The following is a 288358-nucleotide window of genomic DNA, read 5'->3' on the forward strand; positions in this document are numbered from 1 at the left end:
GAAAGATTATCAATAGAAATGCTTTGACTATACGGACATTTGTGGTGCTGGAGGAGACACTTGAGAGTCCCTTAGACTGCAAGGAGATAAAACCAGTCAATCCTAAAGGAAATCAACCCTGAATATTCATTAGAAGGACTGATGCTGAAGCTGAAATTCCAATACTTTGACTACTTGAAGTGAAGAGCTGACTCATTGAAAAAGACCCTGATGCTGGGAAAGATTGAAGGCAAAAGGAGAAGGGGATGACAGAGGATGAAATGGTTGGATGGTATCACTGACTCAATACAAATGAGTTTGACCAAACTATGGGAGATGGTGAAAGACAGGGAAGCCTGGTGTGCTGCAGTCCATGGGGTCACAAAGAGCTGGACATGGCTGAGCGACTGAACAACAACAACCAATAGAAATGCAGATCAGTGTAACAAGGAAGTAGAAACAATAAAAAGGAACAAATAAAAATTAGACAACTCACTTGCTGAGATAAGAAGCAAACTAAGAGCAATAAAGGGGCTTCCTAGGTGTCTCAGTTTTGAAGAATCCCCCTACCAATGCAGGGGATGTGGCTTCAATCCCTGGGTTGGGAAGATCCCCTGGAGAAGAAAATGGCAAACCACTCTAGTATTCTTGCCTGGAAAATACCATGGGCAAAGGAACCTGACAAGCTACACTCCATGGGGTCGCAAAAGTGTCAGACACAACTTAGCAACTAAACAACAACAAAAAGGCAGTAAGGAGCAGAAAATAATGCAGAAGAATGAATAACTGTTCCAGAAGATAGAATAATGGAAATCAGCCAATTAGAAGAGCAGACAGAAAGACAAATGAAAAAAAAAAAAAAAGAATGCAACACATGAGATCTATGGGATAATATAAACTGTGCCAACCTACATATAATAGTGTTCCCAGCTAGAAAAGAAAGAGAAAATGGTATCAAAATGTATTTGAAGAAATTATGGCCAAAAATCTCCCAAACCCGAAGAAGAAAACAGTATTCAGAAACAGGAAGCACAGAAGTTCCCAAATAAAATGAATATGAACAAACCTACAGCAAAACATATTATAATTAAAATAGTAAAATAAAAGGGAAAATTCTAAAGACAGTAATATAAACACAAAGAGTCAATTACAATGGAACCCTCTCCAAAAGGGTATCAGCTGATTTCTCTGAAAAAACTTTGCAGACTAGAAGAGAGTGACATGATATATTCAAAGTCCTGAAAGGGAAAAGCCTGCAAACTAGGACAATCTAGCCAATAAGATTATAATTTAGAATACAAAAAGAGATTTTAAAAATTTCTCAGACATGAAAAAACTAAAAGAATACAGTAATACTAAACTTAATCTAAGAAATACTGAAAAGCTTTCTTTAAATAAAAGTAAACAGGAATCTATAGAAAAGGGGAAAACACAAAAGGAAAGGCAAATGTATAAAAGATTGAATATATCATGTAAGCCAGTACATAGATTAAAAACATTTAAAAATTTTATAACAGTGATGATGACTATAATTAATAGGAAAAGGATAAACATGGAGATGTAAAATAAAACATCAAAATCACTAAATGTGGAGGAGGGTGAAAAAATACAGATATTTTAGAATGTGTCTGAACTTATGACTATTAGATTAAAGCAAGCAGATACAGTCATAGGTCAGCATATTTGAAACCAGGGTAACCATAAATAAAAAACATATAATAAATTCACACACACACACACACAAAAAAAAAAATAGAAAGGAAATCAAGCATAAAGTGAAAGAAAGCTATCAAACCACAAAGGAAAAACAAAATGAAAAGATCAAAGAAGAACTACAAAATCAACTGGAAAATAAGGTTTAAAATGGCAATAAATATATACTTATCAATAATTACTTTAAATATCAATGGAATAGATGCTCCATCAGAATATGTATAAAGGCAGATTGGATTAAATTAAAAAAAAAAAAAAACAAGAACCTGTAACATGCTGCTGACAAAAGATGGACTTTAAGGTGAAAGATCAACATAAATTGAAAGTGAGGGGGTTAGAAAAGATATTTCATGCTAAGAGAAATAAGAAAGCAGGGGTAGCAATATTTATATTAGACAGAATAGAAGCATATCTGGGGCATCTTGCACTTTATATTGAAAGGCAGCTCTGTTGTACTGGACAGAGCCCAGGACTTATTTTCCAAAGACAGTTAATTAAGCTTTAAAATTTTAGCTATGTAGCAAGGGAAAGTTATTTAACCTTATGAGCCTCAGCTTTTTCACCTGTGAAATGAAGAGAATTAATGATGTCTGGACTAGTTATTGACTAAATATGGTACAAACATGACATTCTAATCACTAGAAATATAATGAGGCAGAAACAATTGTGTTGTCTGAATTTTCTTTTCAGAGAGAGCATTATGTGAGAGGTTGGAAACAATAATAACTTAGTTGATGGTGGTGGTGGGTTGCAAAGGACAGGTTAGTATGGTAAAGGGAGAAGGGAGTTCTGATAGTTTGTGTATCAGATCTGAAGTGCCTGTAACATTAAAAGTACAGTTGATCCTTGTAATATGTGGGAGGTAGGGTTGCTTAACTTCAATACAGTTTAAAAAAAATCAGCATATAACATAACTATTGGTCCACCATTTCCTTGGTTCCACATCTGTAGAACATTTCCTTGGTTCCACATCAAACAACCATGGATCATTTAATTATATATTATGCAGTTTTGAGAAAAAAGAAAGAGTATAAGTGTACCCACATAATCAAATCCATGTTGTTCAAGTGTTAACTGTAATTGAGTTCCAGAATTTAATCTATGTATTCTGCATAAAGACAGGGACTTTACTTAGTAGGTACTCAATATCTATTTACATAAATAAGTACATGTTGCCAGCAGTTCTTTTCTTTTCCCCATAGAGCATTCAGTCTCACCTATACACAAGCACTGAAAAAGTGTTTTAAAGTCAGTCTTATTATTAGCTTACTTAAAATACTCATATATCTCCATCTAAAATTGAAGCTAAAAGTATTTATTATCTCAAAGGATTCTTGAGAAGATATAGTATGTAGGAAAGTGGCTAGCTTAGTGCCTAATAGTAGGCACTCAATAAATATTAATTGCCTTCCATCTTATATTATTATAGAAAAAGACTCTATTCGGTTTTGCCATGAGGACTCACATTCCCCACTTTGATTCTTGTTTGATAATATACCTGTATGCTTACCTCAGTCCTTTAGAAATCTTGCAGAAATAATAAGAGGCATTGTATAGTAATAAAGGTATTGATACAAAAAGAAGATGTTACACTCTTTAACATATATTCACCCAATATAAGAACTCCTAAAATAAAACAATTCTAAGAGACATAAAGGGAAAAAATTGATGGGAATATAAAGGAAGTAGGAGACTTTAATACCCCACTGACATCAATGAACAGTTCTTCTGGACAGCAAATCAATAAAACAACAGAGATTGTAAATAACACAATAGAACAATTTGGACTTACTTGATATCTACAAGATACTACATTCAAAAAACCAAAAAATATACATTTTTCAAGCTCATATAGAAAATTCTTTAGGATAGACCAGATACTAGGAAACAAAGAAAAGCATCAACAAATTCAAGGTAATAGAAATTACTTCAAGCATCTTTTCTGATCATTACAGTTTGAAACTAGAAATCAACCACATAGAGTAAAACAAGAAAAAATGATTACATGTAGACTCAACAGCATGCTGTTAGAAAATCTAAAAAAACTAATGAACTAAATATAAGACACAGCAATATAAAACTACTAGAAGAGGACAGAGGCAAATATTCTCTGATAAAAATCATAAGAATATTTTCTTTTTTTTAAGAATATTTTCTTATATCAATCTTCCAAGGCAAAAGAAATGAAAGCAAAATTAAACAAATGTGACCTAATCAAACTTAAAAGCTTTAAAACAGCAAAGGATACCATAAACAAAATGAAAAGACAACTTACAAACTGGAAGAAAATGTTTGCAAATGATACAACCAACAAGGAGTTAATTTCCAAATATACAAACAATACATACAGTTCAATATAAAACAAACACACACAACCCAATCACAAAATAGGTAGAAGACCTAGATAGGTATTCCTCCAAGAAGGTATACAGATGTCCAACAGGCATATGAAAATATGCTCAGTGTCACCAATTGTTAGAGAAATTCAAACCAAACCTACAGTGAGTTGTCACCTCACACCAGTCAGAATGGCCATCTTTAAAAATTCTACATTTAATCAATACTAGAGAGGGTGTGCAGAAAAGGGAACCCTCCCTACACTGTGATAGGAATATAAATTAGTATAGCCGGTATGAAGAAGACTATGGAGGTTCCTTAAAAACTAAAAATAGAGTTACCATATGACCCATAATCCCATTCTTGGACACATATCTGAGAGAGATAAAACTTCTAATTCAAAAAGATATATGAACCACAATATTCACAGCACCACTACATATGATAGCCAAAACATGGGCACAACCTGTGTCCATCAACAGATGAATAGATAAAGAAGATGTGCTATGAATATACCATGAAATACTAGTCATGGAAAAGAATGGAATATTGCTATTCACAACACTATGTTTGGGCCTAGAGTTTATCATACTAAGTCAGAGAAAGACAAATACTATATGACATCACTTACATAGAATCTAAATACATGATACAAATGAACTTATTTACAATAACAGATAAAGACTCACAGACACAGAAAAGCAAGTCATGGTTACCAAAAGGGAAAATGGTGTGTACATGAGGTGGGGGAGGCAGTTCAGAAGTATGGGGCGGGGGGAAGATCACAACTAGAAATATAAAAATTATTAAAGGCAAAATCTCATTTGTAAATGTAGTAGATCAGTCACATATAAATCCAGTAGGAAGATTAAAAGACAAAAGTATTGAAGTCATCTATATACATAATCTGGAGAAGGAAATGGCAACCCACTCCAGTTTTCCTGCCTGGAAAATTCTATGGACAGAGGAGAATGGTAGGCTACAGTCCACGGGGTCACAAGAGTCAGACATGACTTAGTGACTAAACCATATATATAATAATTAGTTGAGGGATGCACAAAACAAAAAACATGTAAAATATGATTTCAAAAACAGAAAACATAGCGGGGAATAAAAATGCAGAGTTGTTAGAGTGCATTTGAACTTAAAAAATAATTCTGACATGTATATTTTTACTTGTTTTACATGAACCCCATTGTAACTACAAATCATAAAGTGACAATAGATACACAGAAACTAGAAAGAGAGGAACACAAGCATAACATAAAGAAAATTATTAAGGAAATGTAAATCAAAATGACAATGAAGTATCACCTCACACCAGTCAGATGGTCATCATTAAATAGTCTACAAATAATAAATACTGGATAGGGTGTGAAGAAAAAGGAACCCTCCTACACTGTTGTGGGGAACATAAATTTGTGCATCCGCTATGGAGAACAGTAAGTCAGTTCCTTAAAAAACTAAAAATACAGCTACCTTAAGGTGCTAGAATCACATTCCTGGGTATATATCCAGAGAAACCCATAATTCAAAAAGATACATGCATTCCAGCAGCATTATTTACAATAGCCATTACATGAAAACAGCCTAAATATTCATCAGCAGATGAATGGATAGAGAAAATGTATATACACATGGAATATTACTCAGCCATAAAAAAGAATGAAACAATGCCATTTGATGCAACATGGATGGACATAGATATCAACCTATTCATAAAATAGAAATAGACTCAAAGACATAGAAAAAAGCTTAAGGTTATCAAAGGAGATAGCAGTGGGGAGATAAATTGGGAGTTTTGAATATGTATATAAATACACACTGCCATATATAAAACAGGACCTACTGTGTAGCTCCCCCAAGACAGACAGGTCATGGTGGAGAGTTCTGACAAAATATGGTCCACTGGAGAAGGGAATAGCAAACCACTTCAGTATTCTTGCCTTGAGAACACCATGAACATTATGAAAATGCAAAAGGATATGCCATTGAAAGAAACTCCCCAGGTCAGTAGGTTCCCAATATGCTACTGGAGATCAATGAAGAAATAACTCCAGAAAGAATGAAGAGACAGAACCAAACCAAAAACAACACCCAGCTGTGGATGTCACTGGTGATGGAAGCAAGGTCCAATGCTTTAAAGAGCAATATTGCATAGAAACCTGGAATGTTAGGTCCATGAACCAGGCAAATTGGAAGTGGTCGAACAGGAGATGGCAAGAGTGAATGTCAATATTTTAGGAATCAGTGAAATAAAATGGATTGGAATGGGTGAATTTAATTCAGATGACCATTATGTCTACTACTGAGTGCAAGAATCCCTTAGAAGAAATGGAGTAGCCATCATAGTAAACAGAAGAGTCTGAAATGCAGTACTTGGATGCAATCTCAAAAACAGAATGAACTCTGTTAGTTTCCAAGGCAAATCATTCAATATCACAGTAATCCAAGTTTATGCCCTGACCAATAATACTAAAGAAGCTGAAGTTGAACGGTTCTATGGAGACCTACAAGACCTTCTAGAACTAACATCCAAAAAGGATGTCCTTTTCATTATAAGGGACTGGAATGGAAAAGTAGGAAGTCAAGAAACACCTGGAGTAACACGTAAATTTGGCCTTGGAATACGGAATGAAGCAGGGCAAAGGCTAATAGAATTTTGCCAAGAGAACACACTGGTCATAGCAAGCACCCTCTTCCAACACAAGAGAAGACTCTACATATGGACATCACCAGATGGTCAACACCAAAATCAGATTGATTATATTCTTTACAGCCAAAGATGGAGAAGCTCTATACAGTCAGCAAAAACAAGACTGGGAGCTGACTGTGGCTCAGATCATTAATTCCTTATTGCTAAATTCAGACTTAATTGAAGAAAGTGGGGAAAACCAAGACCATTCAGGCATGACCTAAATCAAATCCCTTATAATTATACAATGGAAGTGAGAAATAGATTCAAGGGACTAGAACTGATAGAGTGCCTGATAAACTATGGACAGAAGTATAGGTGACATTGTATAGGAGACAGGGATCAAGACCATCCCCAATAAAAAGAAATGAAAAAGCAAAATGGCTGTCTTAGGAGGCCTTAAAAGTAACTGTGAAAAGAAGAGAAGTGTAAAGCAAAGGAGAAAAGGAAAAATATACACATTTGAATGCAGAGTTCCAAAGAATAGCAAGGAGAGATAAGAAAGCCTTCCTCATTGATCAGTGCAAAGAAATAGAGGAAAACAATAGAATGGGAAAGACTAAAGATCTCTGCAAGAAGATGAGAGATACCAAGGGAACATTTCATGCAAAGATGGGCTCAATAAAGGACAAAAATTGTAGGGACCTAATAGAAGCAGAAGATATTAAGAAGAGGTGGCAAAAATACACAGAAGAACTGTACAAAAAAAGATCTTCATGTTCCAGAAAATCACAATGGTGTGATCACTCACCTAGAGCCATACATTCTGGAATGGGAAGTCAAGTAAGCCTTAGGAAGCATCACTATGAACAAAGCTAGTGGAGGTGATGGAATTCCAGTGGAGCTATTTCAAATCCTGGAAGATGATGTTATGAAAGTGAGCATTCAATATGCCAGCAAATTTGGAAAACTCAGCAGTGGCCACAGGACTAGAAAAGGTCAGTTTCATTCCAAACACAAAGAAAGGCAATGCCAAAGAATGCTCAAACTACCGCACAGTTGCAGTCTTATCTCACACGCTGGTAAAGTAATGCTTAAAATTCTCCAAGCCTGGATCAAACAGTACGTGAACTGTGAACTTCCAGATGTTCAAGCTGGTTTTAGAAAAGGCAGAGGAACCAGAGATCAAATTGCCATCATTTATCCGATCATTGAAAAAGCAAGAGAGTTTCAGAAAAACATCTATTTCTGCTTTATTGACTATGCCAAAGCCTTTGACTGTATGGGTCACCACAAACTGTGGAAAATTCTTCAAGAGATGGGAATACCAGACCACCTGATGTGCCTCTTGAGAAATCTGTATGCAGGTCAAGAAACAACAGTTAGAACTGGACATGGAACAACAGACCGGTACCCAATAGGAAAAGGTATACGTCAAGGTTGTACACTGTCACCCTGCTTATTTAACTTATATGCTGAGTACATGATGAGAAACGCTGGGCTGGAAGAAGCACAAGCTGGAATCAAGATTGCCAGGAGAAATATCAATATCCTCAGATATGCAGATGACACTACCCTTATGGCAGAAAGTGAAGAGGAACTAAAAAGCCTCTTGATGAAAGTGAAAGAGGAGAGTGAAAATGTTGGCTTAAAACCCAACATTCAGAAAGCGAAGATCATGGCATCTGGTCCCACCACTTGATGGCAAATAGATGGAAAACAGTGAAAACAGTGTCAGACTTTATTTTGGGGGGCTCCAAAATCACTGCAGATGGTGACTGCAGCCATGAAATTAAAAGACACTTGCTACTTGGAAGAAAAGTTATGACCAACCTAGATAGCATATTGAAAAGCAGAGACATTACTTTGCCAACAAAGGTCTGTCTAGTCAAGGCTATGGTTTGTCCAGTAGTTTTGTATGGGTGTGAGAGTTGGACTATAAAGAAAGCTGAGCTGAATAATTGATGCTTTTGAACTGTGGTGTTGGAAAAAGACTCTTGAGAGTCCCTTGGACTGCAAGGAGATACAACCAGTCCATCCTAAAGGAAATCAGTCCTGAATATTCATTGGAAGGACTGATGTTGAAGCTGAAACTCCAATACTTTGGTCTCCTGATGCGAAGAACTGACTCATTTGAAAAGACCCTGATGCTGGGAAAGATTGATGGCAGGAGAAGGGGATGACAGAGGATAAGATGGTTGGATGGCATCACCAACTCAATGGACATGAGCTTGAATAAACCCCAGGAGTTGTTGGTGGACAGGGAGGCCTGATGTGTTGCAGTCCATGAGTTCACAGAAAGTTGGACACGACTGAGCTACTGAACTGAACTGAACTGTGTAGCTTAATGAACTATACTCAATATCTTATAATAACCTATAATGGAATCTGAAAAGGAATACATATATATATTGTACATTATATATTATATTCTTATATATCTGAATCACTTTGCTGTACCCTTGAAACTAACACATTTTAAATTAACTATACTTTGGTAACAAAGAAAATTATCAAACCGCAAACAAAGAAACTGAAAGAAAAAGAATAGAGAACAGCAGAAATAACCAAAAGAATTAAGAAAATCACATAAGCAACCACTATCAATAATTAAATATAAATGGACTAAATGCTTCATGCAAAAAGCATAGAAAGGCTGAATAAATTAAATATAGACCCATAGATAAGCTACCTACAAGAGACCCACTTCACATCTAAAGGCATACACAGAAGGAAAGTGAGGGAATGCAGAAAGTCCATAAATGGATGAATAAAGAGATGTTGCATGTGTGCATATATATATATGTGTATATACATACACATATACATATTTATATATGCATACATAAATATATGTGCATACATATGCATACATAGATATATAGGCATATGCACACAATGGAATAGTACTCAGCCATAAAAAAGAATGAAATTTTGCCTTTTGTGACAACATGGATGGACCTGAAAGTTATTAATTATACCTAGTGAAATGCTAGAGAAAGATATATATCTTATGATTGCACTTAGAGGTGAAATCTATGAAACAAAGTAAAAGAATAGGCATAACAACAGAAACAGACTGATACACACAGGGGAAAAAAAAAAAAAAACTGGTGATTTCCAGAGGGAATGGATGTGTGAGGATGAAGGGAAATGTTAAGGAGATTAAGAGCTGCCAACTTGGACTTCCTTTGTCATCCAGTGGTTAACAATTCACCTGCCAATACAGAAGACACAGGTTCTATTCCTACTCTGGGAAGATTCCACATGTGGTGGGACAGCTATATTCATGTACCACAACTACTAAGCCTGCAGTGCTCTGGAGTCTGTAGTCTGCAACAAGAGAAGCCACCTCAATTAAAAGCCCACACATTGAATTAGAGAGCAGACCCCACTCTCTGCAACTAGAGAAAGTCCACATACAGAAATGGAAACCTAGAACAGACAGAAATTAATTAATTAAATTTAAAAGAGGTACCAACTTAGAGTTATAAAATAATTATCACAGGGATATAATGTATAGCATAGAGCATATAGTCAATAATATTGTAATAATGCATATGGTGAGAGTAATTAGACTTATAGTGGTAATTATTTTATAATATGAAAAATATAGAAAAGCTATACTGTACATCTGAAACTAATATAATATTGTAACTCAGTTATAGTTCACTAAAATGTGAAAAAATCTCACCAGCAATAAAAAATAAAATCCAGTATAAGTAAATAAAAACACAAAGAATGCTTTTTGAAAAAAACCTGAAGACTTACTACCTGATTTTAAGACTTAGTATAAAGTTTCAGTAAGGAATATAGTGAAAGTAAACAATGGTGAAAGTAAGTCAATGGGACAGATTAAAGAGTACAGAAACAGACCCTCCTATTGATTTTTTCTATAAAGATGCAAAGTCTATTTAAGGGAAATAAAGGAAAATCTCAACACAAGTTGCTGAAATAATTGAACATCTATATGCAAAACAAAACAAAAAACTAAAGAAAAGAACCCTGACTCTTTTGTTTATACTATAAATGAAAATGTAAATTCTAAAATTGTAAGACTTCAGCAAGGAGAAATCTTTTGATAAAATTTTTGGGCTGGTGAAAGATTTCTAAGAAGTACCAGCAAAAGCTCAACTATAAGAAAAAAATTGGTAAACTGAACTTTGTTAAACTTAAGAACATCTGCTCTTCAAAAGACAATATGATGAGAATGAAAAGACAAGCCACAGATTGACTGAAAATATTCACAAATAACTTACAAAGAACTTAGGCAAGAACTATATAAGAAATTATCACAACTTAATCATAAAGGGAATGACAGTTAATGAATACTGGGTTTCTTCTTAAAATCTTTTTGAAATTAGACAGTTGTAATGGTTGCACAGCTATGTAATATATACTAAAATTCACTGAATTTTATACTTTAAATGGATTAATTGTATGATATGTGAATTATTTCTCAATAAACTGTTCCTTAAAAGCTCTGTAATTCCGTATTTATTTCACATTCATTTCCCTGGTGGCTCAGATGGTAAAGAATCTGCCTGCAATGCAGAACCAGGTTCGATCTCTGGGTCTTGAAGATCCCCTGGAGAAAGGAATGCAAGCCACTCCAGTATTCTTGCCTGGAGAAATCCATGGACTGAGGAGGCTGGTGGGCTACCGCCAATGGGGTCGCAAAGAGTCGGACTCAACTGATTGATTAACACTGTCACTTTCACTTTTTCAGTATATATAGCAGTACTTTCTAATTGTTAATAAACCATCATTTAAAAAACTATGAAACTAAATATTGGATATAGTTCAAATGTAAGAATATTTTGTCATGTCAAATGTAAATAAATATAAGTTTATGTAATATATAAATGTTAAATACATTTATCAGCCTGATATAAACCATTGGCATATACTTTCAATGAAAATATAGTGCTCTTCAACATGGGGGATATATATAATGTTTTATAATAACTATAAATGGTAAATAATCATTAAATTTATAAAAATTAAAAATGAAAATGACATCAAAACAAGACAAAGTGAAAAGAATTTTTAAATGTAATTAAACTGAAAATGACTGAATTGCTTGCAAGATTGTTGGGAATTTTAAGTGAAATAATGTGCAGGGTTGTCTGACAGAGTGCTTTCTACTTGTAAATGCTGAATTTTCTTTAAAAAAATTAAATATACTACTATCTAAATATAAAATGAGTACTGTGTCAACTAGAAAAAAGTTAATTATAAATGAAGGCAAATAGTGTTCAATTTTTTTAGAATGTGCTGTCTTAAGAAAAAAGCTAGATGTTTCTCAGTTGAGTGTAGTTTTATATTCTTATAAAATTGCTTATTTTGTCCACCAGCAAAAATAAGTTCTTTCAGATTCTATACTGATTGTGTAGTAGGAAGGGTATATTTCTAAGTGAACTCCAATTATTTCAAACTGTGCCCTTTATACTAACACTTATGAATATCTTTTGGAACATATCTATTTTTAGGCACAAACTAAATGTCGCTTTGCTAATGTACTTTCCATTTTGGTTTTTTGAGGGTCTTTGGTTTGCTTTCATTATTATTATTTTTATCATTTGATTTCATCATGTATAAATTGAGATGGTAGTGCAGAGCTCCCATTATCTATAGTAATAGTTTTAGATTTATAGTTCCCCCCCCCACCACTGGTTTGTAAAATCTTTGAACTAAAGTATGATCTACTCTTGCCTTAAAAAAAAATAAATTTTAAAAAGGGTGAAATATATGAAAAGACCCTTCACCATAAAAGAAATAGCAGTTTCAAATAAGCAAAGGAATAGATGTTTAATATCATTAATCATTAAAGAAATTAAAATTAAAACCACAATGAAATATCACTACATATCACTTAGAATGATTAAATTTTTAAAAAAAGAAAACCTAACCATGCCAATTACACTCATTTCACATGCTACCAAAGTAATGCTCAAAATCCTTCAAGCTATGCTTCAACAGTATGTGAACTGAGAACTTCCAGGCATACAAGTTGAATTTAGAAAAGGAAGAGGAACTAGAGATCAAATTTGCCAACCTTCGTTGGATCATAGAAAAGGAAAAGAATTCCAGAAAACCAACTAGATCTGCTTCATTGATCATGCTAAAGCCTTTGATTGCGTGGATCACAACACACTGTGGAAAATTCTTAATGAGTTGTAAATACCAGATCACCTTACCTGCCTCCTGAGAAACCTGTATGCAGGTCAAGATGCAACAGTCAGAACCAGACATGGAACAATGGACTGGTTCCAAATTGAGAAAGGAGTACGTCAAGGATGTATATTGTCACTCTGCTTATTTAACTTATACGCAGAGTACATTATGTGAAATACCAGGCTGGTGAAACACAAGCTGAAATCCAGATTGCCTGGAGAAATATCAATAACCTTAGATATGCAGATGACACTACCCTAATGGCAGAAAGCAAAGAAGAACTGAAGTGCCTCTTGATGAAGGTGAAAGAAAGGAGTGAAAAAGCTGGGTTAAAACTCAACATTTAAAAAACTAAGATCATGGGATTTGGTCCCATTACTTCATGACAGATTGATGGGGAAAAAACCTAGGTAATGGAGAAAATAATATTTACCTCTTTAAATTTAATATGTTGGTTCTAAAACTCAAGTAAGATAAATATTGGAAATTTTTATGTTTTATTTTTATTTACTTTTTAATTTCTTTTTGTAATTGAATCTATGAAAATATATTTTCTGAAAATTTAAATTGTTTTCTCTAATGTTTTGCATATTACAGAAGGCTATATAGCCTGAGAGCTTTAAGTGCTAAGTAACAATTGATAATTTGACATTCTTGGAAAGTGATCTGTGTTTGATAAGAGGTGGTGAGTATATCATCAGAATAGTTTACTTTTTAGCACATCAACAATATTTATGCTCAGTATTTGAATCCTATTGCTTGACTTCTGGACTTAAGAGATTTGAGGCACTAAAATATCCAGTCCATCTGTTACACTTGCATGGCCAAACTCAAAGTCTTCCAATTGGAACATATATATATTTTTAGGAGAAAACATGGTTACCACTTATTCATGTAAGTTGGGCTCCAAAATTGTGCAGATTTCATCTTTCTGTTTTGTTTAGCAATATTTGTGTAAGAACATATAACAAACTGTACAAATCTAATTCCAGATTAAGAAAATACAAAAAAGTAAGTCAACCACTGGACTACTTAACAGTCTCTTATTAGAGAGATCTGTTTGGCTCTTATTGGCTTAACCTAAATTAATGGTTTACTATATATGGACTGTCTATTACAGTGATATATTCCTCAATATATATTGACATCTATCTATCCATATGTATATATATTATATATGTGTGTGTGTGTGTGTGTGTGTGTATGTGTGTGTGTGTGTATTTATGTACATATATAGGGCTTTCCCGATGGTAAAGAATCCATCTCCAATGCAGGAGACATATGAGATATGGGTTCAACCCCTGGGTTGGAAAGATCCCTGGGAGGAGGCCATGGCAACCCACTCCAGTATTCTTGCTTGGAGAATCTCATGGACAGAACAACCTGGTGGGCTTCAGTCCATAGTGTTGCAAAGAGTCAGACGTGACTGAAGCAACTGAGCACATGTGCATATTTGTATATGCATATGTAAAAATATGTATTTGAGCAAGGGAAAGATTTTTTTTCCCATCAAGGAAAAAATATTGGTTTCTGACTCATCAGCTGTACAAAGGGAAATGATTCTTCTTTCCAAATGGTAAGAAATAGGAAACAAGTCTACCATTTGACTGCTTTTTCTAATAGAGACTTGTTTCTTTCTTATGGGGGTCATCTGTTCTAATATGTAGCCCTTTAACTTACTCGTGGAATTTGGAAAATTCTTGTGATTCTCTTGTATATATATTTGTTCTTTGCTATTGTTTGATCATGTTTATTTTGATTTTATTTTCTTTCTGTCTCCCTCCCAATGACTCTCTCTCTCTCTCTTCAGTCAGACCATTGTGAAGATTAGATTTCTGGAAAGCTAGCAAAGACTGCGGAGAAAGCAATGGCACCCCACTCCAGCACTCTTGCCTGGAAAATCCCATGGACGGAGGAGCCTGGTGGGCCGCAGTCCATGGGGTTGCTAAGAGTTGGACACGACTGAGCGACTTCACTTTCACTTTTCACTTTCATGCATTGGAGAAGGAAATGGCAACCCACTCCAGTGTTCTTGCCTGGAGAATCCCAGGGACGGGGGAGCCTCACGGGCTGCCATCTATGGCGTCGCACAGAGTCGAACACGACTGAAGCGACTTAGCAGCAGCAGCAGCAGCAGCAAAGACTGACATGCTTTCTTAACCTTCTTTACCACCTTCTGTACTTTAGAAAGATTTCACTCTGAGGGGGATATGTAGTTAATAGTCACAAATTGTGCTTCTTAACCCACTACAAGAAATTAGCTTAAATAGCCAAGTTGCAACATACTACTGCTTTTTAAGGACCACGAGTTTCACAGATGGCACTTGGAAGTATGCCATGTATTTCGTTCATCCTGGGCACATAGGAAAGTAGACGAGTAACAGCTCCTCTAAGACATATATATCCACATTTGTGTGAATAATGATTACTTGTGCTTCAAAACATTGCTTCCTATCTCAGTTGCCTAAAAGATGACAGTCATCTCAAGGATATAGCTACTATTCAGTGATGAAGAGAAACAGAAAAGCTTGGAATGTGGGAGAAATGCTTTCTTCCTTGGGGATTTTGTGAGCAATTTAGCATATACTTGTGGGGCATCTATTACATGTGAGGCTCAGCACAGGGGACTTAGGGATGAATAAAAATCACCCTGTCTTCAAGAAACAGCATAGGACAATGAAAGCTAAGAACATCCTTCTTAGTGTCCTTCTCGATTCCAGAGGCAGACTGTGAGCTTTTTTTTTTTTTTTTTTGCTACCCACAAATGTAGTATTATCAAATCTCTAAATCATCAAAACTGTAAAATCAGAAGGGGCAAATGTGGGTAAACAAGGTTGATTCTTTCATCAACATAGCTATGGCAACAGGGAGCTACACCTAACAACACATTTGCTGGTATGGCCAGCTCAAATGCCAGCACTTCATGAGAATATATTTTCCCACAAATAGGTGATATCAGGTTACTGCCTGCAGTAACCCTAAGATCCTAATAATATACACAAGAGTTATCAAAGAACAGTGTCTCACTCTTGAACATATTTCATATCTTATAAAGTTTGAGGGCTTATTTGAATAAACCTACAATACATGCCATTTTCTTGAAGTTCATATATATCCAAATGAAATGTTAAATATATTCTCTAATGATTTGAGCTTAAATATTATTACCAGTTTCTCATATCTTCACTTTAAATTGATTTTTTTTACCTATCAGATACCTGAGTCAATGACTAATGACTTCATGGCTATTCATACAGTAACCAAAATTTCCAAGACATTCTAAATTTCAAAGTTTATTTCCTAGTAGCCTTCAAAACTGTGACAGTGTCCCAGGAAGTCTGTTTTACAAATCAATGTTACATCTCTTGGATTGCATCTGGCACCCATAAGTAACACAAAAACATCATTTATCACATTTTATGGCCTGATTTGGAGCTTGAAAAATATAGTCACACACACTACTCATATTCAGGAAATGGGAAAATACGCAAAATTAAGAAGTGATGATAATGGTAAGAATATCCACAAACCTTTGTCAGACCATACGTGGTTCCTGGTTTAATGATTTCATAGATGGGAAACGTTTTGAACTATTTAAAGTTGTTCTTGTTGTTTTAGCTGCTAAGTCATATCTGACTCTTTACGACTCCATGGACTGTAGCCCACCAGGCTCCTCTGTCCCTGGGATTATACTAGGCAAGAATACTGGAATGGGTTGCCATTTTCCTTCTCCAGGAGATCTTCCCGACCCAGGAATAGAAGCCATGTCTACTGCATTGGCAGGTGGATTCTTTACTGCTGAGCTACCAAGGGAGCCCCTACTTGAAATTAGAAGATGGTGGCTCAGATGGCAAAGAATCTGTCTGTAATTCAGGAGAACTGGGTTTCAGCCCTGTATTGGGAAGATCCCCTGGAGAAAGGAATGGCTACCCACTCCAGTATTCTTGCCTGGAGAATTCCGTGGACAGAGGATCCTGGCAGGCTACAGTCCATGAGGTTGCAAAGAGTTAGACATGACTGAGCAACTAACACTTTCACTTCACTTTCAATTTGCTATTAGTGTTATGATTTAGCATTTTAAATTTTCCAAAAAGATTATTCATTCATTTCTTTTGAGTTGAGGTGGAAGGAAATAGGTAGAAGTCTCAAAACTAGTCTTATCCAAGTGTCTTTCTTATTTTTGTCAACTTTATAAAAACTTTGTCTTTTTGCTAATTGGACTGTGAGTCAACTGAAAGATAGAAAAGCTCTTCAAGGTAGAAATTTGATATACTTTGAGTCATTAGGAAATTAATGTTTATTCTAAATTGTGATCCTCTAAGATTTATTATCTTGTTTTGTTTTGTGGGGATTAATAACAAGAGGATATAGTCACACCTAATCTGCAAATTGTACATAAGATCTATCTAGAAACATTCTGTTATTCAATGAAAAGTCTAGATAAAGTAGTTTTTAAAAAAATCATTATGCATCTCTGATTTTCCTTTTTAAATATATATGTGTGCATATGTGTGTATATAATTCAGCTACTTAAAAAAAAAAAAAAAGATTGAGTCTTATCCACAGTCATGAGATGAGCTCTGTAGACCTATGAAAGATTCTGAGTGTTGATATATATGAGTAAAAGAGTGCTATACCTCAGAGTAGCACAATTATTGAAAAGAACTATAAACCTTTGAGATCCAAATCTCTTGCTGCCCTGACTATACCACTGAACTTTAAAGGGGTAAAATGTGTTTCAGAGGATAACTTATTGAGTTCTCAGCATAGATTTTCCTTCTGCTCATGTAAGTCTATTGGAATCTCCCTTTCCTAAGGCTTTGAACTCGACATTCCTGCCTCAGCAACAGAGGATATAAGCCATGGTGTAATGGATAAGCCACACAAGTAAGAAATACCGATGTGGACTACATGCTTCCAAAGAAGAATTGAGCTTGCTGAAAATCTGTGTTAGATATTGTTAATGTCTAAGATGTTAAGAGGTGAGTACTTTGGTGCTTATTGTTGTTGGGATGAGAGTATGTGTGTGTGTTGAAAAGAATATTATCATGCTCTGTATAATATAAGAAGCTAAGATGACTTTTATAAGAAAGTTAACCTTTCAGAAATGTTGAGCCATCAAAACATAATGAAAACTTGAAGGACACAGCTAAAAGGATTATCTTCTTAGCTTGCAGAAAGTAGCATTTTACAATAGGAAATCACCATAGGAGGAAGCGAGAGGAGGGAGTGAGAGTAAAGGGATTATCATTTATTGAGTTTTATCAAGTACCAAGAGCTTTACATATGCTATCTCATTTAATCTTCATAACAATCTAACAGTCTACATATTATGACCATCTCTACTTTACACATAGAAAACAGTCTTGAACATATTACTTGACTTGCCTAAGGTCATGTAACTATTAAATTCTGGTTTGTGTTTTAGATCCAGGTCTCTCTGACTTGTAACACTGAATTTAAATAGGAATAAATATCTAAGAGAAAACTATTCCTTTATCATTTCATGGTTTGCTCATGAAGAATTGTACCTCTACTTAACTTTAGTTTTCCAGGAAAGTTTTTCACATAGTATATTAAAAAACTGCTTCAGCAATTCAAATATATGCAACCAAAGAAAAAGTAGCACTACAGAAAGAAGCAATCGTTCTCAGTAGTGAAAAAGCTGTGACTATGACTTTTTCCTTTTTTCTTCTGAATTTTTTCCATAGATTATGTAAATAGAAACCAAATTTTCTAGAGCAAATATGTCCTATTGTGTGTAGAAATTAAGACTTCCATTCTGAGATATTTTTATTTAGCTAAAGCAATGGTGCAGTTTGTTCTGACTGAATCTAGATTTGTGTCACATACTTTTGGACACTTAATCAGTCTAATGAATTTAAAGCTCTTTTATTTTTATAATTTATAAATGTTTATGTAGTTTCAGAGAGGTGGAAATATTTGTATATTTTAAATTACAGCCTTTTAGAACTTTTTCCACATACATTCATTAACTTTTAATTGCATCTTTAATAATATTTTCAGAATTCATTAAGTATGCCAAAGTTATAGACAACTATGGTATATGGGCAAGATATTTTGATTTGAAGACAGAATTTGAATTGAAAATTCTGCCTCTTATTTACCATGTAACTTTGAGTAATTCATTTAATCTATCTGAGTTTCAATTTTCTCATCTGTAATATGGAAATAATAAACACTACCTCATGTAGTTGTGAGAATAATTTCAGGTAGTAAATGTAAACCTACTTTGTAGATAATAAAATTATATGACAGTGCCAGGGGGAAAGGAATCAGATGAACACTAAAGGAACACTTAATACCATGCTAGTTGGTAACATTTACTCTCTCTCTCTTTTTTTTTTTTTGTAAGTGCATCTCTTTAATTATGGTTTTCTCGGGGTATATGCACAGTAATGGGATTGTTGGGTCATATGGTAGTTTTTTTAATATAAATTTATTTATTTTAATTGGAGGCTAATTACTTTACAATATTGTATTGGTTTTGCCATACATCAACATGAATCCACCCCAGGTATACATGTGTTCCCCATCCTGAACCCACCTCCCTCTTCCCTCCCTGTACCATCCCTCTGGGTGTCCCAGTGCACCAGCCCCAAGTATCCAGTATCATGCATCGAACCTGGACTGGCGATTCATTTCGTATATGATATTATAGATGTTTCAATGCCATTTTCCCAAATCATCCCACCCTCCCTTTCTCCCACAGAGTCCAAAAGACTGTTCTATACATCTGTGTCTCTTTTGCTGTCTCGAATACAGGGTTATCATTACCATCTTTCTAAATTCCACATATATGTGTTAGTATACTGTATTGGTGTTTTTCTTTCTGGCTTACTTCACTCGGTATAATAGGCCAAGATCTGAATATCTCTGAGAAAGAATAGCATGCCCTTCAGCTGGATCACATTTCTTGACTTTCCTACCTATTGATCCAGGATCTATGCAGTAGTTGCCAATAAACTAGCATTAAGATTTTCAAGATATATGGAAGAATTGCCTCCTAGGTTATCTTCTTCATGTAAAGTGATTGTTCTTCTAGGAGAATCCTGCCTAAAAATGCATATTAATATCTTGATTCAGGGAAATAAAGGGAACTTTGAGGATGGACAATAGTTTCACAACAAAACTTAAACACCATTGCAATGAAGAATTGTAGTCGAGTAAAAAGGCCTTAGCCTTGAAAAAAGGGACCAGAATTCCAATTTTGGTTTCACTACTAATTTCATAACCAAGGCAAGTCCCTTTTCATCATGGAGTCAAAGCTCCTCTCTACACAGTGATGAACCAGATTAGGTCTAAAGTTTATTTCAACACTGACATTCTGTGATCCTATTTTTAATTAGAATAAAAATATTGAAATTGTATAGATTTTAAGATGCCATTTTATACCTTAAAAGGAAAAGAACAGTTACACAAACTGTTTCTGCATTGTTATAATAAACATTCAATTACATTAGTAGATTTATTGGGGTATAATTAATGCAAACTTTTACATTTTAAAAGTATCTTAATACATAACATCTCATTTGAGCCTCAAAATAATGGCATTTCATGATTTATTCTCACATAATAAATTCAGAAAATGAGTCTCATAAGTTTGCACAAAATCAGATAGCTATTAGAGGAGGGCATGGCAACCTACCCAAGTATGCTTATCTGGAGATCCCCATGGACAGAGGAGCCTGGAGTTGCAAAGAATTGAACATGACTGAGCAACTGAGCATAACACACATATAGCTATTATATGACAGATCCAGAAATCTAACTTTGGTCTCTCTGTCTCTAAGTCAAATCTTTTTTTCAATACACCAAGCTGTCTCAGTTCAGTTCAGTTGCTCAGTCATGTCCGACTATCTGTGATCCCATGGAATGCAGCACACCAGACTTCCCTGTCCGTCAACAATTCCCGGAGTATGCTCAAACTCATGTTCATCGAGGTGATGATGTCATCCAACCATCTCATCCTCTGTCGTCCCCTTTTCCTCCTGCCTTCAATCATTCCCAGCATCGGAGTTTTTTCAAATGAGTCAGTTCTTCCCATCAGGTGGCCAAAGTATTGGAGGGTAGCTTTAGCATCAGTCTTTCCAGTGAATATGCACCACTAATTTCACTCAGAATTGACTGGTTTCATCTCCTTGCCATCCAAAGGACTCTCTAGAGTCTTCTCCAACACCCGAGTTCAAAAGCATCAATTATTTGGCTCTCAGCTTTGTTTCTAGTCCAACTCTCATACTCATACATGACTACTGGAAAAGCCACATCTTTGACTAGACGGACCTTTGTTAGCAAAGTGATGTCTCTTCTTTTTAATATGCTGTCTAGGTTGGTCATATCTTTTCTTTAAAGGAGCAAGTATCTTTTAATTTCATGGCTGCAGTCACCATCTGCAGTGATTTTGGAGCCCCCCCAAAAGCACAGTCTGTCACTTTTTCCTTTGTTTTGCCATTTGTTTGCCATGAAGTGATGGGACCAGATGCCATGATCTTAGTTTTTTTAATGCTGAGCTTTAAGTGATCATTTTCACTCTCCTCTTTCGCTTTCATCAAGAGGCTCTTTAGTTCTTCTTCGCCTTCTGCCATAAGGGTGGTGTCACCTGCATATCTGAGAGTATTGATATTTCTCCAGCAACCTTGATTCCAGCTTTTGCTTCATCCACCCCGGCATTTTGCATGATGTACTCTGCATACAAGTTAAATAAGCAGGGTGACAACATGAATCCTTGACATACTCCTTTCTCAATTTGAAACCATTCTGTTGTTCCATGTCCAGTTCTAACAGTTGCTTCTTAACCTGCATAGGAGGCAGGTAAGGTGGTCAGGAATTCCCATCTCTTTAAGAATTTTCCACACTTTCTTTTGATCCACACAAAGGCTTTGGTGTAGTCAATAAAGCAGAAGTAGATGCTTTTTTTTCTGAAATTCTCTTGCTTTTTTGGTGATCCAATGGATGTTGGCAATTTGATCTCTGGTTCCTCTGCCTTTACTAAATCCAAGTTGAACATCTGGAAATTCATGGTTCATGTACTGTTGAAGCCTGGCTTGGAGAATTTTGAGCATTACTTTGCTAGCATGTGAGATGAATGCAATTGTAGAGCAGTTTGAAGATTCTTTGGCATTTCCTTTCTTTAGGTTTGGAATGACAACTGACTGCCAGGGTCCAGCCCCAGTGGATCCAGGGTGATTCGAAGGGGAGATGGATAGGTGAGGAAAACTTATTTATTTAATTAATTAGAAATATAAGATTAGATTAGGAAGAAATAGTGTAGTAGGAAAATTAAGTGGAGAAAAAGAGGCTGAATAACTTGGTTTACATGGAAAGCCAATAAAGTTCCAGACAAGGAGCTTGCACCATCTACGTTAGGCCACCGGTGTCCTCTTGAATAGCGGGGGGTGGTGCCCCACCTTGGGCTCCCTCTCTCATGGATCTTAGAAGCCAGGGAAAGTAAGTAGACATGGCGAGCCTCCACGCCCCAGATGGGAATTCAGCCAGAAAATAGAGTAAAGAGAAGACACGGGGGAAACCAGTCCTTCCAATGACTAGCCTGGCCTCTATTGTCTAGAAAGGCCTTTTATACCTTTTAGATTGTACATAAAGATCAATGGGTAATACAAAGTTATGCAGCATTAGCAGCCCAGACTCTTATCAAAACCAGGCTTTTCTCTCTGCATACCTAATTGTATACACAAGTCTTAGGTGATTTTCATCATCTTCCAGCCAAAAGGGCCAATTAACATTTTACGGCCTTTTTTCTGATAATGGTTTGTCAACCAGAAGACTTATTTGTATTCTTCTTCTCAAAGTATGGTGCCACTCTCAGAAAGCACTAAATAAAGTTATATTCTTGCATAGCAAAGATACAGCAATTTATGACAAGTAAAAGGAGTACAGTGATTTATAACAAAGGAAAGTAATTAACTCAAAAGTCTAGTGTTACTAACATCAAAACAATTATATATCCTTTTCCATATACCATTTACATTGATTAACATCCTCCCAGGTGCCTAAAAGATAAAGAATATGGAGGCCTGGCAGCAATCATTGAGTCAACAGTGAAATCCATCACCAATATGATTTTTGGCTCTTTAGAAAAAACTCTGTATCTTTAAGATGTTTTTAAGCTTTGTGCCTCTCGAGGTTGGGGGGCTGCAAGTAATTCACAAGCTGTAAGAGGTCCGGGGGAACCTGTTAGGCAAGCTAGAGAGTTATCAAAGGGGGTTTTAAGCCGGGACATTTTTTTGCAGGCGACTGAAGCCCTGAATTAACTTTTTCCAGAGAGTGTCAGAAAAGTAGAAAAGCACAATACAATAAGGCAGGCATATTCTTATTTTTGGGGGGGTACATGCTCAGGAAATACCAGGGGGAAAACCTGAGGCCTTAATCACCTTGCCCATCAGGCTTCTGCCACATGACCTTGTCACGGGTGGGATTCCTCATGCTGGCTCCTGGCAACTGACCTTTTCCAGTCCTGTGGCCACTGCTGAGTTTTCCAAATTTGCTGGCATGTTGAGTCCAGCACTTTTAACAGCCTCAGCTTTTAGGATTGAAGTAACTCAATTGGAATCTCATCACCTCCACTAGCTTTCTTCATAGTGATGCTTCCTAAGGCCCACTTGACTTTGCATTCCAGGATGTCTGACTGTATGTGAGTGATCACACCATCATGGCTATCTGGGTCATGAAGATCTTTTTGTACAGTTCTGTGTATTCTTGCAACCACTTCTTAGTATCTTCTACTTCCATTCGGTCCATATCATTTCTGTACTTGATTGTGCCCATCTTTGCGTGAAATATTCCCTTGGTATCTGCAATTTTCTTGAAGCAACCTCTAGTCTTCCCCATTCTATTGTTTCCTTGTATTACTTTTCATTGGTCACTGAGGAAAACTTTCTTATCTGTCCTTCCTAATCTTTGGAACTCTGCATTCAGATGGGTATATCTTTCCTTTTCTCCGTTGCCTTTAGCTTCTCTTCTTTTCACAGCTATTTGTAAGGCCTCCCCAGACAACCATTTGGCCTTTTTGCATTTTTTTTTTCCTTTGGGATGGTCTTGATCAAAGTCTCCTGTACAATGTCATGAACCTCCGTCCACAGTTCTTCAGGCACTTTGTCTATCAGATATAATCCCTTGAATTTATTTGTCACTTTCACTGTATAATCCTAAGGGATTTGATTTAGGTCGTACCTGAATGGTCTAGTGGTTTTGCGTACTTTCTTCCCAAGCTATCTAGGTGATTTTATCTAGGGTTCAAATAAGTGAAACTCATCTAGACAATTAATTTGCATAATTGTAACAAAAAAAAAGCTCACTAACATCATAAATACAGAATATTTGTATTTTCCGTCTTTCCCATATAAAATTTAATGTTCAGTGTCCTCTATATTTATTTAGAGTTGCAAATAATTATTTATGTTTTCACTCTTGTTTTAACTTGTGTAACATTGACTTTCCCTATCTTTGGGGAGGACACGCCCATACATATGTTTGTGAAAAAACAACTTCTTTCATGTTTAATTATGGGTACAAATCTGTCCTCTGAGCTAGGCAAAACACTTGTGAAAGATTAAAGATTAAAATTATGTACCAAGTTGAAAAAAAATGATACAAATGATCTTATCTACAAAACAGAAGCAGACTCACAGACTTAGAGAATGAATTTATGGTGACCAGAGAGGAAGGGTGAGGGGGAGGAATGGACTGAGAGTTTGTGATGAATATGTACATACTGCTATATGTAAAATAGATAGCCAACAAGGACCTACTGTATAGCACAGTGAACTCTACTAAATAGAACTCTACTGAGTATTTTGTAATAACCTAAATGGGAAAAGTATTTGAAGATATAGAAAATATTTTTAAAATAAAAATAGAACCCTTGATTAAAAATAACAAGAATTAAAAAAAAATGTGTTAAAAAAGAAATGGTTACTGTTTTATAAATAGTAAAATTAAAATATTTCATACATTTTATATATTTTTAAAAATATTAACATTGAAGATGAATTTGCTAACCACATTCAATCACTTTATGATCACAGGACAAAATGGATATTTAAACATAATATTTAGAGCTCTCACTTTCAGGTGTGCAACAGAGAGAGAAAGAACAAAGAATGTGTATAAGAAAATATCCATTTATTTAAGGATCATTTATCACATTCACTCCATTAGTATAGACCTTTGTGGCAACTACTGTACTCCTTACTCTAACTTTTACATGCTTCTTTCATCAGTTTCCCCTGCAATAAATATAATTGCAGGCTTTAAGTAGTTTAAAGCAAGTTATCTCTGTCAATGAGTAGAATGACTGTTATTGATATCACAGCAACAAGTGCCACCAATAGAGAGTTTATGTTGTAGGGCAGGAAGAATATTTCCTGTAAACTTCTTGGTTCTATTTACTGGTCTAGTAATTAAATTGATATAAGACATATTAACAAGAGAAAAACAAATTTAGTTATGTATGCATGAGAGTCCCATAAAAACATAGGACTCAAAAGCAAGTGAGGCTGTTGAGGCTTATATACCATTCCAGAGCTAACGAATGGTTCAGGAGCCTAGAGCTTCGAAGGTGAGGAGGGTAATTCACAGTACAGAAAGAAAAACAAATGTTTGGTAATTAGATACTTGTCTATACGTACAAACAAAACTTACCTCTTGCAATAGCTCTTTCTCTGAGCCAGGCTTTTAATTGAATTATTTTAGGTAGTTAAGGAACAAGTAAAAGCTTTCCATCACTTCATGGCAAATAGATGGAGAAACAATGGAAACAGTGAGAGACTTTAAATTTTGGGGCTCCAAAATCACCGCAGGTGGTGACTATGGCCATGAAATTAAAAGACTCTTTCTCCTTGGAAGAAAAGCTATGACCAACCTAGACAGCATATTAAAAAGCAGGGACATTACTTTGCCAACAAAGGTCTGTCTCGTCAAAGCTATGGTTTTTCCAGTAGTCATGTATGGATGTGAGAGTTGGACTATAAGGAAAGCTGAGCACCGAAAAATTGATGCTTTTGAACTGTGTTGATGGAGAAGACTCTAGAGAGTCCCTTGGACTGCAAGGAGAGCCAATCAGTTCATCGTAAAGGAAATCAGTCTTGAATATTCATTGGAAGGACTGATGCTGAAGCTGAACGTCCAATATTTTGACCCCCTAATAGGAAGAACTGACTAACTGGAAAAGACCCTCATGCTAGGAAAGATTGAAGGCGGGAGGAGAAGGGGATGATGGAGAATGAGATGGTTGGATGCCATCACCGACTCAGTGGATGTGAATTTGAGTAAGTTCCAGGAGTTGGTGATAGACAGGAAAGCCTGGTGTGCTGTAGTCCATGGGGTCACAAAGAGTCGGACACGACTGAGCGACTGAACTGAACTGAAAAGTTTTTCTTAAGCCAGATGGATCTTGACAGCCTTCAGCTCAAAATAATCCACATGACAACCTGGCATAACCTGGGGCCATGTATTCTGCTCCCCTTCAGTATCTAAAATGATTTCAGAAAATGTGTAGTTTCCCTGGAGTCAATGCATTAAAATTAAAGAGCTTTCATTTATCTGGTGATAGTTTGTAAATGTGGAAGCTATTAATATAGCTTTTGATAATTAGTCAAAGATGCTGTAATATGAGCTATATGAATTATGAAGTAGCCATCTGTTTCCCACACATGCACACCAAGCCTTTCTAGTCCATGGAGAGGTAGAGTCCAAATATTTACTATTAACTCAATTCTGTTGGAGAAGCTACAGAGGTTTAAGATAAAGTACTGCTGTTCTGGGGCTTATAGCCTCATGGGGGACATGGAAGTATACTTTTTATCCATTATCTTATATGATAAGCAAAACTATCTTGTGAGGTAAGGATTGTTTTCGTCATCTTACAGTTAGGGGGACTCAGATTCAGAGAACTTAGGCAACTTGCTCAAAGTCAGGCAAATAGTATGTGGCAAAGTCAAGATTCAAGCCCATTGATTGCAAAATTTGTACATTTCTTTAAAAAACACACGGGATAAGATAGACAAATAACACTATAGTAGAAAAATGTACAGAACATACTTTAACCACAATAGGAATTTAGAGAAGTATCATCTGAATTCATGTTAGATATTAATCAGTGTTTTCTGCACAAAAGATATATATCAAAAGTGAGTCTTATAGATAGTCTAAGTAGAGAAAACAGAATGAATAAATCTCTCTAGGTCTATTTCTTTCTTTTTAAAACAGGGATGATGCCATCTACCCCATAGTATCATTGCTAGGGTTGAATGAGATAACATATGGAGAGAATTTAGCAAATTACAGAGCAATAAGCAATGCAAACTGTTATTATTACTTGCTAAAGTATGAAAGTGGAAATGCATGTGATGTGTGTCGATAGAGCTGACAGAGAGGACAGCGTTTTAAGGATGGACAACTCCTCATTTACTGACTTATAGAATTATAAAATCTTGGAGTTGGGAGGGACCTCAAAGGTCATCAGATCTACCCCTTGTGTTAAAAAAAGAAGCCTGGAAAGGGAAAAAAAAATGCCTGGAGTCTCTTAAAGGGACTTATCTATATCTTGGTATAATCATTTTCCTCCAAAATTCTATTAGTTTTAAATAATAGCATTGCAGATCTTTTCATCAATATTATGTTTACTTGAATTCACCTTTTCTTTTACTTTTAGAGATTTTAATAATGTTGTTTGCAATAGAAGTGTTGTATGTATTACAATGCAGAGCCTTCCTTGTTTTTCTAACTACCACCTTCAAAAAAATATGGAAACTGGAAGATAGGAAGGCAGTCTCTTTAGTTCCAAAAACTGTTTCTTAATTGGCTCCTAAAAGCAGTGTCCAGGGTATTTGCATACATAAATTAAAAAAAAAAAAGATTTCTTGGGGGTTCTTAGGGGTAGATATTCTATCCTGAAGCACAGAAAAGAGAGAGAATGTACAGTTCATCTTTCAGCTCATTTAATCTGGATGTGAATCTCTACTTGGATGCTAATTCATCTCAGATAAAACCATACCACTAATTCAAATAAGGCTGGATTTTATACTAGGTAATTATTTCAAGGCAGTCTTCGGTATACATGGGTTAATACTAAAGTAATGCTGGTTATTGCTTTTATAACTCTAAACATAGTTTCCAAGGAAAAAACCTTATAATGATAGTGAACCAAAATATTCAAAGCAATTATGTTTATAAAGGAAAAACACAAATGGCATTTATTTTCTTCTTTACATGCTTTTCTTTTTTTAATTTTTTCTATAGCAAGCATATATTATGTGTATAATTTAATGATTTATTGAGATGAAATTCACATCATAAAATAGAAACAATTTTTTCTCATTTCACATTTTTATTACAGAAGGTGGACTATCATATATTTTCTTTTCGTTCTCCTTCTTAAAATTAATAAAGGATTGACTTTTATTGGGTGAATTTGGACATTAAATATATTCAGTACTTTCTGATGTCTGAGTGTTTCCCTGAATTATTAAGATTACTTTTCAAAAAATGATTTACAAGGTTGTGTTTATTTCTTCTGTATAGCAAAGTGACTCACTTATACATACACATGTTTATATGCATATATATTATACTCTTTTCCATTATGGTTTATTTCGGGGTATTGAATATAGTTCCCTGTGCTATACAGTAGGATCTTGGTGTCCATTCTTTCTATATGTGATAGTTGCACCTACTAACCCAAAACTCCTAGTCTGACTCCTCTCACCCACCTCCTCCATGGCAAACACAAGTCTGTTCTCTGTCTGTGATTCTGTTTCTGCTTCATAGATAGATTCATTTGTTTTATGGTTTAGATTCCATATATTAGTGATGGCATATGATATCTTTCTCTTTCTGACTTTCTTTACTTAATGTGATACTCTCTAGTTGCATTTGTGTTGCAGCAAATGACCTTATTTCATTCTTTTTGTGGATGAGTACATTCCATTGTATATATCTGCCACAACTTTTTCTATTCATCTGCTGATGGACATTTAGTGCATTTCCATGTCTTGACTACTGTGAGTAGTGCAGCTATGAACATAGGAGTGCATCTATCTTTTTGAATTATAGCTTTGCCTAGATATATGCCCAAGAGTAGGATTGATGGATCATATAGTATTGTTAATTCTACTTTTAATTTTCTTAGGACTCTCCATACTATTTTCCATAGTGTCTGCATTAACTTACAACCCCATCAACAGTGTAAGAGGATTCCCTTTTCTCCACACCCTCTCCAGCATTTGTCATTTGTAGACTTTAAAGACGGGCATTCTGACTGGTGTGGGGTGGTACCTCATTGTAGATTTTATTTGCATTTCTCTAATAATAAGTAGTGTTGAGCATCTCTTCATGTGCATTTTAGCCATCTATAGGTCTTCTTTGGAGAAATGTCTATGTCTTCTGCCCATTTTTTTGACTGGGTTGTTCTTTTGTTATTGTTGTTGAGTCGTATGAGCTGTTTGTATATTTTGGAAATTAAACGTTTGTCAGTCACATCATTTGCAAAGATTTTCACCTACTCCATAGGTTGTCTTTTTGTTTTGTTTATTTATTTATTTTTTTCCTGTGAAAAAGCTTGTAAGTTTGATTAGGTCCCATTTATTTTTGCTCTTATTTCTATTGCCTTCAGAGACTGACCTAAGAAAACATTGGTATGACTTATGTCAGAGAATGTTTTGCCTATGTTCTTTTCTGGGAGTTTTATAGTGTCTTGTCATATTTACCTCTGTACTTTTTTTCTAACTTCCAGCTTATCTTTGTGTATGCTCTGAGGATGTGTTCTGACTTCACTGATTTACATGTAGCAGTCCAGTTTTCCCAACACGACTTGCTTAAGAGACTGTCTTTCTCCCATTTAGTATTCTTGGCTCCTTTGTCAAAGATTTTTTTTTTTTCCAAATAAAACCATACATTTATGTTACACGATATCTTCAATAGGTTCAGAATTTTGTAAGGCTGTTGGGGACTCAGTGTAGCCTGGGGCATCACACACCCCACTCAGTGCAACCAGCTACTCCTGTTCTCATGAAACACCCCCACACCTTGGCCAGACAGAGAAAGCTGCAGGAGGCCTGTGGTCAGTATGTCCATTCTAGTCAGGGAATGGGGAAGGGGTGCCTGCCTCCAGAGGATAACGATGCTGGGCAGCCTGAGCCACTTCCCTCTCCCCTCTCTGGCTATGGGCACTGACTTGGAGTTTAAACTTGGCAAGTGAAAGGTTGTTGCTAATCCATGAAAAGACGCTGGGATTCTTGGCCTCCAGAAGAGAAGAATTCAATCCAGGGCCAGTGACGGGGCTTGATTGCTCAAAGCTTTTGTACAATAGAATTTTATTAAAGTATAAAAGGGATAAAGAAAGCTTCTGACATAGACATCAGAGGGGGCAGAAAGAGTACCCCCTTGCTAGTGTTAGCAGTGGAGTTATATAACTTTTAATTAGTTATTACAATGAATCAAAAGAATGTCTCAAGTTTGTGAAAATTTTACCAGACCTACTCCAGCAATTTACATTTTAGGATAACAGGATTAGAATTTAACAATAGGAAGATCCTCCAGACCCATTCCCATAATATACATTCTAAAATATCAGGATTAGTCAGAAGGTTTTCAGAAAGGAGAAACTGTTCTCCAGCCGGATACATTGTTGTATAATCCCTAGTACAGAATTTAAACTGAGTTGTGTAATTGACTAAGGCAATGGCACCCCACTCCAGTACTCTTGCCTGGAAAATCCCATGGATGGGGGAGCCTGGAAGGCTGCAGTCCATGGGGTCGCTGAGGGTTGGACATGACTGAGCAAATTCACTTTCACTTTTCACTTTCTTGCATTGGAGAAGGAAATGGCAACCCACTCCAGTATTCTTGCCTGGAGAATCCCAGGGACGGGGGAGCCTGGTGGGCTGCCATCTATAGGGTCACACAGAGTCAGACACGACTGAAGTGACTTAGCTTAGCAAAGAATGCAGGGGAAAAAAAAAACGTTTGTCCTTTTCTCCTCCTTGAGAATTCCAGACCTCCAATCTCCACTTCGAGAGCCCCAGACCCCTTTCTCCTCCTTGGGGGCCCTGAACTTCTTATCAATCTGCCTAGGAATTGACTTTCTCATTCTCCCCTCTTCTTTTAGGAGAATTATGTTGCCTAGGGAAAAGGGGTTCATTCTCATTCTGTAACTCCTTCAAACTGGGTGTTGTCCCTAAATTGGTGAGGCAACATATTCTCCTCACCCTCATATTGAGGGTTTCTGATCCAAGGGTCCCAAGTAATAGTTGGAGGAGTCTGGCACTTGTAGGAGCTTGGACAACCATCTGTAACTTAAAAGCCTTCATGCGACTAGAAACAAATCCAATTACACAGTTACAGATGCAGGGAGCAAACAGCAAAAAGAGAACAATCAGAATTATTGTAATTAAGATAGCTTTCCACCATGGGGAACTAGTTAACATCTCCCAAAGTGAGGCAATTGAGGCTTCAGGAGTATCCATAGCCTCAATCATCTTGTTCATACGTTTAGTAAAATGAGTAACATTAGTGCTCATATCAGGTATATATATGTACAGCATTGGGTATGAATAATGGCACAAGTTGCTCCTTGTGCAGCTGTCAGAACATCTAAAGCCAATCTGTTTTGTAAGACCACTTTTCTAATTTCTGCTTGTTTGGCATTAAGAGCTGAAATAGCTTTTTGAGAATCTTGTAATGCTTGTTGAGTAAAACTAGTCAAAGCATCCACTCGTAGCAGAATATCTGTAGTTCCCAGAAAGGGAACAAACACTGCAGCCAAATCATACCAGTGAAATATAGACCTTGCCCACCGAGTTTTAAGGTGCGGTAAATTAGCAGGCTTTTTTGGAAGCTCTGAAAATATACAGCCATGAGTAAAAGCTAGACCTAGGGTGCATCTCCCTATCCAACCGGGGGAAGCCATGCTCATAGGTAAGAGCCACATATCCAATCGGTCTTGTTTGGAGCAAGCCAGCATGACTGAGATATCCAGTCCCAATCAGTGCCTGGCCAGGCAAAGGGAGGATCTGAATTAGGTTTGGAAAATATGAGAATGATTACATTGCATATTTCCTGAGGCAAAAATCCCAATTGTTTCCAATCATTATAATTAAGTTGACTAACTTCTGGGGATGGCTTTATTTGTTCCCAGCATATAGGGGCAGTAGATATTAGACGTCCTTTTTCAGGAGTTAACCATATAACCTCATCCTGTATTTGATAAACATCAGGTAAAAAACCATTGGATCTAGACCCATTTACCTTATGTGTAGTGAAATAGTCATTAAACTGAGACAATGTATAATCAAAATTAAAAGTCATGTTATGTCCATAATTAAACTACAAAGTGTTGCCCCAGTCCATGTTAGGGTTGTTAGATGTCATCAGATTAAGAAGAGGCATCACATACGGTTGTTGTTGAAGGTATTCACAGACTTGGAGAAAGTCTTTCCCTTGAAATGGATATGTCCACCACGGGAAGCCTTCCACTGATGAAGAGGGTAGCACTCCACAGACCCAGCAGTTAGATCGATTGTGGAATGCAGCATAGGAGGGAGCCCAGGACACGAAGGCATTGTCTTGAGGATCAAATGGCAGACTCAGGGTTTTTGGAGTCAGCAGAAGTAGGCTCACATAGATTATCAGGCCCATCTGAAAAGTGCAAAGTCAGAGCATAGAAAGTAAAGACAAAAGGACGTCACTTAGTTCTGGTCAGGGTGCCACCTCTTAACTCGAGTGTGATGTACCCACAAATCAATTCCTGACACTTTGACAGCTGTGGGAGAAGAAAGAATAACCTGGTAAGGGCCTTTCCAGAGGGGCTTGAGGCACTGTTCCCCTGATCCCAGTGTTTTTATGAGGACCTTGGTTCCTGGCTCAGAGAGGCTTGCTTGACTCAGAGGCTGGGTCAGGGGTCATCTCCCAGAGTTTTGTTAATGCCTGTTGAAAAGCTGAGAGCTGAGATACATAATTAGTTAATTCCAAGGCTTCAGGGTCTATAACAATGTCTGTGCATAAGAAAGTCCTTCTATAAATACATTCAAAGGGGGATAGTCCCTTCTTTTGGGGGGGCAGTACAAACCCTCATTAAAGCTATGGGTATAATTTTAATCCAATTGTCCTGAGTCTCTTGAGTTAATTTGCACAGATGTCTTTTGATAATGACATTAGCCTTTTCAAACTTTCCTGAGGATTGGGGTCTCGAGGAACACTATAAGTGATCTTCTATTCCTAGAGCTTTAGATACCCCCCTGAGTTACAGCAGCTTTAAAAGTTTAGCCATTGTCACTCTGAAGGCTCCATGGCAGCCCAAATCTGAGGATAATTTCATAGATTAAAATCTTTATAACCTCCTCAGCCTGTTCACCACGACAAGGAAAAGCCTCAATCTATCTAGTAAAAGTATCCACCCACTTGTAAGCATGAATATCCGTTAGCTTTTGGCATATGAGTAAAATCAGTTTCCCAGTCCTCTCCAGGATATTTTCCAGTTCATTGTAACCCAGATTTTGCTAGATTTCCATGCTTTGAGTTATTCTTCTGACAAACTTCACATCTTTTTATACTACTCTTTAAAGTTTTCATAGAGTTTTGCCAAAGTGAATGCAGTGGTCATAGCAAACACCCTCTTCCAACAACACAAGAGAAGACTCTACACATGGACATCACTAGATGGTCAACACTGAAATAAGACTGATTATACTCTTTGCAGCCAAAGATGGAGAAGCTCTATACAGTCAGCAAAAACAAGACCAGGAGCTATCTGTGGCTCAGATCATGAGCTCCTAATTGCCAAATTCAGACTGAAATTGAAGAAAGTAGGGAAAACCACTAGACCATTCATGTATGACCTAAATCAAATCCCTTATGATTATACAGTGGAAGTGAGAAATAGATTTAAGGGCCTAGATCTGATAGATAGAGAGCCTGATGAACTATGGACTGAGGTTCGTGGCACTGTACAGGAGATAGGGATCAAGATCATCTCCACAGAAAAGAAATGCAAAAAGGCAAAATGGCTGTCTGGGGAAGCCTTATAAATAGCTGTGAAATGAAGAGAAGTAAAAAAGCAAAGAAGAAAAGGAAAGATATAAGCATCTGAATGCAGAGTTCCAAAGAATAGTAAGAAGAGATTAAAAAAAAGCCTTCCTCAGCAATCAATGCAAAGAAATAGAGAAAAACAACAAAATGGGAAAGACTAGTGATCATTTCAAGAAAATGAGAGATATCAAGGGAAAATTTCATGCAAAGATGAGCATGATAAAGGACAGAAGTGGTATGGACCTAACAGAAGCAGAAGATATTAAGAAGAGGTGCAAGAATACACAGAAGAACTGTACAAAAAAAGATCTTCATGACCCAGATAATCACAATGCTGTGATCACTCATCCAGAGCCAGACATCCTGGAATGTGAAGTCAAGTGGGCCTTAGAAAGCATCACTACGAACAAAGCTAGTGGAGGTGATGGAATTCCAGTGGAGCTATCCCAAATCCTAAAAGATGATGGTATGAAAGTGATGGACTCAATATGCCAGCAAATTTGGAAAACTCAGCAGTGGCCACAGGACTGGAAAAGGTCAGTTTTCATTCCAAACCCAAAGAAAGGCAATGTCAAAGAATGCTCAAACTACTGGACAATTGCACTCATCTCACATGCTAGTAAAGTAATGCTCAAAATTCTCCAAGCCAGGTTTCTGCAATACATGAACCGTGAACTTCCTGATGTTCAAGCTGGTTTTAGAAAAGGCAGAGGAACCAGAGATCAAGTTGACAACATCTGCTGGACCATTGAAAAAGCAAGAGATTTCCAGAAAAAACATCTATTTCTGATTTATGACTATGCCAAAGATTTTGACTGTGTGGATCACAATAAACTGTGGAAGATTCTGAGAGAGATGGGAATACCAGACCACCTGACCTGCCTTTTGAGAAACCTATATGCAAATCAGCAAGTAACAGTTAGAACTGGACATGGAACAACAGACTGGTTCCAAATAGGAAAAGGAGTACGTCAAGGCTGTATATTGTCACCCTGCTTATTTAACTTATATGCAGAGTACATTATGAGAACTGCTGGGCTGGAATAAGCACAAGCTGGAATCAAGATTGCCCGGAGAAATATCAATAACCTCAGATATGCAGATGACTCCACCCTTATGGCAGAAAGTGAAGAGGAACTAAAGGGCCTCTTGATGAAAGTGAAAGAGGAGAATGAAAACGTTGGCTTAAAGCTCAACATTCAGAAAACGAAGATCATGGCATCTGGTCCCATCAGTTCATGGGAAATAGATTGGGAAACAGTGGAAAGAGTGTCAGACGTTATTTATTTATTTATTTTTTTGGACTCCAAAATCACTGCAGATGGTGACTGTAGCCATGAAATCAAAAGATGTTTACTCCTTGCAAGGAAAATTATGACCAACCTAGGTAGCATATTGAAAATAAGAGACATTAATTACTTTGCCAACAAATGTCCATGTAGTCAAGGCTATGGTTTTTCCAGTGGTCATGTACAGATGTGAAATGTGGACTATGAAGAAAGCTGAGCACTGAATAATTGATGCTTTTTAACTGTGGTGTTGGACAAGACTCTTGAGAGTCCCTTGGACTGCAAGGCGATCCAACCAGTCCATTCTAAAGGAGATCAGCCCTGGGGGTTCTTTGGAAGGAATGATGCTAAAGCTGAAACTTCAGTACTTTGGCCACCTAATGTGATGAGTTGACTCATTGGAAAAGGCTTTGATGCTGGGAAGGATTGGGGGCAGGAGGAGAAGGGGACGACAGAGGATGAGATGGCTGGATGACATCACCAACTCGATGGACGTGAGTTTGAGTGAACTCCGGGAGTTGGTGTTGGACAGGGAGGCCTGGTGTGCTGCAGGTTATGGGGTCACAAAGAGTCGGACACGACTGAGCGACTGAACTAAACTGGAAGTTTTCATTACAATTTTACCTTCAAACAAACAAGAAGACATCTGATAAGTACTCTCTGCACCCAAATTAAAACTCTGGTGTTAACCCTTAAGAATTTTCCATTAAGCATTTTCAGGAATTATCAACCATCCATCCTCGGACTGTAACCATCCTTTATCAGTAATCTTTGCTCCTCTTTTCTCATATCTTTCTAATTCTTCCTCAGTATATTGTGGTTTTTCCTATTCCACAGGACCTGTCCAGATTAAAGCTGTCTGCATTGAAGGGGTTTCCTAAAGTGCAGCTTTTCTGGCTTGACAGTCAGCCAGCTGATTACCTTCAGCTACTTTACTCCCATCCCCGCTGTGCCCTTTGCAATGCATAACAGCTACTTCTTTAGGAGAATATATAGTTGTTAAAAGTCTCACTATCTCTCTGAAATGCTTAATAGATTCTCCTGTTGCTGTTTTAAACTTTCTTTTCATATTGCAGCATGAACATTTAAAGTCAAATAAGCATACTTAGAATCAGTATAGATATTTATTCACTGCCCTTTGTTTAACTCTAGATCTCAGGTCAGAGCCACAAACTCTGCTAACTGAGCACTGGTTCCCTAGAGGAGAGATTATGTTTCTAAAACCTGTTCAGCAGTCACCATGGCATAACCTGCTTAACATTTTCCATCCCGAGCAAAACAACTGCCATCTGTAAATAGTTCCATGTCAAGTTTGTCTAATGGGGTATCCATTAGATCTTCCTGAGTTGCATAGTTTGAAGTTATAAATTGGGAACAAGCGTGATTAGGTGTTTCATTTTCCTTCTCAGGAAGGAAAGTGGCAAGATTTACATTTCCACAAACTTCAAGCTTAGTTACTGGTCCTTCTAACAAAAATGACTGATATTTAAGAAGCCCACAGTCTGTCATCCAAGTATTAAACTTAGAATTTAAGATTCCACTCAATCGTGAGAAGTCAATACAGTAAGAGTTCGTCCATTATTTATTTTTAAAGCTTCAGGTGTTAATAAAGTGATTGCCCCAATTACTCTTAGGCAGTGGGGCCACCCACTTGAAATTATGTCTAATTCTCTGCTTAGATAAGAAATATGTTGCTGGTGAGGCCCTCGGGGTTGTGTCAAAACTTCTAAGGCCATACCTTTTCTTTCAGTGACAAATTAAATTCTGACCCTGTGGGCAAGCTCAAAGTGGGAGCTTGCAGGGGACCAAACCAGTTTGTCGTTTTGGGCCTGCTGAGTCTCAGCTATAAGTTTATATAATGGCCGGGCAAGTTCCCCATAACCCGGAATCCAAATGTGACAATAGCCTGTGATTTCCGAAAAATCCTCTCAGTTATCTTAAAGTCATAAGTAGGGGATGATTTAGTATAGGTTTTATTCTCTAGGGGCCTATGGCCCTAGTCCCTTCTGATATGATTAGGCCCAGATATCTAACAGATTGTTGACAAAGCTAAGCCTTTTCTCTTGATGCTTTGTAACCCCAGCCTGCCAGAAAGTTTAAGAAATTTTCTGAAGCTCATGAACAAGCTTCCTCTGTCTCAACACAGAGCAGAATATCATCTACATATTGTGGTACCACTGCTTCAGAGCTATTAAAGTTTTGTAGATCCCGTGACAAAATTTGTCCAAATAAGTGAGGTCTGTCATGAAATCCCTGGGGCAAAACTGTCCAGGTTAACTGAGAAGCTGGCTGCGTAGGGTCCTCAAAGGCAAATCGACTTTCCTCAGCCAAAGGCACTGAATAGAAGGCATCTTTCAAATCAATTATTGAGAAATATTTTGCTTGTTCAGGAATTTCAGACAATAGAGTATAAGGATTAGGCACCACAGGATGTAAAGGAACTACAGCCTCATTTATTATTCATAAATCTTAAACTAGTCTCCATTTGCCATTTGATTCCTATATACCCAAAATAAGAGTGTTGCATGGACTGTTACAGGGAATTAATAGTCCCTGCTCTTTTAAATTGAGTTTTATCCCTTCCTTAACCTCAGGTTTCAGTGGATACTTCTTCTTATGTAGAAATAAGTGCGGGACTTTGAGCTTGACAACTACAGTAATAGCATTTTGTGCTTTAACCACAAATTTTCCATCAGCCCACACTCTAGGTTTTACATTTTGTTCAATTACAGGGAGAGAAAGAGAGGGCTCCATATTCATGAAAACAGAGGCATGGACCTTGCTCAGTATATCCTTCCCCAAAAGGGGTGAGAGAGACTCTGGCATGATCAGAAACTCCTGTGAAAATAGCATGGAGTCTCAGTTACAACTTATAGAAGAACTGAAATAATACCTTTTTTACTCATCCAGACAGTCCCATTATGGAAGTGGATTGGGAAGAAAGTGGGCCAGGGGCTTCAGTAAGCACAGAGTAAGTTGCCTCAGTATCTAAAAGGAAATCGACCAATTGGCCCCCGCAGTATTTAGTACCCTGGGTTCCTCAGGTGTAATTAGGATGGAAGCTTGTGTGGGGATGCCCAGGCACCTTCAGTTCTGATTGTCTTGAGTGTCTAACCCCTGAAACCTATGGCTCTGGGAGCAGTCTCTCCTCCAGTGTGGTCCCTTGCAGACCAGACATAGATTTGAGGGAAGCTTAGATGCCTGAGGGCAATCCTGCTTGAGGTACCCCTCCTTTCCACAATAATAGCAAGCCCATCCCTTTTCACCTGGGTCCCTCTAGGCATTTTTCTCAGGCTGTTTTTTTTTTTTTTTAATTTTTATTTATTTATTTTTTTTTTTTAGTTTTTTATTTTTTAAATTTTAAAATCTTTAATTCTTACATGCATTCCCAAACATGAACCCCCCTCCCACCTCCCTCCCCACAACATCCCCCTGGGTCATCCCCATGCACCAGCCCCAAGCATGCTGCATCCTGTGTCAGACATAGACTGGCGATTCAATTCACATGATAGTATACATGTTAGAATGTCATTCTCCCAAATCATCCCACCCTCTCCCTCTCCCTCTGAGTCCAAAAGTCCGTTATACACATCTGTGTCTCTTTCCCTGTCTTGCATACAGGGTCGTCATTGCCATCTTCCTAAATTCCATATATATGTGTTAATATACTGTATTGAAGAACGGTTCTTACAGCCATTGCGAGGGCTTCCGCCTGTTCCTTTGACTTTTTCTGCCTTTCTTTCTTTTCCTCATATTCTCTACCATAGTACACTGTCTAAGCCAGTTGTAACAGATTATCTAAAGAATGATTTGGTCCATATACCCATTTTAATAGCTTACGGCAGATATCTGGAGCCAACTGAGTGACAAATCTATCTTTTAAGATCACTATTCCATCTTCACTTTCAGGATCAATCTCAGTGAATCTGCAAAGGGCTTCTCTCAGTCTATCTAGGAATTTACCAGGAGCTTCCTTCTCCTGATCTATGTTTGCCAATTTGGCATAGTTTAAAGTCTTAGCACGTGCTTGCCTGAGTTCTTCAAGAATGCATTTGACAAAATGACTCTGATCCTATCTTCCTTTAGCTGTGTTATAGTCCCATTCTGGTTCTATAGTTGGGACTGCCTGATTCCCATTAGGGAGGGTGGCTATCTCATCTTCCTTCTTCCCTACTCATTCATTACCAAGGCAGTCATCTCCATAAGCAACCACTTTTCCAAAACTCGACTTTTTGAGTTGAGAGTCAGCGTTTGTCCCAAGATATACATCACATCCTTCCAAGTAAGGTCATAAAGCAGAGTACAGTTCAGTTCAGTCGCTCAGTCGTGTCCGACTTTTTGCGACCCCATGAATCACAGCACGCCAGGCCTCCCTATCCATCACCAACTCCAGGAGTTCACCCTGACTTGTGTCCATTGAGTCAGTGATGCCATCCAGCCATCTCATCCTCTGTCATCCGCTTCTTCTCCTGCCCCCAATCCCTCCCAGCATCAAAGTCGTTTCCAATGAGTCAACTCTTGGCATGAGGTGGCCAAAGTACTGGAGGTTCAGCTTTAGCATCATTCTTTCCAAAAAAATCCCAGGGCTGATCTCCTTCAGAATGGACTGGTTGGATCTCCTTGCAATCCAAGGGACTCTCAAGAGTCTTCTCCAACACCACAGTTCAAAAGCACCATTTTTTCAGTGCTCAGCCTTCTTCACAGTCCAACTCTCACATCCATACATGACTACTAGAAAAACCATAGCCTTGACTAGACGGACCTTAGTCGGCAAAGTAATATCTCTGCTTTTGAATACGCTATCTAGGTTGGTCATAACTTGTCTTTCAAGGAGTAAGCGTCTTTTAATTTCATGGCTGTAGTCACCATCTGCAGTGATTTTGGAGGCGCCAAAAATAAAGTCTGCCACTGTTTCCACTGTTTCCCCATTTATTTCCCATGAAGTGATGGGACCAAATTCCTTTACCTTCGTTTTCTGAATGTTGAGCTTTAAGCCAACATTTTCACTCTCCTCTTTCACTCTCATCAAGAGGCTTTTTAGTTCCTCTTCACTTTCTGCCATAAGGGTGGTGTCATCTGCATATCTGAGGTTATTGATATTTCTCCCAGCAATCTTGATTCCAGCTGTGTTCCTTCCAGTCCAGCGTTTCTCATGATGTACTCTGCATAGAAGTTAAAGAAGCAGGGTGACAATATACAGCCTTGACATACTCCTTTCCCAATTTAGAACCAGTCTGTTGTTCCATGTTCAGTTCTAACTGTTGCTTCCTGACCTGCATACAGATTTCTCAAGAGGCAGGTCAGGTGGTCTGTATTCCCATCTCTTTCAGAATTTTCCACAGTTTATTGTGATCTACACAGTCAAAGGCTTTGGCATAGTCAATAAAGCAGAAATAGATGTGTTTCTGGAACTCTTGCTTTTCCATGATCCAGCAGATGTTGGCAGTTTGATCTCTGGTTCCTCTGCCTTTTCTGAAACCAGGTTGAACATCAGGAAGTTCATGGTTCATGTATTGCAGAAACCTGGCTTGGAGAATTTTGAGCATTAGTTTACTAGTGTGTGAGATGAGTGCAATTGTGTGGTAGTTTGAGCATTCTTTGGCATTGCCTTTCTTTGGGAGTGGAATGAAAATTGACCTTTTCCAGTCCTGTGGCCACTGTTGAGTTTTCCAAATTTGCTGGCATATCGAGTCCAGCACTTTCATACCATCATCTTTCAGGATTTGAAATAGCTCCACTGGAATTCCATCATCTCCACTAGCTTTGTTCGTAGTGATGCTTTCTAAGGCCCACTTGACTTCACATTCCAGGATGTCTGGCTCTAGATGAGTGATCATACCATCGTGATTATCCAGGTCGTGAAGATCTTTTTTGTACAGTTCTTCCGTGTATTCTTGCCACTTCTTCTTAATATCTTCTGCTTCTGTTAGGTCCAGACCATTTCTGTCCTTTATCGAGCCCATCTTTGCATGAAATGTTCACTTGGTATCTCTAATTTTCTTGAAGAGATCTCTAGTCTTTCCCATTCTGTTCTTTTCCTCTATTTCTTTGCATTGATCACGGAAGAAGGCTTTCTTATCTCTTCTTGCTATTCTTTGGAACTCTGCATTCAGATGCTTATATTTTTCCTCTTCTCCTTGGCTTTTCGCTTCTCTTCTTTTCACAGCTATTTTTAAGGCTTCCCCAGACAGCCATTTTGCTTCTGGGTCCTCTAAATAGTCTCCCAGATCCTAATTGATTCTTTGTATTTCTTGATAAGAAAAGGGCTTATTAATTCTCATAGACTGATTATTTCTCCCGGTGGGTGTTTCATGAAGAGGCAACAGCTTGTGTAGCTGTTCCTCAACCTCTCTGGCTGCTCTGTGCATATGATCCCAGGGATAGATTGGAGAAACCTACTTTTATTTTTCTCTTTGTCTCCTGTCCTCCATCTCAACTCTTACTTCGATGGTCTGAATTTCTATTGAAATCAGAGTAGTCTGAAGTGTTGTCTGGACCTCTACTTGGGCATTTTGAATCTCAGTTTGGGTTTCTACTGAGACCAAAGAAACTTTTTTTTTTTTTTTGGGGGGGGGGGTGGTTCTCTGCCTTCCAGTTTGCTCAGTTTGAAGCCCTGAGTACAGGGGCAAAGTAGGGGGACAGGAGGAAGCTGAAGGTTTCACACACAAATCTACACCCTTAGGACATAAGTTTGACATATTTCACAGAGAGAAAAAGGGAAACACGTATGCTACTTCTACCCATTTCCTTTTTTTTTCTACAGAACTGGTTAATTGTAAAACAGTATTATAACTAAGAGACCCTCCAACCGGCCACCGTTCACTATTCTCCAGTGGATACTGCGGCCATGCAGTATCACACAGGAAGAAAAGGTGTGTCTTCTTTAAGCTCTGGGGATCAAATCTATCCCAGTTTTTCAGGATACAGTTCAAAGGAGTGAGGCTGGAATTGTTAGCTCCCATCTGTAAGAGTAAAAAAAAAGTGACCAGCACCACCTTTCTACAGTGTCCCTCCCTGCTTTAGATGGGGGTGTAGATAGACTTTACACCAAAGCTTTTCTTTCCTGGTCAGACTTAGACTGTCCCTTACTGACGCAGGAGTCGTACTCATCCCTCCTAGTTCTACCACTGAGATGGGGTGGAGATGCACCAGGTGTGGACCTGATGGCATTCCTGACTGATGTCCAGCTCCTCACCATTAAAACCTTGCTTGTCTCTGATGCCACCCAGGGTGCAATTAGAGTAACCTCCTGGAATGTCTCCTAAGCTAAGACCACTGGAGGAAACATTCATCACCTGAGTGCCTGTGCACCACCCTAAGTATAGTCCTGACCACAATAAGACCGATACGAACATAAAATTGAGATGTTCCTTCCAAGAGTCACCACACCAGTATAAAAGCTTCCTTTGGTCCACTAAGAGCTAGCATTGCCAAAGCGGGGGGGGGGGGGGGGGGGGGGGGGGGGTGGGAATTGCAGTTCCAATCTGAGTAACCTTTAACCTCAAAGATGCTCTTGGAGCTAGAGCTCCATCTAGCTTCTGAACTTTCAATTCCTAGTGAGGCTAGGCACTTCCTGACTACCAATCTATGTTTGAGACCTAAGTACAGTACACAGTAACAGCATAGATCACAAGTCCCTTGAAAGTCTATGATCGGACAGATTAGGTTAGTACTTCTAATTCCCAAGGGGTTATGAAATGGTCGAAGAGACCAAAAAGTTTGACCGAGAAAGGAGAATTTGATCCAAATGCTTTGCCCATTTCTGTTCAGTCCCCGAAGGAGACATTGGGTGCCTCTTGACATTGGCTGCTGCTGCTAAGTCACTTCAGTAGTGTTTGACTCTATGCGACCCCATAGACGGCAGCCCACCAGGCTCTCCTGTCCTTGGGATTCTCCAGGCAAGAACACTGGAGTGGGTTGCCATTTCCTTCTCCAATGCATGAAAGTGAAAAGTGAAAGTGGAGTCGCTCGGTTGTGTCTGACTCAGCAACCCCATGGGCTGCAGCCTACCAGGCTCCTCCGTCCATGGGATTTTCCAGGCAAGAGTACTGGAGTGGGGTGCCATTGCCTTCTCCACTTGGCATTGGTAGGTCAGTATAAACTCCTAACAGGTTTCTCCCATAAGCCGTATGAGGTCACCATGGAACCGCAGAGCAGGTCTCCTCACTTGCTTTGCACAGGGCATGCCATTCATTCACACAAGCACACCGTAGAGTTAGTAAAGTACAGCAGAAAATGTGTTCACTAGGAGAACAAAGAACTAGAGCTCCAAGCCTCCTTACCTTGTCCTGAAGAATCCTGAATGAGCCCCCAATATGAAAGGTTGTTGCTGAATCACAAAAAGATGCCAGGATTCTTGGCCTCTGAAGGAGAAAAATTCAATCTGGGACCAGAGACGAGGCTTGATTGCTCCGAGCTTTTGTGTAATAAAGTTTTATTAAAGTATAAAGGAGCTAGAGAAAGTTTATGACATAGGCATCCAAAGGGGGCAGAAAGAATACCTGCCTGCTGGTTTTTAGCTGGATGTTATATAGTTAATAGCAGTCTGTTAATGAAAGAAAGGAATGCCTTAAAACTCAGAGAATGGCACTAGGCCCCTCATCCATAAGGTGTATTTTGGGATAATCTTGGCACCAGATGAGTCATCCTGGGCCATAAAACGATTGACTTGAATCTTGTAGAAAGGCAAGTTACCATACAAATAATTTTGTTTACATAGATTAGGGGAACAGTGAGTATAACATACTGGTTTGCCAAGTCAGTTCTGAGCCATTTGGTGGAACCAACTTGAAGAGTCTGGGGCAAATGCATAGTGCATTAACATAGCTTAAAACAAACATTTCCATAAGAAAAATACATTTGTTAATTCAAGATTTGAGAACAGTTAAGTTCAGGTGGAACCAGGTGTCATTATGGCAACACAGTATTTTAAGAGAAACCTCTTCATGTTTTTAGAAACCTCTTTTTAAATTGGTATATAAAAGGGGAAAAATATAACACTAGTTTGTTTCCTCCTGCTGCTTAAGAGAAATAAAAAATGTTACTTGCAGCCTATTTCCTCCGTTTGGAGACCCCTGGACTTCCTACCTGTTACCCTCTCACAAGTCTCCTGGTGGCCACAGAAAACCTCTTGATGAAGCTGCACATGGGAAGCCTGCAGCCATGTGGTCCAGGACTGAGTCCATGGAGTTCTTTTCTTTCCATTTCCCAAGGCAGTGAAGAAAAGAAGCCTCCTTAGATGAATGTGACAAATACTCAGCAGATGACTGGGTGTTTGCCAGCATGGGTCCTGGGAAATCCCAGAGACAACCCCTCTTCCCAACCCTGAGCCCTGCTCCTTGTGTGGCTGTGAGTCTCACATGCCAGAACCAGAGGAAGGAAGCTCTGCTCAGCATATGTGCACTTCATGCCTCTGCCACAATGATTCTGAAACCCGTCCAGGGTCACTGTTGTGGCTGAGAGCTAAGGGCTCTGTCAGTCTGGTGACTTGTTCACAGCTGCCTGTTAGCACAAGAGAGGCACAAGGTGGGGCTCCTGCTAGGCATCCTCACTGCCACCATCAGGGGCCACCTAGGTCTAGCCTGCCTATCTCTCGAGAGGCTTTCTCACCCCTTCTTCACCAAGACTTACAGTCACATCACTGCTCATCCTGAACTAACAACTCTCAGCCTGCTGCACCTGGATACCCAGGATTCTTTCCCCAAGCAGTTTCAGAGATGTGGACCCTTTATTATTTCCCATTGATCCATATGTCTCTTTTTGTGCCAATACCACACTATTTTGATGACTGTAGATTTGTTCAGTTCAGTTCAGTCACTCAGGCGTGTCCGACTCTTTTCGACCCCATGAATCACAGCACACCAGGCCTCCCTGTTCATCACCGACTCCCGGAGTTCACTCAGACTCACGTCCATCGAGTCAGTGATGCCATCCAGCCAGCTCATCCTCTGTCGTCCCCTTCTCCTCCTGCCCCCAATCCTTCCCAGCATCAGACTTTTTTTCCAATGAGTCAACTCTTCTCATGAGGTGGCCAAAGTACTGGAGTTTCAGCTTTAGCATCATTCCTTCCAAAGAAATCCCAGGGTTGATCTCCTTCAAAATGGACTGGTTGGATCTCCTTGTAGTCCAGGGGACACTCAAGAGTCTTGTCCAACACCACAGTTCAAAAGCATCAATTCTGTGGTGCTCAGCCTTCTTCACAGTCCAACTCTCACATCCATATATGACCACAGGAAAAACCACAGCCTTGACAAGACGGACCTTAGTCGGCAAAGTAATGTCTCTGCTTTTGAATATACTATCTAGGTTGGTCATAATTTATCTTCCAAGGAGTAAGCGTGCTTTAATTTCATAGCTGCAGTCACCATCTGCAGTGATTTTGGAGCCGCCAAAAATAAAGTCTGCCACTGTTTCCACTGTATCCCCATTTATTTCCCATGAAGTGATGGGACTGGATGCCATGATCTTCATTTTCTGAATGTTGAGCTTTAAGCCAACGTTTTCACTCTTCTCTTTCACTGTCATCAAGAGGCTTTTTAGTTCCTCTTCACTTTCTGCCATAAGGGTGGTATCTTCTGTATATCTGAGGTTATTGATATTTCTCCGGCAATCTTGATTCCAGCTTGTGCTTCTTCCAGCCCAGCGTTTCTCATGATGTACTCTGCATATAAATTCAATAAGCAGGGTGACAATATACAGCCTTGATGTACTCCGTTTCCTATTTGGAACCAGTGTGTTGTTCCATGTCCAGTTCTAACTGTTGCTTCCTGACCTGCATATAGGTTTCTCAAGAGACAGGTCAGGTGGTCTGGTATTCCCATCTCTCTCAGAATTTTCCACAGTTTATTGTGGTCTACACAGTCAAAGGCTTTGGCATAGCCAATAAAGCAGAAATAGATGTGTTTCTGGAACTCTCTTGCTTTTCCCATGATCCAGCGGATGTTGGCAATTTGATCTCTGGTTCCTCTGCCTTTTCTAAACCCAACTTGAACATCAGGAAGTTAATGGTTCATGTATTGCGGAAACCTGGCTTGGAGAATTTTGAGCATTAGTTTACTAGCGTGTGAGATGAGTGCAATTGTGCAGTAGTTTGAGCATTCTTTGGCATTGCCTTTCTTTGGGAGTGGAATGAAAACTGACCTTTTCCAGTCCTGTGGCCACTGTTGAGTTTTCCAAATTTGCTGGCATCTTGAGTGCAACACTTTCACAGCATCATCTTTCAGGATTTGAAACAGTTCAACTGAAATTCCATCACCTCCACTAGCTTTGTTTGTAGTGATGCTTTCTATCTGGGAGGGTTGTGCCTCCTACTTTTTCCCCTCAGGATTGCTTTGGCAGTTCTGGGTCTTTCATCATCCCATATAAATTTTAAGATTATTTGTTTTACTTCTGTGAAAAATATCATGGGAAATTTGATAGGGATTGTGTTAAATCTACATATTGCTTTGAGTTTTATGGTCACTTTGACAATATTAATTCTTCCAGAACAAAAATGTGGGATATTTTCCATTTCTTTAAATAATCTTTTATTTCCTTTATTAATGTTTTATAGTTATCAGCATATAAGTCATTCACTTCCTAGTCGGGTTTATTTCTAAAGATTTTTTGTATGATTTTTTTAAATTTTTAATTTATTTATTTTAGTTGAAGGTTAATTACTTTACAGTATTTTAGTGGGTCTTGTCTCTTCATACAATGATATGAATCAGCCATGGGTTTACATGTGTTCCCCATCCTGAACCCCCCTCCTACCTCCCTCCCATCCCATCCCTCTGGATCATCCCAGTGCACCAGCCCTGAGTACCCTGTCTCATGCATCAAACCTGGACTGGCGATATGTTTCATATATGATAATATACATGTTTCAATGCTATTCTATCAGATCTTTCCACCCTCGCCTTCTCCCAGAATCCAGAAGACTGTTCTATACATCTGTGTCTCTTTTGCTATCTCACATATAGGGTTATCATTACCATCTTTCTAAATTTATGATTTTAAAAGTTATTTTTTACATTATCTTTTGATATTTTATTGTTATTGCAAAGAAATGCAACAGATTTCTATATGTTAACCTTCTATCTGGCTACTTTGATGAATTCGTTTCTCAATTCTAGTAGTTTTTGTGTGGTGTCTATAGAATTTCTACATGTAGTATCATGTCATCTCTGTATAATGACAATTTTACCTCTTCCTTTCCAGTTCGGATACCTTTTATTTATTTTTCTTGTCTGATTGCTGTATCTAGGAGTTCCAATACTACATTGAATAGAAGTGGTATGAGTGAACATCTATGTCTTTTTTCAGATTTTAACAGAAAGAATTTGAACTTTTTCCCATTGAGGATTATATTCTTTGTGGGTTTATCACATATAGCTTCTCATTATGTTGAGATATGTTTCCTCTATACCCACTTTGAAAAGAGTTTTTATAATGAATGGATGCTTAATTTTGTAAAATAATTTTTCTGCATCTGTTAAGATGATCATGTGGTTTTTGTCTTTTGTTCATGTGGTAATTGATTTGCATATGTTGAACTATCCTTGTAGACTTGGGATGAATCCCACTTGGTCATGGTGTATGATCTGTTTTATGTGTTCTTGGATTTGGTTTGTTAATATTTTGTTGAGAATTTATGCATACATATATGTCAAAGATATTGGCCTCCAATTGGCTTTTAGGGGTATATATTTGTCTGTTTTTGGTATCAGGGTGATGGTAGCTTCATAGCCTATCTTTGGGGGTTTTCCTTCTTCTTCACTCTTTTTTTTTATTCTGTCTTTTGAACTTTCTATTTTGTATTGGGATATATTGGATTAACAATGTTCTGATAGTTTCAGATGAACAATGAAGAGATTCAGCCATGTATCCATTCCCCTCCAAACCCTCCTCTCATCCACACAGCCACATAACATTGAGTAGACTTCCATGTATTATACAATAAATCCTTATTGTTTATCCATTTTAAATATATTGCAGTGTGTACATGATCATCCCAAACTCCCTAATTATCCCTTCCTCCAAGGAAGCATAATTTCATTTTATAAGTCTGTGAGTCTCTTTCTGTTATGTAAGTTAGTTCATTTGAGTCATTTCTTTTTAGATTCCACATATAAGGAATGTCATATGATATTTCTCTTTCTCTGTCCAACTTACTTCACTCAGTATAACATTCTCTAGGTCTGTCTCTGTTGCTATAAATGGAACTATTCAGTTCAGTCACTCAGTCATGTCCAACTCTTTGTGACCCCATGAATCGCAGCATGCCAGGCCTCCCTGTCCATCATCAACTCCCAGAATTTACTCAAACTCATGTCCATTGAGTCGGTGATGCCATCCAGCCATCTCATCCTCTGTTGTCCCCTTCTCCTCCTGCCCCCAATCCCTCCCAGCATCAGGGTCTTTTCCAATGAGTCAACTCTTCACATAAGGTGGCCAAAGTACTGGAGTTTCAGCTTTAGCATCAGTCCTTCCAATGAACACCCAGGACTGATCTCCTTTAGAATGGACTGGTTGGATCTCCTTGCTGTCCAAGGGATTCTCAAGCGTCTTCTCCAACACCACAGTTCAAAAGCATTAATTCTTTGGCACTCAGCTTTCTTCACAGTCCAACTCTCACATCCATACATGACCAGTGGAAAAACCTATTATGTTCTTTTTAATGCCTGAGTAATTTTCCATTGTATGTATGTACATTTTCTTTACCAATTCCTCTGTCAGTGGAAATTTAGGTTGCTTGCATCTCTTGGCTATTGTAAACAGTGCTGTAATGAACATTGGGGTGCATGTATCTTTTCAGATAATGTTTTTCTCTGGATATATGCCCAAGAGTGGGATTGAAGAATCATATGGTAGCTCTATTTTTAGTTTTTATAGGAACCCTGATACTGTTCTCCATAGTGGTTGTACTAAATTACATACTCATCAACAGTATAAGAGGGTTCCATTCTCTCCACACCCTCTCCAGCATTTATTGTTTGTGGATGTTTTTGATGATACCCATTCTGACTGGTGTGAGGTGATATCTCATTGTTGGTTTGATTCACATTTTTCCAGTGATTAACTATGTTGAACATCATTTCATGTACCTAATGGCCATCTGTATGTCTCCTTTGAAGAAATGTCTATTTCTTCTGTACATTTTTTGAGTGGGTTGTTTGTTTTGATGTGGTTTAGTGTCACAAGCTGTTTGTAATTCCTTGTCTGTCACATTATTTGTAAGTATTTTCTCCCAATCTGTGGATTGTCTTTTCATTTTGTTTCTTTCCTTTCCTATGTAAAAGCTTTTGAGTTTAAGTAGGTCTCAATTGTTTATTTTTATTTTTATTCCATTATCCTGTGAGATGGATCAAAAAAGAAAAACAAAACATTGCTGTGATTTATGCCACAGATTTTTCTGCTTATGTTTCCCTCTAGGAGTTTGATAGTGTCCAGTCTCACATTTAGGTCATTAATCCATTTTGAGCTTATTTTTTCTGTATGGAGTTAAAGAATGATTTACTTTCATTTTTTACATATAGCTATCCTATTCTTCCAGCTCCATTTATTGAATAAACTGTCCTTCCAACATTGTACAGCCTTGCCTTCTTTGTCATATATTAACTGACCATAGGCCCATGGGCTTATTTCTGGATTTTCTATTCTGTTTCATTGATGTATATTTCTATTTTTGTGCCAGTACCATACTATTTTGATGACTGTAGCTTTGTAGTATAGAAGATCAAACCACTCCATCCTAAAGGAAATCAGTCCTGAATATTCATTGGAAACATCCATGACCTAAATCAAATCCTTACTATTATACAGTGGAAGTAACAAATAGAGTCAAAGAATTAGATCTGAGAGATGGAGTGCCTGAAGAACTATGGATGGAGGTTCATAACACTGTATAGCAGGCGGTGATCAAAACCGTCCCCAAGAAAAGAAATACAAAAAGGCAAAATAGTTGTCTGATTAGGCCCTTCAAATAGCTGGGAAAAGAAGAGAAGCAAAAGGCAAAGCAGGAAAATAAAGATATACCAATCTGAATTGGTTCCAATTCTAAAGAATTCCAAAGAATAACAAGAAAAGATAAGAAAGCCTTGTTAAGTGAACTGTGACAGTGACAGTGTTAGTCTCTCAGTTGTGTCCAACTCTTTGTGATCCCATAGACTGTAGACCCCCAGGCTCCTCTGCCAATAGAATTCTCCAGGCTAGAATAGTAGAGTGGATTGCTATGCCCTTCTCCAGGTGATCTTCCCAACACAGGAATCAAACCTGGGTCTCCTGCATTGCAGACAGATTCTTTACCATCTGAGCTACCAGAGAAACCTGCTTAATGAACAATGCAAAGAAGTAGAGGGACACAACGGAGTGGGAAAGACTAGGTATCTCTTCAAGAAAATTAGACATACCAAGGGAACATATCATGCAAAGATGGGCATAATAAAGGACAGAAAATATATGACCCTAACAGAAGCACAAGATATTAAAAAGAGATGGCAAGAATACACAGAAGAACTATACAAAAAGATTACAGTGACCCAGATGACCACGTTGGTATGATCACTCACTTAGTGCCAGACATCTTGGAGTGCGAATTCAAGTGGGCTTTTGGAAACATCACTATGAACAAAGCTAATGGAGGTGATGGAATTCCAGCTGAGCTATTTCAAAATCCCAAAAGATGATGCTGATAAAGTATTTCTTTCAATATGCCAGCAAAAGTGAAGCATTCAGAGTGCCTACAGGACAGGAAACTGTCAGTTTTCATTCCAATCCCAAAAGCCAATGCCAAAGAATGTTCAAAGTACTGTGCAATTGCACTCATTTCACATGCTAGCAAGGTAATGCTCAAAATCCTTCAAGTCGATTCAACAGCGCATGAACTGAGAATTTACAGATGTAAAAGCTGGATTTAGAAAACACAGAGGAACCGGAGATCGAATTGCCAACATCCATTAGACCATAGAAAAGGCAAGAGAATTCCATAAAAACATCTACTTCTGCTTCATTGACTATGTTAAAGCTTTTGACGGTGTGAATCACAACAAAGTGTGGAAAATTCTTCAAGAGATGGATACAATACAATACCACCTGACCTGCCTCCTGAGAAACCTGTATGCAGGTCAAGAAGCAACAGTTAGAATCAGACATGGAAGAATGGACAGGTTCAAAATTGCAAAAAGAGTACATCAAGGCTATATGTTTATTTAATTTCTATGCAGAGTAGATCTGCAAAATGTCAAGCTGGTTGAAGCACAAGATGGAATCAAGATTGCTGGGAAAAATATCAATAACTTCAGATATGCAGAAGACACTATGTTAATGGAAGAAAGTGAAAAGGAATTAAAGAGCCTCTTTATGATGGTGAAAAGGGGAGTGAAAAAACTGGCTTAAAGCTCAATATTCAAAAAGCTAAGATCATAGCATCCATTCCCATCACTTCATGGCAAATAGATGGGGAAACAACGGAAACAGTGACAGACTTTATTTTCTTGGGCTCCAAAATCTCTGTAGACAGTGACTTCAGCCATGAAATTTAAAGACAATTAATCCTTGTAAGGAAAGCTATGGCAAACCTAGACAGCTAATTTAAAAGCAGAGAAATCGAACCTGGACTGGCGATTCATTTCATATATGATATTATATACATTTCAATGCCATTCTCCCAAATCATCCCACCCTCTCCCTCTCCCACAGAGTCGAAAAACCTGTTCTATACATCTGTGTCTCTTTTGCTGTCTCACATAGGAGGAGGGAGGGGGTTCAGGATGGGGAACATGTGTATACCTGTGGCAGATTCATGTTGATGTATGGCAAAACAAATACAATATTGTAAAGTAATTAACCTCCAATTAAAATAAATCAATTTATATTAAAAAAAATAAAAGCAGAGACATCACTTTACCGACAAAGGCCTCCTGTGTAGTCAAAGCTAGGCTTTTTTCAGCAGTCATGTATGCATGTGAGAATTGGACCATAAAGAAGGCTGACCATGGCAGAACTGACACTTTTGAGTTGTGGTGCTGGAAATAACTCTTGAGAATCTCTTGGACTGCAAGATCAAACCAGTCAATCCTAAAGGAATCTAACCCTGAATATCCATTGGATGGACTGATGCTAAGTTGAAGCTCCAATACTTTGGACACCTGATGCGAAGACCTGACTCACTGGAAAAGTCCCTGATGCCAGTGAAGATTGAGAGCATGAAGAGAAGAGGGCCGCAGATGGCATCATCGACTCAATGGACACGAGTTTGAGCAAACTCTTGGAGGTAGTGAAGGACAGGGAAGCCTGTAATGCTGCAGTCCATGAGGTTGCAAAGAATTGGACACGACTGAGCAAACAACAACAAATTCCAAAAGATGTGAAGTGATTTCTCATTGTGGTTTTGATTTGCATTCCTCTGATGATAATAATGTTAAGCATCTTTTCATATACCCATTGATATTTTCTGCGTCTTTTTTGGATTAAAAAAAAGTGTTCAGATCCTTGCCAATTTTTCAGTCAGATTGTTGTGGGGTTTGCTATTGATTTGTATTAGCCCATTATCAGTTATATGATTTGCAAATATTTTCCCTAGGTTGCTTATAAATTTTGTTGATGATTTTCTTTGCTGTGCAGAAAGGTTTAAGTTTGGTTTAGTACCACTTGATTGTTTTTCAAATTGCCTTTTTAAAAATATATAAATTTATTTATTTTAATTGGAGGCTAATTACTTTACAATATTGTATTGGTTTTGCCATACATCAACATGAATCCACCACGGGTGTACACGTGTTCCCCATCCTGAAACCTCCTCCCACCTCCCTCCCCGTACCATCCCTCTGGGTCATCCCAGTCAAATCCAAAGATGGTTCTCACGACTGGTTTCAAGGAATTTGCAGCCTATTTTTCCTTCTAGAAGTTTTGTGACTTCAGGATTTACATTCAAACTGTTAACCTACTTTGAGTTAATTTTCATGAATGATGTAAGATAGTGGCCCAATTTCATACTTTTGCATACGGCTGTCCAGTATCCTCAGCACAGTTTATTAAAGAAACTCATTCCCCATTTTATATTCTTGGCTCCTTTGAAATAGGTTAATAGACCTTATACATGTTTGTTTCTGAGCTCCCGATTTTGTTTCACTTATCTATATGTCTGTTTTTATGCTAATACTATACTATTTTGATTATTGTAATTTTTAAATATAATTTAAAATCAAGAGATGTGATCCCTCCATCTTTATTTTTCTTTCTCAAAATTACTTTTGTTATTCAGGATCTTTTGAGGTTCCATACAAATTTTAGGATTGCTTGATCTACTTCTACAAATTAGAATTTTGGAAATTTGATACAAATTTTGTTGAATCTGTAGATTGCTTTGGCTAGTATGGACATTTTAGCAGTATGTACATACTAACTCTTGAATCCACTCATGTTATATTATTCCACTTATTTATGTTTTGTTCAATTTCTTTTATCAATGTCTTGAAGTTTTCATGCGTATGTTTCTCAACTCATTGGTAAATTTTATTCCTCGGTACTTTATTCTTCTTGATGTAATTATAAATAGAATTACTCACTTCTTTTATGAGTGTGTGGAAACATGACAGATTTTTTTAAATTTATCTATTTATTTTAATTGGAGGATAATCACTTTATGCTATTGCGGTGGCCTCTGATATACATGAACATGAATTGGCCATAGGCATACATGTGTTCTCTCCATATTGAATTTCCACCCACCTCCATCCCCAACCCATCCCTCCAGGTTTTCAGAGTACTGGCTTCAGGATCTCTGCATCATACATCAAACTCCCACTGGCTATCTATTTTACACATGGTAATATATGTGTTTCAATACTGTTGCCTCAAATCATCCCACTCTCTCCTTCTCCCACTGTGTCCCAAAGTCTATTATTTTCTCATTTGCTGCTCTGCATATAGGATTGTTAGTACTATCTTTCTAGATTCCATATATATGTGTTAATATATGATATTTGACTTTCTCTTTCTGACTTACTTCACCCTGTATAATAGGTTGTATGTTCATCCACCTTATTAGAACTGACTCAAGTGTTCCTTTTTATAGCTGAGCAATATCCTATTGTGTATGTGTACCACAACTTCCTTATCCATTCATCTGTTGATGGACATCTAGACTGTATCCATGTAGCTACTGTAAGTAGTGATGCATGAATAATGGGGCACATGTGTTTTTTCAGTTCTGGTTTCCTCGGGGTAATATGCCCAGTAGTGGGATTACTGGGTCATATGGTAGTTTTATTCCTAGGGTTTTTTTTTTTTTTTTAAGGAGTCTTCTTACTGTTCTCCATAGTGATTGTATCAATTTGCACTCCCACCAACAGTGTTCCCTTTTCTCCACACCCTCTCCAGCATTTATTGTTTGTAGATTTTTTTATGATAGCCATTCTGACTGGTGTGAGATGATGCCTCATTGTGGTTTAGATTTTCGTTTCTCTAATCATGAGTGATGTTGAGCATCTTTTCATGTGTTTATTAGCCATCAGTATGTTTTCTTTGAGAAATGTCTGTTTAGGTCTTCTTCCCAGTTTGGGATTGGGTTGTTTAATTTTCTGGTATTGAGCTGCATGAGCTACTTGTATATTTTGGAGATTAGTTCTTAGATTTTCTTCCATTCTGAGGGTTGTCTTTTCAGCTTGCTTATAGTTTCCTTTATTGTTCAAAAGCTTTTACATTTAATTAAGTCCCATTTTAAATTTTTTATTTCCATTATCCTAAGAAGTGGGTCATAGAGGATCTTGCTGTGATTTATATCCCACAGTGTTCTGCCTATAATTTTCTCTAAGAGTTTTATAGTTTCTGGTTTTGCATTTAGGTTTTTAATCCTTTTTGAGTTTATTTTTTGTATGGTGTTAGGAAGTGCTCTAATTTCATTTTTTTACATGTAGTCGACCAGTTTTTCCAGCACCACTTGTTCAAGAGACTGTATTTCTCCATTTTATATTTTTGCTTCCTTTGTCAAAGATATGGTGCCTATAAGTGTGTGGATTTATCTCTGAGCTTTCTACCTTGTTCCATAGTTTTAGAAGTCCTACCCACAGCAATGAGAAGATAAAGAAATAAAAGGAATTCAGATTGGAAAAGAAGAAGTGAACCTCTCACTCTTTGCAGATGGCATGTTTCTTTAAATAGAAAATCCTAAAGTTGCCATCAGAAATTACTAGAGCTACTTAATGAATATAGTAAAGTTGTAGAATATAAAATTAATATACAGAAATCACTGGCATTCCTATACACTAACAATGAAAAATCAGAAAATGAATCAAGGAAACAATCCCATTCATCATTGCAACAAAAAGATTAAAATATTTAGGAATAAATTTACATAAAATGGCTTCCCTTGTGGCTCAGGTTGTAAAGAATCTGCCTGCAATGTGAGAGACCTGGGTTTGATCCCTGGGTGAGGAAGATCCCCTGTAGAAGGGAATGGAAACCCACTCCAGTATTCTTTTCCGGAAAATCCATGGACAGAGGAGCCCAGTGGGCTACAGTCCATGAGGTCGCAAAGAGTCGGCCTCAACTGAGCAACTAACATGAGACATAAAAAACCTGTATACAGGAAAGTATAAGACATTGATGAAAGAAATTAAAGATGACATAAACAGGTGGAAAGATATACTGTGTTCTTGGATTGGAATAATCAATATAGTGAACATGACTATATTACCCAAAGCAATCTATAGATTCAATGTGATCCCTATTATACTAAAATAGTATTTGTCACAAATCTAGAACAAATTTCGCAATATGTATGTAAACACAAATGATCCCAAATAGCCAAAGCAGTGTTGAAAAGAAATGGAATTGGAGGAATCAACCTTCTTGACTTCATGCTATACTACAAAACTACAGTCATCAAGACAGTATGCTACTAGCACAAAAACAGAAATACAGACCAATGGAGCAAGATAGAAAGTCCAGAGATGAAACCACACACCTTATTGTTAACATAATAGGGTTTTGAATATTGATTTTGTATCTTGCAACTTCACTGAACTCATTTACAACTTATGGCAGGGTTTTGTGCTGGTTTTAGTGTTTTCCATATCATCTATAAGTACTAATAATTTTTCTTTTTAATTTCCAATTTGTATATCTTTTATGTATTTTCTTTCCTAACTGCCCTGACTAGTACTTCGAATACTACATTGAATAAAAGACTCAAGAGAAGCATCTGTGTCATATTTCTAAGAGGAAAAGCTTTCAGTTTTTCACCATTGAGTCATATGAGTCATATATGTCATGATGACATATATGACCTTTATTATGTTGAAGACCACCCTCAATACCCACTTTGTTTAAAGTTTTTTTAATTATAAATGATGTCAACTTTTGTCGAAAGTTTTTTATGCATCTGTTGAGATGGTCATATGCTTTTTCTTCTTCAGTTTGTTAATGTGGTATATCACATTGCTTGATTTGATGGTTCACATAGGTTGAACCATCCTAGCATTCCTGAGCTAAATCCCACTTGATCATGGTGTATTATACTTTTAATGTATGGGTGAAATCAGTTTGGTAATATTTTGTTGAGGATTTTTTTCTGTTTATCAGGGATATTGGCCTGTAATTTTTTCTGTGATGTTATTATCTGGTTTTGTTTCAGGGTGATGCTGGCCTCAAAAAAGATGAGTTTGGAAGTGTTCTATCCTTTATACATCTTTTGGGAGGTTTTGAGGAGCTTTTTTTTCCAGTGTCGGGTTTTCATTGATTTGCATGGGCTTTCTCCAGCTTTGGAAAGTAGCAGGTACTCTCTAGTTGCAGTACTTGGGTTTCTCATTGTGGTGGCTTCTCTTGAGGCTGTCTGTGCAGTTGCCTGGGTGTGGTAGCCTGCTCATGACTGTCTCTTTGTTCATTACAGTCCAGTGGGACATAGGAAACCAAGATCCCATGGCCATCATCAGGAGTAAGGAAGAGAGATGGTATGAATACAGTTCCTCCTTTCAAAGTCTCAGGAAAGGTTTACATTCAGCCTTTACTTGTGTGCTTAATTAGAAAACTGACTCTTGGGCTGCAGCTATGATGGTAAACTAATAGGCCTCTTTCACAATAAGACTGAGCTTGCTTTTTAAGAATACTTTCACATTTGGTTGCAATCTTGTGAGAACCACAATTGTAAGCCCCATAGGCACCAGAGCTAAGTGATGCAGAGATGTCTCCTGGCAGCAACCTAGAAAATTAGGGCACTAGACTAGGGTATAATTTCCTTTCTGGAAGATACCAGTAAGTGAGGCAGAGGGAGAGCATTAGGATCATATCTACTAGCCTCTATTCTCTGAGAGTACATCCATTGACACTTATAAGTGAATCAAACCTATAGTGTCAAACATCTCAGTGAAAGTGATCTGCTTTCAGAAGGCAGAGGGTTTAAGGGGACGGTGGGGTGGGACAGTCTAGACAAATATTCTCCCTCTTCTCACTTTAGTTTTGAGTACAGCTTTTAATTCAACCTGAGGACATCTCTCAACTTAGAGAATAATTCAGCCTTCAAAAGAACCTCAAATTTACTATGGCTTTGTGGCATGGCAGCAAAAATTTTTAATAAATAAAACGTTAATCCAAAATAAAATAAGATAAAGATTCTTGCACACCCCCTCAACAATTGCTATTCTAATTTTAACCCATTACTTGTGCTGTTAATACTTAACTAACACTTAACTGGAAACCTAGATCCAAAGGACTGAAACTTCATCTTCACCCCCAAACAAAAACCAACTAAATTTAGTAACTTGAGGCTTATGGCATGTAGTTTAGGTTAACAAGGAGAAAGGGAAAGAGCAAAGCTGGTGACAGGACACATTCAGTCAGGGAAGGTGTTTATACAAAGATTGTAGTGGAACATCAGAAAGCTCCATACAACTTGTGCACATCCAGAGGTGCCAGATCCTTCCACGGCACATCTAATGGTGAGCTCAGGGAGGAGGTCATTCCTGTCTTTCCAGTTTTAGACAAGAGTGGAATCTGGTGGCATGATGCCTAGGTACCCAGTGGCACCATAGACATGGTCTGGGGAGATAGTCAGCTTGGCTCTCTGATCCATGTTCATCTGGAGAATCCCTTCTTCCCAGCCTTGGATTACCTCTTCCTTGCCCAGAACAAACTTGAAGGTCTTGTTTCTGTCCCAAGAGGAATTGAATTGCTTTCCAACTTCAAGTATTCCCATGTACTGCACTACACATGTCTGGCCAGGTTTTGGGAAGGTGTGCCCATCTCTGGGAGAGATGGTCTTTAACCTGCACTTGTATAATAGTGGCAGTGGATGCTAGATGGGCTGGCCTGTAATATTTTGACTTTGATTACTGCATATTTTTCATCCATTCTTGCAACATTTTCAAATTATGCCTGCTGCTTTTCCTCTCTGAATTGCAAGTTAGGTGAAACAGATATGAATGTTTCGCATCACTCTTTTGGGTAAGCTTCAGGCAAATTAGATCAGTCTAACACAATAATTTGCAAATGAGATTTTGTCTGCTCTTTCTGCAGCCAGGGACCAGGGCCCCACACTGGGAGTATAGGCTGCCATCTTCAAGACCACAGCTGATCTGGGAGTGAGTGGGGAAAAGTGAATAAAAACGTTATAAATCTTTTCTACAATTTTTAACTTGATTTTTTTCTTTATTCCACATTTTCTTGGTTGCTGAAAACATTTGACTATTTTCCAGAGTTCTGAAAAAGTGGGGCCTGTTACTACTTATTTTTCAGTGTTCTTATAGGGGGACAGGAGTTCAGAGCTGCCTACTTCTGCAATTTTTCTGATATGACTCCATACATATACATCATAATAAAGGTAATTTACAAATTATTGGCAAAAAGTGGTGGTTGAATTCCCAGAATAATCACTACTCTCCTACCAACAAAATCTAATAAACCATAAATATACTTTACTAGATCCACATCCCCAGGATAATATTTGTATCTGGTCTATTTCTGTACTTCCAGTTCCTAGTATAATACCTATAGTAAAGCAAGTGTTCAATAAAAGCATTTTGAATAAATGAATAGTACTATAAAACCCAGCTATTAATAATAACAGCAATTACATATAAACATGTGAAATGCCAATAATGCAGAATTGTTTAGCAAGCAAAATTTATATCCATACAGTGCTTTATATTTTCCAGAGCATTTTCATATTTATTATCCCATCAGACTGTCAAAACCATTCTTTGAGGTGAGATTGATAGAGGTTATTACTCTGTCTTATAAATCAGATAGAAGAAATTCTATGTATTCTAAGCCATAAGTCATCTGTAAGTAGCAGTGGTAAGAATATTGTCTAGATCTGCTGCACATAAAACCTCTGTTCCTCTTATTTTTTTCCAGTTTCTTTATTTTGATACTCACTATGGAAGAAAATAATCCTTGGTAAACCAAACAGAATTAAGCATCTTCTCAATACCTAGGGGTTATTATTAATGAACATCTTATATTGCTATCATATAAGATGCAATAACTTCCAGAAATAAGATACTGGTAGTCATGGAAGAGGGATGGGAGTGAGACACATAAAGTTTTTGGCACTAACACTTAGAAAAATATGTTTATTTCTTATATCTCTTTATACAGTTACTATTTTCCCCTCATTCTCAACCTGTCAGATGCTGCTTTTTACTGTTATGGGTATAATACCTCTGAATACCCCCACTCCCCCCCCTTGTAATTGTTCCTGCTAATCTAGATGGGAAAGCCAGATAACTAAACTGTTAAAAATTATGTTCAAGCAGTGGTTCTCCCATTGTGGTCCTTGGACCAGTAGCATCAGCATCACTGAGAAACAAGTTAGAAATACAAACTCTCTAGACCTACTCTAGACTTAGTGAATCAGAGAACTCTGGGATAGATCCCAGCAATCTGTTTTTTAACAGGCCTTCCAAGTAATTAAGATTTATTGCCCTACTACACTTGCTAATAATGCACACTCCAGGTTCCACTCTGAGAGACATGAGGTCTGGGGTATAGCCCAAGAGCCCTAATATTTTAATCAATAACATAGATTAGTCTGATCAAAATAATCAAAAGACACACTTAGACAAATATTTCCCTATCTTAGACCAGTACTTCTCAACCTTAGGGATTTTGTTAAAATGCATATTCTGATTTAATAAGTCTAGGGTTCAGAATTTTAATAGGCTCCCAGGTGAAACATATACTGTTGACTGATAGACCACGTTTGAATAGGAAGGCCCTAGAACCTTATCTAGTAGGTGCTTTATAAGTGCTCTTATTTTACTTTGTTTTTGAATGATTCAACCTAGATTTTTTCTATAAATAAAAATAGTATGTCTTCCTTGTTTTTGCAAAAGATATTTTGTTGTTGTTCAGTCACTAAGTCATGTCTGACTCTTTGCAACCCTAGGGACTGTAACATGCCAGGCATCCCTGTCCTTCACTGTCTCCTAGAATTTGTTCAAATTCATGTCCATTGAGTTGGTGATGTTATCTAACCATTTCATCCTCTGCTGTCCCCTTCTCCTTTTGCCTTCAGTTTTTCCCAGCATTAGGATCTTTTCTAATAAGTCAGCTATTTGCATTGGTGGCCAAAGCTTTGGAACTTCAGCTTTGGCAACAGTCCTTCCAATGAATATTCAGGGTTGATTTCCTTTAGGATTGATTGATTTGATCTTCCTGCAGTCCAAGTGACTCTTAAGAGTCTTCTCCAACACCACAGTTCAAAAGCATCAATTCTTCTGTGCTCAGCTTTCTTTACGGTCAGTCCAACTCTCACATCCATACATGACTCCCAGAAAAACAATAGCTTTGACTACATATGCTACAGGGACTTGCATAACTCAGTGAAGCTATAAGCCATGCAGTGCCGGGGCCACCCAAGACAGATGGGGCATAGCGGAGAGTTCTAACAAAAACGTGGTCCACTGGAGAAGGGAAAGGCAAACCACTCCAATATTCTTGCCACGAGAACCCCTTGAACAGTATAAAAAGGCAAAAGATACAATTTTCTTTAAAACATTTTTCAAGTATGTTTATTTATAAATTTAATAAATTATTTGTTTTAATTATACAATATGAATTAGTTGGCTTTAAGTACACAAAGGAGGAACTCTCCTATGAATAAAATTCTATGAGTTTTCATTTCCAGACTCAGTATCATCTTTGCCGGCTTCTCAGAGAGCTTTTACTCTATCCTTCTGTGTTTTAAGTATACCTTCAGGAGGAAAGGGGTGGCAAAGCTTCCCTGCCATGAAGGTCAAAATTCAATGACAGATCACATCATCTTCTTTGGGGGCTAAAACAGATGCTGCCCTTTCTCTAGTCTAAGCTCTAGTGTCAGCATTTGTCTCCTCCCTGAAGAGTATTGATTGACAAGGCAAGCCTTTTCCCACAGGTGAAACCAATCATTCCTTTTGAATGAGCATCTTGAATGTTTCATCCTTTCAAGAGGTAGTGAGCCTCTGAGGCAGGCTTTTGTGCTGATCCCTGGTTTTGGCAATCTCTGAACCTCTCCTTGTGTAAAGAAAGTGCCTTGGTAAAGAGCCAGTTATGGAAACTCCTTATGCTTCACTTTGTGGATTACTTTAAATGTTCCCACAAAGGAGCTTGTGTTAGTTGCAGGCATCTCCACAAGGAGAAAAGTAAATAAATCATAAAGAATGTTAATCTAGATTTTTGTTTTTCTCATTTAGAATTGGATGCTATGCTCAGCTTAGTTGTTCAGTTGTGTCCGACTCTGCAACTCCATGAACTGTAGTCCACCAGGCTCCTCTGTCCATGGGAAATTCTCCAGGGAAGAGTACTAGAGTGGGTTGCCATGCCCTCCTCCAGGGGATCTTCCCAACCCAGAGACCAAACCCAGGTCTCCCACATTGCAGGAAAATTCTCTACCATCTGAGCCACCAGGGAAGCCGAAGAAATCTGGAGTGGGTAACCTATCCCTTCTCCAGGGGATCTTCCCAACCCAGGAATCAAACCGGGGTCTCCTGCCTTGAAGGCAGATTCTTTACCAGCTAAGCTACCAGGGAAGCCCTTGGAGTTATATAGATGACTCCAAATCTTGAGTTCTGAAGTGAAGCTGATGCCCCCAAAATACTTCAGTATGGCAATTGGGCCTCCCAAAATAGAGTCTGTTGATATTTATGATTGACAGAGCTGAAGCTATTTTTATAAAATGGGCTTCAAAAATTATTTTTGTTTATTTTCTGGACAATCCAAACTTAAGGTGGTTGTACATAAGTTATAATATCATGGACTTGTTACTACACTCTCCCTTTTTACTTCTTTCCTCTCTTATTTTCATACTGTTATGATAGTCTAGTGGAGCTGGAATCAGACCTGTGGTGGTGGTTTAGTCGCTAAGTCGTGTCCAACTCTTGTGATCCCATGGACAGAGGAGCCTGGCAGGCTACAGTCCATGGGGTTCTTCAGGCAAGAACACTGGAGTGGATTGCTGTTTCCTTCTCCAGGGGATCTTCCCAACCCAGGAATCGAACAGAGGTCTTCTGCACTGTAAGAGGATTCTTTACCAACTGAGCTACAAGGGAAGCCCCTTGATACCCCCTTGGAATCAGACCTAAGACTCTAATTTAAGCATATGTTCTTTTCTAAGGATATGATCTTGGCAAATTACTTACACTCTCTGAGCCTTAGTTTACTTAACTGTGAAATTAGATATTAGCACCTATATCACAGGGTTGTTGTGAGCATTAGGGATAATATATGCAAAGCATCTAACAATGATGTCTAGTAAACAGTAAGGGCTCAGTCATTCAATTCAGTCGCTCAGTCGTGTCTGACTCTTTGTGACCCCATGAATCGCAGCACGCCAGGCCTCCCTGTCCATCACCAACTCTCGGAGTTCACTCAGATTCACGTCCATCAAGTCAGTGATGCCATCCAGCTATCTCATCCTCTGTCATCCCCTTCTCCTCCAGCCCCCAATCCCTCCCAGCATCAGAGTCTTTTCCAATGAGTCAACTCTTCACATGAGGTGGTCAAAGTACTGGAGTTTCAGCTTTAGCATCATTCCTTCGAAAGAAATCCCAGGGCAGATCTCCTTCAGAATGGATTGGTTGGATCTCCTTGCAGTCCAAGGGACTCTCAAGAGTCTTCTCCAACACCATATTTCAAAAGCATCAATTCTTCAGCACTCAGCCTTCTTCATAGTCCAACTGTCACATCCATACGTGACCACAAGAAAAACCATAGCCTTCACTAGACGGACTTTAGTCGGCAAAGTAATGTCTCTGCTTTTGAATATACTATCTAGGTTGGTCATAACGTTTCTTCCAAGGAGTAAGTGTCTTTTAATTTCATGGCTGCAGTCACCATCTGCAGTGATTTTGGAGCCCCTCAAAATAAAGTCTGCCACTGTTTCTCCATCTATTTACCATGAAGTGATGCGACCGGAGGCCATGATCTTCATTTTCTGAATGTTGAGCTTTAAGCCAATGTTTTCACTCTCCTCTTTCACTTTCATTAAGAGGCTTTTTAGTTCCTCTTCACTTTCTGCCATAAGGGTGGTGTCATCCGCATATCTGAGGTTATTGATATTTCTCTTGGCAATCTTGATTCCAGCTTGTGTTTCTTCCAGTCCAACGTTTCTCATGATGTACTCTGCATAGAAGTTAACTAAGCAGGGTGACAATATACAGCCTTGGCATACTCCTTTTCCTATTTGGAACCAGTCTGTTGTTCCATGTCCAGTTCTAACTGTTGCTTCCTGACCTGCATACAGATTTCTCAAGAGGCAGGTTAGGTGGTCTGGTGTTCCCATCTCTCTCAGAATTTTCCACAGTTTATTGTGATCCACACAGTCAAAGGCTTTGGCATAGTCAACAAAGCAGAAATAGATATGTTTCTGGAAATCTCTTGATTTTTCCATGATCCAGCAGATGTTGGCAATTTGATCTCTGGTTCCGCTGCCTTTCCCAAACCCACCTTGAACATCAGGAAGTTCACGGTTCATGTATTGCTGAAGCCTGGCTTGGAGAATTTTGAGCGTTACTTTACTAGCATGTGAGATGAGTGCAATTGTGCGGTAGTTTCAGCATTCTTTGGCATTGCCTTTCTTTGGGAGTGGAATGAAAACTGACCTTTTCCAGTCCTGTGGCCACTGCTGAGTTTTCCAAATTTGCTGGCATATTGAGTCCAGCACTTCCACACCATCATCTTTCAGGATTTGAAATAGCTCTACTGGAATTCCATCACCTCCACTAGTTTTGTTCGTAGTGATGCTTCCTAAGGCCCACTTGACTTCGCATTCCAGGATGTCTGGCTCTAGATGAGTGATCACACCATCGTGATTATCTGGGTCATGAAGATCTCTTTTGTACAGTTCTTCTGTGTATTCTTGCCACCTCTTCTTAATATCTTCTGCTTCTGTTAGGTCCATATCATTTCTGTCCTTTATCGAGCCCATCATTGCATGAAATGCTCCCTTGGTATCTCTAATTTTCTTGAAGAGATCTCTAGTCTTTCCATTCTATTGTTTTCCCCTATTTCTTTGCATTGATCGCTGAGGAAGGCTTTCTTATCTCTTCTTGCTATTCTTTGGAACTCTGCATTCAGATGCTTATATCTTTCCTTTCCTCCTTTGCTTTTCACTTCTCTTCTTTTCACAGCTATTTGTAAGGCCTCCCCAGACAGCCATTTTGCTTTTTTTGCATTTCTTTTCCATGAGGATGGTCTTGATCCCTGTCTCCTATACAGTGTCACAAACCTCAGTCCATAGTTCATCAGGCGCTCTATCTATCAGATCTAGGCCCTTAAATCTATTTCTCACTTCCACTGTATAATCATAAGGGATTTGATTTAGGTCATACCTGAATGGTCTAGTGGTTTTCCCTACTTTCTTCAATTAAGTCTGAATTTGGTAATAAGGAGTTTGTGATCTGAGCCACAGTCAGCTCCTGGTCTTGTTTTTGTTGACTGTATAGAGGTCCTCCATCTTTGGCTGCAAAGACTATTATCAGTCTGATTTCAGTGTTGACCATCTGGTGATGTCCATGTGTAGAGTCTTCTCTTGTGTTGTTGGAAGAGGGTGTTTGCTATGCCCAGTCCATTTTCTTGGCAAAACTCTATTAGTCTTTGCCCTTCTTCATTCTGCATTCCAAGGCCAAATTTGCCTGTTACTCCAGGTGTTCCTTGACTTCCTACTTTTGCATTCCAGTCCCCTTTAATGAAAAGGACATCGTTTTGGGGTGTTAGTTCTAAAAGATCTTGTAAGTCTTCATAGAACCGTTCAACTTCAGCTTCTTCAGCGTTACTGGTTGGGGCATAGACTTGGATTACTGTGATATTGAATGGTTTGCCTTGGAAACGAACAGAGGTCATTCTGTCGTTTTTGAGATCACATCCAAGTACTGCATTTCGGACTCTTTGGTTGACCATGATGGCTAATCCATTTCTTCTGAGGGATTCCTGCCAGCAGTAGTAGATATAATGGTCATCTGAGTTAAATTCACCCATTTCAGTCCATTTTAGTTAGCTGATTCCTAGAATGTTGTTGTTCACTCTTGTCATCTCTTGTTTGACCACTTCCAATTTGCCTTGATTCATGGACCTGACATTTCAGGTTCCTATGTAATATTGGCCTTTACAGCATCAGACCTTGCTTCTATCACCAGTCACATCCACAGGTGGGTATTGTTTTTGCTTTGGCTCCATCCCTTCATTCTTTCTGGAGTTATTTCTCCACTGATATCAAGTAGCGTGTTGGGCACCTACTGATCTGGGGAGTTCCTCTTTCAGTATCCTATCATTTTGCCTTTTCATACTGTTTATGGGGTTCTCAAGGCAAGAATACTGAAGTGGTTTGCCATTCCCTTCTCCAGTGGACCACATTCTGTCAGACCTCTCCACCATGACCCACCCGTCTTGGGTTGCCCTGTGGGCATGGCTTAGTTTCATTGAATTACACAAGGCTGTGGTCCTAGTGTGATTAGATTTACTAGTTTTCTGTGAGTATGGTTTCAGTGTGTCTCCCCTCTGATGCCCTCTTGCCACACCCACCATCTTACTTGAGTTTCTCTTATCATTAGAGACCATCATTACTGATTATTACAATCATTACCATTATTACCCGCACTTTTTATTTCACAACTTTTTTATGAGGGTAAGTTCAGATATGTGCAAATATTTGCAAATGGTAAATTACTATACTCAGGATAGTACTATCTCTTATTGTTGCCTAACTATTATTTTCTATTAATCTAGAACACATACTGTCCACTCAGGTGGGTCTGCTCACTGTAACATGGAACACTTTTTCATTTTTTTCCTATCTTTATGCTGTTCCCCATTGCTTCATCTTTCTCACCCATCAGAGTGAATCTCAAATGTCTTCAGACAGCAGGGCACCTTTAAGTCATAATCATAGAAAATCACAAAATAGCTTAACAAACATAATATAGCTAACTACGTGATTCTGCTAAACTCATTACTATCTTATTCTGTATTTAATTTAGAAAAGCTGTAGTAAGTGTCAAAGAAGTAATCTGCAGAAAAGAAATTTCAAATTGAGAGAATATTAATTGTTTTGAAAATTGAGAAATGATTAGTATTATTTTGGCTAAATATTGGAGCACCCTGGCCCATTGTTCAGAATCTCAGTGCTCTAATGGAAGATTTTGAGATACACTGGACTATCCATTAAAGAGATTTTCAAATTTCACTGTCTTAAGGAAGACTTCCTTGATCACTGAAATCTTCTCACTGATCTTTTATTGTCCTCTGAGAGCTTCAGGATTCCTAATTGCTTCACTATGATTATTTAAAAAGGAAGAAAAAGAACATTTACTGAATGTGTATAGTGTTCTAGTCAAAGTGCTAATTCCTTCATAGACATCTAATTTTCTTCTCACAAGAACACTCATAAGGTTTATTATTCCCATTTGTAGATGAGGAGCCTAAAGCTATAAGTAACACAGGTAACAAGTATGCGATTCAAAATTTGAATCAGGGTCCATTGAATCAAAATAGTGCAAATTTTTGAAAAGCTAAGGTACTTTTTTTTTATCCAGCCATTTTCAGTTTTTTTTTTAAAGCATCTCACGAAACTGTGCATTAGGATTTGCTTCTATAGCAAGATGTGATAACAGTAAGAAACATACTGAACATATTAAAGTCAAACTACTTTCTTCCTTTGCAGTATATTTACATAGTTGTTTTTAATCTATTTCCAAAAAAATATGTTGAGTTCCAAGATGGCATATTTTAATATTTTTGTTCTCCAAGTAGACAAAGGGCTTGGGCACCGGTGAGGTGGCTCCAGTAGGGAATCATCAAGAGACCAAGTGTATGCTTTATGACTTGATACAAATCTCCCAAGGATGGAACTATCTCAATGACTCTACTTTTATGTAACAAAGGAGACATAGAAAAAAATGGAATATCAATTAGAGGAAGGATGGAAGAAACAAGAGGTAAGCATCAGGTCATAAGTGGCAGGGTCTTGGCAAGAACATGGTCAAAAAATCTTGCCCCAAGTGTCAAATTTCTGATAGTGTCAATACTAGTTATAGAAATGTGAAACTCTTGGTCTCGAGGTTGAGGTCTTGTGTCCCAACCTGGGCACCTCATTTGAAGCCTGGAATGATGGAAATATGGAGAAGGCAATGGCAACCCACTCCAGTACTCTTGCCTGGAAAATCCCATGGACAGAGGAGCCCAGTAGGCTGCAGTACATGGGGTCGCAAAGAGTTGGACACGACTGAGCAACCTCACTTTCACTTTCATGCATTGGAGAAGGAAATGGAAACCCACTCCAGTGTTCTTGCCTGGAGAATCCCAGGGATGGCGGATCCTGGTGGGCTGCCATCTATGGGGTCGCAGAGTCAGACACGACTGAAGTGATTTAGCAGCAGCAGCAGCAGCGTGATGAAAAAAAAAAACAATATATTTGAGTCATATAACCATGTAACTTACTTTGCCTCTCTATTGGAAGGAAAGTATGAACAACCTAGACAGCATATTAAAAAGCAGAGACATGACTTTGTCAAAAAAGGTCCATCTAGTCAAAGCTATGGTTTTTCCAGTAGTCATGTATGGATTTGAGAGTTGTACTACAAAGAAAGCTGAGCACCAAAGAATTGATGCTTTTGAACTGTGGTGTTGGAGAAAACTCTTGAGAGTCTCTTGGACTGCAAGATCAAACCAGTCCATCCTAAAGGAAATCAGTCCTGAATATTCATTGGAAGGATTGATGCTGGAGCTGAAACTCTAATACTTTGGCCACCTGATGCGAAGAACTGGCTCATTTGAAAAGACCCTGATGCTGGGAAAGAGTGAAGGCAGAAGGAGAGGGGATGACAGAGGATGAGATGGTTGGATGGCATCACTGACTCAATGGACCTGAGTTTGAGTAAACTCCGGGAGTAGGTGATATGCACAGGGAAGGCTGGCATGCTATAGTCCATGGGGTTGCAAAGAGTTCGATATGACTGAGTGAGTGAACTGAATTGATTGGATATTTAAATTACAGTTTCCTCATCTGTGAAATGAAAATAAAAGTATACTGCCTAGAAACCATTCTTGGGTTGTGGTGAAGATCACATAACATAGATACAAATGTTTAATAAATTCTGAAGTGTGACCTGGAATGTCAGGCCCATGAATCAAGGCAAATTGGAAGTGATCAAACAAGAGATGGCAAGAGTGAACGTCAAATCAGAGAACTAAAATGGACAGGGATGGGTGAATTTAACTCAGATGACCATTATATCTACTACTGCTGGCAGGAATCCCTCAGAAGAAATGGATTAGCCATCATGGTCAACCAAAGAGTCCAAAATGCAGTACTTGGATGCAATCTCAAAAACGACAGAATGACCTCTGTTCATTTCCAAGGCAAACCATTCAATATCATGGTAATCCAAGTCTATGCCCCAACCAGTAACGCTGAAGAAGCTGAAGTTGAACGGTTCTGTGAAGACTTACAAGATCTTTTAGAACTAACACCCCAAAACGATGTCCTTTTCATTAAAGGGGACTGGAATGCAAAAGTAGGAAGTCAAGGAACACCTGGAGTAACAGGCAAATTTGGCCTTGGAATGCAGAATGAAGAAGGGCAAAGACTATAGAGTTTTGCCAAGAAAATGGACTGGGCATAGCAAACACCCTCTTCCAACAACACAAGAGAAGACTCTACACATGGACATCACCAGATGGTCAACACTGAAATCAGACTGATAATAGTCTTTGCAGCCAAAGATGGAGAACCTCTATACAGTCAACAAAAACAAGACCAGGAGCTGACTGTGGCTCAGATCACAAACTCCTTATTACCAAATTCAGACTTAATTGAAGAAAGTAGGGAAAACCGCTAGACCATTCAGGTATGACCTAAATCAAATCCCTTATGATTATACAGTGGAAGTGAGAAATAGATTTAAGGGCCTAGATCTGATAGATAGAGTGCCTGATGAACTATGGACTGAGGTTTGTGACACTGTATAGGAGACAGGGATCAAGACCATCCCCATGGAAAAGAAATGCAAAAAAGCAAAATGGCTGTCTGGGGAGGCCTTACAAATAGCTGTGAAAAGAAGAGAAGTGAAAAGCAAAGGAGGAAAGGAAAGATATAAGCATCTGAATGCAGAGTTCCAAAGAATAGCAAGAAGAGATAAGAAAGCCTTCCTCAGCGATCAATGCAAAGAAATAGGGGAAAACAATAGAATGGAAAGACTAGAGATCTCTTCAAGAAAATTAGAGATACCAAGGGAACATTTCATGCAATGATGGGCTCGATAAAGGACAGAAATGATATGGACCTAACAGAAGCAGAAGATATTAAGAAGAGGTGGCAAGAATACACAGAAGAACTGTACAAAAGAGATCTTCATGACCCAGATAATCACGATGGTGTGATCACTCATCTAGAGCCAGACATCCTGGAATGCGAAGTCAAGTGGGCCTTAGGAAGCATCACTACGAACAAAACTAGTGGAGGTGATGGAATTCCAGTAGAGCTATTTCAAATCCTGAAAGATGATGGTGTGGAAGTGCTGGACTCAATATGCCAGCAAATTTGGAAAACTCAGCAGTGGCCACAGGACTGGAAAAGGTCAGTTTTCATTCCACTCCCAAAGAAAGGCAATGCCAAAGAATGCTGAAACTACCGCACAATTGCACTCATCTCACATGCTAGTAAAGTAACGCTCAAAATTCTCCAAGCCAGGCTTCAGCAATACATGAACCGTGAACTTCCTGATGTTCAAGGTGGGTTTGGGAAAGGCAGAGGAACCAGAGATCAAATTGCCAACATCCGCTGGATCATGGAAAAATCAAGAGATTTCCAGAAACATATCTATTTCTGCTTTGTTGACTATGCCAAAGCCTTTGACTGTGTGGATCACAATAAACTGTGGAAAATTCTGAGAGAGATGGGAACACCAGACCACCTAACCTGCCTCTTGAGAAATCTGTATGCAGGTCAGGAAGCAACAGTTAGAACTGGACATGGAACAACAGACTGGTTCCAAATAGGAAAAGGAGTATGCCAAGGCTGTATATTGTCACCCTGCTTAGTTAACTTCTATGCAGAGTACATCATGAGAAACATTGGACTGGAAGAAACACAAGCTGGAATCAAGATTGCCAGGAGAAATATCAATAACCTCAGATATGCGGATGACACCACCCTTATGGCAGAAAGTGAAGAGGAACTAAAAGCCTCTTGATGAAAGTGAAAGAGGAGAGTGAAAACGTTGGCTTAAAGCTCAACATTCAGAAAATGAAGATCATGGCCTCCGGTCGCATCACTTCATGGTAAATAGATGGGGAAACAGTGGCAGACTTTATTTTGAGGGGCTCCAAAATCACTGCAGATGGTGACTGCAGCCATGAAATTAAAAGACGCCTACTCCTTGGGAGAAAAGTTATGACCAACCTAGATAGTATATTCAAAAGCAGAGACATTACTTTGCTGACTAAGGTCCGTCTAGTCAAGGCTATGGTTTTTCCTCTGGTCATGTATGGATGTGAGAATTGGACTATGAAGAAGGCTGATCACTGAAGAATTGATGCTTTTGAACTGTGGTGTTGGAGAAGACTCTTGAGAGTCCCTTGGACTGCAAGAAGATCCAACCAATCCATTCTGAAGGAGATCAGCCCTGGGATTTCTTTGGAAAGAATGGTACTAAAGCTGAATCTCCAGTACTTTGACCACCTCATGTGAAGAGTTGACTCATTGGAAAAGACTCTGATGCTGGGAGGGATTGGGGGCAGGAGGAGATTGGGACGTCAGAGGATGAGCTGGCTGGATGGCATCACTGACTTGATGGACGTGAGTCTAAGTGAACTCCGGGAGTTGGTGATGGACAGGGAGGCCTGGCATGCTGAGTTTCATGGGGTCACAAAGAGTCAGACATGACTGAGCGACTGAAGTGAACTGAACTGAACTGAACTGAAGTGTGCACAATTTCTCCACTGTTGTTTGACATACATTATATTTGCCTACAAAGAGCACAGGGCTGAGCATCTAACCACCTGGATTTTAATCTTCTTCTGAGCCTAACTAAATCATCCTTAAGGGCGAAGCCTGCTTTGTAGCTTTCTACAATTCTTTTGATAATTTTTGTTATTAAAAAGAGGATGGGGTGGGGGCGCTCCCAAGATGTCACAGGAATAGGATGGGGAGACCACTTTCTCCCCCACAAATATATCAAAAGATCATCTGCATGTGGAGTAATGTCCACAGAACAATTTCTGAACACTGATGGAGGACCGCAGATAATTGAAAAGGCAAACCAGTCTCTTTGGAATGAGTTAGGACAAAGGAAAAAGATGGAAAGGGAAACAAAGAATTTCGGGACAGAGATCCATCCTGGGGAGGGAGCCATAAAGGAAAAGTTTCTATACAATAGGAAATCCTCTCATAGGTTAGGTCAATGGGGAATTTAGGGACATAAGAGGGGAGTATAACTGAAAAAATACCCCACAGAAATGGTCCTGAACAGCAATTATCAGCCAAGAAGCTGCTCACATGCTTAGACCTGCCTACAGCCAGTCAGGGTTAGGTGCAGAGGCGCAGGCTGTGTCATCGGTCCTTAGGGAAAGGATCAGGGTTGAATCCCATGAGGACACTCTGACCGACCTAATTTTACACAGCACAGACAGAACAGGAAAAGTCCAAACCATTGGATCACCAGAGAAACAAAAAGCCATTCATGTGGGAAGGGTCTAACGCCACACTCTTAACCCTGGCTCACTCACAGAACAAAGGATCTCGCCCTAGCAAACATCACAGGAGGGCAAACCGGCTGCCATTTATAGCCCTCCCTGGAAGCAGAGAGTCAGGTGTGCAACAGCCAGAGGTGGAAAGCAAGGGGCTGTTGCAATTTTGGCCCCAGAGACTGCACTCTCCCGCCAAGCTGTGAGTGGGCTGCCAGTCACTACCCACATCTTCCTGGGATCTTGGATGCCTCAGATCTGCCGGGAGTGTCACAGACTGAGATCAGCTCCCCTGAGGAGACACACAGCCAACCTGGGACTGTGATCTCATGTCACACCCAGGAGCCCAAGTGGCTAGGACCTGAGATGTGCATACCACTATGGGCTATGACAACTCTCATGTAGTCCATCCACTGTGTGTTCTCCCCACACACACCAACAAAATTTGTATTCAGTGTCCCTCCCTCTAAACACCAAAACTGAGCAAATGAGAACAAATAAGAGGCCACTTTCATTCCCCTCCTGTCAGGGTGGAGATCAGACACTAAAGAGAGACTTGCAAGCAGAGGAGGTGAACATAAGCAAAGAAAAGAAGAGGGGCAACTGAGAAGTGGCAGGTTCAATGGATTAAAATCCTGCAGTTAAACTGAGACTGTGCATTTGAGGAGCAACTGTAGACATTGAGAACAAGTACAAACCTGAACAAGGGGATCTCTGACACTGAACTGATTCTACACTGCCTACAACAGCTCCAGAGACATTAATAGATATATTGGAAGACCTTCTGAGTAAGAAATTCAACTGGAACAGGAAAACAGAGGAATCACATGAGCATTCATCTCACTATCATGGTATATATCCCCATGCTTATTATAAAATTTTTTCTTTAATATTTTTTAGTTTATACAAAAAGTATTATTAGATTTGTTTTAATTTTTATTTTGTTTTTCTTTCTCTTTTTTTCCTTTTTCCCCTCTGCTTTTCCTTTTTTCCATCATACTGCTCTAATATGGTGCTTTATTACTTCTTTAACTTTTATTTTTATTGCCTACTTTTACCTTTCTTCAAAAAAATGTATTTTTAAAATAAATCCCATATTTTAAATTTTGTGTTAAATTTTATTTTTATATTGTAATTTTGAGAGTCTAATTTTTATTTCAGTTTTTTAGTTTTTGTTTTTTGACCTTATGTAATTTATTTTGTATCTTTAAGAGTCTAATTTTGAGTATCCATTTTAACTTAGGGATTTTATTATTGGCTTGATTGTTCTTTTCCCTTTTGACTTTCCTTTTTTTCCTCCTGGTAATCTCTTTTTCCTTTTTCCCTCTTCTTTTCTCTATATAATTCTGTGTTTTTTGGGGTGTTCCTGGTTCTGGAGTGTTGTTTCACCAGTAATCTAGGAGTTCTGCCCTCTGTGCTGTTTGGACAGAGAAGTCTTACTGATACTGTAAGAAGTTGGAACTGAAACCCAGAGGCAGAATGTTCAACTCCTGAATGTTGAACCATCATAGAACTCCTGACCCCAGGGAACATTAATATACAAGAACCCACCCAAAAGCCTCCTTACCTACACTGAGATCAAGCACCACCCAAGAGCCAGAAAGCTCCAGTGCAAGATACTCTATGCTAATCCCTCAGAAAAACTGGAACACAATTCTGCCGTTTACAGAGAGTCTGCCCCAAACCATAACAAACCAATGGACACCCCAAAACTCACTACTGAACACTTCACTACCATCCAGAGAAGTGAGATCCAGCTCCACTCACCAGCACACAGAATAAGTTCCTCCAATCAGGAAACCTTCACAAGCCAACGGTCCAACCCCACCCACAGTCAATCAGCAATGAACAATGCAATAACTGAGATTAAGAACATTCTGAAGGTAACTAACAGTGAGGAACTGAAGCAGAAGAATGGATAAGTGAGCTGGAAGATAGAATGGTGGAAATAATGAAGCAGAACAGAATAAAGAAAAGAGAATAAAAAGAAATGAGGAGAGCCTCAGAGACATCTGGGACAATGTTAACCACCCCAGCATTCAAATCATAGGCATACCAGAAGACAAAAGCAAAGGCATAAGAAAATATTTAAAGAGATAATAGAGAAAACCTTCCCTAAAATGGGGCAGGAGATAGCCACCCAGTTCCAATAAGTCAAGAGTGTCCATAGAAGATAAATCCAAGGAGAAACACACCATGAGACATTAATCAAACTAACAAAAATTAAGCACAAAAAGTAAACATTAAAAGTAGCAAGAGGAAAGCAACAAATAATATACAAGAGGATCCCCATAAGGATTACAGCTGATTGTTCAACAGAAATTCTGCAGGCCAGAAGGGAATGGCAGGGTACACTTTAAGTGATGAAAGGGAAAAATCTACAACCAAGATTAGGTGACTCACCAAGGATCTCATTCAGATTGAAAGGATAAATCAAAAGCTTTACAGACAAGCAAAAACTAAGAAAATTCAGCACCACCAAACCAGCTCTTCAATAAATGCTAAGGAACTTCTCTAGAAAGGAAACACAGAAAAGGTTTATAAAAACAACCCAAAACAATAAAGTAAATGGTAACAGTATCATCTTTACCAATAATCACCTTCAATGTAAATGAGTTAACTGCTCCAAAGAAAAGACAAAGACCGACCAAATGGATACAAAATCAAGATTCATATATGCTGTCTATAAGAGACTCACCTTAAACCTAGGGACACATACAGACAGAAAGACAGGGACTGGAAAAAGATATTTCATGCAAATGGAGACCAAAAAAAAAAAAGTGGGAATAGCAATATTTATATCAGATAAAATAGAGTTTAAAATAAAGACCATTATAAAAGACAAAGAAGGACACTGCATAATGATCAAGGGATCAATTCAAGGCACAACAATTAAATATATATATGTGCATGCAACATAGAGGCACATGAATATGTAAGGCAAATGCTAACAACTATTAAAGGGGAAATTGACAGTAACATAATAATAGTGGGGGACCTTAATATGCCACTAATACCAATGGACAGATCATACAGACAGAAAATTAACAAGGAGAAAAGAGTTTTAAATGATACCTTAGACCAGTTGGACCTAATTGATATCTACAGGGCATTTCATTCAAAAACAATGGATTTCACCTTTTCTCTCAAGTGGACATAGAACATTCTCCAGGATAGATCACATCCTGAACAACAAATCAACAAACCCTTAGTAAATTTTTAAAAATGAAATTATTTCAGCATTTTTTATGATCACAATGTTATAAGATTAGATATTAACTACAGGAAAAATACGTTGCAAGATTAGATATCAACTAAGCAAGAGAATTCCAGAAAAATACCTACTTCTGCTCCACTGACTACACCAAAGCCTTTGACTGTGTGGATCACAACAAACTGGAAAATTCTTAAAGAGATGGGAATACAAGACCATGTTACCTGCCTCCTGAGAAATCTATATGCAGGTTAAAAAGGAACCGTTAGAAATGCACATGGACCCTGGATTGGTTCCAAATTGAGAAAGGACAATGTCAAGGCTGCATATTGTCACCCTGCTTATTTAAATTTTGGGCAGAGTACCTTACGTGAATGCTGGGCTGGATGAACCACAAGCTAGAGTCGAGATTGCTGGGAGAAATATCAATAACCTTAGATATGCAGATGACACCACCCTTATGGCAGAAAGTGAAGAGGAACTAAAGAGCCTCTTAATGAAAGTGAAAAAAAGAGAGTGAAAAAGCTAGCTTAAAGTTCAACATTCAAAAAATCTTTTGTCAAGGCCTGGTCCCATAACTTCATAGCAAGTAGATCAGCAAACAAAGGAAACAGTGACAGACTTTCTTTTCCTGGGCTCCAAAATCACTACAGATGGTGACTGCAGCCATGAAATTAAAAGAGGCTTGGTCCTTGGAGGAAAAAGTATGACCAACCTAGACAACATATTAAAAAGCAGAGACATTACTTTGCCAACAGAGTCCGTCTAGTCAAAACTATTGTTTTCCAGTAGTCATGTATGGATGTGAGAGTTGGACTGTAAATAAAGCAGAGCGCTGAGGAACTAATGCTTTTGAACTGTGGTGTTGGAGAAGACTCTTGAGAGTCCCTTGGACTGCAAGGAGATCAAGCCAGTCAATCCTAAAGGAAATCAGTCCTGAATATTCATTGGAAGGACTGATGTTGAAGCTGAAGCTCCAATAATTTGGCCACCTGATATGAAGAACTGACTCATTTGAAAGGATCCTGATGCTGGAAAAGACTGAAGGCAGGAGGAGAAAGGAACAACAGAGGATGAGATAGTTGGAGTGCATCACTGACTAGATGGACATGGGTTTGAGCAAGCTCCTGGAGTTTATGATTAACAGGGAAGCCTGACGTGCTGCAGTCCATGGGGTTACAAAGAGTTGGACACAACTGAGAGACTGAACTGAACAGGAAAAAAATATAAGAACCACAAACTCATGGGGGCTAAACAACACGCTTCTGAATAACCAATACATAAATGAAGAAATCAAAAAGGGAATCAAAATATGCATAGAAACAAATGATAATGAAAGCAAAACAACCCAAATTCTATAGGCTTCAGTAAAAGCAAGGCTAGGAGGAAAGTTCATAGTGATATAAGCCTACCTCAAGAAACAAGAGAAATATCAAATAAAGAATTTACACCTAAAGCAACTAGAAAAAAGAATAACAACAACAACAAAAATCCCCAATCCTTATTTTACTTTACAGTACTGTATTGGTTTTGCCATACTTTGACATGAATCCACCACGGGTGTACATGTGTTCCCAAATATGAACCCCCCTCCCACCTCCCTGCCCATATCATCTCTCTGGGTCAACCCTGTGCACAAGCCCCAAGCATCCTGTATCCTGCATCAAACATAGACTGGTGATTCGTTTCTTACATAATAGTATACATGTTTCAATGCCATTCTCCCAAATCATCCCACCCTCTCCCACTCCCTCAGAGTCCAAAAGTCCGCTCTACACATCTGTGTCTCTTTTGCTGTCTTGCATACAGGGTCATCATTACCATCTTTCTAAATTCCATATATATATGTGTTAGTATACTATATTGGTGTTTCTCTTTCTGGCTTACTTCACTCTGTATAATCAGCTCCAGTTTCATCCATCTCATCAGAACTGATTCAAATTTATTCTTTTTAATGGCTGAGTAATACTCCATTGTGTATCTGTACCACAGATTTCTTATCCATTCATCTGCTGATGGACATCTAGGTTGTTTCCATGTCCCAGCTATTATAAACAGTGCTGTGATGAACACTGGGGTACATGTGTCTCTCTCAGTTCTGGTTTCCTCAGTGTGTATGCCCAGCAGTGGGATGGCTGGGTCATAAGGCAGTTCTATTTGCAATTTTTAAAGGAATCTCCACACTGTTCTCCATAGTGGCTGTACTAGTTTACATTCCCACCAACAGTGTAGGAGGGTTCCCTTTTCTCCACACCCTCCCCTTCATTTATTCCTTGCTGACTTTTGGATTGCAGACATTCTGACTGGTGTGAAGTGGTACCTCATTGTGGTCTTGATTTGCATTTCTCTAATAATGAGTGATGTTGAGCATCTTTTCATGTGTTTGTTAGCCATCTGTATGTCTTCTTTGGAGAAATGTCTATTTAGTTCTTTGGCCCATTTTTTTGATTGGGTCATTTATTTTTCTGGAATTGAGCTGCATAAGTTGCTTGTATATTTTTGAGATTAGTTGTTTGTCAGTTGCTTCATTTGCTATTATTTTCTCCCATTCCGAAGGCTGTTTTTTCACCTTGCTTACAATTTCCTTTGTTGTGCAGAAGCTTTTATTTTTAATTAGATGCCATTTGTTTATTTTTGCTTTTATTTCCAGTATTCTGGGAGGTGGATCATAGAGGATCCTGCTGTGATTTATGCTGGAGAGTGTTTTGCCTATGTTCTCCTCTAGGAGTTTTATAGTTTCTGGCCTTACATTTAGATCTTTATTCCATTTTGAGTTTATTTTTGTGTGTGGTGTTAGAAAGTGATCTAGTTTCATTCTTTTACAAGTGGTTGACCAGTTTTCCCAGCACCACTTGTTAAAGAGATTGTCTTTAATCCATTGTATATTCTTGCCTCCTTTGTCAAAGATAAGGTGTCCATAGGTATGTGGATTTATCTCTGGGCTTTCTATTTTGTTTGACTAATCTATATTTCTGTCTTTGTGCCAGTACCATACTGTCTTGACTACTGTGGCTTTGTAGTAGAGCCTGAAGTCAGGCAACTTGATTCCTCCTGTTCCATTCTTTCTCAAGATTGCTTTGGCTATTCGAGGTTTTTTGTATTTCCATACAAATCTTGAAATTATTTGTTCTAGTTCTGTAAAAAATATCGCTGGTAGCTTGATAGGAATTGCATTGAATTTGTAGATTGCTTTGGGTAGTATACTCATTTTCATTATATCAATTCTTCCAATCCATGAATGTGGTCTATTTCTCCATGTATTAGTGTCCTCTTTGATTTCTTTCACCAGTGTTTTATAGTTTTCTATATATATATAGGTCTTTAGTTTCTTTAGGTAGATATATTCCTAGTCATTTTATTCTTTTCGTTGCAATGGTGAATGGAATTGTTTCTTTAATTTCTTTTTCTACTTTCTCATTATTAGTGTATAGGAATGCAAGGGATTTCTGAGTGTTGATTTTATATCCTGCAACTTTACTATATTCATTGATTAGCTCTAGTAATTTCCTGGTGGAGTCTTTAGGGTTTTCTATGTAGAGGATCATGTCATCTGCAAACAGTGAGAGTTTTACTTCTTCTTTTCCAATTTGGATTCCTTTTATTTCTTTTTCTGCTCTGATTGCTGTGGCCAAAACTTTCAGAACTATGTTGAACAGTAGTGGTGAAAGTGAGCACCCTTGTCTTGTTCATGACTTTAGGGGAAATGCTTTCAATTTTTCACCATTGAGGATAATGTTTGCTGTGGGTTTGTCATATATAGCTTTTATTATGTTGAGGTATGTTCCTTCTATTCCTGCTTTCTGGAGAGTTTTTGTCATAAATGGATGTTGAATTTTGTCAAAGGCCTTCTCAGCATCTGTTGAGATAATCATATGGCTTTTATATTTCAATTTGTTAATGTGGTGAATTACATTGATTGATTTGTGGATATTGAAGAATCCTTGCATCCCTGGGATAAAGCCCACTTGGTCATGGTGCATGATCTTTTTAATGTGTTGTTGGATTCTGATTGCTAGGATTTTGTTGAGGATTTTTGCATCTATGTTCGTCAGTGATATTAGTCTGTAGTTTTCTTTTTTTGTAGCATCTTTGTCAGGTTATGGTATTAGGGTGATGGTGGCCCCATAGAATGAGTTTGGAAGTTTACCTTCCTCTGCAATTTTCTGGAAGAGTTTGAGTAGGATAGGTGTTAGCTCTTCTCTAAATTTTTGGTAGAATTCAGCTGTGAAGCGGTCTGGACCTGGGCTTTTGTTTGCTGGAAGATTTCTGATTATAGTTTCAATTTCTGTGCTTGTGATGGGTCTGTTAAGATTTTCTATTTCTTCCTGGTTCAGTTTTGGAAAGTTGTACTTTTCTAAGAATTTGCCCATTTCTTCCACATTGTCCATTTTATTGGCATATAATTGCTGATAGTAGTCTCTTATGATCCATTGTATTTCTGTGTTCTCTGTTGTGATCTCTCCATTTTCATTTCTAATTTTATTAATCTGATTTTTCTCCCTTTGTTTCTTGGTGAGTCTGGCTAATGGTTTCTCAATTTTATTTATCCTTTCAAAGAACCAGCTTTTGGCTTTGTCTTTTTTTTTTTTTTTTTTTTTGCTATGGTCTATTTTGTTTATTTTGCATTTATTTCTGTCCTAATTTTTAAGATTTCCTTCCTTCTACTAACTCTGGGGTTCTCCATTTCTTCCTTTTCTAGTTGCTTTAGGTGTAGAGTTAGGTTATTTAGTTGACTTTTTTTCTTGTTTCTAGAGGTATGCCTGTATTGCTATGAACTTTCCTCTTAGCACTGCTTTTACAGTGCCCCACAGGTTTTGCGTTGTTGTGTTTTCATTTTCATTAGTTTCTGTGCATATTTTGATTTCTTTTTTGATATCTTCTGTGATTTGTTGGTTACTCAGAAGTGTGTTGTTCAGCCTCCATATGTTGGAATTTTTAATAGTTTTTCTCCTCTAATTGAGATCTAATCTTAATGCATTATGGTCAGAAAAGATGCTTGGAATGATTTCTATTTTTTTAAATATATCAAGGTTAGATTCATGGCCCAGGATGTGATCTATTCTGGAGAAGGTTCCGTGTGCACTTGAGAAAAAGGTGAAATTCATTGTTTTGGGGTGAAGTGTCCCATAGAGATCAATCAGGTCTAACTGGTCTATTGTATCATTTAAAGTTTGTGTTTCTTTGTTAATTTTCTGTTTAGTCAATCTGTCCATAGGTGTGAGTGGAGTATTAAAGTCTCCCACTATAATTGTGTTATTGTTAATTTCCCCTTTCATACTTGTTAACATTTGTCTTACATATTGTGATGCTCCTATGTTGGGTGCATATATATTTATAATTGTTATATCTTCTTATGGGATTGATCCTTTGATCTTTATGTAGTGGCCTTCTTTGTCTCTTTTCACAGCCTTTGTTTTAAAGTCTTTTTTATCTGATATATGTATTGCCACTCCTGCTTTCTTTTGGTCTCTATTTTCGTGGATTATCTTTTTCCAGCCCTTCACTTTCAGTCTGCATGTGTCCCTCGTTTTGAGGTGGGTCTCTTGTAAGCAGGATATAGAGGGGTCTTGTTTTTGTATCCATTCAGCCAGTCTTTGCCTTTTGGTTGGGGCATTCAACCCATTTATGTTTAAGGTAATTATTGATAAGTATGATCCTGTTACCAATTACTTTATTGTTTTGGGTTCGGGTTTATACACCCTTTTTGTGTTTCCTGCCTAGAGAATATCCTTTAAAATTTGTTGGAGAGCTGGTTTGGTGGTGCTGAATTATCTCAGCTTTTGCTTGTCTGTAATGCTCTTGAATTCCTTTGTATTTGAATGAGATCCTTGCTGGGTACAGTAATCTGGGGTGTAGGTTATTTTCTTTCATCACTTTTAAGTATGTCTTGCCATTCCCTCCTGGCCTGAAGAGTTTCTATTGAAAGATCAGCTGTTATCCTTATTGGATTCCCCTTGTGTGTTATTTGTTGTTTTTCCTTTGCTGCTTTTAATATTTGTTCTTTGTGTTTTATCTTTGTTAATTTGATTAATATGTGTCTTGGGGTGTTTTGCCTTGGGTTTACCCTATTTGGAACTCTCTGGGTTTCTTAGACTTGGGTAATTATTTCCTTCCCCATTTTAGGGAAGTCTTCAACTATTATCTCCTCAAGGATTTTCTCATGGTCTTTCTTTTTGTCTTCTTCTTCTGGGACTCCTATAAACCGAATGTTGGAGTGTTTCATATTGTCTTGGAGGTCTCTGAGATTGTCCTCATTTCTTTTAATTCGTTTTTCTTTTTCCCTCTCTGATTCAATTATTTCTACCATTCTATCTTCTATTTCACTAATCATATCTTCTGCCTCTCTTATTCTACTATCTGTTGTCTCCAGAGTGTTTCTGATCTCATTTATTGCATTATTCATTATGTATTGACTCTTTTTTATTTCTTCTAGGTCCTTGTTAAACCTTTCTTGCATCTTCTCAGTCCTTGTCTCCAGCCTATTTATCTGTGATTCCATTTTGATTTCAAGATTTTGGATCATTTTCACTATCGATATTCAGAATTCTTTCTCAGGTAGATTCCCTATGTCTTCCTTTTTAGTTTGGTTTGGTGAGCATTTCTCCTGTTCCTTTACCTGCTGAGTATTCCTGTCTCTTCATCTTGGTTATATTGCTGCCTTTGGGGTGGCCTTCCTATATTCTGGGAATTTGTGGAGTTCTCTTTATTATGGAGCTTCCTCACTGTGGGTGGGGTTGTATCAGTGGCTTGTCAAGGTTTCCTGGTTAGGGAGGCTTGTGTTGGAGTTCTGGTGGGTGGAGCTGGGTTTCTTCTCTCTGGAGTGCAATGGACTGACCAGTAATGGGTTATGAGACGTCAATGGTTTTGGAGTAACTTTGAGCTGCCTGTATATTGAAGCTCAGGGCTGTGTTCCTGTGTTGCTGGATAATTTGCTTGGTATGTCTTGCTCTGGAACTTGTTGGCCCTTGGGTGGAGCTTGGTTTCAGTGTAGGTATGGAGGCATTTGATGAGCTCCTATTGATTAATGTTCCCTGGATTCAGGAGTTCTCTGGTGTTCTCAGGCTTCGGACTTAAGCCTCCTGCTTCTGGTTTTCAGTTTTATTTTTACAGTAGCCTTTGGACTTCTTCATCTTTACAGCACTGATGATAAAACATCTTGGTTAAAGATGAAAAGTTTCTCCACATTGAGGGACACCCAGAGAGGTTCACAGAGTTACATGGAGAAGAGAAGAGGGAGGGGGGAGTTAGAGGTGACTGGAATGAGATGAGGTGGGATCAAAGAGGAGAGAGCAAGCTAGCCAGTAATCACTTCCTTATGTGCGCTCCACAGTCTAGACTGCTCAGAAGTATCCATGGAATTATACAGGGAAGAGGAGAGGGAGGAAGTAGACACAGGTGGCCAGGAGCATAAAAGAGGGAAAAGGAGAGAGACAAATCCAGCCAGTAACCAGTTCCTTAGGTGTTCTCCACTGTCTGCAACACACCGAGATTCACAGAGTTGGATAGAGAAGAGAAGGAGGAGAGAAGAGACAGAGGCCACCTGGTGGAGAAAAAGGAGAGTCCAAAGGAGGAGAGAGTGGTTAAGCCAGTAATCTCGCTCTCAGGTAAAATTGGGTAGTGAAGTTTGGGTTTTTAAATTTACAAAATTGACAACAAAAATGAAAAAGCAAAGATTAAAAATCTAGAGTAGAGGTTGGATTTTCAAAAATACAATATTAAAGAAAAGAAGAAGAAAAAAGAAAAAAAAAAAAACAAGAAAACAGAAAGAAACAAAGCCACAAGAATTATTAACAATAAAACACCAACAACAACCACACAAAGACTATATATGGTGTTTGCTTTAAAAAATAGAGTCTTTTTTTTTTGAAAAGTTATAGTAGGTTATAGAAATAAAAATTAGAAGAGAAATAGAGGACTTAACAATTTTAAAAAGTTAGGGAAAAAAAAGAAGAGAAAGAAAAGAAGAAAAAACAACCCCACAAAGCATCAACAACAACAAAAAAAAGAGAGAGAGAAAAAAAAAGGAATTTTTGTAAAAATAGTAAAGATATATTGCCCTTTCTCTGGTGTTGTGGGCAGTGTGGGGTCATTTCCAAGGCGGTTCCCTCTGTTTAACTTCTTCTGTTTGCTGGTCTCTTCAGTGTCTGGTTTCCGTCCTGACACAGGGGGGTGGTGGTGGACACTTTTTTTTTTAGACTCATTTGTTCAGTCGCACTGTGGGAAGGGGGGGATGCTGCAAACAAATAGCACTGTCGTGTGCACACAGTCTCTCAGCCCCGCTGGGCCTGTCCCTGCTCGTGGTGCACAAACTGCTCCGGCTCTACAATACTCAGCTAGGAACCGTCCTAGGCCGGCCCTAGGCTGCATGCACCTCCCTGGTCTAAGCCGCTCAGGTTCGGTGCTCAGGTAGCCCTCAGAGGCACAGATTCGGTTGGGACTGCGTTTTTTGCCCTTTCCCAGGTCCGAGTATCTCAGGTGTTTGGCGAGCGTGGTCGCTGCGACTTGTCTCCTTTCCTGTCTCTGCTGCTCAGTTTTCTGAGTGTATCATTGGGGCCCCTTGTGAGGCAGATAGTGACTGTCCAGCACTCCCAGAAGTCTTAGCAAAGAAGCCTGCTTGCAGTTTGGTAGGTAAAGTCTCTCTGGGGCTGTGATTGCCCCTTTCCAGCCCTTATGGCTCTGGTTGCCTGTCCCTGGCATTGGATGGTCTGCAGCCGGCTATTTCCATTCTGTCCTTTGTTCTGTACGCGATCCTGACAGTGTCTTATGTTTGAGCTTTTCGCATGGTAGCTATCCCACAGTCTGGTTTGCTAGCCCAAGTTAGTTCGTTCTGGTTATGCAAGGGGTGTTCCTGCCCGATTCTTACAAAGCACTGCAACCCGCTCATCCCACGCCTCCTTGTCCTGCCCCCACTTGTTAGTGGTGGATGCAGGCTTCTGTGCTGCTTTTCCGCTAGGGAAGTTACTGTTGGGCTTGTAATCTGTTGGTTTTAATTATTTATTTATTTTTCCTTCCTGTAATGTTGCCCTCTGTGCTTCCAAGGCTCACCACAGACTCAGCAGGGAGAGTGTTTCCTGGTGTTTGGAAACCTCTCTTCTTAAAATTCCCTTGCCGGGATGGGCTTCCCTTCCTGGGACAGAGCTCCCTCCCCACCTCCTTTGTCTCTTTTTTCATCTTTTATATTTTTTCCTGCCTGTTTTTGAAGACAATGATCTGCTTTTCTGGGTACCTGATGTCTTCTGCCAGCATTCAGAAGTTGTTTTGTGGAGTTTGCTCAGCATTGAAATGTTCTTTTGAGGAATTTGTGAGGGAGAAAGTGGTCTCCCCATCCTATTCCTCTTCCATCTTAGGACCGTCCCTCGAGATACCACTTTCCCAACAAAGTTCCATATAGTCAAAGCTGTGGGTTTTCCAGTAAATCATGAACAGATATGAGATTTGAACCATAAAGAAGGCTGAGTGCCAAATAATTGATCCTTTCAAACTGTAGTGCTGGAGAAGACTCTTGAGAGTCCCTTGGACAGCAAGGAGATCAAACCATTCAATACTAAAGGAAACCAAAGCTGAATATCTATTGGAAGGATTGATGCTGAAGCTCCAATACTTTGGCCACCTGATGTAATGAGCCAGTCCTGATGCTGGGAAAGATTGACGGCAGGAGGAGAAGGGGGTGGCAGAGGATGAGATGGTTGGATGGCATCACCAACTCAATGGAGATGAGTCTGAGCAAACTCTGGGAGATAGCTTGGCATGCTGTAGTCCACGCAGTGGCAGAGTCAGACACGACTAAGTGACTGAATAGCAACAAATCTTAAAAAGAAATGAAAGAAGAAATTTTAAAAGTCTACCTTGCTTTCAATTAAGGTAGAACAAGTAGACAAAAGATCAGTAAGGAAACCAAATACTTGATGAACATAAAAAATGAACTAGACCTAGAAGGCATTTGTAGATCACTTCACCCAAGAACAACATAATATACATTTTTCTCAAATGCATTAGAAACATTCTTCAGGATAGACTATATCTGTGGCCATAAACAATAATACAAAGTATGTTCTCTGAACACAAAGGGATAAAATTAAAAACAAATAATGAGAAAAAATTGAGAAACTAAAAAATATGTAAAAATTAAACAACAGGCTCAAGCAACAAATGAGTCAATGAAGAAATATAAAGGGAAATCAGAAAGTGCTTTGAAGTGAATGAAAAGGAAGACACAAAATAACAGAACCTAAGGGATGCAGCTAAAATACTGTTTAGATGGGAAATTATATCTTTAAATCCCATAGTAAAAGGAACAGGACTGGAAAAGGTCAGTTTTCATTCCAATCCCAAAGAAATGTAATGCCAAAGAATGCTCAAACTACTGCACAATTGCACTCATCTCACACTCTAGTAAGTTCAGTTCAGTTCAGTCACTCAGTCGTGTCTGACTCTTTGCGACCCCATGAATCGCAGCACGCCAGGCCTCCCTGTCCATCACCATCTCCCAGAGTTCACTCAGACTCACGTCCATCGAGTCAGTGATGCCATCCTGCCATCTCATCCTCTGTCGTCCCCTTCTCCTCCAGCCCCCAATCCCTCCCAGCATCAGAGTCTTTTCCAATGAGTCAACTCTTCACATAAGGTGGCCAAAGTACTGAAGGTTCAGCTTCAGCATCATTCCTTCCAAAGAAATCCCAGGGCTGATCTCCTTCAGAATGGATTGGTTGGATCTCCTTGCAGTCCAAGGGATTCTCAAGAGTCTTCTCCAACACCACAGTTCAAAAGCATCAATTCTTCAGTGCTCAGCCTTCTTGACAGTCCAACTCTCACATCCATATATGACCACAGGAAAAACTACACACTAGTAAAGTAATGCTTAAAATTCTCCAAGCCAGGATTCAGCAATATGTGAACTGTGAACTTCCAGATGTTCAAGTTGGTTTTAGAAAATGCAGAGGAAACAGAGATCAAATTGCCAACGTCCTCTGGATCATTGAAAAAGCAAGAGAGTTCCAGAAACATATCTATTTCTGCTTTATTTACTATACAAAAGCCTTTGACTGTATGGATCACCACAAACTGTGGAAAATTCTTCAAGAGATGGAAATACCAGACCACCTGACTTGCCTTTTGAGAAACCTGTATGCAGGTCAGGAAGCAACAGTTAGAACTGGACATGGAACAACAGACTGGTTCCAAATAGGAAAAAGTCTACAAGGCTGTATATTGTCACCCTGCTAATTTAACATATATGTAGAGTACATCATGAGAAATGCTGGGTTGGAAGAAGCACAAGATGAAATCAAGAATGCTTGGAGAAATATCAATAACCTCAGATATGCAGATGACACCACCCTTATGGCAGAAAATGAAGAACTAATGAGCCTCTTGATGAAAGTGAAAGAGGAGAGTGAAAAAGTTGGCTTAAAGCTCAACATTCAGAAAACGAAGATCATGGCATCCGGTCCCATCACTTCATGGGAAATAGATAGGGAAACAGTGGAAACAGTGGCAGACTTTATTTTTCTGGACTCCAAAATCACTGCAGATGGTGATTGCAGCCATGAAATTAAAAGACGCTTACTCCTTGGAAGGAAAGTTACAACCAACTTGACAGGATATTTAAAAGCAGAGACATTATTTTGTCAACAAAGGTCCATCTACTCCAGGCTGTGGTTTTTCCAGTACTCAAGTATGGATGTGAGAGTTAGACTATAATGAAAGCTGAGTGCCAAAGAATTGATGCTTTTGAATTGTGGTGTTGGAGAAGACTCTTGAGAGTCCCTTAGACTGCAAGGAGATCCAACCAGTCCATCCTAAAGGAGATCAGTCCTGAGTGTTCATTGGAAGGACTGATGTTGAAGCTGAATCTCCAATATTTTGGCCACCTGACTCATTTAAAAAGACCCTGATGCTGGGAAAGATTGAGGGCAGGAGGAGAAGGGGACGACAGAGGATGAGATGGTTCCATGGCATCACCGACACAATGGACATGGGTTTGGATGGACAGGGAGGCCTGGCATGCTGCAGTTGATTGGGTTGCAAAGAGTCAGACATAACTGAATGACTGAACTGAAAAAGGAAAATTCTCATATCAAGTCACTGGAGAAAAATAGCAAACTATGTGAAAAACAGCAAGAAGAAATAAAACAATAAAGATAATAATCAAAATAGTGGAAATTAATGAAATAAAGAATAGAATAAGAATAGAGAAATTCTTGAAACTGTTCATTCTGCAAAACTGAAACTACATCCATTGAACAACAAATCACATTTTCTCCCTTCCCCCAGCCCCTGAAACCACAGTTCTACTTCATGTACCAAAGAGTTTGTCTATTTTAGATACGTTATATAGGTGGAATCATGAAGTATTTGGCTTTTTGTTAGTGCCTTGTTTCATTTAGCATAATGTCCTCAAAACTAATCCATATTGTAGCAGGTTCAGAATTTTCTCTCCTTTTAAAGCTGAATATTCCATTGTATGTGTATGCCAAAATTTGCTTCTCCACTCATTCAGTGATGGACAATTTAGTTGCTTCCAATTTTTGGCTACCATGAGAATGCTGTAATGAACATGGGTGTACAAATGTGTCTTTGAGAGCCTGCTTTCAATTATTTGGGGTATGAGCCCAGAAGTGGAATTACTGGATTATATAATAATTCTACTTTTTTTTTTTTTTAATTTTGGGGGAAGCCTACATACTGTTTTCCATGGTGGCTGCACTATTTTACATTTTCAGAAACAGTGCACAGACTTACAAGTTCTCCACATCCTTGTCAATCCTTGCTATTTTCTGTGTGTGTGCATGTGTGTGTGTGTGTGTGTGTGTGTTTATAATAGCCATCTTAATGAGTGTGAGATGGTCTCTCATTGTGGCTCTGATTTTCATTTCCCTAATGATGGAGAAGGCAATGGCACCCCACTCCAGTACTCTTGCCTGGAAAATCCCATGGGTGGAGGAGCCTGGTGGGCTGCAGTCCATGGGGTCGCTAAAGTCGGACACGACTGAGTGACTTGACTTTCACTTTTCACTTTCCTGCATTGGAGAAGGAAATAGCAACCCACTCCAGTGTTCTTGCCTGAAAAATCCCAGGGACAGGGGAGCCTGGTGGGCAACTTAGCAGCAATGATGTGATACTGAAACATCTTTTTGTGCTTATTGGTCACGTCTATATCTTTGAGGAAATTCATATTCACATCTTTTGCCCATTTTTAGTTGTTTTCTGTGGAGATTTAAAATTCTTTATATATTCTGACTATTAATATGCTTTTAGACATGTGTTTTACAAATATTTTATTCCATTCAATAAGTTGCTTTTTCAGTTTGCTGATTGTGTCCTTCAATGCTCAGATGTTTTTAAGTTTGAGAGTCCAATATATTTTTTAATTTATTTAAATTGAAGGCTAATTACTTGACAATATTGTAATGGTTTTTGCCATACATTAACATGAATCAGCCATGGGTGTACATGTGTTCCCTATCCTGAACCCTCCTCCCACCTTCCTCCCCATCTAAACCCTTAAGGTGATCCCAGTGAAACCAGCCCTGAACACCTTGTCTCATGCAGCAAACCTGGACTGGCGATCTATTTCACATATGAAAATATACATCTTTCAATGCTATTCTCTAAAAATCATCCCACCCTTGCCTTGTCCCACAGAGTCCCAAAGTATTCTTTGCATCTGTGTCTCTTTTGATGTCTCACACATAGGGTCACCATTATCACCTTTCTAAATTCCATATATATGCATTAGTATACTGTATTGGTGTTTTCCTTTCTGACTTACTTCACTCTGTACAATAGGCTCCAGTTTCATCCACCTCATTAGAACTGACTCAAATGCATTCTTTTTAACAGCCAAGTAATATTCCATTGTGTATATGTACCACAACTTTCTTCTCCATTTATCTACCGATAGACATATAGGTTGCTTCCATGTCCTGGCTATTGTAAAGAGTGCTGTGATGAACACTGGGATACACGTGTCTCTTTCAATTTTGGTTTCCTCGGTGTGTATGCCCAGCAGTAGGATTGCTGGGACATATGGCAGTTCTATTTCTAGTTTTTTTAAGGAATCTCCACACTGTTCTCCATAGTGGCTGTGCTAGTTTGCATTCCCATCAACAGTGTAAGAGGGTTCCCTTTTCTCCACACCCTCTCCAGCATTTATTGCTTGTAGACTTTTGGATAGCAGTCATTCTGACCAACAGGAGATGGTATCTCAATGTGGTTTTGATTTGCATTTCTCTGATAATGAGTGATTTTGAGAATCTTTTCATGTGTTAGGCGTCCGTATGTCTTCTTTGGAGAAATGTCTATTTAGTTCTTTGGCCCATTCTTTGACTGGGTCATTTATTTTTATGAAATTGAGCTGCACGAGCTGCTTACATATTTTTGAGCTTAATTCTTTGTCAGTTGCTTCATTTGCTACTGTTTTCTCCCATTCTGGGCCATTCTGGGCCATCTGGGCCATTCTGGGCATTCAGGGGCTTCCCTGGTGGCTCAGAGGTTAAAGTGTCTGCCTGCAATGTGTAAGACCCAGGTTAGATCCCTGGGTAGGGAAGATTCCCCTGGAGAAGGAAATGGCAACCCATTCTAGTATTCTTGCCTGGAGAATCCCATGGAGGGAGGAGCCTGGTAGGGTACAGTCCATGGGGTCACAAAGAGTCAGACACGACTGAGCTACTTCACTTCCTCCTTCCATTGTGAAGGCTGTCTTTTCACCTTGCTTATAGTTTCCTTCATTGTGCAAAAGCTTTTAAGTTTAGTTAGGTCTCATTTGTTTATTTTTGCCTTTATTTCCATTACTCTGGGAGGTGGGTCATAGAGTATCCTGCTGTGATTTAAGTCAGAGAGTGTTTTGCCTATATTTTCCTCTAGGAGTTTTATAGTTTCTGGTCTTACATTTAGATCTTTAATCCATTTTGAGTTTATTTTTGTATATGATGTTAGAAAGTGAGTTTCATTGTTTTACAAGTGGTTGGCCAGTTTTCCCAGCACGACTTATTAAAGAGATTGTCTTTTCTCCATTGTATATTCTTGCCTCCTTTATCAAGGATAAGGTGTCCATAGCTGTGTGGATTTATCTCTGGGATTTCTATTTTGTTCCATTGATCTATATTTCTGTCTTTGTGCCAGTAGCATACTATCTTGATAACTGTAGCTTTGCAGTATAGTCTGAATACAGGCAGGTTGATTCCTTCAGTTCCATTCTTCTTTCTCAAGATTGCTTTGGCTTTATGAGGTTTTTTTTTTTAATATATATTTCAATAAATATTGTGAAATTATTTGTTCTAGTTTTCTGAAAAATACCGTTGGTAGCTAGATATGGATTGCATTGAATCTATAGATTGCTTTGGGTAGTCTACTCACTTTCACTATATTGATCCTTCCAATACATGAACATGGTATATTTCTCCATCTGTTTGTGTCATCTTTGATTTCTTTCATCAGTGTTTTATAGTTTTCTATATGTAGGTATTTTGTTTCTTTAGGTAGATATATTCCTAAGTATTTTATTCTTTTCTTTGCAATGGTGAATGAGATTGTTTCCTTAATTTCTTTCTGTTTTCTCATTGTTAGTTTATAGGAATGCAAGGTATTTCTGTGTTAATTTTATATCTTGCAACTTTACTCTATTCATTTAGTAGTTTTCTACAGGTGTCTTTAGGGTTTTCTATGTAGAGGATCATGTCATCTACAAACAATGAAAGTTTACTTCTTCTTTTCTCATCTGAGTTCCTTTCATTCCTTTTGCTTCTCTGATTGCTATGGCTAAAATGTCCACAAGTATGTTGAATAGTAGTGGTAAGAGAGTGAGCACCCTCGTCTTGTTCCTGAATTTAGGGGAAATGCTTTCAATTTTTCACTATTGAGGATAATGTTTGCTGTTTATCAAACATTATTGGGTTTATCATATAAGGCTTTTATTATGTTAAGCTATGTTCCTTCTATACCTGCTTTTTGGAGGGTTTTTATCACAATGGATGTTGAATTTTGTCAAAGGCTTTCCCTGCATCTATTGAGATTATCATATGGTTTTTATCTTTCAGTTGTTTTTGTGGTGTATCACATTGATTGAATTGCAAATATTGAAGAATCCTTGCATCCTTGGGATAAAGCCCACTTGGTCATGATGTATGACCTTTTTAATATGTTGTTGGATTCCATTTACTAGAATTTTGTTGAGGATTTTTGCATCTAAGTTCATCAGTAATATTGGCCTGTAGTTTTTTGTGTGTGTGGCATCTTTGTCTGGGTTTGGTATTTGGATGATAGTGGCCTCATACAATGAGTTTGGCAATTTACCTTCTGCAATTTTCTGGAAAAGTTTGAGTAGGATAGGTGCTATCTCTTCTCTAAATTTTTAGTACCGTCCAGTCCTGGGCTTTTGTTTGTTGGAAGATTTCTGACTACAGTTTCAATTTCCGTGCTTGTGATGGCTTTGTTAAGATTTTCTATTACTTCCTGGTTCAGTTTTGAAAGGTTACACTTTTTTAAGAATTTGTCCATTTCTTCCAAGTTGACTCTTTTTTTTTTTAAACAGCTGCTGATAGTAGTCTCTTATGATCCTTTGTCTTCTGTGTTGTCTGTTGTGATTTCTCCATTTTCGTTTCTATTTTGTTGATTTGATTCTTCTCCTTATTTTTCTTGAAGAGTCTGGCTATCACACTGTCTATTTTATTTATCTTCTCAAAGAATCAGATTTTAGTTTTATTGATTTTTGCTATATTCTCTTTGTTTCTTCTTCAAAATGCCAGACTCTCAGACTTGGGAGTCTGATGTGAAGCTCAGAAGTCACTTCTGTGGGAGAACCTCTGTGACATAATTGTTTCCAGTTTGTGGGTTGCTCACTGGGTGTTAATTTTCATTGTATCATGAATGGGCTCCGCCTACCATCTGAAGCTCTGGGCAATATTGAAGGACAGGGAAACCTGACATGCTGCAGTCCACAGGGTCACAGACTCAGACTCGACTGAGTAAACAACAACAACAGTCATCTCATTGTGAGTGGAGATGAGCTCAGGTCCTTCTACTCTGCCATCTTGTCCGAGGATCTTGGACCACACCCAAGAAGGTTATTCTAGATCTACCTATGTGACCATGAGCAAGTGACCTAACCTCTCTGTGCCTCAGTATCTCAGATTACTCATCTGTAGGCTGGGGTTTGGCAGAAATGCTTTACAAGCACACTTCCAGAGATATACAGTGGTGAAACTCTTGAAACTGGCTCTAACTTGACCACAGGAACAAGCCTGCACCTGGTTTTTCTTTATGAGAAGTTGTTTTTTTTTTTAATTATTATTAATTCAATCCTTCTACACATTATAGATCCATTTATATATTCTTTCTTCCTGAATCAATTTTAGGAATTATGTTTTTCTAACCTATATGCAGGTCAGGAAGCAACAGTTTGAACTAGACATGAAACAACAGACTGATTCCAAATAGGAAAAAGACTACATCAAGGCTGTATATTGTCACCCTGCTTATTGAACTTCTATGCAGAGTACATCACGAAAAACGTTGGGCTGGAAGAAGCACAAGCTGGAATCAAGATTTCTGGGAGAAATATCAATAACCTCAGATATGCAGATGACACCACCCTAATGGCACAAGTGAAGACGAACTAAAAAGCCTCTTGATGAAAGTGAAAGAGGAGAGTGAAAAAGTTGGCTTAAAGCACAACATTCAGAAAACAAAGACCATGGCATCTGGTTCCATCACTTCATGGGAAATAGATTGGGAAACAGTGTCAGACTTTATTTTTGGGGGCTCCAAAATCACTGCAGATGGTGACTGCAGCCATGAAATTAAAAGACGCTTACTCCTTGGAAGGAAAGTTATGACCAACCCAGATAGCATATTCAAAAGCAGAGACATTACGTTGCCAACAAAGGTCTGTCTAGTCAAGGCTATTGTTTTTCCTGTGGTCATGTATGGATGTGAGAGTTGGACTGTGAAGAAAGCTGAGTGCCAAAGAATTGATGCTTTTGAACTGTGGTGTTGGAGAAGACTCTTGAGAGTCCCTTGGACTGCAAGGAGATCCAACCAATCCATTCTGAAGGAGATCAGCCTTCGGATTTCTTTGGAAGGAATGATGCTGAAGCTGAAACTCCAGTACTTTGGCCACCTCATGCGAAGAGTTGACTCATTGGAAAAGACCCTGATGCTGGGAGGGGTTGGGGGTGGGAGGAAAAGGGGAAGACAGAGGATGAGATGGCTGAATGGCATCACTGACTCGATGGACATGAATCTGAGAGAACTCCGGGAGATGGTGATGGACAGGGAGGCCTGGCGTGCTGTGATTCATGGGGTCGCAAAGAGTCGGACAAGACTGAGTGACTGAACTGGACTGAACTGAATAATTTGTTAATTTCGCCAATACTATCTAATTTGTTGATATACAATTGTTCACAGCATTTAAAATTCTTTTTATTTCTGTACGTTTGGAGGTAATATTCCATCTTTCATTCTTGAGCTTAGTAATTTGAGTCTTCTCTCTTCTTTTCAGTCTTAACCGCAGTTTGTCAATTTTGTCAATATTTTCAAAGAACCTAATTTTACTGCTTGTATCTCTTGTACTGTACTGCTTTATTTTCTTCTTCATTACTTCCTTCTTCTTACTTTCAGTTTAGTTCTTTGTCAAGTTTCTTTAGTTAGAAGATCGGTTATTAACTTGAGATCTTTCCTATTTTTAATGTAGGTGTGTATGGTAAAATTTTTCCTCTAAGCAATGCTTTTGCTGCATCTCATTGGTTGGGATCTGTTGTCATTCTGTTTAGATTCAATACAGTATTTTTCTCTAATTTCCTTTGTAGTTTCTAATTTACATCATTAATTCTTTAGTGGCATTTGATCAATTTCCTCAGACTTTTGAATTTCTCAAATTTATTTTTGTTACTGATTACTTATTTCATTCCATCATACACAAAACATTCTTTGTATGATGTCAATTCTTTTAAATTTACTGAGACTTATTTACATCTAACATATCCTGGAAATTGTCTCATGTACACTTAAGAAGAATGTGTATATGCAGGCTGTTGAGTATAAAGTCCAATACATTTTTATTATGTTTAGTTAATTTAAAATTGTGTTGGAGCCATCTATTTCCTTGTTGATTTTCTGCTGAGTTAGTCTTTCCATCATTGAAAGCAGGATATTGACAATTCCAATTATTTTTTAATAGTTTCTCTCTCTTTTAATAAATTGTTTCTCTCTTAAACTCTGTCTTTGCTTCATATATTTTGGGGCTCTGTTATAAAGTGTGTATGGGTGCTGTGTGTGCTCAGTTGCTTCAGTCACATCAGACTCTGCAGCCCTATGGTTCCTAGCCTCCTCTGTCCATGGGATTCTCCAGGAAAGAATACTGGAGTGGGTTGCCATGCCCTCCTCCAGGGGATCTTCCCAACCCAGAGATCTATTTCATCTCTCTTATGTCTCCTGCATTGCAAGTGGATTCTTTACCTCTGATCCACAGGGGAAGCCTATTAAGTGTAAAGGTGTTTATAATTGTTTTGTCTCCTTGATGACTGATCTATTATGTCTTTAGAAATAAGTTTTTTCTACGGTAACAATTTTTGGCATAAAGTCTATATTGTCTAATATCAGTGTATAACCATTCCAGATTTTTTGGCTACTATTTGAATTGCATATATTTTTCCATTTTTGACTTCCAATCTATTTGTGCATTTTAACCTATAGTGTATTTTCTATAGATAACATAGTGAGATTTTTATTTTTTATTTTGCCAATCTGTGTCTTTTGCTTGGGGGGCTTAATTTATTTACATTTAGCCTAGTTACTGGGCTTCTCTGGTGGCTCAGATGGTTAAGAATCTTCCTGCCATCTTCAATACCTTCATCTAATCTTGTTATCAATTGCTTTTTTTTTTTTTTTGGTCTTTTTTGTAGATGACATAGTAACAGATGTGAGGTGATATCTCATTGTGATTTCATCTTCATTTATCTGATCATTAGTGATTCTGAGGACCTTACCACTTACTTGGCCTTCTGCATGTCTTTGTAAAAAATGATGCATTCCCATTTTATATTCAGATTATTTTTTTGCTATTGAATTGTATGAGTTCCCCACATATTTTGGAAATTAATTCCTTATCAGATTTCTGATTTTAAAGCATTTTTTCCTATTCTATAAATTGTATTCTCACTCTGCTGATTCTATACTTTGCTGCATAAAGGATATAAGTCCACTTATTTTTGCTTTTATTACACACACTTTTGATGTCATATACAAAAGCTCATTGCCAAATCAATGTCAAGAAACTTCTTATGTTTTCTTCTAGTAATCTGATGATTTTAGATGTTATGTTGATATCTTTAATCCATTTTAAGTTGATTTGTGTATATAGTGTACAGTTAGGATTCAATTTCATTCCTTTGCCAATGGATATACAGTTTTTTCAAAACTATTTATTAAAGAGACATTTTTCCCATTGTATATTCTTGGTGTCCTTGTCATAAACCAGTTGACTGTATATGCATGGGTTCATTTCTGGACTCTCTATTCTGAACCATTGGTCTATGGATCTATATTATGTCAGTACTATATTATTAGTATATCATTGTAATATAGTTTGGAAACAGGAAGTGTGATGTTTCCTGTTTTTGTTCTTTCTCAGGATTGCTTTGGCTATTCAGGATTTTTGTGTGTGTGTGTGGTTCCATACAAATTTTAGAAGAGTTTTTCCTATTTCTGTGAAAAAATGCTGTTGGAGTTTTGATAGGCATTCCATTGAATCTGTAGATCACTTTGAGTGGTATTGGTATTTTCATGTTAATTATTCCAATCTAATAAATGGGATATCATTCAATTTATTTATGTCTACTTCAATGTCTTTCATCAAAGTTTTATAGTTTCCAGTGTACAGATCTTTTACCTTTTTAGTTGAATTTGCACTTAATTATTTTATTGTTTTTGATGCTATAGTAAATGGAATTGATGTCTTTATTTTTCAAAGAGTTCATTGTTACTATATATAAAGCAACTTATTTCTATATGATGAGTTTTCATCCTGCAGCTTTACTCAATTTGTTCATTAGTTCTTACAGATTTTTAAAAAACCTGTCAGCTTTTCTACATGATAGATCACGCCATCACCAAAGAGCGATTATTGTGTTTCTTGCTTTCTGACATGGATGCCTTTTCAATCTTTATCTTCCCTAATGAGTGTACACCCTTGTTATGTTCCTAATCCTGGAGGAAAATCTTGCAATTTTCCACCGATGAGTATGATATTAGTGGTAGACTTATCGTATATAACCTTTAGTATGTTGAGGTATGTTTTTTCTGTACCTAATCTATTTTATCATGAAGAATAGATTTTATCAAATGCTTTTTATACATCTATTGAGATATGTCAAATTATCTATTGAGATGATCAAATTATTTTATCCTTTATTCTGTTAATGTGGTGTATCATATTTATTGATTTGCATATGTTGGATTATGTATCTCAGGAATAAACTCTACTAGATCATGGTATGTGATCCTTTTAATGTGGTTTAGAATTCAGTTTCCTAGTATTTTTAAAGAAGTTTTGCATTTATGTTCACCGATGATTTTGGCCTGTATTTTCCTATACTTGTAGTACTCTTGTCTGGCTCTGGTATTTGGGTAATGCTGGCCCCATAAAAGAAGTTTGTTTGTTTGTTTGTTTTTTACTTTACAATATTGTATTGGTTTTGCTATACATTGATATGAATCTGCGATGAGTGTATGTGTTCCCCATCCTGAACCCCTCTCCCACCTCCCTTCCCATCCCATCCTTCTGGGTCATCCCAGTGCAGCAGCCCCACGCATCCTGTATCATGCATCAAACCTGGACTGGCGTTTCATTTCACATATAATATTATACATGTTTCAGTGCCATTCTCCCAAATCATCCCACCCTCACCCTCTCTTGCAGAGTCCAAAAGACTGCTCTATACATCTGTGTCTCTTTTTCTATCTCACATACAGGGTTATCATTACCATCTTTCTAAATTCCGTATATATACTGTATTAGTATTTTTCTTTCTGGCTTACTTCACTCTGTATAATCAGCTCCAGTTTCATCCACCTCATTAAAACTGATTCAAAGGTATTCTTTTTAATGGCTGAGTAATACTCCATTGTGTATATGTACCACAGCTTTCTTATCCATTCATCTGCTGATGGACATCTAGGTTGCTTCCATGTCCTGGCTATTATAAACAGTGCTGTGATGAACACTGGGGTACATGTGTCTCTTTCAATTCTGGTTTCCTTGATGTGTTTGCCCAGCGGTGGGATTGCTGGGTCGTATGGCAGTTTTATTTCCAGTTTTTTTTTTTTTTTTTTTTTTAAGGAATCTCCACACTGTTCTCCATAGTGGCTGTACTAGTTTGCATTCCCACCAACAGTGTAGGAGGGTTCCCTTTTCTCCACACCCTCTCCAGCATTTATTGCTTGTAGACTTTTGGATCGAAGCCATTCTGACTGGCATGAAATAGTACCTCATTGTGGTTTTGATTTGCATTTCTCTGATAATGAGCGATGTTGAGCATCTTTTCATGTGTTTGTTAACCATCTGTATGTCTTCTTTGGATAACTGTTTGTTTAGTTCTTCGATCCACTTTTGATTGGGTCGTTTGTTTTTCTGGAATTAAGCTGCATGTACTGCTTGTATATTTTTGAGATCAATTCTTTATCAGTTGCTTCATTTGCTATTATTTTCTCCCATTCTGAAGGCTGTCTTTTCACCTTACTTATGGTTTCCTTCGTTGTGCAAAAGCTTTTCAGTTTAATTAGGTCCCATATATATATATATATTTTTTTGCTTTTATTTCCATTACTCTGGGAGGTGGGTCATAGAGGATCCTGCTGTGATTTATGTCAGAGAGAGTTTTGCCTATGTTTTCCTCTAGGAGTTTTATAGTTTTTGGTCTTACATTTAGATCTTTAATCCATTTTGAGTTTATTTTTGTGTATGGTGTTAGAAAGTGTTCTAGTTTCATTCTTTTACAAATGGTTGATCAGTTTTCCCAGCACCACTTGTTAAGGAGATTGTCTCTTCTCAATTGTATATTCTTGCCTGCTTTGTCAAAGATAAAGTGTCAATAGGCCCAGCACCACTTTTTAAAGAGATTTTTTTTTGCATTGTATATTTTTGCCTCTTTTGTTAAATATAAAGTGTCCATAAGTTCACAGATTTATCTCTGGGCTTTCTATTTGGTTATGTTGATCTATATGTCTTTCTTTGTGAGAGTACCATACTGTCTTAAAGACTGGGGCTTTGTAGTATAGTCAGAGGTCAGGCAGATTGATTCTTCCAGCTCCATTCTTCTTTCTTAAGATTGCTTTGACTATTCGAGTTTTTTTGTGTTTCCATACAAATCACAAAATTATTTGTTCTAGTTCTGGGAAAATTACTGTTGGTAGCTTGATAGGAATTGCATTGAATCTACAGATTGCTTTGGGCAGTATATTCATTTGCACTACATTGATTCTTCGACTCCATAACATGGTATATTTCTCGATTTATTTGTGTCACCTTTGACTTTTTTATTGGTGTTACATAGTTTTCTATATATAAGTCTTTTGTTTCCTTAGGTAACTTCTTTTCCCAAAGTATATTATTCTTTTTGTTGCAGTGGTGAATGGAATTGTTTCCTTAATTTCTATTTCTGTTTTCTCCATGTTATTGTATAGGAATGCACGGGATTCAGATCAGTTCTGTTCAGTCGCTCCATCGTGTCTGACTTTTTGTGACCCCATGAACCACAGCACACCAGGCCTCCCTGTCCATCACCAAGTCCAGGAGTCCACCCAAACCCATGTCCATCGTGTGGGTGATGCCATCCAGTCATCTCATCCTCTGTCGTCCCCTTCTCCTCCTGCCTTTAATCTTTCCGAGCATCAAGGTCTTTTCAAATGAGTCAGCTCTCTGCATCAGGTGGCCAAAGTATTGGAGTTTCACTTCAACATCAGTCCTTCCAATGAACACCTGGGACTGATCTCCTTTAGGATGGGCTGGTTGGATCTCCTTGCAGTCCAAGGGACTCTCAAGAGTCTTCTCCAACACCATAGTTCAAAAACATCAATTCTTTGGCACTCAGCTTTCTTTATAGTCCAACATTCACATCCATACATGACTACTGGAAAAACCTTCATGGCTGCAATCACCATCCGCAGTGATTTTGGAGACCAGAAAAATAAAATCAGCCACTTTTTCCACTGCTTCCCCATCTATTTGCAATGAAGTAATGGGACCAGATGCCATGATCTTAGTTTCCTAAATGTTGAGTTTTAAACCAACTTTTTCACTTTCCTTTTTCACTTCCATCAAGAGGCTTTTTAATTAACCTCCAATTAAAATAAATAAATTTATATTGAAGAAAGGCTTTTTAGTTCTTCACTTTCTGTCATAAGGGTGGTGTCATCTGCATATCAGAGGTTATTGATATTTTTTTCTGGCAATCTTGATTTCAGCTTGTGCTTCCTCCACCCCAGCGTTTCTCATGATGTACTCTGCATATAAGCTTAATAAGCATGGTGACAATATACAGCCTTGATGTACTCCTTTTCCTATTTGGAGCCAGTCTGTTGTTCCATGTCCAGTTCTAACTGTTGCTTCCTGACCTGCATACAGGTTTCTCAAGAGGCAGGTCAGGTGGTCTGATATTCACATCTCTTTCAGAATTTTCCACAGTTTCTTGTGATCCACACAGTCAAAGGCTTTGGTATAGTCAATAAAGCAGAAATAGATGCTTTTCTGGAACTGTCTTGCTCTTTTGATGATCCAGCGGATGTTAGCAATTTGATCTCTGGTTCCTCTGCTTTTTCTAAAACGAGCTTGAACATCTGGAATTTCACGGTTCACGTATTGCTGAAGCCTGGCTTGGAGAATTTTGAGCATTACTTTCAGTGTGTGAGATGACTGCAGTTGTGCTGTAGTTTGATCATTCTTTGGCATTGCCTTTCTTTAGGATTGGAATGAAAACTGATTCCTGCTTATTAATTTTTTATCCTGCAATTGTACTATATTCATTGATTACCTCTAGTAATTTTCTGGTGATGTCTTTAACGTTTTCTATGTAGAGAATCATGTCACCTGAAAACAGGGATTGATTTACTTCTTTTCCAATCTGGATTCCTTTTATATCTTTTTCTTCTCTGACTTCTATGGCTAGGATTTCCAAAACTATGTTGTACAGTATTGGTGAGAGTGGGCACCCTCTACTTCTTCCTGATTTTAGAGGAAGTTGAAAGTGAAGTAACACAGACGTGTCCAACTCTTTGCCACCCCATGAACTGTAGCCCACCAGGCTCCTCCGTCTGTGGGATTCTCCAGGCAAGAATACTGGAATGGGTTACCATTTCCTTTTCCAAGAGATCTTCCCAACCCAGGTATCAAACCTGGGTCTTCCACATTGTAAACAGACGCTTTACCATCTGAGCCACCAGAGAAGCTCTGCTGTCAAATTTTCCCCATTGAGGATAATATTTGCTATGGGACTATTTTATATGGCTTTTATTATTTTGAAGAGTGTTGCTTCTATGCCTGCTTTCAGGAGACTTTTGATCATAAATGGGTGCTTATCTTTGTCAATGGCTTTCTCTGTGTATATTGACATAATCATGTTTTTTTTTTAATCTTTCAATTTGTTAAAATGGTGTGTCACATTGATTGACCTGTGAATATTGAAATATCCTTCCATCCCTGGGATAAAGCCCATTTGGTCATGATGTATGATATTTTTAATATGTTGTTGAATTCTGTTTGCTAGGAATTTGTTTAGGATATTTCTATCTATGTTAATCAATGATATTGGCCTGTAGTTTTCTTTTTCTTTTCTTTTTTTTTTTTTGTCTTCTTTTTCTAGTTTGGTATTAGAGTGATGGTGGCCTCATAGAATAAGTTTGGGAGTCTACTTTCCTCTGAAATTTTCTGGAAGAGTTTGAGTAGAATAGGTGTTTGCTGTCCTTGCAGTTTTTGGTAGAATTCACCTGTGAAGTCAACTTGTTCTGGGCTTTTATTTGTTGGAAGATTTTGGATTACAGTTTTGATTTTTGTGCTTATGATGTGTCTGTTAAGATTTTCTACTTCTTTGTGGGTCAGTTGTGAAAGATTATACTTTTCTAAGAATTTGTCCATTTCTTCCAAGTTGTCCATTTTATTGGCATATAGTGGCTCATAGTAGTCTCTTATAATCTTTTGTATTTCTGTGTTGTCTGTTGTGATTCTCCATTTTCATTTCTAACTTTATTGATTTGATTCTTCTCCCTATTTTTCTTGAAGAATCTGGCTATCAGATTGTCTATTTTATTTATCTTCTCAAATAATCAGATTTTAGTTTTATTGATTTTTGCTATATTCTCCTTTGTTTATTTTTCATTTATTTCTGCTCTCATTTTTATGATTTCTTACCTTCTACTAACTTTGGCATTATTCTTTACTTCTTTTTTAACTGATTTTTGTACAAACTTTGGTTGTTTATTTGATGTTTCTCTTCTTTTTTGAGGGAGGTTTGTATTGCTATGAACCTCCCTCTTTGCTCTGGTTTATTGAACCCCACAGGTTTTGGGTTGTCATGATTTCATTTTCATTTGTTTCTAAGCATATTTTGATTTCTTTTTTGATTTCTTCCATGATGTTCGCTATTCAGAGTCATGTTGTTTAGCTTCCATATGTTTGTATTTTTTTTAATGTTTAACTTCTTTATTTTTTATTCTTTTTTAAAATTATTTTATTTTATTTTACTTTAAAACACTGTATTGGTTTTGCCATACATTGACATGAATCCATGACGGGTGTACATGAGTTCCCAATCCTGAACCCCCCTCCCACCTCCCTCCCCATATCATTTCTCTGGGTCATCCCAGTGAACCAGCCCCAAGCATCCTGTATCCTGTACCAAACCTAGACTAGCAATTCGTTTCTTACATGAGAGTATACATGTTTCAATGCCATTCTCCCAAATCATTCCACCCTCTCCCTCTCCCACACAGTCCAAAAGACTGTTCTACACATCTGTGTCTCTTTTGTTGTCTCACATACAGGGTTATCATTACCATCTTTCTAAATTCCATATATATGTGTTAGTATACTGTATTGGTGTTTTTCTTTCTGGCTTACTTCACTCTGTATAATCGGCTCCAGTATCATCCACCTCATTAGAACTGATTCAAATGGATTCTTTTTAATGGCTGAGTAATACTCCATTGTGTATATGTACCACAGCTTTCTTATCCATTCATCTGCTGATGGACATCTAGGTTGTTTCCATGTCCTGGCTATTATAAACAGTGCTGTGATGAACACTGGGGTACATGTGTCTCTTTCAATTCTGGTTTCCTCAGTGTGTATGCCCAGCAGTCGGATTGCTGGGTCATAAAGCAGTTCTATTTGCAATTTTTTAAGGAATCTCCCCACCGTTCTCCATAATGACTGTACTAGTTTGCATTCCCACCAACAGTGTAGGAGGGTTCCCTTTTCTCCACACCCTCTCCAGCATTTATTGCTTGTAGACTTTTGGATTGCAGCCATTCTGACTGGCATGAAATGGTACCTCATTGTGGTTTTGATTTGCACTTCTCTGATAATGAGTGATGTTAAGCATCTTTTCATTTGTTTGTTAACCATCTGTGTGTCTTCTTTGGAGAAATGTCTATTTAGTTCTTTGGCCCATTTTTTGATTTGGGTCGTTTGTTTTTCTGGAATTGAGCTGCAGGAGTTGCTTGTATATTTTTGAGATTAGTTGTTTGTCAGTTGCTTCATTTTCTATTATTTCTTCCCATTCTGAAGGCTGTCTTTTCACCTTTCTTATAGTTTCCTTTGTTGTGCAGAAGCTTTTAATTTTAATTAGATCCCATTTGTTTAGTTTTGCTTTTATTTCCAATATTCTGGGAGGTGGGTCATAGAGGATCCTGCTGTGATTTATGTCAAAGAGTGTTATGCCTATGTTCTCCTCTAGGAGTTTTATAGTTTCTGGTCTTACATTTAGATCTTTAATCCATTTTGATTTGATTTTTGTGTATGGTGTTGGAAAGTGTTCTAGTTTCACTCTTTTACAAGTGGTTGACCAGTTTTCCTAGCACCACTTGTTAAAGAGATTGTCTTTAATCCATTGTATATTCTTGCCTCCTTTGTCAAAGATAAGGTGTCCATAGGTGTGTGGATTTATCTCTGGGCTTTCTATTTTGTTCGACTGATCTATATTTCTGTCTTTGTGCCAGTACCATACTGTCTTGATGACTGTGGCTTTGTAGTAGAGCCTGAAGTCAGGCAACTTGATTCCTCCAGTTCCATTCTTCTTTCTCAAGGTTTCTTTGGCTATTAGAGGGTTTTTTGTATCTCCATACACATTGTGAAATTATTTGTTCTAGCTCTGTGAAAAATACCACTGGTAGCTTGATAGGGATTGCATTGAATCTATAGATTGCTTTGGGTAGTATCCTCTTTTTCGCTATATTGATTCTTCTGATCCATGAACATGGTATGTTTCTCCATCTATTAGTGTCCTCTTTGATTTCTTTCACCAGTGTTTTATAGTTTTATATATATAGGTCTTTAGTTTCTTTAGGTAGATTTATTCCGAAGTATTTTATTATTTTTGCTGCAATGGTGAATGGAATTGTTTCTTTAATTTCTTTCTTTTTCTACTTTCTCATTATTAGTGTATAGGAATGCAAGGGATTTCTGTGTGTTGATTTTATATCCTGCAAATTTACTATATTCATTGATAAGCTCTATTAATTTCCTGGTGGAGTCTTTAGGGTTTTCTATGTAGAGGATCATGTCATCTGCAAACAGTGAGAGTTTTACTTCTTTTCCAATTTGGATTCCTTTTATTTCTTTTTCTGCTCTGATTGCTGTGGCCAAAACTTCCAAAACTATGTTGAATTGTTTTGTTGATCCATACATAGGTGTTAGTGGGGTATTAAAGGCACCCACTATTAATTTGTTACTGTTAATTTCTCCTTTCATACTTGTTAGCATTTGCCATATGTATTGAGTTGCTCCTATGCTGGGTGCATATATATTTATAATTGTTATATCTTCTTCTTGGATTGATCTTTGATCATTATGTAGTGTCCTTCTTTGTCTCTTATCATGGTCTTTATTTCAAAGTCTATGTTGTCTGATATGAGTATTGTTATTCTTGTTTTCTTTTGGTCTCCATTTACATGAAATACCTTTTTCCAACACTTCACTTTTAGTCTGCATGTGTCCTTAGGTTTCAGGTAGGTTTCTTTTTATATATATATAAAAGTATTTATTTTAATTGGAGGCTAATTACTTTACAATATTGTAGTGGTTTTACCATACATTGACATGATTCTTGTAGACATCATATATAGGCATCTTGTTTTTACATTGAGCCAGTCTTTGTCTTTTGGTTGGATTGTTTAGCCCATTTACATTTAAGGTAATTATTAAAAGTATGATCCCATTACCATTTACTTCAGTGTTTTGGGTTCACTTTCATAAACCTTGTCTGTGTTTCCCATCTAAGAAAAGTCCTTTAGCATTTGTTGAAGAGTTGGTTGGATGGTGCTGAATTCTCTCAGCTTTTGCTTGTCTGTAAAATTTTTGATTTCTCCGTCATATCTGAATGTGATGCCTGCTGGGTAAAGTAATTTTTGTTGTAGCTTTTTCTCTTTCGTCACTTTAAATATGTCCTGCCATTCCCTTCTGGCTCAGAGAGTTTCCACTGGAAGGTCAGCTATTATCATTATAGGGATCCCTTGTGTGTTGTTTGTTGCTTTTCCCTCGCTGCTTTTAATATTTGTTCTTGGTTTTTAATTTTTGTTAGTTTGGTTAATAAGTATCTTTTGGTGTTTCACCTTAGGTTTATCCTATTTGTGACTCCCTGGATTTCTTGGAATTGGGTGGCTATTTCTTTCCCCATTTTAGGAAAGTTTTCAACTATTCTCTCCTGATATTTTCTGATACCCCTTTTTTCTTCTTCCAGAACACCTATGATTAGAATGCTGCAATGTTTAACATTGTCCTAGAAGTCTCTGAAGTTGTCCTCATTTCTTTTAATTCTTTTTTCCTCTCTGCTTCATTTATTTCCACCATTCTATCTTTCACCTCATTTACTTCTGGTTCCCTCCAGAGTGCTTTTCAACTCAGTTATTGCATTATTCACTATTGACTGACTCTTCTTTATGTCTTCTAGGTCCTTGTTAAACATTCCAGGTATCTTCTCAATCCTTGTCTATAGTCCATATTTGTTTTCAAGATTTTGGAACATTTTTGCTATCACTATTCTGAATTATTTTTCAGGTATTTTCTATCTCCTCCTCTTCTGTTTGGTTTGGTGGGTTTTTTATCATGTTTCCTCACCAGCTGAATATTTCTCAGCCTTTTCATTTTGTTTAGATTGCTGTATTTAAGGTGCCCTTTCTTCAGGCTGAAAGTTCGTGGTCCCTCTTAATTGTAGAGTCTGCTCATGTGAGTGGGGTTGGACTAGTGGTTTGTCAAGGTTTCCTGGTTGGGGAGTTTGTATCTGTGTTCTGGTGGGTGGAGCTGGATCTCTTCTCTCTGGAGTGCAATGAAGGCCCCAGCAGTGAGTTCTAGGATGTCTATGGGTTTGTCATGGCATTGAGCAGCGTGTCTTTTAATGGTTTTTTTGTGACCCTGTTTTGCTTGGGAATTACCATGGTGTGTCTTGCAGTGGCATTTGTTGGCTTTTGGTTGGAGCTTGGTTTCAGTGTACGTATAGAGAATTTGGGGTGAGCTCTTGTCTATTAAGGTTCCCTGGAATCAAGAGTTATCTGATAGTCTAAAGTTTTCGAGTTAATCCTCCTACATCTAGCTTTCAGTCCTTCTCTTACAGTAGACTTAGGACTTCTCCATCCATACAGCATAGAAATAAAACCCCTAGGTTAATGGTGAAACAATTTTCCACATCCAGGATCACTGAAAGAGCTTCACAGTGTTATACAGAGAAGAGAAGAGAAAAGTGAGGAGGGAGACAGATGTGACCAGGAGGATAAAAGGGGGAGTCAAAAGGGGAGAGATAAATCTAGCCAGTAATCAAATCCCTAAATGCTCTCTATAGCCTGGAACATCCAGAGAGATTCACACAGTTACGTAGAGAAGAAATTAGGGAAGAAGGAGATAGAGGTGACCTAGTAGAGAAAAGTGAGAGTCAAAAACGGGAGAGGGCAATCAAGCCAGCAATCAAATACATAAGTGATAATGGGGTTCTGGGAGCAGAAGACTTGGGTGTGTCATAAGCCCTCTTGGAGGGGATTGTCATTAACCCCACCAAAGAGCCGATACAAATTACACGGGAGTGGAGAAACAGACTCTTGGAGTGCACAAACAAAATTTTGTGCACACCAGGATCCAGGGGAAAGAAGCAGTGAGCCCACAAGAGACTAAATCAGACTTGCCTGTAAGTGTCCTAGAGTGTCCGGCAGAGGCATGGGTCAGCAGTGGCCTACTGCAGGGTTGTGGGCACTGAGGGCAGCAGTGTGTGCATGGGACCTTTCAAAGGAGCTCACCATTATTTTCATTACCTCCACCATAGTTTTGTCTCAGGTCGAGCAACAGGGAGAGGACACAGTCACACCCATCAACAGAAAATTAGGTTAAAGATTTTACTGTTCAGTTCAGTTCAGTTGCTCAGTCGTGTCCGACTTTTTGCGACCCCATGAATTGCAGCAAGCCAGGCCTCCGTGTCCATCACCAATTACCAGAGTTCACTCAGACACACGTCCATCAAGTCAGTGATGCCATCCAGTCAGCTCATCCTCTGTCGTCCCCTTCTCCTCCTGCCCCCAATCCCTCCCAGCATCAGAGTCTTTTCCAATGAGTCAACTCTTCACATAAGGTGGCCAAAGTACTGGAGTTTCAGCTTTAGCATCACTCCTTCCAAAGAAATCGCAGGGTTGATCTCCTTCAGAATGGATTGGTTGGATCTCCTTGCAGGCCAAGGGACTCTCAAGAGTCTTCTCCAACACCACAGTTCAAAAGCACCAATTCTACGGCGCTCAGCCCTTTTTACAGTCCAACTCTCACATCCACACATGACCACAGGACAAACCATAGCCTTGACTAGACGGACCTTAGTCGGCAAAGTAATGTCTCTGTTTTTGAATATGCTATCTGGGTTGGTAATAGCTTTTCTTCCAAGAAGTAAGTGTCTTTTAATTTCATGGCAGCAGTCACCATCTGCAGTGATTTTGGAGCCCCCCCAAAATAAAGTCTGCCACTGTTTCCACTGTTTCCCCATCTACTTGCCATGAAGTGATGGGACCAGATGCCATGATCTTCATTTTCTGAATGTTGAGCTTTAAGCCAACATTTTCACTCTCCTCTTTCACTTTCATCAATAGGCTTTTTAGTTTCTCTTCACTTTCTGCCATAAGGGTGGTGTCATCTGCATATTTGAGGTTATTGATATTTCTCCTGGCAATCTTGATTCCAGCTTGTCTTTCTTCCAGTCCAGTGTTTTTCATGATGTACTCTGCATAGAGGTTAAATAAGCAGGGTGACAATATACAGCCTTGATGTACTCCTTTTCCTATTTGGAACCAATCTGTTGTTCCATGTCCAGTTCTAATTGTTGCTTCCTGACCTGCATACAGATTTCTCAAGAGGCAGGTCAGGTGGTCTGTATTCCCATCTCTCTCAGAATTTTCCACAGTTTATTGTGATCTACACAGTCAAAGGCTTTGTCATAGTCAATAAAGCAGACATAGATGTGTTTCTGGAACTCTCTTGCTTTTTCCATGATCCAGCAGATGTTGGCAATTTGATCTCTGGTTCCTCTGCCTTTTCTAAAACCAGCTTGAGCATCAGGGAGTTCACGGTTCACGTATTGCTGAAGCCTGGCTTGGAGAATTTTGAGCATTACTTTACTAGCATATGAGATGAGTGCAATTGTGCAGTAGTTTGAGCATTCTTTGGCTTTGCCTTTCTTTGAGGTTGGAATGAAAATGGACCTTTTCCAGCCCTGTGGCCACTGCTGAGTTTTCCAAATTTGCTGGCATATTGAGTTGCAGCACTTTCACAGCATCACCTTTTAGGATTTGAAACAGTTCAACTAGAATTCCATCACCTCCACTAGCTTTGTTCGTAGTGATGCTTTCTAAGGCCCATTTGACTTCACATTCCAGGATGCCTGGCTCTAGATGAGTGATCACACTATGTTTAGGGTTTTCTATATATAGCATAATGTGAGAATTTTACTTCTTCTTTTCTAATCTGGATCTTTTATATTTTTTACTTCTCTGATAGCTGTAACTAGGACTTCCAGAACTATGTTGAATGATAGTAGTGAAAGTGGACACCCTCATCTTCTTCCTGATCTTAAGGGGAATGTTCTCAGTTCCCACCATTGAGAATAATGTTTGCTGATCAGTCATGTCCGACTCTTTGCAACTCCATGGATTGTCGTATATCAGGCTCCTCCGTCCATGTGATTTTCCAGGCAAGAGTGCTGATGTGGATTGCTATTTCCTTCTCCAGGGGATCTTCCCAACCCAGGAATCGAACCCAGGTCTCCGACATTGCAGGCAGATAATTTACTGTCTGAGCCACCAGGGAAGCCCTATAATATATGGCTTTTACTATGTTGAGGTAGGTTCTTTCTATGCCCATTCTTTTAAGAGTTTTAATAAAAAATGGGTCCTGAATTTTGTCAAAGGTTTTTTTTTCTGCATCTATTGAGATTATTACATGGTTTTATCTTTCAATTTGTTAATATGGTGTATATTATTGATTGACTTGTGTATATTGAAGTATTCTTGCATCCCTGTAATAAACCCAACTTTATCATGGTGTATGAGCTTTCTGATGTGTTGCTGATTTCGGTTTGCTAGAATTTTGTTGAGGATTTTTGCATTTATGTTCATCAACGGTATTAGCTGGTAGTTTTCTTTCTTCTGTTGTCTTTGTCTGCTTTTGTTATCAGGGTGATGGTAGCCTCATAAAATGAGTTTGGACATGTTCCTTCCTCTGTAATTTTTGGAAAGAGTTTTAGAATAATAAGCATTAGCTCTTCTATGAATATTGGAAAAAGTTCTCCTGTGAAGCCATCTGGTCCTGGGCTTTCATTGTTTCGGAGATTTTTGATCACAGCTTCAACTTCAATGCTTGTAATTGAGTTGTTCATATATTTCTTCCTGGTTCAATCTTGGAAATTTGAACTTTTCTAAGAATCTATGCATTTCTTCCAGGTTATCCATTTTATTGCCATATAGATGTTCATAATAGTCTCTAATAATCTTTTGCATTTGTGCATTGTCTGTTGTAACCTTCCCTTTTTCATTTCTAATTGTGTTGATTTGATTCTTCTTTCTTTTTTTTTTTTTTGATGAGACTAGCTGAAGGTTTGTCAATTTTGTTTACCTTTTCAAAGAACAAGCTTTTAGATTTATTAATCTTTACTATTGTTTCTTTCATTTATTTTTCATTTATTTCTGCTCTGTTATGATTTCCTTCATTCTACTATTTTTTTTCTTTTTTCCATTTGTTTTAGCTGTAAAGTTTGGTTATCTATTTGATGTTTTTCTTGTTTCTTGAGGTAAGATTGTATTACTATAAACTTCACTCTTAGAACTGCTTTTGCTACATCCCATAGGTTTTGAGTTGCTGTGTTTTCATTGTCATTTGTTTCTAGACATTTTTTCTTACTTCCCTTTTGATTCTTCAGTAACCTGTTTGTTATTTAGAAATGTGTTGCTTAATTTCCATGTTTTTGTGTTTTTCATTCCAATCCCAAAGAAAGGCAATGCCAAAGAATGCTCAAACTACTGCATGTTTGCACTCATCTCACATACTAGTAAAGTAATGCTCAAAATTCTCCAAGCCAAGCTTCAGCAAGACGTGAACCGTGAACTTCCTGGTGTTCAAGCTGGTTTTAGAAAAGGCAGAGGAACCAGAGATCAAATTGCCAACATCTGCTGGATCATGGAAAAAGCAAGAGAGTTCCAGAAACACATCTATTTCTGCTTTATTGACTATGACAAAGCCTTTGACTGTGTGGATCACAATAAACTGTGGAAAATTCTGAGAGAGATGGGAATACCAGACCACCTGACCTGCCTCTTGAGAAATCTGTATGCAGGTCAGGAAGCAATAGTTAGAACTAGATATGGAACAACAGATTGGTTTCAAATAGGAAAAGGAGTACGTCAAGGCTGTATATTCTAACCATGTTTATTTAACGTATATGCAGAGTACATCATGAGAAACACTGGACTAGAAGAAAGACAAGCTGGAATCAAGATTGCCTGGAAAAATATCAATATCCTCAGATATGCAGATGACACCACCCTTATGACAGAAAGTGAAGAGAAACTAAAAAGCCTGTTGAAAGTGAAATTGGAGAGTGAAAAAGTTGGCTTAAAGCTCAACATTCAGAAAACGAAGATCATGGCATCTGGTCCCATCACTTCAAGACAAATAGATGGGGAAACAGTGGAAACAGTGTCAGACTTTATTTTTGAGGCTCCAAAATCACTGCAGATGGTGATTGCAGCCATGAAATTAAAAGACGCTTACTCCTTGGGAGAAAAGTTATGACCAACCTGGATAACATATTCAAAAACAGAGACATTACTTTGCTGAATAAGGTCCATGTAGTCAAGGCTATGGTTTTTCCTGTGGTCGTGTATGGATATGAGAGTTGGACTGTGAAGAGGGCTGAGCGCTGAAGAAATGATGCTTTTGAACTGTGGTGTTGGAGAAGACTCTTGAGAGTCCCTTGGACTGCAAGAAGATCCAACCAATCCATTCTGAAGGAGATCAGCCCTGGGATTTCTTTGGAAGGACTGATGCTAAAGCTGAAACTCCAGTACTTGGGCCACCTCATGTGAAGTGTTGACTCATTGGAAAAGACTCTGATGCTGGGAGGGATTGGGGGCAGGAGGAGAAGGGGACGACAGAGGATGAGCTGGCTGGATGGCATCACTGACTCAATGGACATGAGTCTGAGTGAACTCCAGGAGTTGGTGATGGACAGGGAAGCCTGCCATGCTGCTATTCATGGGGTCACACAGAGTCAGACATGACTGAGCGACTGAACTGAACTGAACAGTTTTTTCTTGTAACTGATATCTAGTCTCATAGCATTGTTGTTGGAAAAGATGCTTGACAAGATTCCAATTTTCTTTAATTCACTGAGGTTTGATTTGTGATCCAAGATGTGGTCTGTCCTGAAGATTGTTCCATGTACATTTGAGGAGAAGGAATATTCTTCTTCATTTGGATGGAATGTCCTGAAGATATCAATGAGATCCATCTCATCTAATGTATTATTTAACACTAGTGTTTCCATATTAATTTTCTTTTTGATGATATGAGTGGAGTATTAAAAACTCCTCCTATAATTGTGTTATTGTCATTCTCTCCTTTTATGTCTGTTAGTGTTTATCTTATGTATTGATGTCCTCCTATGTTGGGTGCATCAGTTCAGTTCAGTTCGGTCGCTCAGTCATATCCTACTCTTTGCCACCCCATGAATTGCAGCATGCCAGGCCTCCCTGTTCATCACCAACTCCTGGAGTTCACTCAAACTCACGTCCATTGAGTTGGTGATGCCATCCAGCCATCTCATCCTCTGTCGTCCCCTTTTCCTCCTGCCCCCAATCCCTCCCAGCATCAATCTTTTCTAATGAGTCAACTCTTTGTATGAGGTGGCCAAAGTACTGGAGTTTCAGCTTCAACATCATTCCTTCAAAAGAACACCCAGGACTGATCTCTTTCAGAATGGACTGGTTGGATCTTCTTGCAGTCCAAGGGACTCTCAAGAGTCTTCTCCAACACCATAGTTCAAAAGCACCAATTCATCAGTGCTCAGCTTTCTTCTCAGTCCAACTCTCACATCCATACATGACCACTGGAAAAACCATAGCCTTGACTAGATGGACGTTTGTTGGCATAGTAATGTCTCTGTTTTTGAATATGTTATCTAGATTGGCCATAACTTTCCTTCCAAGGAGTAAGCATCTTTTAATTTCATGGCTGCAATCACTGTCTGTTGGGTGCATAGATATTTACTTGATCCCTTGATCGTTATGTTATGTCATTCCTTATCTCTTGTAATATTCTCTATGTTAATGTCTAGTTTGTCTTATATGAGGATTGCTACTCCAGCTTTCTTTTGCTTCCCATTTGCATGGAATATATTTTTCTATCCTCTCACTTTCAGTCTATATGTGTCTTGAGGTCTGAAGTGGGTTTCTTGTGGACAGCATATATATGGGTCTTGTTTTTGTATCCATTCAGCCATTGCGTGTCTTTTGGTTGGAGTATTTAATCCATTTACATTTAAAGTAATTATTGATATATATGTTCCTATTGCCATTTTCTTAATTGTTTGGGGTTGATTTTGTAGATCATTTTTCTTCTATTGTATTTCTTGATGACATACAACCCTTTAACATTTATTGTAAAACTGGTCTGGTGATACTGAAATATCTTAAATTTTACTTGTATGAAAAGCTTTTTATTTCTCCATCAATTTTGAATGAGATCCTTGCCAGGTAGTGTAATCTTGATTGTAGATTGTTCCCTTTCAGTACTTTAAATATATCCTGGCATTCCCTTCTTGCCTACAGAACTTTTGCTGAAAGATCAGCTATTAAGTCTGTGGGGGTTCCCTTGTTTGTTTCTTGTTGCTTTTTCCTTGCTGCTTTTAATATTCTTTCTTTGTGTTTAATCTTTGTTAGTTTGATTAGTATGTGTATTGGAATGTTTCTCTTTGTGATTATCCTGCATGGGCTGCTTTGTTTCTCTTGGTCTTGATTGACTATTTCCTTTTCCATGTTGGGAGAATTTTCAACTATGGTCTCTTCAAAAATTTTCTTATACCCTTTCTTTTTCTCTTCTTTTTTTCTGGGATCCCTATAATTTGAATGTAGGTGCATTTGATATTGTCCCAGAGGTCTCTGAGACTATCCTCAGTTCTTTTTGCTTTATTCTGCTCTTCAGAAGTTATTTCCACCATTTTATCTTCAGGCTCACTGATTCGTTCTTCTTCTTCAGATATTCCGGTAATAATTCCTTCTAGAGTATTTTTATTTTCAGTAATTGTGGCATTTGTCTCTTTTCTAGGTCTTTGTTAATTGATTCTTGCATTTTCTCCATTTTATTTTCAAGATTTTAGATCATATTTACTATCATTATTCTGAATTCTTTTTCAGGAAATTTTCCTATTTCCTCTTCATTTATTTGGACTTCTGTATTTATAGTTTGTCCCTTCATTTGTATAATATTTTTCTGCTTTTTCATTATTTTTTTTTTAATTTATTGTGTTTGAGGTCTCTTTGCCCAAGGCTTTGATGCTGAATTCTTTTTTCCTTTTGGTTTATGGCCTCCTAAGGCTGGTCCAATGATTTGTGTAAGCTTCATTTAGGGTGAGATATGTGCTGAGGTTTGTTTGTTTGTTTGTTTGTTTTCCTCCCTATGATGGGCAAGGCTGAGTGAGGTGGTAATCCTGTCTGCTGAAGATTGTGTTTGTATTTGTTCTTGTTGTTGTTGTTTAGATGATGCATCCTGCACAGGGTGCTACTGGTGGTTGGGTGATACCAGGTCTTGTACTCAAGAGGTTTCCTTTGTGTTAGTTCTCACTATTTGATACTCAATACGGTTCATTCTTTAGTAGTTTAGGGGTCTTGCAGTCAGTGTTCCCACTCCAAAGACTCGGGACTTGATCTCTGGTCAGGAACAAAGGTTCCACAAGTTGTTTGTTGTGGCATGAAGTGAAACTAAAACAAATACCCCAAAACTAGAAGCCAAAGATGATCCCCAGACAAAGGGTAGTTACAAAATCAGGTGAATAATAATTAAAATAATGGAATATACACATATAGACCCATTTTATATATATATATATATATACACACACACACACACACACACACAAACATATATATATATATATATATATATGTATACATACATACATACATACATACATACATATTACTTGCTCAGTCATGTCTGACTCTTTGTGACCCCATGGACTATAGAGTTCATGGAATTCTCCAAGCCAGAATTCTGGAGTGGATAGCCTTGCCCTTCTCCAGGGAATCTTTGCAATCTAGGGATCGAACTAAGGTCTCCTGCATTGCAGGCAGATTCTTAACCAGCTGAGTCACAAGAGAAGATTCCCTTGTGGCTCAGACGTTAAAGAATCTGCCTGCAATGCAGAAGATGTAAGTTCGAATCCTGGGTTGGGAGGATAGCCTGGAGGAGGGCATGGCAACCCCCTCCAGTTTGCCTGGAGAATCCCCATGGACAGAGGATCCTGGTGGGCTACAGTCCACGGGGTCAGAAAGAGTCAGACATGACAGTAACTAAGCATACATATACACCCATAAGCAAAGTCAAAACAGTCCAACAAAAATAAAGTACATTAGATTGACCTGGTGAACAAAGGAAATCAAAAATTATATTTACCAGTTAAAAACAAATCCAACTAAAACACAAACTGGAAAACAAAACTAGAACAAGGTGCCAAGTGGGGAATAAAACAATGAAAACAAAACTAACAAATCATTTGAAAGGAAAGAAAAGAAAGAAAGAATAGATATGCAAAGTTAAATAGAGGTAGATTTATACACATTAAAGATTAACTTCAAGGGGGGAAGAATAGTCAGAAAGGGGGAAAAGGAATAAATGTAGAAAAAATAGAAAAGCTTTAAAAGTTAAAATTATAAAAAAAAAGAGAAAAGAAAAAAAAAAAGAAGAAAAAAGGAAAACTCCACAGAACTGCAAAAGTCCAGTATAGAGGCAGAAGTTAAAAATGTGACTGAGGGGAAAAAAAAAAAAAAAAAACTCAAAAGCTTAATTAGATTTCATAGTGCCAATAAAATTGACAAGTACAAAGGTGGGGGGGGAATCCAAAAGAATCAACAGAACATGTCAAACATAAGAATAATACATGTTTTACTAGAATAACTGCTGTCAGAGTCCTTTCCCTCGCTGGGAGTCACAGTCCACCTCATCTCTCCGCTAGGATGTCCTCCAACACTATGTCAATCTCTGGACCAGCTGTTGGGTCAGCTCAGATTCTCACCTGGTCCTCTTTCTGTGTGTTCTTGCCTCCAATGTCCACAGCTATGAGAACTAGTGAGTTTTCTTTTGTGGGAGCTCTCAATGTCCTTTTATATATTCCATAGAAACAGAGTCTGCCTAGCTGATCATGTTGATTTAATCTGCACCTTGTACAGCTGGTGGGAAGGTTTTGGGTCTTCTTCCTTAGCCACACTGCCACTGGGTTTCAACTGTGGTTTTATTTTCACCTCTTCATGTGGGTCCTCCACTGGTTTGCTCCTGAAACTTTCCTGGAAGACTTGGACTTGCCAATGTGAGAGCCAGGTGTGGAGGTGGTACAGCTCCTTGGGTTTCAGGGGTTCTGGCAGCACCAGGTACTCAGGGGAGTTGGCATATAGGGCAGTGGGAAATATCATGCTGTCGAAGAGTATGGCAACCAGTATTGGCCAATGCACTCCAGTATTCTTGCCTGGAGAAACCCCTGATAGAGAAGCCTGGCAGGGCACAGTCTACAGGGTCACAAAGAATCAGATACAACTGAAGTGACACTGCATGCATAGACACAAGATGTTTTTTGCCTATGGTAGCTCTTCCCCAGTGAGAGTTGAGCGTGAAGATGGCACAGCTGCTTGGCTTGCAGGGACCCTGGCGGTGCCAAATGTGCAGGAACATGGACTGCATCCACCATAGGAGTTATTACCCTATTGAAGTCTTTTTTTGAGACTCTTGTAGCTGGCGATCAGAAAGCCTCTTTGACCAGTCTTTCTCCATAGCTCTGCCTGTTCAGGCACTGAGAAGGCTCTCTTGCCTGGGGTTCTTCTCTGTTGTTCGGCATGTCAGGCATGTAGAGGGGTCCCCCAGGCTGGGGTCCTCTTCTGTAGAAAGTGTGTCAGGCACTTAAAGGGGCACCCTGAGTGGAGTCCTACCTTGAGATTCAGTGTGTCAGACATTTGATTGACCAGCCTCTCTATTGTCCAGCTGCTGATGCTGGAGTGTGGGGAGAGAGAGGCTATAGTGATGACTCCATCCCATACACATGACTCAGCAGTATCTCCTTGCTTCCATGGCTGCCCAGCTTTCCTCCACAGGCATTTCCGACCACAGTCTCCTCCCTCAAATCACCTCAATCCAGTTTTCTGCAGTCAACAGAATCCCTTACCTTGGAATTGTCCCACAATCCCTAAACTCCAGCTCCCAGCTGCTGCACCTTCCAGGGGACCTGTGTCCCTGTCCAGAGTATATATGACAGTGGCAAGAACTGTCTGATTCTCATTCCATTTAGGCTACCACAGATTGGCTGTTTCACTGTCAGCCTTAAATGTTTCTCCTCTGACTCAGACAATTGCCCTGCTGTAGGGATCAGACCCCTGCTTTAGTTTCCCCACCCACCCAGGGCAGGTCCAGTCTTACTAACACTCTTGTTTTTTCCCCTAGTTCCTTTGTCCTACCGAGTTTTCATGGTTCCATATATTCTTTTCCTCTGGTCAGGTATTCCTCTCCACTCTCAGCTGGTGTTCTGTATGCAATTCTGTGTCTGAAGTTGTATTCCTGATGATCTGTGGAGAGAGATGTACTCCACGTCTATCTACTCCTCTGTCATCTTGTTCTGTCTCTCTAAATGTTTGATAGAACTCCCCTGTGAAGCCGTCTGGCCCTGGACTTTTGTTTCTGGAGATTTTTTAATCACTGTTTTGATTTCAGTATTTATAATTGGGTTGTTCATAATTTCTGTTTCTTCCTGGTTCATTCTTGGGAGGCTGACCTTTTATATCAATCTGTCCACTTCCTCTAGGTTGTCTATTTTATTATCATGTAGTTGCTCATAATATTCTTTATGATCCTTTGCATTTCTGTGTTGTCTGTTGTAATCTCTCCTTTTTCTTTTGTAATTTTGTTGATTTTATTTTTCTCTCTTTTTTTTCTTGATAGTCTGGCTAGTGCTTTGTTAATTTTGTTTATCTTCTCAAAGAACCAGCTTTTAGTTTCATTAATCTTTCCTATTGTTTCCTTCATTTCTTTTTCATTTATTTCTGCTCTGATTTTTATGATTCTGTTCCTTCTGCTGACTTTGGGGGGAGGGGTTTGTTCTTTTTCAATCTGCTTTAGATGTAGAGTTATGTTGTCTATTCAATGTTTTTCTTGTTTCTTGAGGTATGATTGTATTGCTATAAACTTCCCTCTTAGAACTGCTTTTGCTGAATCCCATAGGTTTTGGGTTGTTGTGTTTTCATTTTCATTAGTTTCTGGGGATCTTTCAATTTCCTTTCTTACTTCATCAGTATCCTCTTCATTATTTATTATTGTACTATTCAATCTCCATGAGTTTGTGTTTTTTGCAGTTGTTTATTTTTTTTGTTTGATTGTTTGTTTTTTTTCCTGTTGCCCATATCTAGACTTATAGTGTTGTGGTCAGAGAAGATACTTGATACAATTTCAATTCTTTTAAATTTACTGAGGCTTGATTTGTGGCCCAAGATATGGTCTATTTTGGAGAATGTTCCATGTGCACTTGAGAAGAATGTGTTTTCCTCTGCATTTGGATGGAAAGTCCTGAAAATATCAATTAGGTCCATTTGGTCTAATGCTTCATTTAAAGTGTGTGTTTCCATATTGATTCTCTGTTTTGATGATATGTCTATTGGTGTAAGTAGGCTGTTAAAGTTCCCTACTATTACTGTGTTGTTGCTGATTTTCCCTTTTATGCCTGTTAGTGTTTGCCTTATGGGTTGAGGTGCTACTATGTTGGGTGCATAAATATTTAGAATTGTTATGTCTTCTTCTTGGATTGATACCTTGATCATTATGTAGTGTCCTTCTTTGTCTCTTATAACATTCTTTATTTTAAAATATATTTTGTCTGAATTAGCTATTGCCACTCCAACTTTCGTTTTCTATTCACATGAAATATCTTTTCCCATCATTTTCCTTTCAGTCAGTATGTGTGACTAAGTCTAAAGTGGGTGTCCTGGAGGCAGTATATATATGGGTCTTGCTTTTGTATCCATTCAGTCAGTCTGTATCTTTTGGTTGGTGCATTTAATCAGTTTACATTTAAGGTAATTATTGATATGTATGTTCCTGATGGCATTTTCATGATTGTCTGGGTTTGTTTTTGTAGGTCTTTCATTTTTCTTGTGTTTACTGGCTATTTAAGTTCCTTTAGTGTTAGTTGCAAGGCTGGTTTTGTGGTGTTGGATTATTTTCTGCTTGTCTGTAAGCTTTTGATTTCTCTATCAATTTTGAATGAGATTTTTGGCCAGTCTAGTAATCTTGGTTGTAGATTTTTTTCTCTTTCAGTACTTTAAATATATCCTGCAATTCTCTTCTGGCCTGCAGAGTTTCTGCTGAAAGATCCACTCTTGATAGTATGGATTTTCCCTTCTATGTTACTTGTTGCTTTGCCCTTGCTGTTTTTAGTATTCTTTTCTTTGTGCTTAATCTCTGTTAGCTTGACTAATATGTGTCTTAATGTGTTTCTCCCTGGGTTTATCCTGTAAAGGACTCTCTGTGCTTCTTGGACTTGACTATTTCCTTTCCCATGTTAGGGAAATTTTCAACTATAATTTCTTCAAATATTGTCTCAATGCCTTTGTTGTTTCCTCTGAGACCCCTATAACTCAAATGTTGGTGTATTTAATTTTGTCCCAAAGGCCTGAGATTATTTTCTGTTCTTTTCATTACTTTCCCTTTATTCTACTCTTCAGCAGTTATTCCCACCATTCTTTCCTCCAGCTCACTTATCTTTTCCTCTCCCTTAATTATTCTGCTATTGGTTCCTTCTAGAGTATTTTTAATTTCAGTAATTGTGTTATTCATCTCTATTTGGTTATTATTTATTTCTTCTATGTGCTTGGTGATTGTATTATGGTGTTAAATGTTTCTTGCACTTTCTCTGTTGGGGTCCTTTAATGGACAGGGACCTGGTGGTCTGGAGGTGACGATAAGAAAGTGAAAGAGAGAAAGAGGCTGATACTCCCTGGTTTATGGAGGAAACCAATAAAGTCTTTGACATAGGACTTGTGTCTCTCACGAAGGCACTGGGCACTCTCTTGAGGGGCACTCTCAGTGAGCCTTCTCGAGAGAGTCTTAGAAGCCTGGGTAAGACAGTGAGCAAGATGGGTCTCTGCACTCCAAGGAATCAGCCGAGGAGAGTGAGAGAAAGAAAGAAAGAAAGACACGGGGACCCAAGCTCTGATGGAGCAAAGGTGCTTTAATGATTTTTCTGTGAGTATATATAGGCTGTAGTACAAGAAATTTCTTTCATCAATGATAAAGATCAGAAAACCAAATGTACAGTAACAGTTACCAAGGGAACAAGGGATGATGATGGCCACAAGGTCAGGAGACAATCCATATCTCAAGAAAGGGGATTGAAACTAAGCAGTTTTGTCGTAAAGAGAATGCTTACTAAAGGAGATTCAAGCCTGTCTCACACAATGACCCCAGTTCCTAGGAGCAGTGTGCTGTTCTGCTTTAAAAGAAACTAAGGCCTTTGAGAAACAGCATGTAGGAATCCTCCAGTTAAGCATTCCCTGATATTCTATTTTCAAGTCTTTGGAGTACCTTTACTTACTTATTTTCAATATAAATTTATTTTTTTATTTGGAGGCTAATTACTTTACAATGTTGTATTGGTTTTGCCATACATCAACATGAATCCACCACGGTTGTATATGTGTTCCCCACCCTGAACCTCCCTCCTACCTCCCTCCCTGTACCATCCCTCTAGATCATCCCACTGCACCTGCCCCAAGCATCCTGTATCAAACATAGAACCTGGACTAGAGATTGGTTTCATTTATGATATTATACATGTTTCAATGCCATTCTCCCTATTCATCCCACCCTCTCCCTCTCCCTCTCCCTCTCCCTCTCCCTCTCCCTCTCCCTCTCCCTCTCCCTCTCCCTCTCCCACTCCCACATAGTCCAAAAGACTGTTCGATACATCTGTGTCTCTTTTGCTGTCTCACATACAGGGTTATCGTTACCAACTTTCTAAATTCCATATATATGAGTTAGTATACTGTATTCGTGTTTTTCGTTCTGGCTTACTTCACTCTGTATAATCGGCTCCAGTTTCATCCACCTCATTAGAACTGATTCAAATGGATTCTTCTTAATGGCTGAGTAATATTCCATTGTTTATATGTAGAACAGCTTTCTTATCCATTCATCTGCTAATGCACATCTAGGTTGTTTCCATGTCCTGGCTATTATAAACAGTGCTGCAATGAACATTGGGGTGCACATGTCCCTTTTTATTCTGGTTTCCTCAGTGTGTATGCCCAGCAGTGGGACTGCTGGGTCATAAGGCAGTTCTATTTCCAGTTTTTTAAGGAATCTTCACACTGTTCTCCATAGTGGCTGTACTAGTTTGCATTCCCACCAACTGTGTAAGAGGGTTCCCATTTCTTCACACCCTTTCCAGCATTTATTGCCTGTAGACTTCTGAATAGCAGCCATTCTGACTGGTGTGAAATGGTACCTCATTGTGGTGTTGATTTGCATGTCTCTGATAATGAGTGATGTTGAGCATCTTTTCATGTGTTTGTTAGGCATCTGTATGTGTTCTTTGGAATAATGTTTGTTTAGTTCTTTGGCCCATTTTTTGATTTGGGTCATTTATTTTTCTGGAATTGAGCTGTAGGAGTTGCTTGTATATTTTTGAGATTAGTTGTTTGTCAGTTGCTTCATTTGCTATTATTTTCTCCCATTCTGAAGGCTGTCTTTTCACCTTGCTTAGAGTTTCCTTTGTTATGCACAAGCTTTTAATTTTAATTAGGTGCCATTTGTTTATTTTTGCTTTAATTTCCAATATTCTGGGGGGTGGGTCATAGAGCATCCTGCTGTGATTTATGTCAGAGAGAGTTTTACCTATGTTCTCCTCTAGGAGTTTTATAGTTTCTGGTCTTACATTTAGATCTTTATTCCATTTTCACTTGATTTTTGTGTATGGTGTTGGAAAGTGTTCTAGTTTCATTCTTTTACAAGTGGTTGACCAGTTTTCCCAGCACCACTTGTTAAAGAGATTGTCTTTAATCCATTGTATATTTTTGCCTCCTTTGTCAAAGATAAGGTGTCCATAGGTGTGTGGATTTATCTCTGGGCTTTCTATTTTGTTCGACTGATCTATATTTCTGTCTTTGTGCCAGTACCATACTGTCTTGATGACTGTGGCTTTGTAGTAGAGCCTGAAGTCAAGCAGGTTGATTCCTTCAGTTCCATTCTTCTTTCTCAAGATTGCTTTGGCTATTCGAGGGTTTTGCATCTCCATACACATTGTGAAATTATTTGTTCTAGCTCTGTGAAAAATACCACTGGTAGCTTGATAGGGATTGCGTTGAGTCTATAGATTGCTTTCGGTAGTATACTCTTTTTCACTATATTGATTCTTCTGATCCATGAACATGGTATGTTTCTCCATCTATTAGTGTCCTCTTTGATTTCTTTCACCAGTGTTTTATAGTTTTCTATATATAGGTCTTTAGTTTCCTTAGGTAGATTTATTCCTAAGTATTTAATTCTTTTCCCTGCAATGCTGAATGGAATTATTTCCTTAATTTCTCTTTCTATTTTCTCATTATTAGTGTATAGGAATGCAACGGATTTATGTGTGTTGATTTTATATCCCGCAACTTTACTATGTTCATTGATTAGCTCTAATACTTTTCCAGTGGAGTCTTTAGGGTATTCTATGTAGAGGATCATGTCATTTGCAAACAGTGAGAGTTTTACTTCTTCTTTTCCAATTTGGATGCCTTTTATTTCTTTTTCTGCTCTGATTGCTGTGGCCAAAACTTCCAAAACTATGTTGAATTGTAGCGGTGAAAGTGGGCACCCTTGTCTTGTTCCTGACTTTAGGGGAAATGCTTTCAATTTTTCACCATTGAGGATAATGTTTGCTGTGGTATGTCATATATAGCTTTTATTATTTTCAGGTATGTTCCTTCTATTCCTGCTTTCTGAAAAGTTTTTATCATAAATGGATGTTGAATCTTGTCAAAGGCTTTCTCTGAATCTATTGAGATAATCATATGGCTTTTATTTTTCAATTTGTTAATGTGGTGTATTACATTGATTGATTTGTGGATATTGAAGAATCCTTGCATCCCTGGGATAAAGCCCACTTGGTTATGGTGTATGATCTTTTTAATGTATTGTTGGATTCTGATTGCTAGGATTTTGTTGAGGATTTTTGCATCTATGTTCATCAGTGTTATTGGCCTGTTGTTTTCTTTTTCTGTGGCATCTTTGTCAGGTTTTGGTATTAGGGTGATGGTGGCCTCATAGAATGAGTTTGGAAGTTTACCTTCCTCTGCAATTTTCTGGAAGAGTTTGAGTAGGATAGGTGTTAGCTTTTCTTGAAATTTTTGGTAGAATTCAACTGTGAAACCGTCTGGACCTGGGCTTTTGTTTGCAGGAAGATTTATGATTACAGTTTCAATTTCCATGCTTATGATGGGTCTGTTAAGATTTTCTAATTCTTCCTGGTTCAGCTTTGGAAAGTTGTACTTTTCTAAGAATTTGTCCATTTCTTCCACATTGTCCATTTTATTGGCATATAATTGCTGATAGTAGTCTCCTATGATCCTTTGTATTTCTGTGTTGTCTGTTGTGATGTCTCCATTTTCATTTCTAATTTTATTGATTTCATTTTTCTCCCTTTGTTTCTTGGTGAGTCTGGCTAATGGTTTCTCAATTTTATTTATCCTTTCAAAGAACCAGCTTTTGGCTTTGTCTTTTTTTTTTTTTTTTTTTTTTGCTATAGTCTCTTTTGTTTCTTTTGCATTTATTTCTGCCCTAATTTTTAAGATTTCCTTCCTTCTACTAAATCTGGGGTTCTCCATTTCTTCCTTTTCTAGTTGCTTTAGGTGTAGAGTTAGGTTATTTTGTTGACTTTTTTCTTGTTTCTTGAGGTATGCCTGTATTGCTGTGAACCTTCCCCTTATCACTACTTTTACAGTGTCCCACAGGATTTGGGTTGTTGTGTTTTCATTTTCATTTGTTTTTATGCATATTTTGATTTCTTTTTTAAAATTTCTTCTGTGATTTGTTGGTTATTCAACAGCGTGTTTTTCAGCCTCCATATGTTGGAATTTTTAATAGTTTTTCTCCTGTAATTGAGATCTAATCTTACTGCATCGTGGTCAGAAAAGATGCTTGGAATGATTTCAATTTTTTTTTTTTTGAATTTACCAAGGCTAGATTTATGGCCCAGGATGTAATCTATCCTGGAGAAGGTTCCGTGTGCACTTGAGAAAAAAGTGAAATTCATTGTTTTGGGGTGAAATGTCCTACAGATATCAATTAGGTCTAAGTGGTCTATTGTATCCTTTAAAACTTGTGTTTCCTTATTAATTTTCTGTTTAGTTTATCTATCCATAGGTGTGAGTGGGGTATTAAAGTCTCCCATTATTATTGTGTTATTGTTAATTTCCCCTTTCATACTTGTTAGCATTTGTCTTACATATTGTGGTGCTCCTGTGTTGGGTGCATATATATTTATAACTGTTTTATATTCTTATTGGATTGATCCTTTGATCATTATGTAGTGTCCTTCTTTGTCTCTTTTCACAGCCTTTGTTTCAAGGTCTATTTTATCTGATATGAGTATTGCTACTCCTGCTTTCTTTTGGTCTCTATTTGCATGGAATATCTTTTTTCAGTCTGTATGTTCCCCCTGTTTTGAGGTGGTTCTCTTGTAGACGACATATATAAGGGTATTGTTTTTGTATCCATTTAGCCAGTCTTTGTCTTTTGGTTGGGGCCATTCAACCCATTTACATTTAAGGTAATTATTGATAAGTATGATCCCATTTCCATTTATTTTATTGTTTGGGGTTTGAGTTTATACACCCTTTTGTATTTCCTGTCTTCAGAAGATCGTTTAGCATTTGTTGGAGAGCTGTTTTGGTGGTGCTGAATTCTCTCAGCTTTTGCTTGTCTTTAAAGCTTTTGATTTCTCCTTCATATTTGAATGAGATCCTTGCTGAGTACAGTAATCTGGGCTGTAGGTTATTTTCTTTCACCCCTTTAAGTATGTCCTGCCATTCCCTTCTGGCCTGAAGAGTTTTTATTGAAAGATCAGATGTTATCCTTATGGGAATCCCCTTGTGTGTTATTTGTTGTCTTTCCCTTGCTGCTTTTAATATTTGTTCTTTGTGTTTGATCTTTGTTAATTTGATTAATATGTGTCTTGGGGTGTTTCACCTTGGGTTTATCCTGTTTGGGATTCTCTGGATTTCTTGAACTTGGGTGATTATTTCCTTCCCCATTTTAGGGAAGTCTTCAACTATTATCTCCTCAAGGATTTTCTCATGGTCTTTCTTTTTGTCATCTTCTTCTGGGACTCCTATGATTCTAATGTTGGGGCATTTAACATTGTCCTGGAGGTCTCTGAGATTGTCCTCATTTCTTTTAATTCATTTCTCTTTTTTCCTCTCTGGTTCATTTATTTCTACTATTCTATCTTCTACTTCACTAATCCTATATACTGACTCCATTATTCTACTATTTGTTCCTTCCAGAGTGTTTTTTATCTCATTTATTGAATTTTTCATTAAATATTGACTCTTTTTTATTTCTCCTAGGTCCTTGTTAAACCTTTCTTGCATCTTCTCAATCCTTGTATCCAGGCTATTTATCTGTGATTCCATTTTTACTTCAAGATTTTGCATTATTTGCACTATCATTATTCAGAATTCTTTCTCAGGTAGATTTCCTATCTCTTCCTCTTTTGTTTGGTTTGGTGCACATTTATCCTGTTCCTTTACCTGCCATGTATTCCTCTGTCTCTTCATCTTGTTTATATTGCTGTGTTTGGGGTAGCCTTTCTGTATTCTGGCAGTTTGTGTATTTCTCTTTTTTGTGGAGTTTCCTCACTGTGGTTGGGGTTCTCCGGATATCTTGTCAAGGTTTCCTGGTTAGGGAAGCTTGCGTTGGTGTTCTGGTGTGTGGAGCTGGATTTCTTCTCTCTGGAGTGCAATGACATGTCCAGTAATGAGTTATGAGATGTCAGTGGGTTTGGAGTGACTTTGAGCAGCCTGTATATTGAAGCTCAGGGCTGTGTTCCTGTGTTGCTGGAGAATTTGTGTGGTATGTCTTGCTCTGGAACTTGTTGGCCCTTGTGTGGTGCTTGGTTTCAGTGTAGGTATGGAGGCGTTTGATGAGCTCCTATCAATTAATGTTCCCTGGAGTCAGCAGTTCTCTGGTGTTCTCAGGATTTGGACTTAAGCCTCCTGCTTCTGGTTTTAGTCTTATTTTTACAGTAGCCTCAAGACTTCTCCACCTATACAGCACCATTGATAAAACATTTAGGTTAAAGATGAAAAGTTTCTCCACAGTGAGGGACACCTATAGAGGTTCACAGAGTTACATGGAGAAGAGAAGAGGGAGGAAAGAGCTAGAGGTGCCCTGAATGAGATGAGGTGGAATCAAAAGAGGAGAGAGCAAGCTAGCCAGTGAAAACTTCCTTATGTGTGCTCCATAGTCTGGACAGCTCAAATATGTTCATGGAGTTATACAGAGTAGAGAAGAGGGAGGAAGGAGACAGAGGTGGCCAGGAGGATAAAGGAGGGGGCGGGGGGGGGGGGCGGTTGGATAGGGAATCAAAAGGAGAGAGACAGATCCAGCCAGTAATCTGCCCCCTAAGTGTTCTCCACCGTCTGGAACACACAAAGAGATTCATAGTTGGGTAGAGAACAGAAGGGGGAGGGAGGGCATAGAGGTGACCTGGTGGAGAAAAAGGAGAGTCTAAAGGGGGAGATAGCAGTCAAGCCAGTAATCTCACTCCCAAGTAAAAATGGGTACTGAGATTGGGTTCTTAAAGGTACAAAATTGATAACAAACACCAAAAAGCAAGCATTAAAAATCTAGAGTAGAGGTTGGATTTTCAAAAATACAATATTAAATAAAGTAAATAAATAAAAGTCACAAAAATTATGCATATATATGTGAAATTTGCTTTAAAAAATAGGATCGCTCTCGCTCTCTCTCTCTCTCTCTCTCTCTCTCTCTCTCTCTCTTTTTTTCCCCAAAGTAATCAGTTCAGTTCAGTTCAGTCGCTCAGTCATGTCCAACTCTTTGCGACCCCATGAATTGCAGCACACCAGGCCTCCCTGGCCATCACCAACTCCTAGAGTTCACTCAGATTCATGTCCATCGAGTCAGTGATGCCGTCCTGCCATCTCATCCTCTGTCGTCCCCTTCTCCTTCTGCCCCCAATCCCTCCCAGCATCAGAGTCTTTTCCAGTGAGTCAACTCTTCGCATGAGGTGGCCAAAGTACTGGAGTTTCAGCCTTAGCATCATTCCTTCCAAAGAAATCCCAGGGTTGATCTCCTTCAGAATGGACTGGTTGGATCTCTTGCTGTCCAAGGGACTCTCAAGAGTCTTCTCCAATACCACAGTTCAAAAGCATCATTTCTTCAGTGCTAAGCTTTCTTCTCAGCCCAACTCTCACATCCATACATGACCACTGGAAAAACCATAGCCTTGACTAGATGGACCTTAGTCGGCAAAGTAATGTCTCTGCTTTTGAATATGCTATCTAGGTTGGTCATAACTTTTCTTTCAAGGAGTAAGCGTCTTTTAATTTCATGGCTGCAGTCACCATCTGCAGTGATTTTGAAGTCGAATATAAATAAATAAATAAAGTCTGCCACTGTTTCCATTGTTTCCCCATCTATTTCCCATGAAGTGATGGGACCGGATGCCATGATCTTCATTTTCTGAATTTTGAGCTTTTAGCCAACTTTTTCACTCTCCACTTTCACTTTCATCAAGAGGTCTATAGGTGCCCTCAAATATCTCCCATATTAAATGCAGGGTTTTAATCTGTTGCACCTGTTACTTCCAGAGTGCTTCCCCCTTATTTTGGCTTCCTCTGTTTGCAAGTCTCTTCAATGTCTAATTTCTGCCCTGATGCAATGCAGCAAAGGTGACCACTTGTTTAGGCTCACTTGTTCAGTTGTGTGGTGGGGAAAGAGGTACACTACAAACAAATACTGCTGGCATGTGTGGGGAGTGTTCATAGTGGATGGACCACACTGGGTTTCCCACAGCCCAAGGCAGTGTGTCCTTTCCAGATCTACACTGCTTAGTCTCCAGGGTGCCCTGCAAGGGCACTGTTCCAAGTGGGCCCTGCATTTCATGCACTTCCCAGGTCTACACTGCCCAGGTTCTTGGGTGCTCCACAGGGGCACAGACACAGATGGGCTGTGCATTTCATACCCTTCCCAGGTCCGAGCACTCCAGGCAACCAGATGCTTTGTGAGCACACTGTCCCAGGTGGGCCATTTGTCTTATTCACCTACCCAGTCCCCACCACTTGGTTTTCCAGATGTGCTGTGGGAGCAGAATCCCAGGTGTGCCATGTGTCTCCTCTTGGAGCTGATTTCAGGTTGTGATAATCCTCGCAGATGTCAACTCTCAAGGTGCTCAGAAAGAGGTTAGTAACTGGGGCCCTGCTCACAGTTTGGTGTAAGATGCAGTCTCTGGGGCCAAGATTTCAGCAGCCCCTTGTCTTCTGGCTCTGGCTGTCACATGCCTGCTTTTCTGCCTCCGGGAAGAGGGGGCTCTCCTTTGGTATTTGCTCAATCCCTTGTTCTGTGAGCACACCAAGGGTCACCATTTGGCAATAGAGCCTTTCTTGGGAGAAGTCTTTTTATGCCTCTCTGGCGATTCCACAGTTTGGGTGGTTATCTCATATTAGCTCCCTCAGATTGTCCTCAGAGCATTCAGGCCCAGTCCATACTCTAAGGACCAATGAAGCAACCCATGTCTTTCTGCCCAAGCCCCACTCTCTGGTGGTGGACGTGAGCATCTGGGCCACTTCTCTACTGGCAGTTTCAATTAGGCATTTATTCTGTGTTCTTTTTTATTTTTCTTCCTCCTGGTTATGCTGTCCTCTGATACTTCAAAATTCCCCATAGACAAGCCTGTGAGAGTTTCCTACTGTGTGGAGACTTCTCTTCCTTCCTGACTCCCTCCCCAGGACAGGTCTCCATTCCTAAACTTTTGTCTCAGTTTTTGTCTTTTATAGTTTTTCTTACCGTCTCTTGAAGAGATTGGGCTGGCTTTCTGGGTGCCTGGTGTCCTCTGTCAGCTTTCAGAAGTTGTTTGTGGAAGTTGCTCAACATTGAAATGATCTTTTGATGAATTTTGGTGGGAAAAAGTGGTTTCCCCATCCTATTCCTCTGCCATCTTGCCACCGCCCCCTAGAGTCAGAAGGATTTATCCCTAGGTACTTTTTAAAAAATATTTATTGTTTAAATTGGAGGATAATATCTTTACAATGTGCTGGTTTCTGCAGTACAACAATGCAAATCAGTCACAACTATATATATATATATAGTCATAACTATGTCTATCTATACACACACATATAGATATACATAACAACCCTGCCTCTTGAGCCTTCCTCCCACCTCCATATTCCACAGAGCAGGGAGCTGGGCTCCCTATGTTGTATAGAAGCTTCCCACTAGCTATCTATTTTACACATGGTAGTGTATATATGTCAGTACTACTCTCTGAACTCATCCCACACTCTCCTTCCCCAATGTGTCGGTAAGTACATTCTCTACACCTGCATCTTGATTCTTGCCAATAAGTTCATCAGTACCATTTTTGTACATTCCAGATACATGAGTTAATATGATTTGTTTTTCTCATTCTGACTTACTTAATCTGTAAACAGGCTTGAGTTCATCCACCTCAGTTCAACTGATTCACATTAGTTCTTTTGGTGGCTGAATAATATTCTATTTGGGGGCTTCCTTGGTAGCCCAGTGGTAAAGAATCTGCCTGAAATGCAGATGTAAGGGATTCGGTTTCTATCCCTCGGTCAGGAAAATCCCCTGGAGAAGGGCATGACAATGCACTGTAGTATTCTTGTCTGGAGAATCCTATGGACAGAGGAGCCTGGTGGGCTATGGTTCATAGGGTCACAAAGAGTCAGACACAACTGAAGCAACTTAGCAAGATATTCCATTTGGGTCTTCCCTGGTGCTTCAGTGGTAAAGAAGCAGCCTGCCAATGCAGGAGATGTGGGTTTGATCCCTGGGTTGGAAAGATCTCCTTGAGAAGGAAATGGCAACCCATTTCAGTATTCTTGCTTGGGAAATCCCATGGACAGAGGAGCCTGGAGGGCTACAGTCTATGGGGTCACAAAGAGACAGACACATCTGAGTGATCAAACACTCACACACATTAGTTTTATTTATAGTGTTTTTTTTTTTTTAAGGAATTGCTATACTGTTCTTTGAGCATCTTTACCTTGTCCTGAAGAATCCTGGATGGGACACTAAAATGAAAGGTTGCTGCTATGAGCCATGAACAATGCCAGGATTCTTGGTCTCTGGGAGAGAGGAATTCATCAAGTGATGAAGCTTGATCACTCAGAGCTTTTTGTGTAATAAAGTTTTATTAAAGTATAAAAGAAACAAAAAGAGCTTATGACATAGACATCAGAAGGAGACAGAAAGAATGCCTCCCTTGCTAGTTTTTACCAAGGAGTTATATACCTATTAGCAAGCTGCTAATAAGAGAAAGTGAAAGGTTGTTGTTGAACCATGAAACACCCCGGGATTCTTGGCCTCTGGAGGAGAAGAATTCAATCCGGGGCCAGAGATGAGGCTTGATCACTCAGAGCTTTTGTGTAATATTTTACTAAAGTATAAAGGACATAGTGAAAACTTCTGACATAGACATCAGAAGGGGGCAGAAAGAATACCCGCTTGCTAGTTTTTAGCTGGATGTTATATGGTTACTAGCAGTCTGTTAATGAAAGAAAGGAATGTCTCAAAACTTAGAGAATGGCACTAGGCCCCTCACCCACAAGATGTATTTTGGGATAATCTTGGCACCAGGCGAGTCATCCTGGGCCATAGAACGATCGACTTGAATCTTGTAGAAAGGCAGATTACCATACAAATAGTTTTGTTATACAGATTAAGCGAACAATGTCTGAGTATAACATAGTGATTTGTCAAGTCAGTTCTGAGCCTTTAGGAAGAACCGACTTGAAGACAGAGTTTGGGATAAATGCGTAGTACACTAACATAGCTTAAGACAAACATTTCCATAAGAAAAATGCATTGGTTAACTCAAAATTTGAGAAAAGTTAAGTTCAGGTGGAACCAGGTGTCATCATTGCAACACAGTATTTTAGGAGAAACCTCTTTTTAAATTTGTATAGAGAAGGGGAAAAATTATAACACTAGTTTGTTTCCTCCTGCCACTTAAGAGAGATAAAAAATGTCTGACACTTGCAGCCTATTTCCTCCATTTGGAGGCCCCTGGCCTTTCTGCCTGTTACCCTCTCAAAAGAAAATGCCTCAAAACTGAGAGAGCTGTACCAGGCCCCTCACCCACAACATGCAGTTTTTTTTAATTTATTTTTAATTTTAAAATCTTTAATTCTTACATGCATTCCCAAACATGAACCCCCCTCATAAGGTGAGTCATCTCAGGCTATAAAACAATTCACATGAATCTTGAAGAAAGGCATATTTCCAAGTAAATACATACTTCATTGACATAGCTTAAGGAATATATGTCCATGAGAAAAAAAAAAACATCGTTTAGCCCAAGGTTTGAGATAAAGTTAAGTTCAGGCAGAACCAGGTGTCATCATGACAACACACTATTTTAAAAGAAAAGAAAAGAAAAAATGTCTGTCCCTTGCAGCTTTATTTCCTCCTGCTGCTTGGGAACCTCTGGCCTCCCTTCCAAGGCTATTAACACTCTCATTCCTCCATTTTATTTTAGAATTATGTTTCCAAGGGAAAGGGGTGATGTTCTCATTCCATGACTGCTTCTGAGATGGTAAGGGGTGTCGTCCTTAATTGTTGAGGCAACATCTTCTCCTAACCCTCATATTTAGGGTCTCTGATCCAGGGGCCCCAAGTAATAGTTGGAAGAGGCTGTGGCACTTGTAGGAGCCTGAAGAACGTTTGTAACTTAAAAGTCTTCATGTAGCTAGAAACAAATCCAGCTACGCAGTTACAGATGTAGGGAGCAAACAGCAAGAAGAGAAAAATTAGCAAAGTTAAAAGTCACATTATGTTGATAGTTAAGGTAGAAAGTGTTACACCAGTCCATCTTAGGATTGTTAGATGTCATCAGATCCATAAGAGGCATCACATATGATTGTTGTTGGTGAAAGTAGTTGCAGACTTGGAGAATGTCCTTTCCCTGAAGTGGAGATGCCCACCATGGGAAGCCTTCCATTGATGAAGAGTGGGAGCACTCTGGAGACCTAGTAATTAGAATTGTGGAATGTGGCTTAGGAATGGGCCCAGGACAGGAAAGCATTGTCTTGAGAGTCAAACGGCAGACTCAGGATTTTTGGAGTCAGCAGAAGGCCCTCATAGATTAGCAGGCCCATCTGAAAATTGAAAAAATAAAAGCATAGAGAATAAATACATAAAATGACATCACTTAGTTTGGGTCAAGATGTACCCACAAATCAATTTCTGGCACAGTGACAGCTGTGGGAGAAGAAAGAATATCCTGGTAAGGGCTTTCCCAGTGGCTTGAGATATTGTCCCACAAATTCCAATGTCTTTATCAGGATCTCGGTTCCTGGGTCAAACAGCAGCTTGTTTGACTCAGAGGCTGGGTCAGGAGTTACCTCCCTCAGTTCCTGTAAGGTGCCTGCTGAAAAGCTAAAAGTTGAGTTATATTGTTAATTCTAAGGCTTTAGGAAAATTCGTGTAAGCCTTTAAGAATTTTTCATTAAGCATTTTCAGGAATTATTAATTAACTGTCCTCAGACTGTAATCACCCTTTATCAGTAATCTTTGCTCCTTTTTCAAATATCGCTTTAGTTTTCCTCAGTATATTGTGGTTTTCCATGTTCAACAGGACCTGTCCAGACCAAGGGCATCTGTAGTGAAGAAGGTTTTTAGTAAAGGGCCTCTTTTCTGACTTGGCAGTCATTCAGCTGATTACCATTGGCTGCTTTACTCCTGGCCCTTCTGTGCCATTTGCAATGTATAACAGCTATTTTTTAAGGGAAATATACAGCCACCAAAAGTCTTTCAATCTTTTTGAAATTTTGAAATGCTTAATAGGTTCTCCTGTTGCTGTTTTAAACCGCCTTTATTTCCATAGCGTAGCATGAGCATGTAAAGTCAAATAAGCATATTTAGAATCAGTGTATTTACTCACTGCCTTTTGCTTATCTCTAGAATTTGGGTCAGAACCACAAGCTCCATTAGTTGAACACTCATTCCCATGCTAAGTCGCTTCAGTCGTGTCCGACTCTGTGCGACCCCATAGATGGCAGCTCACCAGGCTCCCCCATCCATGGGATTCTCCAGGCAAGAACACTGGAGTGGGTTGCCATTCCCTTCTCCAATGCATGCAAGTGAAAAATGAAAGGGAAGTCGTTCAGTTGTGTCCGACTCTTAGCGACCCCATGGACTGCACCCCACCAGGCTTCTCCTTCCATGGGATTTTCCAGGCAAGAGTACTGGAGTAGGGTGCCATTGCCTTCTCCACTCATTCCCATGGGGAGAGCCTATTTCTGAAACCTGTCTAACTGTCACTATGGCATAACCTTTTCTCCATTTCCCATCCTGAACAAAGGAACTGCCATCTGTAAATATTTCCATGTCAGAATTGTCTAATGGGGCATCCATTAAATCCTCCTGAGCTGCATAGTTTAAAGTGAGAAATTGAAAACAGTTGTAATAGGGTATTTAATTTTCTCTCTCAGGAAGGAAAGTGGCAAGATTTAAGTTTCCACAAAATTTAAGCTTAGTTATCAGTCCTTCTGACAGCAATGACTAATATTTAAGAAGCCAAGTATCTGTCATTCAAACATTAATTTTACAATTTAAGATTTCACGCACATCATGAGAAGTCAGTACAATAAGATCTCCCGTTAGTAAACTTAAGAGCTTTAGGCATTACCAAAACAATAGTAGCAATTACCCTCAAGCAATGTGGCCATAGACTTTTTTTCCAGTAACAAAGAAACTAAACTCTTATCCTGTGGGCAAGCTCAAAGCTGGAGCCTGCAAGAGAGCAGTTTGAAGAGCCTTAAAAGCCTTTTGAGTCTCTGGAGACCAAAGCAGCTTGTCAGTTTGGGCTTGTTGAGTTTCAGTTATAAGTTTATATAAAGTTTCCAGGCAAGTTCCCCATAACCCAGAATCCAAATGTGACAATAGCCTGTGATGCCTCAAAATCTCAGTTGTCTTAAAGTCATAGGTAAGGGATGATTTATTATGGGCTTAATTCTCTTGACACCTATGGCCCTCATCCCTTCTAGAAAAGAAAGCATTTTTCAAATCAGTGACTGAAAAATATTTGGCTAGTTCAAGAATTTCAGAAAACAGAGTATAAAGATTAGGCTCCATGGTGTGTAAAAGAACCACAGCCTTATTTATTATTTGTAAAACTTGAAGTAGTCTCCATTTATCATTTGATTTTTATTTTATACCCAAAATAGGAGTGTTGCGTGGAGTGTTACATGGAATTAATAGCCTCTGATTCTTTAAATTCTCAATGGTGGGTTTTAACCCTTTCTTAATCTCGGTTTCAGTGGATACTGTTTTTAATGTGGAAGTAAGTGAAGGTCTTTGAGTTTGATAGTGACAGGAATAGCATTTTGTGCTCAACCCACAGTTTTTCCATCAGCCCACACTCTAAGATTTACATTTTATTCACTTAATGGGAGAGACAGAGAGGGATCCTTATTCATGAAAACAGTGGCATGGACCTTGTTCAGTATATCCCTCCCCATAGGGTTGAGGGAGACTCTGGTATGATCAGAAACTCATGTGAAAATAGAAGAGTCTCAGTTGCAGCTTAGAGGACAACTGTAATAATAACGTTTGGCTCATCCAGACAGTCCCATTACAGAAATGGATTGGGGAGAAAGTGGGCCAGGGTCTTCAGTAAGCATAGAGTAAGTTGTCCTGGTGTCTAAAAAGAAATTGACTGATTGGCCCCCACAATTATCAATACCCAGGGTTCCTCAACTATAATTAGGATGGGAGCTTGAGTGGGGACCCCCGAGCACCTTCAGTTCTGACTGTCTTGAGAGTCAGGACACTATGGCCTACGTCTCGGAGGATAGTCTCCTCTCTTATGTTCCTTAGACGACTGGACATGGAACTAGTGGTGGCTTAGACACCTGGGAGTAATCCTGCTTGAGGTGCCCCTTATTTCCACAGTAACAGCAAGTATATCCGTTTTCACCTGGGTCCTCTGGGCATTTTTATCTGGCTGTTTCAGAGTGGATCTGAAAGGCATTGTTAGGGTTTCAGTCTTTCCTTGTCGTTTTCTGCCTCTTCTCCTCCTCCTCCCTGCCATAATAAAATGAGCCAGTTGCACAGGTTATCTAAGACTAATTTGGTCTGTACACCTCTTTTGCCAGCTTACAGCAGATATATGGAGCTGAATAAATGAGAAATCTACCTTTGAAGATTGTTCCTCCCTCTACCTTTTAGGGATCAACATCAGTAATTTGTAGAGAGCCTCCCATAATTTACCAGGCGTATCCTTCTCTCTTGTTCTGTTTGCCAACTTGGCATAGTTTAAAGTCTCAGTGCACACTTGCTTGAGTCCTTCAAGAACACATCTGACAGTGATTCTGGTCCCCGTCTTCCTTTAGCGTTGTTATAGCCCCTGTCTGACTCTGTCGTGGGGACTGTCTGATTCCCAGTAGGGAAGACAACTATCTCACCCTCTCCCTTTTCTGCTGATTCATTACCAAGCCATTCATCTCCACAGGCAACAGCTTTTCCCCAAAACTCAAGTTTTTGAGTCAGGAGTTAGCATCTGTCCCAAAACATACATTACATCTCACCAAGTAAAGTCAGAAAGTAAAGTTTGTCCCATAAAGGTTTCTATATATATAGTCTTGACCACAATTGGGACTATTTGAATTTCTACTGAGACTGAGGCAACCCCTTCTGGAAGAGTGTAATGACTCTCAGCCTGTTCAGTTGGGAGCCCTGGATACTGGGGCAAAGTAAAAGGACAAGAGGGAGCTGAAGGTTTCACACCTAAATCTGTACCCTTAGGACGTAAGTCTGGCATGTCTTGCAGAGAGACAAAGAGCAACACATATGGTACTTCTACCCATTTTTCCTATGTTCTATAGAACCAGTATAACTGAAACAATACTATAATTAAGAGACCCTTCAACCAGCCAGCATTCTCCATCTTCCAAAGAACACTGTGGCCATTCAGTATCACAGAAGATCAGGCATGGCTTTTTTAAACTCCAGGGATCAAACTTGTCCCATATTTTTAAAAAAATACACTTTAAAGTGGGTGGTTCTGGAACTGCTACTTCCATTTTTAAGGGAAAAAAAACCCAGCATCTACAGCCGTGGCTTTTTTCTGCCAGAAGCGTCCCTCCCTGCTCTAGATGGGGGTGGAGACAGACTTTCCACCAAAGCTTTCCTTCCCTGGTTGGACTTAATCTGTCCCTTACTAACACAGGTGCCTTACTCATCCCTCCTGGTTCTATCACCAAGGCAGGGTGGAGATGAAGCATGGGTAGACCTGATGGCATCCCAGACTGATGTCCGGTTCCTCACCATTAAGACCTCTGTCTGATTTCTGCTCTTCCTCTGATGCCACCCAGAGTGCAACAGAGTAGCCTTTCTGAATGCTTCCCAAGCTAGGACTACTGAGAGGGTAACAGGCAGGAAGGCCAGGGGTCTCCAAACAGAGGAAATAGGCTGCAAGTGTCAGACATTTTTTATCTCTCTTAAGCGGCAGGAGGGAACAAACTAGTGTTATATTTTTTCCCCTTCTCTACACAAATTTAAAAAGAGGTTTCTCTTAAAATTCTGTGTTGCCATAATGACACCTGGCTCCACCTGAACCTAACTTTTCTCAAACCTTGAGCTAACCAATACATTTTTCTTATGGAAATGTTTGTCATGAGTTACGTTAATGTACTATGCATTTACCCTAGACTCTGTCTTGAGTCAGTTCCGCCTAAAGGCTCCGATCCGACTTGACAAACCAGTATGTTATACTCATGCATTGTTCTCCTAATCTATGTTGATGAAACTATATGCTAAGTCACTTCAGTCGTGTCCGACTCTGTGCGACCGCAAAGACGGCAACCCACCAGGCTCCACCATCCCTGGGATTCTCCAGGCAAGAACACTGGAGTGGGTTGCCATTGCCTTCTCCAATGTGTGAAAGTGAAGTCACTCAGTCGTATCCAACTCTTAGCGACCCCATGGACTACAACCTACCAGGCTCCTCCGCCCATGGGATTTTCCAGGCAAGAGGACTGGAGTGGGGTGCCACTGCCTTCTCCAAGATTCATGTCAATCGTTTTATGGCCCAGGATGACTCACCTTGTGCCAAAGTTATCTCAAAATGTATGTTGTGGGTGAGGGGCCTGGTGCCATTCTCTGAGTTTTAAGATATTTCCTTTCTTTAATTAGCAGACTGCTAGTAGCTATGTAACATCTGTCTAAAGACTAGCAAGAGGGTACTCTTTTTGCCCCCTTCTGATGTCTATGTCATAAGCTTTCTCTATCTCTTTTATACTTTCTGCTAAGTTTCTGCTAAGTCACTTCAGTCATGTCCAACTCTGTGCGGCCCCATGGACGGCAGACCACCAGGCTCTGCTGTCCCTGGGATTCTCCAGGCAAGAACACTGGAGTGGGTTGCCATTTCCTTCTCCAGGGGATCTTCCCGACCCAGGGATCAAACCCGGGTCTCCTGCCTTGGAGGCAGATGCTTTAACCTCTGGGCCTAAAACTTTATTACACAAAAGCTCTGAGCCATCAAGCCTTATCATGGGCCCCAGATTTAATTCTTCTGCTCCAGAGGCCAAGAATCCCATTGTCTTTTGTGGTTCAGCAACAACCTTTCACTACTAGGGGAAGCATCCATTTTCTGTGTGCTTGTGCACATTCCTGAGTACAGTCCTGACCACAGTAGAAGTGGTGAGTCATAAAGGGATGAACAACAACCAAGATGTCCCTTCTGAAGGGCTGGCCAAAAGGGTGAAGGGCTGGCCAGTTAGGAAAATGTGATTTTTGTCCTCAAACTATTAAGGCAAATCCATCCAATTCATTGCCTCAGATTTCACAGAAACAATATGTAAGGAGCTGAGACAAAACCCACTAGAGAGTTTCCTTTTGTCCAGTAAGAGCTAGTGCTACCAAAAGAAGAAGCCCATTGCACTTACAATCTGACTAGATTTTGGAATTCATAATCTATGTCCTCAAAACCCTCAAGGTCACCAGCAGTGCTTCTATCCACACAAATCAGAGGCACAGCCATGATAAAGACTCACTTTTACATCGCTGGCCCCTGAGGCAGGCAGCCAAGAGAAAGACCTCTAGCCTTAAAGATGTTCCTGGAGCTAAAGCTCCTCCTCACTTCTGATCATGTTCTTATAATATTTGGCTCATAACAAGGCTAGACTCTTCCATACTTGGAGTCTAAGTAAAACTACGTAGTAACAGCATGGATTGCAAGTCCCTTGAAAGCTTACGATATGACTGACAGATTAGGTTAGTAGTTCTAATTCCCAGGCAGCTGGTCAAAGAGAACAGAAAGTGTGAACAAGAAAGGAGAGTTTAGTCCACACCCTTCATCCATCTCTGGCCACTTCCCCAGAGGAGATGTTGGGTGCCTCTTGACATTACCATGTTGGTATCATCCTCAACAGGGTTTTTGCCATAAGCCATATGACGTCAATGCAGAACCACAGATTAGGACACAACTCTTGCTTCACACTTGTTTGTGCATCTCTTTCAATCAGTCACATACACAGGCACACTGTAGAGTTAGCAAAGCCAAAAAAAAAAAAAAAAAAAAAAAAACCTTGTTTACTAGGAGAACAAAGAACTAGAGCTCAGAGCATCTTTACCTCGTCCTGAAGAATCCCGTATGAGACCCCAAGATGAAAGGTTGCTGCCACAAGCCATAAACAATGCTGGGATTCTTGGTCTCCAGGAGAGAGTAATTCGATCTGGGGTTTTATTAAAGTATAAAAGAAACAGAGAAAGCTTATGACAGACATCAGAAGGAGACAGAAAGAGTGCTCCCTTGCTAGTTTTTACCAGGGAGTTATATACCTATTAGCAAGCTGCTAATAAGAGAAAGGAAATGCCTCAAAACAAAGAGTTGCACCAGGTCCCTTACCCACAACATGCATTTTGAAATAGCATTGGCATAAGATGAGTCATCTCAGGCCGTAAAACAATTCACATGAATCTTGAAGAAAGGCAGATTTCCAAGCAAATATATAGTTCATTAACATAGCTTAAGGAAGACATTTCCATGAGAAAAAAAAGCATTGGTTAGCCCAAGGTTTGAGATAAAGTTAAGTTCAGGTGGAACCAGGCATCATCATGATAACAAAGAATTTTAAAAGAAAAGGAAAAAAAAGTTGATCTCTCTTTCTAGACCTGGGGCTTATCACAGTGCCTGTCAACCAGTGACTATTCTTTTAAATGAAAACACTTTCCTGCTATCTTTGCCTTAAGACGTTTGCATTGTAAGAAAAAAATAAACAGAAATCACATGATGCTTACATACCTACATGGGTTTTAGGACAGATAACCAGTGTTTCTCTTTAAAAGTTGCTTCAGGTTTTAAAAGGTAATCAAAGTTTATATCTACCAAGTCATTTATTTCTCTTCTACCTTAGATTATTGAGTAGGAAACTCACAATAATAACTAGGCATTTGATCAGCTAGCTAACAGCAGTCAAATTTATCTTTTACAGGTACCTTTCATTGGCCAGGAAAAATATACATTTAGTCATATAAACTGTTGCTTTTAAATTTCTTTGGATCTTTGAATAAATTCAGGGGAATTTTTTTCAATTCCCCATGTGCACTAGAAATTATTTTCAAGAGAGTAAGTCAGTAGTAAACATGGAACTTATAAAGCAAGTAAGCTTTAAAATTCATAACAGTAGATGAATGGAGATGTAACAGTGAGGTGGATGTCTATGCATTTAAACTAAGCAAAAAATTAAAAGAAATGAGTGGTAATATAATCTTTAGAGAAGTCACTATATGCTGCCTAAATGTCAGTTCTGAGATGCCAGTTCTTTGTGCATATGTTTTTTTCCAAATGTGACTCTACTAAGATATGCTGCTGCTGCTGCTGCTGCTGCTGCTAAGTCGCTTCAGTCGTGTCCGACTCTGTGCGACCCCATAGACGGCAGCCCACCAGGCTCCCCCGTCCCTGGGATTCTCCAGGCAAGAACACTGGAGTGGGTTGCCATTTCCTTCTCCAATGGATGAAAGTCAAAAGTGAAAGGGAAGTCACTCAGTCATGTCCGGCTCTTCGCAACCCCATGGACTGCAGCCCACCAGGCTCCTCCATCAATGGGACTTTCCAGGCAAGAGTACTGGAGTGGGGTGCCATTGCCTTCTCCGACTAAGATATGCAGTTATCCATATTATTCTTAGATAAAGCTGCTAGTGACTTTTTCTTCTTGTTTATACAAGCAGTATTGAGATGTTACTGGAAAATCCTAGTACACCAGTAACAGTCTGGTTTAAATTAGTGAGCACAGCTACTATCTGAAGAGCTTTTCAGTGCTCACAGGTCTATATAGTCTTGCCTTACTCTCAGTATCTTCTTTGCTTTTTTAAAACCAAACTACCGGTGGTGTCTGTTGTCCTCTTTACACATACTGAGAACCTACTATGTTCTGTTCACTTTTCTAAGCACTTTCCTCACTCATTTGATGCAATCCTTGTTCTGTGAAGTAACTATCCATATCCTCAATTCATATATGAAGAAACTGAGGCTCGAGGCAAGTGAAACACCTTGACCTGATTACAACTCAAACCTGAAGGGACAGATGATGTAGCTGAAAGAAGTTTAGAAATAAAATTGCCCCTTGACCCTAATCTATAATTAATGTTATTTTAAAATATTCTAGTTTCTTATGCAAATTGAGTTGATTTTATCTTTTTTACAGTATAATAAATAAAATTACAATAGATAAAAGAGGGTACAGATACAATTCATGAGTATGCACACAACTTTTTCCTTAACTGAAGCACACATCTCTATTTGCGACCCTTATAACCAGGTGCAATTGCTTGAAAACAATTTTAGTGATTTTCCATTGTCTCCAGTAGATAGGGACAATGATATTTTGCAAAAAATAAAAAAATGTGATGCTAGAGAAGTTGTCCTCTTCAGGAGTGAAGCTCAGCTTTAGTAAGAGTGTGTGTGTGTGTGTGTGTGTGTGTGTGTGTGTGTATTTTAGTCAGTCATGTCCAACTCTTTGTGACCTCATGGATTGTAGCCCGCCAGGCTCTTCTGTCACAGAATTCTCCAGGCAAGAATACTGGAGTGGGTTGCCATTCCCTTCTCCAGGGGATCTTCCCGATCCGGGGATGGAGCCCAGATCTCTTCCATTGCAGGCAGATTCTTTACTGTCTGAGCCACCAGGTAAGCCCAACAAGAAGAATATGGTACGATATTTGGAAATTTTACCTGACACAGACTTCCCTGTAGCTCAAAGAGTAAAGAGGCAATGCAGGAGACCCAAGCTCAATCCCTGGGTCAGGAAGATCCTTGGGAGAAGGGAATGGCAGTCCACTCCAGTATTCTTGCTTGGAGAATCCCATGGACAGTGGAGCCTGGCAAGCTACAGTCCGTGGGGTTGCAAAGAGTCAGATATGACTGAGCAACTAACACTACCTGACATAAAGGAATAAAGAGTTCTTTGAAGGATGTATATGTTTCTTACCCTGTTGAAATGCCATGTTTCCCTTCAAGTTTTTGTGATAAGCAGTTAAATTTGGCTATGATTTTTTTTGAGAGGGGAAGAATTAAAGCACTGTGACCATCACTGAAAATTTTGTGTCTAGAATTAGTAGAGAAATAGAGATTCTTAGGAGTCTCTGTAGCACAATAGATAGCACTTTGGATTTCTAGAGACTATATTTTTTTTACAGAAGGTGAGTGCAAACATTTTTTATTGAAATATAGGTGATGCGCAATATAATTAGTTCCAGGTTTACAACATAGTGATCTAATATCTAAATACATTACAAAATGATCACCCTAAATAGTCTAGTAACCACTTGACACCATACAAAATTATTACAGTATTATTAGTTATATTCCTTATTCTCTGCATTAGACTTATTTATTTTATTGTTGGAATAATAAATCCAATAAATAATGACAAATAATAAATCTTAATCTGTTTCACCTATTTCACCCAACCCCTTACTCCCACAACCTCACTCCAAGCAGCAACCATCAGTTTGTTCTCTGATCTATCATTCTGTTTCTGTTTTGTTATGTTTATTCATTTGTTGTTTTTTTTTTTTTTTTTTTTTTTTTAGATTCCACATGTATGTGAAATTTAGAGTATTTGTCTTTCTCTGTCTGACTTATTTCACTTAATATCCTCTAGAGAATTCCCTGGAGGTACAGTGGTTAGAATTCTGCCTTTTCACTGCCAAGGGCCCAGGTTTGATTCCTGGTTGGGGAACTAAGATCCCACAAGCTGCACTACAAGGCAAAAACAAACAAAACATGATGCCTACTAGGTCCATTCATGTTGTTTCAAAAGGCAAGATTTCTTTCCTTTTTATAGCTGAATAATATTCCATTGTTTGTGTGTATGTACATATATATCTCCCAGATATTTTCATCCATTCATCTATTGATAGATACTTAAAATTATTTCATATATTGGCTACTGTAAATAATGCTGCAATGAACATAAGGGTGCATATATCTTTTTGAGTTGGTGTTTTTGCTTACTTTATATCCATAAGTGGGAATACTGGTAGTCTTATTTTTATTTTTTTGAAGAACCTTCATTCTATTTTCCATATTGCCTGTGATAATTTACATCTACACCAATAGTTCAGGAGGGTTCCCTTTTCTCCACATCCTCATCAACACTTGTTATGTGTTGTCTGTTCAATGATAGCCATTCTGACAGGTGGGAAGTGATATTGTTCTGATGCATTTCGCTGATGATTAATGAAGTTAAGCATTTTTTCATGTGTCAGAGATTGGCCATCTGTACGTCTTCTTTGGGGAAATGTCTACTCAGGTCCTCTGATATTTAATCAGAAAGTTTGGGGGGGGTTGTTATTGAGTTGTATGAGTTATTTATATATTTTTTATATTAAGCCTTTATCAAACATATTATTTTCAAATATCTTATCCTATTTAGTAGGTTGCTTTACTTTCGTTGAAAATTTCCTTCACTATGTGAGCACTTTTTAGTCTGATGTAGTCTCATTTTTTTCTTTTTTCCTTTTGTTGCAGGATTGTAAGGACACACCAAAAAAGTGTTGCTAAGACTGATGGCAAGAACATACTGCCTATGTTTTCTTTTAAGTGTTCTATGGTTTCAGGTCTTACACTTCAATATTTAATTAATTTTGAATTTATTTTTGTATGTAGTATAAGAATTTAGTCCAGTTTGATTCTTTTACATACAGGTATTCAATTTTTCCCAACACCATTTTTAATTTATTTTTAATTGGAGTATAGTTGCTTTACCATGATGTGTTGGTTTCTGCTACGCAGTAATGTGAATTAACTATAAGTATATCTATATCTCCTCCCTCTTGAGCCCCGCTCTGCCTCGCCCCAATCCCAGCCCTCTAGGTCATCACAGAGCACTGAGCTGAGTTCCCTGTGCTATACAACTGCTTCCCACTTGCTAACTATTTTGCACTTTATATTGTATATATGTCAGTTCTGCCTTCTCAATTCATCCCACTCTGTCCTCCCAAACACCATTTATTGAAGAAGTTCTCTTTTCCCCATTGTATATTCTTGTCTTCTTTGTCACAAATTAATTGATCCTATAGGCATTGGCTTATTTGGGGGCTCTCTCCCATTGATTTATGTGTCTTTTTGTACCAAGTTACATGCTGGTTTAATTACTATAGCTTTGTAGTAAAGTTTTAAGTAAAGGAGTGTGATACCGCCAGCTTTTTTTGTTTGTTTGTTTTTTCCTCAAAATTGCTTTGACTATCCAGGGCCTTTCATGGTTCTATATAAACTTTACAATTATTTGTTCTAGTCCTGTGAAAAGTGCTATTGATGCTTTGATTGAGATTGCATTGAATCTGTAGATCACTTTGTGTAATATGGATGTCTTAACAATATTAATTCTTCTAATCCATGAGCAAGGTATATCTTCTATTTGTTTGTGTATTCTTCAATTTATTTTGTGAATGTCTTATCCTGTTCAGAGTACAGGCTTTTCACCACCCCAGTTAAATTTATTCCTAAGCATTTGATTCTGTTAGATGCAATTATAAGTGGGATTGTTAATTTTTTTCTTTCTGATAGATGGTTTTTATTGTATAGAAGAACTACAGATTTCTGTGTATTAATTTTGTATTCTGTAACTTTAGTGAATTCATTTATCAGATATAAGGTTTTTTTGGTGGAGTCTTTAGGGTTTCTGTATATAGTATCATGTCATCTGCAAGAACTTTGACTTCTTTCTAATTTGGATTACTTTCATTTCTTTTTCTTGTATAATTGTGATTAGAACTTTCAGTACTCTGTTGAATAAAGACAGTGAGAGTGGGCAAATTCATCTTGTTCCTGATCTTAGAGGAAGTGTTTTCTGAATTTCACAATTGAGTATATTGTTGGTTGTAGGGGCATATAAGGCCTTTATTATGTTTAGGTATATTACTTCTATTCCCACTTTCTGGAGAGGTTTTATTGTAAACAGACGCTGCTGCTACTGCTAAGTAGCTTCAGTCATGTCCGACTCTGTGTGAACCCATAGACGGCAGCCCACCAGGCTCATTCGTCCCTGGGATTCTCCAGGCAAGAACACTGGAGTGGGTTGCCATTTCCTTCTCCAATGCATGAAACAGAAAAGTGAAAGTAAAGTTGCTCACCTGTGTCTGAATCTTAGCGATCCCATGGACTGCAGCCTATCAGGCTTTGCCATCCATGGGATTTTCCAGGCAAGAGTATTGGAGTGCGGTGCCATTGCCTTCTCTGAAACAGACGCTAAATTTTGTCAAAAGCTTTTTCTGCATCAATTGAAGTGACCATATGATTTTATTCAATTTGTTAATGTGGTGAATCACAATGATTTGCGGATATTGAAAGATCTTTGCATCCCTTTGATAAATACTACTGAATCAGGGTGTGTGAATCTTCTAACTTACTGTTGAATTTAGTTTGGTAATACTTTGTTGAGTGTTTTTGCATTTATGTTTATCAGTGATGTTTGCCTGCAATTTTCTTATTTAGATTATCTTTGTCTATATATTTTTTAAATCAGGGTAATACTGGCTTGAAAGCAGCATTGAAAGCATTTTCTCCTCTTCAATTTTTGAAATAGCCTGAGGAGAGCCAGTAGCTCTTTATAAAGTGTTTGGTAGAATTTATCTGTGAAGTTATACCGGTGTTAGACTTTTGTTTGTTGAGAAGTTTTAAATTACAGATTTAATTTCATTCCTGGCAATTGGTTTGTTTTTATTTTTATCTATTTCTTCCTGATTAGTCTTGGGAGACTATATTTCTAAGAATTTATCCATTTCTTTTAGGTTGTCCATTTTTGGAGCATATATTTGTTTATAGTAATTTACTTGTTATTCTTTGTATTTCTGTGCTCTCAGTTGTAAATTTTTCTTTTCATTTATGATTTTATTTATCTAGGCCCTCTCTCTTTTTGATGTGTCTCTTACTCACTCAGTCGTGTCCAACTCTTTTAGACCCCATGTACTCTAGCCCACCAGGCTCCTCTGTCCATGTGATTCTTTAGGTGAGGATACTGGAGTGGGTAGCAAGTCCCTTTTCCAGGGGACTTTCCTGATCCAGGGATTGAACCTGGGTCTTCCACATTGTAGGCAGATTCTTTACCATCTGAGCCACCGGGGAAACCCTCTGTTTGATTAGTTCTGGCTAACAGTTTTTCAATTTTGTATATCTTTTCAAAGAACCAGTTCTTAAATTTCATTAATCTTTTCTATTGCTCTTTAGTCTCTTTTTCACTTATTTCTGCTGTAATCTTTATTATTTATTTCCTTCTACTAACTGTGGGTTTTTTCTTTTTTAGTTCCTTTAACTTAGGTTGGTTTGTTTGAGATTTTTCTTGTTTCCTGAGTTAGGATTGAATCACTATAAACTTCCCTCTTAGAACTACTTTCCTGCAGCCCTATAGATTTCTGTGTCATTGTGTTAACATTTTTATCCCAAGATATATATATTTTTTAATTTTATCTTTGATTTCTTCAATGACCCATTGATTGTTTAGTAGCATGCTGTTTAGACGCCATGTGTGTGCTTTTTTTTTTCTTTTAGTTGTTTTTCTTGTAGTTGATTTTACAGTCTCATACTGCTGTGATCTGAAAAGACATTTAATATTATTTTGAGTCCAATCATTTTAAGCAGAAAAATATATCAGACAGCCTGTAGTTTCTTAGGAAGAAAGCACCATATTTAAAATAATTTTCCATAAGTTTACTAAACATGATTATGATATGTGTGTTTATTTGTAGGAACTGGTAACATCTAAACATAACAAACCAAGCAGGCAAACTCTTGTGCCACCACTGCCACCACATTTTATGCAAAGGAATGCCAATGTACATGACTTCCAAGCAGGCTAAAAAGAAAAAAGCTGATTAGACCTTAGACTGACCACTGAACGGAATGACAGCCACCGCTGCAGTGGAAACACCAAAAATGAAAAAGAGTGCCTCCAAGGAAGAGAAGCAGCAGTCTAAGCAAGAGAATACGGAGCAAGGCAATCCTGATTCTGAAGAGTGGCTGGGCTGTGAGAGTGATCCTGAACAAATGAGCCTTAAAAACAGCACCAATGACAATAGCTGCCAACTGGGAGATGTTCAATTGAATAAAAAGGAGATCCTTTCTAAGCCACACCGCCAGCTATGTAGATCACCCTGCCTAGATCATCCAAGCTTCTCCCAGAGCAGCATTCTACATGATGGGAAGCTTGACTTGGAAAAAGAATACCAAACCAAGATGGATTTTGCTTTAAAGTTGGGTTATGCAGAGGAACAGATTCAATCAGTGCTGAACAAGCTGGGTCCAGAATCGCTTATTAATGATGTATTGGCAGAGCTTGTCAGACTTGGGAACAAAGGTGATTTGGAAGGGCAAGTCAACTTGAATCTGTTAGGGCCTCGAGGGCCCAGCTCCAGAGAGATCACAAGCCCTGAGCTGTCTCTTGAAGATGAAATAGACAACAGTGACAATTTGAGGCCAATTGTCATAGATGGAAGTAATGTGGCAATGAGGTAAGACTGGTATATTTTCTTTCTCTTTCTTTAAAACTGCCTTGACCTCATAGGAATTGGCTTCCTTTACAATATGGGAGGCCCTTAGTTGTCTGTGATTTATGCTCCTCTTGATGGACAGATGCTAAAATGATCCTGACTGGCCTTTTATATTGCCTTTGAAATTGTTGCCATCTTGTTTTCTGGTGTTCTGAAAGCACCTTAGACATCAGTGATACTTCAGAGGAGATGTAACCAACCAGCATTTGTTCCTCTTGAGGTCCCCTCTCCCACCTCTACTTGGCTAAACAAATCATCCTGAAGATAGTGCTTTTATAATGTCTTTGGGGGGCTTACTTGGGAGCTTTTAGTAATTCAAAATTTCCAAGCTTACCTCAAATTTGTATCCCTTTGCTTGACTTTGTGATTTGATCTTTCCCTCCTCTTACTTGATTGTATCTCTCATGCATACTGCATTTATATTAATCTCTTTAACAAACTCCATGTAAATTGTGATGATTCCTACCCCCACTACATGGGTTTATGTCATTTTTCAGTCTAGGAGTGATCACCTCCTTGTCTTTATACCCTTCAAGTTGTATTACAACCACAAGTACCATTATGACTTTTCTCATCCCAATGATTGTTTCTGAGCTGAAGTAACGTGGTAGACTGAATAATAGTCCCCTAATGATGTCCATATCCTAGTCCTTAGAATCTGAGAATATATTTTCTTACATGATAAAAAGGAACTTTGAAAATGTGATTAAGCTAATGACCTTGAGATGGGGAAGATTATCCTGTATTTTATGGTGGACTCAATGTAACCTCAAGGGTCCTTTTAAGAGGGAGGGAGGCAACAGGCTCAGAATGAATAGTAGGTGATTTGATGACAGAAACAAGAAGTTGGAGAGGTGTAAGAAAGAGACCGTGAGCCAAGGAATGTGAGCAGCCTCCAGAAACTGAAGAAGTTAAGGGAAGTATTCTTCTCTGCAGCTAGCAGAAATAACACAGCCTTGCCAACATCTTGATTTTTCAGGCAAAAATACTGAAGTGTTCTCAATATTGGAGAGTATTCTCAACCCAGGGATCTTCTTGACCCAGGAAATGAACCTGCATCTCCTATGTCCCTTGCATTGCAGGCAGATTCTTTATCTCCTGAGCCAGTGAGTGAAAGTCATTCAGTCGTGTCCGACTCTTGGCGACCCCATGGACTATACAGTCCTTGAAATTCTCCAGGCCAGAATACTGGTGTGGGTAGCCTTTCCCTTCTACAGGGGATCTTTTCAACTCAGGGTTGAACTCAGGTCCCCCACATTACAGGCGGATTCTTTACCAGCTGAACCAGAAGGGAAGTCCAAGAATACTGAAGCGGGTAGGCTATCCCTTCTCCAGGGGATCTTCCTGACCCAGGAATCAAACTGGGGTCTCCTGCATTGCAGACGGATTCTTCGTCGGGAAGCTATGGCTTCCCTGATACCACATACAAAAATTAAGCAAAAATGAATTAAATACCTAAATGTAAGACCATAATCCATAAGATTTCTAAAGGAAAACATAGGCAGAACACTTTTTGACATAAATCATAGTAATATGCTTTTAAACCTGTCTTCTAAAGCAAAGAAAATTAAAGTAAAAGTAAACAAATGGCATGAAATTAGACTTAAAAGCTATTGCATAACAAAGGAAACCTTTGAAAAAATGAAAAGAAAGCCTACTGAATAGAAGAAAATATTTGCTAGTGATCTGACTGTTAGGATTAATGTCCAAAATGCATAAACAGTGCATACAATTCAATATTTTTAAAAAGCCAAACAATTCAATTTAAAAATGAGCATAAAACTTAAATAGATATGTTTCCAAAGAAGACATACAGATGATCAATAGGCACATGAAAGGACGCTCAACACTGCTAATAATCAGGGAAATGCAAATCAAAACTATGGTGAGACATCACCTCACACATGTCAGAATGGCTATTGTCAAATAGACCACAAAAAATAGCAAGTGTGTTGGTGAAGATGTGGAGAAAAGAGAGCCCTACTGTACTGTTGGTGGGAATGTAAAGTGGTATAGCCATTATAAAAAGAGCAAGGATATTTTTCAAGAGAGTAAAAATAGAACTATTATATGATCCAACTATTCCACTCCTGTGTATATATCTGAAGGGAAAAAAAAAAAAAAGACAACAACACTGATTTGGGGAAAAAAAAAATATATATATATATATATACACACACACACAGCCCAATGTTCACAGTAGCATTATTTACAATAGCCAAAATATGGAAGCAAACTTAGTGTCCTTAAGCTGATGACTGGATAAAGGACCTGTGGTATATATGCAATGAAATATTACTCAGCCATAAAAAAGAATGAAAATTGACTATTTGCAACAGTATGGGTGAATCTAGAGTGTATTATGATTAGTGAAAAAGTCAGACAGAGAAAGACAAATATTGTATGCTATCACTTATATGTGGAATCTAAAAAATAAGATGGAATATAACAAAATGGAAACAGACTCAAGTATATAAAGAACACACTAATGATTACTACTGGGAAGAAAGATGGAGGAGAGGCCAAATAGGGTTAGGATATTGAGAGATACCTAGTACTATGTATAAAATAAATAACATACAAGGATATATTTTACACCACAAAAAAATACAGTCAATATTTTATTAAAAAAAAAAAAACAACTTTGCTGATGTTCAGTCACTAAGTCATGTCCAACTCTACAACCCCACGGACTGCAGCACAGCAAGCTTCCCTGTCCTTCACTATCTCCTGGAACTGCCTCAAATTTATGTCCATTGAGTCACTGATGCCATCTATTGAATGGCTATGTTGTACATCTGAAACTATTCTAGTATTATAAATCAACTGTACTTTAATAAAAATTAAAAATATAATATTTGAAGAAAGGATTCTGTAAATGTATTCCCTGCTATTAGAAATTGCATCAAGTGTTCTTAATAAAACTAATGGCCACATACTATATTGCAGGAGCACTGGAGTAAGATTTTAATACAAACTGTCATTTATAACTTGTGTGGCCTTGGGCAGTTATTCAATATCTGAACTCAATCTCTGCTCATCTGCAGGCTAAATCAGAATATGCAAAGTACTTGGCACAGAATAAATTATAAATATTAGTTTCATTTTATTCATCTGAAGTCAGAAAACGTAAGTTCTCACTTTGTACATATTATCTATAACAAGTGTTCCCAAGTCATTTAACCTTGCTGAACTCTAGATTTCTCATCTGTAAAACACAGTTTTTATGAAGATTATACAGAACTATATATTAAAATGTACCTTCAGATAGTCTGCTAAGCAATTCCTGCTAAATATTCCATGTATGGCTCAAAACACTTGCCCCCATCCCCAGAGATGTGGAAGCATCCAGTACTGTGCTATGTGCTCTGGGAAAAAAATAGGGACATATAAAAAACAAGGTCCTGCCCTCAAAGACAATGGGATAATCAAGTGAAAAACCTGCTAGTATAAGATGCTCTGATTGTTTATGGTGTTAGAGAATGCTTTAATTTCATTTTCTTACATATAGCTGTCCAGTTTTCCCAGCAACACTTATTGAAGAGACTGTCTTTTCTCCATTGCATATTCCTGCCTCCTTTTTTGCAGATTAATTGACCATAAGTGTATGGGGATTTTTTTCTGGGGTCTTTATTATGTTTCATTAAGCTATGTGTCTGTTTTGGAACCAGTAACATACTCTTTTGATTACTGTAGTTCTGTAGCATATTCTAAAGCCAGAGCACATGACTACTCAGCTTTGTTCATTCTCAAATTCTTTGGCTATTTGAGGTATTTTTTTTCATAAAAATTTTAAAATTATTTGTTTTATTTTTTTCTATGAAAAACTATTTTTGTATATTGATAGGAACTGCATTGAAACTGTAGATTACATTGGGTACTATAGTCACTTCAATAATATTAATTCTTAGTGAGAAATAGATATAAGGGACTAGATCTGATAGAGTGCCTGATGAACTATGGACAGAAGTTCGTGACATTGCACAGGAGACAGGAAGCAAGACCATCCCCAAGAAAAACAAATGCAAAAAAGCAAAAGGACTGCCTGAGGAGCCGTAACAAATAGTTGTGAAAACAAAAGCAAAAAGCAAAGGAGAAAAGGAAAGATATACTCATTTCAATGCAGAGTTCCAAAGAATAGCAAGGAGAGATAAGAAAGACTTCCTCAGTGATCAATGCAAAGAAATAGAGGAAAACAATAGAATGGGAAATACTAGAAATCTCTTCAAGAAAATTAGAGGTACCAAGGGAACATTTTATGCAAAGATGGGCTCAAAAAAGGACAGAAATGATAGGGACCTACAGAAGCAGAAGATATTAAGAAGAGGTGACAAGAATACAAAGAAGAACTGTACAAGAAAGATCTTCATGACCCAGATAATCATGATGATGTGATCACTCACACTCACCTAGAGCCAGACATCCTGGAATGTGAAGTCAAGTGGGCTTTAGGAAGCATCACTATGAACAAAGCTAATGGAGGTGATGGAATTCCAGTTGAGCTATTTCAAATCTAAAAGATCATGCTGTGAAAGTGCTACACTTAATATGTCAGCAAATTTTGAAAACTCAACAGTGGCCACAGGACTGGAAAAGGTCAGTTTTCATTCCACTCCCAAAGAAAGGCAATGCCAAAGAATGCTCAAACTACCGCACAATTGCACTCATCTCACACGCTAGTGAAGTAATGCTCAAAATTCCTCAAGCCAGGCTTCAGCAATATATGAACTGTGAACTTCCAGATGTTCAAGCTGGTTTTAGAAAAGGCAGAGGAACCAGAGATCAAATTGCCAACATCTTCTGGATCATCAAAAAAGCAAGAGAGTTCCAGAAAAGCATCTATTTCTGCTTTATTGACTATGCCAAAGCCTTTGACTGTAAGGATCACAAGAAACTGTGGAAAAATCTGAAAGAGATGGGAATACCAGACCACCTGACCTCCCTCTTGAGAAACTTATATGTAGGTCAGGAAGCAACAGTTAGAAGTGGACATGGAACAACAGACTGGTTCCAAATAGGAAAAGGAGTACGTCAAGGCTGTATGTTGTCACCCTGCTTATTTAACTTATATGCAGAGTACATCATGAGAAACGCTGGGCTGGAGGAAGCACAAGCTGGAATCACGATTGCTGGGAGAAATATCAATAACCTCAGATATGCAGATGACACCACCCTTATGGCAGAAAGTGAAGAAGAACTAGAGCCTCTTGATGAAAGTGAAAGAGGAGAGTGAAAAAGTTTGCTTAAAGCTCAACATTCAGAAAACTAAGATTTGGTATCCGGTCCCATCACTTCATGGGAAATAGATGGTGAAACAGTAGACACAGTGGCTGACTTTATTTTTCTGGGCTCCAAAATCACCACAGATGGTGATTGCAGCCATGAAATTAAAAGACGCTTACTCCTTGGAAGGAAAGTTATGACCAACCTAGGCAACATAGTAAAAAGCAGATGCAATGCTTTGCCAACAAAAGTCCGTCTAGTCAAGACAATGGTTTTTCCAACGGTAATGTATGGATTTGAGAATTGGACTATGAAGAAAGCTAAGTGCTGAAGAATTGATGCTTTTGAAGTGTTGTGTTGGAGAATGCGCCTGAGAGTCCCTTGGACTGCAAGGAGATACAACCAATACATCCTAAAGGAGATCAGTCTTGGGTGTTACTTGGAAAGACTGATGTTGAAGCTGAAGCTTGAATACTTTGGCGACCTGATGCAAAGAGCTGACTCATTGGAAAAGACCCTGATTCTAGGAAAGATTGAGGGCAGGAGGAGAAGGGGATGACAGAAGTTGGATGGCATCACTGACTCAATGGACTTGAGTTTGAGTAAACTCTGGAAGTTGGTGATGGACAGGGAGGCCTGGTGTGCTGCAGCCCTTGGGGTTGAGAAGAGACAGACAGGACTGAGTGACTAATCTGAACTGAACTGAACTGAATTCAAAAACAGGGTGTATCTTTCAATCTATTTGTGTTTTCCTCAACTTCTTTCATCATCTTATAGTTTTCTGAGCACATGGCATTTACCTTCTTAGGTAGCTTTCAGTTCAGTCGTTCAGTCATGTCCAACTCTTTGTGACTCCATGAACCGCAGCACACCAGGCCTCCCTGTCCATCACCAACTACTAGAGTCCACCCAAACCCATGTGCATTGAGTCAGTGATGCTATCCAGCCATCTCATACACTGTCGTCCCCTTCTCCTCCTGCCCTCAATCTTTCCCAGCATCAGGGTCTTTTCAAATGAGTAAACTCTTCACATCAGGTGGCCAAAGTATTGGAGTTTCAACTTCAACATCAATCCTTCCAATGAACGCCCAGGACTGATCTCCTTTAGAATGGACTGGTTGGATCTCTTCGCAGTCCAAGGGACTCTCAAGAGTCTTCTCCAACTCCACAATTCAAAAGCATTAATTCTTCAGCGCTCGGTTTTCTTCATAATCCAACACTCATATCCATACATGACCATTGGAAAAACCATAACCTTGACTAGACAGTCCTTTGTTGACAAAGTATTGTCTCTGCTTTTTACTATGTTGTCTAGGTTGGTCATAATTTTCCTTCCAAGGGGTAAGTGTCTTCTAATTTCATGGCTGCAATCACCATCTGCAGTGATTTTGGAGCCCCAAAAAATAAAATCTGACACTGTTTCCACTGTTTTCCCATCTATTTCCCATGAAGTGATGGGATCAGATGCCATGATCTTAGTTTTCTGAATATTGAGCTTTAAGCCAAATTGTTCACTCTCCTCTTTCACTTTCATCAAGAGGCTCTTTAGTTCTTCACTTTCTGCCATAAGGGTGGTGTCATCTGCATATCTGAGGTTATTGATATTTCTCCCGGCAATCTTGGTTCCAGCTTGTGCTTCCTCCAGCCCAGCGTTTCTCATGATGTACTCTGCATATAAGTTAAATAAGCAAGGTGACAATATACAGCCTTGACGTACTCCTTTTCCTATTTGGAACCAGTCTGTTGTTCCATGTCCACTTCTAACTGTTGCTTCCTGACCTACATATAAGTTTCTCAAGAGGGAGGTCAGGTGGTCTGGTATTCCCATCTCTTTCAGATTTTTCCACAGTTTTTTGTGATCCATACAGTCAAAGGCTTTGGCATAGTCAATAAAGCAGAAATAGATGTTTTTCTGGAACTCTCTTTGCTTTTTGATGATCCAGAAGATGTTGGCAATTTGATCTCTGGTTCCTCTGCCTTTTCTAAAACAAACTTGAACATCTGGAAGTTCACAGTTCATGTATTGCTGAAGCCTGGCTTGGAGAATTTTGAGCATTACTTTACTAGCGTGTGAGATGAGTGCAATTGTGCGGTAGTTTGAGCATTCTTTGACATTGCCTTTCTTTGGAATTGGAATGAAAACTGACCTTTTCCAGTCCTGTGGCCACTGCTGAGTTTTCAAAATTTGCTGACATATTAAGTGTAGCACTTTCACAGCATGATCTTTTAGATTTGAAATAGCTCAACTGGAATTCCATCACCTCCATTAGCTTTGTTCGTAGTGATGCTTCCTAAGGCCCACTTGACTTCACATTGGCTCTAGGTGAGTGTGAGTGATCACATCATCATGATTATCTGGGTCATGAAGATCTTTCTTGTACAGTTCTTCTTTGTATTCTTGCCACCTCTTCTTAATATCTTCTACTTCTGTTAGGTCCCTATCATTTCTGTCCTTTTTTGAACCCATCTTTGCATAAAATGTTTCTTTGGTATCTATAGTTGTCTTGAAGAGATCTCTTGTTTTTCCCATTCTATTGTTTTCCTCTATTTCTTTGCATTGATCACTGAGAAAGTCTTTCTTATCTCTCCTTGCTATTCTTTGGAACTCTGCATTGAAATGAGTATATCTTTCCTTTTCTCCTTTGCTTTTTGCTTCTCTTTTCACAGCTATTTGTTACGGCTCCTCAGGCAGCCCTTTTGCTTTTTTGTATTTGTTTTTCTTGGGGATGGTCTTGATCTCTGTCTCCTATACAATGTCACGAACCTCTATCCATAGCTCATCAGGCATTCTGTCTATCAGATCTGGTCCCCTTAAATCTATTTCTCACTTCCACTGCATATTCATAAGGGATTTAATCTAGGTCATACTCGGTAGCTTTATTTGGTAGATCTAGGTAGCTTTATCCCTAACTATTTTATTCTTTTTTACTAGATGGTGAATGAGATTGTTTTCTTAATTTCACTTTCTGAAAGGTCATTGTTAGTGTATAGAAATTCCACAGATTTTTTATATTAAATTTGTATCCTGTAACATTACTGAATATATTTATTAGTTCTAGTGTTTTTTTCTGGATAATTTAATGTTTTGTTTATATAGTATCTTTTGATTTAGAATATTAATCCATTGACAACCAAATCATCCCACCCTCTCCCTCTCCCTCTGAGTCCAAAAGTCCGTTATACACATCTGTGTCTCTTTCCCTGTCTTGCATACAGGGTCGTCGTTTCCATCTTCCTAAATTCCATATATATGTGTTAGTATACTGTATTGGTGTTTTTCTTTCTGGCTTACTTCACTCTGTATAATCGGCTCCAGTTTCATCCATCTCATCAGAACTGATTCAAATGAATTCTTTTTAACGGCTGAGTAATACTCCATTGTGTATATGTACCACAGCTTTCTTATCCATTCATCTGCTGATGGACATCTAGGTTGTTTCCATGTCCTGGCTATTATAAACAGTGCTGCGATAAGAATTGAATCACCGGTCTATGTCTGACGCAGGATGCAGCATGCTTGGGGCTGGTGCATGGGGATGACCCAGAGAGATGTTATGGGGAGGGGAGGTGGGAGGGGGTTCATGTTTGGGAACGCATGTAAGAATTAAAGATATTAAAATTTTTAAAAAAAGATAATTATATGTAGGTATGTACTTATTGCCATATTGTAACTTGTTTTCTGGTTATTTCTATAGTTCTCTATTTCTGTCTTCCCATAATTTGATGCTTTTTAGTGGTATCCTTGTGTTCCTTTCTAGATTTTTGTGTATCTATTGTAAATTTTTGCTGTGAGGTTACCATGAGGCTCATATATATTGACCTGTAACTATATGTACCTGCTTTTATACATAATTTTATTTTTATAATCATTTTTTAAATTTTAAATTAATTTATTTATTTTAATTTGAGGCTCAATACTTTACAATATTGCAGTGATTTTTGCAATGCATTGACATGAATCAGCCATGGGTGCACATCTGTTCACCATCCTGAACCCCTTTCCCACCTCCCTCCCCATCCCATCCCTCAGGGTTATTCTAGTGCACCAGCCCTTAGTACCCTGTCTCATGCATCAAACTTGGACTGGCACTCTATTTCCCATGTGATAATATACATGTTTCAATGTTATTCCCTCAAATCATCCCACCCTTGCCTTCTCCCACAGAGTCCAAAAGTCTGTTTTTACATATGTATCTCTTTTGCTATCTCGCATATAGAGTATTCATTACCATCTTTCTAAATTCCATATATATGCGTTAGTATACTGTATTGGTGTTTTCCCTTCTGACTTACTTCACTCGGTATAATAGGCTTCAGTTTCATCCACCTCATTAGAACTGATTTAAATGCATTATTTTTAATGGCTGAGTAATATTCCATTGTGCATATGTACCACAGCTTTCTTTCCCATTCATCTGCCAATGGACATCTAGGTTGCTTCCATGTCCTGGCTATTATAAACAGTGCTGTGATGAACATTGGGGTACATGTGTCTCTTTCTAATCTGGTTTCCTCAGTGTGTGTGCTCACCAGTGGGATTTCTGGGTCATATGGCAGTTCTATTTCCAGGTTTTTAAGGAATCTCCACACTGTTCTCCATAGTGGCTGTACTAGTTTGCATTCCCACCAACAGTATAAGCGGGTTTCTTTTTCTCTGCACCCTCCAGCCATTCTGACCAGCATGATATGGTACCTCATTGTGGGTTTGATTTGTATTTCTCTGATAATGAGTGATGTTGAGCATCTTTTCACATATTTGTTAGCCATCTGTGTATCTTCTTTGGAGAAATGTCTGTTTAGTTTTTTGGCCCATTTTTTTGATTGGCTCGTTCATTTTTCTAGAATTGAGCTGCATGTACTGCTTGTATATTTTTGAGATGAATTATTTGTCACATGCTTTGTTTGCTATTATTTTCTCCCCATTCTGAAGGCTGTCTCTTCACCTGGCTTATAGTTTCCTTTGTTGTGCAAAAGCTTTTATGTTTAGTTTAGGTCCCATTTGTTTATTTTTGCTTTTATTTCCATTAATCTGGGAGGTGGATCATAGATTTATGATCCCGTGATTTATGTCAGTGTTTTGCCTATGTTTTTCTCTAGGAGTTTTATAGTTTCTGGTCTTTATGTTTAGATCTATAATCCATTTTGAGTTTATTTTTGTGTATGGTGTTAGAAAGTGTTCTATTTTCACTGTTTTACAATTGATTGGCCAGTTTTCTCAGCATGACTTGTTAAAAGAGAATGTCTTTTCTCCATTGTATATTCTTGTCTCCTTTGTCAAAGATAAGGTGTCCATAGGTGTGTGGATTTATCTCTGGACTTTCTATTTTGTTCGACTGATCTATATTTCTGTCTTTGTGCCAGTACCATACTGCCTTGATAATTGTAGCTTTGTAGTGTAGTCTGAAGTCAAACAGGTTGATTCCTCCAGTTCCATTCTCCTTTCTCAAGATTGCTTTCATTATTCGAGGTTTTTTTGTATTTCTATGCAATCTGTGAAATTATTTGTTCTAGTTCTCTGAAAAATACCATTGGTAGTTCAATAGGGATAATATTGAATCTATAGATTGCTTTGGGTAGTATAGTCATTTTCACTACATTGATCCTTCTGATCCATGAACAAAGTATATTTCTCCATCTATTTGTGTCATCTTTGATATCTTTCATCACAGTTTTATAGTTTTCTATATATAGGTCTTTTTTTTTCCTTTCAGTTCAGTACCTCAGTCATGTCCGACTCTTTGTGACCCCACAAATCGCAGCACTCCAGGCCTTCCTGTCCATCACCAACTCCCGGAATTCATCCAAATTCATGTGCATCAAGTCGGTGATGCCATCCAGCCATCTCATCCTCTATCGTCCCTTTCTCCTCTTGCCCCCATCCCTCCCAGCATCAGGGTCTTTTCCAATGAGTCAACTTTTCGCATGAGGTGGCCAGTGTATTGGAGTTTCAGCTTCAGCATCAGTCCTTCCAGTGAACACCTAGGATGGTCTCCTTTAAAATGGATGGGTTGGATCTCCTTGCAGTCCAAGGGATTCTCAAGAGTCTTCTCCAACACCACAGTTCAAAAGCATCAATTCTTTGACACTCAGCTTTCTTTACAGTCCAAATCTCACATTCATAAATGACCACTGGAAAAACCATAGCCTTGACTGGACAGATCTTTGTTGGCAAAGTAATATCACTGCTTTTGAATATGCTATCTAGTTTGGTCATAACTTTCCTTCCAAGGAGTAAGCGTCTTTTAATTTCCTGGCTGCAATCACCATCTGCAATGATTTTGGAGCCCCCCCCCCAAAATAAAATCTGCCACTGTTTCCACTGCTTCCCCATCCATTTCCCATGAAGTTAGGTGACCAGATGTGATGATCCTTTTTTCTTTAGGCAGGTTTAATCCTAAGTGTTTTATTCTTTGCGTTGCAATGGTGAATTGGATTGTTTCCTTAATTTCTCTTTCTTTTTACTCATTGTTAGTGTATAGGAATGCAAGGTGTTCCTGTGCATTAATTTTATATCCTGCAATGTTACTATATTCATTGATTAGCTCTAGTAGTTTTCTGGTGATGTCTTAGGGTTTTCCATGTAAAGGATCATGTCATTTGCAAACAGTGAGAGTTTGACTTCTTCTTTATCAATCTCGATTCCTTTGTTTTATTTTTATTCTCTAATTGCTGTGGCTAAAACTTCCAAAACTATGTTGCATAGTAGTGGTGGGCACCCTTGTCTTGTTCCTGACTTTAGGGTAAATGCTTTCAATTTTTCACCACTGAGGTGTTTGCTGAGGGTTTATCATATATGTCTTTTATTATGTTGAGGTAAGTTCCCTCTGTACCTGCTTTCTGGAAGGTTTTTTTTTTTTTTTAATCATAAATGGATTTTGAAATTTGTCAAAATCTTTCTCTAACCTATAGAGATAATCATATGGTTTTATCTTTCAATTTGTTAATGCAGTGTATCATATTGATTGATTTGCGAATGGTGAGGAATCCTTGCATCCCTGGGATAAAGCCCACTTGGTCATGATGCATGATCTTTTTAATATGTTCTTGGATTCTCTTTGCTGGAATTTTATTAAGGATTTTTGCATCTATATTCATCAGTGATATTGACCTTTAATTTTCTTTTTCTGTGGCATCTTTGTTTGGTTTTGGTATTAGGGTGATGGTGGCCTCATAGAATGAGTTTGGAAGTTTACCTTCCTCTGCAATTTTCTGAAAGAGTTTGAGTGGGATAGATGTTAGCTCTTCTCTAAATTTTTGGTAGAATTCAGCTGTGAGGCTGTCTGGTCCTGAGCTTTTGTTTGCTGGAAGATTTCTGACTACAGTTTTGATTTCCATGCTTGTGATGGATCTGTTAAGACTTTCTATTTCTTCCTGGTTCAGTTTCGGAAAGTTATACTTTTCTACGAATTTGTCCATTCCTTCCAAGCTGTCCATTTTGTTGGCATATAGTTGCTGATAGTAGTCTCTTATGATCCTTTGTATTTCTGTGTTGTCTGTTGTGATTTATCCATTATCATTTCTAATTTTGTTGATTTTATTGTTCTCCCTTTATTCCTGATGAGTCTGGCTAACTCTTGATGAGTTGTCTATTTATCTTCTCAAAGAACCAGCTTTTAGTTTGTGGAATTTTGCTGTGGTTGCTGTTTCTTCTTTTTCATTTTTTTCTGCCTTAATTTTTATTTCTTTCCTTCTACTAACCCTGGAGTTCTTAATTTCTTCCTTTTTTAGTTGTTTTTAGTGTAGAGTTAGGTTATTTATATGATTTTCTCCTGTTTCTTGAGGTAAGCTTGTATTGCTATGGACCTTCCCCTTCAGTTCAGTTCAGTTCAGTTCAGTTCATTCGCTCAGTCGTGTCCGAATCTTTGCCACCTCATAAATATCAGCATACCAGGCCTCCCTGTCCATCAACAACTCCCGGAGTTCACTCAAACTCACGTCCATCAAATCAGTGATTCCATGCAGCCATCTCATCCCCCGTTGTCCCCTTCTCCTCCTGCCCCCCATCCCTCCCAGCATCAGAGTCTTTGCCAATGAGTCAGCTCTTCGCATGAGGTGGCCAAAGTACTGGACTTTCAGCTTTAGCATCATTCTTTCCAAAGAACACCCGGGACTGATCTCCTTTAGAATGGACTGGTTGGATCTCCTAGCAGTCCAAGGAACTCTCAAGAGTCTTCTCCAAATAAATTTAAAAAAAAAAAAAAAAAAGAGTCTTCTCCAACACCACAGTTCAAAAGCATCAATTCTCCAGCGCTCAGCTTTCTTCACAGTCCAAGTCTCACATCCATACATGACCACTGGAAAAAACATAGCCTTGACTAGACAGACCTTTGTCGGCAAAGTAATGTCTCCACTTTTGAATATGCTATCTAGGTTGGTCATAATTTTCCTTTCAAAGAGTAGGCATCTTTTAATTTCATGGCTGCAGTAACCATCTGCACTGATTTTGGAACAGAAAAGAATAAAGTCTGACACTGTTTCCACTGTTTCCCAATCTATTTCCCATGAAGTGATGGGATCAGATGCCATGATCTTAGTTTTCTGAATGTTAAGCTTTAAGCCAACTTTTTCACTCTCCCCTTTCACTTTCCTCAAGAGGCTCTTTAGTTCCTCTTCACTTTCTGCCATAAGGGTGGTGTCATCTGCATATCTGAGGTTATTGACCTTTCTCCCAGCAATCTTAATTCCAGCTTGTGCTTCTTCCAGCCCAGGGTTTCTCAGGATGTACTCTGCATATAAGTTCAATAAGCAGGGTGTCAATATATAGCCTTGAGGTACTCCTTTTCCTATTTGGAACCAGTCTGTTGTTCCATGTCCAGTTCTATCGGATGCTTCCTGACCTGCATATCGGTTTCTCAAGAGGCAGGTTTCTTAGCACTGCTTTTACTGAATCCCATAGGTTTGGGGTTTTTGTGTTTTCATTTTCACTCATTTCTATGCATATTTTTATCTTTTTTATTTCTTCTGTGATTTGTTGGTTATTGAAAAGCATGTTGTTTAGCTTCCATATCTTTGTATTTTAAATAGTTTTTTTTCCTGTAGTTGACATCTAATCTTACTGCATTATAATCAGAAAAGAGGATTGAAATGATTTCGATTTTTTTGAAATTACCAAGGTTCAATTTATGGCCCAAGATGTGATCTATCCTGGAGAAGGTTCCTGTGCACTTGAGATAAAGGTGAAATTCATTGTTTGGGGGTGAAATGTCCTATAGATATCAATTAGGCCAATCTGGTCCATTATATCATTTAACGGTTGTGTTTCCTTGCTGATTTTCTGTTTATTTGCCCTATCCATAGGTGTGAGTGATGTATTAAAGTGTCACACTACTATTGTGTTACTATTAATTTCCCTTTTCATATTTGTTAAGATTTGATTTACATATTGCAGTGCTCCTATATTGGGAGCATATATATTTATAATTGTTATATATTTTTCTTGGATTGATCCTTTGATCGTTATGTAATGTCCTTTTTTGTCTGTTTTCATGTCCTTTACTTCAAAGTCTATTTTATCTGATATGAGTGTTACTACTCCTGCTTTCTTTTGGTCTCCATTTGAGTGAAATATATTTTTCCAGCCCATCACTTTCAGTCTGTATGTGTCCCTTCTTTTGAGGTGGGTCTCTTATAGACACCATATATAGGTGTCTTGTTTTTGTATCCATTCAGCCAGTCTTTGTCTTTTGGTTGGGGCAATCAACCTATTTATATTTAAGGTAATTATTGACAAGTATGAACCCATTGCCATTTACTTTGTTGTTTGGGGTTAGAGTTTATACACCTTTCCTGTGTTTCCTGTCTAGAGAAGACCTTTTAGCATTTGCTGAAGAGTTGGTTAGGTAGTGCTGAATTCTCTCAGCTTTTGCTTGTCTGTAAAGCTTTTGATTTCTCCTTCATATTTGAATGAGATCCTTGCTGGGTACAGTAATCTGGGTTGTAGGTTTTTCTCTTTCATCACTTTAAGTATGTCCTGCCATTCCCTTCTGGCCTGACGAGTTTCTATTGAAAGATCAGCTATTATCCTTGTGGGAATCCCCTAATGTGTTATTTGTTCTTTTTTCCTTGCTGCTTTTAATATTTGTTCTTTGTTTTTAATTTGATTAATATGTGTCTTGGGGTATTTCACCTTGGGTTTATCCTGTTTGGGACTCTGGGTTTCTTGGACTTGGGTGGCTATTTCCTTCCCCACTTTAGGGAAGTTTTCCACTACTATCTCATCAAGTATTTTCTCATGGTCTTAAATTTTGCCTTCTTCTTCTGGGACTCCTATGATTCGAATGTTGCAGCATTTAACATTTTCCCAGATGTCTCTGAGGTTGTCCTCATTTCTTTTAATTCTTTTTTCCTCTCTGCTTCATTTATTTCCAGCATTCTATCTTTAACCTCATTTATCCTATCTTCTGCCTCAATTATTCTACTCTTGGTTCCCTCCAGAGTGCTTTGATCTCAGTTATTGCATTATTCATTATTGATTGACTCTTTTTTGTTTCTTTTAGATCCTGGTTAAACATTTCTTGCATCGTCTCAATCCTTGTCTCCAAACTATTTATCTATAACTACATTTTGTATTAAATATTTTGGATTATTTTTATTATTATTATTCTGAATTATTTTTCAGGTAATCTCCCTATCTCCTCCTCTTTTGTTTGGTTTGGAGGGCATTTATCTTGTTCCTTTACCTGCTGAATATTTATCTGCCTTTTCATCTTGTTTAGATAGCTGGTTTTGGGGTGGCCTTTCTGTATGCTGGAAGTTTGTGGTTCCTCTTTATTGTGGAGTTTCCTCCCTGTAGGTGGGGTTGGATGAGTGACTTGTCTAGGTTTCCTGGGTAGGGAAGCTTACGTTGGTGTTCTGGAGCTGCATATCTTCTCTCTGGAATGCAATGAAGTGCCCAGTAGTAAGTTTTGAAGTGTCTATGAGTTTGGCGTGACTTTTGGCCACCAGGGTTATGTTCCTGAATTGTTTGAGAATTAGCATGGTATATCTTTCTCTGAAATTTGTTGGCTCTTGGGTGGAGCTTAGTTTCAGTGTAGGTATGGAGGCTTTTGGATGAGCTCTTTTCAATTAATATTCCCTGGAGTCAGGAGTTTTCTGGTGTTCTCACGTTTTTGGATTTAAACCTCCTGCCTCTGGCAGTATTTTTCTTACAGTAGCCTCAATACGTCCCCATTCATACAGCACCAATGATAAAACATCTAGGATAATGGTAAAAAGATTATCCACAATGAGGGACACCCAGAGAGGTTCACAGAGTTACATGGAGAAGAGAAGAGGGAGGAGGGAGATAGAGACAACCAGGAGGAGAAACAGGGGTATCAAAAAGTGAGAGAGCAATCTAGCCAGTAATCAATTCCCTATGTACTCTCCACCATCTGGAACACTCAGAGAGGTAATGAAATGGGTACTGAAGATTGGATTCTTACAGGTACAAAACTGATCACAAATACCAAAAAGCAAAGATTAAAAATCTGGAGTAGAGGTTAGACTCTCAAAAATACAATATTTTTTTTAAAAAATCACAAAAGTTGTAAAGCATATACATATGAAATTTGCTTTAAAAATAGAGTCTTTTTTGCAAGTTAGTAGTAGGTTATAAAAATGAAAATTAAGGAATAATAAATAACTTAAAATTTTAAAAAATTAAAAATGATAATAATAAAATATATTTTGGAATTTATCTGGAGCTGTTGAGGTTAATGTTGTGTATGTTCAGTTTCAGATAGCTCCTTGTTCCAGCTCATGCTTCTTTTCAAGGGCCTATAGGCCCTTTCCAATATAGGTTTTAATCTGTTGCACTTGTCACTTCCAAAGTTGTTCCCTCTTCTTTTTTTTTATTTTGGCTTCCTCTGCTTGCAAGTCTCTTCAGTATCTAATTTCTGCTCTTACACAAGGGGCAAATGTGGTCACTTATTTAGGCTCAGTTGTTCAGTTGTGCTGTGGTGAGGGAGGAACAATGCAAACAAATAACCCTGGCACATGTGGGGAGTGCTCACAGTGTCTGCACCACACTGGGTTTGCCTCTGCTCATTGCATGTGTGCTTTCCTCATCTACACTGCTCAGGTTGCTTTGCAGCGGAACTGTCTAAAGCAGGCCCTGGGTTGCATGCACTTCCCAGGTCTAAGCTGCTCAGTTTCAGGTTCTCATGTACTCCACAAAGGCACAGACTCAGTTGGGTCTGCGTTTTTCACCCTTCCCAGGTCCAAGCAGCTCAGGCAACCAGGTTATTGGTGAGCACACTCTCCCAGGAAGGCAGTGCATCTTATCACCTCCCTGGTCCCAGCCCTTAGGTTTCCTGGGTGTGCAGCAGGAGTGCCGCCTCAGGAGTGCCGTATGTCTCCTCTTAGGAGCTGATCTCTGACTGCAACTGTCCTGGTGGATGTCAACCACCCAGGATCCCAGGAAGACTTGGTTAGCAACTGGGAGCCTGCCCTTGGTTTGGTGGAGGATGCCATCTCTGGGAATGAGATTGCTCTTCGCCTTCCAGTTCTGGCTGCCGCCCACCTGCCTCCCTGCCTCTGGTGGAGGGATGGGCCAATCTGCAGATGGCTAGCACTCCTCTGGTATTCTCTCAATCCTTTGTTCTGTGAGCAGGCCTGGCAGTGCCTTAGGTTAGAGCTTTTCATGGGAAAGTTCTCTCTCTCTCTCTCTTTTTTTTTTTTTTTTTTGTTTCTCTCTCTCTCTCTTTGGCTATCCCACAGTTTGTGTTCCTATCTCATGTTAGCTCCCTCAGACTGTCCTCAGGACATTAAGGCCTGGTCCTTACCCTAAGCATGCAGCTGGCGCCTCCCTGTTCAGCCCCCACTCACTGTTGAGGAACATGAGTGTCTGGGCTACTTATCCACTGGGAGTTGCGGTTAGGTACATTGTAATTTGTGTGTGTGTGTGTGTGTGTGTGTGTGTGTGTGTTTTCCCTCCTGGTTATGTTGCCCCCTGAGATTCCAAAACTCCCCACAGATCTGCCAGTGAGAGGGTTTCCTGGTGTTTGGAAATTTCTTCTCCTTCACAACTCCCTCCCAGGGATGGATCTCCATCCCTAACTCTTGCATCTCTTTTAATCTTTTATATTTTGTTCTGCTTCTGCTGCTACTCCTAAGTCACTTCAGTCATGTCCAACTGTATGCAATCCAATAGATGGCAGCCCACCAGGCTCCCCCATCCCTGGGATTCTCCAGGCAAGAACACTGGAGTGGATTGCCATTTCCTACTCCAATGCATGAAAGTGAAAAGTGAAAGTGAAGTTGTTCAGTCGTGTCCAACTCCTAGCGACCCCATGGACTGCAGCCTATCAGGCTCCTCTGTCCATTGGATTTGCCAGGCAAGAGTACTGGAGTGCATTACCACTGCCTTCTGCGTTATTTTGTCTTACCTCTTTTCAAACAGAATGGGCTGCCTTTTTGGGTCCCTGGTGTCCTCCACCAGTGTTCAGAAGCTGTTTTATGGAAGTTGCTCAGCATTCAAATGATCTTTTGATGAATTTGTGGGGGAGAAGGTGATCTCCCCATCCTATTCCTCCACCATCTTAGGACCACCCTCCCCTCATCCGCATTATCATTTTTTAATTGGAGTATAATTGCTTTACAATGTTGTGTTAGTTTCTGATGTACAACAATGTGAAACAACTCTATACATACATACATCGCCTGGGTCTTGAGCATCCCTCCTGCCTCTCCCCACCCCACTCCTCTAGGTCATCACAGAACACTCAGCTGAGCTCCCTGTGCTATACAGCTGCTGCCAATCTGCTATTTTATATATACTGCATGGTAGTATATGTGTGTGTATTAGTCGCTCAGTCATGTCCCACTCTTTGCAACCCCATGTACTGTAGCCCACCAGGCTCCTCTGTCCACGGGATTTTCCAGGCAAGAATACTGGAGTGCATTGTCATTGCCTTCTCCAGGGGATCTTGCCAACCCAGGAATCGAACCTAGGTCTCCTGCATTGCAGGTAAATTCTTTACTCTCTGATCCACTGGATATGTCAATGCTACTCTCTCATTTCATCCCACCCTCTTCTTCCTGTAATTATTCTAAACTGACAGTCACTAAAGCTCAAACACATGCTTAAGAAACTACATTTTATACTCTCTTCCCCCACATTTTGTGTTTTTATGTCTTACTTTCATGTCCACCCCTTAACTGTTTATTTTAGTGATTTTACAATTGTTGTCTTTTAATCTCATATTTGCTCGTGTAAGTGGTTGATCCATCACGTCTATTATATATTAGCTTTTGCTAGTGGGATTTTTTCTTTCCTTTAAATTACTTCTTGTAACATTTTCTTTTCTACTTAGAGGATACCTTCTAATACTTCCTGTAGGGTCAGTTGAGTATTGATAAACTTTTTCAGCTTTTGTCTGAGAAGTGCTTTTCCTCTGCTTCAATTCTGAATAAATTTTCTGGATATAGTATCATAAGTTGTAGGTTTTCTCCTTTCAGTACATTAAATATATCATGCCGGTCCCTTATGACCAGCAAAGTTTCTGTAGAAACATCAATTGATAATTTTGCAAGAGTTCTCTTACATGTGATTCTTGTTTTTCTCTTGCTGCCTTTAAATTTTTTTCTTTGTTTTTAACTTTTGCCATTTTAATCATAATGTGTCTCTTTGAGTTTATGTTTGCGATTACTATTCTTCTTGTACCAGGAAATTTCTTCTGGAATTTTTCAACCATAATTTAATCAACTACATTCTCTACTTCTTTCTCTCTTCTCCTTCTGGGACACTTATGTGAATATTACTATGGTTGATGTTGTCTCATAGACCCCTTTAGCTATTCTCATTTTTTAAAATTCTTCTTTTTACTGTTCTGATTGGGTGGTTTCTATTATTCTATCTTCTAGTTCACTTATGCATTTGTTTGTATCACTTATTCTGCTGATAATTCCTTCTAGTGTTTTTTTTTTTTAATTTCAGTTATTGTATTCTTCAGCCCTGACAAGTTCTTTTTTATATTTTCTAATTGTTTGTTAAAATTTTCACTGAGCTTATCTATTCTTTTTCCAAGTTCATTTAGCATTCTTATTACTAGGGCTTTGTACTTTTTATCTGGTAAATTATTTATGTTTGTTTTCTTAGGGTTTGGGGGGAGGGCAGTGTTCTTGTCTTTCATTTAAAACATATTCCTTTATCTTTTAATTTTGTTTAAATTTATTTCTACAGAATCAAGTGAAACTGTTAGTACTCTGATCTTGAAGGGGTGTCCTTGTGTGGTAGTGTCCCTATGCAGTCTGTGTATACCCAGTGGCTTTGGTAGAAGAGCTGAATGTGAAATGAACACAGGTCACATCTTCCCCTTGGTGTTCTGACAGCTACCACCTTAGTTGGAGGTAGGGTTGAATATGGAGAGGCTAGAGACAGAGACATATGTGAGCTGGGGCTTCTCCTATGCTTAATGGTGGTCACCACCTTATTGGACATGGGGCTGAGGTCCATGGCACTGGAATAGAAGCCCTAAAGATTGGGCTCAAGCTGGTCCCATTCCCTCTAAGTGTGCATTCTCCCCTAGCAACAGCACCTCCACCCTAGTGGAGAGCAGAACCAGAGAAAGTGGAGCTGGAACAGTAGCCCTGTGAGAGCTGGAGTGCACCCTGGGGCAGTTGTGAGAAATATACCAGAGCCCCAGGCTGTTTTTAATATGCTTTCTTGGTTATGTTCCTGGGAGTAAGGAAGTGTGTGTGCATACTCTTCATGATAAAGTCTCAGTTTCTCATAGCCCCTATAATAAATCCCACTGATTTTCAAACCAGATGAGGGGACTCATCTTCCCAGTGTCAGATCCCAGGGCTGCAGTGCCAAACATGTGGCTAAAATCTCTCACTCTATAGGAAGTATCTCCAGCTTATGACATCCCCCTCCTCTTCTGTGTCCCCTACTAGTGGTGTAGGTCCCAACATGATCATTTCTCCTCCTTACTTGACTCCTTGTGGATCTTTCTTGACAGCCTTGGTTGTAGAAGAGACTTTCTGCTTTGTGCTTTGGAGGTGAGGATGAGAAGATCCCAGAACTTCTCCAACCTCCAGTTAGTTTTCAGTGAGAGTAACACCACCATTTTTACTGTGTTTGGGGTGGGGGAGTGAGTTCAATGTCCTCTTTCCCATCTTGCTTCTCCCACTTTCACATATATTTAAAAATCATAACACAATAATACATTGTATAAAGAGGGCTAGATGTTGCCCTCTGTTTAATGAAGGAAAACTAGAAGCATAGTAACAAGAAAGTTGAATAACCTGTGCATAATATTCCAGTAATCAGAATAATGCAGTGGGCAGTGAAAAGCAGAGGGTGATTTCTGTGTTCAAAGGACCAAAGGTATCTGCTTCCCCCCTCAATAGGCATAAACTGGAGTAATTATTGGGGGGGAACAGGTATGAATCTGCTAAAATCAATTTTTTACCAGATCAGACCACACAAAATACTTTAGATTGGACCTGTTTTCCAAGATCTGCCCTTCTTTAAGTGTTTTGTGCTTTGGAGGTGAGGATGAGAAGATCCCAGAACTTCTCTGAGAACATTGACTTCATGGTGATATAAAATCTGCCTTGTCTTTGGAGTTAAGTTAAAGGATTACTGATTATAAAGGCTACTTTATGATTATTTTGCTTTGTATGGAATAATGAAGAGATTAATTGCTAAAGTAATTAGTTTCAAAACATCTAGTCAGAGCTGGTTGTAAACTGTCATGATGATAGAAAGATGAACTTCTTTTTTAAAAGATTTTTTAGTGTGGACTATTTTTTAAAGTCTTTATTGAATTTATTACAATATTGCTTCTATTGTTTATGTTCTGGTTATTTGGCCATGAGGCATGTAAGATCTTAACTCACCCACCAGGGATTGAACCTGCACCTCCTGTATTGGAAAGTGAAGTCTTAACCACTGGACTATCAGGGAAGTCCCAGAAGATGAAATTTTGCAATTTGTAGTAGCTGATTTGCTACACTAAAGCTACCTAATACAATTTAAATAAAACAAAAAAATCAGCACTCAACCCTATTTTTAGGAACATGTTAAAATAGTGCATAATGGGTCACATGATTCTTTTTTTCTAATTGTCAACTGTGTCCTTGTTAGCATCTCTTCCCTTGTCTGACTGAGAAAGTTACCATTTTTCATTTATTTATTCCTTAAAGATTTACTGAGCCTTAAACTCTGCATACTAGGCCCTTTTGTAGGACTTCATTGCCACCTTGAAATGCCTACTGGGCATTTGGTGTGATTTGTGGGATGCTCCTGGAGAAAGAAATGGTAACCCACTCCAGGATTCTTGCCTGGGAAATCCCATGAACAGACGAGTCTGGTGGGCTACAGTCCTTGGGGTCACAAAAGAGTCAGACATGACTTAGCCATTAAGCAACAAATGGGATACTCCAGTGGTGTGATTTTAATATATTCTCAATGGAATATTACAGGTGTTTTACACTTTTTCTTAACACAACTATTCTCACTGTTAAAAATTAGTATTATAGGCAGAACACCAGCTGAGAGCGAACAGGAGTACCTGACCAGTAGAAAAGAACCATGCAAAACTCTGTAGGATGAAGGAAGTAGGGGGAAAAACAGGAGTGTTAGTAGGACTGAACCTGCCCTTGGCAAGTGGGGCAACTGAACTAGGGGTCTGATTTCCATGTCAGGGCAATTGTCTGGATCAGAGGAGAAACATTTAAGGCTAAGAGTGAAGCAGCTGATCTGTGGCAGCCTAAATGGAATGAGAATCAGACAGTCCTTGGCACAACTATAGGTACCCGGGACAGGGATGCAGGTCCCCTAGCAGGTTTAGTGGCTGGGAGCTGAAGCACAGTGATTGTGGAGCAATCCCAGAAGAAGGGCTGCTGTTGACTGTGGAGAGATGGATCAAGGGGATGTGAGGGAGGAGACTGTGGTGGGAAAAGACTGTGGAGGAAAGTCAGGCAGCCATGGATGCAAGGCAATCGTGCTGAGTCATGCACACGGTTGGAGCCATCACCATAGCCTCTCTCTCCCTACATGCCAGCATTCTCAGCTTAACAATATAAAATCTGGCCCATCAAGTGCTTGGTACATGGAACAACAGAGTAGAACCCCACCTAGGGTGCCCCTTTAACTACCTGATGCACTGATCTACAGAGTAGGACCCCAGCCAGGGGCGGGGGGTGGGGGGAGGGGTGGCAGGCGCTCTATGTGCCTGACGTGCCAAACAACAGAGAAGAACCTCAGGCAAGGGAGCCCTCAAAGTGTCTGAATGAGCAGAGCTATGGAGAAAGACTAGCCAAAAAGGCCTTCTGATCACCAGATACCAGAAGCTTGAAAAAAGGCTCTGATAGGGCCATAACTCCTGTAGCTGAGGCAGTCCATGACCCTGCACACTTGAAGCTTTCAGGGTCCCTGTAACCCAAGCAATTGCACTACCTTCATGCTCAACACTCACGGGGGCAGAGTTGCCACAAGCAAAAAACAGTCTTGCATTTGTGCACACAAGGTCACTTCGGTCATGTCCAACTCTTTAAAACCCTGTAGACTACCAAGCTTCTCTGTCAGTGGGGTTCTCCAGGCAAGAATACTGGAGTGGGTTGCCATACCCTTCTAGAGCACTGTATTTTCTGCTGCCATAGACACCAACTCTGAGTACCTGGTGCCGCCAGAGCCCTTGCAACCAAAGGAGCTGCTCCATCTCCACTCCTGGCCCTCACTAGGGCAGACCCAAGTCCTCCAGCCAGCCTCAGGAGCAAACCTCAGTGGATGAGCCACATGCAGAGGTGGAAATAAAACCGCAGTTGAAACCCAAGGGCAGTGTGGCTAAGGAATAAGACCCCAAATCTTCCCACTGGCTGTACAAGATGCAGATTAAATTTACACAATCAATTAGGCAGACTCTGTGTCTAAGGAATATACAAAAGGACCGTGCGAGTGCCCACGAAAGAAAAAGCACTAACTCTGATACCTGTGGACATTGGAGGTAAGAACACACAGGATTAGGACAAGATTTGAGTCTGGACCCCACAGCAGGTCCAGAGACCAGGGCAGTGTTGAAGGGCATCCTAGGGAGGTGAAGTCGACTGTGACTCTCGGTGAGGGAAAGGACACTGACAGCAGAGACTCAAGAGAAACATGTATTGTTCGTATATTTTGACTTGCTCTGTAGTTTCTTTTGGACTTTTTCTTTTTCTTTTTTTTTTTTACTTTTTTATCCTCTGTTGTAGTTGTCGATTTTAACAGCACTATGAAATCTAATTATGCTTTTAAGTTTTTTTTTTTTTTTATCACACTTTTTCTTGCTGTTATAAACCTCTGCCTCTAGGGTGATTTTTTGCAGTTCTGCGGAGTTTTCCTTTTTTTTTTTTTAATCTTTTTCCCTTCTTTTTTTTCCCCTCCAGTTGTTATTTTCTTCTTCTTCTCTCTTTTTTTTTAAATTAAATATTAAATTTTTAAACATTATTTTTTTACATTTATTCTTTTGTTTAATTTTCCTATTCTTTTTGCATTGAAGCTAATCTTTATCATATATGTCTTCTTTGTCTACCGCTATTTAATTTTGCATTTCTATTCTTTCTTTCTTACCTTTCTTTTTCTCACTATATTTATTACTTTTGTCTTCATTGCTTTATTCCCCAGTTGGCATCTTGCTTTAGTTTTGTTTTCTAGTTTATGCTTTAGTTAGTTTTGCTTTTAACTTGTGGATATAATTTTTGGTTTCCTTCATTCGCCATGTCAATCTTTACTTTTGTTGGACTATTTGAATTTGCTTGTGGGTTTATATACATAGATAAATATGTGTGTATATACCATTATTTTAGTGATTATTTACTTAATTTTGTAACTTCAATTTACCTGGAGTTCATCTTTGGTTTCTCATTTCTGGGTATTTGTATTAATCCCATCTAATGCCATAACAAACCACCTGTGGGATCCCTGTTCCTGGCCAGAGATGAAGCCCTTAGACCTTGCAATGGGAGTGCTGACTCCAAGACCCTAGACTACCAGAGGACACCTAACCCTCAGTTCAGTTCAGTCCCTCAGTCGTGTCCGACTATTTGCGACCCCATGAATCACAGAACGCCAGGCCTCCCTGTTCATCACCATCTCCCGTAGTTCACTCAAACTCACGTCCATCAAGTCTGTGATGCCATCAGCCATCTCATCCTCGGTCGTCCCCTTCTCCTCCTGCCCCCAATCCCTCCCAGCATCAGAGTCTTTTCCAATGAGTCAACACTTCACATGAGGTGGCCCGAGTACTGGAGTTTCAGCTTTAGCATCATTCCTTCCAAAGAAATCCCAGGGTTGATCTCCTTCAGAATGGACTGCTTGGATCTCCTTGCAGTCCAAGGGACTCTCAAGAGTCTTCTCCAACACCACAGTTCAAAAGCATCAATTCTTCGGCACTCAGCCCTCTTCACAGTCCAACTCTCACATCCATACATGACCACAGGAAAGACCATGGCCTTGACTAGACGGACCTTAGTCGGCAAAGTAATGTCTCTGCTTTTGAATATGCTATCTAGGTTGGTCATAACTTTTCTTCCAAGGAGTAAGCGTCTTTTAATTTCATGGCTGCAGTCACCATCTGCAGTGATTCTGGAGCCCAAAAAAATAAAGTCTGCCACTGTTTCCACTGTTTCCCCATCTATTTCCCATGAAGTGATGGGACCAGATGCCATGATCTTCATTTTCTGAATGTTGAGCTTTAAGCCAACTTTTTCGCTCTCCTCTTTCACTTTCATCAAGAGGCTTTTTAGCTCCTCTTCACTTTCTGCCATAAGGGTGGTGTCATCTGCACCTAACCCTAGGAAGTATCAAATAGTGAGAACTCCCACAGAGGCAACCACTTGTATACAAGACCTGTCATTAACCAACTGGCAGGAGTACCCTCTGAAGGACACCTCATCCAAACAACAAACAAGACAAAAGTACACACCAAATCATCAGCAGACAGGATTGCCTCCTCACTCAGCCTATCAGAGGGAAACAACAACAACAACAACAACAACAACTCAGCACAAATCTCACCCTACATGAAGCTTATAGAAACCACTGGACCAACCTTTATGGGGGCAGAAATCAAAAGGAAGAAAGAATTCAACCTTGAAGCCTGGGAAAAGGAGATTTCAAACACACTAAGTTTAAAAAAAAAGTAATAAAAAGGCAGAGAAATACTGCACAAATGAAGGAACAAACTATATGCACAAGTTCAAATAAATGAAGAGGAAATAGACAAACTACCTGGAAAAGAATTCAGAATAATGATAATAAAGCTGAACAAAAACCTTGAAAATAGAATGGAGAAAATGCAAGAATCAATTAACAAAGACCTAGAAGAATTAAAGAATAAACATACAGAGACAAACAACACAATTACTGAAATTGAAAATACTATAGAATGAATCAATAGCAGAATATCTGTGAGCTGGAAGATAAAATGATGGAAATAACTGTTGAAGGGAAGAATAAAGTAAAAAGAGTGGAAGGACCTGAGAATAGTCTCAGAGACCTCTGCAATAATATTACACATACTAACATATGAATTATAGGGGTCTCAGAAGAAGAAGAGAAAAAGAAAGGGTATGAGGAAATTTTTGAAGAGACTATAGTTGAAAATTCTCCCAACATGGAAAAGGAAATAGTCAATCAAGTCCAAGAGGTGCAAAGAGTCCCATACAGGATAAAACCAAAGAGAAACACCCTAAGACACATACTAATTAAACTAATAAAGATTAAACACAAAGAAAGAATATTAAAAGCAGCAAAAGAAAAGCAACAAGTAACATACAAGGGAAGCCACATACACTTAACAGCAGATCTTTCAGCAGAAACATTGCAGGCCAGAAGGGAGTGGCAGGATATATTTAAAGCACTGAAAGGGAAAAATCAACAACCAAGAGTACTCTACCTGGCAAGAACCTCATTTAAAATTAATGAAGAAATAAAAAGCTTTTCAGACAAGCAAGTTAAGAGAATTCAGTACCACAAAACCAGCTTTACAACAAATGTTAAGGGGACTTATATAGTCAAGAAATACAAGCAAAGGAAAAGATCTATGAAGTCAACCCCAAACAATCAAGACAATGGCAATAGGAACATATATATATCAATAATTACTTTAAATGTAAATGCATTAAATGCCCCAGCCAAAAGACACAGACTAGTTGAATAGATACAAAAATGAGATCCATATATATGCTTTCTACAAGAAACCCACTTCAGACCTAAAGACACGTATAGATTGGAAGTGAGAGGATAGAAAAGTATATTCCATGCAAATGGAAAGCAAAAGAAAGTTGGAGTAGCAACCCTCATATCAAACAAAGTAGACCTTAAAGTTAAGAATGTTACAAGAGATAAGGAAGGACACTACATAATGATCAAGGGATAAATCCAAGAAGAAGATATAACAAATGTAAATACCTATGCTCTCGAAATAGGAGCACCTCAATACATAATCAGACAAACACTAACAGACATAAAAGGAGAAAATGACAGTAAGACAATAATAATAAGAGACTTTAATACCCCACTTACACCAATGGACAGATCATCAAAACACAAAATCAATAATGAAACACAAGTCTTAAATGATGCATCAGATGAAATGGATCTCATTGATATCTTCAGGACATTCCATCCAAATACAGAAGAATACACATTCTTTCTCAAGTGCACATGGAACATTCTCCAGGATAGACCGTATCTTGGGTCATAAATCAAACTACAGCAAATTTAAGAAAAGTAAATTTAAGTAAATAAAAGCAAATTGAAAATTTAAGAAGATTGTAAATTTAATTTAAGAAATTTCTCAGTAAATTTAAGAAAATTGAAATTATCAGTATCTTTTCTGACCACAACACTATAAGACTAGATATCAATTACAAGAAAAAAAAAACTGTAAAAAAACACAAGCACATAGAGATTAAGCAACACGTTTCTAAATAAAAAACAGGTTACTGAAGAAATCAAAAAGGAAATTAAAAATTTTCTAGAAACAAATGACAAAGAAAACACGACAACTCAAAATCTATGGGATGCATCAAAGGCAGTTCTAAGAGAGAAGTTTATAGTAATACAATCCTACCTCAAGAAACAAGGAAAACATTGAATAGAACACCTAACTTTACACCTGAAACAACTGAAAAAAAAGAATAACAACAACAACAACAAACTTAGCAGAAGGAAAGGAATCATAAAGATCCAAGCAGAAATAAATAAAAAAGAAATGAAAGAATAGTACAGATTAATAAAACTAAAAGCTGGTTCTTTGTGAAAGTAAACAAAATTGACAAACCCTTAGCCAGTCTCATGAAGAGAAAAAAAGAGAGAAGAATCAAATCAACAAAATTAGAAACGAAAAAGGAGAGGTTACAACCGACAGTGCATAAATACAAAGGATTATGAGACAATTATGAATGACTATATGGCAATAAAATGGATAACCTGGAAAAAATGGACAGATTCTTAGAAACGTTCAATCTTCCAAGAGTGGGCCAGGAAGAAATAGAAATTATGAACAACCCAGTCACAAGCACTGATATCGAAAATGTGATCAAAAATATCCCAAAAGCAAAAGCCCAGGACCAGATGGCTTCAAAGGAGAATTCTATCCAACATTTAGAGAAGAGCGAATGCCTATCCTTCTAAAACTCTTTCAAGGAACTTCAGAGAAAGGGACACTTCCAAACTCATTCTATGAGGCCACCATCACCTGTTTATCAAAACCAGACAAACACAAAAATAAATAAATAAATAAATAAATAAATAAATAAATATAAACAAAACTACAGGCCAATATCACTGATGAACATAGATGCAAAAATCCTCAACAAAATTCTACCAAGTAGAATACAATGACACAATCAAAAGCTCATACACCATGATCAAGTTGGGTTTATTCCAGGGATGCAAGGATTCTTCAATATACGTAAGTTAATCAATGTGATAAACCATATTAACAAATTGAAACATAAAAACTATATGATAATTAATAGATGCAGAAAATGCCTTTGACAAAATTAAGCACCCATTTATGATCAAAACTCTTCCAAAAATGGTCATAAAAGGAAACAACTTCAGCATAGTTAAGGACATATATGATAAGACCACAGCAAACATTATTCTCCATGGTGAAAAACTGAAAGCATTCCCCCTAAGATCAGGAACAAAACAAAGGTGTCAACTCTCACTGCTATTATTCAAAATAGTTTTGGAAGTCTGAGATACAGCATTCAGAGAAGAAAAAGAAATAAAAGGAATCCGGATCAGAAAAGAAGTAAAGCTCTCACTGTTTGCAGATCACATGATACTATACACTGAAAACTCTAAAGATAATATCAGAAGAACTAGAGCTAATCAGTGAATTTAGCAAAGTTGCAGGATACAAAATCAATACACAGAAATCACTTCCATCCCTATATACTAACAATGCAAAATCAGAAAAGGAATTAAGGAATCAAACGCATTCACCATTGCAAAAAAAAGAGAGAGAGAGAGAAAAGAAACAAATATCTAGGAATAAACCTACCTAAGTAGACAAAAGAACTGTAAACAGAAAATTATGACACTAATGAAAGAAACCAAATGACAAAAACAGATGGAAAGATATTCCACGTTCCTGGGTAGGAAGAATCAATGTTGTGAAAATGACTATAGTACCAAATACAATCTAGAGATTCAATGCAATCCCCATCAAATTACCAATGTCATTTTTCATAGAACTAGAAGAAAAAAAAAATCACAATTCATACAGAAACACAAAAGACCCCGAATAGCCAAAGCAGTCTTGAGAAAGAAGAATGGAGCCGGAGGAATCAACCTTCCTGACTTCAGATTATACTACAAAGCCACAGTCATCAAGACAGTGTGATACTGGCACAAAAACATAAATATAGACAAATGGAACAAGATAGAAAGCCCAGAAGTAAGCTCATGCATGTATGGGCAGCTTATTTTTGACAAAGGAGGCAAGAATATACAATGGGGGCAAAGACAGCCTCTTCAATAAATGGTGCTGGGAAAACTGGACAGCTACATGTAAAAGAATGAAATTAGAACACCTCCTGACACCATACACAAAGATAAACTCAAAATGCATTAAAGACCTAAATGTAAGTCCAGAAAGTATAAAACTATTGGAGGAAAACATTGGCAGAGCATTCAATGGCATAAATCAAAGCAAGATCCTCTATGACCCACCTTCTAGGGTAATGAAACTTTTAAAAAAGTAAACAAGTGGGATCTAATTGAACTTAAAATCTTTTGCACAGCAAAGGAAACTATAATCAAGGTGAAAAGACAACCCTCAGAATGGGAGAAAATAATAGCAAGTGAAACAACTGACAAAGGATTAATTTCCAAAATATACAAGCAGCTCATACAGCTCAATACCAGAAAAATAAACAACCCAATCAAAACGTGGGGGAAAGACCTAAGCAGACATTTCTCCAAATAAGACATACAGATGGCTAACAAACACATGAAAAGATGCTCAACATCACTCATTATCAGAGAAATGTAAATCAAAACTACAATGAGATATCATCTCACACTGGTCAGAATGGCCATCATCAAAAGATCTACAAGCAATAAATGCTGGAGAGGATGTGTAGAAAGGAACCCTCTTGCACTATTGGTGGGAATGTAAATTGATAGAGCCATTATGGAAGATAGTATGGAGATTCCTTGAAAAACTAGGAATCAAATCACTATATTACCCAGCTATCCCACCTCTAGGCAAATAACCTGAGGAAATCAAAACTGAAAAAGACACATGCACCCCAATGTTCACTGCAGCACTATTTACAATAGCTAGAACATGGAAGCAACCTAGATGTCCATCAACAGATGAATGGATAAAGAAGTTCTGGTACATATACACAACTGAATATTACTCAACCATATAAAGGAACACATTTGAGTAAGTTCTAATGAGGTGAATTAACCTAGATCCTATTATATAGAGTGAAGTAAGTCAGAAAGAGAAAGATCAATATTGCATACAAACACATATATATGGAATCTAAAAAGAGGGTACCGAAAAATTTATTTGCAGGGCAGCAGTGGAGAAACAGACATAGAGAACAGACATGGACACAGGGAGAGGGGAGGAGAGGGTGAAATGTATATAGAGAGTAACATGGAAACTTATATTACCATATGTAAAATAGATAGCCAGTGGGAATTTGCCGTATGTCTCAGGAAACTCAAACAGGGGCTCTGTACCAACCTAGGGGAGTGGGATGGAGAGGGAGATGTGAGGGAGGTTCAAAAGGGAGGGGATATATGTATATCTATGGCTGATTCATTTGAGCTTTGACAGAAAACAACAAAATTCTGTAAATCAATGATCTTTTAATTAAAATATGAATATTTTTTAAAAAATTAGTATTATAGATGCTTTAAAATATTAACAGTGTTTGTCTCTTGGTGGTAGAAAAATGGTTGGATTTTGCAAGGGTTCTTTCTTTCTCTCCTTTCCTTTATATTTTATGTATTTTCTACATTTTATAAGTATGTATTACTTTTATAGTAATGAAAGGATCTTTTAGACAAGGGATTTGATAGGATAAAATATAATAGCTATTGTGTATCCAACAGCTATTGTTATTCTTGCATTTATTTCTGGTCTTAGACTACTTGTAACATTGCAGAGTCAAGTGAAATGAAATCCCATTCCCTTCCTCCAAATCTCCCCTGTAATGGCAATTCTGATGATTTTCCTGAGTTCAGGTTATACTTATCAGCACTATAGCAGTGGGAAAAATCACAGCTGAGTATCTTCCCTACATGTCTGTTTTATACGGGATTCATCCAATAATAACCCTTTAGGAGCCTTGGGCTTCCCCAATTTACTCGCTCAATTTTTTAGAAGAAATCAGTGGTAGCTGTTTCTAAGGCTTCTTCATAGTTGTTTGGCAGTTAAATACATTTTCCTGTCAACTAAAAAAAAAAAAAAATGATGCACAATGTGAGAGTCGTGAGTTAAGTTTTATTTGTGGCAAAATGAGGACTTCAGGTGGGGAGATGGCACCTCAGATAGCTCTGAGAAGTTGCTCCAAAGAAGTAGTGGGGGAAGTTCAATATATATGATTTTGGTGGTCAATATATATGATTTTGGTGAAGTTCAGTGCAATCAAGCACTGATTTTACAAAATTTTTTCTTCTAAGTATGAGGAGCTGATGTAACCATGAAGGGATTTAGTGCTTTTCTAGATATGAAGAGATTGAAGGATTGGGATCATGAAATCAATTCCTAAAAATATCTAACTATCTAAAGACTTGTTCCACAAGTCTCCCTGGACCACAAAGTGCCTCATTCTCCACCCTAAACTCCTTTTGGGGTGTCAAAGGTCAATAGCTACAGCAGCACAGGATTCAATTTCTGTAGAGGCAGATTGCAAATGCCCTTGGCAAGTGCCAATTTGTAGTTGACAGGCTCTGCTCATGGTTATAAATTCAACCATACTTTGGGAGGCATTTCATGACCAGTTCATCCCACAGTGCTAAGAAGGCTCATTCCTAGTTCTGGAGAAGATTTTGCTAATAGGCCACTCAATGTGGTATTACTGGACTAGGTCTTAATTGTTGAAGATCTCTGGACATCTGTCTTCTATTTATGGTCCAGGAAAATGTTCCCTCTTATTGCATCTTCTGATATCTAGAGTTACACTCTTATAATCATTGATAACATACAGAACTATATATTTGATCAACTATTGCAAGCCACCTAGTCATTATTTTTGTTGGAGGGTCAGTTCCATAGTTGGCAATTGCAAGGAAAAACAATCCTATAAAACAGACAAAATACAAATTGTAACATTAATGGAGTTATAAGTAAATATTTCAGGCAAGAGCTTCCCACTAAAAACCAGTTTTTGAAAACATTGTCAAGACTAGGGAATGGGTCACTTAAAGTAGAAATCTGATTTTTTATATAGTTTCTCAAATATATTATATTAAAGGAATCATTAGGTATGAAAACACAGCATTCAGCTTGAATTATGGCACAGGCACCTCCTTGAGATGCTATAAGGATGTCATGCAGTTTTGTAGCACTGCTTTTTCCATCATAGAGACCTCAGAATTCAATAGGTTAATAGCCTGGTTACTATCATTTAGTTTGTTGAGTGAAAGGTGTCAAGACTTTGATATGGCCAATTATATCCTCCAATCTTATTGAAAACACAAAAATAGCTGCCAATAGTCATACAAGTGGAATAGAGATCTCTTGACCCATTGGGCTCACACTAATTGTAGATTGGCTGGAGTCACCTCTAATTTGTTACATATATGACCTTGAGTCCATGGGAATCCCAGGATATGCCTTCTTATCCATCTAGGTGGAAGCCAAGGCCACAAATTAGTACTACAAACCCACTGAGTTCCATTAGATACAACCCAGTGAATCTCTGGTCTGATCCAATCAGTTCCATGCTAATCATTATCTCTAAGGGTAATAATATGCAGGCATTGTTCGTAAGGTATCCAGCCTAGCTTCCTAATGTTACTAGTTTGATCATCCTTAGTATGATTTAATTGTTCCCCAAATAAACGAACTTTTAAACTTAAATGACTATAGCCTGGTGTTAACCATATAGATTCATCCCATAATGGTGGGAGCTTTCCTTTTAATAGATGAGAGGTTACAGTTTTTGATTGAGACTTAGCTTATCATTCTGATTGAGCTTGAGTGACCTTAAAAGAAAATTTAAATCTATGGCCAGGGTCAGAGAAGGTATTATTAATTGGCCAGATCCATCTAGCAGTATCATGAGTAAGCAGAACAGGACTGAATTATCCTTCTAAAATAAACTTCCTAAGGGTCATACAATTAGAGCCTTGGGGTGGAGAAATACATTAAGATAATTTAGAAGTATTAGACATAGATAATTGGCAACAAACCCAACAATTGGACTGATCTTTTAAAATTAGCATAAGATTGTGTCCATGATAGAAAACACTTGATTTATATGCAAAAGTCCAAGAAGTGAAGAAAATGTTATAAATAATCATATGACTCAGACCCAACATCCTTGGCACGCTGTCTACTTCTGATGTCTTCTTCTTGTCCTGGTGTGAGTGTAGCTCCTCTTCTATTTGAGTGTCATTGTAAAGTGAGTTTGAAATCAGCAGTCCTCTCGGTGTAGGAGCCTTTGAAATTGGAAATTAATCCAAGAGTCAATTTCCCTTCAATTTCCCTGAGCTTGAGCTAGTTAAGAGTACTTGATAAAAATGTCCTTCCATCCAGGTTGGAGACAGCCCTTTAAATTATGTCTTTTCTAGTATATAATACACAATTTCCTTGTTTCAGATCATGGCACATCTGATCTTCATCCAAAGATAACTGAACTAAGCTTCAGAAAAAAAAAAACAACACCTTAGAGTGTCCTTTAAGAATTCAATTAAATTTTACATTTATGTAGCATAACAGCAAAGAACTATCCAGGAAGTGAGTGTTAGTAGATACAGCCCTCCATTACCAAAAGCATTTAACATTCATTTAAACATCTTTTTCTCCCCAAAATTACCCTCAGTTTTACCAAATATAACCAAACTAAACTAGTTTGTTTGAAAAATAAGTCTGGTTTCAATAAATTTGGCTTGATGACTTACATAAACATAATTGATCCTAGACTTTATTTGTTTGGCTGAAACTTTTATAAAGAGTCTCAAACTGAACTTTTAAAAAACATCTCAAGAAACAACAACAACAACAAAACAAACAAACAAACAAACAAAAACATCTCAAGGTTAGGAAACTCACACCAAAGGCACATCACAGATTTCGCCTAGCAGATCTAGGTGAATTTCTCCCTTCTCAAGTTCTCCAAAATTCCTTGAGATTTCTATACCTGTTATTGAGACAGCCTTCCTGGCTTATCTGATAAAGCTACTGGAAGCCTAAGAGTTTCCAATTTCTGGAGGGGTCTAATAGAAAAGGCGAGTGTTTTGATTTTGCTTACAAAAGTATAATTTCACTAAATTACTCTAAATCATAACTAGAGGGGAAGGGATTCCTTACACTTGGAAAAGACAGATTCAAATCAGTAATTTTTCAGCTAGAAATCATAAAAGTTATAAGCATATTCACCCATTAATTGAGTTCTTTTGTTAATCTTCAAAGAAGCAATCAGGCTTCCCAATAGAATCTTTTAACTTCTTTCCCAGTACAGAATTATGGTCTGAAAGTCAGAAACCCAAAAGTCTTTTCTATAAATCTTCTTGGAGAGGAAACATTTTTGCAAAAGCAGCAAAATAAAACCATAACTGTCTATAATGACAAAAGACTTAAGAAGAAATGTTTAAAATCTTATTACAATGCATTAGCAAAGAAATTTGGTTACTGCTATGACAACACTTTAAGATGGTATCTAGAATTATGGCTGATAACATTTTCCCAGGACATATCAGAATTTTAGGAACTCCATGTAATTTCTAGGATATCAATATTAGTAATATTTACCACACAACATAACCTGAGGAGATTTATTACTCATCTGATAATCTGTCCCATGTAATCCAACATATCCAATGGACCTAATCAGCTGAATATCTCTCCTTGGGATGTTTCAGGGGTCGTTGAAGTATCCCAAAGTTAGCTAGAGGTCAAAATTGCTTCATTCGAATTTTATTTAGGAAGCTTTCTCCATAAATATCAAAAGGGTTTAAAATACTCAAATAGGATTATAGGTCACTATGAAACACTAGTTATTCACTTGGCCAAAGTAAAAAGATTTTAAAGGCAAATACAGAACAGATCATTTATGAGGTAAAGAAAGTTAACAATCTTTTCCCAAATGCACTTCAATTTCTGAAGAAAGCTTATCCTCTTGATTTGGGAGAATGACATTCTAACATGTATACTATCATGTGAATTGAATCGCCAGTCTATGTCTGACGCAGGATGCAGCATGCTTGGGGCTGGTGCATGGGGATGACCCAGAAAGATGTTATGGGGAGGGAGGTGGGGGGGGGGTTCATGTTTGGGAATGCATGTAAGAATTAAAGATTTTAAAATTTAAAAAATAAAAAACTAAAAAAAAAAAAAATCAACAGAAAAGCCAAATTCAAGTTTTACAGAAACTTACTTTTAAATTCGTTTACTTGATTAAATTGATTTTAAACTGAGTCAGTCTTGACCACGCACAAAACTCTTTTCTCATGGTCCACTTTCCACAAACCTTGTTACACTTTCTGTATTCACAATTTTATTTTCCCATTCAGAATAACACCTGTAAGTCAGACCTAATTCCTTTTCCCTTCAGTTCAGTTCAGTCACTCAGTCGTGTCCAACTCTTTGCGACCCCATGAATCGCAGCACGCCAGGCCTCCTTGTCCATCACCAACTCCTGGAGTTCACCCAAACTCATGTGCATTGAGTAGGTGATGCCATCCAGCCATCTCATCCTCTGTCGTCCCCTTCTCCTCCTGCCCCCAATCCCTCCCAGCATCAGGGTGTTTACCAATGAGTCAACTCTTCCCATGAGGTGGCCAGAATATTGGAGTTTCGCCTTTAGCATCAGACCTTCCAAAGAACACCCAGGACTGATCTTTAGAATGGACTGATTGGATCTCCCTGCAGTCCAAGGGACGCTCAAGAGTCTTCTCCAACACCACAATATGAAAGCATCAATTCTTTGGCGCTCAGCTTCCTTCACAGTCCAACTCCCACATCCATATGTGACCACTGGAAAAACCATAGCCTTGACTAGATAGACCTTTGCTGGCAAAGAAATGCCTCTGCTTTTGAATATACTATCTAAGTTGGTCATAACTTTCCTTCCAAGGAGTAAGCATCTTTTAATTTCATGGCTGCTGTCACCATCTTCAGTGATTTTGGAGCCCCGAAAGATAAAGTCTGACTGTTTCCACTGTTTCCCCATCTATTTCCCGTGAAGTGATGGGACCAGATGCCATGATCTTCATTTTCTGAATGTTGAGCTTTAAGCCAACTTTCTCACTCTCCTCTTTAATTTTCATCAAGAGGCTTTTTAGCTCCTCTTCACTTTCTGCCATAAGGGTAGCGTCATCTGCATATCTGAGGTTATTGATATTTCTCCCGGCAATCTTGATTCCAGCTTGTGTTTCTTCCAGTCCAGCGTTTCTCATGATGTACTCTGCATAGAAGTTAAATAAGCAGGGTGACAGTATACAGCCTTGACGTACTCCTTTTCCTATTTGGAACCAGTCTGTTGTTCCATGTCCAGTTCTAACTGTTGCTTCCTGACCTTCATACAGATTTCTCAAAAGGTAGGTCAGGTGGTCTGGTATTCCCATCTCTTTCAGAATTTTCCACAGTTTATTGCGATCCACACAGTCAAAGGCTTTGACATAGTCAATAAAGCAGAAGTAGATGTTTTACTGGAACTCTCTTGCTTTTTTGAGATCCAGCGGATGTTGGCAATTTGATCTCTGGTTCCTCTGCCTTTTCTAAAACCAGCTTGAACATCTGCAAGTTCGAGGTTCACGTATTGCTGAAGCCTGGCTTGGAGAATTTTGAGCATTACTTTACTAGCGTGTGAGATGAGTGAAATTGTGCAGTAGTTTGAGCAGTCTTTGGCATTGCTTTTCTTTAGGATTGGAATGAAAACTGACCTTTTCCAGCCCTGTGGCCACTGCTGAGTTTTCAAAGTTTGCTGGCATATTGAGTGCAGCACTTTTACAGCATCATCTTCCAGGATTTGAAACAGCTCAACTGGAATTCCAGCACCTCCAACAGCTTTGTTCATAGTGATGCATTCTAAGGCCCACTTGACTTCACATTCCAGGAGGTCTAGGTCTAGGTGAGTGATCACAGCATTGTGATTATCTTGGTCATGAAGATCTTTTTTGTACAGTTCTTCTATGTATTCTTGCCACCTCTTCTTAATATCTTCTGCTTCTGTTAGGTCTGTGCCATTTCTGTCCTTTATTGTGCCCATCTTTGCATGAAATGTTCCTTTGGTATTTTTAATTTTCTTGAAGTGATCTCCAGTCTTTCCCATTCTGTTGCTTTCCTCTATTTCTTTGCATTGATCGCTGAGGAAGGCTTTCTTATCTCTCCTTGCTATTCTTTGGAACTCTGCATTCAGATCCTTATATCTTTCCTTTCCTCCTTTGCTTTTCGCCTCTCTTCTTTTCACAGCTATTTGTAAGGCCTCCCCAGACAGCCATTTATCTTTTTTGCATGTTTTTTTTTGGGGGGGGATGGTCTTGATCACTGTCTCCTGTACAATGTCATGAACCTCGTTCCATAGTTCATCATGTACTCTATCTATCAGATCTAGTCCCTTAAATCTATTTCTAACTTCCACTGTATAATTATAAGGAATTTGATTTAGGTCATACCTGAATGGTCTCGTGGTTTTCCCTACTTTCTTCAATTTAAGTCTGAATTTGGCAATAAGGAGTTCATGATCTGAGCCACAGTCAGCTCCCAGTCTTGTTTTTGCTGACTGTATAGAGCTTCTCCATTTTTGGCTGCAAAGAAAATAATCAGTCTGATTTCAGTTTTCACCATCTGGTGATGTCCATGTGTAGAGTCTTCTTTTGTGTTGTTAGGAGAGGGTGTTTGCTTTGACCAGTGTGTTCTCTTGGCAAAACTCTATTAGTCTTTGCCCTGCTTCATTCTGCATTCCAAGGCCAAATTTGCCTGTTACTCCAGGTGTTTCTTGACTTCCTACTTTTGCATTCCAGGCCCCTATAATGAAAAGGACATATTTTTTGGGTGTTAGTTTTAAAAGGTCTTGTAGGTCTTCATAGAACCATTCAACTTCAGCTTCTTAAGTGTTACTGGTTGGGGCATAGACTTGGATTACTGTGATGTTGGATGGTTTGCCTTGGAAACGAACAGAGATGATTCTGTCATTTTTGAAATTGCACCCAAGTATTGCATTTTGGACTCTTTTGTTGACCATGATGATTACTTCATTTCTTCTAAGGGATTCCTGCCCACAGTAGTAGATATAATGGTCATCTGAGTTAAATTCACCCATTCCAGTCCATTTTAGTTCACTGATTCCTAGAATATCAACATTCACTCTTGCCATCTCCTGTTTGACCACTTCCAATTTGCCTTGATTCATGGACCTGACATTCCAGGTTCCTATGCAATATTGCTCTTTATAGCATCAGACCCTGCTTCTATCACTAGTCATATCCACAACTGGGTATTGTTTATGCTTTGGCTCCATCCCTTCATTCTTTCTGGAGTTATTTCTCCACTCATCTCCAGTAGCATATTGGGCACCTACCAACCTGGGGAGTTTCTAATTCAGTATCCTATCATTTTGCCTTTTCATACTGTCCATGGGGTTCTCAAGGCAAGAATACTGAAGTGGTTTGCCATTCCCTTCTTCAGTGGACCACATTGTGTCAGACCTCTCCGGCATGACCTGCCCGTCTTGGGTGGCCCCACACAGCATGGCTTAGTTTCATTGAGTTAGACAAGGCTGTGGTCCGTGTGATTAGATTGACTAGTTTTCTATGATTATGGTTTGTATGTCTCCCCTCTGATGCCTTTTCCCTTAACAAAATGCAATTTCATTCTTCATGCCTTCTTTACTGAAAACACACATCCTACTTTCCTTAAGCAACCATGAACTCTTCTTTGTATTAGCATTCGGTAGATTGGTGAATGTAAATACCAATGATAATTTCTAAAAACATTTACTTTCTTATAGAGAATATCTCAAGATGGCACCAAACATTATTCATTAATATTCTAAAATCTCTTTAGTTTCTCTGTAAGAGGAAGTTAGTGTTCAGTAACTAATGTTTTGGAATCTTATTTTATTTGGGAATGACCTAGCTATTCAATAAACTTCCATCACTTAGTTTAGCACAAACCTAGAAATTAGAGTTACCCAAATCTGGAAAGACTATTTTAGATAGACATTCCTAAAGTATATTTTATTCTTAATAGAATTTATCTAAAAACTCCTATCTCATCTACATTTTCTTTTCTTAAAAGTTTCCTCTCTCAAGTTAATTTCCTTGCTGACAAACTTGTAACAGATATAACTTATATTAAACATAGGCACAATGAAAATGCTATGTTTGATATTAATGACTCAGACATGTCTACATTAATTAGATGAACAAACAAATATTAATACTAAGTATTTCATACTGAATATTTCCCAGTTCATGTGAACCTGAGATATATTTAGGTTAATTTTTATTGTATTTAGAGTTGTTTGATTTGTAAGCAATTACTTTTCTTTAGGCCAATTATATTAGAATTCATTCACAAATTAACCTCAGCAATATTAGCCAAAGACAAAGACACATGCTGAGACATACACATATCCAGACAGACACAATGTGAGATCTAGCTTCATTTTTTAAACGTAGTCATGTATCAGATATCATAATATAAAACTCACTAAGTAAATACAAATTGGAATACGAAAATTTTAAAAGGCTTCATTCCCTTTTTCCCCTACTCAGTTTTAGGAAGTAGAGATGGTCTAGATAAGTTGTCCAGAGAGCTCTGGTCTAGAGGTATAGGGAGGGAAAATCTATTTTTCTTAGTAGGAATTATTCCCTCTGGGCAAGAATTCTAAAGAGATTTCTTTTTCGTGAAACTTTCTCTACTGTTTGGGAATTAAACTGGTTGGGGGCTGGTTAACCTTAAACTGGCATTATGTACTTAACTTGGTGCAAATGAAGGGTCATAATTTTCATAGATACTTCCTTTTCTTTCCTTTTAATGGTTTTGAAAAGTTGGTTAGCCAATATAACAAGGGTGTTTTGTGTGTAACTCAGACCAACCTGGACTGTCTTTTTGACTAGAGTAGACAAATTCTCATCTAAGCCTTCCTGAAAGGCAGAGTTAAGCAAAGGATCATTTTGGTGGTTAGAGAATGATTCAGGTGTCAAGCCCAAATATTGCTTAAAAGTTTCTTTCTCAATCTCCCATAATAGTCTAGATTGATTCATTCTATCTTCACTAGCATTGTTGAACCTTTGTCCACTGCTGTATTAGTTGATATGGATCTGAAACCTGGGCTCTTAAGTCCAGATGGCTAATTCAAAGTTTTTAGCAAATCCCAATGCATTCTGAGTTGGACTGGGAAATTTCTTAGCCAAGGCTCTAAGTTCTGTTTACATCCTGGATGTATAGGAAAGCAACAAGAACAATTCATTTCGCCCTGTAATAGATTTCTCCTTAAGGGAGCTATAATCATTTCTGATTTTTTTATCTTCCTTTCCTGGGAAAAGGAAAGCAGCAGGAGGGAGAAGAGTTGGAAGAGAAAAACTGTCTGATCCAGGCAGTTCAAATAGAAGAGGATATATGGGAAGAGCAGAAGGAGAGGCAGAGTCAGTGCTAGCAGCCTTTTTTAGTTCTGATTATAGCTTCAAGCAATTATTTGTTGTTTTTGTTGTTGTCATTGTTGTTGCTCAGTCCCTCAGTCATGTCCAACTCTTTATGACCCAATGGACTGCAGCACTTCAGGCTTCCCTACCCTTCACTATCTCCAGGAGTTTGATCAAATTCATGTTCACTGAATTGATGATGCCATCTAACTATCTAATCTGTTGCCTCCTCCTGCCTTGAATGGATCTTAGCAACCTCAGCATACAAGTTTTTTTTTCTTTCTTTAATTGTTAAGAACTTTCACCTTTTCACTTTACCATCTTTTCAGCATATCCAAATTGCCAGCACCACTATTTTTGTGCTTTGGAACCATTATTAAGTAAAATGAGTTACTTGAACTCAAGCCCTGTGATACTGAAACAGTTAACCTGATAACAAGAGATCTACTAAATGACTTATGGGTGGGGTATGCTGGACAAAGAGATGATTCACCTCAGGCAGGATGGAATGGGATGGCACCAGATTTCATAACTCTACTCAGAATGGTGCATAGTTTAAAACTTATGAATTGCTTATTTCTGGAGTTTTCCATTTAATGTCTTTGAACAATCATTAAATGAAAATGTGTATCATGAAACCAAATAAAGGAGATACTGTACATAGACTTTCTTCTATAAAATTTGGATTACATTATATGTAGTCTAAAGCCTTCCTTTTCTCTTTTAGCATTATATTGTGAGCATTTCCCACATCTTAAAATTTTCAAGACTGTAATTTTTGTTGGCAAATCATATTTAATTAATTGTGATAACTATTTTCAGTCAGCATTTCAGTGTATCTTTTTTTTGCTATCAGTGTTATTTTTTAAGCTTACTTTATGTACTTAAAATTCATTTCCAACTAATTCTCTATAAACTTTATCCAAACCTCTGGTGACACTTCTTTTTTCATCTGATAAATATAGGAATCTTTGAAAAAGAAATGGTAATAGAAACAGAAAGAGATGAGAGAAAATAGAAATAATGATAGGAAATAGCCACTAGGGCTGCTATAATTTGAGAGTTGTTATTAACTATCTGTGGCCTTGAATGAATGTGTAATGAAAATGGCAATATTTGTAATAATGGAATTTTTAAAAGAATTTTATTTATTCTCTTAAAAAATACATTTTTGGCATCCTCAAAAAGTAATATATCTGTTGTTAATGTCTTCACACTAAGAAAAAGCCTATTTGGAGTATTTCTTTGTTACTTGTTATCAATCCTCTCTACTCTCATTCCCTATCTTCCTGAAGCCATGGGAATAAAGAAGAGTTCTCCTGCAGAGGAATACAACTTGCTGTGGATTGGTTCCTAGATAAAGGCCATAAAGATATTACTGTATTTGTGCCTGCATGGAGAAAGAAGCAATCCCGCCCTGATGCACCAATTACAGGTACTAATTCAATTAAGACATTTCTTCTCATCCAGAAGCAAAGCTGGCAAGATAGTTTGGTGAGAGCCCAATGCTCCTAAATTAGATAAGTACTTTTCTAAATCTATTGAGTACACTTAAAATGTTTTTTTTATTAAGTGTATTTTAAAGCAGATTTCTCCTGATCCAAATAATCTGTTGTGCTATGGCACAGAGCAGTTAAATAGAGACTTGAATTTCAAGCAAAAAATAAAGCACATAGTTGAAAAAAAGAGTGTTTGTTTCTATTTGACCATAAGCTTCAGACAAAAAGGGGGATGAATTTGATTACGAACATGACTTGAGTTTTCCAAAATACTAAAGAAACCACCATAGACAATGGATCTCATCCTGTAGCAGATAAGTTATTGTGGGATTTGCAAATTAGGGGTTAGAACAGAAAAAGAGAAAAGTACCACAGCATTCAAAGCTAATTTATCCATGAAGCACAGTAGGCCAAGTGCCTAGGGTTCATAATATATACTTATAGGATCCCGTGTAAATGGTTTAATTTTATTAGCTTTTTAACATCAGAGGGGAAAATTAAATATAGCAGTAAATATATAATACTGTACCTAACTGGATTATTTGTGTTTATACCAACATAGTTGTAAAGTATAAACCTAACATTTCTTTATGGAAGAAAAGACCCATGAAGGCAAAAGTGCCTAAAGTCCACAAAAGTTATGATGTGGCCCTATTGGCAGGAGGATCACTACATTCACTTATAATAGTATATAAAGCTAGCTCTTAACAGCATTTGAGAGCATCAATACCCCAATTCTCTGAGTATCAGGTCTTGCCTTATTTACAAAATGAGAAGGTTCAGTGTCATGGGGTTGTCTGCCAACTGCTGAACAGGCTCCAAGCCTCAGTCTGAGTGGATCCTGCTGCTAAGCTGCAGCTAAGTCAATTCAGTCGTGTCCAACTCTGTGCAACCCCATAGACGGCAGCCCACCAGGCTCCGCTGTCCCTGGGATTCTCCAGGCAAGAACACTGGAGTGGGTTGCCATTTCCTTCTCCAAGGCATGAAAGTGAAAAGTGAAAGTGAAGTCGCTCAGTCATGTCCGACTCTCAACGACCCCATGGACTGCCGCCCACCAGGCTCCTCCGTCCATGGGACTTTCCAGGCAAGAGTACTGCAGTGGGTTGCCATTGCCTTCTTCAAGAGTGTATCCTGGCCCTACTCAAACTTCTTTCTTCATTATTAAAGAGGCTAAAAGTAAAGAGGGTCAGTACTCATATGCTACCACTTAATAGTTTTCCTTAGTGGTGGCTTTCCTTCAGGCAGAAGGCAAAAATATTTGTCCCTAAGAAAGATACATTGTTTTCCTCCTGCCAAACACATTCTCATCATACTTCCCTGGCTTCTTCAGCAACCAAAACCTGGTGCTGCAGCCAAAGGGCAAAATAAGCCTCAAAAATGTTAGGATATCAATGTTATTTCTTACTGTTCATGCTAGTTTCAAAAAACTTAGATGTAATTTAATCTATTTCCTTTGTTTTATCTGAAAGAAAACTGGAGTGGAAAGGGGAAAGCAACTTGGCTAAAATTACGGTCCAAAATGGTGCCATAGCCAGGAATAGTGGCTGCATTTTCTCTAAGAGCAAATAATATATTAAGCTAGTATCAACTTTTATATTTTTTAATATGGGTATAATGCTGTTGATTTCCAAAGATGACTTGTATTCTGTGGCATATAATCCATATTTCAACAGATCAAGATATCCTACGTAAACTGGAAAAGGAAAAGATTCTTGTCTTCACACCATCCCGAAGGGTCCAGGGCAGAAGAGTTGTTTGCTATGATGACCGGTTCATAGTCAAACTGGCTTTTGATTCTGATGGCATCATTGTATCCAATGATAACTACCGAGACCTTCAAGTCGAAAAGCCAGAATGGAAGAAGTTTATAGAGGAGCGCTTGCTGATGTATTCTTTTGTGAATGACAAGTACGTTTCTTTCCTATAGGTTCTGAATAGCCTAAATCCAAATTACCACTAAGGACAGATTTAATTTCATTTCAATAAACATTTACTGAACACTTACTGTATATTGTGCATTATGCTGGTTGCCATGATAATAAAAGGCTGAATAAATAACAAGACTCACCCTTAAGAAGCTCAAAGTGTACTTAGAGAAGAGATTCCCACAAAGTATTGGGATAAACTCTATGGTTAGAATTTTTTAAATTGCTTTGTCTATGTGAAATGATATGAAAAAGTCTCACAGAGGAAATAACATCTGAGATGGAGTTTACAGACAGAGGAAAGAGGGCTTCTGGGCATTATAGGTAAAGAGAACATCATGAATAAAGCTATAAAAATGTGAAAATGGGTTGCACGTTGGGGGAACCGGCAGACATGTCAGTGTGGTTGGAACTTATAATCCACAGAAGAATGATGTATAGGAAAAATCATTCCTTTCTTGTCTTCAAGTGGAAACAGAGGGAAGAACTGCTGACTTAGCAGAAGATAAACTTGAGGTACAAAGGGCTATTAGAAGGCTATGACAATAGTATAAGCAACATGTAATGAAGGCCTGAACTCCTGATAAGGGATAGTTTACCTCTTGCTTGCTTGCTTTCAGGTTTATGCCTCCAGATGATCCTTTAGGACGTCATGGCCCAAGCCTTGAAAACTTCTTAAGAAAGAGACCTGTTGTTCCTGAACACAAGAAGCAACCATGTCCTTATGGTGAGTACCTATATGCAAAACTGAAGAAGTCTGTGAATACTCTTCTCTTCAAGGTTTCCCTTTCAAAGGGAAAATCCTGGCTTGTCCATTCTGTGAGTTAAAGTCTGTGTTTTCATATATTTTCAATTAGGCATTTAAAGAACCATCCTAGAAATTTCCTGAGAAACAGGTAACTAGAATTGAAGGAAAGAATAATTGTCACTAGTTAAAATGATTTTTGTCTTCTAACTGTCTCTGTCCTGAGTAGTGTTGTTGGGGGCAGGGAAGTGCAGAAACTTACTTGATCTGTGGAAGAAGAAAGGGCAATGACAAACTGCATTTGGCCCCAAGAAGGATGTGTCTTTCAGGCAGGTGACTGTGCCCTCTTTCAATATTACCCTTTTCTTCCAATCTGCATTTTCCAGTTTGCTTCCAAACTTTATCTTCATTTCCTATTTCAAATATAGTTTTCTACACCCATGGCTGATTCATGTCAATGTATGGCAAAAACCACTACAATATTGTAAAGTAATTAGCCTCCAATTAAAGTAAATTAATTAATTCAAAATAAAATAAAGTAAATAAATAAATATAGCTTTCTAGAGTGCTTTCATGATCTTATGCAAGTCCCTGTGACACAAAGTTTGTGAGCCTAACAGTAAGATATGTGCTGCCTGGTCTGAGGCAAATTTGAATGTTCACTGCTTTTGAATAATCATTTATTTATAAGACATCTAGGTGTTTGTTCTCACCTATCATTTATTCATATCATAGAATATTTCATGTTCACTATCTTCATTTAATCCTCACAATGACCTTATAATAAAGACATTATTATGAACCTTGTTTACAGAATAGGAAAATGAGGCACAGAAATTAAAAATCACTTACCAAGTTCACATGGCTAGTAAGTGACATAGCTGGAATTAAAGCTCAGATCTGACCAGCCTCCAGGCCAATGCTCTTTGCACTGAACCACCCTGCCTGCTACTGCTCTATGCCTCAGCATGCAGGTTATGCCTAGACAAAGTTGTGAATTTCAGGAAAATGAAGACTGTTCAATGACCACTGTTACCTTCCACACTGCAGTTTCCTCCCTAGGTTTCCACTTCTTTCCTCTCCACTCACAGTGTGTGATGCCACCATGGTGTTGTCTGTCTCCCGTCTTTAAGAACAGTTAATAAAGTAAAACTCTAACCTGAGTGACCAGATTGTTAAAACAGCCTCTGGCACAGAGAGTTGCACCACTGTGAGAGAGAGTCTTACCCCAGGGCATTATTTTTCAGGCAAAAAATGCACCTACGGCCACAAGTGCAAATACTACCATCCGGAGCGGGCCAACCAACCGCAGCGTTCGGTGGCTGATGAGCTCCGCATCAGTGCCAAACTGTCCACAATAAAAACCATGAGTGAAGGCACCCTGGCCAAGTGTGGCACAGGGCTGTCTAGTGCCAAAGGTGATATAACCTCAGAAGTCAAACGCGTGACCCCCAAGCGTCAATCGGATCCCAGCATCCGGTCCGTGGCTGTGGAGCCTGAGGAATGGCTGTCCATTGCCCGTAAGCCTGAGGCCAGCTCTGTCCCCTCACTTGTGACTGCTTTAAGTGTCCCCACAATCCCACCCCCCAAAAGCCATGCAGTGGGTGCCCTCAACACCCGTTCAGCCAGCAGCCCAGTACCAGGATCCTCTCATTTCTCCCACCAGAAGTCCTCTTTGGAGCACATGACCAGCATGCAGTACCCACCCATCCTGGTTACCAATAGCCACGGGAACCCTATTAGCTATGCTGAGCAATACCCAAAGTTTGAGCCCTTAGGGGACCACAGCTACTATTCAGTGTTAGGCGACTTCTCCAAACTGAACATCAACAGCATGCATAATCGAGAGTACTACATGGCTGAAGCAGACCGGGGGTTGTATGCCCGGAATCCCAACCTCTGTCCTGACAATCGTATGAGCCATACCAGGAACGACAACTATTCCTCTTACAACAACCTGTACTTGGCTGTAGCTGATACTCATCCTGAAGGCAGTTTGAAGCTGCATCGCTCAGCATCTCAGAACCATCTTCAGCCTTTTCCTCATGGTTACCATGAAGCCTTAACGCGAGTGCAGAGCTATGGCCCAGAAGACTCTAAGCAAGCCCCCCACAAGCAATCAGTCTCCCATTTAGTTCTGCATGCCCAGCACCCAACAACTGGAGCACGCTCCAGCTGTCCTGGAGACTATCCCATGCCTCCCAATATCCATCCTGGGGCAACTCCCCAGCCAGGACGTGCCCTGGTGATGACTCGGATGGACAGCATTTCTGATTCTCGCCTATATGAGAACAATCCCATGAGGCAAAGACGTCCTCCTCTGTGTCGGGAACAGCATGCCAGCTGGGACCCACTGCCCTGTGCAACTGACTCCTATGGCTACCACTCCTATCCCTTGAGTAACAGCCTCATGCAACCATGCTATGAGCCAGTCATGGTACGGAGTGTGCCTGAAAAGATGGAGCAGCTTTGGATGAATCCTTGGATTGGAATGTGCAATGATTCCAGGGAGCAAATGATCCCAGAGCACCAGTATCAGACCTACAAGAACCTCTGCAATATTTTCCCTTCAAACATTGTTCTTTCAGTGATGGAGAAGAATCCCCACACAGCAGATGCCCAGCAACTAGCAGCCTTGATTGTTTCTAAGCTTAGGGCTGCACGTTGACATGACATAGGACTTATTTCTTTATATAAATATGAATACCAATAATGCACTAATACTATGATAATAGTAACTAATAGTTTTGTGTTACACTTTACAAGTTACAAACTGTTTGTCATTGAAGTGCATAACAACCCTGTGAGGAAAGTCTTACTAATGTCTTGTTTTCTAGACAAGGAAACTGAAGCTCAGTGAGTTTAAAAGTAACTTGCTGAAGTCACACTGCTAGCAAGTGACCAAGTCAAGACTCACACCCAAGTCCTCTGACTCCAAGTCCTATACCCTTTTGCACTGCACCATGCAGGTAATGGAGGACAAAACCCAGGGGAAAGGCCTAAATGCAAGAGGCTCCAAGGGATTCCATTACCAACTGTTTTCTTAGTCACACATTCTATATTATGAAGTATCAATGGCATATCTAATTTAGAGAGCAAGAGTATCAGGATCAATCCATTTAGGCTTTTTAATAAGAATATTTAAATCTATTTAAAAGTAAAGACATACTTTATTGCATGGATATCTGACCATTCAATACCTTTATTAACTCAGATATAGGGTCACATTGAAGTTTCTAGAGTTATATTTCAAACCTATTGTTAGCAATTATATTGCATGTATGACTGTATGTATTTAATTTGAGGTGTGTGTATGTGTATCTCTATATAACCTTTTGAACAGTGGTGATAAAAAGACAGACTTTGCACAGTCTTTAGTCTATAGCTGTATACATCACAAATCTGACTTGATGATTTTACATCATATTTCATAGTTTCAACTAGTTTTGAAAGTGAAACTACATCCCAATATTTGAATCTTGCTTTCTTAGGCACCAGAGCAAACTGGCTCTATTTCCTTTGCACTTTTTACTTGTCAACATTTATTGAGAGTTCTTCACTTTTAAGTCTCTTCACCTTAGTAAATTAGGGATCAGATTGATGCCTTCTGCAGAAGAGGTGATGGATAGTTCCAAGTTGATACTCTCAAGTTCGAAGCATAGTAGTTGCGTGTGCTAGACAAGCACAGAAGAGTTGGACCAGGACCAAGGGATTTACTACCAGAATTTGCTTCCCTTAATCCCAGGAGAGATTAAATGACAAACACAAAAAGCTGCATTCAAGGCGGGGGGGGGGGGGGGGGTCCAATGGATGCTCTTTGTGGACTTCTGACCTATGCAGTATTAAACATCACAGGATGAAAGGCATTGAAGGAAAGTGCACCATCATGTAATCCACTTTCTCCTGCCATCTAACCTTTGGGCAATAAGGTCTATCATTGGTGGAGCAGAACTTCTTTAGGAAACAAAATCAGGGGATTTTCTAGGCGGAAAAAGCTTCCAAAAGGGGATACTACATCTTTGCTAATAGCTGGCTCAGTTACATACTTCAAATGCATGCAGAGGGTGCACTTGACCTTAGGTAATTCTTAAATGGATTACTAAGGAAGGCAGGACTTTGAGTTGACAGCACTATATGGGCAACTTGTATCTTGCTCAGGGTGGGAACCTTTGTAGCTAAATGCCTCTAGAAGAGGCGTTTATTGTTTTTGTTTTTTTAAACAGCTGCACTAAATAAACCCCTTTTTGAATCCATTGTATATTGCAACATTTTGAACCATGACCAGCTCACTATTTCTTGAGCTGGAACTTGCTAATTTCTATGGTAGTTTTTTTCATGAAAGTTGAGAAGGCCTGGTCTTGGCCTTTTGTTTCTTCATGAGAAGGTGTGACACTGCCTATAAATGTTTCTTACTGTGAAACACTCCGAATGTGAGACTGTAGTCAGGGTTATTTCTGGTGGTTTGATAACGGCTTGCATGCTGCTTTCTGGCTTTCTGTCTCTGTCCTGGTTAATCAAAACTTCCTCTCGGTGTTTCTTTTCAGTTTACCACAGTTCACATTCATCTCCTACCCTTTTATCTTTCTATCTCCCAGTGTACTGAGGAGTAAAAGTATTTTCTGCCAGGAAGGTCCATAGAGTGGAGAAGGCAACGGCACCCCACTCCAGTACTCTTGCCTGGAAAATCCCATGGACGGAGGAGCCTGGTAGGCCGCAGTCCGTGGGGTTGTGAAGAGTCGGACAGGACTGAGTGACTTCACTTTCATGAATTGGAGAAGGAAATGGCAACCCACTCCAGTGTTCTTGCCTGGAGAATCCCAGGGACAGGGGAGCCTGGTGGGCTGCCGTCTATGGGGTTGCACAGAGTTGAACACGACTGAAGCGACTTAGCAGCAGGTCCCTAGAGAGCGAAGTGCTTGCTGTTTCACACAAACACCATTTCATACCTTCAACTTTTTGGACCTTCTAAATCTGTCCCATGTCTAAGTCAGGGTATGTGACAATCTTAGATGACTCTACTGCCTTCGTGCCAGATAGTTCACCTTCCTACAAAAATCATCAATGGTACCACAGTATCCACTAGCTGCACACTGTACAGAGAAGCACAAGATTAATCTTCTTGGATACAGTTCATCTGGAACATATTTATGTTAAGCAATCAAAAAAAAATGTAAGCTCCTCCCAATATAAGAAATATTTTTTAAGGCAGCATATGTATTTATTTCCTAAAAACAATTGTCATTCTTCTCATAAAATGTGTATGAATCAAAGCAGCTAGGAGCAATGCCTCAAATAACCAGAAATGACCTTCTGTTGATACAAATTGTATCTCTTTTTCTCCTGACTGTATAGAAACAAATGTACAAAACTCATCTTAAACTAGGTTTGGTACTGACTTTTCATTATGATGTTTGTGGCACTGTGTGTCACAAGGGAATAGCCCAGGATCATGAGGGAGCTTTTATTTACAAAGGGCAGTAGTTTATAGATTATGACAATTTTTCAAGGCCTCTTGATTACTATGTGCAATAGATATTGTGCATAGTTTCAAGCACTATATGGCATAAGTTTCTCTTTAGCCTATTAAATTTAATATGTCCTTGCAAAAGAGATTTTGTGTACAAAATTGTGTTAGTTGTTCACCTGTAAGAACCTATAAATGGAGCTGTACAACTAAGAATGCATAAATTGAGCTTGTTTATATTGAGGTCTGCACACTTGACTGTTCCATTTTGTCTGCAATTATAAAATAGCAAATACAAAGAAACATTGAAACCCCTTTGGTATTCTTGATAATGAAATCAAGCTTCCATCCTGGGGCTAAGTGTGTGTTCTTCAGGATACTTACCTCCAAGTACTAAGTAGGGGTTACTGCACAGTGTTTTGTGTGGTTTTCAAGAAGTATATTTTGCAAGAGGTGCTTTGTAATTTTAATTCCTTCACTGACTTTCTGAACTCATAGCAAGTCTGTGCCTGTTCAGGCCTTAGATTTTATAGATTTTGTGATTTTATTTTTGTGATTTTGTTGTTTTATTGTTATTTTTATTTCAACCTGAAGAAGTGTGACTCTGGAGTGGCATAGTCAATCCAGAGCACCATTTCTGTAAGATGGCTCAAAGGAAAAGGAGCCTTTTCAAAGGTAACATACAGCCATTGCATGCTCTCTTAAGGTGCAAGAAATGGAAGGGGGGATGACACATGCCTTATGGAAATGGTATACAAAACTTTTCTTCTAAGTAATGAAATGTGGATATATATATATATATATACACACACACTCTCTCCTAGTTTCCAGGAGAATACTTCTAAATCCATTTTTTCTATTTTAGAATAAATTATCTTTATACAGTAATTAAAACACTTACATCCATTAACTCTTGGCACTGGGTTTTCTTCTTATATAGAAGAGCTCATTTTGAGAGGCACTCAGTTACTGTTTTATGTATGCTTTAAGTATGGGACTTTGTATAAACACCCTTTTTGAGGGCCAACAATTTCAATACACTTTGTTTAACTCTGGGAACCAGGTCTGGAGCTGCACAGGGAAAGTAATGTCAAGTTGTCCAAAGAGCCCTGCTCAGGTGTCCTTCCAACCCTTCTCTACCTTCCCCTAGTTGGTTTTTCCTCAGGCTTGACACTGAGGTGTGCATAATCTGCAACTAAAATGGCACTACACTTAGTTCTCACTGGAAATCAAACCAGTATATTTTGGGAACTTGCTTGTCTAAATAGTTGATGCCAAAAGACTCAGCATATTCCGTATCTATCATACTGCAGCTAGCTATATACATAGGCAGATTGACTAATTTTAGTCCTGGTTTGCATATCTTTGAGCTATAGAAGTTTGCTTTATCCATTTGTGGGATTAAATGATACTGTATAATGGCTGTAAGCTTTTATAAAATATCTTTGGGTTCTTTGTTTGACCCAAACATAAATGTAAGTCTTAATGACAAAGTGCACAAAGCTAACCAGAGGTGAGAGAAAACATATCCTGTTCCCAGTTTTGTCTGCACCTGAAATGCATGTGCAATGTTTTGCAATATGTTCTCACTAGCATGAATGTGCTGACTACTTCATGAGGTTTTGTTTCACTTATAATCATGATGGAAAATGCTGTATCCTTGACAACAATGAACTGTAACTACATTTAATTACTGCATAAACTTTTTGTTTACTAACCACTAATGGCTCTGTCTCTTTACAAATATCACTAACAAAAGCCATACCACACACTCACCTCCTAAAGATTTAGATTTCTGTCCTTGGATTTGCATCTTGAGATAAGCAATAAGAGGAGGGATCTCCCCAAGTGAGTTCATCTGAATTTTGTCACAGTAAACATTTTTATTTAGTCACTAAGTCATATCCGATTCTTTTGTGACCCCATGGACTGTAGCCTGCCAGGCTCCTCTGTCCATGGGATTCTCCAGGCAACAATACTGGAGTGCGGTGCAATTTCCTTCTCCAGGGGATCTTCCCAACTCAGGGAGTGAACCTGCATCTCCTGCATTTGCAAGCAGATTCTTTACCACTGATCCACCGGGGAAGCCCTCACAGTAAATATATGCTAATTTTTTTATACTAACAAAGCTAAAAGTGCAAATCAGTTGGCTTTTCCAACAGGGCTGGGCTGGACCAGGCCTCCAACTGGTGGGTTAGAACTTGGTGGAGGGATAAGGGGTCAGGCTTATTTCTCTAAATGACTCACCGTTTCCCCACTGAATAGCCTCAGGTCCACAGAGACATCATCTGCTGAGCCTTAGCCAAAATATCAGAGCTAAAAGCAGCCTAGAGAACCCTATAGTTCATAGAGAAGTCACGTGGGGACCGTGGGGAGCGCTCAGCTGCATGGACACCATCAAGGTATAGGTATGAGAACTGAGGCACTAAGAACTGAAGAGATTTGATTGAGGCTGAACAGGGCCAAGAGTAGAACCCCAAGCCTCATTGCTCTCAAGCCAGTGAGCCCTTTATCACAGTGGTGTCTGCTCTTCCATGAACCTGGCTTCAGAAATCTCAGGTTTCAGGAGGACTACAACCAGTGACGACCTTTGGTTCTTACTCTCCATGGACTTAGAAATGGGCTTCAATAGCTTACTTCTTATCTTTAGGTCAGTCTTTGAGGGCTACAGAAGAGCACTTTTTCCTGGGTTATATGAAGACTTGAGTCCTGAGTTCAAGTCTACCAACCCTGGCATGAATCCACAGAAATCACACATAGAAAGCTTTAAGAGAAACTTCATATCTATGATCTTTTTGATCTTTACAAGCCCATGAGGTAAATATCCTTCTTCAACAAATGAAGAAACTGTGGCATGATTTGCCCAAGGTTGTTCTCATTAAGTGGTAGAGTGTGTTGTTGTTCAGTCGCTCAGTCGTGTCCAACTCTGCAACCCCATGGACTGCAGCACACCTGGTTTCCCTGTACTTCAGTATCTCCCAGAGTTTGCTCAAATTCATGTCCATCAAGTTAGTGATGCCATCCAACCATCTCATCCTCTGTCACCACCTTCTTATCCAGCCCTCAATCATTCCTAGCATCAGGGTTTTTTCCACTGAGTTGGCTCTTCACAACAGATGGCCAAAGTATTGGAGCTTCAGCATCAGTCCTTCCAAAGAATATTAAGCGTTGGCAGCAATTCTTCAGTGCTCAACCTTCTTTATGGTCCAACTCTCACATTCATACATGATTACTTGAAAAACCATAACTTTGACTATATGGACCTTTGTCAGCAAAGTGATGTCTAAGCTTTTTAATTTGCTGTCTAGGTTCATCACAGCTCTTTTCTTCCAAGGCCTGGAACCTATATTTTTGGGTAGCTTCTTCCTCTGCACCAGAGCAATTCAGACTTTAGTGTGCTTCAGAATTATCTGAAGGGCTTGTTAAACCAGACTGCTGGCCACTGTCAGCCATTCTGAAGTACATCTGGAGTGAGGTTCAGTAATTTGTATGTCTAACAAGGACTAACACCAAAAAAAGATGTACTTTTCATCACAGGGGATTTGAATACAAAGTAGGAAGACAAAAGATACCTGGAGTAACAGGAAAGTTTGGCCTTGCAGCACAAAATGAAACAGGGCAAAGGCTAACAGAGTTTTGTGAAAAGAACACACTGGTCATAGCAAACAACTTCTTCCAACAACACAAGAGATGACTATACACATGGACATCACCAGAGGGTCAATACTGAAATCAGATTGATTATTTCTTTGCAGCTGAAGATGAAGAAGCTCTATACAGTAAGAAAAAAATGAGATGTGGAATCAACTATGGCTCAGATTATGAACTTCTTATTGCAAAATTCATACACAAATTGAAGAAAGTACAGAAACCAATAGACCATTCAGGTATGATCTAAATCAAATCCCTTACGATTATACAGTGGAAGTGACAAATAGATTCAAGGGATTAGATCTGATAGAGTGCTTGAAGAACTATGGATGGAGGTTTGTAACATTGTACGGGAGGCAGTGACCAAAACCATCTCAAAGAAAGAGAAATGCAAGAAGGCAAAATGGTTGTCTGAGGAGGCCTTACAAATAACTGAGAAAAGAAGAGACTCAAAAGGCAAAGGAGAAAGGGAAAGATAATCCAACTGAATGTAGAGTTCCAAAGAATAGCAAGAAGAGATAAGAAGGCCTTCTTAAATGAAATGCAAAGAAATAGAGGAAAACAATAAAATGGGAAAGATTAGAGACTTCTTTAAGAAACCTGGAGACACCAAAGAAACATTTCATGCAACGATGGCACACTAAAGGACAGAAATGGCAAGGATCTAACAAAAGCAGAAGACATTAAGAAGAGGTGGCAAGAATATACATAAGAACTGTACAAAAAAAGATCTTAATGACCTGGATAACCTTGATGGTGTGGTCACTCACCAAGAGCCAGACATCCTGGAGTGTGAAGTCAAGTGGGCCTTAGGAAGCATTACTACAAACAAAGCTAGTGGAGGTGATGGAATTCCAGATGAGCTATTTCAAACCGTAAAAGATGATGCTGTTAAAGTGCTGCACTCAGTATGTCAGCAAATGTGGAAAACTCAGCAGTGGCCACAGGACTGTAAAAGGTCAGCTTTCATTCCAATCTCAAAGAAGGGCAATGCCAAAGAATGTCCAAACTACTGCACAACTGAGCTCATTTCAAATGCTAGCAAGGTAATACTCAAATTCCTTCAAGCTAGGCTTCAACATTACATGAACTGAGAACTTCCAGATATATGAGCAGCATTTAGAACATGTAGAGCAACTAGAGATCAAATTGCCAACATCTGGATCATAGAAAAAGCAAGAGAATTTCAGAAAAAACATCTGCATCATTGACTATACTAAAGCCTTTGACTGTGTGGATGACAACAAACTGTGGACAATTCTTAAAGAGATTGGAATACCAGACCACCTAACCTGTCTCCTGAGAAACCTATATGCAGGTCAAGAAGCAACAGTTAGAACTAGACATGGAACAACAGAATTGTTCCAAATTGGGAAAGAAGTACATCACGGCTATCTATTGTCACCCTGCTTATTTAACTTCTATGCAGAGTACATCATGCCAAATGCCAGGCTGGATGAATCAATCACAAGCTGGATTCATGACTGCCAGGAGGAATATCAACAACCTCAGATATGTAGATACCGCCTTAATGGCACAAAGTGAAGAGGAAGTAAAGAGCCTCTTGATGAATGTGAAAGAGGAGAGTGATAAAACCTGCTTAAAACTCAACATTCAAAAAACGAAGATCATGGCATCTGGTCCCATTACTTCATGGTACATAGATGGGCAAACTATGGAAACAATGACAGACTTTATTTTCTTGGGCTCCAAAAATCACTGGGGACAATGAATGCAGCCATTAAGTTAAAACACTTGCTCCTTGGAAGAAAATCTATGACAAACATAAACAGAACTATAAAACTCCTAGAGGAGAACATAGGCAAAACACTCTCAGACATAAATCACAGCAGGATCCTCTATGATCCACCTCCCAGAATTCTGGAAATAAAAGCAAAAATAAACAAATGGGATCTAATTAAAATTAAAAGCTTCTGCACAACAAAGGAAACTATAAGCAAGGTGAAAAGACAGCCTTCTGAATGGGAGAAAATAATAGCAAATGAAGCAACTGACAAACAACTCATCTCAAAAATATACAAGCAACTTATGCAGCTCAACTCCAGAAAAATAAACGACCCAATCAAAAAATGGGCCAAAGAACTAAATAGACATTTCTCCAAAGAAGACATACGGATGGCTAACAAACACATGAAAAGATGCTCAACATCACTCATTATTAGAGAAATGCAAATCAAAACCACAATGAGGTACCACTTCACACCAGTCAGAATGGCTGCGATCCAAAAATCTGCAAGCAATAAATGCTGGAGAGGGTGTGGAGAAAAGGGAACCCTCCTACACTGTTGGTGGGAATGCAAACTAGTACAGCCACTATGGAGAACAGTGTGGAGATTCCTTAAAAAATTGCAAATAGAACTACCTTATGACCCAGCAATCCCACTTCTGGGCATACACACCGAGGAAACCAGAATTGGAAGAGACACATGTACCCCAATGTTCATCGCAGCACTGTTTATAATAGCCAGGACATGGAAACAACCTAGATGTCCATCAGCAGATGAATGGATAAGAAAGCTGTGGTACATATACACAATGGAGTATTACTCAGCCATTAAAAAGAATTCATTTGAATCAGTTCTGATGAGACGGATGAAACTGGAGCCGATTATACAGAGTGAAGTAAGCCAGAAAGAAAAACACCAATACAGTATACTAACACATATATATGGAATTTAGGAAGATGGCAATGACGACCCTGTATGCAAGACAGGGAAAGAGACACAGATGTGTTTAACGGACTTTTGGACTCAGAGGGAGAGGGAGAGGGTGGGATGATTTGGGAGAATGACATTCTAACATGTATACTATCATGTGAATTGAATCGCCAGTCTATGTCTGACACAGGATGCAGCATGCTTGGGGCTGGTGCATGGGGATGACCCAGAAAGATGTTATGGGGAGGGGAGGTGGGAGGGGGGTTCATGTTTGGGAATGCATGTAAGAATTACAGATTTTAAAATTTAAAAAATAAAAAACTAAAAAAAATAAAAATAAAAAAAAATAAAAAAGCAGAGACATCAACCTGCTGATAAAGGTCTATATAGTCAAAGCTATGACTTTTCTGGCCATTATATTTGGATATGAGTTGGACCATAGAGAAGGCTGAGCACCAAAGAATTGGTGATTTTGAACTGTGGTACTGGAAAGACTCTTGAGAGTCCCTGGACAGCAAGGAGATCAAACCAGTCAATTATTAAGGAAATCAAACCTGAATATTCATTGGAAGGACTGATGCTGAAGCTGAAGCTCCAATACTTTGGCCACCTGATGCAAAGAGCCAACTCATTGGAAAAGACCTTGATATTGGGAAAGATTGAAGACAGAAGGGGCCAACAGAGGATGAGATGGTTGGATAGCATTACCAACCCAATGGACATGAGTTTGAGCAAACTCTGGGAGATACGGAAGCCTGGTGTCCATTGGGTCGCAGAGTCAGACACAACTTAGTAACTAAACAACAATTACCCAGGTGGTACTGATATTACCAGAAACTCAGATCTACACCAAACTGTTAACCTGTGTCCTTGGGCAAACCCCTACCCTTTTTCTCTGAATTAATGTCTCAATGTACTAAATTAGGGGGCTAGATTTCCTAACATTTTTTTAGCATCAAAGCCCATTTTGAAAAAATAGAAATTTTATATATGATACCAATACATACACAATAAAAATCCAGGGTGCTTTAGAGAAGCGCTGGAGAAGAACCAAGGGTTTGCAGCAGCCATCTTCCCACAGAGCAGATGCTGAGGCTGTGTCCCAGAATATATATTTGCAAATCCCTTGAAAAGATGTGGCCTAGATGCTCCTTGAGGGCTCTCTTCTGACATTTTTGGCCACTAAGACAGCATTTCACAGGAGAGGGAAGCACTGGAGGGAAACTTACCTGTGCATTAACCTGTGCAGACTGCTCTGCCCATGCCTGATGGTTGGGTCCACACAGCACAGGAAATCTTAACCTTTGGGGCTGTTGGGCTCATGGGTCCCTTCAATAATCTGATTAAATCTGTGAACTAGCTCTAGAAAAATGATTACATACACATACCCACGAAGATATTCAGGATATCCTCTAAGTGAACTCCCTAGTGTCCTAACTCAAGTTTAAAACCTTGACTAGTCTCTGGCAGGACACTTCCATTCAATTCCTACTTAGCATTTTATAGCATATGCCTTCTCCTCTTCATCATTGCTTATCTTAGTCATTTACAGAGCAAGCATCTTGGCTGGAATATGGCCTGGTTCTGTCCCTTGTTTCGTTTTGTGCAGGCCCAAACTGGCCTCGCAGGTGCCCACTCTTTCAGCCAGCTATCACTCTCCTAAGTTGGAGTGGGGGATATTATAGTCAATTTTACCTTCAGCCAACCACCACCCTGGAAATATCACCAGAGAAAAACAAAGAACTCATGCACACCAGGGCTTTCTTAAGATACTTAATAAAGGCATCAGGTTATAATTGGTGAATTTTGTTCTTTTTCACTGGGCAGAGGGCTCTGAGGGGTGAGAACATAATTTATTCATCCCTGTCTCTTGACAGCTCAGGACTGACAGGGTAGGCACTGAGGGTCTTAAGGAATTGTGTGACCACAGAAAAGCTCTAGGTCAGTCCCTAGGACATTTCTCTGCTCCACTGCCCACCACAGGGAGGTCCATTTTATCTTTTCAAGGCAAAAGGAGAAGACAAGTGACAAAGGAATATTTCTCTTTGGCTTTCAACTGTTGTTTGGTGCCCAGTGAGGGAAGGCAGGGAAATGGGTCAGAAGCATGCTGGGTAGCAACAGGAAGACCTGGATCTTCCAGCTGTCAGGGAGGTTCTGAGCTGATTCCCCTGATGCTGGCTGGGCTTTATGACCAATGTCTCTTCCGAGGTCTGATGCTTCTAAGTGAACTGGCCCCACATTAAATTTGAGTAAAGGGAGTAAAAATGGTTTGAGTCAGGAAAAAGGCTTAAAAGGGGCAGTAGACCTACTTCTGCTGTTATGATCCCACCTTCTAAGGAGCCCCCAGAATAAAGGGAGAAGCACACAACCCCAGATCTCACAAAACAACTCTGGCCTGTTTATTGTTTTTCAAAATAAAAGAAAACAACATATATTCAAAATTCTACTATGATGGAAAGCTGAGCTGATATGGCTGATGCAGGCTATCTCCCAGGTTGTTTTCTGGAGCATTAGGTGGGTACACTGGGGGAGCAAAGGAGGGTAGGCTATTGGCCCACTAACACTTAATGAACACCTATACCAGGGCAGTCATCAGAAGAGCTGTACGCCAGTTTTGAGCATATGAAGCTCATCCTGGCTCCACAGAAGTTGGTCCAAGTTGCCACTTTCATTGCTGCCACTGCTGCAGCTCAGGCCTAGGGTGCTACAGAGAGAGCGGAGAAGAGTGGTCAGTCAGGGAAGGAGGCAGTTTTAGGCTCTGGAGGGGTTAAGGGTGCTTGATGTGTGTGTCTATGGGAAGGACCTCCCTTCTTGCCTGGCTTTACAAAGAGACTGGAATATATCTGAGAAACCACTTCAAGATGGGCCCCAGGGGTGGCTCTGCCTTCCCATCAGTTGAAGGAAGAGGCAAAGGAATTGAACTTTTCAAATGAAACTTTATCTAGAATCCCAGTACATAAATCAGATTAAAGCAGAGCTATTTGGGTTGAAGTAGGAAAGGGAGACCACACCACCCCACTCCTGGGTAGGTATTGAAAGTGACTGCCTTAAAAGGCTTTCTTCTAAGGTGCTAGATCTTGGGAGCACAGAGGACAGTGGGCTGGATCCCTCCCACTCCAATAGCTGATTAAGGGGCCCATGGCCAGTTATAGGCTGCAGGGCTTGGCCCAGCTCCCATCCTAGGATTACAAAATTACCCTAGGGAGAAGTCTGCCTTCCCCTTCCCTGGTCCTGCTTAGAATACTCTTTGCTTCCCCTTCTTCCTGCAGGTCAAGTCATTCCAGGTAGATAAGGGTGAAAGTTAAGAGCAAAGCCATCATCCTTCCTCTCAGATCCATGGTTACACTAATGTAGCTGAAAAACCCTGAGAGATGATCTAGCCTCATCCCCTCCCATCATTCATCATCTCACAGGCAAGGGAACTGAGGCTCAGAGATGAGAAGGGACTTGCTCAAGGTCACATAGACAAGTCAGAGTAGAGCTGAGACAAGGAGCAGGAGTGGGCATGCCAGCCCCAGCTAAAGAATTCTCCCTACTACAAGGGATGTAGGACTGGGCCTCCTTCTGGATTTAATAGCTCTACCTGCCCACACTTCACCCTTGATAACTTGATGTTCATCAAGACAGCCTTACCCAAAGAAGAGGAGGGCTCTCTCGCAAGACATATGGGACCCACTTCCAACTACAGAGCACCTGGCTTCCCCAGCTGCTTCCTCTCCTCTCCAAGAGGCCTGCTGCCCCGACCTACAACAGAGTCCACAACACTGCCTTGGGCCTGGCATGCTGCTGGGGTCCCTGTGTTCCATAGCCCATTCTCTGAATGTATAGGGGAAGAGGGGCTTATCTCCTATGAAGTGGGCAGGTGGCACAGGGACAGATTATTTCAGGGGCCCACAGAGATCTCTGTCTTGTACTCACAGGATTGTCCTGGTCACAAAAGCCCCACATTCCAGAACGTACAGGCCCTCTGGATGGGCTCCTTTGTGTTACTAGCAGAACCCCTCAGCAAGGGTTGCTTGGTTCCTGGCTACCTGATGACACAAGGGCTCCTACACTTGTGATCCAGAGGTGAGTTTCGAGGGACAGCATGGAACCCTGCATAGGCCTTGCTACCAAGATGCCTGGACAGTACAGGGAGGCCTATTGATTACTCTGTGCACCTTTGCTCAAATCCCTACCCTTTTCTGAGCCTCAGTTTTCACCTCAGGAACAAGAAGAGCTGAATTAGAGCACTCGGGTGTTCTTGACTTTTTAGGAGTAGTGGATCCCTTTAGAGAATCTGTTGAAAGCTATGGACCCTTCCCAAAATACAGACACACACATACATACAAACACACACACACACACACACGTATCCACACACAAACCAGACACTTCTGAGAGGGATGCCAAGCCAGTTTTGTGTGGGGGTGCCTCACTGGCCCTCCACACTAGGGGCTGGGAGTCTTGGTAAGGGCCCAGCCAGGGACTAGAGCTTATATTTCATTCATTTAGACCCTGACTGGGGACAGTTACCTCCCCCATCCACCCCATTCTATGTTCTTCCCTCCCTCCCTTCCTCCCTCCTGCAGGAGGCAAAGAAAGGGGTGAGAAATCCTGCTGCCATGGGCACTCACCCAATCTTGCATGCTGGGGGTTCCAGCCGCTGCTCTAACACAGGCTGGTCCAAAAGATACATGGTGTCGTAATTCTCCAGCATAAGCTCTGCTGGGTCCTCAGTCTGACCTGGCATTCGACCTAAGGGGAAAGTGTCCCATCGCACATCTTCTGTGGAACAAAAGGAGGAGGCAAGAGAGGGCTGATGAGCTAGTTCTCTGATGGCTGCACAAGCCCACCTATCCTGTCCATCTACCCACTTTACTTCCCCACGTAGCACAGGTTCTCTGTGTAACTCCAACCCCACTCCTCTATGCATCATTTCTCATGAGCTTTTCTCCACCTTGGTGCTCCCTATCTCTTCCATAGTACCCCATACACTCTTCATGTCTGTTCTGTGTGTTCACAAGCAGCACCCCCACCACAGCCCACCCCCTGCATACCATGTACACAACTATAGACATTTTTGTTCCTCTCTGTTCTTCTTCCATTTCCCCAAACATGTCCCTACACAAATAGAATTCCCATTGCATCTCCTCCTCAAAACCAGATACCTCTGTATATCTGAATAACCTGGATATCCTACATACATATGTCCCCCCAGTATGTCTGAGAGCCACACCATTTCTTAGTGGCCTTGCCTTGAGAGATAGATATGAGACACATATACAGGCCCACATACTACCTCAAGGTGAATATTCTCTCAGAGGTATCCTGCTCTTCCTCCCCACTGCAAGGTCCTACTGCCCCCAGATGTATACACAAAGAACATCCCTTCTCTAAGGAAGGGCTGTTTCAGTGCATATCCCACACCCTACAGACACCTAAATATACATACATAAGCACACAGACCTAATCCTCCACTCAATGTTTCCAGTTTTACTCTCTGCCTCTCATACACAAATCTTTCTCATATAGAAATCTTAATGTCCCTGCATCCCCACATATGTATATACACATACAGAGGAAGCAACAGTGAGGGGGAGAGGGAAAGATTTCAATGCCCTAGCCTTTCCCCATTCACAATACCACCACCCTCAACCTGGCCCAGCCCCCCATACTCCACTTAGGAATGGATGATGTCAGGCACTCCCCATCTATTATGTCCTATCATTTAAGTACCTTCCACACAGTATTATACTAAATCCCCCCCAAAAAATCCCTTCCCCATCCTTACACTAGTACATTCAGTGTTTGCAAGCAAAGCCTTCACTGGTGAGTTCTTCCAAACAGATCCAGTTTCTGGCCTCTTACATCTCCCTGGTACCCAAAGAACTCTCCCCTGGCATTCTGGAAAGTATCAACCCAGGACTACAAACTTTTATGTTACTCAAAGAGCTCCCTCAGGAAGGGATGTACCTCTGCCTGCCCATCCCCTAACCCCTGGTTCTCTTACAAGAAGGAATTTGTGACTGCATTGCCCTATGCATACAAAGATACCTCTGTACACAGGAACCACTCCCTCCATGTCTGCCACTGACCTGACCATTCTCCCTCCCTCCCCATCACTAATGTTCCCAATTATGTCTACATCATTGCCCCTGCCCCTCTATAGCCTTATACCCTTGTACATGTCCCCTCAGTGATAGCACAGACCACACAGGCCATCTATGGATGGCTGTCTCACTGCCTGTTCTCAGGCCTTTCCATATTACTCCCCGCCTTATTGCTTCCATTTCTCTCCCACATACATATGCCTCCTGGTCCCCATGGGTCTTGGCAACCCTGTTTCCTTTTCCAAAAACATATATGACCATGTATGCACAGATGCACCTACAGCCCACTTCACACCTTCTCTTTTTACAACCCTTACTCTCTCTCCCTCCTTCCACTTCACTCTCTCTCACACACACACTTCTCCTCAGTCACTGTCCCTCCCTTTAGATATTTTCAAGCATAGTAGTCCTCCCTATCCTAAGACAGTTCTCTGTCACTGTGCCTTGGTGTGTCCAGCACATGCAGGCACATACCCATGTGCATACACGCAAACATGAACATGTTCCTTGGTCCCTAGCACTCAGGGTCCCAGCCCTTCCATCCATGTAAAAGCAAAGACTTCATTTTTACCCTAAGCTCCTCATTGCCTCTGCCTCTCCCTCTATAATCTACCATGTCTACCCCATACCACACCCAGTCCCAGCTGTTTTCCTTCCATCCCTCCCCCAGGCTCCATCACATAGGCTATGCCCAACATCTACCCCTGCCTCAAGTGTGTACACATGCCTATGTGCAACATCTCAGACTTTTCATTCCTTTGGCATCCCCCTACCTTAAGGTCCCTGCTTCCCAACCCAAACGAGGACATTCACCACCCTCAGGAACAGATTCATGTTCCCCTCACCTATCATCCGAGTCCCCTGCTTCCTACTGGCTTTGTCTCACTAACTTGTACGCTCACCGAAAAAACTGTCCTGTTCCTTATTCTCTCCCTTCTGATCTCATTTCCACTTCCTCTAACTGAATACCTCTGGGTTCTTTCTTATACATACAGCAAAATCCTGTCCTATCACCACTCAGCCTCCACATGCCCATATACATTCACTTATACACAGATAGCACTATACTTCAGCTCCCTGCACCTAAACACTGCATGCAAAACACACATGCAGAATCACACATATATCCTCCCCCAACTTGTCACCTTCTGTTTTGCTTCCCAGTGCCTACATCCACACCAACTCCTCTGAATGCAATATCTGCATGGGGTAGCTGGCAGCATGACAGTGCTAAGGTCTCTGATGCTCACATGTTCCATCCTAAGCGGGAGGGAAACCAGCTGTCATCCACATACTGCCTCATGCTGGCTACTTCCTGCTACTTGCCATCCTTTCTTGAGGGTTGAAAGGAAGCTTCAAGAGCCAGCCAGAGAGGGAAGACAGATGTGGGGAGAAATAGTTAACAGGCTTCTTACCTGAGCTAACTTGCCATGCAGAGTCCTGCAAAGCTCCTCTTTTCTGGGCTAGGAGCCTGGCATTCTCAGCAGTGGGGGACTCTTCCTCTGTAGAGAAAGGTCCCACCTCCATCCTGTCTTCCTCATCTTCATCATTGTCATCGTTGTCATCGTCACCATCATCTTCTTCCTCTTCTTCCCACTTCTGGTGATCATTTTCCTCTTCCTCTTCTTCATTCTCTTCTACCTGGTCTTCCACGGCTTCTTTGTTCTCCTTCTCATCTTCCTTGACATCATTCAGATTGCCCTGCTCCTCCTGTTGCTGGGTTTCTCCTTCAGGCCCAGAGCTTGAGCCTGCTGGTTTGAGGATCAAATACAGGTTGTCCACTGTGTATGGAGACTTCCCAATGGGGGAAGCCTCTGAACCCTCCTGCACCAGATTTTCTCCACTCTGGGTATAAATGGAACAGATGCGTAGCAGCTTCTCCTGCTCCTCTTCTGGCAGGAACTGCCCCATGGCTTTGAAGATGCTAAGCAAAGGGAGGAATGGAGTAAGAAAGATTCAAAATCTCAAGTCACTTCATACCCAAATTTCAGTTTGAATTTGGTCTCTGAGCTTCCAGACCTGCCCTGAAAGGCAGTTCAGAGCAGACAGAACACAGGACCATGGACCCTGAACAAGCTCTATAATTCATCTCTACGGTTCACTTCCATTCTCAGTAAAATGAGGACAATAATGGTACCTAACTTAAAGGGTTGTTGAATGAACTAAATAGTTCACATAGAGTGCCTGGCACATAGTGAGCAAGCAATAAATGATAGCTATTAATTATACTGAAATTCTATATAAATATAGAAACTAGCCAACATGCCTGCAGAGCTGGACATGAAAATGACAGATCCCTTTCTTTAGCTAGGCAATCTATGCTGAGCTCCAAAGATATACTGGAAGTATGTGGTACTCCTTCCTCATGGAACATAAAGTGTGATCCCTTTCTGGGAACTACAGCCAAGCCTGGAATGGAGGAAAAGCAGCAGCTGAAAAGACAAAGCAGGGTGTGGGAGGGAGGCCAAATGAGCACTGTAGACTTGGGTACTACAAGAGCTGGGAGGAGGCAGAGAGCACAAGGTAGGCAGGAAAGTTCAAGCGAGGGCTTTGTGCAGAGACAAGAGCAAGCACACAGGGCTGTGTGTATGCAGTGAGACTAGCCTAGCTCGAGGAGTAGAGCTTTGCTAAGGAGCTGTGGGAGCAAGAGAAGCCTGTAAAGGTTAGGGTGTGTGTATGTTGGGTGGAGGGGTTCATCGGATGTTTCTGAGCACAGGTGATCACTGCCTTTCTGAAGATCCCCAGGGTGATCATGTGGAGGATAGCCTAGTACTGCAGCCTGAAGTCAGGGAGACCAGGGAGTCAGTGAGGACTCACAAAGGACACTGGCAGTGGAGATGGGAAGAGAGAAGCTGTGAAGAACAGACAGACAGACAGCAGGGCTTGGTGATCAGATGGTAGGGGGCAGGCAGAGCAAAGTTAAAGGTGATGACATCGTGCACACAAAGGACAGTGCTAACAACTAAACTACCATCAGATACAAAGCCACTGGGAAGGAGAGCTTCCTCCTTTGGGGGGGAAGAGGGTGAGTATCCCTTGCAGAGCCTCACAGAGAACCAGGCACCTAGCAGACACCTGATCACTGCTGGAGGCACGGGAAGGATGCACAGATGGATAGTTTCCTTCTAAGTGTATCGAGTTTGAATTGTAGGTTGTTCATGGAAGAAGTCGCTCAGTCATGTCTGACTCAACTGAGCGACTTCCCTTTCACTTTTCACTTGCATGCACTGGAGAAGGAAATGGCAACTCACTCCAGTGTTCTTGCCTGGAGAATCCCAGGGACGGGGGAGCCTGGTGGGCTGCCATCTATGGGGTCACACAGAGTCGGACACGACTGAAGTGACTTAGCAGCAGCAGCATGGAAGGAAGGGCCATGTGCTCAGTGGACTGTTTTCTCTCTGGGGCCCATAGGCAGACCGGCCACATAGGTGTGGTTGCTGGTCACTGGCTGCTTAGGACAGGGCTGGAAGCTAGTAACTCCACTGGGAGACTGGGAGACCCTCTCTGCAGGGCTGATTTCATATTCTAAGATGACACTGGCTCAAACTGAATTGATATTAGCTGGTTGGGGGAAAAAAGCTCTCAGAAAACCTTCCAGCCTTACTAAGAAGCAAAGCCAGGGAGAAATTTTCTTCCCTTTCATTGCGGTCCATTAGTACGATTAATAATAAATATTCTTAGGCACTTGATCTTGGCAAGACACCATATAACTACTGTTTAGTATTACCCTCTTAAGCTGTCTAATCTGACCACTGAGGTATAGGGGTGATAAGAATCTTAAAATCCATCTCCTTCCTCAGGTTTGCCTGGTCACATCTAGGGACTGAGAAGGTCACAGATCACACTGGTGGAAATAAGATGAACTCTGGACTCATAAGCCCTGGGCCCAAATCCCTGACCCACCATTAACAAATTGTATGACTTTTAGATAAGTCACTTCACTCTATTCAGAGCCTCAGTGTCTTTCTGATCTATTAAATTCAGTGTCTGTAATATCTCTGACTCCAAAAGATTGCTGTGTCAAATGAAAAAGCTCCTACAAACACAGCATACTTGTCTGACACTTAACTGCCAATGGTATATTTTATTTTTCCTCTGGGGAAAACCAAAGTCATGTTCTATATATGCAATCTAATGGAACACTGTATAAAGAACACAGGAGGAAGGACAGTATATCTGGATTCTGGTCCCAACTCTGACCTGAAGACTTAACTACTGACTTGTAGCATAATACTTGAGGAAATCCCATTTCACAACCTATGTAATGGTGTGATTAGGACCTGACTCACTGATTATCTAAGAAAGGCAGGATCTGTGTATGAGAAATCATACCCAAGTGAGCTTCTATTACTGCTGGCATGTATTGCATCCCTCTGGTATGCTTGGGTTTGGAGAAGATCTCTGCGGTCCAGACTTCTCCAAGACCAGCAGCTTCCACTCTGCAGGCACTTAGGACTGGAAAGTACTTTAAAGGCCACCTATCCAAACCTCTCCATGCTGTTCTTTTCATTCCCTCCCCCATTACATACATATGCCATATTCCTTCAGAACTTTGAAATTTCCTTTATTTATTTTTTCTCTTGCTTGAATTGCTCAAATGCCTCTAGGACTTTCTGATTCTCCTCCCAGTCTCCCACCCATTTGTATCATTTTCAGTCTATAGCAGAAAAATCTGGAGATTTAGCTGTTTGGTTCAGTCCCATCTCCTGGAGGTCTTGCACTCGATGACTTTGTCAACAAGGCTACTTTTTTCTCTTTTAAGTTACTTATAAGATACAACTGTGACCCAAATGTCATTAGGATTCGAGAAAGACTTATTGACTCCATGAGGAGAGAATAAGGGGGGCTAAAACAGTCTAAGCATCCAGACTCCCACTTCGTTTATTTCTCAACTCCCACCAAAGAGAACACTGCTGGCAATGACAGCAGAGTATAATTTAGTTCAACAATATTTGCTGAGGTTGGTTTGGAGCCTGGACTTGCAAGTGTGCTGGGGCACAGATGGCTAATGCAGAGCCCTTGCCCTTGAAAAGCTTAGTCTGATAGAGGGAAGGAGACACTAGGAAAAATAAATATGACAAGAAAATCTCAGATTTGAGAAGTGCTTGAGAGAATCAAAATGACAGTGTAGATAGTGCTGCCACCAAGTGAGACAGGAAGCAGAGGAGAAGATCATTTTGGGGCTGGAGTGGGGAGTAAGACAACTAATGCTCTTTCAATCACAGTAAGGTGCCTAGAGGCCATCCAAGGGGAAATATCTGGCATGCAGTCAAATACAGGAGGTTGAATTTCTGGGGAAAGGCCTGAGTTAGATAAAGAGATTTGTGCCTTGGTACTTTACAGGAATTTTTTTTTATTTTAAACAAGCACAGGTATTTCAAGGAAGGAGTAGCAAACAGAATCAATGCAGCAGACAGGCAATGGACAAGGGCCCACTGGATTTGGTAATTAGGTCAAAGCAGCTCTAGGGGTGAATGTCAGATTGCAGCAGGTTGAGGAGTAAGAAAGTAGTGAGGAAATTGAGACTGCTGAATGTAGACCACTTTTCTGGGATGTTTTGATGGGAGAGAAAGGAGTGATTAAATTGCTGATAACCCAATAGAGGGATGCAGGGTCAAAGGAGATTTGGCTTGTGTTGTTGTGATTGTTGTTTTAAGATAAGAAAAATTCAGACACTGTTCACAGGTTGAAGAGCAAGAGCCAGTAGAGCAAGGGAGAGGCTGGGATGAGGACCCAGGGATGCTGGTAGAGGTAGCTCCAAAGAACAGGTGGAGGAGCAGGCTTTGAGGCTGGGTAAGGCCATCTCATCTTGAGACTGGCGACAGTGCTGAGCATAGCCGGAGCTCAGCTCATGACATCTGGATCTCAGGTCATAGGGGCCCTGCCAGAGGCCTCCATGTGCTCGAGGAAGCCAGGGTAAAATGGGGGAGGGGTTTGAGGTGACTAGTAAGGGTTTAGAACAGTCAAGAAACAGGAGAGAAAGTGGGCAGAAAACAAGTAGAAGCTCAGACAAGCCAAATTGAGACCTGGCTTGAGATCAAAAATCACACCTCTGCAGTGGCAGCAATCTGCAGGGCTATGTGGTTTTCTCCAGCAGAGCTCAGCTACCTGGGCTGAGGAGTGGGAGCAGACTGGGAAGGATCAATTCCAGCTTGGCGGTTTGTAAATCAGACATGCCAAAGGATGGGCAGAGTGGAGGGTGCTGATGATGGGTGACTGAAGTGATCAACCAAAGACAGGACTGAGGAGAAGCAAGACTGAGGCAGGTAAGAAATGGAGGGATGGAGGTCTGGATGCAGGCAAAGAATAGATGCTATGGGATGCAAGGGTAAGAAATGGTAGGACAAGAGGTGGTAGTCACAAAGTGGGATGCTGGGATATAAGCTTTCAGAGGTGGAACAGCTTTGAGTAATGGAAATGAGTTGGTCAGTGTAGTGGAGGATGAAGGTCACTGAAGCTGAGCAACTGCAGTGTCAGATGGATCACTCAAATGAAACCAACACTGCTCCAAAAAGCACGAAGAGAATTGGGTCCTAAAGGCTTCCATGAGTATGAGGGGAGTGGGGTGGGGGTCAGGAAATGATAGAAAAAAGGAAAGAGAGACAACCACAGGTATCTATAGAACGAGTGCAATATTCATTTTGACCATAGCGCTCAGAGTGTACTGGGCAAAGGGGAGTCAAGGAAGTATGATTATCACAATAGGTTGGGGCAGAAGCAGAGAGACCTTTGAATGTCAAGCTAAGCAGCCTAGTCTTCATTAGGAAAGCAATAAGGAGCCACTGAAGGTTGTTAAGCACCTATGAGATGTACATTTTGGGAAGATAATAGAGACATCACTGGGCATAGAGTCAGCGAAATGGGTTCAATAATCAACAGCAGCTACCATTTATTGTGCACTTACTCTCTACAGGCCACTGTGCTAAGCACTGTATGGGGGTGTCTTATCCATTTTCATACTGGACTCAGTTCAGCCACTGCTTAATCTCTGTGATCTTAGGCAAGAATACATCCTAACCCTTCCCTCTTTGGGACTCAGAATAATTCTCTCATCTAGAGGGGAGATCTTTGCAAGGAGGGGGGCTCTTTGCAAGGGCTCAATCAACTCTGCCATTCTAGGCCTGTGACCCTGAGGCCTGTAGCATCTCACCCTCTTACTGGATGGTATTCAAAAGACTTACAGCTGCAGGAGTTGGGGGCTGGCCCAGCAAGGTGAGCCCAAACAGGACTCAACCACCTGGGGCCAGTCAAGGGAGGCAGAGCAGTTGAAGAGCCTCCAGTTCTTTCTCGCTTCCCACTGGCTGGCAGAAAACCGGCGGGCGTTCCGTCCTGAGAAAGAAGACAGGGCCTGAGAAGAAGGAAAGAGAAAGCCACCCACCCAATCTTGCATGTAAAAAGTTTAGCTGTCCTTCCCAGTCCCCGCAGACTTCACCTCCTCATTCTAACCCTCCCCATTGCTCAAAGCATTCAGAACCCTTGGCCCCAGCCCAGTTTACTTGGCTCTGAGCAGAAAAAGGTGAAGGGAGATTTGTCCACTGCTGCTGCAGGGCCCTCCTGGGCCGACCTTAAAGGTTTAGCCTTTAACACAGGATCTATCTGCCTGGTGCTATTCAGTATGAGGACAGTAGCAGATGCTCTTGCCTGGGCTGCATTAAGCCCTGGGGCTAGGACTAGTCTTCCTCACCAGTCTTGGTGTTAGCCACAATCAGTTCAGTGGTCCATCTGAGGATGTAGGTGGGCCGGATCCCAGTGTTCCCCAAGGCTGGCAGCTCAGAGAGCATCCTTTCCAACAGGGCCTGCGTGAAGGTCTGGGAGTGCAGGCCCCTAAGCAGGGGCTGCCAGAATTGAGAGAACGGCTTTGGCACCAGGATGTCATCCAAGTCCACGTTTTCTGGTTTGTGAGAAACATCCATTGACAGGAAAAGGGGAGGCAGGGAGGGAAAGGGAAGAAGGGAGGGAAGAAGGAGGAGAAGAGGAAGAGAGAGAAGGAAGAGAAGAAATCGAGCAGAGAGAGGAAGAAGAAGAGGGGGCCCCACCAATAATAACAGAGTTGCCACCGCAGAACAAAAAGAAACATGAGAGCAGAACAGCAGGGAGAGAAACCAGTTAGTATCTGGCAAACAACTGACTCAAAACAGAGTACAAAAGAAAGAGAGCTCTGGTTCTAGCTTCAGCTTTGTCAATAACTCACTGTGTGACTTTGGGTCAGTACCTTCCCCTCTCTGGACCTCAGTCTGCCCATCTGTAACATGAGGATGTTGCACTACATGACCTTACAAGGCCCTTCCAGTTCTGTTGTTCTAGCTCTCTAGCAAGTGGCTAAATCACAATTAATATGGCAAAATAATGGCATTAAGACCCCCACCCCAATCCCAATCCACTCCATCTCACCCCACCCAATTCCAGGCCACCTAAGAATAGCCCAAACCAACAACTACTTTTCATTGGGGCTACATTCTGCTCCACCAGGAGGGGCTTCCAGTAGCTACAGAATGGCATGAAACAGCCCTTATCCCCTGTCCAGGGCCACCCAGCCCACCCCTGGTGTTCTTGTTCAGGATACCCGTACCCTAAGGCTGCAGTGAGTCTCCAGGACCCTACCTTCATACTCTATCTGCAAAGCTGCCAACTGTTCAAACGTAGGGATGAGAAAGCCGTCATCCAGAAAAGCATCTAGCACAGCCTCCCTGGAGCAAGAGGACACTGAATTAAGTAAACTGAAGCAGGCAGAAGACCCCCTTCTACTCCCCTACCCACTCCCATAGCTGCCAATGCCTCTGACTCAAAGGCCAAGCCAGCATGGGAAAAAAGGAAGGCAGCTGACAGTTGGCTTTCAGGCCCCTGCCTCCTGGGTCAAGGACTCAGCCAAAAACTGGGATCAGTGGGTTTTGAACAAGCATCTACCAAGCACATACTAATCTAAGTCCCATAACAAAGGCAGCAGTAGCTGAACAAGCCCAAAAGCACAGATGAAGGAAAGTCCCAGGCCCACAAAGGAGTTAAATGCCTGTGGTCATAGGGTCAAGGTCCTGCTCAGTCTTTTCTCTTGACAGTTGTCCAGTCTCCTACCCTTCCTTTTCTCCCTGTTTGCCTTCATTCAAATCTTATTCTCATTCCTATGGACTGCAAGAACCCAGAACTAAGATACAGAGGTTGAAGCCTAAGCAACAGGGGTAATCTCTCATTCCCATCTAGCTCAAAGCAAAATCAGTGTCAGCTGTCTCCTCTGAAGCTATAAGTTCCCTAAGGGAGTCTCTTCTAGCTCACTGGGCTGAGGCAGAACAAGAGCTCTCATGGTGTCTCAACGTCTGGAGGGTTGTCATGCTCAGGCTCAAGGAGGAAAGAGTTGTCCTATCCGTCTCCCGTCTCCTCAGGTCAATATCCAGGAATAGCACTTAAAACAGTCAACCAGTTGCCTGTTCAGCATGATCAGGCAGACACTACTGTATAGCACAATGATAGTTTTCCCAGATACTGAGGTAGTCACCACTCACCTCTTTCCTGATGGGTACAGCTAAGAAGCCTAGGCTGGGCAGACACTGATAAAAACACCATCTGAACTATTAATGTCCTAGGAATAAAGACATCAGGAACATCCTAATCTAACATTACATCTAAATCTAACATTAGATCATCCTAATCTGCGCTGAAGGTACTGCCTGCTACCCAGGCCCACTCTGTCACCTACACCACTTTCCTATACTGTCAGTTTCATCACAGATTCTTTCCAACCTCTTCCCAAAGCCCTTTCCAACTGAATTCAGGTAGCAAGCCCCAAAGAACCAGGGAGGAGAGGAATGGATAGACACTGTCTGCTCTGGTTGAACTGAGTACTACTTTGGGGGCGGGGGAAATAAGGCTCATGGCCATAATGGGTGGGTCAGTGGGAACTTAGTCTTTCAAGGATCCAAGCCTTGGGAAGGCCCCTCCTCTGTCCCCTCAACCATAACTATCCAGGGGATGCTGATACCCTCTCACAGCAGTTTAAGAGACCAGCAGTGCCTACCATATATCTTTCATCTCAAACTCAGATAAGAGACAGGCAGTGAAAAAGCAAAAGATTCAGGGCTCTTCCTAGTTGCCAAGAGTTTCATATACCAGTGGACACAAGAGAAACATAGCTGGCCAAGGGATGCATGACAGTAAACATTACTTCCTGTAGCCATTTCAGTGACTCACAGTAGGCAAACCACACCTGGTAGCTTGCAGGGCTTGCAAAAGTGGATCATGCGAAATACAAGGTCACCCATGGGGGATCAGGATTATCCCTGGAATTTCCTACAGCAGAGGCTGGCAAGCTGGGATATGAAAACCAATTTCAGGGAGGCTGTTACACTCTACCCTAGAAGAGTAGCAGCCCCTGATTACCTAGTTACACACCTGTTCTCGAATGTAATGCCCTTGAGCTCTGCCAGGATGCACTCTACAGGTGGGGACAGGTTATTCCACGCTTTAATGGCCTGAGGTAAATGCCTATATTTCTCCAGCACCTGCCAGCAAAGAGGGTCCCATCAGAAGGCTAGTTCAGCCAGGTAACCCTCCCCCATCCCTCCAGGATTCCTTCTCATAGGACCTCTCAGCACTTCCCTTCAGGGGATATGGCAGGGTATGCAGAGGTGAGCTCACAATGTCCCTATTGGCTCTGCAACTAAAAATATCCTGACCCTCAAGCTCCAGATTTTGTCTTTTTCCTCTTCCTCCCTCCCCACCCCCCAAATTCCCTGCAGCTCCCAATAGCCAGATAATCCAATACATAGATATCCAATGGGGGCATTTGGTTGGAGTTGGGCAGAGACCCTTGGACTAAGGGGTGAGAGGAAGCAATGAGTTATGGAAGAAGGTGAATCAGGAGACCCAGGTTCTTGTCCTGGTTTTATCACTAACTGCATATGTAACCTTGGGCCAGTCCCTTCACTCATCCGTGGCTTCAATTTCTTCATCTGTGAAAATGAAGGGTTGAGCTGAATGGTTTGTAAGCTACCTCCCTTTCTGCTAAAATAGCACCCCATAAGCTCACCTGATCTAGGAAGGCTCCTGGATGCCATTTGTTGATCAGCTGCAATACAGTAGGTCTGTGCAACCACTTACATTCAGTTGTTCCCTACCACCCAGTGGAGCCAATTATCCACAAACTTCCATCATCTGCTCCCTTCCATTGATGTGGAAGATCAGCCAACCGGACTCTGCTCCTCTTGTCTGGCTTCTATTCCCCTCCTCCCCATTTCTAAGAAGTTCCCTCAAGCTTTGCCACTTTTCTTTCAATTTCCTTCTCAGGATTTCTCTCAGTTAGCTGGCAAGAGGGAAGAAATGGCTAGGCAGGTGAAAACAGGACAAGTCAAGGGCACATTCTTACCTTAAACTGCTCCTCTTCATAGGATACCAGCAGTTCTCGGGCTCTTTCTGAAAATAGAATAGGGCAACAGATAGAGCAGCCAACCCTGTGTCCTACTCCTGATGGAATTTTGACCCCCCTCACCTCATTTCCTGAGTTGTAAAATGGGAACTAGAATTCTTGGCTCTCTTGCTTCACAGGGCTCAACGAAGATGCTTTTTGACAGTAATTTTCTTAAGCTAAGCCTCACCACAACCCCAAAGGAAATACCAAGCCAGTGAAATAACCAGAGTCAATCATAAGCCTGAGTCTTCTCACGAGCCCCTTTCTGCAACAGACACCTACCATACAACTGTTTATGTCTCAGAGCCTTTTGTAAAAGCGGATCAACCTCTTTGCTGTCTTTGTTGCCTTCGTGGTCTCCATCAGCCTTGACATTCAGCTCTACACCTTTCTCCTCATCCTTAGGCTCTGGATTCTGTTCTGTGATGTCATCAACAACAATTTTCTTATCTTCCTCTTGGTCTGCTTCATCTGTCTCTTCCCTCTCTTCCTCCAACTCCCAGGTCTCTCTCAGGCTGTTCTCCATTTGGCGGCACCAATAGGTGTTCTGGAGCCAATCCAGGACAAAATAACAGCCTAAAAGAGGGGAGGAAGGAAAGCAGTGCCATAGTAACAGTCACAGGCAAGCAGCTCCTCAGCAGGCCCCCGTCTCATCTTGCAAACATTATGGGAAAGCCCCAGGGAAAGAGGCTTGGCTCCAAGAAGACACAAATCTCACATATCCAGAAACAGCCCCTCTTGCTCTGGGTTATCCCCTGTTGTTTGCTTCCTCCCACTCACCAGCACATTTCCTAGAAAAAAACTAATACCAGACTTGAAGATGGGATGCCAAAAACTGAATGGGGCTAGCAAGTGGAAGAATAGAGACTCAGCCCCACTAGCTAGTTACATAGCCTTAGCCAATCAGGTCTCTTCCCTTTTCTAGATCTGTTTCCCCAACATGAAGGGGTTAGGCTGAATCAGGGGTTCTTAGTTGAAATGGGGTGTCCAAAGAACTCCTGGACTCATGATATTTGATGGCTCACACTTCTCAACCCACTCCCCACTCCCCTCCTCAGGCACAAAATTTAAGGGGATGCCAAAAAACTCAGTAATTGAGACAACAAAACAGGATCAGAAGAGTGCCCTGCCACACTATATTGGAGCCTAAAGCAAAAGGAGAAATCAGTATTATTAATCCTATCTTTATTCAAAATGTTTGATATTTTATAAGTTTTTCTGTATTAAAATGTCATTTATCTTGATTATTGAGCTTTTGATATCCCCTTAAAGTTTGTGTCCAAGGTGAATGCTTCACTTGCCTCACCCTAGTCTCAGCTCTGACCCCAGGTGAAGACCCTCCTCCCTCTCTCTCTCCCCACAGTGCCACCCAGCCCAAGCTTCTGGGCTTAACTGTGATATGTATACTCCCTGGGGACTCACCCCTACGGCAGTCATTTATATGGGGCATTTTCTTGTGGGTTAACTCATGGCGAAGTTCAACAATCCAATCCGGAATGTTCACCTGATTGTGGAGGAGGGTGTGCGCGCAGAAATTAGAAAATATTAAAGCAGAAAGGGCCACAGAGATGAATTAGCCTGGCTTCTCCCCATTTTACAGATAGAGAAATGGAGGTCCTAAGAGGAGGTTCTGGTCTTAGTGGCAAAGCCAAAATTAGAAACCAGGTCTCCTGATTCTCTTTAGGCTCTGTGGAGGTGATCCTGAAAATAAGAAGATACTTGCCTCCCCCAACCACCAACTAGCCTCCTCCAATGAAGAAGACTCCTGTGAATGAGCATTAATAATCACCTTCCTCAGCCTCCTTTTACCCTGCCTGCACCAGTTCCTCTCCCAGGATACCCTCTACCCTTCTCTTTCTCCCTTTCTTCCTCCTTCCCTCCCAGACTTCCTCCAGGAAGCTTCTCTTGATGGCTGAGAACCTGTCTGCCATCTGTGTCTCTACACACCTCATATACTCACTCAAAGCAGAAATGTCTTACATTTTCATGCTGCTTGGCTGGATTTGTCTCCTCCCTCAGACTGTCAACAGACAGAGGGCAGACACTTTAACTGCCACCTCTTTCCTATCCCCACCCAGTGGTGCACTGGGGTGCCTCAGCTTCACCTGGGCCATTCCCAGCAAGGTGGGCAGGCCAGGCCCACTGAAGACAGCAGCCATAAGCAAGGAAGCAAGTCTGCTTCTTTCAAGCTAAAAGCTGAGGCTCTGGGGTTCTTGCTGGGCTTGGCTGACAGTGGTGGGATAAGCTAGTCTGACTGTACCCACTAAATGCCCCATTTAGTGAGCCCTTCTGAGGAGAGAGAATTGAGCAAGGCCACTTTATCATACACACCTCCTGAGCCAGGAATTTGAGAGGGAGCTTGGCAAACTTTGTCTTCCTCTCCGAGATAAGGTTCACAAACCTGAGTTTGGGGGAGAAATAAGTGGCAGAGCCCAAGTAACTGCTTTATTCAAACCAGTGGGGCTTCAAAACACCTTGCTGAGTTACTGACACCTTGCATTTCCACAACCTTTCCAATGACTGTTCTGTCCTGTTCTTATGGTTGGTGTCAGCCAGAGCAGGAATGGTTCCGTCCAGTCCAACATTACTGAGAGTCTGCCCTATACTGCAGCCATACAGATGCTCTGGCCTTCAAGAGTTCAGTCTAGGATAAATAACCATGACATAATATAACATATTATGCTAGGACATAATATGTTATAAATGCTAGAACAAATGACTACATCAAATGATATGGGGAGCACAGTTAAACAATGGATAAGGTAAGAAGAGCTAAGGAGGACCTTAAGGCGAACAAGGGAAACAGTATGAGCTAAGCAAAAACTTTGACAGATGGAAAACTCAGAGGCAACCTTTTTGTTGATGTACATGAGACAGCAAAACCCACTCTGAGCCACTCTGTAAGTCAGGAACTCCTGGCCCACATCTCGGTTTCCACAACTCAGCAACCTTTCAGTGTTCGTGAAGAGAATCGGATAAAGGTGTAGACAAGGGTAGGATTAGAAAAACCACATTAAATCATGGTCAAGAACATCGAAGCATTCAGAAAGGTTCCTCTAGGTAAAAGAATAAAAGGGAGAAAATAAATAGAACTGTAAAGGCTGGGAGAGACCCAAAGAGACCATTTGGTCTAAATCACCCTCACTCTATATTCCAAAGAGAGGGGAAGAAAAATGGAGGAGAGAAGGCTCTCAGGAAAAAAGAGGAATGTGTGTTAACAGGGGGTTACCGACAGCTGTCAAGTTAAGCAATCACAGGGTGACCCATACACAAGGACACACAAGGCATTTTGCTTCAGGGAGCACCCAAAGCCAAACTCGGCTTATCGTGCAAGCCCCATGCCCCCCACCCTCAAACCACCCCCCACACACCCCTACCCATGTAGTCTTACCTGACCAATGCCATGCCATAGAGCAGTCTAAGTTCATCAGTGCCCAAGCCACCAGTTACATCCATGAGCTTACAGCGTACCAGGTCAGCAGTAGAAGCCACTGCCAGGGGGAGTTCGTTGCCTAACCTAAAGGGCCACAGTCCAGCACCATCATAAAGGTCCTTTACACTGGCCCACCCTCCACCTCATAATCTAGCTTTCTGTAGGTTATTCCAATTATATACTGGCTAAAGAGTGTTTTAACGGACACAAATCAAGAAGCTGGGAAGATGGGGGTGGGGGGTGGGTAGGTAATGTCCCTGGGATCGAACAGTATACAGGATGCCTAACTGCTACACAACCAACCAACAGTAAAGTGTGGACACACCCCTTTCACCCTCAACTCATTCAGCTAAAAAAAAAGCTTATTCTTGGAGACACTACTCTCTTGTCTGCTCCCAAGTCAATCTTACCAACTAGACTGAAGCGCCCCATTCAAACATGGATTTTTCAGGCAAGCTCCCACCACCCTTTCTAATTCCAATAGAAATCCACCCTACAGTGCTACTCCTTAAGCCCTGCCTGGCTCAGCCACAGCAGTTCCTTCAGTACCCGCCCCAAGATGAGAGAAGGTAAGGGTTAAAGCTCACAGATTTGACAAAAACGCTGTTGAGGCACACCCGTTTCTTTCCGCAAATAGGATTAGTGCAAGAGCTTTGCTGCGACTTTCCCCCAGGCACACTGAGACAAGCAATGCCCAAACCACGCGTGGGAGAACCATTAAGCATTTAGGAGAAGACTAGATAGTAAGGCCTTAAGAAAAGAAGTGAAGTGCCACCAGCACGCAGGCAGGAGGGCTAAGCCAACCGCCTTACCTGCTCCTCCACACCGTGATGCGGTTCAGCGCGTACCGCTGCAATTTATAGTCGTCACTGAACAGATACACCATCACCTGATCCCACTCGGCCCTGCTGAGCCAGGCGACCACGATGCGCTGGGCCCAGAGTGGCGACGACCCTTTCTCTTTGACGCACTTCCCGCACCACGCACTCCACACAAGATCCATTCCCCGGGGACCCAGACCTGGCTCAATCTCGGATTCCGACCGGACATCGGGCTCAACATCGGGCTCAACGGGCTCAACATCGAGCTCAGGCCTTGTGCCGCCGCACTGAAGATCAGCCTCCATCTCATGATCAGCCTCCATCTCAACGTGCTATCCTCACTCCAAACTTCCGCCCGCACCAGCAGCCAATGGGAGAGCGTGACCCCGACGCAAGCCCGCCTCCCAGCGTTAGCGTAGCAAATCAAAACGCGAGAGCTAAAGGCTGCCCAAACCGCAAGCTAAGGGAAAGGCCTCGCCAACCGGAAGTGTTCTTTCGTCAAAGCAATCGTCCTAGATGCAAACGTTCATCCTCAACGTTCCGCTAATTTCCTGGTTGCTAACAGGCTTCTGTCCCATAACCGGCGGGACGTGTTTGGACTGCAAGAGGAATTTTACTTTGAGCTCCTTGGCGGGCGGAGGTGGGAAGTGTCTGGACGGCAGGAATTTTAGTTTGAGCTCCTTGGCGGGCGGCGGCGGGATTATGGCCGTTCAGTGTACTGGAAATGCGCTTCTGTTTTTATTGCCGTGAATCAGCATCTGACCCAGTAAAACACTGTGGACAGTAAAGCAAGACTGCACAGCAAATATCATCTAGTATCTAAATATCTAAAATTGGGTTTAAAAAAATCTGGGTTTTCACATCTGTACACTGAGAAGTTTAGATTGGGTAATTTCTAGGTTATTTTCTATAGCTAAAAATTATAGGATTTTACTCTGCCAGCATTCCACTGCTATGTTGGTTACCACATCCACAAAGGTATACTTAGTTTTTCTGCACAATTCCTTGGGATTCCGGCTTTCTAGAGGGGAAAACAATATTATGAAGCCCTTCTAATTTTGTTGTTGTTGTTCAGTCACTGAGTCGTGTCCAACTCTGTAACCCCATGGACTGTGGCATACCAGTCTTCTCTGTTTTCCACTATCTCCCAGAGTTTGCTCAAATTCATGTTCATTGAGTCCGATTATGCAGTCCAATGAACTATCTCATCCTATGCTGCCCTCTTTTCCTTTGGCCTTCTATCTTTCCAGCATCAGGGTGTTTTCAAATGAATTGGCTCTTCCCATTAGGTGGCCAAAGTATTAGAGCTTCAGCAACAGTCCTTCCAATGAATATTCAGGGTTGAATTTTGCAGGCTGGTTAAAATGTGTTCAAGACTCTGTTTTAATCTTTTTTCGCATAACTTATTTCCTAATCTAACGCATGAGAGAGAACTGTTGCTAACACACCAGCAGCATTGCTGGGAGTAATTCTTTTTCACTTTATAGCAATAAATTCCAATCCATTTTCTATGTGCTTTTTCCTCCAGCCAGCTTCTCCTAAGATCTAGTCTGCCCATAGTTCTTGAATGATAGTTACTCTGTTCTGAGCAGCCCAAGCATCTTCCAGAAACCAGATACCCTTGCCATGTTCAGGATCTTAGCTGTGTGCAGGCAAAGATGGGTAGATGGCTTATGTGACTCCTTAAGATTCAATCCAGTCAGAAGAGCTGCCAGGTCTGCAGAACTCATTCATTTTGGTGGTTTAGAGGTTATTTTTGGATAGTACTTTTCAGGTATGGCTTCCCTGGTAGCTGAGCTGGTAAAGAGTCCGCCTACAATGTGGGAGACCTAGGGATCTCCCTGGGTTGGGAAAATCCCCTGGAGAAGGGAAAGGCTACCCACTCTAGTATTCTGGCCTGGAGAATTCTATTTACTGTATAGTTCATGGGTGTACTCTATAGTACTTTTCAGGTAAAGGGCCCTATCCTTCTCCATTCCCTCTCCATGAACCCGAAGAATGATATGTTTCAAGAAAACTTGACCAAAGCACTTAAGAAGAGTACCATTTCTAGTATATGGAAAATGAGGCCTGAAACCTATTAAGAATTAGAAATTACTGGATCAAGTCTGTTAAGTAGTGATAGCTTTGAAGAGGCACCATATTAGTCCCCTGTGACTGCTATAACAAGTTTCCACAAACTTAGTGACTTAAAACAACAGAAATTATCTCACAGTTCTGGAAGTCAGAAGTTGATATTATTTGGCTGAAATCAAGATGCTGGGAGGACTATAATCCCTCTGGCTGCTCTATGGGAAAATCCATTCCTTGTGTTTTCCAGCTTCTGGAGACTACTGGCATTCCTGGGCTCATAGCCACATCACTTCAGTCTTCAAGAGAAACATCTTCAAATGTCTCTCTGCTTCGTCTTCACTTCACCTTTTCTCAATGTGTGTAAGATCTCTCTCTTCTTCCCTCTATTGCATCTGATTAAATTTAGGGCCCATCTGGATAATCCAGGGTAATCTCCCCATTTTAAGATCTTTAATTATATCTACAATTAAATTTAATTTTAAGTTTTATTTTACTATGTAAAATAGCATTATTTCATTTATTTGACCATGTAAAGTAATATTCACAGGTATCCGGGATTAGGATGTGGATGTCTTTGGGTAGGGGAGGGGATTCAGCCTACCACAAGCCCTATGGACTCTATCCTGGCTCAATAATTATAAGAATCTAGGCTCATTCACCTCATTAGAGCTGACTCGAATGTGTTCTTTTTATAGCTGAGTAATATTCCATTGTGTTTATGTCCCACAACTTTCTTATCCATTCATCTGCTGATGGACATCTAGGTTGCTTCCATGTCCTAGTGAGAGAGTCAATACCTAAGCAGATTGATAAGAAGTTCAGGGCCGCCAAGGAGGAGAAAGGGCTTTGGGGCTCTCGAAGTGGAGATTGGAGGTCTGGAATTCTCAAGTAGGAGAAAAGGACAAATTTTTTTCCTCTGCATTCCTTAGTCTTAGTCAATTACACAACTCAGTTTAAACTCTATACTAGGGATTATACAACAACAATGTATCCAGATGGAGGACAGTTTCTCCTTCCTGAAAACTTTCTGACTAATCCTGATATTTTAGAATGTATATTATGGGAGGGGGTCTGGAGGATCTTTCTCTTGTTAAATTCTGATCTTGTTATCCTAAAATGTAAATTGTGGGAGTAGGTCTGGTAAAATTTTCACAAACTTGAGACATTCTTGATTCATTGTAATAACTAATTAAAAGGTATATAACTCTATTGCCAATACTAGCAAGGAGGTACTCTTTGTGCCCCCTTCTGATGTCTATGTCAGAAGCTTTCTCTATCCCTTTTATACTTTAATAAAACTCTATTGCACAAAAGCTCTGAGCAATCAAGCCTCATCTCTGGCCCCAGATTGAATTCTTCTCTTCCAGAGGCCAAGAATCCCGGTGTCTTTTCATGGGTCAGCAACAACCTTTCATCTTGGGGGCCCGTCCTGGATTCTTCAGGACAAGGTAAGGATGCTTGGAGCTCTAGTTCTTTGTTCTCCTAGTGAACATGTTTTCTGCTGTACTTTACTAACTCTACGGTGCACTTGTGTGAATGAATGACACACCCTGCATGAAGCAAGTGAGGAGCCCTGCTCTGGGGTTCCACAGTGACCTCATACAGCTTATGGCAGAAACCTGTCAGGGGTTTATACTGACCTGCCAATGCCAAGAGACACCCAATATCTCCTTCAGGGACCTACCAGAAAATGGGCAAAGCATGTGGACCAAACTCTCCTTTCTTAGTCAAACTTTCTGGTCTCTTTGACCATTTCATAACTTCTTGGGAATTACTACTAACCTAATCTGAAGGGTTAATAGGGTAGCAGAAATGTGCCTGCAAACGGGCCTCTAGGGTTAATAGGGTAGCAGAGATGTGCCTGCAAACGGGCCTCTCTGCTAGCGCTGGACGTCCTTGCAAACAAGGCGTTCTGGCAAAGAGTCTGGACACAGCCTTGAGTTTAATGGTCCCTTGCAAACGAGGGAGCATTCCCTTCTTGTGATAAAGAAGGAATAGAGGGCTTTGTACAGACTCTGCAGTAGACTAGGATTTTACTCCCCTTTGCTATACGATAACATGTATGCACCTGTGCTTTGCTGAAAAGGCTTATTCATGCAGTCTGGAATTCTGCCTAGGGGGCTTTTATAATAAACGGCAATTAGTTTTTTACCCAGTTCTGTTCCTCCGGCCGGAATGTGCGTGTTGTCTGTCTCTTGTGTGTGTCTTGTTCTGTGTCATTTCACTCATAATCTCCAACACTAATCTGTCAGATCATAGACTTTCAAGGGACTTGTAATCTATGCTGTTACTGTGTATTGTTACTTAGGTCCCAGACTTGGATTGGTAGTCACAAAGCATCTAGCCTCACTAGGAATCGAAAGTTCAGAAGTTAAATGGAGCTCTAGGTCCAAGAGCATCTCTGAGGTTAAAGGTTACTCAGATTGGAATTGCAATTTTTTTTTATTTTTTATTTTTTGTCTTTGCTAACACTAGCTCTTAATGGACCACAGGAGGCTTTCCAGTGGCTTTGGTCTCAAACTCCTTAGATAGTCTTTCTTTGGAATCTGTGGGAATGAACTGGAAGGACTGGCCCTGTCAATTTTTCCTTACTGGCAAGCCCTTCACCATCTCTTTTGCTATTGCTTATACTGGTGTGGTGACACTTGGAAGGAACATCTCAGTTTTACATTTGCAGTGGTCTTATTGTGGTCAGGAATATACTCAGGGTTGTGCCCAGGCACTCAGGTAATGAATGTTTCCCCCAGCGGTCTTAGCTTGGAAAACATTCCAGAAGGTTACTCTGATTGCACCCCAGGTGGCATTCAGAGGCAAGCAAGATTTTAGTGATGAGAAGCTGGACATCAGTCTGGGATGCCATCAGGTATACCCCTAGTGCATCTCCACCCCATCTCGGTGGTAGAACAAGGAGGGATGAGTATGGCACCTGCGTCAGTAAGGGACAGACTAAGTCCAACCAGGAAAGGAAAACTTTGGTGTAAAGTCTGTCTACACCCCCATCTAGAGCAGGGAGGGACACCTCCAGTAGAAAGATGGCACTGATCCCTTTTTTTCCTCTTACAGATGTGAGCTAACAATTCCAGCCTCACTTCTTTGAACTGTATCCTGAAAAACTGGGATACATTTGACCCCAAGGGCTTAAAGAAGACACACCTGGTCTTGCTATGTGATACTACATGGCCATGGTACCCATTGGAAGATGGCAAATGGTGGATGGTTGGAGGGTCTCTTAATTATAATACTGTGTTACAATTAGACCAGTTCTGTCAAAAACAAGGGAAACGGGTAGAAGTAGCATATGTGTTACCCTTTTTCTCTCTGAGAAATATGCCAGACTTATATCCTAAGGGTATAGATTTGGGTGTGAAACCTTCAGCTCCCCCCAGTCCTCCTACTTTGCCCCCACACCCAGGGCTCCAAACTGAGCAAACTGAAAGTCAGAGAACCCCCTCAAGAAGGGTTGCCTTGGTCTCAGTAAAAACCCAAACTGGGATTCAAACTGCCCGAGTAGAGGTCCAAACAACTCCTGTCTCAGTATGACCTCAGACTACTCTGGTTTCAATAGAAACTCAGACCATAGAAGTAAGAGAAGCTCAGACAGCACAAACTAAGGGTGAAATACAGGATGAGATAGAGAACAGAAAACCAGACTGGGACTATAACACGGCTAAAGGAAGATGGGATGAGTCATTTTGTCAGATGTATTCTTGAAGTACTCAGGCAAACGTGTGCTAAGCCTTTAAACTATGCCAAATTGGCAAACATAGAACAGGAGGAGAGGGAAGCTCCTGGTAAATTCCTAGATAGACTGAGAGAAGCCCTTTGCAGATTCACTGAGATTGATCTTGAAAGTGAAGAGGAAAGAGTGATCTTAAAAGATAAATTTCTCACTCAGTTGGCTCCAGATATCCGCCGTAGGCTGTTAAAATGGGTGTATGGACCAAATCAGTCTTTAGATAATTTGTTACAACAGGCTCAGACAGTGTATTATGGTAGAGAATATGAAAAAAAGAAAGAAAGTCAAAAAACCACAAAGGAACAGGCAGAAGCCCTCATAATGGCTGTAAGAACCATTCTGAAACAGCCTGAGAGAAATGCCCAGAGGGACCCAGATGAAAAGGGATGGGCTTGCTATTACTATGGAAAGGAGGGGCACCTCAAGTGGGATTGCCCTCAGGCCTCTAGGCCACCCCCAGATCCATGTCCTGTATGCAAGGGACCACACTGGAGGAGAGACTGCCTCTGGAGGCGGAGGTGTAGGTTTCAGGGGTCAGACTCAGAAGACAATCAGGACTGAAGGTACCCGGGGGTCCCTATACAAGCTCCCATCCAAATTACACCTGAAGAACACTGTGTATTAATAACTGTGGGGGGCCAATACATTGATTTCCTTTTAGACACTGGGGTGACTTTCTCTGTGCTTACTGAAGCCCCTGACCCACTTTTTTCCCGATCCACTTCTGTAATGGGACTGTCTGAATGAGCCAAAAGGTATTATTTCAGTTGTTCTTTAAGTTGTAACCGAGATTCTGTGCTATTTTCACACGACTTTCTGATCGTGCCAGAGTCTCCCTCACCCGTTTTGGGGAGGGATATACTGAGCAAGGTCCATGCCTCTGTTTTCATGAATATGGAGCCTTCCCTTTCTCTCCTTTTAACTGAACAAAATGTAAATCCTAGATTATGGGCTAATGGAAAATCTGTGGGTCAAACACAAAATGCTAGTCCTGTAGTTGTCAAGCTCAAAGGCCCACACTTATTTCCACATAAGAAGCAGTATCCACTGAAACCTGAGGTTAAGGAAGGGTTAAAACCCATCATCTAGAATTAAAGGATCAGGAGCTATTAATTCCCTATAACAGTCCATGCAACACTCCTATTTTGTGTATAAAGAAATCAAATGGTAAATGGAGACTAGTTCAAGATTTATAAATAATAAATGAGGCTATAGTTCCTTTACACCCCATTGCCTAATCCTTATATTCTATTGTCTGAAATTCCTGAATGAGCCAAATATTTCTCAGTAATTGAATAAAAAGATGCCTTCTATTCAATGCCTTTGGCGGAGGAAAGTCAATTTCTATTTGCCTTTGAAGACCCTATGGAGCTAGCTTCTCAGTTAACCTGGACAGTTTTGCCCCAGAGATTTTATGACAGCCCTCACTTATTTGGACAAAGTTTGTCACAGGATCTAGAAAATTTTAATAGCTCTAAAGCAGTGGTACTACAGTATGTAGATGATATTCTGCTCTGTGCTGAGACAGAGGAAGCTTGTTCACAAGCCTCAGAAGATTTCTTAAACTTTCTGGCAGCCTGCAGGTACAAGGCATCAGAGAAAAGGCTTAGCTTTGTCAACAATCTGTTAGATATCTGGGCCTAACCATAGCAGAAGGAACTAGGGCCATAGGCCCCCCAAAAATTAAACCTATACTAAATTATCCCCTAACTATTACTTTAAGACAATTGAGAGAATTTGGGGGAATCACAGGCTACTGTCACATTTGGATTCCGGGTTATGGGGAATTTGCCCGGCCTTTGTATAAACTTGTAGCTGAGGCTCAGCAGGCCCAAACCGACAAACTAGTCTGGTCTCCAGATACTCAAAAGGCTTTTAAGGTTCTTCAGACTGCTCTCCTGTAAGCTCCCTCTTTGAGCTTGCCCACAGGGTCAGAATTTAATTTGTTTGTCACTGAACGAAAGGGTATGGCCTTGGGAGTTTTGACACAACCCTGAGAGACTCACCAGCAACCTATTGCTTATCTAAACAGAGAATTAGATGTAATTTCACGTGGGTGGCCCTGCTGTCTAAGAGTAATTGGGGCAATGGCTTTATTAACACCTGAAGATTTAAAGATAATTAACAGACGAACTCATACTGTATTGACTTTTCATGATGTGAGTGAAATCTTAAAGTCTACGGTTAATACTTGGATGACAGACAGTAGACTTCTTAAATATCAGTCATTGTTTTTAGAAGGACCAGTAACTAAGCTTAAAGTCTGTGGAAATGTAAATCCTGCCATTTTTCCTTCCTGAGAAGGAAAATGAAACACATGATCATGATTGTTCCCAATTTCTAACTTTAAAGTATGCAGTTCAGGAAGATCTAATGGATACCCCATTAGATAATCCTGACATGGAAATATTTACAGATGGCAGTTCTTTAGTTCAGGATGGAAAACGTAAAGCAGATTATGCTGTGGTGAATGCTGAACAGGTTTTAGAAGCAAAATCTCTCCCCTAGGGAACCAGTGCTCAGTTAGCAGAGCTTGTGGCTCTGACTTGAGCTCTAGAGTTAAGCAAAGGGCAGCGAGTAAATATCTACACAGATTCTAAGTATGCTTATTTGACTTTACATGCTCATGCTGCAATACGAAAAGAAAGACAGTTTAAAATAGCAACAGTAGAACCTATTAAGCATTTCAGAGAGATTAAGAGACTTTTAATGGCTATCGGTTCAGTTCAGTTCAGTTCTGTTGCTCAGTCGTGTCTAACTCTTTGCGACCCCATGAATCACAGCACGCCAGGCCTCCCTGTCCATCACCAACTCCCAGAGTTCACTCAGACTCACATCCATCGAGTCAGTGATGCCATCCAGCCATCTCATCCTCTGTCGTCCCCTTCTCCTCCTGCCCCCAATCCCTCCCAGCATCAGAGTCTTTTCCAATGAGTCAACTCTTCGCATGAGGTGGCCAAAGTACTGGAGTTTCAGCTTTACCATCAGTCCTTCCAAAGAAATCCCAGGGCTGATCTCCTTCAGAATTGACTGCTTGGATCTCCTTGCAGTCCAAGGGACTCTCAAGAGTCTTCTCCAACACCACAGTTCAAAAGCATCAATTCTTCAGCGCTCAGCTTTCTTCACAGTCTAAGTCTCACATCCATACATGATCACTGGAAAAACCATAGCCTTGACTAGACGGACCTTTGTTGCTATATATTGTCCTAGAGAAGTAGCTGTTATGCATTGCAAAGGGCACAACAGGGATGGGAGTAAAGTAGCCAAAGGTAATCAGCTGGCTGACTGTCAAGCCAGAAAAGGGGCACTTTACAAAACCCCTTCAATACAGACGCCTTTGATCTGGACAGGTCCTGTGGAACAGGAAAAACCACAATATACTGAGGAAGAATTAGATAGATATGAGAAAAGAGGAGCAAAGATTACTGATAAAGGATGGTTACAGTCCAAGGATGGACTAGTAATAATTCCTGAAAATTTTCAATGGAAAATTCTTAAGGGTTTACACCAGAGTTTTCATGTAGGTGTAGAAAGTATTTACCAGATGGCGTCTTGTTTATGTGAAGGTAAAAATGTAATAAAAACTTTAAAAATTATTATAAAAAGATGTGAGATTTGTCAGAAAAATAACCCAAAGACTGAAAAGCTAACAAAATCTGGATTACAATGAAGTGGAAAGTATCCTGGAGAGGACTGGGAAATTGGTTTTACTCATATGCCAAAAGCTAATGGATATTCTTGCTTACAAGTTTGGGTGGATACTTTTACTACATGGATTGAGGCTTTTCCCTGTCATGGTGAACAGGCTAAGGAGGTTATAAAGATTTTAATCCATGAAATCATCCCCAGGTTTTGGCTGCCATGGAGCCTTCAGAGTGACAATGGCTGTTTCTTTAAAGCTGTTATAACTCAGGGGATATCTAAAGCTCTAGGAATAGAATATCATGTACAGTGTTCCTGGAAACCCTAATCCTCAGGAAAGGTTGAAAAGGCTAATGACATTATCAAAAGACATCTCTGCAATCTAACTTAAGAGATGCAAAACAATTGTATTAAAGTTCTACCCATAGCTTTAATGAGGGCTCAGACTGCCTCCCAAAAGGAGGGACTGTCCCCCTTTGAATGTATTTATGGAAGGCCTTTCTTATGCACAGACATTGTTATGGACCCTGAAGCCTTAGAGTTAACTAATTATGAAACTCAGCTCTCAGCTTTTCAACAGGCATTAACTGAACTCCAGGAGACAACTGACCTAGCCTCTGAGTCAAGCAAGCCTCTATTTGAGCCAGGAACTGAGGTCCTCATAAAAACATTGGAATATGGGGGCCAATCCCTTGAGCCCCTCTGGGAAGGCCCTTACCAGATTATGCTTTCTTCTCCCACAGCTGTTGAAATGCCAGGAGTTGATTCGTGGGTACATCACACTCGGGTTAAGAGGTGGCACCCTGACCAGAACTAAGTGGTGTCATTTTATGTCTTTCCTTTCTGTGCTGACTTTGTACTTTTCAGATGGGCCTGATAATCTATGTGAGCCTACTTCTACTGACTCCAAAAATCCTGAGTCTGCCATTTGATCCTCAATACAATGCCTTCCTGTCCTGGGCTCATTCCTATGCTGCATTCCACAATCAGTCTAACTGCTGGGTCTGCGGAGCACTCCACTCTTCATCAGAGGAAGGCTTCCTTCCCGTGGTGGACATCTCCACTTTAGGGAAAAGACTTTCTCCAAGTCTACGAATAACTTCAATAACAATCGTATGTGATGACTTTCTTAAACTGATGGCATCTAATAACCCTAAGACAGACTGGAGCAACACTTTGTACTTTAACTATGAATATAACATGACTTTTAATTTTGATTATACATTGTCTCAGTTTAATAACTATTTTGCTACACATAAGGTAAATGGGTCTAGATCTAATGGTTTTTTACCTGACGTTTACGAAATATGGAATGAGGTTATATGGCTAACTCTTGAAAAAGGACGTCTAATATCTACTGCCTCTATATGCTGGGAACAAATAGAGCCATCCCCAGAAGTTAGCCAACAATTATAATGATTGGAAACAATTGGGCTTTTTGCCTCAGGATATATGCAATGTAATCATCCCCATGTTTTCCAACCCCAATTCAAGTCCTCCCTTTGCCTGGCCAGACACTGATTGGGACTGGATATCTCAGTCATACTGGCTTACTCCAAATGGGACCTATTGGATATGTGGCTTTTACCTATGGACATTGTCCCCCCCTGGTTACATAGGGAGATGCACCCTAGGTCTAGCTTTTACCCACGGCTTTATATTTTCAGAGCTTCCAAAAAAGCCTGCTAATATACCCCACCTTAAAACTTGGTGGGCAAGGTCTGTGTTTCACTGGTATGATTATTTTGCTGCAGTGTTTGTTCCCTCTCTGGCAACTACAGATGTAATGCTACGAGTGGATGCTTTGACTAATTTTACTCAACAGGCATTACAAGATTCTCAAAAAGCAATTGCAGCTCTTAATGCCAAACAAACACAAATTAAAAAGGCAGTCTTACAAAACAGACTGGCTTTAGATATTCTGATAGCTGCACAAGGAGGAACTTGGGCCATTATTCATACCCAATGCTGTACATGTATATACACCTGATATGAGCACTAATATTACTCATTTTACTAAACATATGAACAAGATGACTGAGGCTATGGATACTCCTGAAGCCTCAAGTGCCTCACTTTGGGAGACATAAACTAGTTCCCCATGGTGAAAAAAACTATCTTAATTACAATAATTCTGATTGTTTTCTTTTTGTTGTTTGCTCCCTACATCTGTAACTGTGTAACTGGATTTGTTTCTAGTCACATAAAGTTTTTAAGTTACAGGTGGTTGTCCAAGCTCCTAGGAGTACCACAGATTCCTCCAACTATTACTTGGAGCCCCTGGATCAGAAACCCTCAATTTGAGGACTAGGAGAATATGTTGCCTCACCAGTTTAGATACAACACCCCTTATTAGCTCAGAAGCAGTTATGGAAAGAGAATGACCCCCTTTTCCCTAGGTAACATAATTCTCCTAAAAGAAAAGAGGGAATGAGAGAATCAATTCCTAGACAGATTGATAAGAAATTCAGGGTCCCCAAGGAGGAAAAAGGGCTCTGGGGCTCTCGAAGTAGAGATTGGAGGTGTGGAATTCTCAAGGGGGAGAAAAGGACAAACTTTTTTTCCACTGCATTCCTGCAGTTCAGTTCAGTCACTCAGTCATGTCCGACTCTTTGCGACCCCATGAATCACAGCACGCCAGGCCACCCTGTCCATCACCAACTCCTGGGGTTCACTCAGATTCACATCCATCGAGTCACTGATGCCATCCAGCCATATCATTCTCTGTCGTCCCCTTCTCCTCCTGCTCCCAATCCCTACCAGCATCAGAGTCTTTTCCAATGAGTCAACACTTTGCATGATGTGGCCAAAGTACTGGAGTTTCAGCTTTAGCATCATTCCTTCCAAATAAATCCCAGGACTGATCTCCTTCAGAATGGACTGCTTGGATCTCCTTGCAGTCCAAGGGACTCTCAAGAGTCTTCTCCAACACCACAGTTCAAAAGCATCAATTCTTTGGCGCTCAGCCTTCTTCACAGTCCAAATCTCGCATCTATACATGACCAAAGGAAAAACCATAGCCTTGACTAGACGGACCTTAGTCGGCAAAGTAATGTCTCTGCTTTTTGAATATGCTATCTAGGTTGGTCATAACATTTCTTCCAAGGAGTAAGCGTCTTTTAATTTCATGGCTGCAGTCACCATTTGCAGTGATTTTGGAGCCCTAAAAAATAAAGTCTGCCACTGTTTCCACTGGTTCCCCATGTATTTCCCATGAAGTGATGGGACCGGATGCAATGATCTTCGTTTTCTGAATGTTGAGCTTTAAGCCAACTTTTTCACTCTCCTTGTTCACTCTCATCAAGAGGCTTTTTAGTTCCTCTTCACTTTCTACCATAAGGGTGGTGTCATCTGCATATCTGATGTTATTGATATTTCTCCCAGCAATCTTGATTCCAGCTTGTGTTTCTTCCGGTCCAGCATTTTCATGATGTACTCTGCATATAAGTTAAATAAGCAGGGTGACAATATACAGCCTTGACATACTCTTTGTCCTATTTGGAACCAGTCTGTTGTTCCATGTCCAGTTCTAACTGTTGCTTCCTGACCTGCATACAGATTTCTCAAGAGGCAGGTCAGGTGGTCTGTATTCCCATCTCTTTCAGAATTTTCCACAGTTTATTGTAATCCACACAGTTAAAGGCTTTGGCATAGTCAATAAAGCAGAAATAGATGTGTTTCTGAAACTCTCTTTCTTTTTCGATGACCCATCGGATGTTGGCAGTTTGATCTCTGGTTCCTCTGCCTTTTCTAAAACCAGCTTGAACATCAGGAAGTTCATGGTTCACGTATTGCTGAAGCTTGGCTTGGAGAATTTTGAGCATTACTTTACTAGCGTGTGAGATGAGTGCAATTGTGCGGTAGTTTGAGCATTCTTTGACATTGCCTTTCTTTGGGATAGGAATGAAAACTGACCTTTTCCAGTCCTGTGGCCACTGCTGAGTTTTGCATGTTTGCTGGCATATTAAGTGCAGCATTTTCACAGCCTCATCTTTCAGGATTTGAAAGAGCTCAACTGGAATGCCTAGTTTTGTTTCACTAGCTTTGTTCATAGTGATGCTTTCTAAGGCCCACTTGACTTCACATTCCAAGATGTCTGACTCTAGATGAGTAATCACACCATCATGATTACCAGGGTCGTGAAGATCTTTTTTGTACAGTTCTTCTGTGTATTCTTGCCACCTCTTCTTAATACCTTATGCTTCTGTTAGGTCCATACCATTTCTGTCCTTTATTGAGCCCATCTTTGCATGAAATGTTCCCTTGGTATCTCTAAATTTCTTAAAGAGATCTCGAGTCTTTCCCATTCTGCTATTTTTCTTTATTTCTTTGCATTGATTACTAAGGAAGGCTTTCTTATGTCTTCTTGCTATCTTTTGGAATTCTGCATTCAGATGCTTATATCTTTCCTTTTCTCCTATGCTTTTTGCCGCTTTTCTTTTCACAGCTATTTGTAAGGCCTCCCCAGACAGCCATTTTGCTTTTTTGTGTTTCTTTTCCATGGGGATGGTCTTGATCCCTGTCTCCTGTACAATGTCACGAACCTCATCCCATAGTTCATCAGGCACTCTATCTATCAGCTCTAGGCTCTTAAATCTATTTCTCACTTCCACTGTATAATCATAAGGGATTTGATATAGGTCATACCTGGATGGTCTAGCGGGTTTCCCTACATTCTTCAATTTAAGTCTGAATTTGGCAATAAGGAGTTCATGATCTGAGCCACAGTCAGCTCCTGGTCTTGTTTTTGTTGACTGTATAGAGCTTCTCCATCTTTGGCTGCAAAAAATATAATCAATCTGATTTCAGTGTTGACCATCTGGTGATGTCCATGTGTAGAGTCTTCTCTTGTGTTGTTGGAAGAGGATGTTTGCTATGACCAGTCCATTTTCTTGGCAAAACTCTATTAGTCTTTGCCCTTCTTCATTCTGCATTCCAAGGCCAAATTTGCCTGTTACTCCAGGTGTTTCTTGACTTCTTACTTTTGCATTTGTGTCCCCTATAATGAAAAGGACATTTTTTTTAGGTGTTAGTTCTAAAAGGTCTCGTAGGTCTTCATAGAACCGTTCAAATTCAGCTTTTTCAGCGTTACTGGTTGGGGTGTAAACTTGCATTACCATGATATTGAATGGTTTGCCTTGGAAACGAACAGAGATCATTGTGTCATTTTTGAGATTGCATCCAAGTACTGCATTTCAGACTCTTTTGTTGACCATGATGGCTAATCCATTTCTTCTGAGGGATTCCTGCCCGCAGTAGTAGATATAATGGACATCTGAGTGAAATTCACCCATTCCAGTCCATTTTAGTTTGCTGATTCCTAGAATGTTGACATTCACTCTTGTCATCTCTTGTTTGACCACTTCCAATTTGTCTTGATTCATGGACCTGACATTCCAGTTTCCTATGCAATATTGCTCTTTACAGCATCGCACCTTGCTTCTATCACCAGTCATATCCACAGCTGGGTATCGTTTTGCTTTGGCTCCATCCCTTCATTCTTTCTGGGGTTATTTCTCCACTGATCTCCAGTAGCATATTGGGCACCTACTGACCTGGAGAGTTCACCTTTCAGTTTCTTATCATTTTGCCTTTTCATACTGTTCATGGGGTTCTCAAGGCTAGAATACTGAAGTGGTTTGCCATTCCCTTCTCCAGTGGACCACATTCTGACAGACCTCTCCACCATGACCCGTCCGTCTTTGGTGGCCCCATATGGTATGGCTTGGTTTCATTGAGTTAGATAAGGTTGTGGTCCATTTGATCAGACTGGCTAGTTTTCTGTGATTTATGGTTTCAGTGTGTCTGCCCTCTGATGCCCTCTCTCAACACTTATCATCTTACTTGGGTTTCTCTTACCTTGGATGTGGAGTATCTCTTCACTGCTGCGCCAGCAAAGCGCAGCCACTGCTTCTTACCTTGGACGCGGGATGTCTCCTCACAGCCACCCCTCCTGACCTTGAACAGAAGTAGCTCCTCTTGGCCCTCCTCACCCGCACAGCTGCCACTCCTTGGACATGAGGTTGCTCCTCTCGGCCGCCTGCCCTGACCTCGGGCATGGGGTAGCTCCTCTCAGCCACCACCCTGACCTCGGACGTGCAGTAGCTCCTCTTGGCCATGCTTCTGCTAACTGTACCAGTGGACTTTTATTAAATGAGCACTGTCCAAGTCTAAGTCATTGTAAAAATCTTAAAGTGGATCCAATTTGTCTTCAAGCTACTGCTTCCCCTTATATGTTTCACCACTTCCTTTCTTCTACCTACCTTCACTTTTGTGTATCCCACTCACAGAAGGAAGTCCTAAGTCCCCTACTGAGCACATACCTATAGGCTGATGCCCTTTAAGGTTCCAGCTCTGGTCCTTATCTTTGTCTGGAGCTCCAGACCCATTTAATTATTTCACTCAATATTAACCACTCCAAAACTAAAATATTATCCCCATATGTCTTTCCCCATCCAATATTCTTCAATCCTAAATGGTGACAGTATTCACATAGCCATCCAAACTTAAATCTCGGCCTTGCTTCACCACCTACTCTCTGTAAAAACTTGAGCAAGTTATTTAACTTCTACATGCCACATTTTCTTCATTTAAAAATGGAGGGGAAAAGAACACTTACTTCATAGGATGCTTATGTAGATTAAGAGATAAATGTAAAGCCCTTAGAACTGTGCTCAGCACATTGTAAGCACTTGACATTTTAGCTTATACTGCTTTTAACAGTATCATCCTCCACTATGTCACATCCTCAATCTCCATGCTGACCTTCCCCACAATTACATAATCTGTTCAGTCAATTTTACTTGCATGCATGCATGCTAAATTGCTTCAGTTGCCTCTGATTCTTGGCAACGCCATGGACTGTAGCCCACCAGGTAAGAATACTGGAGAGGGTTGCATGCCCTGCTTCAAGGAATCTTCCCTACTATTTTTTAAATTCAGTCCTCTCCTAGACATCCTCATGGTCATTGCTCTAGTTCAGGCCTTGATCCTCTCTGGATCAAGTACTACCTTCATAACTGGTTTCCCTGCCTCCATCCCTTATACAGCAGGGAAGGGGTTCTCATAAACTGGAACTTAATCTTGTTATAATTATAAATTCCTGTACTATTTTCCTGAAACAGTGGGCATTAAATGACTTTTGAAGGGTTTTTACAATCTGATTCTCACCTATCTTATATCCAGTTACTCCCTATACCACATTGAAAAAATAGCTGGTCTGTAAATAGGCAAATTCTGTAAGCCTCTATGCCTTTGTCTATTACATTAGCAGTACACTATATAGAATGTTCTTTCTTCCATCTTTTTAGCAAACCACTATTTATCCTATAAGATTCAAAATCCTTTGTCAAATCTAGTTTTGTGAAGCAGATTAAATCCATCAGGCCCATCTCCGAACCACCACACTACTTTGTACATTCTTCTAGTGGAGGAAGAAAAGCAAAGAAACACTTGCTGGATGCTTACCATGTGCCAGGCCCTATGCCAAGTGCTTGATAACATTAAACTTTATCTGATCCCTGAGCTCCAAGAAAGCAGCTACAGGTGAGAAACTCTTGCTCTTTCTTGTTCTAATAAAAGATGATAATTGTAAAGTAACATGACCTGGCATATTCTGAGATCAGGCCCTCTTCATACTTCCTCATGATCTCATAGGCTTGTGGTGACCTTTGTTTACTTGCCTCTATAAAATTCTAAATTTACTTTCTTTTCTTTAAGCCTTCATCTTATGTCTATATAGCCTGAATAAAATCATCCCCTTAATTGTCCTTTTCTTTTTATCTTTCACATAGTACTCACAATTCTATGAAGTTGGTTTTATTCTAATCAGTTTGCAGATAAGAAAACCAAAACTCAGCTGCATAGCTTAAGGTGGTACCATTAAGAAAGCAGGTTATGGACATGGGATGGGGGAAGGGAGGAAGGAGAGGGTGAGATATATGGAGTGAGTAACATGGAAACTTGCATTACCATATGTAAAATAGATGCCCAATGGGAATTTGCTGGATGTCTCAGAAAACTCAAAGAGGGGCTCTGTATCAACCTAGAGGGGGAAGGAGATGGGAGAGAGGTTCAAAAGGGAGCGGATATGTATACCTATGGATGATTCATACTGAGGCTTGACAGAAAACAACAAAATTCTGTAAAGCAATTATCCTTCAATTAAAAAATAAATAAATATTTTTAAAGAGGAATGTAGGCTATGGACCCAGGGTGGGAGAGGGGGAGGAAGGAGAAGGTGAGACGTATAAAGAGAGTAACATGGAAACTTACATCAGTTCAGTTCAATTCAGATTAGTCACTCAGTCATGTCAGACTCTTTGTGACCCCATGAATTGCAGCACGCCAGGCCTCCCTGTCCATCACCATCTCCCAGAGTTCACTCAGATTCATGTCCATCGAATAGGTGATGCCATACAGCCATCTCATCCTCTGTCACCCCCCAATCCCTCCCAGCATCAGAGTCTTTTCCAAAGAGTCAACCCTTTGCAAGAGGTGGCCAAAGTACTGGAGTTTCAGCTTTAGCATCATTCTTTCCAAAGAAATCCCAGGGCTGATCTCCTTTAGAATGGACTGGTTGGATCTCCTTGCAGTCCAAGGTACTCTCAAGAGTCTTCTCTAACACCTCAGTTCAAAAGCATCAATTCTTTGGCGCTCAGCTTTCTTTGCAGTCCAACTCTCATATCCATACATGACCACAGGAAAAACCATAGCCTTGACTAGACAGACCTTTGTTTGCAAAAAAGTGTCTCTGCTTTTCAATATGCTATCTAAGTTGGTCATAACATTTCTTCCAAGGAATAAGCGTCTTTTAATTTCATGGCTGCAGTCACCATCTTCAGTGATTTTGGAGCCCCGGAAGAGAAAGTCTGACACTGTTTCCACTGTTTCTCCATCTATTTCCCATGAAGTGATGGGACCTGATGCCATGATCTTCGTTTTCTGAATGTTGAGCTTTAAGCCAACTTTTTCACTCTCCTCGTTCACTCTCATCAAGAGGCTTTTTAGTTCCTCTTCACTTTCTACCATAAGGGTGGTGTCATCTGAATATCTGAAGTTATTGATATTTCCCCTGGCAATCTTGATGCCAGCTTGTGCTTCTTCCAGCCCAACGTTTCTCATGATGTACACTGCATATAAGTTAAATAAGCAGGGTGACAATATACAGCCTTGACGTACTCCTTTTCCTATTTGGAACCAGTCTGTTGTTCCATGTCCAGTTCTAACTGTTGCTTCCTGACCTGCATACAGATTTCTCAAGAGGCAGATCAGCTGGTCTGGTATTCCCATCTCTTTCAGAATTTTCCGCAGTTTATTGTGATCCACACAGTCAATGGCTTTGGCATAGTCAATAAAGCAGAAATAGATGTGTTTTTGGAACTCTCTTGCTTTTTCCATGATCCAGCGGATGTTGGCAATTTGATCTCTGGTTCCTCTGCCTTTTCTAAACTCAACTTGAGCCTCTGGAAGTTCGGGGTTCACATATTGCAGAAGCCTGGCTTGGAGAATTTTGAGCATTACTTTACTAGCATGTTAGATGAGTGCAATTGTGCGGTAGTTTGAGCATTCTTTGGCATTGACTTTCTTTGGGATAGGAATGAAAACTGACTTTTCCAGTCCTGCGGCCACTGCTGAGTTTTCCATGTTTGCTGGCATATTGAGTTGCGGCACTTTCATAGCATCATCTTTCAGGATTTGAAAGAGGTCAACTGGTATTCCATCACCTCCACTAGCTTTGTTCATAGTGATGCTTTCTAAGGCTCACTTGACTTCACATTCCAGGATGTCTGGCTCTAGGTGAGTTATCATACCATCGTGATTATCTGGGTCGTGAAGATCTTTTTTGTACAGTTCTTCTGTGTATTCTTGCCACCTCTTCTTAATATCTTCTGCTTCTGTTAGGTCCATACTATTTCTGTCCTTTATCAAGCCCATCTTTTCATGAAATGTTCCCTTGGTATCTCTAATTTTCTTGAAGAGATCTCTAGTCTTTTCCATTCTGTTGTTTTCCTCAATTTCTTTGCATTGATCGCTGAGGAAGGCTTTCTTATCTCTTCTTGCTATTCTTTGGAATTCTTCATTCATATGCTTACATCACCATATGTAAAATAGATAGCCAATGGGAATTTGCTATATCACTCAGGGAACACAAACAGGGACTCTGTAACAACCTAGAGGAGTGGGATGGGGAGGGAGATGGGAGGGAGGTTCAAGAGCGAGGGGGCATGTGTATACCTATGGCTGATTCGTGTTGATATTTGGAAGAACACAACAAAATTCTGTAAAGCAATTATTCTCTAATCTAAAAAAAATAAAAAAGAAAGTAGGGAATGCAATTCCTTCCCAGGTATATATGGCTCTGAAGCCCAGGCTTCCCATAAAATTGGGCATGGGCTATAATTTACCTATTTATGGATCTGCTTCAGACCATGAAAGCTTCAGAAGTGGGGAAATCCAGTACTTCAATCAGCATAATCCTTGTTTGTTGAATGAATTCCTGAATAAATCACATCAACTGCTACTAAGGTATTGTAGTTTTTCTCAAATGTTGTTTTTAACCCAAGCCTTTTTTTGATAAGTTGGACAAACAAATTGAAAGGTTAAACTTCTGACGCAAAGAAAATATGCCTTTTAAATGGAAATAATAGTGCCTTATCCAATGGATTGGAAACTTCTGATGAATTTCAGGGCAGGGTATGAGGGGGGGCTAATGTCCCTTCCAAAATTTCCAGTCTTCTAAAACCATAAAGTAGTAGAATTTCCTCAGAGAAGTAGATAACTCAGTTGAGAATGGCAGCCCTTCATTGACTAACTGTGTTACATTTATTGTTGTATCCAATAATACTCAGAATCAGGTGCTGGGAAGTAACCAGAGAAAACATCTCAGGTTAACTGCCTGCTTCTATTGCAAGACTCTCTCTAGAATCATAATATCTTTCCACTGAAGGGAACCCCCATAGTTAATCTTATCCAGTCACCTGATTATATAGATTGTATCTCAGTCAAATGGGAGCCTATACCTGTTTAAGGATTGGTTTTAAACCCTGACAATTCTCACAATGCTAAATCACTTCAGTCGTGGCCGACTCTTTGCAACCCTATGGACTGTAGCCCACCAGGCTCCTCTATCTGTTGGGATTCTCTAGGCAAGAATACTGGAATGGGTTGCCATGCCCTCCTCCAGGGGATCTTCCTAACCCAAGGATCGAACCCGCATCTCTTTTATCTCCTGCATTGGCAGGAGAGTTCTTTATCACTGTCGCCGCCTGGGAAGCAACAATTCTCATAGGAAGCTGTTATTTGTGTCTAGCCTCCATCTTTGTACTGCAGTAGCAACTTGGCTTCTTTCAGCTCTCTGCCAAAATGGTGGGCAGCCTTATAGATTCAAATTTCCCACTCAGATTTTAATCTGCCTGTACAGGGCCTCTGATCCAATTTTTAGATGATGTATTTCTCCCTAGTAAAAATAGATGCTCTTCTACTATTAGCATGAAAAGTTAAATGGGAGCAATGCAAACTGGCTGACAGAAGGGATCACCCCTTTCAGGGATTTCTCTAAGATAGTAGCTTTCTAATATTTCTGGACCCAGACCTATTGTAAGAGACACATTTCATTTCATGACTCATTTCACACATACACATGTATAACTGATACAAAATTTCTGCAAAGCAATTCTCATCCTTACTAGATACAATTCAACTGCAGTTTATTTAAGTCTCATGTTTTGAAAAACGCTGGTCATCACTGTCATATAAAGGGGTCATAAGCATACACCACCAAATACCTGAGAACCAAAACCTTTTATTCCCATACTTAGTCTGTCAACATTGAGAACTAAAACCACACCTTACTGTCTGTACATGATCTTGCTAGTCTACTGTCTTCATTAGCATAACTTTATTTTTCCGGGACTCCCCTCTGCCTCGGCAAATGGTTCATTACAGGAACATCCTGAAAATCCCAACAATGAATTCCCTAATGGAATACAACAGCAGATTTTGAAATGCCCTAAGATTCTTTAAATCCTTCACCTCAAAAATCCTTTTCTTCCTATTTCTACCAATCTTTGGTTATTATGTTATAAACCTTACCTAATTCTAATCAAATCTCTGTATTGAAAGACCTACTTCAATCTAAACTTTCAGTTCTTTAGTTCTAACCTTGCCTTCCTTCCCTTTGAGACACCTCCACTGAAACTTTGCAGAATCAGTGTCCTCCTTCACCCTAGTAAGCAATAAACTCGGTTTGGTCTTATCAATAGGTTATGTAGGTAATATTTGGAGAACTAGCTTTCCATACATTGTAGGATACAGACCAACAAGGGGTTTATTGGGGGAAAACTTACAAGCAAGCCAAGAAGTAGTAGAGCACACACACAGTCTCCTGAACTCTCCTTTTTCCATGGCACAGAGTCACAGATGTTCTATGTACCCCAATGTTGAAGTTCCAAAAAAGAAGGATCTGCTTGGACTGTATGTTGAATGTGTTACTGTGGGCAGTCCCAAAGAACACAAGCTCTGCCTCTACACTGGGAAAGGGGGCTAAGGTGATACCTAGTTTCTCTAAGTAACAAGAAATGTATCAACCATCTCCCAGATTGGAAACAATCCTAGGGAGTGTGCATGCCCAGGATCAAGGTCAGCATACTGAGAACCCCTTCAGAAAAGCCTAGTGTGTCAGGAATGCTGACACTAACAAAGGCCTTCCCTTCTGCAACTGGCTCAGTACAGCACAGCCAGCTCTCAGCTAAGCTACTGATAAAGGGAAAGGAAATGTGGCCCCAGGGCTATCCAGAATTGTCTCTCATAAATCATCCCAGAAGTGATTCCACTAGTGACTATTGGGTTGCAACCTGCAGTTAAAAAACCACTAATCCCACTTTGGGGCTCATTAACATGTTCATTATATTTATTGTGGCCATGGTTTCATGAATGTATACATATACCAAAACTCATCAGATTTTGCAATTTAAATATTTGCAATTTATTCTATGAAAATTATACCCCAATAAAGCTGTGAAAAATTATAAAAGAGATGGGTAAAAGTTGAGGGTATAGATGCAAGAAGATTGATTATACATTGATAATTATTAAAGTTACTTTTGTCTGTCTTTGCAAATTTCTTAAATAGTTTTAAAATGAATTTTACCACACATATATGATAAAAAGAACCTATTCTAAGGGTCTGAAACATAGCTGTACAGTTATTATAGGGAAAGTAGAATGAAAGTTGCTCCAAAGCTCCAGACACAAGTTTCTTTAGTTACCCTGGTGGAAGAATTTCTGACATCCTACGGGCATAGAAGAAGTATGAGGAGTGAGTGAAGTGAAGAAAGCACCTGTCTGCATTGGGCTTGTACTGTTAGAGTCAAAATATCATAGCTGGTTTCTAGTTGGTCACTTTGTCTCATTTTACATCTGTTAAACAACCCGTCTGTTCTGTATGTTGCTCAGCAGTTGAACTATATATTATGTTGGAAAACCAGAGCTTAGGGGTTAGGCATCAAGCACAAGAATTGTCAAATCCTGATCCTCTACTGACCAGGGTTAGGTGACTGCTCCATTTAGGGGAATGTGACACCAGATGGATTCTTTACACTATGCCCTGCCTGGTATCACCTCCTGCATGTGTGCTATGTCACTTCAGTCATGTCCACCTCTTTGCAACCCTATGGACTGTAGTCTCCCAAGCTCTTCTGTCCATGGGATTTTCCAGGCAAGAATACTGGAGTAGGTTGTCATGCCCTTCTCCAAGGGATCTTCCCAACCTAGGGATCGAACAAGATCTCTTTTGTTTCCTGCATTAGCAGACAAATTCTTTACCACTAGAGCCACCTGGAAAGCCCCACTATCACCTCACCACCTCCCAATTTTATATTGTTTTAATTATGTTCTTCTAAATATGCTTATATTTATGGAATATATATACTGTCATTAGCTATGTAAATCTGAGCATATAAATATTGGGGATATTTGGAACAGTCTTTTTCATGAGAATTCTTCCTATCATTCCCATAATCCGTGTTGATATGCTATTGTATGTCTTTCCCTGCACATAACAAAATATCATTTGTTTTCCAAAACAGGACTATGTCATAAAGACTTTTCTACATATTGCCTTCAACAATAACTCATTAAAGCCTCCTCAAGTCATCTGGTACAGCTACAAATATGTCTTTTTAATTGTTGCATAATATTCTCTGTTGAGAATAGACTGTAATTTCTTCAACCATTCCCTATATCTGGGCATTCAGTTTGTTACCAACATTTTGCAGCTAAAAACTATGATACAATAATATTCTTGTATAGATTTGCTAGAGAGGTGGCATTGTGGTACAAGACTCACATGACTATACCTGGAGGCCCTGCTAGGAGAGGTAAAGGTGATCTTTAAAAAAATGTTTAACCCTGAATTGTGCTGTTTGCTGATTTCTGTGGTTTTAATACTTTCATCATAGCCTGTTTCAAGCTACCAATGTAAAGTCACTAAGTGCAGAACTGGAAAGAGATGTACACAATTGGCTGTAGCCTCTATAAACTAGCTTAGAACATCACTCTGAGGACTAATAGATGTGGTGTTCTGTTCTTGGCTTTTCATTTGTTAACTTCTTTCAGTGGCAGGAAGAGGAATAGCATCCTTACTATCAGGTCTGCACTGTACAACTCTGTATGGCACCATTCACATCTATATAACAGGTAGCCTCTGGAGTTGTGCAAAGCTTAACTGATCTCAGTGGCCATACTTCTTTGTACCCCTAAAATGATACCATTCTGCTGCTTTGTAAGACTAACCTAGGGGTACTGGGCAAAAGTTCTCATAGTTCAGCACATAGCAGAATTATTTGGGCTGCTGATTAAAACCAAGATAATTGGGCTTCAACTTCAGAGACTGATTCTGTAGATCTGGGGTGGGGCCCCTTTTTTTTTTCACTTCTAACTAAGTCCCAAATAGTGGTGATATTGTTAATTTAGAGACCATCTTTCAAGAACTACTAGTATAGAGAAAACTAGGTGTTTTCTCTGTGAGAAAGAAATACATGGCTGGAATACTCAATTTGACTGAGCGACTTAGGGAATAAAGGCTCAGAGTAGAGTGAAGTGAAGTCCCAAATTCAGATGCTTGTTGGGGCCTGGCAGGTAATAGACATATGTATACTGGCTAGCTACAGCATAGAAAATGTTATATTTAAGGTTAATTCTTTGTTTTGATATTTAGAAGCTTTAAAAAAGACAAATTGACCAAGGTTAAGGGCACTATAAGAGTGAGAACTAGATACTGAGGCCAGGAGATAGGATTGAGATGAAAGAGAGTCAGCAGTCCAGGACCACAGTGTAAAAGAAATGTCAAAAAGGACAGGGGAAAGATCTACAGACCCCTTCATTTCTAGTATTCCTCCATCTCTACACCCTAACATCTACCTCAGGATCCTCAAATTCCAGTTTATTAAGAGAGCCTAGTGGGTGAGAATTAAGGACACAAAGGTGAGAGGTATTATATTGGCATACACTTAGCACTAAAGCAGAAGGGCCTGCTTGGCCTGCAAGCCTGATTCCAGAGAATGTAGTAACATAAACTCTGCACTAGGTGGCAGGGCACCCTAATATTCCTATCCTCTTCCCCTTCAAAATAGTGAGCCAGACTTTTCTAAGGACTTCATTTTTTTTCTCTCTATAAAATGAGAGATTTGGGCTAGATTAGATCGGTAAGCCACATCTATAAGCTCAATAGTGCAAAGTGTGGCCTTTCTTGAGAACTGGTTTTGGAATCAGTGACTGGAGGTTTTCTTGAGCATGCTAAGAGACTGGAAGGATGGGTTTGCTGCTTTCCCATAACTGATTACTATTGTGGCAAGGATGGACTTTTCAGTCTTCCCTCTGCACCACGACCTTGGTCACCAGCGTTTACTCACATCTAGGCCTCTCAGGTGGAGAAGGAACTGGAGACCCACTCCAGTGCTCTTGCCTGGAAAATCCCATGGACGGCGGAGCCTGGTAGGCTGCAGTCCATGTGGTCGCTGAGAGTCGGACACGACTGAACGACTTCACTTTCACTTTTCACTTTCGTGCATTGGAGAAGGAAATGGCAACCCACTCCACTGTTCTTGCCTGGAGAATCCCAGGGATAGGGGAGCCTGGTGGGCTACCGTCTATGCAGTCACACAAAGTTGGACACGACTGAAGCAACTTAGCAGCAGTAGCAGCAGGCCTCTCAGGGGCCCCAGCCAGTGACCAAATCCTCACTGCCATCATATTCTATGCTGAGTAGGGGGGTGGGGGTGAGGGGAGGGAAGAAAGGGGCAGGCTGCAGGGTACAAGCTAAACTTGATTGAAAAGCTAACAATCTGAGTTTTGGAGACTCTGTCTTCTCATCTCTAACAAGGGTTGTGTCTTCTCATGCCAAGGATGCAATAAACCCAAATGAGGTGAGAAACAAAATATTTCTTAGAATTGTTGCAATATTGTAACAAAACAAATGGGTTCAGAGTCAACCAGTCTGGGTTTTGATACTATATGTACCAATTTGCAACATTTTGACCTTGAGCTACTTCTCTTACTTAGCCTCAGAGACTTCATTTATAGCACTATTGAGATAATAATATTCACTAGATCAGGGTTTCTCAACCTCAGCACCATTAACATTTTGACCAAAATAATAATTTATTGTTTGTCATGTTTGACTCTTTATGACCCCATGGACTATACAGTCCATGAAATTCTCTAGGCCAGAATACTGGAGGGGGTAGTCTTTCCCTTCTCCAGGGGATCTTCCCAACCCAGGGATCGAACCCAGGTCACTCACATTGCAGGCAGATTCTTTACCAGCTGAGCCACAAGGGAAGTCCAAGAATGCTGAAGTAAGTAGCCTATCCCTTCTCCAGTGGATTTTCCAGACCCAGGAATAGAACCAGGGTCTCCTGCATTGCAGGCAAATTCTTTACCAATCGAGTTATAAGGGAATCCTTTTTAATTTATTGTTGGAGTTGTGCATTGTGGAGTGTTTAGCAGCATCCCTGAACTTCACCCACTAGATGCCAGTTTGCATTCTTCTCCTCTCAGTTTATGACAACATGAAATGCCAGAAGACATGCCAAATATCCCCTGTGGATAAAATCACCTTAGTTAAGAAGCACTGTCCTAGAATGCAGTTATTAGGAGGAATGGACATTAGAAGCACATTGGAATTTGTTCAATCTGTGTATTCTTTTTTATAAAATTTTAGAATTTTGATTAGAGAAACAGAGAAGTAGATTGGTTTGTGAGTCAAACAAATGGAAATGTTAGATGGTTAGACTGTACTTTCCTTTGGAGTGCTGAGAAGAGAGGATTGGAAACAGGGTGACCAACTCTTGCAGACAACCAGAATTCAGGGAGTTTCCCACAGTGTGAGATTTTCAGTGCTAAAACCAGAAAAGTCTTGGGCAAATCAGATTGTCACTCTAGTTTAAAAAGTCACCACCAGTATATACTATGCCAGGCATTGTGTTGGGTACTTTACACATATTGCTCAATCCTCGCAAACAGACCTGTGACAAATACGTTGATTCAAAACAAATAGACTGCCAGTTATTTCTCTGGCAAAAAAGAGTTTATTCCAGATAAGCAAAGAATTGCAACTTGGGATCTACAGCCGTAGTAAGCCACATGCAAGTCTACAGCAAAAAAAAAAAAAAAAAAAAAAAATGGTAAGAACTCTTTTATAGAGGTAGGAAAGAAGTTGGGAGGGCTGTAGTAAACAAACAGTCCATCGTTTTTCATTGGCTGGGTTGTGACTGGCTCTCATTGGCTGAATTCTTTCTGGGCAAGGAGAGAGAGTCTTTCGTCTTTCTGTTCGGCTCTGTTATGACATAGGGTGTGAGAATTCCCTCTTCTGTTCTCCTGACTCCATTTACTTGAGGTTTCTGTTTATTATAGTTTTTTTTTTTTTTTTAAGTGATATATTTATTTTCTTGGATAGGTAACCAAGACTCAGTACAGTAGGATGGGCGAGATACACGCATTTGGGCAAATGAGGTGAAATGGTTTCAGGCCTTCCAAAAACCCAGTGGGATGATCCAGACTCCCTTCTACCTCAGTCTGAGGTCTATTATCTCTGAGTGCTTGGCCCAAGATGCAGTCAGGAACTTGATAATGAGAGCATGGACATATGATTCTGAACATATCAAGCCCAAAGCCTTCAGCATGACGTGGACTTGAATGAACCTCCTCAGAACATACTCTTCATCAGGAAAATCATCTCCAAAGGCAAAGAGATCCTAATAAGGAATTGGGGGCTGGAGGCAGGAAAAGGCATCTGTAAGATTGTCTTGGCTTCTCTTGAGACATTATCCTTGAGTAGGAGGAGGTGGGGTAGGAGAGGTGAATGGGGTAACAGGAGAAAAGAGGTAGCAAATCCACTGTGCCATTCTGTGATTTACATTTCCTCAGGGCACCATCATTTCCCAGAAATCCTCAACACTCTACCCAAACTTCTACTGAAATAAAGTTCTTCCCTTGAAAAAGCCTGCTTAATGGTCTCACATCATAAGCTCTTGCCAGGACTTTTGGAAGAAAGCTTTCTTTTCTGGGATGGGGAATTTTCTTTTGGGAAGTTTGGGGCTTTCTCTGTTGATTGCTGGAAAGTATGCTGTCTGTCTCTTCTACTCTCCTTGCCTGCATTTTGATATCCTAAAGAGCTATCCTCACTCTAACCTTAGCACCTTGAAAACAGACTTGCATTTGCCCTTGTACTCACAGTAGAATCTAAGCTGCTCAGTTCTTTCCATGAATATCTTTTGATCAAAGGTCAGGATTTATTAGCATTGCTGCTTTTTGTTTTTGTTCTTTGGCCACACTATATGGCTTGTGGGATCTTGATAGCTTACGGTGAATGATGTCAGATTTTTGATCTCTGAAGAAGGTCCCTGGTCCCGAGACCAGGCTTGATCACTCAAGAACTTTTGTATAGCAGAGTTTTATTAAAGTATGAAAAGGGACAGAGAAAACTTCTGACACAGACATCAGAATGGGGATGGAGAGTGCCCCATTCACTAGTCTTTAGCAAGGGAATTATATACTTTTTAAATTAGCTATTACAATAAATCAAAAGAATGACTCAAGGTTATAAAACTTTTATCAGAACCACTCCCACAATTTAAATTCTAGGATAATAAGATTAGAACTTAACAATAGAAAGATCCTACCAAACCCACTCCCATAATATACATTCTAAGATATCAGGATTAGTCAGGTTTTCAGGAAGGAGAAACTGTCCTCAAGCAGGATACATTGTTGTTATATAATCCCTATGTGGCTGCGACCAGCCAGCTCACTAAGCGCCACCGAGAGGAGCTACCCCACGTCCGAGGTCAGGGGCGGAAGCCGAGAGTGCCAGGCTGTGATGGTGCAGGAATGGCTGAGAGGAGCTACCCCACGTCCGACGTCAGGAGTGGCGGCCGAGAGGAGCCACCCCGTGCCCGAGGCCAGGGGCAGTGGCCACGAGGATCAACCCCAAGTCCAAGGAGCAGTGGCTGCCTGGGCACAGGAGGGCCTAGAGGAGCCATCCCACGTTGAAGGTCAGGAAGGGTGGCGTTGAGGAGACACGCCTCATCCAAGGTAAGGAGCAGTGGCTGCGCTTTGCTGGAGCAGCCGTGAAGAGATAACCCATGTCCAAGGTAAGAGAAACCCAAGTACGACAGTAGGTGTTGCAAGAGGGCATCAGAGGGCAGACACACTGAAACCACAGAAAACTAGCCAATTTAATCACAATAGGACCACAGCCTTGTCTAACTCAATGAAACTAAGCCATGCCCATGGGGTAACCCAAGATGGGCAGGTCATGGTGGAGAGGTCTGACAGAATGTGGTCCACTGGAGAAGGGAATGGCAAACCACTTTAGTATTCTTGCCTTGAGAACCCCATGAACAGTATGAAAAGGCAAAATGATAGGATACTGAAAGAGGAACTCCCCAGGTCAGTAGGTGCCCAATATGCTACTGGAGATCAGTGGAGAAATAACCCCAGAAAGAATGAAGGGATGGAGCCAAAGCAAACACAATACCCAGCTGTGGATATGACTGGTGATAGAAGCAAGGTGCGATGCTGTAAAGAGCAATATTGCATAGGAAACTGGAATGTCAGGTCCATGAATCAAGGCATATTGGAAGTGGTCAAACAAGAGGTGGCAAGAGTGAATGTCGACATTCTAGGAATCAGTGAACTAAAATGGACTGGAATGGGTGAATTTAACTCAGATGTCCATTATATCTACTACTGCAGGCAGGAATACTTCAGAAGAAATGGAGTAGCCATCATGGTCAACAAAAGAGTCTGAAATGCAGTATTTGGATGAAATCTTAAAAATGACAGAATGATCTCTGTTCATTTCCAAGGCAAACCATTCAATATCACAGTAATCCAAGTCTATGCCCCAACCAGTAATGCTGAAGAAGCTGAAGTTGAATGGTTCTATGAAGACCTACAAGACCTTTTAGAACTAACGCCCCCAAAAGATGTCCTTTTCATTATAGGGGGCTGGAATGAAAAAGTACTAAGTAAAGAAATACCTGGAGTAACAGGCAAATTTGGCCTTGGAATGTGGAATGAAGTAGGGCAAAAACTAATAGAGTTTTGCCAAGAAAATGCACTGGTCATAGCAAACACCCTCTTCCAACAACACAAGAGAAGACTCTGCACATGGACATCACCAGTTTGTGTTTCTTCCAGTCCAGCGTTTTTCATGATGTACTCTGCATATATGTTAAATAAGCAGGGTGACAATATACAGCCTCGACATACTCCTTTTCCTATTTGGAACCAGTCTGTTTTTCCATGTCCAGTTCTAACTGTTTTCCTGACCTGCATACGGATTTCTCAAGAGGCAGGTCAAGTGGTTTGGTATTCCCATCTCTCCCAGAATTTTCCACAGTTTATTGTGATCCACACAAAGGCTTTGGCATAGTCAATAAAGCAGAAATAGATGCTTTTCTGGAACTCTCTTGCTTTTTCCATACCTCTAATTCCTCTTTTTAAGTGGCCACTGCTCTGTCTAAATAGACTCATCATTTTTCCAAGTTATTTTAATAATCGTATTGTTTATTAAATGAGCAGTGGCCCCTAGGAAAAATGTGGAATATATATATTTGAGTTTGCCATTGCATAAGTAAATCTCTTCCTATTAAATGAAGAGGTGCACCTATCACATAAAATTGTAATGTTGCAGGCTGGCCTTCTGGTCCCTCACATGGATATATTGGACATTTTGATAAACCTCTTGTACTTTGGTTTGAGATACTCCTGCAATTTGGCAAGAAATTCTTTGTAAAGGCCATGATTTGGGCCATAAATATTTGGAAATAATGGTAATATCAGCTCTAGTATTAAGAAAACCAGAAAATCTTTTGCCATTACTTTTGATATTTATATTTGCTCATGCATATTCAGATACTATTGATGTCCATAAGGATTGCTTTTGATCTGTATTACCAAATCCACTTGTCTGTATATCATTAGAGGAGTTAATAGAAATGTAAGGTAAAAAAGTAATTGGGCAATTTTTTTCCCCTTTTTGAATTGCCATAGTATCTGAGATGACATCATAATTTGAATTTCTCCTTTATAATCTGAATCAATTATTCCAGGATGAATAGTAATTCCCTTAGAAGTCAGACTAGATCAGCCAAGTATAAGGCTGAAGGTTTGTGGGGGTAAGGGTCCATAAAGTCTGGTAGGTATTCTGGAAGGGACTGCTTGAGGAAAAATAAGAAAATCATTCAGGGCTAGTATATCGATGACAGCACTGCTGGATGTTGAAGGTTTGAGGGAAAGATGGAGTTTGTCCCTGGTTTTGTTGATGGGGACCTGGGGAATCCCCATCTTTGAGTTTCCCAAAATAGGGTTCCCTCAACATCATATTTAGATCAACATTCTTTAGCCCAATTTACCCCTTTATGACATCGAGGGCAGACTCTTGGAGGTTTTCTAGTAGTTTTAATTTTTTCTGTGACTTTTTAGGGGAATCCTTTTTTAAATGGCTCCTATCCCCACAAACAAAACATCTTTCATTCCCCTTCTTAAACTCAGTAGCCATTACTTCAGCTAATATTTGCATTTTCTGAGTTTGTGATACTAAGTTGCAACAAGCCTTCAAATAATCAATAACATTCCAGGTCTCACAAATCTGAGCTATGGCTCTCTGACATTCCTGATTCACATTTTCATATGCAAGCAGTTTTTCTAATTGCACTCTGGCCTCCTCTCCGACAACACTACGGGAGACAGCAACTCCCAGTCTAGCTAAAAAAGCAGCATAGGCTTCATTTGGCCCTTGTAATATCTTTGTGTAGCTACCTTTAGGTTCCCTTTGAGGAATAATTCGATCCCAAGCTTTAAGGGCAACTTCTTTCAATTGCTCATGCAACAAAGGAGGGCATTGTATCTGAGCTTCCACCGAATCAAATTGCCCTGTACAGGTTAACATTTCAAAAGTAATTTGGTTTTGGGGAGCGCCAAATTGAGCATTAGAATTTGCATGATCTCAGGCCACATCATGAAACCACATTATCCACTGAAGTTATTCTCCTGGTTTAAGAAGAGCTTTTATCAAAATTCGCCAATCATAAGAAATAAAATTTCCAATAGGAGATGCCACAGTGTTTAGAAGTTCTTTAGTAAAAGGTGAATGAGGGCCGTACATAGTTACAACCTTTTCCATTTGTTTCATGTGAGAAAAATCAATGCCTTCGTATTGAGGTATTAGTTGCCCTTGAGCATTAACATTTCTTAACACAGGAAAGGCAAAAAGATCATTGCCCTCAGAGACTCAAGATTGCAAATCCAGTATATCAGAAAGCCTTTGTCATGAAGGAGAATGAGTGGATCGTCTGTTTTTATAAATATGAGTACATGTTAGGGGCTTATCATTGTCATTAAAAAAAGTATTGTTGGCTTTAGTGTCACAGAGAGCATCAGAAGAATTGTCTTCAGATTCATCTTGTCCTCAAATCGAGGGGACCTTTGGTTTTGTTCCTGTTACAAGAGAAGGAGGAGTGCTTGGGACAGCCGGAGCAGGGATAGTGGGAAAGTTCTGAAACATTTTATGTTGCTTTAATTGGGCCTTTTGTAAAGTCTCATCATCTAATTCATATTCATATAATGAGCGTTCCGCTTGTTGACGAATATCAGGAGGGCTAAAATTGCCTTGAAATGGCAAGATCACGGCTTTAGTGAGAGCCCACAAGGGCCAGAAATCTATTGGAATATTTTCTTCCCGTCTTGTGGCTCATTCAACATTTCCTTTAACCCAATTCCAAATTTCTAAACCGAATCTGCCTTCATCAGGGAACCAGGGATTATATTCAACCACTGTTTGGAGACATGCCTCTATCCGCTGATGCAAAACCGAAAGCCCTTGAATGTTAAATAAATGATGAAGTAAAGTAGAAAAGTGGTGGGGCTTTCCAGCCATTTGTCCCATAACCCCGCACTTACTGACCTCCGTAGGTCCTAGCAGTCACTCTGTCCACTTGCCAAGGGAGTTCACCAGGTCCCTGTTTGGGGGCCAATTGTCACAATCTTCATAGACTGGGACCTGAGGACTGGAGTTGACAAGAAGGACGCAGGTGATCCAACTCTTGAGTGAAACAAGGGTACTTTATTTGCAGAAACACAGGCTTATATATCTTCAATAAAATTATTACTCAGCCATTAAAAAGAATGAAATTCCATCAGTTGCAACAAAATGGATAGTCCTTTAAGTAAAAGGTCACTGAAGAGAGTCTGCACATGGACATCACCAGATGGTCAACACCAGAATCAGATTGATTATATTCCTTGCAACCAAATGTGGAGAAGCTCTATACAGTCAGCAAAATCAAGACTAGGAGCTGACTGTGGCTCAGATCATGAACTCTTTATTGCCAAATTCAGACTTAAGTTGGCAAGGGAAAACCACTAGGCCATTCAGATATGACCTAAATCAAATCCATTATGATTATACAGTGGAAGTGGAAAATAGATTCAAGGGATTAGATCTGATAGAGTGCCTGAAGAACTGTGGACAGAGTTTGTGACATTGTACAGGAGGCAGTGATCACGACCATTCCCAAGAAAAAGAAAATGCTAAAAGGCAAAATAGCTGTCTGAAGATGCTTTACAAATAGCTGAGAAAGAAGAGAAGCAAAAAGCAAAGCAGAAAAAGAAATATATATCCTATTGAATGTAGAGCTCCAAAGAATAGCAAGGAGAAATAAGAAAGCCTTCCTCAGTGATCAATGCAAAGAAACAGAATAAAACAATAGAATGGGAAAGAATAGAGATCTCTTCAAGAAAATTAGAGATATCAAGGGAACATTTCATGCAAAGGTGAGCACAATAAAGGACCAAAATGGTATGGACCTTACAGAAGCAGAAGATATTAAGAAGGGGTGGCAAGAATACCCATAAGAACTATTAAAAAAAAAAAAATCTTCATGACCCATATAACCACGATGGTGTGATCACTTACCTAGAGCCAGATATCCTGGGATGTGAAGTCAAGTGGCCCTTAGGAAGCATCACTATGAACAAAGACAGTGGAGATGATGAAATTCCAGTTGAGCTGTTTCAAATACTAAAAGATGATGCTGTGCAAGTGCTGTACTCAATATGCCAGCAAACATAGAAAACTCAGCAGTGGCCAAAGGACTGGAAAATGTAAGTTTTCTTTCTAATCCCAAAGAAAGACAATGCCAAAAAATGTACAAATACCGCATAATTGCACTCATCTCACACACTGTGCTTCCCTGGCGACTTAGAGGTTAAAGTGTCTGCCTGCAATGCAGGAGACCTGGGTTCGATCCCTGGGTTGGGAAGATCCCTTGGAGAAGGAAATGGCAACCCACTCCAGTATTCCTGCCTGGAGAATCCCATGGACAGAGGAGCCTGGTGGGCTACAGTCCACGGGGTCTCAAAGAGTCAGACATGACTGAGTGATTTCACTTTCATTTTCTTTCACACGCTATCAAAGTAATGCTAAAAATTCTCCAATCCAGGCTTCAACAGTACCTGAACTATGAATGTCCAGATGTTCCAGCTGGGTTTAGAAAAGGCAAAGGAACCAGAGATCAAATTGCCAACACCCACTGGATCATTGAAAAAGAAACAAGTTCCAGAAAAACATCTACTCCTGCTTTATTGACTACACAAAAGCCTTTGACTGTGTGGATCACAACGAACTGGAAAATTCTGAAAGAGATGGGAATACCAAACCCCCTGACCTGCCTCCTGAGAAATCTGTATGCAGGTCAGGAAGCAACAGTTAGAACTGGACATGGAACAACAGACTGGTTCCAAATCAGGAAAGGAGTATGTCAAGGATGTATATTGTTACCCTGTTTGTTTAACTTTTAAGCAGAGTACATCATGCAACATGCCAGCTGGATGAAGCAGAAGCTGGAATCAAGATTACTGGGAGAAATATCAGTAAGCTCAGATATGCAGATGACACCACCCTTATGATAGAAAGCGAAGAAGAATTAAAGAGCCTCTTGATGAAAGTGAAAAAGAGAGTGAAAATGTTGGCTTACAGCTCAACATTCAGAAAACCAAGATCATGGCATCCGCTCCCATTACTTCATGGCAAATAGATAGGGAAACCATGGAAACAGTGAAAGACTTTATTTAGGGGGCCTCCAAAATCACTGCAGATAGTGACTGCAGCCATGAAATTAAAAGACACCTGCTCCTTGGAAGAAAAGCAATGACCATTCTAGACAGTATATTAAAAAGCAGAGACGTTACTTTGCCTACTAAGCTCCATCTAGGCAAAGCTATGGTTTTTCAAGTACTCATGTATGGATATGAGAATCAGACTATAAAGAAAGCTGAGTGCCAAAGAATTGATGCTTTTGAACTGTGGTGTTGTAGAAGACTCTTGAGAGTCCCTTGGACTGAAAGGATATCCCAGCAGTCCACCCTAAAGGAAATCAGTCCTGAATATTCATTGGATGGACTGATGCTGAAGCTGAAGCTCCAATACTTTGGCCACCTGATGCAAAGAACTGACTCATTGGAAAAGACCCTAATGCTGGGAAAGATTGAAGAAGGGAGAAGTGGACGACAGAGGATGAGATTGTTGGATGGCATCACCAACTCAATGGACATGAGTTTGAGCAAGCTCTGGGAGTTGGTGATGGACAGGGAAGCCTGACATGCTGCAGTCGATGGGGTCACAAAGAGTTGGACACCACTGAGTGACTGAACTGAACTTAACTCATGGAAATGTTCTCAAGCTATGTTAATGAGACTATGTATTGCTTTCTTCAATATTCATGTCAATCATTTTATGGCCTGGGACAACTCACATTTTTCCAATGGTATCTCAAAAAGCATGTTGTGGGTGAGGGGCCTTGTGCCAGTCTAGTTAGCAGCCTGCCGGTAGTTATATAACATCTGGCTAAAGACTAGCCGGGGGGGGGGGGGCATTCTTTCTGCTACCTTCTGATATCTATGTCAGGAACTTTCTCTATCTCTTTTATACTTTAATAAAACTTTATTATACAAAAGCTCTGAGTGATCAAGACTTGTCACTGGCCCTGGATTGAATCCCTCTCCTCTGGAGGCCAAGAATCCCAGCGTCTTTCAGGGCTTAGCAACAACCTTTCATTAGTGCTCAATTTCCTCCTCTGTACAATGAAAGGATTGCTCCACAAGATCTCTGATGGGTATGAAAATTTTGTCACTGTTCTTAGCTCCTCTGAAATTCTGTTCTTTCAGAAATAATTGTGATTGTTAAGAGCAATAATAATAACCATCATTTATTTAACACTGGGTATTCATCAAACCAGCAGAGCAGGCAAGATCTTGGGCTCTGGAACTAGGTTTAGACTGGAATCCAGCTCTGCCACTTGTTAGTTGTGTGACCTTGGGCAAGTGACTCAATCTTTCTGCGCTTCAATTTCTTTAATTTTTAACTTGAGAAAAATAAGAAGTGCCAAGCATAGTGCCTGACACTTAAGAAGTTAGGTATTACTATATAAAGTGAAAGTGAAAATGAAAGTGAAGTCACTCAGTCATGTCCAACTCTTTGCGACCCCATGGACTGTAGCCTACCAGGCTCCTCCCTCCATGGGATTCTCCAGGCAAGAGTACTGGAGTGGGTTACCATTTCCTTCTCCAGGGGATCTTCCTGACCCAGGGATCGAACCTGGGTCTCCTGTATTCCAGGCAGATGCTTTAACCTCTGAACCACCTGGGAAGCCCAAATTACTATATAAACCACCATTTATTTCTTATAACAACTCTGTGAAGTAAGGAATATACTTACAACTGTCTTACAAATGGAAGAAACAAGGCTCAAAGCAGACAGACTGCATTCCCAAGATGACAGAGTTAGCAAGTGTCAGTTATGGGCTTCAAATCAAGCAGACTGACTCTAGAACCAACTCTTTTAACTCCTGTGCCATGCACTTCAAAGTCACCTAGAAAGGCAATGGTTCAAGCAAGAAGCCTTGGGGAGGTGGCTGAGTCCAGGAGGCCAGGGAATGAGGAAGAACTGCTTCCTGAGCAAAGGTCTCCTGAGGAGTCAGTCCTGGTCCCCTCTAAAGACCTGGGAGAATAAAAGGCAAGACTAAGGAACCCCACAGTATACAGGGGCCTAGGAGGGTCAGGGGTCCCTGTCAAATGCAGTGTGGAGTTTCCCCAAGCCAGGTCTCTTCAATCCCAGAAACATAGTTTAACCAAATCTTCCTTCCTCTCCTCCTGACCTGACCCTCGAGAAAGGAGAGCCTCCCCTACCTAGGTCACTCACTCCCATGGAAAAGCCCTCTGTTCAGCTTCATATAGCCAGGTCTTCAGACAGCTTCACTTGCCCTCTTGTACAATAACAATAAACTGTGGGTTTATAAGCAAATAATTTTCATATGTGGACACTACTTTAGCTGTTTACAAAGCATTTTCTCACATACCACTTTATTTCACAATGCCCTAGGGAAAGGAGCTTCAGTCTTATTTTGTAGCTGAGGAAACAGAGGCTCCTAGTCCAAATGATTTTCCTGAAGTCAAACCATCGGGGATATGTGGGTCCCCAATACAAACTGGTTGCCCCTTGTTCCACCGTGTGGGCCATAGAGGGAGAGAAAGCCAGAAGTTAACTCTTCCCCATGCTCCCATTTGGATCCTTTCCCTCTCAACATCCAGGGCATTGTCTGCACTGTAGGACTGGCAGCTTCTTGATATCTGGATCTAAACTGTGTTCTGCTAGAAGAATTTGGCAGCAACATTCTAAACCAGGTGACCTAAGTGGATTCACACTTTGACTGTGTGGATCACAACAAACTGTGGAAAATTCTGAAAGAGATGGTAATACCAGACAACCTTACCTGTCTCCTGAGAAGCCTGTATGCAGGTCAAGTAGCAGAAGTTAGAATTGGACGTGGAACAACGGACTGGCTCAAAATTGGGGAAGGAGTACATCAGGTAATATCAAGGCTTTATATTGTATCCTGATTATTTAATTTATATGCAGAGTACATTATTCAAAATACAGGGATGGATGAATCACAAGCTGGAATCAAGATTTCAAGGAGAAATATCAGCAACCTCAGATATGCAAATGATACCACTATAATGGCAGAAAGTGAAGAGGAACTAAAAGCCTCTTAATGAAGGTAAAAGAAGAGAGTGAAAAAGCTAGCTTATAACTCATTAAAAAAATGAAGATCATGGCATCTGGTCCCATCACTTCATGGCAAACAGAAGATAATGAAGTGGAAATGTGACAGATTTTATTTTCTTGGTCTCCAAAATCACTGTGGACAGTGACGACAGCCATGAAATTAAAAGACACTTGCTCCTTGGAAGAAAAGCTATGAAAACCTAGACGGTGTATTAAAAAGCAGAGACATCACTTTGCAGGTCAAGAGTCAAAGCTATGGTTCTTCCAGTAGTCATGTTCGGATGTGAGAGTTGGACCATAAAGAAGGCTGAGCGCCAAAGAATTGGTGCTTTCAAACTGTGTTGGACAAGACTCTTCAGAGTTTCTTGGACAGCAAGGAGATCAAATCAGTCAATCCTAAAGGAAATCAACCCTAAATATTCATTGGAAGGACTGATGCTGAAGCTGAAGCTCTAATACTTTGGCCACCTGATGCGAAGAGTCAATTCATTGAAAAAGACTCGGATGCTGGGAAAAATTGTGTGCTTGAGGAGAAGGGAGTGACAGAGAATGAGATGGTGGGACAGTATCACAAACTCAATGGACATGAGTTTGAGCAAAATCCAGGAGATAGTGAAGGACAGGGAAGCCTGGATGCTGCAGTGCATATGATAGAAAGAGTTACATGACTTAGTGACTGAACAACAAAGTGGATCCACAGTGTGTACTATTCCCAGGGAGAGGAGTGTTTGTGGACGACTGACCTCTGGGGACAAGACCCTGTCCTCCCTCAAGTCCCCACCTCCCATCTTCACTCAGGCCTGTCCTGGGGCTGTTCACAAAGGAGGATGCCACTAGGTTAGTTGTGGGTTGGGAAGGCTTAAGTTCTCCCAACCCACCATCTAGTTCTATCCTAATAGAGTCTTTGCAATGGCCTCCTGGCTGCTCATGAGGGAAAGAGAGTTTGGTGTGCAGCCATAGCTCTCACTTAGAAGGTAAAGACGCTTGCACAGGTAGTGAGTTCTGAGACATACTTAGGAAATGCACAGTTTCCGTGTGTCTGTGAACTGCCTGCTCTTAGAGACAGACATGTAGGTCTGAGATCCTTGACCTTCTTCATGTGTGAGGAAGTTAAGTTTTCTAAGCACTCATAGAAACTGAATTCTCACTTGCTAACTCTTACTTGTGACCCAACTTTCCTTCTGGTGTGAGTTCCACAGCACTCCCTGGACAGATTTATGGGAAAAAATTGCGAGGGGGCAGTAAGAGAGGGAGTACCAGCTCTCTTGCCATCAGCATATCAAGTGCTATGGCCATGAGCCTGAGTGGGCATTGTTCCCTTCACTAGAGCCTGTCCCCACAGAGCCCCAGAAGGGCTGCACCCTGCTCCTCTGCTATGGCCACATGGCTTCATACTGCCAGGACGTCCTCTCAGCACTGGCTAGCTACCTCATCTCCTGCACTGTGTTTTACTTTCAGAATGGCCACTGAGTATCTTGTTCTTTTTCCCCTTTCCCTTCTCTACTCTATCTCTCCCCATTCCTCTAGCCTGAAGGAGATTAAAGAACCAGAAATCCTGGGGTTTGACCTGGAATTCTCTAGACAAGAATACTAGAGTGTGTTGCTATTCCCTTCTCCAGGGGATCTTCTGACCAAGGAATTGAACTCAGGTCTCCTACATTGCAGATGTTTACTTGCTCTAAGACTCCATTTTCTGCCTAATGTGCATTCACCAAAGCCTAGACTCACTCTGAATCAGCAAGCTTTATGACTCTACTGGCCTTGTTTACATAGAAGAGGTACCTTGTACCTCTTAAGTAGGTTTTATAGTCCCAGACCAGGACTGTAAAACTGCAATAATATTTATTTATTTAAAGGTTGTTCAGCAAACATTTATTGAGACTTGTAAAGCATTAAGGGCTATGTCAGAACCTGGGGACCAGGAATAAATCACACACAATCCTTAACTTCAGGGAGTTCACACAGTCATAGTAAGGTAGACAAATAGGGAACTTCACTGCAATGTGATTAAATGGAGTGATCATGGGAAATATAGTGGCCTGTGGAAGCAGTAGAAAGGATAAAAAACTCCAATGGTTGTGGAAGAAAGGCTGATTACAATGGTTTATCAGGAGAAATGATATTTGAACCAGATCTAGAATGATGAGCACAAGTTGGCCCAGTGGATGAAAGCGTAAGGATGGAAAAAAGTCTGAGGGGAAGGCTGGTGTCAACGTTCTGAGGCCTGAGTGGCATGTGTACCTAGTGAATATGGAGTGCTTGATTGTGGCTGAAGTCTCATGCCTGGTAGCTAGAGGACAAGTGTGGTGGAAGATGAGACTAGTCAGGTAATTCTAGGCTAGGCTGGTGTGAATCTGACATCCTCCTAGTGAGGAGTCATTGATAGTTTTTAAGCAAAAGTTGTTACATGATCAAATAAAAGGTTTCCCAAAAGGAAGTCTGATATCAGTAAAGGAAACTGCACTAGAAAGAGAGGAAGAAGAAAAATAGATCAGGAGGTGAAAACTGCCTGGCCCAGTGCATTGTCAGTAGGAACAGAGAGGAAGGGAGAAGTTGGAAAGATCAGAAAAGTATTCAGAAAGAAAAAAAAAAAAAACAAAAAACAAAACAAAACAAAACAAAAACAAAAACAACCTACCAATGTATTAATTTCCCATTGCCGTTTGAATTACTACAAACAGTGATTCTGTATGGGAGGAAATATAATTTTCCTTCTAACCTTCAAGGTTCTTTGCTGAAAATCCCCCTATGATAAAAAAGATTACAAAAGAAAAGCAAATTTAATTTCCTACTTATGTATGGGAACCCCACAAAAATATGAGCTTCAAAGGCAGTCAGGCACCTAAGGCACCTATCCTGACGTAAGGAACAGATAGGAACCTGGGGCTTCGAAGGGGAGGAAGGCAATTCACAGGAGGATGAGAAGAGTAGATGTTACATAATCAGATGTTTCCCCTGCATTCATGTAAGTCAGATACAGAAAGGTATCTCTGATAATAGCTCACTTCCTAATACAGTCCCCCCTATCTAAATTATTTTAGAAAGTTAAGGGGGATGTAAAAAGTTTTTCCTGAATCTACAGAGCCTTGATTGTTTTTGGCTCAAAATAACCCACCTGTCAAAGTGGCAAATTTTGGGGTGGCCTATTCCACTCTCCTTCAGTTCAAAACAACACAAATTTATTCCTTTACTATTCTGGAGAACAAAATTCTAAAATCAAGATATTGCCATGACTACATTCCTTCGGTAGGATTCAGGGAAGAATTCATTTCCTTATCTTTTTCAGCTGCCTGGATTCCCTGTCTTCTGGCTCCTTCCTCCATGTTCAAAGCCAGCATGGAGAATCTTCCAATCTTTCCCTCACTCTATCCTTCTGCACCCGTCTCATAAGAACTCTTATGATTACATTAAGGCCACCCGGATAATAATAATCTTCCCCCAAAATTCCTTTTGCAACACAGTTTCCAAGGATTGGGATGTGGACATCTTTGTGGGAAGGGGGATATTCAGCCTACCACAACCAATTAGATGTGGGAATGAAGGGAAGGAAGATGGTGAGAGTGAATTTTATTTTATTTTTTTTTACTTTCTATTATTGATAAGCTCACACACATAAGCAAATTAAAAACTACAGTATAATGAATCCCATGTTCCCATCACCCAGCTTTAACAATTATCAACATTTTGACAGTCTTGTTTACATTATTTCTTCTCTCTTTTGGGTGCAGGAACATTTTAAAGAAAATCCCAAGTATCTTGTCATTTCACCAATAAGTATATCATTATGTTTCTAATATGAATATTTCCATAACAGTCATTCATTTAATTACATTTAATAAACTTAACAATAATTCCTTAATATTATCTAATACTGAAGGTGATTTTGCAATGTCTCCTTTGACTAATTTAGTGGCTGGTGATGGCATTCACCAAAATAGAGATGCGAGGAAGATAGGGAATTTTTTGTGGATAAGTAAAGAATGATTTTGGTTAGACATTATTCATGGTCAGAATTGGAGTATCACTGAATGGTTGGAAAAAAGAGGGGAGTTCTGAAGGAGCATGGAACCATTAAGCATTTTGCTGCAGTTATGGAGTAGGGACGAATTTATGGCCTGTTCTTTTAACTGGTCAAGATTTTTTCAGTGATAATACTGATTACTCTTACTGGCTTATAGCAAATGGCCATGGACAAAACATGCTCCAATCCATCATGTTATTTGTCCTCCACAATGACATTTTGAAGTAATGGATAAAGATGTTATTCTACCCAATTTACAAGGAGGGACAGAGGCTCTGGAATCAAGTAGAACTCTTTTGCCCCAAAGCCCCTCTATGTACAAAAGTCCCTCTATGTACCTTGCCTCTTGTTTGTAGAAAAGCTGAAGCCTCTTTGGCCTTCCTGAGTCATAAAAGAGCAGGCTGGAGCAGTTAATGATTAAAGCAATGGAGTCATAGACTCACTGTCTGATGCACATTCCTGAATTGCTTTACAGATACTAAACTGCCACCAGAGGGAAAAAGCTAACTTCATGATGCAGTTATGACATGCAGTCATGACATAAACTGCTTCATCTTGAGCAGTACTGAGTCTGTGCCTAGCACAATTTCAAGAACTGTCCTCCAGAGAATGGGATTAATATTACTGATCATATTAAACTATATATTTATTAGCATCAAAAAATAACTGTAGCTTGCTTTGCCCTATAACCAGGCAACTAAAAGTATCAGTGAATAAACACCTCAAACCCATGTCATCTTCCACTCCAAGACTTCAACACCCTATCTCAGTATGAAGCAGTTACAGGAGATGGACTTTTACTCTTAATTCCATAGAAATGGAATGATGTTTGACAGTAGGAAATTGAAAGCAGCTCTTTTGCCCCTTTCCTGTTTGCCCATTTCTGTTCCTCTCCAACCTTGACCTGAAGACCTGAAGTTGCTCAGTCGTGTCCAACTCTTTGCAACCCCACGGACTATAGCCTACTAGGCTTCTCGATCCATGGGATTTTCCATGCAAGAGTACTGGAGTGGGTTGCCATTTCCTTCTCCAGGGGATCTTCCCAACCCAGGGATAGAATCTGGGTCTTCCACATTGCAGACTTTACTGTCTGAGCTACCAACCTTAAAAGAACCTAATTATAGGAATGAGATCACTAGGTAATTTAACCTCTTCTGAATGCACACCATGCCTTGCCTAGCCTGTTAAATCTTTCCCTAGATTAAAAGAAAGAAGAATGAAGAATTAAATAATCAAGTAATGACTAGCTGCTGCTGCTGCTGCTGCTAAGTTGCTTCAGTCGTGTCCGACTCTGTGCGACCCCATAGACAGAAGCCCACCAGGCTCCCCCGTCCCTGGAATTCTCCAGGCAAGAACACTGGAGTGGGTTGCCATTTTCTTCTCCAATGCATGAAAGTGAAAAGTGAAAGGGAAGTCGCTCAGTCGTGTCCAACTCTTAGCGACCCCATGGACTACAGCCTACCAGGCTCCTCCATCCATGGGATTTTCCAGGCAAGAGTACTGCAGTGGGGTGCCATTGCCTTCTCCAATGACTAGCTCTCTACCCTCAATTGTCCTTTTAGCAATCCTGCAGGCAGATCACATGTGCAAGATAGCATCTGAAAGAAAGAGTCAACCTGTCAACATTCAATGGAGAATGATGCAGAATCCAAACACCTGCCTTGATACTTTTTTCCTCTTTTTCTTCTAAAACCTGTCACAGCTGAGCAGAAACTTTGGAGTTGCTCATGGGGCATGAGTTCACCTTCTCCTCAGATTGCCAGCTTTTATAACTAAAGCATCTTTACTTTCTACTGACACTTGCCTCTCGATTATTGGTTTTTGAGCTATGACCAGCTGAACCTGAGTTCAGTAACAGCTCAGAGAAATAAAGTGACTTGTCCAAGACTGTCTAACTAGTAAGTGGCAAAACAGGGACTTGAAACCAAGGTCTTCTGGCCTCCTATTTCCAGAGGTTTCTTGCACTGACACCATCGTGGATCCTGGAGCAATAAGATTGTTTTGGGAGTAAACCCACCTATGATGTGTGATTTTTTTCCCCATATCATCAAGAAATTCTTCAACCCCAGCTGGATGTTTTAAAATTCAACTAAATTATGACACTATCTACCTACAGATAGCACCAGATCCCACAGGCTAAGAGTTCTGTCCTACAAGGCTGCCACTGCTCCCCACTTCAGATGCCAATTGCAAATCCAGGTTATCATCTGTGCTTCTGACCCATTAGCTATAGATCAGAGGTTCCCATGACTCACTCCTCAGGCTCAATAAATTTGTTAAAGTGGATCACTGAATACAGATAAACATTTTACTATAGTGCTGGTTTATTGTAAAACAGAGTAATTCAGGAAGAGCCAAGTGTAAGAGATGCATAGGGCAAGATTTGTGGGAATAAGTGTGATGCTCTCAGAGTGCATCACTATCCTGAAATAATCTCCATATGTTCAAGTACCTGGAAACTCTTCAAACTGCATCCTTTTGGGGTTTCATGGAAGTTTCAATACATAGGCATGACTGATTAAACCATCGATTGTTCACCAATTGAGTCCATCTCCATCCTGAAGGCCAAGGGGGTCGAACTGAAAGTTCCAACCCTCTAACTACAGAGTTGGTTCCTCTGGCAATCAGCTCCGTCCTTAGGAACTTTCCAGAAGTCACCTCATTAGAATAAACTCAAGTATATTTGAAAGGGACTTGTTATGAATATCAGGGCACCTTTATCACTCTTTTTGCTTAGGAAATCCCAAGACTTTTAGGAGCTCTGTGCTAGAAATGGAGAGGAAGACAAAATATCACACTACCCAATACATAGGTGAGAAATTCCCAGCTGAGCTGACTAACTGAATAAATGACTCACAATCTCATTGACTGACAATTCATCTTATTGACTTGAAGAACTCTTTGTATTGACCCTCTAACTAACCTCTCGTCTTGATGACTTGAGTAACTAACTCTAACAAAACTGACCATTCCAATTGTCTGGCTTGGACTAATTTGAACTACTCAGTCCTCAATAGGAACTGACCAATTAACTAACTCAAACCAACTGAAAGCACAGACTGATGATATAAAGGAGACTTTTTTTCTCCCCTCCCCTTTTTCCCCCCTTTAAGGTTCTGTGGCTGATCTAATAAATTTCCATAAGACAGAGTTACAGGGAAAAAAAATTACATACATACAGGATCCCACAAAAATACAAGACCCAAAACGCAGCCAGGCAACTGAGGATTTTATACTATACTGAGCTAAGGAAAAGGATAGGGTCTGAGGCTTCAAAAGGGAGGAAGACAATTCACAGGAAGGTGAGAAGACTACATATACCCTTTAAAAAAAATGTTGCCATGCCATGTAAGTTTTTCAGATGAAAAAGTTATCACTGATAATAGTTTTCCTCCTAGTTGAGCCCTTCTTTCTAATGTAAGTTATCCTAATAAAATTGTACCTATTTTGCTTTCAGAACTTCTATATCTGCAGTTTCTCAAAATAATTCTTTTTAAAAATTAATTTAAACATCCCTTGTTTTGAGGTGGGTCTCTTATAAGCAGCATATACCCAGGACATGGAAACAAACTAGATGTCCATCAGCAGATGAATGGATAAGAAAGCTGTGGTACATATACACAATGGAGTATTACTCAGCCATTGAAAAGAATACATTTGAATCAGTTCTGATGAGATGGATGAAATTGGAGCCGATTATACAGAGTGAAGTAAGCCAGAAAGAAAAACATAAATACAGTATACTAACACATATATATGGAATTTAGAAAAATGGCAATGATGACCCTGTATGCAAGACAGCAAAAAAGACACAGATGTGTATAGCGGATTTTGGACTCAGAGGGAGAGGGAGAGGGTGGGATGATTTGGGAGAATGGCACTGAAACATGTATACTATCATGTAAGAATCAAATCACCAGTCTATGTCCGATGCAGGATACAGCATGCTTGGGGCTGGTGCACGGGGATGACCCAGAGGGATGATGTGGGGAGGGAGGTGGGAGGGGGTTCATGTTTGGGATCGCATGTACACCCATGGTGGATTCATGTCGATGTATGGCAAAACCAATACAGTATTATAAAGTAAAATAAAGTAAAAATAAAAAGTTAAAAAATTAATTTATTTATTTTAATTGGAGGCTAATTACTTTACAATATTGTGGTGGTTTTTGCCATACATCGACATGAATCACCACAGTGTACAGGTGTCCCCTCATCTTGAACCCCCTTCCCACCTCCATTCCCACTCCTTCCCTCTGGGTTGTCCCAGAGCACCAACTTTGAGTGCCCTGCTTCATGCATTGAACTTGCACTGGTCATCTATTTTACATATGGTAATAGACATGTTTCAATGCTATTCTTTCATATCATCCCACCCTCACCTTCTCCCACGTAGTCCAAAAGTCTGCTCTTTATATCTGTGTCTCTTTAGCTGTCTTGCCTATAGGGTCGTTATTACCATCTTTCTAAATTCCATATATATTCATTAATATATAGTATTGGTGTTTCTCTTTCTGACTTACCTCACTCTGCATAATAGGCTTCAGTTTTGTCCACCTCATTAGAATGGACTCTAATACATTATTTTTAATAGCTCAGTAATATTTCATTGTGGATATGTGCCACAACTTCCACATCCATTCATCTGCCAATGGACATCTAGGTTGCTTTCTTGTCCTAGCTATCGTAAACAGTGCTGCAATGAACATTGGGGTACATATGTATTTTTCAATTCTGTTTTCCTTGGCATGTATGCCCAGCAGTGGGATTGCTAGGTCATATGGCAGTTCTATTTCCAGTTTTTTAAGGAATCTCCACACTGTTCTCCATAGTGGCTGTACTAGTCTGCATTTCCATCAACAGCATAAGAGGGTTCCCTCTTATCTACACACTCTCCAGCATTTATTGCTTGTAGACTTTTTGATGGCAGCCATTCTGACTGGCATGAGATGATACCTCATTGTGGTTTTGATTTACATTTCTCTAATAATGGGTGGTGTTGAGCATATTTTCATGTGTTTGTTAGTCATCTGTGTGTCTTCTTTGGAGAAATGTCTCTTTAGTTCTTTGGCCCATTTTTTGATTGGGTCGTTTATTTTTCTGGTATTCAGCTGACTGACCTGCTTGTGTATTTTAGGGATTAATTCTTTCTCAGTTGTTTCATTTGTTATTATTTTATCCCATTCTGAAGGCCGCCTTTTCACCTTGCTTATAGTTTCCTTTGTTGTGCAAAATCTTTTAAGTTTAATTAGTTCTATTTGTTTATTGTTTATTTTATTTCCATTATTCTGGGATGTGGGTGATAGAGGATCTTGTGGTGATTTATATTAGTGAGAGTTCTGCCTATGTTTTCCTCTAAGAGTTACATAGTTTCTGGTCTTACATTTAGATCTTTAATCCATTTTAAGTTTATTTTTGTGTGTGGTGTTAGAAAGTGTTCTGGTTTCATTCTTTTACAGGTGATTGACCAGTTTTCCCAGCACTAATTGTTAAAGAGTCTGTCTTTCTCCACTGTATATTTTTTTCTCCTTTGTCAAAAATAAGGTGTCCATAGGTGCATAGACTTATCTCTGGGCTATTTTGTTCCACTGATCTATATGTCTATCTTTATGCCAGTACTTACTCTCTTGATAACTAGCTCTGTGGTATAGTCTGACGTCAAGCATGTTAATTCCTCCGATCCCGTTCTTCTTTCTCAAGATTGCTTTGGCTATTTGAGGTTTTTTGCATTTTTATACAAATTGTCAAATTATTTGTTCTAGTTCTGTGAAAAATACCGTTGGTAGCCTGATAGAGATTGCACTGAATCTACAGATTGCTTTGAGTAGTATATTTGTTTTCACTATATTGATTCTAGCAATCCATGAGTATTGTATATTTCTCCATCTATTTGAGTCCTCTTTGATTTTTTAAATCAATGTTTTATAGTTTTCTATTTATAGATCTTCTGTTTCCTTAGGTAAATTTATTCCTCAATATTTTATTCTTTTCATTGCAATGATGAATAGAATTGTTTCCTTATTCTCATTGTTAGTATGTAGGAATGCAAGGGATATCTTTGCATTAATTTTATATCCAGCAACTTTACTATTTTCATTGATTAGCTCTAGTAACTTTCTGGTGGTGTCTTTAGAGATTTTTATGAAGAGGTACATATCATCTGGAAACAGGGAGAGTTTTTACTTCTTTTCCAATCTGGATTCCTTTGATTTCTTTTTCTTCTCTGATTGCTATGGCCAGGACTTCCTAAACAATGTTGAATAATAGTGTGAGAGTGGGTACCCTTGTCTTGTTCCTGACTTTAGAGGAAATGCTTTCAATTTTTCACCATTGAGGATAATGTTTGCTGTGGGTTTCTCATATATGGTTTTTATTATGTTGAGGTATGTTCCTTCTATGCCTGCATTCTGGAGAGTTCTTATCATAAATGGGTGTTGAATTTTGTCAAAGGCTTTTTCTGCATCTATTGAGATAAGCATATGGTTTTTGTCTTTCAATTGGTTAATGGGGTGTATCACATTGATTGATTTGTGAATATTGAAGAATCCTTGCATCCCTGGGATAAAGCCCACTTGATCATAATGTTTGGTCCTTTTGATATGTTGTTGGATTCTGTTTGCTAGAATTTTGTTATTGATTTTTGCATCTATGTTCATCAATGATATTGGCCTGTAGTTTTCTTTTTTTGTTTGGCATCTTTGTATTAGGGTGATAGTGGCTTCATAGAATGAGTTTGGAAGTTTACCTTCCTCTGCAATTTTCTGGAAGAGTCAGTAGGATGCATGTTAGCTCTTCTCTAAATTTTTGGTAGAAATCAACTTTGAAAACCTCTGGTCCTGGGCTGGTGTTTGTTGGATTTTTTTTTTATTAAACCTTTGATTTCCGTGCTTGTGATGGGTCTGTTAAGATTTTCTATTTCTTCCTGGTTCAGTTTTGGAAGGTTATAATTTTCTAAGAATTTGTCCATTTCTTCTGAGTTATCCATTTTACTGGCATATAATTTCTCAGAGTTGTCTCTTATCTTTTGTATTTATATGTTGTCTGTTTTAATTTCTCTAATTTCATTTCTAATTTTATAGATTTCATTCTTCTCCCTTTTTTTCTTGATTAGTCTGGCTAATGGTTTGTCTTCTTTTTTTTTTTAAATCTTCTCAAAGAACTAGCTTTTAGTTTTGTTGATTTTTGCTATAGTCTCCTTCATTTTGTTTTTCTTATTTCTGCTCTGATTTTTAAAATTTCTTTCCTTGTAGCTAACTTTGGTGTTGTTCTTTTCTTCTTTTCCTAGTTAATTTAGGTGTAAAGTTAGGTTGTTTATTTTATGTTTCTCTTGCTTCTTGAAGTAGGCTTGTATTGTTATGAACTTTCCTCATAGCACTGCTTTTTACTGAATCCCATAGGTTTGGGGTTCTTGTGTTTTCATTTTCATTTGTTTCTATGCATATTTTAATGTCCTTTTTGATTTCTTCTGTGATCTTTTGGTTATTCAGAAGCGTGTTGTTTAGCCTCCATATGTTTGTATTTTTAATAGATTTTTTGCCCATAGTTGACATCTAAGCTTACCGCATTGTAATCTGAAAAGATCCTTGAAATGATTTCACATTTTTTAAGTTTACCAGGGTTAGACTTATGGCCCAAGATGTGATCAATCCTGGAGAATGTTGATGTACACTTGAGAAAAAGGTGAATTCCATTGTTTTTGGGTGAAATGCCCTATAAATATTAATCAGGTCTCACTGGTCCATTGTATTATTTATAGCTTGTGTTTCCTTGCTAATTATCTGTTTGGTTGATCTATCCATAGGTGTGAGTGGGATATTAAAATTCCCCACTATTATTGTGTAACTGTTAATTTCCCCTTTCATATTTGTTAGCATTTGCCTTACATATTGAGGTGCTCTTATGTTGGGTGCATATATGTTTATAATTGTTATGTCTTCTTCTTGGATTGATCCTTTGATCATTATTTAGTGTCCTTCTATGTCTCTTTTCATGGTTTTTATTTCAAAGTCTATTTTATCTGATATGAGTATTGCTCTTCCTGCTTTATTTTGCTCCCCATTTGCATGAAATATGTTCTTCCAACCCTTCATTTTCAGTCTGTATGTGTTCCTGGGTTTGAGGTGGGTCTCTGGTAGACAGCATATATAGAGGTCCTGTTTTTGTATCCATTAGGCCAGTCTTTGTCTTTTGGTTGGAGCATTTACATTTGCACTTAAGGTGATTATTGATAAATATGATCCTGTTACCATTTACTTTGTTGTTTTGGGTTCGTTTTTATAAACCTCTTCTGTGTTTCCTGTCTAGAGAAAATCCTTAAGCATTTGTTGAAGATCTGGTTTGGTGGTGCTGAATTCTCTCAGCTTTGGCTTGTCTGCAAAGCTTTTGATTTCTCCTTCATATCTGAATGAGATCCTTGCTGGGTAGAGTAATCTTGATTGTGGGTTTCTATTTTTTTTTTTTTATCACTTTAAGTACACCCTGCCATTCCCTTCTGGCCTGAAGAGTTTCTATAGAAAGATCAGCTGTTATCCTTATGGGGATCCCCTTGTGTGTTATTTGTTGCCACTCCCTTGCTGCCTATTTGCTCTTTGTGTTTGATCTTTGTTAGTTTGATTAATATGTGTCTTGGGGTTGTTTGCCTTGGGTGTATCCTGTTTTGGACTCTCTGGGCTTTTTGGACTTGGGTGTCTATTTCCCTCCCTTTATTAAGGAGGTTTTCAACTATTATCTTCTCAAGTATTTTTTCATGCCCTTTATTTTTGTCTTCTTCTTCTGAGACACCTATGATTCTAATGTTGGGGCATTTAACATTGTTCCAGAGGTCTCTGAAGTTGTCCTTGTTTCTTTTAATTCTTTTTTCCTCTCTGCTTCATTTATTTCCAACATTCTGTCTTCCACTTCACTTATCCTCTCTTCTGCCTCAATTATTCTACTGTTGGTCCCCTCCAGAGTGCTTCTGATCTCAGTTATTGTATTTTTCATTATTGATTGATTCTTTTTTATTTCTTATAGGTCCTTGTTAAACATTTCTTGCATCTTCTCAATCTGTGTCTCTAGTCTATTTATCTGTAATTCCATTTTATTTTCAAAATTTTGGATCATCTATACTATCATTATTCTGAATTCTTTTTTACTAGACTCCTTATCTGCTCCTCTTTGGTTTGGTTTGGTGGGCATTTATCATATTCCTCCACCATCTGAATATTTCTCTGCCTTTTCATTTTGTTTATATTGCTGTGTTTGGGGCACCCTTTCTGCAGGCTGGAATTTTGGAATTCCTCTTAACTGTGGAGTCTGCTCCCTGTGGGTGGGGTTGGACTAATGACTTGTCAAGGTTTCCTGGTTGGGGGAGCTTGTGTCTGTGTTCTGATGGGTGGAGCTGGATCTCTTCTCTCTGGAGTACAATAAAATGTCCATTAGTGTGTTTTGGGGTGTCTATGTGTTTGGCATGGCTTTGGGCAGCCAGCCCTTTAATGGTTACAGTTGTGTTCCTGTTAAATAAATAATCTCTAGTTGATCAGCATGGCATGTCTTGCATTGGATCTTTTTGGCTCTTGGGTGGAGCTTATTTTCAGTGTAGGTGTGGAGACTCTTGGGTGAGATCTTGTCTATTAATGTTTCCTGGGGTCAGGTGTTCTCGGATATTCTAAAGTTTTGCAATCAAGGCTCCTGCCTGTGGGTTCCAGTCATTCTCTTACAGTAGCCTCAAGACTTCTCCATCCATAGACCATAGAAGATAAAACCCCTAGGTTATTGGTAAAACAATTCTTCACAGCCAGGAACACTCAGAGAGATTCACAGAGCTATATAGAGAAGACAAGAGGTAGGAGAAAGAAAGAGGTGACCAAAAGGAGAAAAGGGGGAGTCAAAAGGTGAGAGAGCAATCTAGCCAGTAATCAAGTCTGTTAGTGCTCTCCAAAGCCTGGAACACCCAGAGAGACTCACAGAGTTATGCAGAGAAGAGAAGAGGGAGGAAGGAGTTAGAGGTGACCTGGAGGAGAAAAGGGAGACTCAAAAGGGGGGAGGGCAATCCAACCAGTAATCAAATACCTAATGAAAATGGATAGTGAAGATTAAATTCTTCAGTTCAGTTCAGTTCAGTTGCTCAGTTGTGTCCGACTCTTTGCGACCCCATGAATCGCAGCACACCAGGACACCCTGTCCATCACCAACTCCCAGAGTTCACTCAGACTCACGTCCATCAAGTCAGTGATGTCATCCAGCCATCTCATCCCCTGTCGTATCCTTCTCCTCCTGCCCTCAATCCTTCCCAGAATCAGAGTCCTTTCCAATGAGTCAACTCTTCTCATGAGGTGGCCAAAGTACTGGAGTTTCAGCTTTAGCATCATTCCTTCCAAAGAAATCCCAGGGTTGATCTCCTTCAGAATGGACTGGTTGGATCTCCTTGCAGTCCAAGGGACTCTCAAGAGTCTTCTCCAACACCACAGTTCAAAAGCATCAATTCTTTGGCACTCAGCCTTCTTCACAGTCCAACTCTCACATCCATACATGACCATTGGTAAAAACCATAGCCTTGACTAGACGGACCTTAGTCAGCAAAGTAATGTCTCTGCTTTTGAATATGCTATCTAGGTTGGTCATAACTTTTCTTCCAAGTGCTGTTAAATCACACCTATTTTCTTCAGTGAAGTCCTCCACAACTTTAGAAGAGATTTTTATCCTAAAGAAGCAGTTTAAAAGCAAAAAAAGAATACTTTGCTGTTGGTATCAGCTACCAGTATTAGAGTATCATTGGTTTTGTAATACTATTGAAATATAGTGAATGTTATTTTTCCCTCCAGTTTTTTTGGAGGGATATGGTTAACATATAGAACCACACAAACTTGGTAGGATGAAGGAACTAGGGGAAAAACAGGAGTGTTAGTTGGACTGGCACTGCCCTAGGCAGGTGGGGGAACTGAAGCAGGGGTCCAATCCCCATAGTGGAGCAACTGTCTGAGTCAGAGGAGAAACATTTAAGGCTGAAAGTGAAACATCTTGTCTGTGACAGTGTAAATGAAATGAGAATCATACAGTTCTTGCCACAGCCATACATATGCTGGGCAGGAATGCAGGCCTTCTGGAAGGGGCAGTGCCTGGGAGCTGCAGTTGAGGGACTGTGAAGCAGACTCAGTGCAAGGACTGCTGTTGACTGTGGAGAGATGAATCGAGGGGATATAAGGCAGGAGATTGTGGTGGGAAATGCCTGTGGAGGAAAGCTAGGCAGTCATGGAAGCAAGGAAATACTGCTGAGTCAGGCATAGGGGGTGGAACCATCACCATAGCCTCTCTTCCCACACTCCAGCATCAGCAACTGGACAATAGAGAGGCTGGCCCATCAACCACCTGATGCACTGAACTGCAGAGTAGGACCCCACCCAGCATGCTCCCTTAAGTGCCTGATGCACCAATGTACAGAGTAGGACCCCAGTAAGGGGTGGGGTGGGGGTGAGGGGCTCTGCGTGCCTGCCGTGCTGAACAACAGAGAAGGACTCCAGGTAAGGGTGCCCTCTAAGTGCCTGAATGGGCAGAGCTATGGAGAAAGACTGGCCAAAGAGGCCTTCTGATCACCAGCTACAAGAGGCTCAATAAAAGAATATGATAAGGCCATAAGTCCTGCCTTGGAGGCAGTCTGTGTCCCTGAACACTTGGCCCTGCCTGGGTCCCTGCAAGCCAAGGAGATGCACCACCTTAAAGGTCAGCTCTCATTGGGGCAGAACTGCCACAGGCCAAAAATAAAAGTCTTGTGTTTATGGTGCAGGGTCACTTCAGTCCTGTCTGACTCTTTGCCACCCTGTAGACTGTGGTCTGCCAGGCTTCTCTGTCAGAGAGGGGGTTCTCCAGGCAAGAATACTGGAGTGCACTGGCCAATACTGGTTGCCATACTCTTCGAGAGCACTATATTTCCTACCACCCTAGCCGCCAAACCCCTTGAGTACCTGGTGCTGCCAGAACCCCTGCGACCCAAGCAGCTGCACCAACTCCACAACTGGCCCTCACAGGGGCAAACCCAAGCCCTCCAGGGCAGCCTCAGGAGCTAAAACCTCAGCGGATGACCCACATGTAAAGGTGGAAACAAAACCACAATTGAAACCCAGGGAGAGTGTGACTAAGGAAGACCCAAAACCTTCCCAGCAGCTGTAAAAGCTGCAGATTAAGTCCACACAATCAACTAAGCAGACTCTGTGACTATGGAATATATAAAAGGCCATTGAGAGCTCCCACAAAAGAAAACACACTAGCTCTAATAGCTGTGGACATTTGAGGCAAGAACACACAGGAGTAGGACCAGATTAGAATCTGAGCAGCCCCTACAGCAGGTCCAAAGTGCAGTACAGTGTTGAAGGGCATCCTAGGGAGGTAAGGTTGACTATGATTCCCACCGTGGGAAAAGGACTCTGACAGCAATGATTCAAGATAAACGTTTATTATTCTTATTTTTTAACTTGTTCTGTAGATCCTTTTGGATCCCTCCCCCCCCCATTCTGTTGTAGTTGTTGATTTTATTGGGACTAAGAAATAGAATTAAGCTTTTGAGGATTTTTTTTTTTCTTTTCCTCAGTCACATTTTTTATTGTTGTCATAAACCTCTACATTGGGTTTTTGCAGTTCTGTGGAGTTTTCCTCCCCCCCCCTCTTTTTTATACTTTTTAATTTTTAAAACCCATTATTTTTTCTACATTTATTCCTTTGCTTACATTTCCTCTTGTGCTTGTCCCCTTGCAGTTAATCTTTAACGTATATAAATCTTCTTTATCTACCTCTATTTAACTTTGCATATCTATTCCTTCTTTCTTTTTGTTCTCTCCTTTCCTCTCAACATATTTTTAGTTTTATTTTCATTGCTTTATTCACCAATTGATATCTTACTTTAGTTCTGTTTTCCTGTTTTTGCTTTAATTAGTTTTGTTCTGGTAGACATAATTTTTGGTTTCCTTTGTTCACTTGGTCAATCTATTGTATTAAATTTTTGTTGGACTGTTTTGATTTTGCTTATGGGTGTATATGTAGATGTGTATACTCAGTCACACTTTCTATTGTTGTTATAAACCTCTGCCTCTCCATTGGACTTTTGCAGTTCTGTGGAGCTTTCCTTCCCCCCCGCCACCTTTTTTCTTTCTTCTTAATTTTTTTTTCTCTTTTCTCTTTTTTCATTCTTTTACAAGTGGTTGACCAGTTTTCCCAGCACCACTTGTTAAAGAGATTGTCTTACTCCATTGTATATTCTTGCCTCCTTTGTCAAAGATAAGGTGTCCATATGTGTGTGGATTTATCTCTGGGCTTTCTATTTTGTTCCATTGATCTATATGTCTGTCTTTGTGCCAGTACCATACTGTCTTGATGACTGTGGCTTTGTAGTAGAGCCTGAAGTCAGGCAAGTTGATTCCTCCAGTTCCATTCTTCTCTCTCAAGATTGCTTTGGCTATTCGAGGTTTTTTGTATTTCCATACAAATCTTGAAATTATTTGTTCTAGTTCTGTGAAAAATGTGGCTGGTAGCTTCATAGGGATTGCATTGAATTTGTAAATTGCTTTGGGTAGTATACTCATTTTCACTATATTGATTCTTCTGATCCATGAACATGGTATATTTCTCCATCTATTAGTGTACTCTTTGATTTCTTTCATCAGTGTTTTATAGTTTTCTATATATAGGTCTTTAGTTTCTTTAGGTAGATATATTCCTAAGTATTTTATTATTTTCGTTGCAATGGTGAATGGAATTGTTTCCTTCATTTCTTTTTCTACTTTCTCATTATTCGTGTATAGGAATGCAAGGGATTTCCAAACTCATTCTATGAGGCCACCATCACCCTAATACCAAAACCTGACAAAGATGTCACAAAAAAAGAAAACTACAGGCCAATATCACTGATGAACATAGATGCAAAAACCCTCAACAAAATTCCAGCAATCAGAATCCAACAACACATTAAAAAGATCATACACCATGACCAAGTGGGCTTTATCCCAGGGATGCAAGGATTCTTCAATATCCGCAAATCAATCAATGTAATTCACCACATTAACAAATTGAAATATAAAAGCCATATGATTATCTCAATAGATGCAGAGAAAGCCTTTGACAAAATTCAACATTCATTTATGATAAAAACTCTCCAGAAAGCAGGAATAGAAGGAACATACCTCAACATAATAAATGCTATCTATGACAAACCCACAGCAAACATTATCCTCAATGGTGAAAAATTGAAAGCATTTCCCCTAAAGTCAGGAACAAGACAAGGGTGTCCACTTTCACCGCTACTATTCAACATAGTTCTGGAAGTTTGGGCCACAGCAATCAGAGCAGAAAAAGAAATAAAAGGAATCCAAATTGGAAAAGAAGAAGTAAAACTCTCACTGTTTGCAGATGACATGATCCTCTACATGGAAAACCCTAAAGACTCCACCAGAAAATTACTAGAGCTAATCAATGAATATAGTAAAGTTGCAGGATATAAAATCAACACACAGAAATCTCTTTTTTAATGTTTATTTTTAAATCTATTATATTTTCCAGATCTATTCCTTCATTTACCTTTCCTACTATTCTTTCCCCCTTGCAGTTAATAATTAATATATATAAATTTTCTTCACCCAACTCTATTTAAATTTGCATATCTATTCTTTCTTTCTTTTCTTTCTTTACTTTCCTCTCAACATATTTGTTAGATTTGTTTTCATTGCTTTAATTCCCTACTTGGCACCTGCTTTAGTTTTTTTTTTTTTTCCAGTTTGTTCTTCAGTTAGTTTTGTTCTTAACTGGTAAATATAATTTTTTGTATCTTTTGTTCACTAGATAAATCTACTGTACTTTATTTTTGTGGGGCTGTTTTCACTTTGTTCATGGGTGTATATGTAAATATGTATATTCCATTATTTTAATTAATATTTCCCTAATGTTGTAACTGCCACTTGTCTGTGGCTCATCTTTGGTTTCTTATTTTTGGATATTTGTTTTACTCTCCCTTAATGACATAACAAACCACTTGTGGAATCTTTATTCCTGACCAGAGATCAAACCCTGAGCTTTGGAGTGGGAGCACTGACTCCAAGACCCTAGACTACCAGATAACTAACCCTAGGCAGAATCAAATAGTGAGAACTCACACAAAGGAAACCAATTGAATACAAGACATGGCATCACCCAACCATTAGTTGCACCCTGTGCAGGACGCCTCATCTAAACAACAAACAAAACAAAAATACAAACCCAATCATCAGCAGACAGGATTACCACCTCACTCAGCCTTGTCAATCAGAGGAAAACAAAGAAACAAAAACTCAGCACTAGTTTCACCCTATATGAAGCCCACACAAACCACTGAAGCATCGTTAGGAGGCAGAAACCAAAAGTAAGAAAGAATTCAACCTTCTTCAGGGAAAGAATTCAACTTTCCTTGAAGCCTTGGAAAAAGAGACCACAAACACAATAATTTTTTTTTAAATGAAAAGGCAGAGAAATACTGCACAAATGAAGGAACAAACTACAAACACAGAAGTCCAAATAAATGAAGATGAAATAGGAAAAATTACCTGAAAAAGAATTCAGAATAATGATAGTAAAGATGATCAAAAACCTTGAAAACAAAATGGAGAAAATGCAAGAATCAATTAACAAAGACATAGAAGAATTAAAGAATAAGTATAAAGAGACAAACGACACAATTACTGAAATTAAAAACACTCTAGAAGGAATCAATACCAAATTATCTGAAGGAGAAGAATCAATCAGTGAGCTGAAAGAGAAAATTGTGGAAATAACTTCTGAAGAGAAGGAGAAAGTGAAAAGAATGAAAGAGCTGAGGACAGTGAGAGGGCAACAGGCAGGAAGGCCAGGGGTCTCCAAATGGAGGAAATAGGCTGCAAGTGTCAGACATTTTTATCTCTCTCTTAAGTAGCAGGAGGAAACAAACTAGTGATATTTTTTTTCCCTTCTCTATACAAAGTAAAAAAAAAAGGTTTCTCTTAAAATACTGTGTTGCAATGATGACACCTGGTTCCACCTGAACCTAGCTTTTCTCAAATCTTGAGTTAACTTTATTGACTATGCCAAAGCCTTTGACTGTGTGGATCACAGTAAACTGTGGAAATTTTTTAAAGAGACGGGAATACCAAACCACTTGACCTGCCTCTTCAGAAGCCTGTATGCAGGTCAGGAAGTAACAGTTAGAACTGGACATGGAACAACAGACTGGTTCCAAATAGGAGAAGGAGTACATCAAGGCTGTATATTGTCACCCTGCTTATTGAATTTATATGCAGAGTACATCATGAGAAATGCTGGGCTGGAGGAAGCACAAGCTGGAATCAAGATTGCTGGGAGAAATATCAATAAGCTCAGATATGCAGATGACACCATCCTTATGGCAGAAAGTGAAGTGGAACTAAAGAGCCTCTTGATGAAAGTGAAAGAAGAGAGTGAAAAAGTTGGCTTAAAGCTCAACATTCAGAAAACTAAGATCGTGGGATCAGATCCCATCACTTCATGGCAAATAGATGGGGAAACAGTGGAAACAGTGACTGACTTTATTTTTCTGGGTTCCAAAATCATTGCACATGGTGACTGCAGCCATGAAATTAAAAGATGCTTACTCCTTGGAAGGAAAGTTATTATCAACTTAGAGAACATATTGAAAAGCAGAGACATTACTTGAGTGCTGAAGAATTGGTTCTTTTGAAGTGTGAGATTGGAGAAGACTCTTGAGAGTCCCTTCGACTGCAAGGAGATCCGACCAGTCCATCTTAAAAGAGATCAGTCCTGGGCGTTCATTGGTAGGATTGATGTTGTAGCTGAAACTCCAATACTTTGGCCATCTGATGTGAAGCACTTACTCACTTGAAAAGACCCTGATGATGGGAAAGGTTGAGGGCAGAAGGAGAAGGGGATGACAAAGAATGAGATGGTTGGATGGCGTCACTAACTCAATGGACATGGGTTTGGGCAAACTCTGGGAGTTGGTGATGGACAGGGAGGCCTGGCATGCTGTGGTTCATGGGGTTGCAAAGAGTCGGACACGACTGAGCGACTGAATGGAACTGAACTGAGTTAACCAATGCATTTTTCTTTTGGGAATGTTTGTCTTAAGCTATATTAATGTACTATGCATTTATCCCAAACTCTGTCTTCAAGTTGGTTCTGCCTAATGGCTCAGAACTGACTTGACAAACCAGTATGTTATACTCAAACACTGTTCCCCTAATCTATGTAAACAAAACTATTTGTATGGTAATCTTGTAGCAAGACAGATTACCTGAATCTGTCTTGCTACAAGATTCAAGTCAATCATTTTATAGCCCAGGATGACTCAACTGGTGCCAAGATTATCCTAAAATACATCTTATGGATAAGGGGCCTGATGCCATTCTCTGAGTTTTAAGACATTCCTTTCTTTCATTAACAGACTGCTAGTAACTGTATAACATCCAGCTAAAAACTAGCAGGCGGGTATTCTTTCTGCCCTCTTCTGATGTCTATGTCAGAAGCTTTCTCTATCTCCTTTATGCTTTAATAAAACTGTGTTACACAACATCTATGAGCGATCAAGCCTCATCTCTGGTCCCAGATTGAATTCTTCTCCTCTGGAGGCCAAGAATCCCGGCATCTTTTGTGGTTCAACAACAACCTTTCAACAGTCTCAGAGACTTCTAGGACCATATCAAACACACCAACATTCAAATTATAGGGATCCCAGAAGAAGGGAAAAAGAGAGAGTATGAGAAAATTTTTGAAGAAATTATATTTGAAAATTTCCCCAACATGGAAAAGGAAATAACCAATCAAGTCCAAGAGGCATAAAGAGTCCCATACAGGGTAAATCCAAAGAGAAACACACCAAGACACATACTAAACAAACTAAGACTAAACACAAAGAAAGAATATTAAGAGCAGCAAGGGAGAAGCAACAAGTTACATACAAGGGAAACTCCATATGTTTAACAGCTGATCTTTCAGCAAAAACTCTGCAGGCCAGAAGGGAATGGCAGGACATATTTAAAGTACTGAAAGGGAAAAAATCTACAACCAAGATTACTGTACCAAGCAAGTATCTCATTCAAAATTGATGGAGAAATAAAAAGTTTTTCAGACAAGCAAAAGTTAAGAGAATTCAGTGCCACAAAACCATCTTTACAACAAATGTTAAACGAACTTATATAGTGAAGAAATACAAGAAAAAAGATCTACAAAACCAACCCCAACCAATTAGAAAATAGCAATAGGAACATATATATCAATAATTAATTTAAATGTAAATGGATTAAATGTTCCAACCAAAAGACACAGACTGGCTGAATGGATGTAAAAACAAAACCCATATATATGCTCTCTATAAGAAACCCACTTCAGACCTCAATACACATATAGACCGAAAGGGAGAGGATGGAAATATATATTCCATGCAAATAGAAAGCAAAAAAATGCTGGGGTAGCAATCTTCATATCAGACAATATAGATCTTAAAGAAGATTACAACAGATAAGTAAGAACACTACATAATGATCAAGGGATCAATCCAAGAGAAAGATATAACAATTGTAAATATCTATTCACCCAACATAGGAGCACCTCAATACATAAGAGAAACACTAACAGACATAAAAGGAGAAATTGACAGTAACACAATCATAGTAGGAGACTTTAACATCCCACTCGCATCAATAGACAGATCATCAAAACAGAAAATTAATAAGGAAACACAAGTCTTAAATGATACATTAGATGAGATGTATCTCAAGGATATCTTCAGGACATTTCATTCAAATGCAGAACACTACACCTTCTCAAGAGCACATGGAACAATCTCCTGGATAGACCATGCCATGAGTCACAAATTGGACCTCAGTAAATTTAAGAAAATTGAAATCCTATTAAGCATCTTCTCTGACCACAAGTCTATGAGACTAGATATCAATTATGAGAAAAAAAAATGTAAGAAAAGCAAACACATGGAGATTAAATGACACATTTCTAAATAACCAAGAGGTTACTGAAGAAATCAAAAGGGAAATAAAAAATTTTCTAGAAACAAATGACAATGAAAACACAACAACTCAATACCTATGGGAAGCAGCAAAAGCAGTTCTAACAGGGAAATTTACAACAATACAACACCTCAAGAAACAAGAAAAAAACATCAAATAGACAACCTAACCTCACTCCTAAAGCAACTGGAAAAAGAAGAATAAAAAATGCAAAATTAGTAGAAAAAAAAAGAAATTATAAAGATCCAAGCAGAAAAAATGAAAAAAAAAATAAAAGAAACAATACTAAAGATTAATAAAACTAAAATCTGGTTCTTTGAGAAGATAAACAAACTCGACAAACCCTTAGCCAGACTCATCCAGAAAAAAAAGAGAAGAATCAAATTAAAAAAAAATTAGAAACGAAAAAGGAGAGGTTACAATGACCAAAGCAAAATTGCAACGGATTGTAAGAGACTAGTATGAACAACTGGAGAAGGCAATGGCACCCCACTCCAGTACTCTTGCCTGGAAAATACCATGGACAGAGGAGCCTGGTAGGTTGCAGTCCATGGGGTTGCTAAGAGTCGGACACAACTGACTGACTTCACTTTCACTTTTCACTTTAATGCATTGGAGAAGGAAATGACAACCCACTCCAGTGTTCTTGCCTAGAGAATCCCAAGGATGGGGGAGCCTGGTGGGCTGCCATCTATGAGGTCACACAGAGTCGGACACGACTGAAGCAACTTAGCAGCAGCAGCAGTATGAACAACTATATAGCAATAAAATGGATAACCCAAGAAATGGACAGATTCTTAGAAAAGTTCAATCTTCCAAGACTGAACCAGGAAGAAATATAAAATATGAACAACCCAATTACAATTACAAGCACTGAAATTGAAGCTGTGATCAAAAATCTCCCCCCAAAACAAAAACGCAGGACCAGATGGCTTCACAGGAGAATTCTATCCAACATTTAGAGAAGAGCTAATGCCTATCCTTCTAAAACTCTTTCAAAAAATTGCAGAGGAAAAAACACTTCCAAACTCATTCTACGAGGCTGCTATCACCCTGATACCAAAAACAGAGAAAGACAATATATAAAAAGAAAACTACAGGCCAATATCACTGATCAACATAGATGAAAAATTCCTCAACAAAATTTTAGCAAACAGAATTCAGCAACACGTGAAAAAGCTCATACACCATGATCAAGTTGGGTTTATTCCAGGCATGCAAGAATTTTTCAATATACAGAAATCAATCAATGTGAAACATCATATTAACAAATTGAAAGAT

The 288358-nt window shown here is 39.7% G+C and overlaps 2 protein-coding genes and 2 pseudogenes across 13 annotated transcripts; 2 read left to right on the forward strand and 2 right to left on the reverse strand.

The window, feature by feature from the left end:
• Nucleotides 1–15014: 15014 nt before the first annotated feature.
• On the forward strand, nt 15015–199643 carry ZC3H12B (zinc finger CCCH-type containing 12B). Its single transcript, XM_015104870.4, has 6 exons — nt 15015–17823; nt 146004–146765; nt 189582–189721; nt 191459–191693; nt 192331–192437; nt 193703–199643. The coding sequence occupies exons 2-6, from the start codon at nt 146158–146160 to the stop codon at nt 195121–195123; spliced, it is 2511 nt and encodes an 836-aa protein (XP_014960356.2). The 5' UTR covers nt 15015–17823; nt 146004–146157; the 3' UTR covers nt 195124–199643.
• On the reverse strand, nt 31086–32512 carry LOC132658818 (endogenous retrovirus group PABLB member 1 Env polyprotein-like; annotated as a pseudogene).
• A 6982-nt stretch (nt 199644–206625) lies between the features above and the next one.
• LAS1L (LAS1 like ribosome biogenesis factor) lies at nt 206626–226334 on the reverse strand. Of its 12 annotated transcripts, none has more exons than XM_042242081.1 (15): nt 225981–226334; nt 225127–225252; nt 224067–224136; nt 223158–223239; nt 222018–222311; nt 221694–221740; nt 220721–220830; nt 218942–219027; nt 218532–218582; nt 218025–218231; nt 217522–217669; nt 211756–212264; nt 208865–209012; nt 207882–207992; nt 206626–206952 (listed from the first exon to the last, which is right to left on the reverse strand). In XM_042242081.1, exons 1-15 carry the CDS (start codon nt 226310–226312, stop codon nt 206841–206843), a joined length of 2433 nt encoding a protein of 810 aa, XP_042098015.1. In that variant the 5' UTR covers nt 226313–226334; the 3' UTR covers nt 206626–206840. The 12 variants fall into 12 exon arrangements, with proteins under 12 accessions (XP_042098015.1, XP_042098014.1, XP_042098018.1 ...); XM_042242080.1 differs by having other exon boundaries at nt 208865–209015; XM_042242084.1 differs by lacking the exons at nt 207882–207992; nt 218532–218582 and having other exon boundaries at nt 208865–209015; nt 225981–226018; nt 226189–226334.
• Nucleotides 226335–235023: 8689 nt separating this feature from the next.
• Nucleotides 235024–237744, forward strand: LOC132658837 (endogenous retrovirus group PABLB member 1 Env polyprotein-like; annotated as a pseudogene).
• Nucleotides 237745–288358: the final 50614 nt, after the last annotated feature.

This window comes from Ovis aries, chromosome X (assembly GCF_016772045.2).
Source record: "Ovis aries strain OAR_USU_Benz2616 breed Rambouillet chromosome X, ARS-UI_Ramb_v3.0, whole genome shotgun sequence".
Lineage (NCBI taxonomy): Eukaryota > Metazoa > Chordata > Mammalia > Artiodactyla > Bovidae > Ovis > Ovis aries.

Bases quoted from the DNA above. Each gene is read 5' to 3' on its own strand.
- LAS1L (XM_042242080.1), bottom strand. From the start codon at position 226,312: ATGGAGGCTGATCATGAGATGGAGGCTGATCTTCAGTGCGGCGGCACA. The intron at 218,232-218,531 runs GTGAGTTATTGA...CTCACAAACCAG, and splicing joins TACTGACCCAAAGTCACACA to AAAACGTGGACTTGGATGAC. The intron at 212,265-217,521 runs GTAAGTCTTTTG...CCCTTTGCTTAG, and splicing joins AGCCCCCAACTCCTGCAGCT to CATCTTCAAAGCCATGGGGC.
- ZC3H12B (XM_015104870.4), top strand. From the start codon at position 146,158: ATGACAGCCACCGCTGCAGTGGAAACACCAAAAATGAAAAAGAGTGCC. The intron at 189,722-191,458 runs GTACTAATTCAA...ATATTTCAACAG, and splicing joins CCCTGATGCACCAATTACAG to ATCAAGATATCCTACGTAAA. The intron at 192,438-193,702 runs GTGAGTACCTAT...ATTATTTTTCAG, and splicing joins GAAGCAACCATGTCCTTATG to GCAAAAAATGCACCTACGGC.